Source organism: Rhinoraja longicauda, chromosome 31 (assembly GCF_053455715.1).
Source record: "Rhinoraja longicauda isolate Sanriku21f chromosome 31, sRhiLon1.1, whole genome shotgun sequence".
Lineage (NCBI taxonomy): Eukaryota > Metazoa > Chordata > Chondrichthyes > Rajiformes > Arhynchobatidae > Rhinoraja > Rhinoraja longicauda.
Window position 1 is genome coordinate 10,155,807 of NC_135983.1, and position 288,358 is coordinate 10,444,164.

At 43.6% G+C, this 288,358-nt stretch overlaps 6 protein-coding genes across 14 annotated transcripts in view; 3 read left to right on the top strand and 3 right to left on the bottom strand.

Annotated features, from left to right (window-relative positions):
* The first annotated feature begins 25,164 nt into the window (after window positions 1-25,164).
* Window positions 25,165-45,599, top strand: pdcl (phosducin-like). 2 transcript variants are annotated; one of them, XM_078426241.1, is made up of 4 exons: window positions 25,165-25,268; window positions 39,328-39,528; window positions 42,703-42,884; window positions 43,829-45,599. In XM_078426241.1, exons 2-4 carry the CDS (start codon window positions 39,366-39,368, stop codon window positions 44,375-44,377), a joined length of 894 nt encoding a protein of 297 aa, XP_078282367.1. In that variant the 5' UTR covers window positions 25,165-25,268; window positions 39,328-39,365; the 3' UTR covers window positions 44,378-45,599. The 2 variants fall into 2 exon arrangements, with proteins under 2 accessions (XP_078282367.1, XP_078282368.1); XM_078426242.1 differs by lacking the exon at window positions 25,165-25,268 and adding an exon at window positions 32,491-32,604.
* A 4,828-nt stretch (window positions 45,600-50,427) lies between these two features.
* On the bottom strand, window positions 50,428-55,680 carry rpl28 (ribosomal protein L28). The gene is made up of 5 exons (XM_078425906.1): window positions 55,612-55,680; window positions 54,951-55,039; window positions 53,557-53,680; window positions 51,425-51,543; window positions 50,428-50,584 (listed from the first exon to the last, which is right to left on the bottom strand). The coding sequence occupies exons 2-5, from the start codon at window positions 55,029-55,031 to the stop codon at window positions 50,495-50,497; spliced, it is 414 nt and encodes a 137-aa protein (XP_078282032.1). The 5' UTR covers window positions 55,032-55,039; window positions 55,612-55,680; the 3' UTR covers window positions 50,428-50,494.
* Window positions 55,377-69,774, top strand: LOC144608263 (uncharacterized). The gene is made up of 7 exons (XM_078425863.1): window positions 55,377-56,295; window positions 58,674-58,788; window positions 59,192-59,304; window positions 66,383-66,482; window positions 67,517-67,638; window positions 67,878-68,120; window positions 68,397-69,774. Exons 1-7 carry the CDS (start codon window positions 55,377-55,379, stop codon window positions 68,501-68,503), a joined length of 1,719 nt encoding a protein of 572 aa, XP_078281989.1. The 3' UTR covers window positions 68,504-69,774.
* A 722-nt stretch (window positions 69,775-70,496) lies between these two features.
* On the bottom strand, window positions 70,497-176,512 carry cdk5rap2 (CDK5 regulatory subunit associated protein 2). Of its 7 annotated transcripts, none has more exons than XM_078426465.1 (52): window positions 176,305-176,512; window positions 171,843-171,913; window positions 169,162-169,226; window positions 162,509-162,619; window positions 160,909-160,985; window positions 156,463-156,544; window positions 154,802-154,968; window positions 154,299-154,455; window positions 151,778-151,831; window positions 141,611-141,745; window positions 140,980-141,099; window positions 140,792-140,884; window positions 140,484-140,702; window positions 138,486-138,656; window positions 137,285-137,401; window positions 134,566-134,703; window positions 133,324-133,503; window positions 130,314-130,508; window positions 129,337-129,528; window positions 127,839-127,962; window positions 126,020-126,165; window positions 125,791-125,907; window positions 124,626-124,766; window positions 124,436-124,536; window positions 122,591-122,727; window positions 118,716-118,868; window positions 115,972-116,087; window positions 115,709-115,846; window positions 115,087-115,179; window positions 112,793-113,172; window positions 109,504-109,912; window positions 108,244-108,469; window positions 106,525-106,641; window positions 105,288-105,984; window positions 103,444-103,676; window positions 100,601-100,661; window positions 95,337-95,474; window positions 93,851-94,083; window positions 89,693-89,803; window positions 88,725-89,024; window positions 87,229-87,351; window positions 84,639-84,755; window positions 83,739-83,928; window positions 83,206-83,318; window positions 82,089-82,346; window positions 80,569-80,691; window positions 78,882-79,135; window positions 77,867-78,010; window positions 76,392-76,530; window positions 75,407-75,453; window positions 73,197-73,248; window positions 70,497-71,217 (listed from the first exon to the last, which is right to left on the bottom strand). In XM_078426465.1, the coding sequence occupies exons 1-52, from the start codon at window positions 176,355-176,357 to the stop codon at window positions 71,072-71,074; spliced, it is 8,274 nt and encodes a 2,757-aa protein (XP_078282591.1). In that variant the 5' UTR covers window positions 176,358-176,512; the 3' UTR covers window positions 70,497-71,071. The 7 variants fall into 7 exon arrangements, with proteins under 7 accessions (XP_078282591.1, XP_078282590.1, XP_078282586.1 ...); XM_078426464.1 differs by having other exon boundaries at window positions 156,421-156,544; XM_078426460.1 differs by lacking the exons at window positions 151,778-151,831; window positions 154,299-154,455; window positions 154,802-154,968; ... (4 more) ...; window positions 171,843-171,913; window positions 176,305-176,512 and adding an exon at window positions 146,204-147,880.
* Window positions 176,513-213,986: 37,474 nt separating this feature from the next.
* Window positions 213,987-231,806, top strand: LOC144608519 (putative G-protein coupled receptor 34). The gene is made up of 2 exons (XM_078426399.1): window positions 213,987-214,013; window positions 230,804-231,806. Exon 2 carries the CDS (start codon window positions 230,808-230,810, stop codon window positions 231,804-231,806), a length of 999 nt encoding a protein of 332 aa, XP_078282525.1. The 5' UTR covers window positions 213,987-214,013; window positions 230,804-230,807.
* Window positions 231,807-250,381: 18,575 nt separating this feature from the next.
* The window catches only part of LOC144608441 (putative G-protein coupled receptor 82), a 49,477-nt gene continuing 11,500 nt past the window's right edge, over window positions 250,382-288,358 (bottom strand). The window contains exons 2-4 of one of the 2 annotated variants that reach the window (XM_078426213.1): window positions 287,485-287,572; window positions 253,459-253,560; window positions 250,382-252,045 (exon numbers count right to left, since the gene is read on the bottom strand). In XM_078426213.1, the coding sequence (XP_078282339.1) occupies window positions 251,025-252,045; window positions 253,459-253,560; window positions 287,485-287,543 (1,182 nt within the window). In that variant the 5' untranslated portion in view covers window positions 287,544-287,572 and the 3' untranslated portion in view covers window positions 250,382-251,024. The remainder of the gene's footprint in view (window positions 252,046-253,458; window positions 253,561-287,484; window positions 287,573-288,358) is intronic. The other variant, XM_078426215.1, reaches the window with a different exon arrangement.

The window sequence follows — 288,358 nt, forward strand, 5'->3', positions numbered from 1 at the left end:
GTATAGTGACACTAGTACTGAACTGGGTACAAAAATGAATTTCACTGTAGCTTTGTGCATGTGACAATAAGGTACCACTGACCCATTGCACACTGGGTGGGATTCTGAGCAGCCCTCCCCACCCACGACTTGTCCTCTGACCAAGAACGCAACGCAGCGAGCCGAGCCCTGGTTAATCCCGCGTCAGAAATGCTGGATTCTGCGAAATCATCCAGAACATAACAACGGGCCAGTGTGCCAGGGTTCCAGCCGATATCACTCTCTCGTGTTGAAAGGAGTGGGTGAGGGGAACCCGAGGGGTCCCATGAGAACAGTGTTGTTCAGTTGGGATAAACTGCCCCCCCCCCCCGTTCAGTCAATTAACCTCTGGGCCCTTGCGAACAGCTGTATCACAGCTGTACGGTGGAAATCTGACCATTTATTCCACATTCAGTAAATGAGGTGGGATTAGGTGGGATTATCGTTCTGTTAACATGGCAAGGACAGTTCATGTTAACTTTCAAATCCAGCTATGACCAATGAGTCAAAACATTTCTGTGGCGTTCCCCATCAAAACATTTCCAAGTGTGTTTATTCGACCGTTAATTCTGTTTGGCTCCGTTGCTTCTGACAGGTTAGATTGTGATGGTACATCTGTCCTTGTGCCACAGGGAGATGCCACCTCCCTCAATCTCGCTCTCTTTGCCTAACCAACCTTGCAATGAGATATTTTGCTCCAAAAATGCTTCTCAAATTGCTCTCACCACTGTAATGATCCTGAGCTGACCAGTTCTGATCAGATTGAGAGGATGGTTCCTGCCCAAGAAGAAGACCTCAGTGGTAGAACAGGCAGGGGATGGTGGCTGCCCAATGGATGGAGCACCACAATTGTTTACCATTAGCCTTATTATTGTCAAGTGCACTGGAGTACAGCACAACTACTGAGGCTCTATAATGCGCTGGTCAGGCCACATTTGGAGTACTGTGAGCAGATTTGGGCCCCATGTCTGTGGAAGGATGTGCTGGCTCTGGAGAGGGTCCAGAGGTGGTTTACAAGAATGATTCCAGGAATGAGTGGGTTAGCATATGATGAGCGTTTGACAGCACTGGGCCTCTACTCTCTGGAGTTTAGATGGTTGAGGTGTGACCTCATTGAAACTTACAGAATAAAGACAGGCATAGATATAGTGGATGTGGAAAGGATGTTTCCACTGGTGGGAGAGTCCAGGACCAGAGGTCATAGCCTCAGAATTAAAGGGCGCTCTTTTAGAAAGGGTGGTGAATCTGTAGAATTCTTTGCCACCGAAGGCTGTGGAGGCTGTCAGCGGATATTTTAGAGATAGTTTCTTGATTAGTAACAGGTGTCAGAGATTATGGGGGGAAGGCAGGAGAATGGGGTTAGGAGGGAGAGATAGATCAGCCACGATTGAATGGTGGAGTAGACTTGATGGGCCGAATGGCCTAATTCTACTCCTATCACATGACCTTATGACTTAAAGGAGGTGAGGAGGAACTTCTTTAGTCAGTGGGTAGTTAATCTGTGGAACCCATTGCTGCAGAGAGCTGTGAAGGCCGTCAGTTGATATTTTTAAGGCAGAGATAGACAAATTCTTGATTAGAATGGGTGTCAAGGGTTACGGGAAGAGGCAGGAAAATGAGATTAGGAGACAGATCAGCCATGATTGAATCTCGGAGTAGACTCGATGGACCGAATGACCTAATTCTACTCATATACTTGTGAACTTGTGAAAGCTTTGTTTTGCTTGCTATACAAGAAGATTGGATAATAGTTTAGTTTAGTTTAGTTTAGTTTAGAGATACAGCGTGGAAACAGGCCCTTCGTCCCACCAAGTCCCAATGTATCCCAATAAAATGCTTTCCAAGTACTAACCTGTCCCCCATCGAAAGATTCTACAGGAGACAGCCATTATCATCAAAGACCCACACCAGCCTGGCCATATTCTCTGGTTTAAATTTATTATTGTCATGTGTACTGACATACAGTGAAAAGCTTTGCCTGCATGCTATCTATATACTAAAACTCTTGTTTGTTTGTTTGTTTGTTTGTTCCTGAACTACAACCGAAACGGTACACGATAGCGCGACAATTTTAGGCCCACCTTACTCACCGTCGTCCTTTTGGTGCTAATGGAAGAAGTTTCATTGAAATCGGTGTTATATTTTTAAAGTTATTCACATTTTAAAGTTTAAATCTATCTCCTAGGGAGGAATGGAGGGAAGGGGTGGAGGGAGGGAGCGGGGGGGAGGGAGGATAAGGGGGTTTGAGGGGGGTGGTGTGGGGGGGAGGTGAAGGGGGGAAGGGGTGGAGGGGAGGGGAGGGGGAGGGGAGGGGGGAGGGGGAGGGATGGGGAGGGGGGATAGGGGAGGGGGGGATAGGGGGAGGGGGAGGAGAGGGTGCTGCACCAATGCAGGAGGGGTTTGGGCCCAACATGTCCACGGTCTAGTATATAAATACAATTGATCATCTAAAGTGCATTAGTGCAAGGGGCCATAGTTTAAGAATAAGGGGTAGGCCATTTAGAACTGAGATGAGTAAAAACTTTTTCAGTCAGAGTTGTGAATCTGTGGAATTCTCTGCCTCAGAAGGCAGTGGAGGCCAATTCTCTGAATGCATTCAAGAGAGAGCTAGATAGAGCTCTTAAGGATAGCGGAGTCAGGGGGTACGGGGAGAAGGCAGGAACGGGGTACTGATTGAGAATGATCAGCGCATTGAATGGCGGTACTGGCTCAAAGGGCCGAATGGCCTCCTCCTCCACCTATTGTCTATTAGACAGAGCAATGGGGAAGATACAGAGTGCAGAATATAGTTCTCAACACTGTAGCGCATCAGTTCCATTGGCAAAGTCCAATGTCCGCAGTGGGGTAGAGATGAATCGGACAGTACCCTGGCTTATGGAAGGACTGTTCAGAAGCCTGATAACAGAGGGGAAGAAACTGTTCCTGAGCCTGGTGGTGCGCGCTTTAAGCTTCTGTATCTTCTGCTGGAAGGGAGCGGGGTGGGGGGGAGGGAGAAGGAATGACCAGTCTTTGATTACGTTGCTGCTTTTCCCAGGCGGCGTGAACTGTAGATGAAGTCAATGGTGGGAAATATGGTCTGTGTGATATTGACAATTCAATATCCCGATACTTGAAATTAGTTGTCCGATCTAATGCATGAATCCTGTAAGTTTCTGGTACCTCTGTTAGTAGCCACTGGTGCATCAGCTGAGCTCAATGGATGACCGCCCCTCTCCCTTAGGCCCAGAGTCGGCGGGGACAATGTCTAACTTCAGAGGCTTGAGCACGCAGTCCATGCTGGCCCTCTGGTGCATTGCTGAGGAGGTGACACATTCTTGGAGGTGCTGATGTTAAATGAAAGTCTTCCTGAAGCAAACAACGCCCGTGGCACCGTTCCCAGTCGACAGGTCTAAATCAATTCTGTCACAGTCGATCTAATCTACTAAATCAGGGTGTGGTGGAGCAGAGTGTTGGACCACAATCAAAGGCCTGTCTGACTTCCTTCATCACAGCTGCAGTCCCAACAGTGGAGAGTGGGAAATAATGCTGCACTTTGCATACAGCCGCCTCTCCAAACACCTCATGTTTATTTAACCCTTTAGTGACTAGGCCATCCCAAAGAACCTCACATCCAACCACCTGCCTTCCAGCATGCCATCAACGAGATGTAGAAACTGCACAAAAATATACCGCCTTCCTCGACTGCATCCAGGGACCCCCAACTGTCCTTTCAGGTGAGGCAGAGGTTTACTTGCACCTCCTCCAATATCGACTGTATCCAGTGTTCCTTATATACTGGCGAGGCCAAGCGAAGACTTGGCAATCGCTTCGCTGAACACTTACGCCCAGTCCGCCTTGCCCATGCAATCTCCCGGTTGCCAAACACTTTAACTGCCCTTCCCATTCCCGTATTGTCCCTCCTGTCCTGGGCCTCCTCCACTGTCAGAGTGAGGCCACACGCAAATTGGAGGAACATCACCTCATATTTTGCTTGGGCAACTAACAACCCAGCGGTTGATTTCTCTAATTTCAAGTAACTCCTGCATCCCCTTCCTTCTCTCTCTCCTCCTCCCCTACCCTGGCTGTCTTACTGTTTCACTGTTCACATCCTTGCATTCCTCTCGCTATCACACATTCCACAGCCAACAATGGCCGATTATGGACTCCACCCTTCCTGAGGTCATCTGTTGGTGTCCCTAATTTGTTTTTTTTTGTCTGTTGTCACCTCCAGTTTATTCTCCGCCTAGCCCACCCTCAACGTTCAGTCTGAAGGAAGGTTCCGACCCAAATCGTCAGGTACTCCTTTTCTGCAGAGATGCTGCCTGACCCGCTGAGTTGCTCCAGCATTTCGTAACTAACACCAAGACAAGGACAAAGTGATCAAGTTTTGTGACAATGATTGAGGGATAACGCCGCTCGCTGTTCATTAAAATCATACCACACAATGGTGTTACAGGAGAGAGCAAAACAGAGCAGTACAGCACAGGAAAAGGTCATCAATATGTTTCCAAGTTAAACCAATCTCCTCTGCCTGCACGTGATCCACCTGCCTCCACTCCCTGCTTATCCATATGACTATCCAAAAGCCTCTTTATCCCACTATTGTATCTGCTTCCACCACCGCACCTTGCAGTGCATTCTAGACACCCACCATTCTCTGCCTAAATACCTGCTCTTCACAATTTTGCCCTTTCATCCTTAAAGCGATGCCCTCTAATATTTGGCATTTCCACCTTGGTAAAAAGGGGCAGCACGGTGGCGCAGCGGTAGAGTTGCTGTCTTACAGCGCCAGAGACCCAGTGTTCGATCCCAACTATGGGTGCTGCTGTCTGCACTGAGTTTGTACGTTCTCCCGGTGACACCACACACAAGACACAAGAAAATAGGAGCAGGAGTAGGCCAACTGGCCCCTCGAGCCCGCTCCGCCATTCAATACGATCATGGCTTAATCCTACCCCAACCCCCTTCCCACTATCGCCCTTCTTCCTACCCAAAAGAACCGTGTGATCTTCTGCGTGGGCTTCCTCCCACACTGCAAAGGACTACATGTTTGTAGGTTAATTGGCTTGGTATAATTGTAAATTGTCCCTAGTGTGTGTTGGATAGTTTTAGCGTGTGGGGATCGCTGGTTGGCGCGGACTCGGTGGGCCGAAGGGCCTGTTCCCGCGCTGTATCTTTAATTTAAAATAGATTAAACTAAAAAGGTTCCGACTGCAGACTCTATATATGCCTCTCACAATTGTATATGCTTCTGTCAGATCTCCCCTCAACCTCTGACATTCTAGAGAAGACTCTAACGTTCCAGAGAAAGGATGGCATCGACACCACAACACCTCCAGCACCATAGTCCCTCGGTGTTAACTCAGTGTTCCTGCCAGGATTTTGTGGCCTATTCCCACAACCTCTGGACCCGAAGGCCCAGGCCCATTGTGCTCAGCTGGTGTGCCAGGCTGGAGATTCTGCAGCTACTGAGGAAGTCAATCTTGGCAGAACAAATACATCAATCCTGAAACAATACGACTGGAAATCTGGTTTAAATAGCCAGCCCACAAGAAGCTTCGTTGCCAGTCGAGGTAGAGGCCTGTGCAGAAATTAGTACTGAGCAGAAGAAGTTTGTTCTTTAGGAAATGGCTATTATCCCATAATTAAATCTAAAAACTGAATTTATCCGTTTACATGGTCTCAGCGTGTCCCATAACTCTCTGCTGACATCAAAATACTTCTGAAGTGAAGTCATTTCTCTCCGTGAGAAAAAACAACAGTTGGTTTACGCAAATTATCCCCGCAAGCAGTTGAGCTCAAGACTTGATGATCTTTTTGAGCAAAACACAAAATGCTGGAGGGACTTGGTGGTTCAGGCAGCATCTGTGGAGGGGGTGAACAGACAATGTTTCGGGTTTGGGGTTAGGTTCAGGTTTATTAGTGTCCCGTATAGCGAGGTACAATGAAAAGCTTTTGTTCATGTGCTATCAACTCAAATTGGATAATACTATACACAATAGTACGATCAACCCTAACACAGAGGTACAGCGGTAGAGTTGCTGCCTTACAGCGCCAGAGCCCCCGGGTTAGATCCTGACTACGGGTGCTGTCTGTACGGAGTTTGCACGTTCTCCCCGTGACCGGGTGCATTTTCTCCTGTTTCCTCCCACACTCCAAAGACGTACAGGTCTGTAGGTTAATTGGCTTCTAATTGTAAATTGTCCCTAGTGTGTAGGATAGTGCTCGTGTATCCTAGTCCTAGGGGTTATCGGCCGATGGGCCGGCTTCCACGCTGGACGTCTAAAGTACAAAAAATAGATCGAAGAGAAAGATACCAGAGTTCAGAATATAGTTTCCCAAGATCGCCAGACCTGAACGAAGATTAAAGAGAATATTAATAGTAGAGCTAGAAATGGATAGGAAAATAACTGCAGATGCTGGAACAAATCGAAGGTATCACAAAATGCTGGAGTAACTCAGCAGGTCAGAAAGCATCTGGGAGAGAAGGAATGGGTGACGTTTCGGGTCAAGACTGAAGAAGGGTCTGAACAAGGGTCTCCACCCGAAACGTCACCCATTCCTTCTCTCCCAGATGCTGCCTGACCTGCTGAGTTACTCCAGCATTTTGTGATACCTTCGAGCGAGAGATGGAGATAGGTTTACACGTGGAAAAGAATGGGGAGATTGTGGACGATAGTCGATTCTCCTCGCAAAGCACGCGAAGAGTCGCCATGCACTGGCGTTATCTTTAAAGGAGCAGGACCCTTCATCAGATTCTGTTCATTCCCTCCACAGAAGGTGCCTGATCTGCTGAGTTCCTCCAGCACATTTGTGCTTTGCTCAAGATTCCAGCACCTGATGTCTCCCGCATCTCCAATCTGTTTTAGTAATTCTGATATTAATCGGAACACCAATGCACCATCCCCATCACAAGCCTTTTACCTTTACCTACGGGGTAGAGTGAGGCTCGATTTAACACAGAAACATAGAAAAATAGGTGCAGGAGTAGGCCATTCGGTCCTTCGAGCCAGCACCGCCATTCAATATGACCATGGCTGATCATCAAAATCAGTTCTCCGTTCCTGCTTTTTCCCCATATCCCTTGATTCCTTTGCCCTAAGAGCTAAATCTAACCCTCTCTTGAAAACATCCAGTGAATTGGCCTCCACTGCCTTCTGTGGCAGAGAATTCCACAGATTCACAACTCTCTGGGTGAAAAGGGTTTTCCTCATCTCAGTTCTAAATGGCCGATCCCTTATTCTTAAACTGTGACCCTTGGTTCTGGACTCCCCCAACATCGAAAACATTTTTACTGCATCTAGTCTGTCCAATCCTTTAAGAATTTTATATGTTTCTATAAGATCCCCTCTCATCCTTCAAAATTCCAGTGAATACAAGCCCAGTCATCATATGTCAGTCCCGCCATCCTGAGAATTAACCTGGTAAACCTACGCTGCACTCCCTCAATAGCAATAATGTCCTTCCTCAAATTAGGAGACCAAAATTGCACACAATACTCCAGGTGCGGTCTCACCAGGGCCCTGTACAACTGCAGTAGAACCTCCTTGCTCCTAAACTCAAATTCTCTCGCAATGAAGGCCAACATTCCATTAGCTTTCTTCACTGCCTGCTGTACCTGCAAGCTTACTTTCAGTGACTGATGTACAAGCACACCTAGGTCTTGTTGCACCTCCCTTTTTCCTAATCTGATATTAATCTATCTGCCTTCCTGTTCTTGCCACCAAAGTGGATAACCTCACATTTATCCGGACCTATGCAGGAGATGGGGTGAACAGTAGAGCAGCACACCCACAGCATAGCTCCGGCCTGTCGGCCTGGGCCTTGTTTAGTTTAGTTTTAGGTTAGTTCAGAGAAACAGCACGGAAACAGGCCCAATGAGTCTACGCCGACCAGCAATCCCCGCACACTAACACTATCCTACACACACCAGGGACAATTTGCTATTTTTTTACTGAAGCCAATTAACCTACAAACCTGTACGTCTTTGGGATGTGGCAGGAAACCGGGCCTACCAGAGAAAATCAACGCGGTCACAGGGAGAACGTAAAAACTCCGTACAGACAGCACCCGTGGTCAGGATTTAACCCGGGTCTCTGACGCTGTAAGGCAGCAACTCTACCGCTGCGCCACCGTGCCGCACCCCTTATCTGAGGAACAGAATCTGACCCTTCAACAGTCTGAAGAAGGGTCTCGACCCAAAACGTCACCCATTCCTTCTCTCCCGAGATGCTGCCTGTCCTGCTGAGTTACTCCAGCATTTTGTGAATAAATACCTGGCACCTCCCTGCCGGTCCCCAACCCACACCTCGGTTCCACCTAGGATTGAAAAGACTGACCTTATAAGTGTGCCGCTGGTGGCCGCGGATGGCTGAAACGGTTGCCTCGCGGTGTGACTGACGTTGCGAGCGGCTGGTTCTGCAGAGGCCCTGGTCGGGGCGCGTAGGTTGCTCCTCAGAGACGGCGGAGGGACAATCTCAGCAATGTCCGCAGGCCGGTGGACCTTCAGCGGAGAGGTAGCCTGGCTGGCCAGCTCTGCGGCACTCACTCTGGAGGGCATTGGAGCAAAGGTGATCGGAGTGGGACGCAGCGCGGGAAGAGGTGGCAGTTTTCCAACCGCAGCGGTCGCTGATATTGGGGAAGTGTTGGCCGCGGAGACTGGGGAGGGTCTCATTGTGGTCTTTCGATGATGGCGAAAGGATTTCACTGTCGACGTGGCAGAAGGTGGGACTGCCCTCCCCACGGGCGGTGTTGCCACCGTATGCGGTCTCTCCGCGGATGTGACTTGAAGCTCCGAGGTCAGCGGCACAACGGGGGATGAAGACTGTCGCTCAATGGACGTGTCGGAGCTCTGTGTCTTAGACTGTGGTCCCATCGCTCTGTGGAAGGGGAGCTCTGTGGCCAGAGGGGCTGAAAGAGAGGCAATGAGGGTCAAATTATCCAAACATTTATTTAGTTTAGTCTATTGTCACGCGTACTGAGGTACAGTGAAAAGCTCTGTTGTCGCGTGCTATCCAGACCGAGGAAAGACTATGCATGATTACAGTCAAGCCATCCACAGTGTGCAGAGCCCAGTGCACCCCCATTTCTTCCACCATTTCTCACCGCTCGAGTCACCCTGTTCCTTTCTCTTTCTCTGTACACTCATATCTCAACCCTGAGTCCACCATTTTGCTTTTCTCCCCCCTCTTTCCCCTTCTGGTCCACTTCCACCTACATCCTTCCCTCTGGCTTCTCATTTCGCTCCTCCTCTCTTTGTCCGACACCCTTTTGTCCCCTTTTCATCTCTAGCCTTCGTCCACCTATCTGCTAACTAGCCCCCCCTCACCTGTATCCACCTATCACTTGCCAGGGTTAGCCCCGCCCCCACCTCTCTTTCCCCCCCCCCCCACTCCCATCAGTCTGTAGAAGGGTCCTGACAGGAAACGTCGCCTGTCCTTTTCGTCCAAAGATGCTGCCTGATGCGCTGAGTTCCTCCAGGGTTGAAATGTGCGAGTCGGTGGTTTAATTGGTTGCTGCAAATTACCTCGCAGTGTGGCTGGGTTGGGGAGTGGCAGGACATCGGGGTGAGTTAATATGAGAATATGGGGGAGAAATCACAGAGAATTAAGTGAGGAATGGGATAGATGGGATAGTACAGAGAGCCATCATGGCAGGCCAAATGGCCTCCTCCTCCGCCATGGGAAACATGAATTCATGGGATCGGACTGGAAAATGGAACAGAACCCAAAGCATGAGGTAAATCCTGTTGCTGAGATCATAGTTTAGGATTAAAGACAAATGTTTATTCTACGATGATAAAATAAAAAATAAAAACTGCCTGGCCCAACATGAACAATATGGTTAATATATTTTTTATATCTTTTCTTTTCATTGTACCATATACCGGAGCACTTCTCTCTGGAAGGCGGCTCCGGACTGTCACAGCCAGACATAAAAACAGCTTTTTTTGAAGAGCAGTATAGCTCTACTCAACAACCAAAAGTCTGTAGCCCCCTTTTGCTCTGGTATTTAATTTCATTCTTCACATGTTTAAATTATAATGTTTTATTCTTAATTGTTTACTGTATGTAGGAGCCATTTACGCTTAATTTAGTTACTGTCATTGTATTGTGGCTATGTTTAACATTTCTAGTTTCTGTCTTTTTTGCCTGCTTGTGGGTGTGATTTGATACGTAATGGGGAGTGTCCACATGGGAGGAGGCTAGCGTAGTGACAGAGATTGTGGGTCAGTTTAGTCTCGGAGGATGGAGAGAATACAGTTTTTTACCACGCTCGCGCCAGTCACACTCACGCCTGCCACACTCGCGCCAGCTACACTCACAAGGACCACACGGTAACGACTACACGATTTTTACTGTATTGTTTGAAGAAGAAACAGTTGATAAGAATGAAAAGTTATGAATTACTCTCTTGATTTGTGCTACTTTAATAAAGACCAATTAATCAAGAAACAGTGTTTGGAAGATTAGTTTTTGTTATCTCAGAGTGTGGTGTGTGAATAAGCTATACCTCCATTCCATCCCTGAGCAGTAATGGCTATTGAAGTTGGACTTTGAGAAGGTATAGAAACTGCCATTACACTAGAGTAAAAAACTTTTCTCTGAATGGAGCCATAGAGTAAAAAACTTTTCTGAATGGACTAGAGTAAAAAAGGCTATTCTGACAGAAGGATCTAAGAAAGAAGATTCTAAGATCTAAGATTAGAAGATTGAAGACTTCATTGACCGGGTACCATGAGTAGACGACTGTTTAGTCGTAATTTTAAGTTAAGAAGTTTAAAAAACTTAAAAGCCTGTGAGAAAATTCTGCAGAAGTACTATTTGATACAAGAAGCTTGTTTATGCTACGAAGAGATAAGAAACCCAAACTCGCAGAGCACGGCCTTGAAAATTAACGATGTTGTGAACTTCTACAAGATAAGGTGCTCAGTTAGTGATTGTTTACCATAGGTACCGGCCGAAGACTTTCAGCCTTGGAATTAATGTGTTTTGAAAAAATACTTATTCTGTTTTGAATTCTTCTGATGTTTCTGGAACATAGCGATAAGCACCAATTCATCATGGATCTTCCATCAGGCAAGTATGAAGAACCGCCACGGGAGGGAGATGCGGAGCAAAAATCAAGAAGATATGAGAAAAGAGACATTAAACTTTCCGAAAAAGGAGAGGCAGCCTATCTGGAAAGATGCCAGAAGGAGAGAGACAAGTTGTGGAAGTAGGTCATCAAATTAATTGAATATCTGAAGGAACTAATGGAATCAGATGAGAATGCGAACATTGTACAATCTAATCTGGATCAACTACTTAACCTTTGCCATGGGGTTGGAGAAAAACAACATTCAATACTGTGTTTACAACTACCAAAGGAGCAACTCGAATGGCACACGCAGTGGTTCCAAGAGAGGGTGGAAGACGCGGAGAAGTGGTTGTCTGAAACCGTAGCTCAAACATTGCACTCGACAGTAGAAGGTGCGATGCCAACAAGGTGTTGAAGTGGGAGAAGAAATTACACCTCAGGATAGTGTCTCAAATGTTTCAACGCGAAGATCCAGACGTAAATCTGATTCTGTAGCCAGTTCAACTACGAGGGTCTCTGCTCAAATGGAAGCTGAAGCTGAGATGGCTGCTCTCTTGCTAGAAGCTGCCGCCTTAGAGAAAAAATATCACATTGAGGAACAAGAAGCCAAGCCGAAGAGAGAGACTGAAAGACAAGCAGAACAGCTGAAGAGAGAGAGATTGAAAGACAAGCAGAGCAGCTGAAGAGAGAGAGACTGAAAGACAAGCAGAACAGCTGAAGAGAGAGAAGGAACGGTTGGAAATAGCCACGAAGCTGGCAGCTGCTGTGGCAAGGAGTGACATACTGGAAGGCCAAAGATCAAAATGCAGCTCGAGAGTATCTCAGAGAAGAGTTCCTTAATCCAAGAAGGAGCTGCTAAGCTGGAAACAACAGCTGAAGTCAACCCACAGCCAGAGCCAGTCTGGTCTCGTGACGCCAAACTGGCATTGAGTAAGTGGATGGCCGACAAAACTTCACCAAAGCAACCGGGTGCTAGACCGAAGCAACCTACCTTTGGGATGTCTGTTAAGGTTCGAAAAGAGCCAACCCAGTACTCTTCTTAGAGGCCTGTTCATCAGCTACCTGCACCCAGCCAGAGACAAACAACTGATTATGGGGCTCGTGACAAAATTTATCCGGATCGACCTGCACTAAGCCAGGGATTTCAAAATAAATTCTATGAATTGGTAAGGAATCAAACGAGACTCAGCGAGCTCATGGTTCAACAAAATCTTTCTGTCACCTTACCCCCAATGGAAATTCCTAAATATGATGGTGATCCTTTACAATATGAAACTTTCATAGTAGCGTTTGAAGGAGGAGTGGAAATGAAAACTACAAGTCACAGAGATTGCTTATGATTTCTGGAGCAATACACAAGCGGATATTCGAAGCAGCTTGTTAAGAGTTGTCGACATTTGCCGGCGGATGAGGGCTATCAAATGGCAAGAGAGTTGCTTGAAGAGCATTTTGGCAACAAACAGAAGATTGCCAACGCATACATGAAAAAGGCCTTTGCTTGGTCAGTTATCAAGGCGGAAGATGTGAAGGCTTTGCATGAGTTTAACCTGTAAACTGAAATCTCTGCTAATGATCCGGAGATTAAGCAAGACATCTTAGTGAACGCCATTATTAAGGACCCATTGCATTCAACAAACTATTTAATTACCCATTTCTCATCATGGAATAAGTTGAAGACTGTGGTAGCTTGGTTTCTTAAATTAAAAACAATGCCTTTGCAGTGGACTCGTAAGAGAAAGGAAACTCGGGCTGCTATGAGTAGCTTTGAAACAGATCCTGGCAAGCTGAAAGAAAAGGTTGAAAAAGAGATGCAAGTCTTTAAGGCATCATACCGGGGACAGTGTTTATATCCGGATGATCTTTTTAAGGCGGAAAGTGCAGTTATCTCTTTCTGTCAAAGACAAGAATATAAGGAAGAGCTATCAGCATTACAAGCTGGTGAACATGGTGTTAAAAGAAGTAGTCATTTATACAAGCTTGATCCGATACTGGATACAGGACTTCTGAGAGTAGGTGGTCGCCTAAATAAACTAGCAATGCCTGAAGAAGCTAAGCTTCTTATTCTCTCGAAGGACTTTCATATTTCAACATTGCTGTTACGACATATTCAGGAACAAATCGGACATGGAGAAAGAAATCACATGTTGTCGAAACTTCGTAAAAAGATACTGGAGATCATGCTAGACGTTAAAGGTTTTGTGTGTACTGTACGACTTCAGACTAAGGACAACATCTTGGTAAGACCGATAACCAAGATATGTCTGCCTCTAGAAGGTGAAGGAGAAGATTGAAGAATCGCTAAAGAAGTTTGAATGCCAACATATAATGCATATTGTTTTTGATAAATATTAAGCTTTTATAGCTCCTTTTGGTATCTATTGGTAATTGCTTCGCCATATACGCAGAACAATTAGGGGCCGGTGTGTAGGAGCCATTTACGCTTAATTTAGTTACTGTCTAGTGATCATAATGCCATTAGTTTCAATATCATTATGGAGAAGGTCAAATCTGGACCAAGGGTTGACATTTTGGATTGGAGAAAGGCTAATTTTGAGGAGATGAGAAAGGATTTAAAAGGAGTGAAATGGAAATTGTTGTTTTATGAAAAGGATATAATAGAGAAATGGAGGATATTTAAAGGTGAAATTTTGAGAGTACAGAGTCTTTATGTCCCTGTTCGGTGGAAAGGAAAGAATAATAATTTGAAAGAGCCATGGTTTTCCAGGGAAATTGGACACTTGGTTCGGAAAAAGAGGGAGATATACAATAAATATAAGCAGCAGGGAGTAAATGAGGTTCTTGAGGAATATAAAGAATGTAAAAGGAATCTTAAAAAGGAAATTAGAAAAGCGAAAAAAAGATATGAGGCTGCTTTGGCAAGTAATGTAAAAGTAAACCCCAAGGGGTTCTACAGATATGTCAATAGCAAAAGGATAGTGAGGGATAAAATTGGTCCATTAGAGAGTCAGAGTGGACAGCTATGGCTGAGCCGGAAGAAATGGGGGAGATATTAAACAATTTATTTTCTTCGGTATTTACCGAGGAGAAGGATATTGAATTATGTGAGGTAAGCGAAACAAGTAGAGTAGTGATGGAAATTAGGAGGATTAAAGAAGAGGAGGTACGGACACTTTTGAAGAATATAAAAGTGGATAAGTCTCCAGGTCCTGATAGGAAATTCCCTAGGACATTGAGGGAAGTTAGTGCAGAAATAGCAGGGGCTATGACGGAAATATTTCAAACGTCATTAGAAACAGGGATGGTGCCGGAAGATTGGCGCATTGCGCATGTTGTGCCTTTGTTTAAAAAAGGTTCTAAAAGTAAACCTAGCAATTATAGACCTATTAGTTTGACGTCTGTGGTGGGAAAATTAATGGAAAAGATACTTAGGGACAATATATATAATTATTTGGATAATCAAGGCCTGATTAGAAACAGTCAACATGGATTTGTGCCTGGAAGGTCATGTTTGACTAATCTTCTTGAATTTTTTGAAGAGGTTACCAGGGAAATTGATAAGGGCAAGGCTGTGGATGTTGTCTATATGGACTTCAGTAAGGCATTTGACAAGGTTCCACATGGAAGGTTGATTAAGAAGGTTAAATCGTTGGGTATTAATAGTGAGGTTGCAAGATGGATTCAACAATGGCTGAGTGGGACATACCAGAGGGTAACGGTTGACAATTGTATGTCAGGTTGGAGGCCAGTGTCTAGTGGAGTGCCCCAAGGATCTGTGTTGGGTCCACTGTTGTTTGTCATTTACATTAATGATCTGGATGATGGTGTGGCAAATTGGATTAGTAAATATGCAGATGATACTAAGATAGGTGGAGTAGTTGATAGTGAGGTAGATTTTCAAAGTCTACAGAGAGACTTGGGCCTTTTGGAAGGGTGGGCTGAAAGATGGCAGATGGAGTTTAATGCTGATAAGTGTGAGGTGCTGCATTTTGGTAGGACAAATCAAAATAGGACGTACAGGGTAAATGGTAGGGAATTGAGGAATGCAGTGGAACAGAGGGATCTGGGAATAACTGTGCATTGTTCCCTGAAGGTGGAATCTCATGTGGATAGGGTGGTGAAGAAGGCGTTTGGTATGCTTGCCTTTATAAATCAGAGCATCGAGTATAGAAGTTGGGATGTAATGTTGAAATTGTACAGGGCATTGGTGAGGCCGAATCTGGAGTATGGTGTGCAGTTCTGGTCGCCAAATTATAGGAAGGATGTCGACAAAATGGAGAGGGTACAGAGGAGATTTACTAGAATGTTGCCTGGGTTTCAGCACTTAGGCTACAGAGAGAGGTTGAACAGGTTGGGTCTTTATTCTTTGGAGCGTAGAAGGTTGAGGGGGGACTTGATAGAGGTTTTTAAAATTTTGAGAGGGACGGACAGAGTTGACGTGGGTAGGCTTTTCCCTTTGAGAGTGGGGAAGATTCCAACAAGGAGACATAGCTTCAGAATTGAGGGACAAAGGTTTAGGGGTAACATGAGGGGGAACTTCTTTACTCAGAGGGTTGTGGCTGTATGGAATGGGCTTCCGGTGGAAGTGGTGGAGGCTGGCTCGATTTTATTATTTAAGAGTAAATTGGATAGGTATATGGATAGGAGGGGATTGGAGGGTTATGGTCTGAGTGCAGGTAGATGAGACTAGGTCAGGGAGAATGGTCGGCGTGGACTGGTAGGGCCGGACAGGCCTGTTTCCATGCTGTAGTTGTTATATGTTATATGTTATATGTCATTATATTATGGCTATTTTTAATATTTCTAGTTTCTGTCTTTTTTGCATGCTTGTGGGTGTGATTTGATATGTAATGGGGAGTGTCCACATGGGAGGAGGCTAGCGTAGTGACAGAGATTGTGGGTCAGTTTAGTCTCGGAGGATGGAGAGAATACAGTTTTTTACCACACTCGCGCCAGTTACACTCACATCTGCCACACTCATGACTGCCACACTCGCGCCAGCCACACTCACAAGGACCACACGGTAACGTCTACATGATTTTTACTGTATTGTTTGAAGAAGAAACAGTTGATAAGAATGAAAAGTTATGAATTACTCTTTTGATTTGTGCTACTTTAATAAAGACCAATTAATCAAGAAACAGCGTTTGGAAGATTCGTTTTTGTTATCTCAGAGTGCGGTGTGTGCGTTTCATCCCCGAGAAGTAATGGTTATCAAAGTTGGACTTTGAGAAGGTATAGAAACTGCCATTACACTGTTTATCGTGTTGTTTTCTTGCGAGCAAAGCACAAAGGCAAATTCCTTGTATGTATACATACTTGGCACATAAAATGTATTCAATTCAATTCAATTCAATTCAATTCAACTACCTAGAGTTGGGTTTGGGATTGGCATTGGTTTGTCTTTTTTGCACAATTATAGTTTGTTTGTATGTGTGCGAATGTATATTTAAATGCACACACACACACACACACACACACACACACACACACACACACACACACACACACACACACACACACACACACACACACACACATATATATATATATATATATATATATATATATATATAATGTCCCTATATATAAGAGGGACTTGCAGCAGGGCAACATAATATGTAAACAATATATATAGATATATATCTATATATATTGTTTGCATATTCTGTTGCACTGCTGCAAGTAAGAATTTCAATGTACTGTTTGGGATATATGACTGTAAAACACTCTTGACTCTTGTTACAGGCGAAGAGGAATGCTTTGGAGATGATTGGAGATAGTAATAAGGCTAGAGGTGGAAGGGGTACAGATGTGGAGGGAAGAAGAGTGAAATATAAAACTAAATGGACAGAGAATGGTCATTTCATTGTGGCCAATGCCCTGAAAGGTTGGCAAACAGAATAAACTGGAATTATCTTTTTGCTTGATTATCCCTATTTACTTGTAGAAAAATAGCAAAGCTGTAAATCGCATGGTTACCAGGCAACAAGATTTTATCCACTGCTTTGTAGAGAAAGCCTTTCTTCCTTTCTCACGCTCAATTTCCTCGCACACAGTCCAACAGCATGCAGCTGCCCTGTTTACTTACATTTCAAACCAGTCTGGATCAAAATAACCCTTTAATATCAAGTGTCTCATCTGAAAACCTTCCAACAATAAAGAAATGTTGAGACACAAACAGCTGGGTCCGGAGTACCATGGAATCGTTGAGTCATAGAGCTGTACAGCACGGATGCAGGCTCTTTCTGCACTGTCCATGCCAAACAAGTTGGTGTGTAGGCTAGTCCCAATGGCCTGCAACTAGTTCTAAATCACATTCAGAGTGGTTCAGAACAATGCTCCCAAATCCAGCCTCTGATTCTCACACTCTGCCACCAAATCCCTCCCCCCCCCCCCCCCCCCAGCCCCCCCAATCTATTTCCGACCCTGATGGCATCACGGTGGCACAGTGGTAGAGTTGCAGCGGCTGAGACCGGGGTTCGATCCTGACCATGGGTGCTGCCCGTACAGAGTCTGTACGTTCTCCCTGTGACTGTGTGGGTTTTCTCCGGGTAATCCGGGTTCCTCCCACCCTCCAAAGACATGCAGTTTTGTAGGTTAATTGGCTTCTGTAAAATTGTCCCTAGAATCCCTAGGATAGAACTAGTGTGCGGGTGATTGTTAGTCAGCGTGGACTCGCTGGGCCTGTTTCGACACTGTATCTCTAAACTAAACAAAACACAAGGAATGATCCCCTAACACCGTCCCATCAGTTGTCAGTCAATTCACCCCAAAACCTTTCCATTGCACGGTGTATTCCAGTTCCATTGCCTGAGGTTTTATTGTCTACCAGACCAAGTGGACCCGTTGGGCCCAAACCTCTCTTGCATTGGTGCAGCACCCTCTCCTCCCCCCCCTCTCCCTCTCCCTCCCTCCCCCTCCCTCTCTCCTCCCCTCCCTCCCCCTCCCTCCACTCCCCCCTCCCTCCACCTCCCTCCCCCCCACCCCCCACCTCACCCTCTCCCACCAACCTCCTCATTCCCTCCCCCCCTTCCATTCCCCCTCGGTCCCCATCCCCTTCCCCTGCCCCCCACTCCATCCCCTGCAATCCCCCTTATCCCACCTCCTAACCCCCCTCCCTGCCCGTCCCTCCCCCTCCCTCCCTCCCCCTCTCTCCACCCCCCTCGCTCCATCCCCCTCCCTCCCCCTCCCCCTCCCCTCCCCTCCCCCCTGCCCTCCCCTCTCCCCCTCCCACTCCCTCCACCCCCTTCCCCCTCCCCCTCCCCCTCCCCCTCCCCCTCCCCCTTCCCCTCCCCCCCTTCGCTCCGCCCTTTCCCTCCCCACCACTCCATCCCCCTCAACCCCCATTATCCTCCGAGGGCACAGCCTCAGCATAAAAGGACGTTCCTTTAGAATGGAGACGAGGAGGACTTTGTTTAGTCAGAGGGTGATGAATCTGTGGAATTAATTGCCACAGATGGCGGTGGAGGCCAAGATATTGGGTATTTTTGTAGTGGCGATTGATAGGTTCTTGATTAGTAAGGGTGTCAGGAATTACGGGGAGAAGGCTGGAGAATGGGTTGAGAGGGAAAAATAGATCAGCCTTGATCAAATGGTGGAACAGCCTCAATGGGCCGAGTGGCCTAATTCTACTCCTATGTCTTATGATCTGTGGCCTTCAGCTGAGCTGGCTGCCAAAACTATCTAAAGTCTTAGCAGTTAAATACAGGGCAGTCATGTAGACACAAGGAACTGCAGGGGTTGGTTTACAAAGGAAGACACAAAGTGCTGGGGTACCTCAGCAGCTCGGTATCATCTCTGGAGAACATGGATAGGTAACACTTCCATCAGGACTCTTCTTTGTGATTATCTTTAAATTCTCACAGGTAATTTCAATCATTATAGTTATAGAAAATAATTCAGTTAGAAGAAGGGTCCTGACCCGAAACGTCACCTGTCCATGTTCTCCAGAGATGCTGTCTGACCTGCTGAGTTAGTCCAGCACTTAAGTGTCTTTTTTTAATCAGGATAATCATCAAAAACAAAATAAAAGTGGGCGATATTAAAACTCAAAACAATTGCGGATGTTGTGTCAGTGAGAGGGAAAGTAAAATTAAATCTATTTGAATCAAGGATAAAATCAGGTGAAGATTAAACACCTCGTACTTACCCTTCTCCATGTAGCTGTTAGACACAGAATGCTGGAGTAACTCAGTGGGAGAGGCAGCATCTCTGCAGAGAAGGAATGGGTGTCGTTTCGGGTCGAGACCCTTCTTCAGACTCTGTCCATGTCGCTGTTCGTCTGCTTTCAGACTGGTTCTCCCTGCGTTAGGAATGACCTGTTTCATAGTGGGTGGACTGCCGACATTAGCTACCACTGATGGACTCGGGGATCATTGAGTGAGGTACCCAAATAGAACCGGATTTGAGGATTTCGGTGATCACCTACCTTGATTTTCCGCTGCCTCTTCTGCTCAGCTACCGCACACTTCAGTGAAGAGGAGAGCAGGGTAAAGTAGATGCCGTGTGAAACAGAGCCCCACCACCCAGCCTTTTTGATCCAACTGATCAAAGCAACTTTCCGTTCACCTCAAACTACAGGAAGACCTTTAGAGCCTATCAGGCACATCACATATTTTCAATTTTTCATTTTAAAAAAATGATCAAAAGCAATTAAAATGTTTCTAAAGAGCCTGAAGCAGAAATTCTCAGTTACCATGCCACCGATTAATGGAACCGTGCTTGTTTTAAAAAACGGTGAATTTTGATTTGCAGTCGACTGTGAATATCTTAAAATGTTCACAGATAATTTCAAACAAAGTTATAGAAAATGAAAGCTGGGCAATTAGGAATAAGGTGGAGGCATAATATCTTGAAAATGTAAATTCTGCCTTTATAGATCAGTCAGAGAGGTTCTTGCCTGAACTGGCTTTATTGTTACGGACTTAGATAAAGATGTGCAGTGCCATTCATAAGGCAAGAGTTGAATACATTATGCAGAATAATGAAACAGAGTGGAACTGTGAATCGAGTCTCAGCTTATAAAGCAGCAGTGATTTTATTTTATTTGCATTTAAAACACTGTCTGTGGTCCCTACCTCTGGTGGAAGAACAAGGTGCTGCACACTGATGTGATATTGAAGATGCGGGAAAATGGAAACAAAAAATAGAAAATAACCTTGGTGAGAGGAAGGATTTGTGACCTTAAACGTTTAGCTCTGTTTCTCTCTGTGCAGATGCTGCCTGGCCTGCTGAGCATTCTCTCTGTGCAGATGCTGCCTGGCCTGCTGAGCATTCACAACATTTTCTGCAATTGCAACATTAAGCCTGGGACTTTGTTGATGGGATATTTGGAGGGAATGGATTCAGCCTGGGGTTTAGCCACCGCAAAGACGCCGATTGTATTGAAGGGATGTTTCTGGGGATCGTTCTCCATTCATTGGCGGGAATCATTCCTTTACCACAATCTGCAAATTCTGGGCCATCAGTTAAATAAAGTTGACGCCCATTTTGTTGGGACGAGCTCCCGACTCTGCTCAATATAGAGTGTGCTTTTGCCGTGAATCCTGTTTATCTTATCCATTTAAATTATGGATTCATTATAAGCAGAAAATATATGATAATCTGAGGGGAACTGAAATATAATGTACGCCTTTTCAGTAAGCGGCCACTTGAACTGGTTGCAGTTAGCGCAGTAAGACCCGTGGGAGGAACATAATCACATTCAAGATCCCATTATTGGCATTGGATGTAGAGAGATCGTGGGTGGATTTGCTCCTAGACTGAATCACATTAGCACAAATGCAGTGAAATGTAACAAATGGAACAATTTGCTCCTTGTAACGTGTTCTTTCCAACTTTAATGGGGTGTCCACGTATTTGGGGGGGGGGGGGGGCGGGCGGAGGGGGGGGCAATGATGGGGTGTGGTTTGATAACAGAGTCCTTTCCACATAAAAGGAGACCTGATAGGAATATATAGAGTTATGAGGTATACATGTAGATAGGGTAGTCAGAACCTCTCTCCGAGGGTGAATATGTTAATGACCAAAGGGCCTAGCTCTAAGATGAGAGGGACAAAGTTTAAAAGAGATGTGCAGGACAAGCTATTTACAAAGAGTGTAATATGGTGGGTGCTGCCAGGGGTAGCGGTGGAGGCAGATATGATAGTGGGATCTAAGAAACTTAAAGATAGGCACATGGATATGCAGGGATATGGACCCCATGCAGATAGAGAAGATAATTTTAATTTGGCATCATGTTCGGCATTGACATTGTGGGCTGAAGGGCCTGTTCTTGTGCTGTGCTGATCTATGTTTCTATGTTCAATGAACAAATCATCCAGGGCCAGGATCATGCTGACATTGATGAAGGGTTCTTTCTGAAGAAGCATTCCGACCTGAAACGTCACCCAAACGTTTTATCCAGAGATGCTGCCTGACCCACTGAGTTACTCCAGCATTTTGTGTCTATCAAGTTGACGTTGACTTGTTTTTGTCAAACATTGTCAAAGCACTGGTCATATAATTGAGCTTGGGTGAGTTCAGTGAGCAGAACCACCCAAAGATGAATTCAGGATGGAGACACAAGAGACTGCAGATGCTGGAATCTGGAGCAAAATACAAAAGTGTTTAGAGAACTCAGCGGATCAGGCAGCATCTTTGGGTGGAAATGAACAGATGATGGTTCAAACCATGCCCCTTCTTCTGACTGATTTTAATTCTACTGTCAGAAGACACAAGATCTAAAAGACCTGAACATCCCTCTCCCATTTCATCTGCTCCTCACTTAAATGTTCTGCTTTCCCATGACCACAGAGTGATTACAGCATGGCCTTTCTGCCCACTGATTCAATACCATCCCTGCGTAATAGTAGCAATCCGCCGATCCCATTCTGAAGAAGAGTCCTGAACTGAAATGTTGCAACTCCACAGGTGCTGCCTGACCCACTGTGTTCTTCCCTCAGGTTGTTTTCTGCTCATGATCCCACTCCCTTGTCTGCTTCTCATGGTCCTGAAAACTCCCTCCCTTCTATAACGGTACTTGAGCCTGTCTCCGCTTCTCTCCTGGCCCTACATCCCAATCCCCACCCACTCGCTCAGGAGAAATTCTGTCCTCATGTTGCCTTCAGTTCCTTTGCTGAACCCCTTTATTTCACGTCCACTTGCTCTTGAATCTCTCCACCAACAGGAACAGATACTGTGTCCACTTTGTTTACACCCTCCCTGAGTTAATATCCTTCACTCACATCTCAACCTCCTCTGTTCCAAGGAGTAGATTCCAACTGCATATAACTAAACTTCATCCCTAGAGTCATAGTCTTACAGCATGGAAAAGGGCCCTTAAGCCCAGCTCATCCATACCAACCAAGATCCTATCTAAGCTCGGCCTGTCAAGCCTCTATCAAGATGGTGCCAAAGTGACTCTTTGCTTGTTTGTCCCAGAAGTGGATCTGCTATTGTACATTAAAATCGCTCTGTAGACACAAAATGCTGGAGTATTTCAGCGGGTCAGGCAGCATCTCGGGAGAATGGCGGTGCAAGCTCGAAGGGCCGAATGGCCTACTCCTGCACCTATTTTCTATGTTTCTATGTTTCTATGAATCGGTGACGTTTCGAGGTGAGACCATTCTTCAGACAGAGAAAAATCGCATCCCTGTCGAGGTAAGAGATTGAAAAAAAAGTTTCCCCCAATTCCCCCCCCCACCCCCCAAATAAAACAAACCAAGAAACATAAAAAAAATGTTAACACATAAAATAATAAAACAGTAGAAAGGACAGACTGCTGGCGAGGCAGCCACTGTGGTGGCGCCACCCGGTGGAAGCAGCTCTCTAAGACTTTGGTTAGGCCGCATTTTGACTATTGCATTTGGTTCTATTCGTCCCATTACAGGAAAGATGTGGATGCTTTGGAGAGGATGCAGAAGAGGTTTAACCTGGAATAGGAGCATTAGCTACAAACAAAGGTTTGACGGATTTGATTTGATTTATCAAATCGTTGGAGGTTGAGTCCTGATAGAAGTATATAAAGCTATGAGTGTATGGATAGAGTAGGCATGCAGAACCTTTATCCCAGGGCGGAATTTTCAATGACTATGGGAATGGGAGTCAGAGAAATGCATTGATTGAATTGCGGAGTGGACTCGATGGGCCGAATGGCCAAATTCTACTGCTATAACTTGTAATCTTATAGACTAGAGGTTTATAAAATCATGAGAGGCATAGATAAGGCGAATGGTCAGTCTTTTCCCCAGCAATACGAAGAATAAAAGTAAAAGGTATAACTTTAAGGTGAGAGACTTGAAAGGGGCAATTTTTTCCACACAGATGACAGTGTGTATGGAATAAACTGCCAGAGGAAATAGAAAAGGTAGGTACAATTGCGACATTTAAAAGACACTTGCAGATATATGGATGGTAAAATTTTGGATGGATATGGGCCAGGTTTAGGCAGGTGGGGCTGACTCAGTTAGATAACTTGGACAGTATGGACGAGCTAGGCTGAATGGCCTGTTTTGTGCTTCATGACTAATTATTAAAGAAATAGAGTATCTATTTCCAATATGTAATAAAAAATCAACTGCAGATGCTGATTACTCCAAAGATCGTATGAAGAAGTAACTCAGCAGATCAGGCAGCATCTCAGGAGAGAAGGAATGGGTGACGTTTCGGGTCGAGACCCTTCTTCAGACTGAAGAAAGGTCTCGACCCGAAACGTCACCCATTCCTTCTCTCCTGAGATGCTGCCTGACCTGCTGAGTTACTCCAGCATTTTGTGAATAAATACCTTCGATTTGTACCAGCATCTGCAGTTATTTTCTTACACATCGTATGAAGAAGGGTCAGCCTATCCGAAATGTCACCTATCCCTTTTCTCCAGAGATGCTGCCTGACCCGCTGAGTTACTCCCGCATTTTGTGTTATTTTGTGTTAACCAACATCTGCAGTTCCTGGCGTCTGCACCCGATAGGGTCACTCCTCAGCCTCCAAAGAGGAAAATCCCAGCCTATCCACCCTCAACCTATAACTCTAAGCCGCATGTCCAGGTGAAATATAACGAAAATAGAAAACACAACTAGGCGAATGTCTTCAAATCTCTCTCTGTCACTCGGAATTGGCGATATTCCCTCACCCGCGGGGTCACCTCTGATTGAATCCCAGCGCTGCATCAGCCCGTGGGCAGTGGCCGGGATCCCCGGTGTCCTGTTCACCCCACTCCCCTTCCCAAACCCTGACATCAACGCACTGAAAATCCTTCAAACGCCAAGCGTGAAAGCAAAATAATTTATGTTGGATACATGAGTTAGGCTGAGACAAGTAAGAATGTAATTGCTCCTTTGTTATATGACAATTAAATCATTGACTAAAGCAGGAAAATTGTGTAGAGATAAATGGTCAATCTGATCATTGGGAGATAGAATAAGCTCTCCATTTTATAAATGGTTCTATTCATCTCCAATGGTGAAAATGAGCATCTCCTATTCGTTTATATTGTTAAAACACAAAAGGTTGCAGATTCTCAGCATTTCACCTTCACACACTGAGTGCAACACCCCATCACCCCATGTTAGATAGAGCTCTGGGGGCTAGTGGAATCAAGGGATATGGGAAGAAGGCAGGCACGGGTTACTGATTGTAGATGATCAGCCATGATCACAATGAATGGTGGTGCTGTCTCGTAGGGCCAAATGGCCTCCTCCTCCACCTATTGTCTATTGTTTCCATCACTCACACGTCACCCCTGTCTGCCGTAGCACGAGGCCCCACCCCATCACCACAAACGGGAGCTGACGTCAGAGACCCGCCCCCGTGCGACCCCGATTGGTTCCCGAGGGAAGGCGGGATCGTTACAGCCCAACGTGTGATTGGCCAGCTATGGTGTCCGATGGGTGGGCCTGCTGTCCTTCGGACCTATGATTGGCCAGCAGGGGTGTCCGGTGGGCGGGCCTGCTGCTCTCCGGCCCTGTGATTGGCCAGCGGGGAGGCTGTCCGGTGGGCGGGCCTGTTGCTCTCAGGCCCCGTGATTGGGCCTGGGGGAGGTGTCCGGTGGGCGGGATGGTTGTTTGCTGACCTGTGATTGGCCAGAACGGTGGCCCATCAGGCGGGACCGTCGCTGCCCGGTGTCTGATTGGCCAGCGTCTTTGTCCATCAGGCGGGGCCGCTGCTGCCCGGCGTGTGGTTGGCCAGCGGAGGTATGCTGTGGGCGGTGACACTGTGAGGGGCGGTTGACGGCGGAGGAGCGGAGCCGGCGGCGGGTGAGCGGGGTTTGGACGGTCTGGACAGCTGGAGGGAGGGAAGGGGCGCGGCGCGGATTGTTGGGGCCTAGCCCGCCGGGGCCCGAGTGCCCGGCCATTGCGTCGGCCGCTGCGGCCCAGGCAGAAGGTTGAGCGGGGGTCTATGAGAGGCCCGTGTGCACGGTGCGATCCCGCCATCCGCGGTGATAGCCGTGGTCACCGGTCGCTCTGGGGATAAAGGCCAGCGGTGGGGAATACTCAGCGGGTCGGGCAGCCTCTGGGGAGGGAGCAACGGCCGGCGTTTCCGGTCGACACCCCCTGGTTTTATCTCGGGCTCTCCACATCTGCTGCATTTTAGCAGCATCCTCAGTCTTTGTTTCAGGTTTTATCTCGGGCTCTCCACATCTGCTGCATTTTAGCAGCATCCTCAGTCTTTGTTTCAGGTTTTATCTCGGGCTCTCCACATCTGCTGCATTTTAGCAGCATCCTCAGTCTTTGTTTCAGGTTTTATCTCGGGCTCTCCACATCTGCTGCATTTTAGCAGCATCCTCAGTCTTTGTTTCAGGTTTTCGTCATATGTTGCTCTTTTGAAAAATTGGCTCTGTTCCGCTTCATTGGGGTGAATGGGGTATAAGTAGAACACTAGAGCAGTCCTGTACAGGAACTGTCCATGGAGGTACCAGAAACTGCAGATGCTGGAATCATGAGTAAAATACAAAATGCTGGAGGAACCCAGCGGGTCAGGCAGCATCTATGGAAGGAACTGGAAAATTCTTGGCGGGCAGAAGCGTGAAAGCGTGCACCACCGAACTCGGGAATAACTGCCTCCCCTCTGTTATCAGGCTTCCTCCATGATGAACCAGGGAGGGAAATGATCTGCTATTTACTGTATACCGTTGACTTTGCAAAGAGCAACAGTTTGCACTTGCCTGAATTAAACTTATCTGCCATTTCTCTGCCTGTCTCTATGCTACAATACTGCTTTAACACCGAAGCCATACACTAAATACACTGGAGTAACTCAGCAGGACAAGAAGCATCTCTGGAGAGAAGGAATGGGTGACATTTCGGGTCAAGACCCTTCTTCAGTTATTCTTTGGCAACCTTCCTCGTAATATTCAGTTTGTTTCTTGTCATATATACTAGGGTGCAATGAAATTCTTTGTTCATATGAAACTAGATAGACACAAAATGCTCGAGTAACTCACAGCATCCCTCCCTTATCCTAGTTCTCTGACTAGTCTGACTGTCCCCTGATTAAATTTTATCTCTGTTTGCTTCATTGCCATCTTCCCCAGCTAACAATGATCTATTTTACATTTTCATTGAGCTTCGTCCCCTTTGATATTTCATTTTCATACCTAACCCTTCCTTATGTCTGTGTCTCCCTCTCCCATGACTCTCAGTCTGAAATAGGGTCTCCACCTGCAATATTACCCATTCCTTCGATCCAGAGATGCTGCCTATCCTGCTGAGTTACTCCAGCATTTTATGTCTGTCTTTGGTGTAAACCAGCATCTGCAGTTCCTTCCTACACAGAGTAAAACTATACATAAAGTGATAATAAATGCAATAACAAGTGCTAAACAGCAGAAGGGTGAATCAGTGCAGTGCACTTTGGTCAGAGAGTGGTGAATCTGTGGAATTGTTTGCCACAAAAGGCTGTGGAGGCAAAGTCAATGGATATATTTAAGTCAGAGATAGATAGATTCTTGATTAGTACAGGTGTCAGAGGTTATGGGGAGAAGGCAGGAGAATGGGGTTAGGGGGGGGCGAGACATGGATCAGCCATGATTGAATGGTGGAGTAGACTTGATGGGCCGAATGGCCTAATTCTACTCCCCTCACTTATGATCTTCTGAAAACAAAAACTAAAGTACATTAAAGGAATAATGGAATTAGGTAAAATTAAGGCTGGGAGTTCCATTAATTTATGGGAGGAGGAGTGTGTGAAAGAGGTGATTGGATCAGCCTCTATCTGCTCTTGTTTCAAATGGTCTTCATGTGTTCCAGATTTGATTCTTAACTGCCCTCTGAAATAATCTGGCAATGCAACAATTTCATGAGCACCTGGTGACCGGCATCACATACTGACCTTCCCACTGGTGCCAAACCTTAATGAATTAAATAAAGTAACAGAACACTCCTGAGGTCACTCTGTCCCTCTCTTCCCTTCCCAGTTCTCCCTCTATCTTCCTGTCTCCACCTATAATCCTTCCTTTGTCCCGCCCCCCTGATATCAGTCTGAAGAAGGGTCTCGACCTGAAATGTCACCCATTCCTTCTCTCCTGAGATGCTGCCTGCCCTGCTGAGTTACTCCAGCATTTTGTGAAATAAATACCTTCGATTTGTACCAGCATTTGCAGATATTTTCTTACACTCCTGCGCACATGTAGCAATAATGTCAGGTCCTGCTGCAAACAGGTGTGCTCAGATGGAGTGAGTAGGCAGATGTCCCTGTGGAATCTGGGATGTTTGCTTGTACGGGATGAGGAAACAACTTTATTTTGCATGTTATTCCCTGGGTGGTGAATGTTCATTCTTTTGCATGTTATTATAATATATGCAAAAGGTCGAAGGAGCAATGAGACACAGCACAGGTGTAGTTTGTATTCTGAGTGGACCATGTCGTAACTTCTAAACAGATTCTTAAACAAAATTCCCTTCTTAATTTCTTGATTTTCTTTTACCTTTTCTCAGGGTGGAAATGTCAAAGACTAGTGTGCATATCTTTGAGGTGAGAGGGGCAAAGTTTAAAGGAAATATGCGGGACAAGTTTTTACACAGTGGTCAGTGCCTGGGACATGTTGCCAGAGGTGGTGGTAAAGACAGATATGGCCGATGGTGGCATTTAAGACAGGCACATGGATATGCACGGAATGGAGGGGTATGGATCATGTGCCGGTGGAAGAGATTAGTGTATCTTGGCATCATCCCAAAACGTCACCCATTCCTTTCTCTCCAGAGAAGCTGCCTGTCCCGCTGAGTTACTCCAGCTTTTTGTGTCTATCTTCTGTACTTTTCTATGTTCAATTACTTGCCCATCCCAATTTCCTATGTGCAGCTTTTCCCTCTTCCTTGCAAGGTCCTCCACATATTTAATTACAAGGCGTGAGAAGTTATAGGGACATGTGGGAAGGAGGAGTTGATGTTACAATCAGATCGGGCACAATCTTATTAAATGGTTGTAAAAGAACAGTGAAGAAAACAGAAAGTGCTGGAGTAACTCAGTGGGTCAGACAGCATCTGTGGAGGGAATGCACAACTGATGTTTTGCGCCAGGACCCTAGTTCAGGCTGATTGGAGTGTGGGGGTTAGAGCCTGGCAAGTGATTGGTGGAGACAGGTGAGGGGGGGAATGATTGGCAGATGGGTGGACAAAGGCTAGAGGTGAAAAGCAGACAAAAGGGTGTCCAATAAGGAGAGAAGAGCGAAATGTAAAACTAGCGGAAGGAATATAACTGGAAGGCGAAGGAGCAATGTTGGAAAAGGGGGTGGAAAAGTAGGAGAAATGGGTGCGCACCAGAATGGAGTGGGGAAAAAGGTGCGGATTTTATTAAACAAAGATAGTTTCTTGTGTCTTTATTAAATGGCTGAGCAGGTTTGAGGCACTGTGACCTGCTGCTAATTTGTTGGTTCCGAAGTAATTATATTTTAAATTGCAACAATTAAAACAAATAATACACCCTCTCTGGGTCCTCAGTATGCAGCCCTGGGCATTGAATGGCAGTGGGAAGGTGAGATGGAGCGGTGTTACTGGTGTTGATATAAAGATGGTGGTGGATTTGGGCATGATGAGCATGTCATTTATAGTGAAAGTTGTTCACATGCCTGCACCCTCTCTTCATATGGTGCAGCTACTTATAGCAGAGGGCAGCAGTTTCCATTATGCAGCCATACTTAATGTTTTTCTCTGTATTATTGGGATTGTTATCTTTGAAGATGGGCATTCTTGCTGTTTGTGAAGGAATGCCTCTGAAAAGGTTGTTCACAGTGTGCCGATGTGATGGAGGTGATATGTTCGTGGCTTCTCTTTCCATTTGCAAATTGCGCGCTTGTGTACTCTTCAGCATGAGATTCCAGTACCCATCTATATCGCCCAGATCTGCTTCATCAAACCCACACTCATTTTACCAATTTGACAGTGTTGTCTTGAAGATTTTTCAAGCTGATATGCATATGGCTTTATTTTGCTCCATACACCCTGGCTTTAGTTTGCTCTGTGCACCATTCATTATTGCATGGAAAGCTTCAAATTCCTCAAAGTAAATATCATCAGCAATTTGTCCTGGACCATCCATATTGAAGCAATGGCCAACGTCTTTACTTCCTGAGAAGGCTTAGGAAGTTTGGCATGCCCCCAACAACCCTCACAACAACCCTCACAACTTCTACGTCGTAGAAAGCATTTTATCGTGATGCATCACAGCATGTTTTCGGAACAGCTCCATTCAAGACTTTAAGAAATTGCAGAGAATTGTGAACGCAGTCCAGACCATCACACAAACCAACCTCCCATTCCATTGAGTCCATTATATTTCACACTGTCTCGGCAAGGCCAGCCGCATAATCGAGGACAAATCTCACCCTGGTCACTCCCTTTTCTCCCCTCTCCCATCAGAGGTATAGAAGTGTGAAGATTCACAGTTTCTTCCCAACTGTTATCAGACACCTGAACCAATCTATCAACAACTAGAGAGCAGTCCTGAGCTACCTCATTGGAGACCCTTGGACTATCTTTAATCGGACTTTACTGGACTTTATCTTGCACTAAACGTTATTCCCTCTATCATGTATCTGTATACTGTGGATGGCTCGATGTAATCATGTATAGTCTTTCTGCTGACTGGTTGGCACGCAGTAAAAGCTTTTCACTGTGACTCCGTTTACGTGATAATAAAACTTTAAACTATTTCAAGAATCGTTGAATAACTAACTAAAGATACATGAAGGCCGGGAGCTCAAACTATTCTTGAAAGATAAAAAGAATTAGGCACCAGTGCGCTGAAGGAAGTGTTATCATTAAACATGTTTGTCCTTTGCACCGAGAATAACATTTAGTGAATCGTGATATGTGACGGCACCTGGGATTTGCCCAGAGTGTCCCACGGACTTCAACAACAACACCAAAGAGATTGTGTATTTTGCATTTTTTGTTTTCTCCAACATACTTTTTTTCACTGATCACTGTGTGCATTTGCAGGTCGTAGAGCTGATAATTTTTACTATTTTATTGCGAAGTAAAATTCTGCAGATTCTACATTTTATAAATGTTATTTTAAATGCCCATCAATGGTACCTGCGCTCGGTCCGCGTTGGCCAATCTGATCTCCCGGTGGCTGAGCACTTCAACTCCCCCTCCCATTCCCAGTATGACCTTTCTGTCATGGGCCTCCTCCAGTGCCATAGTGAGGCCCACCGGAAATTGGAGGAACAGCACCTCATATTTCTCCTGGGCAGCTTGCAGCCCAGTGGTATGAACATCGACTTCTCCAACTTTAGATAGTTCCTCTGTCCCTCTCTTCCCCTCCCCTTCCCAGATCTCCCTCTATCTTCCTGTCTCCACCTATATCCTTCCTTTGTCCCGCCCTCCTGACATCAGTCTGAAGAAGGGTCTCGACCTGAAACGTCACCCATTCCTTCTCTCCTGAGATGCTGCCTGACCTGCTGAGTTACTCCAGCATTTTGTGAATAGTGTGAACGGGTGATCGATGGCCAGTGTAGGCCAAACGGCTTGTTTCCATGCTATATCAGATTATTATCTGAATGGTGTCAAGTTAGGAAAAGGGGACGTACAACGAGATCTGGGTGTCCTAGTGCATCAGTCACTGAAAGGAAGCATGCAGGTACAGCAGGCAGTGAAGAAAGCCAATGGAATGTTGGCCTTCATAACAAGAGGAGTTGAGTATAGGAGCAAAGAGGTCTTTCTACAGTTGTACAGGGCCCTAGTGAGACCGCACCTGGAGTACTGTGTGCAGTTTAGTCTCCAAATTTGAGGAAGGATATTCTTGCTATTGAGGGCGTGCAGCGTAGGTTTACTAGGTTAATTCCCGGAATGGCGGGACTGTCGTATGTTGAAAGACTGGAGCGACTAGGCTTGTATACACTGGAATTTAGAAGGATGAGAGGGGATCTTATTGAAACATATAAGATTATTAAGGGGTTAGACATGTTAGAGGCAGGAAACACGTTCCCAATGTTGGGGAAACCAGAACCAGGGGCCACAGTTTAAGAATAAAGGGTAGGCCATTTAGAACGGAGATGAGGAAAAACTTTTTCAGTCACAGAGTTGTAAATCTGTGGAATTCTCTGCCTCAGAAGGCAGTGGAGGCCAATTCTTTGAATGCTTTCAAGATGGAGCTAGATAGAGCTCTTAAGGATAGTGGAGTCGGGGGGTATGGGGAGAAGGCAGGAACGGGGTACTTGTTGAGAATCATCAGCAATGATCACATTGAATGGTGGTGCTGGCTTGAAGAGCCGAATGGCCTACTCCTGCACCTATTGTCTATTGTCTATCTCTAAACTACTGTACCAATATTGTTCAGCAGGAACAGAAAATAAATAATAGGGTCATAGGAAGAGTCCCTGACCCAAAATGTTCAACTGCTTTCACATTCCACAGGTGCTATTTGACTATCTGAGTTTTTCCAATAGGTAGATGGAAGGAACTGCAGGTGTTGATTTACAAGAAAAGACACAAAGTACTTGGTAACTCAGGCAGTATCTTTGAAAATATGGATAGGCGACATTTTCGGTCAGGACATGGAATGGTGACATTTTGGTTCTGAAGAATGGTCCCGGCCCGAAATGCTTCCTACGTAGGTTCTCAAGAAACGCTGCCAGATCCGCTGAGTTACTCCAGCATTTAATTTTTTTTTAAACCAATATGTTCTGCTTTTGTTGCTTTATTTAGTATTGCCCTACCTAGTTTCTTGTAGTTTCAGTTACAATGCTAGCAGGTAAAGTGATGTATGCGACATTGGTTGCATGGCATGCATGTGCATTCATTATTTTGATTGGTCTTGGTTCTCTGCATTCCTCAACAATGCTGCTACTGACAATTTCTATGAGCTCAGTCAGATTTTAAAATGCTTTGAATGTTCACCTTAATCCTAGCCATCTGTTTGTCGATGGAAGGATTTGTGTCCCTATCCTCTAATCGGTCTCACTCTGCCAAATTAAATGATAATCGTCCTCCAAATGCCTCTCACGCTAATGCATTTTGAGATGCTGACATTTTGTTCAGCATTTGGTCTTTATTCACTGAATTCCGACAATGCGCTAGTGGACTTCAAGTTCTCAAAGCAAAGAGGGAAGAACAGGAGACTGGATCTAGGAATCAGGCTTAGTGACAATTAGTGAGTAAATATTAAACTTTGCTATTTCAATTTAGAAAGGAAATTGGTTTGTGTCTGTTAAAATAGCAGGAAGGGGAATATTATGTTTACTAATCAGCTACCTTTCTCCTCCCTTGATGTTGTGTTTGTATTGTAGAGAGACTAGAGAATGCTTACTTTGGGAAAATCAGTCTGCTGTTCAAAACATCAGCCAGCCAAGATTGTTCCTCAGTTCTGTGAGGTATAGCATTTAATTCTGCATAAAATGCCTGATTAAGTCAGAAAAACATTGCAACTTTTAGGTGTCTTCCAAGAATAATTAATTATATATTCATTCTATATCTATCTATATTTAACTATGGAAAAGCAAGCAAAATATCTTCACTATAGAAGACCTGAAAACTAATGTTAATGTCCACAAAATTACTAATTTCAGTACTTTTAATTTTTCCTGCCACAAGCTACATGGCTGTCCAATTGCATTCATGGGCAATGGGTTAATACGGATGGTAACAAGATGTTCACTAGCTAATTGACTTGTACATACGTCAGAAATATCTACAATACAGATGTGAAATCAGTTTCCATGAGGATGAGTTCTTGTGACTGTTTTCTAAGGTTATTGTTCCCATACTCAAGGAGCAGGTGACAGTTTTTCTCTTTGGCATCAGGATTTCTAGTCATTTGTTTTTTCCTGTGTTTCTTCCTCTTGGTGTTTGCAGCCAACCTTAGATGCACACTACAGAGTCTATGCTGAGATTTCTCGCAATAACCTTTGCTAGGGTTGCCCACTTGAGATTATTATAATCTCAAAAAAGATTTGCTGCTTTGTATACAAGATAATCTTTCCAGTGTGTAAGAAGGAACTGCAGATGCTGGTTTAAACCAAAGATAGACACAAAAAGCTGGAATAACTCAGCGGGGCAGGCAGCATCTCTGGAGAAAACGAATAGGTGACATTTCGGGTCAAGAGAAAGGTCAGGTCTGAAGAAGGGTCTCGACTCGACCTATTCCTTTGGTCCAGAGACTCCAAAGACGTACAGGTATGTAGGTTAATTGACTGGGTAAATGTAAAAATTGTCCCTAGTGTGTGTAGGATAATGTTAGTGTGCGGGGATCACTGGGCGGTGCGGACTTGGTGGGCCGAAGGGCCTGTTTCCGCGCTGTATCTGAAATATGAAAAATAAATAATAAATATGCTGCCTGACCCGCTGAGTTACTCCAGTTTTTTGTGTCCATAATCTTTCCAGTGTTCTTAATGGTCATTTATTTACAGCTGGAGACACAAGGGACTGTGTGTGGATGCAGCAGTCTTGAGCAGGTATTCAGTGAATCAGGCAGAATCTGTGGAGAGAAATGGACAGTTAATATTTTTGGTCCAGGGGAAGGTTCTTGACCTGAAATGTCAACTGTTCATTTCCCTCCACAGATGCTGCCTGTTCAGCTGAGTTCATCCGGCAGATTGTTTTCTGCTCATTTATTTATAGCTGTATTACTAAGTGTTGTGCTAGAAATTAAGTTCCCCTCCACTGAGGTTTATTACGTATAGGCCAATTAACTGCATGTATTACAGTTGTGTGCACATCAGCATTTAATTATTTTCCATCAAAACAAAATAGATGGAAATGTTTTATTAATACTTTGTAGAGTGTAATTTGTTTTTGTCATTGATGCTCCAATTAAAATCATTTCTAAAGAAGTGAGAAAGAGTGAACCATTGTCTCAGGTGATTGTACTTCTGACTCTTCACCCGTTTGTTTCGTGGTGGATTTCAGGGTTTTATTTCAGTCCTACTTTGGTCCCGATTCGCAGACCTACCTCGCCAACTGTGGAACTTGAAGACTGGTAGGAATGGGGTTTTTGTGATTTGACTGTGAAATGTTTCAAAAGGCATTATATTTGGCCCAGTATAATGGTTTATGACATTGATAGTTTTGGCCTGCAATTTGCAATCAGTAATGCCCTTGTTAAACTGCAGTGAAATGTGTGTGGTAACAGTTGAGAGCTCGGTCGATGTGCAGTGATTGGAAGTTGTGCAGGTGATCGGTTACTAGATTAGATTGCATAGCTTTTCCCACTATTATCCATACCACAGGTATTTTAGAAATCAATTATTTCATTGGTAGTGTTTCACTCCATTCATTTCACTAACCCCTGCTATTCAATATGGGTTCAAAATAAGGACAATCAAGCCTTTGATTGTTTGGCTACTTTCCTGAAAAGCTGAGGGCTTTGTTGAAACAAGAAATTGAACATTGGTACCTGAACAGTCTTCCACTTGCAAATAAACTATTAGGAATTGCCGTTATTTAAGAAGGATTTGACGGAAATTCAAAATAATAGTTAGAATTTGCAGAAATAAACACGTTGATATTTTTCAATGGTTTAGTAGGACTAATGCACATTTTAGCTATTCATAGCTTAAGTCTGGAATGTGGTCTTCTTCTATCAGCCCTCATTCAGTGCATCTGCAGCATCCTGAGTAACAGCACAACTACACAATGCAGTATCCGTATCTCCAGTGTGGTCGATCACTATCCTGGATCCATCCTCTCCCAAGATGATGAGGTAGCTTGGTAGTTTGGGAAATATGGCATCCAATTAATACATAACAAAGTTTGACAAAAGGCGAATGATTATATCTGTATTTTTGTTTAAAGATCAACAGGACAACAGTAGAATTCCATAAGCATCAGAGGCTGTCGCAGATTAACGTTCACTGGTGGAGCTGCTGCCTACACACACAACAAAAGAGACCAGGGTTTGATCTTGACCTTGGGCACTGCCAGTGTGGAGTTTGCATGTTCTCCCTGTGTCCCTTGTAGGTTTCTCTGCTTGCATCGGTTTCCTCCCATAGCCCAAAGACGTGCGTGTTTGCAGGTTAATTGGCCTCTGTAAACTGGTCCTGGTGTGTAGGGAGTGAATGAGAAAGTAGGATAACATAGAACTTGTCTGAACGGGTGATCAACAGTTGGTGTGGCCTTAGTAGGCTGAAGGCCCTGCTGTATCTTTCAATCAACATTTGATGCAGAAGGCAAGTCTGACAGTACAGCATTCTGTCAGAAACTGCATTGAAATTCCGGTCTGGATTCTCAGCGTAATTCCCTGAAGTGAATTTAAATCCACAGCCGCAGAATCTCCGGCAGGTGTGCTGATAATTACAGCATGAAGAAGGGGCTGAGGAATTGCTTTAACTTGTGCAGATGGAATGCAATCTAAACTCAGGTTCTAATACTTCCAATGCACACCTATCCATAATCAAAGCTGATGCAAAGCTGCTTCAGTATGATGCAACAGTTAGTACTTCAGTGGTTCTCCGTCCAAACACCAGAGATGTCTGCACATCATTCGGTTTCAGTTTGATGGGTTTCTGATTAAAAAGGGCAATTTTTACAGAATAAGGTGTGATGTATCACCCGGACACGGGCACCTTGTATCACCCGGAGAGAAGGGTAGGCATGTTACCTGGAGACAGGGGTGGGGTAGCGTGGTGTGTCATCCGGGGAGAAGGGTGGGCGTGTTACCCGGAGACTGGCGTGGTGTGTAACCCGGAGACTGCCGTGGTGTGTAACCCGGAATGAATGGTGCCGCGTTTCACCTGGAGACACTCCTGGCGTGTCATTCAGAGACATGCCTTCTATCTCAAATATTGTCTAGTTATTTTAATCACTTAATAAGCAAAGTGATGCTGATGCATAGAGCAGGCTGTGAGTTAATGGTGAGAAGAGATCCTGTTAATCTATCAGAAGAATTACTGATCATTGCATTTTGCCTGAATGACAAGAGGCATGAGGATTTTTAAACCGACTTTGATCTAACGTGCTGGAGGTCTGACATTTGCTACAGATAAGGAACTCTCCTTATGTAGCTAGCTATCACACGGGTTGAGTTAAGACCTGTGCTTGTGGGAAGAGGAGGAAGGTTTTTGTTTGGTTTTAATTTTTTCTGCTATTCTGTGAATAATTCAAATGCAGTGCTTATCAGCTGAGAGCATTTACAAATAATGTACATAGGTAAAGCATATGATTTTGTGTGTGGCAGGTGGGATAATCCAATTTTGAGGCCACGTGCTTTCAATTGTAAGAGGGATGTGGCTGTTGATCACTGTCATCTCTGAGCACAGTAATATTTTGCACAATTTCAATTGTGCCATTTTGATGCTACAATGCATTATTTGTAAAAAAAATTAGGCCTGAGTTTAACAGGCAAAATATAGAAACATTAAAAAATAGGTGCAGGAGTAGGCCATTCAGGCCATGGCTGATCATCTAAAATCAGTACCCCGTACCTGCTTTTTCCCCATATCCCTTGATTCCTTTAGCCCTAAGAGCTAAATCTAACTCTTGAAGACATCCAGTGAATTGGCCTCCACTGCCTTCTGTGGCAGAGATTTCCACAGATTCACAACTCTCTGGGTGAAGAAGTTTTTCCTCGTCTCAGTCCAGAGAGTTGTGAATCTGTGGAATTCTGCCATATTGAAGTGAATTCAGGCCTGTATGTTCAACGCATCACTTTCTTTGTGGTGGGAACCCAACTAAGATTTGGGGGAAATCCTTTTTTTGGTTCTGACCTTTAATCCAGGTGTCAATGTTTTGTTTAGTTTAGAGATACAGGCCCTTTGGCCCACCGAGTCTGCGCCGACCAGCGATCCCAGGACATTGACACTATCCTATGCACACTGGGGACAATTTACAATTTTATCAAGCCAATTAACCTACAAACCTGTACGTCTTTAGAGTGTGGGAGGAAACCGGAGCTCCCGGGGAAAACCCACACGGTCACAGGGAGAATGTTCAAACCCCGTACAGACAAGGACCCATAGTAATGATCAAAGCCGGGCGTCTGGAGCTGTAAGGCAGCAACTCTGCTGCCCAATGATGCTGGATTTGTGAGCAGTTTCCTCCCAATTGAATGTTTCAAACTAGAAACACACCATTAACTATTGTCATTGCCAGCACCGTAAAATTTATTTTTTGTATCGCAATATATTTCTTGGCATAGTTGAGGAAGCAAGCATTCATGCATTTGAAAAATAGGTTTATCAGAACATTTTTGATTGTGGTGTCAAATCTTCCATTTATGTGTAAAGTGATTTAAAATAAATTATAATTATTTAGTTATATTGAAATGGGCTAATTACATTGAGCACAACGCTTTATTAGTAATTTTTAAATTAAATTGGATTCAAAAGTTTTTTAAGGACAGTGTGTGACAGAACCAGATTACCTTCTGCTGCATTTTTTTTGAAGATCCAGAAAGGATCACAATTAGCAAAAACTCTCAGGAAAGTTGAATTCACCCTGACCTGATTACTAGTGGTGGTCATGTTTATAGATTGGATAATCTAATACGAGAGATTATCGTATTTGAACATTCTACTGCATGTTTTATTTTATTTCAAAAATAAACTTTATTCATAAATGTATCCTAGAATTACAGAGCATGGCTTACTTTACATTCACAATGTCGTCAAGTCTACTCATTCATGGTATTGTCAATTAAATTGTGGTGTCATCAGGTTAATACATTCTATGTACAGAGCACCAGAGCCACTCATCTCTTTTCCGAAGGGCCCAACAACATAATGCACTGTTGACACAAGAAGCTCTAATCTTGAGCAAAAAAACAAAGAGCTGGAGGAACATAGCGGGTCAGGCAGCATCTGCGGAGGGAATGGACAGATAAAGTCTCTGGTCGGGTCCTTCGGTCTGAAGAAGTTCCGGACCTGAAATGTCATCTGTCCAAGCCCTCCTCCGATACAGCCTGGCTGGCCTGCTGAGTTCATCCAGCACTTTATTTGATGCACAATGCATTGCTGGCTTGCTGGTGAGTGCTCTGCCTCCAGTTTGGTCCTTGAATTTAGTGCTGACTCAGGAAATTTGAGGAGACCTGTTCATAAGATGTATTAAGAGCAAAGAATTGAAGAGTTTCATTGTTATGGACAAGGGTGAAACCGATCTCTAACTTATTTAAAAATGTAACTGGTCTCAGCTTTAATCAAAAGCGTAATCTGAATCTACTAGGTATTTGCATAATTAAAATGGTTCTGATATTTTCTGAATTTCGATTATGAGAATGAAAGAGTACAAATGTTGGTAACTTGTCACAGAGTAATTAAACTAGTGAACACTCTAAAACTCCATGAGTCCTACATGAAATGTAATCACAATCATTTCTTCTATATTAACTACAGAAATTACAGAAAAGATCACTCCTGTCTATCGTGATCGCTGCTAATCAGACAAACCCTCCTCCACCCTAGTCGTCTTGCCATTTCCACCGTTCGCATCCACATATCCCTTTGTCATCATTCCTTCCACAGCCAACAATGGACCATTGTGTGCTCCACCTTTCCTCAATCATAGGAGTCAGCCACGATTTGTGCTGAACGTTTTCATACCTCTAGTTTCCCTCTCCCCTGACTCAACCCAAAACGTCACCTGTTCCTTTTCTCCAGAGATGCTGCGCGACCTGCTACGTTATTCCAGCATTTTGTGTCTATCTTCGGTGTAAACCAGCATCTGCAGTTCTTTTCTACACAAAACGTAACTGCTATTTAGTTTATTCAACTGAATTGTAGCAAGGAGAACAAGTTTAATTATTTATAAGAATGAAAGCCGGTAAATAATAAATATCCCTCAGTGAACGTCGGAGTCAAATATTGTTGCATCAGGAAGAAGGTGTATAAATATTTAAACAAGTTGGTATCCTGAATTAATCTGGTGTCCTGCTTTTGCTTTCCAGTTATTTTTTGGCGAGTTTGGTCTGAACTACGAGCCACAATGACCACCTTGGATGATAAGATCCTTGGAGAAAAGCTGCAATACTACTACAGCAGCAGCGATGATGAAGACAGCGATCGTGATGACAATGAACAAAAGACCATCAAAAATCCTACGATTTCTGTGGGTGCGGAGGTCCGGGAGGGAAGTGCCATTAACACAGGTACTGATGAGAAATTGGAAATAGAAGTGTGCAGTGTACTGACTCCACATTTACTGGTTGTAAAGCTCATCTTTAAATCTTTCATTTTGTTATATACCCCATGCAGCAAGTTCAAACATCAACCAATGCAGATTACTGTCAAAATGTGTAAAAAATCTACGTGTTACTTGAGTAATTATTCAAAACAATATATTGAATTTCCAAGAAAAGATTTTCATGAAACACAATGGTACAAAAATTTTTTTTAAAAAATGCTGGAAATACTCTGGATATCAATGGTTGGGAGAAGAGAGATGTTGTTTTTATGTTCTCCAGGAAAGCTGCCTGACCCGCTGAGTTATTCCAGCATTTTCTGTCTTTCCTTGGTAAACCAGCATCTGCAGTTCCTTGTTTCTACATTTTATCATAATAGAATGTAGGATAGCTGTAGAATTGTAGAGGTTTATGTAGTTCTGGGTGGGACCTGAAATAATTGAGTATTTTAAAAAATCTTAATTTAGAACAAATACTACATATCAGGAAGGCAAAACTGGTTCAGATATCAGAAGACAATTTCACAATGGATGCAGTGTTGGACTGCGACTGGAGATTTTTTCTTCAGCAGCTGAAAGAATGGTCTGGAAGTATGTTGGAAGATAGGGCAACTCCTGCAGCGATTCTACGTCCCCATCCCCATTAACTCCTTCCGGGTGTCTCGTTCGGTCTGAGGCTCGTTCCAGTCATTTGGGCAACTGCCCCAGAAACACTCAACAGGGTCTGTATTGCTGGAGGAGACCAGGTGCACGCTAAAGATTGGAGATTCCTCGCTCCCAGCCAGCACCAAGAGAGCAGGTTCACTAGTGTGCCGCAGATAGATCAGTGACTTTCCCCAGGGGATTCTATCATGCGAGCTATCTTCCGCCCTGCAGCATCAGTAAACGCAGAGGTTAGAGCAGCACCACCTGGGCACATCTCATGAGCCAGGCCATTATCTGAAGTTGTCTGGATTCTGTTGATCCAAACGTGTAAGATGCTGAGAGTTTTTATTTCCTGGTGTTTCGTTTGTGGCTGCTGTCTGTGCCCCTGATTACAAAGTCCCCAATCACTATCGCTTGCCTGGACTTGGCCCTACCCTGCAAGATGGGAAGGAAGGAGATAGAAGGGAATTTGGATCTCTTGTGTCTCCATTCTGGCTCTTAAGCCTTCCCATTGGAGGAAAGCTCGTGCTGATAAACCTTAAAACTTGGTGATTTGAAATGTATCTCTTTGCCACCCTCCAAGGAGAGCAAAATTTCTGATCTATCCACCATCAATCCAGTCCCTCATCCCCAGAATCATTTGGCAAATTTCTCCTGCACCCTGTGTAAAACCTTTCAGTCCTTCCTCATGTGTGCCACCCAGAATTGGACACAGCTCTCCAGTTGTGACTGGCCCTGTGTTTTGTTAAATCTACCATGATATCCCAGTTGTTGTATTCTGGGCCTCTATTTTAAAGCCCAGCAATTTGTTTGCTTTCTTAATAATGTTTCTGAGGCATTGCATTGTTGCACAGAGAAACTGAGCCTTCAGCCCACCACATCCATGCTGACTTTGTTGCCCATCACACTAATCCCATTTACCTGCTTTGGGGCTATCTTTCCATGCCTTGCCTCTCTCATGTCATTCTACATCTCTCTTAAATATAGGCATTGTATTTGAACCCTCCTCCCCCATTCCAGATACTAAGCACTCTGTGCGGGAACTTTCCTCTCAGATCCCCTTTAAATTTCCTCCCTCTCACCTTAAATATGTCCTCTTGTTTTCGACACCCCTACCGAGGGCAAAATGATTTTTGCCTATCTACTATTTCTCTGCCTCTCTCATAAACTTACATATTTCCATCAGACCACTCCTCATCCTCCTCTGCTCCAGGGAAACAAGCCAGCCTATCCTCACTTCTATTTCCACAGGTTATGCACACAAACCTCCAGATTTCTGCTCACGTATCTCTTTTCAATTTATGCCCTCTAGCTTATTGCTGCTTTTTAATCTTCTTGCCAACATCTAATATCATGTTTCTCAGTTGCTCCTTCTCCACCCATTCCATCAGACTGCCAGTGACCCCAGGAAGATCAAAGACTGCAGGTGTTGGAATCACTTAGCAGGTCAGGCTGTGTTTGTGTCAGGAGAAACAGTCAATGTTTCAGGTGAACAACAGTAAGCCTCATGGTTCACCACACCTCCACGTTTTGTGTCAAGTTGATCTATGCATTTGCTTTACACCATTTATAGTCGCCTAGTCCCTATGTATAAGGCTGCGATAAACTGAACGCATTGCTTGCACTATGGTCTGTGTGACCAAAACATTGATTGAGTGCTCAAGAGTTGATTGAACAGTCTTGTGTAAAACGACTGAGTATGCAGTACAGATTAACCATAATTTTATTCAGTGGTTGTAAAATATTGTTCGTTTCCCTATACTCTAAACTTTCAGTTGGTGTTCATAGAACATAGAAAAGCACAGGAACAGACCCTTCAGCCCACAATATCTCTACTGAACATGATGTCGAGGCCAACTCTTATCTGCCTGCACATAATCCATATCCGTTCACTCCCTACACATCCATGTGCCTATGCAGAAGTCTCTTAAATGCCACTATTGTATGTGCCTCCACTACCTGTACAACTTGTTGATTTGATATATTTTTAAAAAGGTACTTTTCTCTATCTGTAGAAGAGCTTTTATTTTATTAATCAAAAACATTTGATTAAACATGGCACGTTTAAAAATAGTGTATGTGCTGAGTATTGCTGCAAGCCTCTTGAACCTCTTGTCAGATAAATGGGATCAACCAAATGTGCGGTTACTGGCTCCCACTGCAGTTCATTGTTTCTCATTGAAGTACATCATGCTCACTTTATTTTGCAAATAAATTTGCACACTAATGAAATATCCAGCTTTGGAGAAAACATGCTTGTATTTTAATGAAATTATCTTAGATTGTACATTAATCTAAAATGAATTTTCAGAACTACTTTCAGAGCTCACGGGCCACCTGAAATAATGGAGCCACATTTGAACGTACTATATGATAATACGCTCCTGACGGTTTGTAAATTGTAGTGCTTTAGTAAAGCTTTCTCCAGTCTTGCCATCCAGCCATGGTTGCTGTTCTTTGGTTAAACCCCGTGCCTTGTGTCGGCCTCTCTGCACAGGTCCTAAAGGGGTCATAAACGACTGGCGCCGGTTCAAGCAGCTGGAAAATGAGCAGCGAGCAGAGCAACGTCGAGAGGTCCATCGGCTCATCAAGAAACTCTCGATGAACTGCCGGTCTCACTTGGATGAACAGAAGGAACTGCAGAAGCAGAGAGTGATCCAGGAGAAAATCAACGGAAAGGTCAGCATGTACAAGCTGCTTGATCTTCCAAGCAGGAGTGCACATCCGCGGTCACGTTCTCACCCTGTCAATGGAAGTGGGCACCAAGTGTTAATGCAGACATTTACTCTAGTGACAGGCCACTGTGTAAATTAAAATTCTGATTTATAGGAGGACTAAATGAGGAGGATTAATCCACGTTTAACATTAGATCAGCTGGACTGAAGAAGAGTTTCTCCAGAGATGCTGCCTGACCCCCTGACTTACTCCAACTTTTTGTATCTATCTTCGGTATAAACTCGTGTCTGCAATTTCTTTCTATCATAAAATGTAACTGAATGTCAAAAGAAACTGGTTGAGGTTTTGCAAGTTTTTTTTAATGTTATTTCTTGCGTTGTTATGGGGCTGAAACTGGCAAAAAGTATGTCTTGAATTCAGCCATATTCAAGGGGTTATGAATTGAAATGATGCTGCCTGGATATTTACCAGAATGTTGCTTGGATTAGAGGATATTAGTTACAAGGAAAGGTTGGACAGATTTGGATTATTTTCTCTTGAGTGCCAGAGATTGAGGGGAAACCTGATGGAATATACAAAGTTATGAGAGGCACAGATAGGTACAGTCGGAACCTAGTGAGGCAGCAGTTTGGAAATGTCAAAGATTAGTGGGCATAGCTTTAAGGTTGGAGGGCAAACTTTAAACGAGATGTGCGGGAGCAAGTTTTTTCTGCACAGAGGGTGGTCGGTGCCTGGAACATGCTACAGGGGTGGTGGTGGAGGCAAATATGATAGTGGCTTTTAAGCAGATTTTAGATAGGCACAGGGATATGGAGGGATGTGGATCACGTGTAGGCAGATAAGATGAATCCATCTTGGCATCATGTTCGGCATGGACATTGTGGGTCAGTGACTGTTCCTTTTCTATGTTCTATTGGAAGCTAATGTCTTGCTGCCTCTCTTTGTAGATGACGATGAAAGAGTGCAACATGTTGCATGAACAGGACGATGAAGTGTTCCTGGAGCAGTACCGCAAACAGCGGATGGAGGAGATGAGGGAACATCTGTACAGCGGGAAGCGCTTTGAACAGATCTACGAGCTGACCAGCTCCCAGGACTTCCTGGACACCATCGACAAGGAGGAGAAGAACACTCTCATCATCGTTCACATATACGAAGACGAGCTGGCCGGCTGCGACGCCATGAATGGGTGCCTGCTCTGCTTGGCCTCCGAGTACCCGGTTGTGAAGTTCTGCAAGGTCCGCAGCTCGGTGATTGGAGCCAGCGCCAGGTTCACTGACAACGCCCTGCCTGCTCTGCTGGTCTACAAGTGCGGCGACCTGATCGGTAACTTCGTGCGCATCACTGACCAACTCGGATATGACTTTTTTGCGGTGGACCTGGAGGCGTTTTTGCGGGAGTACGGTGTGCTGCCGGAGAAGGACGTGGTGTCACCCACCTCCATTACGAGTGCCTCAGTGTCTCGCAGTGACGATAGCGACCTGGACATTGACTGACCGGCAGTCACAGAGCCAGTTCGTCGTAAGGTAGCGGTCGGTGCAGGGCTTAGTGTGTTTCCAGAGCCAATTCCCCCAAGTAGCCTGCCTCTGAATTGTTTATCTGGACTGCTGATTTGAGGAGGCGCTTATTTTTATTTATATTGCTGAGAGTGTGCTGAGAATATTAATCAGACCAGCACACACTTATTTGGACCAAGGTGATTTTTGTAGTCCCCAGTTGTGACCCTGTGAGTTTAGAATTGTCAAGAGTCCACTCCTCCCCTCTCCATCCACACCTCCTCTTCATCTCAGTCATCGCGACTGGAGCCACATCTACACGCTAACCAGCATAGGAATGGTTCCAAGTCAGCACTGAAGTGTCAGGTTATGCACTGGAGGAAGCCCAGCTAAATCTATAGTTAGAACTCCCCCCCCCCCCACCCCCGTACAGAGGTTTGCAAATAATGGAAACCTATTTTGTTTTTGACTAGCTAAAATAGATTTGTGTATTTTACTGTAACACTGTAAATAATTTATAGTCTCATCGATTTTCTGAATCTATCTTCATCAAATCATTATAATGATATCTACTCTCTGGCCTCTTTTAAATTTTAATAAATTGCAACAAAACCAGATTGCTACTTTTCTAACCACTTCTTCAATGGGTCCTGGATGTAACAGAGGCTTGTGAGTCACTTTTGCTTGTAGAGATGTCCCTGGTTCTCCAGTTGAGGGAGCATGTTGAATCCTGCCTCAGTTCTGCATATTTCTACCTCCTCAGTTCCTCCATGGTTCCTGGGTGCTTACTTGCAATATAGTAACTTGTGATGAATTTGCTTGAGGCCATTCAACTCGTTTACATTCTAAACCTGGAAAAAAAATGCAAGCTATTTTTTAACTTTACCCCCCAAAAAAACTTCAATTTCTTTCTGCAAGTCACACTGTGATGCACGGTTATGTAGCGTTGTTTGTAGTGTGTGTTAATCTAAGACCCGACGTTAACTGTACATTGTAAACATTCAGTGAATTATTAGCATGGCAGCTGAGATTTTATAGGCTGTTTTAACAAGCTCAACATTTGTCAGGATCTTTTGTAGAACCACAATTCTGTGATAAGTTTAAAATATCGATTTGAACTTTTGCTACATTGCTTGTTGAGACTAACAGCACTGCATTTTATGTAGTTACATTTATAAAGGAAATGTATCTTTGTTTCTCAATGTCTCCTAATCTAATAAAAAAGAAAGTAAAATAAATGGGTTTGCTTTTATTCTTTACAATTCAGAGTTTTTCCTCTGAGCTTACTTAACAGAATCTGTTCAGTTTTCCTTCCTTATCAAATGAGTCATATCCACAGCCTCTGATTTGGGGATAGAAAGCAGAGGTGCCACATTCCTTTGCGCTCATCAAGTCTGATCTTGGCAAAAAGATGAGAGGCATTTCTTATTTTCTCACTTTATGGCCCGGTGGTGCTGCGAATGTTTGGGGATATCGATGATGTAGGGGTCAGCCTGGCCCAGCTGATGGTCGCTCATGGTCATCTCTGCAGTCCAATGGGCTGCACTCCATGTGCTCGCTCATCCAGCCACTGTAGGGCGTCCAACTGTTGCTTGGTCCTCCCGTTCCCACACCATGACCTGTGGCCCTGCAACCTCCCATAGTCGCCCCTCCGCTTCTGTCCCCATGTACTACTCTGAACTGATCGCAAGACTAAAGCGCTGTGCCAGGGACGTAGGAGATAAGCAACCACTGATGTTGAGGTAATATGTAAGAACCAATGGACACGTGTGGAAAAGAACTGCAGATGCTGGTTTAAATCGAAGATAAACACAAAAAGCTGGAGTAACTCAGCGGGACCAAATGCACACACGGCAGGATCATAGCAGCAGGCGGTGATGGCCAGAGAGCGTGTTTCTGTGATATTGGTTGAGGAACATGAGGTAGATCTGCTGCTTCTCAGAACAAACCCAGCGGATCTTCTATGAGAGGTGTGCCGGATGGTAGTGTTTGGAGTTACGAGTGTTATGATGAGTTTAGTTTTACAGATACACTGTTGAAACAGGCCCACCGAATCCACAACCATACACTTGTTCTGTCCTACACACTAGGGTCAGTTTACAGAAGCCAATTAACCTACAAACCTGCACCTCTTTGGAATGCGGGAGGAGATCAGAGCACCCAGAGGAAGTCCATGCGGTCACAGGGAAAACATACAAACCACACAGGCAGCACCCAAAGTCAGGATCGATGTTAGGTCTCTGGTGTTGTGAGGCAGCAGCTCTACCGCTGTGCCACACTAATATTGTGGGGTGGGGGACATGGGAAACTCAAACCTGCCTTCAGGACTCCTCACCTTATTGCACGCCACACCTTCAAACTTATTTTGTCACGATTCACTGAACCAAGCTTACAACTGCCAGGAGAAATCATTTGGCCAGCGGCCCCTTAAATATTTCAAACATTTGGTCTGCTGCTCTGAACAATAAAAAAAAGCTTTGCTCAGAATCCAAGGTAAGAATAAGTCAGTGTGACCGGGAAATGGGAAGGGTATTAAGGATATTAAGGGCGGCACGGTAGCGCAGCGGTAGAGTTGCTGCTTTACAGCGAATGCAGCGCCGGAGACTCAGGTTCGATCCTGACTACGGGTGCTGTACTGTAAGGAGTTTGTACGTTCTCCCCGTGACCTGCGTGGGTTTTCTCCGAGATCTTCGGTTTCCTCCCACACTCCAAAGACGTACAGGTATGTAGGTTAATTGGCTGGGTAAATGTAAAAATTGTCCCTAGTGTGTGTAGGATAGTGTTAATAGTGTAGTGTGCGGGGATCGCTGGGCGGCGCGGACTTGGTGGGCCGATAAGGCCTGTTTCCGCACTGTATATATATGATATGATATGATGTGTGTGTAGGAACCTGGAAGTTTAATACAAGTGCTGCACATGACAAGTTTCTGCACATGTTCCTCATGTATAAACTTTGAATAAAGTTCCAAGCCAGTTATCAATATAACAATTGTGCACACATTCTTAGGCCGTCCCCCAAAATGGGGGAGCGACTGATTCCACTCTGGTCCTGTGGGTTCTTCAAACTGGGCAGGAGATGGGAGACGGTGGGCAGATGGAGAGCTTGTGAATGGGTTCACTCCTTCCGCAATACAACGTCACCTATTCCTTTTCTCCAGAGATGCTGTCTGACCCGCTGAGTGATTCCAGCTTTTTGTGACTATCTTTGGCTTAAACCAGCATCTTCACTTCCTACACATGGGAATTCTGTGTTTCCTGGGCGCATCACGACACCATCCAAAAGACTCCACCTCCACTTTGAAGTGTCACGAGCCAGACCTACCCAGGGATTCAGTGCGGATATTAAGAGATTTTCCAACAAAAACACAAATTACAGGAGTAACTCAGTGCGTCAGATGACATCTCTAGAGGTCGATAGATGACGTTTCGGGTCAGGATCCTTCTGGACAGATGGACGGGGAGCGGGGGAAGAAAGCTGGTGGACGAAGGCCAGTGATAAAAAAGAACACAAAAGGTTTTGAGATAAGGAGAGCTGAAAACTGAGGCTAAACTAAGGGATATAGGTGGAAGTAAGTGGGGGAAGAGGGGCAGGAGAAACAGGTGCACATCCAGACTGAAATCTAAAGCAAAAAGCACAAAGTGAAAGATTTCAGCATCTGCAGCTCCTTGTTTCTTAGACATCTTCCAGCAGGTTTTGAGCACATCCGTGAATCTGTCAGTGTATACATCTTCCCATAACAGTGTAATAGTTTCAGGCTTTCAACATGGACAGCCCAATAGTGAGGTCTTAACATAACCAGCGCCTTAATACTGAACATGTTGGTTCCCTTGCCGTCTGGTGCACATGCCGAGAAGCATTGGTGGTAGGTAGTCCTGCTCCTTGGGAACCCTCTAGTGTAGTTGACTGATGACATGAAAATAGCTGCTCAGAGAAATACACATTAAGACTGCTGAAACCTAATATACCGTTGTAATGACCAATGACCGTTTGTAATGACCATATGTGGCAAGTACAAAGTCTGTAAATAGGAAGGAATAGGAATACTTTATCATCACATGTGACTAGGCACAGTGAGTTTTTTGCTGCATACACAACGTATACAAACAGCAGCCATCTACGGCGCTGAGTTACAAAGCACGCCGGCTCCCCCTTTTGTCGTTCTCCCCCCCCACCCACAGCGGTTCCCCCACGCTGGGTCCTCCATTGTTCTTCCCCTTCCGCCTCACGGTGATCCTCCACGCTCTCATTGTCCCACGAGGCATCGCCACCGCGGCCCCATCGTCGCGATGCCTCACCGCTGTCGACGCCGCCCCACTTCACGCCTCCGTTGTGCTGACCCGGACTCCAGCTGTGGGCTCCGTCGGCTGCTTCGCCCGACCTACCCACGAAGCCCTGGCCGGGCCACGACCCGGGCTTCTACACGGCGATCCGAGAGGCATCGAGACCGTGGCGCCTTGATAAAAGCCTCCTGCTGTGTTCCCAGTCCAAGCCATCTGGCCATGCGGCCAGTCGGGTGTTGTCCCAAATCAGCATTCAATTAAAAAATCGTGCGCTATTTTAATGGTTGGCAATGAATTTAGCAACACACGTTGAATTTGTAACACTATATCCATGTACTGTCTACAGCCTACAGTCTGATAGCGAGGTCTTAAAATTGTTATATATCCTACCACAACTACTTCACTGGTAGCCAGTCCATGTACCTACCACCCTCTGTATGGAAAAAGTTGTCCGCAAGGTTCCTATTAAATATTTCCCCTCTCACTTTAGAGTTGCATCTATTAAGGCATAGATTTAAAGTGAGAGGGAACTTAAGAGTTGCTGCCTTACAGCACTTGCACCAGACCCGGGTTCGATCCTGACTACAGGTGCTGTTTGAACGGAGTTTGTAGGTTTTTTGAGAGCTTCAATTTCACTCATTAAACTGCCTGCCTTGCCTTTCACACTAATGGGAACATGCGTACCTTGAACTCTCACCATCACTTTTAAAGGTCTCACTTTCCAAATGACCATCCAACTTATCTCTGCCCCTCTTGATTTTATATATCTGCAGGTCACCCTTCAGCCTCCTATGCTCCAGGGGGAAAAGACCCAGCCTATCTACACTCCCCTAATAATCTAAGCCCTCCATTTCACATAACAATCTCATGAATCTTTTCGGTGCCATATCTCTTTCAGAACTGTACAAGTCTGGTCTAAATTCCCAAAAGGCAACATTTCAGTGGTCAGCTTCACGCAAGGTGAGAACTTGGGTGACCATGGTGGCACAGCGGTAGAGTTGCTGCCTTACAGCACTTGCGGCGCTGGAGACCTGGGTTCGATCCCGACTACCGGTGCTGTCTGAACATTCTCCCGTGGGTTTTCTCACAGATCTTCAGTTTCCACCCACACTCCAAAGACATACAGGTATGTAGGTTAATTAGCTTGATGTAGATGTAAAATTGTCCTTAGTGTGCATAGGAAAGTGTTAATGTGCAGTGATTGCTGGTCGGTGCCGACTCGCGGGGCCAAAGGGCCTGTTTCTGCACTGCATCTCTAAATCAAACAGGACGTGGAATATAATTGTGAAAATTTTAGGTCATCGAGTTGGTGCACATTTCAAGAAAGCAGAGTACTCGTTAAACAAAGAGATTGGGCAGGATTGATTCAATGAGCCAAGATGTGTTTGTACACAAGTTACTGAAGGCCAACATGCAGATGAGTAAGCAATGTGGGCAGGCAGTATTTTGAGTTTTATCATGGACCATATTGGCATTTATGATAAACAATCCTTTATCATGGGCAAAGTGACTCTGGGCATTAGATGTAACTTCAAACCCTTCAAACCCAAGGTCTCCACTCATCACCTCTCACCTCCCCAAACTGCCAACCTTCTGGTATTTGGATTAATTTGAAACCAAAAATGATTACAAATTGAGGCAGAAAACAGGGCACAACCATTGAGGCAGCCGTGTCAAATTTAGACATTTAGAAAATGCCTTCATACAAAAACAAAAAAGCTGCACAGCTTTACACTCTGCTCAAGTCCACGAGAAGATGAAACAGTGTATTCAAATAGAATAAGCACTCAGCTCTTCATTTATTATCATAAACTGTATATAAAATCATTTACAGCTTTATGCATTCTTCGTTGTCCTGGTTCGTTTCTTTTTGACCACAACTGGTTTCTGGCTCTTCAGGATCGCACTGGCACGACGGAGCGCAGCCTGCAAGGAAAGGCACACATCACGATGAACATCACCGCCCACTAAACAACCGTTACTACGTGTAATTCAAACATCTCACACCAGTGATTTAGAAGGGCGTGCAATTAGAAGAACGGTCGCCTCAGTTCCACAGACCTGGCTAAATTCTGACAGTTTCCTCCCACATCCCAGACAGGAGAGCTTTCGGGACGATTGGCTGCTGGTGTAGGTGAATGGTGGAATATAAAGGAGGTGTCGGGAAAACAGGGATAACGGCCCTGTGCGGGATTTGTGTAAAATGGCTAGAAAAGCGTCGGCACGGATTCAGTGGCAGAAGGACGGTTTCTGTAGTGCATTCCTGGACAAAGGCAGATTGGGAAGAATGTTTAATACAAAAATCAGATTTCTCAGGTAGACCGAGATGCCATTCAGGCAGAAATCTGATTAAGAATTAATGCTGGTAAACACTAGCTATTGAGCAGATTGGAAAGCAGCATTTTTTTCAAAACTGCTCTAACTGAATCCAAAAATGGAAAGAGATGGGATTCTGAACTATTCACTTCTGTGCAATACTTTAGTGGGGTTGTAAGTGCAAAAAACATTTGTCCTCAATAATCATTTGAACGGTGTAGGAACTAAAGGTAAAATGTCCATCCTCAAGTAGAGTACATGCAATCATTGAACCATAACATTCACAAGACCGGGAGGGGCAGCTCAATAATGACAGCTGGTTACGTGTCACACAAAAACCCCACAGATGTACATGGTTAAAACTTATTGCCCATAGCTGGATAAAAACAGAGCAACTAACAACCCATCACAGCCAGCAGCTGACGACTTAAAGCACAGAACTCCTCGTACCATGCGGAGATCCTTCCGGTAGCTGTTCTTGCGAATGATGTGGCGCAGACTGTTCAGGGTAGCACGGCCATTCTTATTGATGGTGATCCTTTCATAGGATGTCGCTGGTTTCCTTTGACCTAAATTATTATAAACATAAAACTGTTTACTGACCTGAACAATGTTAAGTACAAGTAGACTACAAGGACCAAACTGGGGATAATGCAGGAAAGCCGTTCTGAGGCAACAGATCAGAAATGAATGGAACAGCAACAAAAGCACCAAATGAAATATACCAGCTTCTAATTCTAGCCCATGGTATCTGCTCTGTTCAAAGAAAATTACCCAGAAAGATATTCACCTTCCAGTGGCTCATGATGTGGCTGGGAAGACATACTGAAGTACCATTTAAATATGGACCAAACAACACTGCTGGAGGAACAGCGTCTGTGGAGGCAGCGGGATAATCAACATTTAAGGTCAAGATCCTTCTTCAGGACTCAGCACAGAGTTAGGGAAGTGGTGCCAATGTAAGTTTGAAATGAGGATGGCTACATGTGGCAAATGAAAATACAGTTGGTTAGGCCCAGGAGAGTGGTCATGGCTTCACATTAACTTGTGGAAAGTGAGAGGCATCAAAAGGTTGACCAGGGCAGGAACAATGGAGACACAAGAGACTGCAGATGCAGGAAACGTGAGCAAAAACAAACTGCAGGAGGAACTCAGCAAGTCAGGCAGCATCTGTGGAGGGGAAAGGTCATCTGGTCCATTTACAAGTTGGAAGAGACTGGACAGGGGACTGGGAAGATTCAAAATAGAAGATAAGTTCAACCCTGAAGCTGGGTCTTGAACCAACACATCGACTATACCTTTGTCTCCACAGATGCTGCCCAACCCACTGAATTCCACCAGTGGTTTGCTGTTCGCTCCAAATTTCAGCCCCAAGCAGTCCCGAACGACTAATTTAATTACGATCACCTCCATCAGACTTTCAGCTCCAAACCCCGGGCAAGGATGTAAATTATAAAGCCGTGCCTCTGCTCTGAGGCTTCAACTGAGGGAGATAGGCTCTTCCCATTTAATTCATTTCTAATGCTCAATTGCTTCAGATACAAAAATAATCACAATTCATTCAATCTTACTACAATTAGAATATCCCAGTCGTGGCAACATCATTATAAATCTCATAAGATCACAAGAGATAGAAGAAATAGGCCATCCAACCCAACAAGTCTACTCTGTCATTCAATCATGAATGATCTATCTCTTCCTTCTAACCCCATTCTCCTGCCTTCTCCTCATAACCTCTGACACCTGTACTAATCAAGAATTTATCTCTGCCTTAAATATATCCACTGACTTGGCCTCCACAGCCTTCTGTGGCAAAGAATTCCAGATTCACCACCCTCTGACTAAAGAAAATCCTCCTCATCTCCTTCCTAAACAAACATCCTTTAATTTTGAGGCTTTGACCTCTAGTCCTAGACTCTCCCACTAGTGAAAACATCTCCTCTGCACCTTTCCCAATGCACTTGCATCTTTTGTATTTGTATCTTATAGAGGTGTTTAAAATCATGAGAGGAATAGATCGGGTAGATGCACAGTCTCTTGCCCAGAGTAGGGGAATCAAGAGGACATAGGTTTAAGGTGGAGAAAAGATTTAACAAGAATCTGAGGAGTAACTTTTTCCACACAAAGGGTGGTGGGTGTATGGAACAAGCTGCCAGAGGAGGTGGTTGAGGCTGGAACTATCCCAAAGTTTAAGAAACAGTTAGACAGGCACATGGATAGAACAGGTTTGGAGGGATATGGACCAAATGCAGGCAGGTGGGACTAGTGTAGCTGGGACATGTTGGCCGATGTGGGCAAGTTGGGCCGAAGGGCCTGTTTCCACACTGTATCACTCTATGTCTAACATGGAGGTCAAAAGTGTATGAAGTACACAAGCCGTGCCTTAACTAACAGAACTGGTAGTTCTAACAGATTTGTAGGGTCTCGACCCAAAACGTCACCCATTCCTTCTCTCCAGAGATGCTGCCTGTCCTGCTGAGTTACTCCAGGTTTTTGTGTCTATCAACAGAACTGAGCACCTGAAACACAAAATGCACATGAAGACATCGTCCAGAGACAAGGAACTAAACCAATGCACCTACCTGCTCGCTTTTTCAGGACTACAACCACTCCTTTGCCATCAGCTGCTGGCTCTACACCCACAGTTTTACGATGAATGAGTCCATTGTAACGGTAGGAATTTCTGGCCTTCAGGTTGTTGGGCTCCTGCATTGGGTTTAAAAATAGAACAAAACATCAGTGCAAAGCCAAATCACTGGATGGATTTAAGAGAGTTAGATAGACCTCTAGGGGCTAGTGGAATCAGGGGATATGGGGAGAAGACAGGCACGGGTTATTGATTGGGGACGATCAGCCATAATCACAATGAATGGCGGTGCTGGCTCAAAGGGCTGAATGGCCTCCTCCTGCACCTGTTTTCTATGTTTCTATGAAACAAGCCCCAGTAAATTTGAGTAGTACCACAGACACGGCTGCAACAGCAAATAAGTTAATTTGGCACAAAGTACTAAAGACATTCCAGTTGTTAACAACACTTGCAGCTCCACTAATGAAGAAACAGGTGGCTAAAAATACAAAGATGTCAGAGGGGTTCACCCAGTTAATACGGAAAATGCAGTAGGGAAGTCAGAGTATTTAAACCCCCAGGGCTTGCATTGTAAATGGCAGGAGCCCAGTGTGTTGAAGAACAGAAATCCAAGGGTACAAGTACAGTTTTCAGAAAGTGACCTCACAGGTATTCAGGGTGGCAGTGTTGGGTAGTACACAAGCCTCCATCAGACAATACAGTCATCTTTGATACTGGACAAGAGTTGTGATGTCACATTACAGCTGTGTAGGACATTGCTGAGATGGCTCCTGGAAGAGGCTTGAGGAATATGAGCCAGAAGTAAATGGGATTAGCTCACAAAGGCATCTTGGTCAGCACAGATGTGGGCTGAAGGGCCCATTGCCGTGTTGTATGACCATGATCCGGGAATGCAGGAAACTCCACGCCAGCCCGAGTGACCCGGGGGGGGCATATAGGGTGCGTGTCCCATGTCGAGTAATGTGATGTTTGATGGACTTGTGTGGGGTGGGAGGACCCGTTGCTCCTCCCGTGCAGCAGGTAGCTGCACAGGACAAAGGGAGATGCTTTGTACATAGTTATCTTGGCTTTACACAGTGTGGAGTATGTAGTCAGATTGTGTAGTTGCAGCCATTTTTAGTTGTCTTGCTGCCAGCATTGAGTTACTGTAATAAAGACTTCTGTTGTACCTTGAAGACACGCAAAGTTTCATACAGGTATAGAGCAAGAACACAAAACCGACCACCCACCATTGGTGAGGGCCAGTGCACTGGTGGGGAGGGGAAGGCTTGTGGCTAAGGGACAAGATGCAGCCCAGGGGATGGGGGTGGTGCATGCGGTGGGAGGGGAGGGGAAGGGGTATGTGTTTTGGGTCATAAGATTTGTAGTGAGGGTAGGGAGAGGACTCACCGTGCTGTAGACCTGTTTGTTGCGTTTGATGAGGAAGCTGGAGCAGTTGCGGACGATCATCCATTGCAGGTGGGACGACATCTCCAGTCCTGGGGTGGGGGAAGACACAAAACGGGTCAGAGTCCGGCAGCAGTATTGGACACCCTCTTACCACCCATGACTTTTACAACCAGACACTGTAACCAACATACCCCAACTCCCCAGGCTGTAAATGGCAGCCTGATGTGCACAGCAAGATCCCATCAACCACTACCTCCCTCTCCTTACCCCTCCCCCAGGCCCCAAATCTCCACCCATCCCTCCCTCAACACTCATCACCTGATCGTCCCACCCCCTGCCCTGGCCATTCCCAGGCCAAACCTCCCCATGCCGTCCCCACCACCCTGATCCCCATAACCCCTACGCCCCACGGGCCCCCCGGGCCTGATGCACACAAGACCCCACAGGCCGGAGCCTCCACCCCCAGCAACACCGGGCTCCCACCATCACCGCCCCCGGTTGCCCGCTCCCCTGGCCTGGGTCCCCCGGTGCGGGGTGTCCCGCTCCCCCCTCGTTTCCCCGGCTCCCACCGTGCCCCCGCGTTACCCCAGTCCCCCCGATGCGGGGTGTCGCGCTGCCCCCGCGTTACCCCGCTTCCCTCCCTACCATCCCCCGCTCCCACCTGCTTCGCCGGCGCCGCACAGAGAGAGCGAGGCCGCCGCCGGCGCCGCCTTTTCACCCGCGATCCCTCCGCCCGCCGCCTCACCGCCGGCCTGCCGGGCGCGCATCCGCCCACGCCGCCACCATCCCCGCAGACCACTGCCATCACACACCGAGCACCGCTCCGCTGCACCGCCCGCCGCATCTCCCGGCCGTCAACGTGTCGATCTATTTGCCATTCAGCGTGGAACTACATTGCCGCCGCGGAAGGGTTCGGGTAACGTGCGTACCAGAAGCAACGCACTTAGCGCGCGACACATTTGTGTACGTCACGCCGTCGGGTTGCGTCACGAAGCGTCACGCGTCGGGCCGCGCCACATCACGCCATCAGGGCCGCGCTACGTCACGCCGTCGGGTCGCGTCACGAAACGTCACGCCGTCGGGTCTCTCCACATCACGCCGTCGGGCCGCGCTACGTCACGCCGTCAGCTACGTCACGCCGTCGGGCTGCGTCGCCTCGGGGAGGCGGCGCCATCTCGTCGCTCGGCCGCCGTGGGGCCGAGGCAACGAATAACAGCGGGGACTGGGGAGAGCGGGCGGCGGCGGCTCCGCGGCCCGGTCCCGATGGAGCGGCGGGCGGTGCTGGGCGAGCAGCTGCACCGGGTGATCGGACCGCGGTACCCGGAGCTTGGCGTGAAGCTGACAGGTACAGTCGCGGCGGATCACGGCCCCAGGGGCGGGGGTCGCCATGGTGACGAGCCGGGTGGGGCATCGCCGCGGGTCCACAACAGGCCATTCGGCCCATCTAGTCTCTGCCGTCCAAGGTGCCCCATCTCAACTGCACCCATTTGGCCCAGATCCATCTAAACCTTTCCCATCCATGTACCTGTCCCAAATGTCTTAAATGTAGTTCTAGTCCCTGCCTCAACTGCCTCCTCTGGCAGCTTGTTCCATAAACCCTCCACTCTCTGAAGAAAAAGTTACCCCTCAGGTTCCAATTAAAACTTTCCCCTCTCAACATAAACCTATGTCCTCTGATTCTTGATTCCCCAACTCTGGGCAAAAGTCTGCATTTACCCGATCTATTCTTCTCATGATTTTGTAGATCACCCCTCATCCTCCTGTGCACCCAGGAATAAAGTCCTAGCCTGCTCGACCTCTCCCTCTCGCCCAGGCTCTACTGTCATAAATATACATCCTTATAAACAGGAAAGATTTAGAGAGATACGGACCAAATGTGGCCAAATAGGACCAGCTTAGATGGGGCATCCTGGTTGGCATGGACGTTGGGTCAAAGGGCCTGTTTTACGTGCTGTGGGCTTTATCTGCCTCTTGTGAACTCTGGTGGCGTGGTCTGCCGGCTAATAGACCCAATAATGAAGACACAAGGAACTGCTGATGCTGGAATCTTGTGCAAGAAACAAAGTGCTGGAGGAACTCAGTAGGTCAGGCAGCATCTTTGGAGGGAAATCGACAATGTTTTGGATCAGGACCCTTCTTTAGATGACACCATTCCAATGGAGTTCCATGCTGGATCTGCTGTTTTTGAATTAAAAGTCTGTCCATTCCCTCCACAGTGACCTCCCTAAAGTTGATTACAATCCCTTGTTGTTGATTGTGATGCATCACTCCAGCTCAGACCTGGAAATGGATGCATTCCTTAATGTTACACATTTTATTTCAACCCTAGAAAGACCCAGCCAGGGGATATGAGAATTTTTAATAAAAGATTTTGATAATTGACCCAAAGATGTGGTCAGATCCGTTTGTGCCATTGACATTTTGGATTAACACCCAACATCTATCCTGGTATAGGGGCTTGACCCGAAATAGCGATGATTCCGTTTCCCCACAGATGCTAAGACCCACTGAGTTCCTCCAGCAGTTCTTTGCGCCCAGATTCCAGCATCTTCAACCTCTTGTGTTTCTATTTCTACTGTGTTGGGAAGGCCGGGTCAGGACAGAGGTGCAGATTTCAAAGAAATACGAGGTTGGGCTGTCCTTAATCATAGAACAATACAACAGTGGAACAGGCCCTTCAGGCCCTTCTGCCTGAAAGTGAACCACGTTTTTTGTTTGTAATAAAAAAGTTCAAATGTTTTTTAAAAAAAATCACAATTATGCAGAGAAGTAGCAAACTGATTTAAAATGGAGTGAAGTAAAAAAAATTAAAAACAATGAATAAAACAAAATATACTGTTAATGTTGCAGCTTTTTCTGTTTAATTTTCTGATTTTCAGCACCTGCAGTGTGTGCTCATGATGTTGAAATGAGGATAGTTTGTTGGATCGCTTTTAGTTAACAAGGTGCATACCCAATATGGAGTACATTCCTGAGGAAAGCCATTAAATGAATGGTGTGGGAGGTACGTGGGTGCAGAACTAGAAAAAGGAAAGATTTTGAGTGAGTTAGAATCTGACTTTCAACTGCTGAATTGGCAACAAACGCAACCCTTGGCCTGTTTCGACATCCACACAGAACGTAGAACAGCACAGGAAAAGACACAAAGTGCTAGAGTAACTCAGACCCCGTCTCTGGCGGACACGGATAGGTGACAATTCGGGTCAGGACCCTTCTTCAGATTAATCACCTAATCTGAAAGATCACCTATCCATGTTCTCCAGAGATGCTGCCTGATCTGCTGAGTTACCCCAGCATTTTCCGTCTTTTTTGTAAACCAACCAAGTTAAACTAGTTGTAATACAAGGAACTGTAGATGCTGGAAGCTGAGGAAAACACAAAGTGCTGGATAGTGCTGGGAAATGGTAAGGGACATTTTGGGTCCGAAAAAGAGTCCTGAACCGAAAGATCACCTTCTATTCCCTCCAAAGATGCCGCCAGACACGCTGAGTTCCTTCAGCACTTTGTGTTAATTTTCATTGGGAATTTTTCTGTCAATTAATGTAAGATAGTGAATATGTTGTACAAAATCTGTTCCTGGTTTTGAAATAGTTGGATAAATCTTCCCAATGTTTGGCGGTAAAAGAAGAGAGTGACATTGGATGAGTTTATCCCAAGAGTTGTAAAGATGTAATGTGACAGATAAAATAATGCCATAAATGTTTTGCTTTGAGCCTTCCCCAGGGATGTTGCTGGAGCTGCCAGTTCCTGTACTGGATCAGATGATACATGACGAGGAGTTGCTGGCTGCTGGACTCGAGAAAGCACTGAGCACACTTCAGAACTCCACAGAGAAATGGCAAGACATTGCTCATACCTCTCTTGGGTGCTGTTTGTGGTGGAAAATGAATGAATGAATAACCCCCCCCCCCCATCCTTCATAGCGGGCCATCATGCCGGATCCTCCTTTGGTCTTTCACCCCCTCCCCCACGGTGGTCCCCCCCCCCCCCCCACGCCGGGTCCTCCTTTCTTTGATATTATCTCATCTGATCTAATGTCTTAGCAATTTCTTGGTACATTTTTTTAATGGTTTAATATTGGCTGCCTCGCAGTGTTAAATTAGCCCTAGTATGTGCTGAAGTGGACACTTATTTTGGGGAATGCATGCATATTGATAGTGACTGATTTAATCTCAAAAGGATCATTGTTTTCTGCCTGTTAATTTCAGTGCGAGAGACAAAGTATTTTGTTTGACTTCCAGTTTGTTTAAAACTGTGGAAGACGATACGGATTCTGATTCTACGGATTCGCTGGGTGATCAGCTGTATGACCTGGTCGATAGTCACCAAACCGGGCACAGTGAGCAAATAACAGGTAAGATGGCCAAAACAATATCTCAGAAGTCAAAGGCTTGCTTTAGGTTACAAGATCTTTTCGTGTAATATCGAAGATGACTGATGAAAGCAAGGTGCAAAGAGTATTTACCAGACTGCTTGGAGGGCTTTAGTTGGGAGATTGGATAGGCTAGATTTGCTTTCTTTGTAGTGAAAAAGGCCTGAGGGATGACGTGATAGAGTCATATTGCATGGAAGCAGGCTCTTCAGCCCAATTTGTCCATGCCTTTCTGGTTTTATAGCTGAGCTAGTTCCATTTACCTGCATTTTGCCCACATACCCTCAGCCTATCCATGTATCTGTCCAAATGTTGTTTTCAACGTCTTCATTGTTCCACCGCTACTGCTTCCTCTGGCAGCTCGCTCAGTCTACATGACGAAATAACCCTTTTCCACGAATGACAGTTGGTGCGGCAATGTCCAGCTGACTGGCACATTGCGTGGCATCTGCACCAGGCCTATCCCTCGCAACACCGGGGACAGGTAGAACGTCAGCAGGTAGTGGCACTTGGTGCCCATGTGGCTTGGCTCTACGCTCCGCCTGATGCAGCCACACAGGAAGATGGCCATCAGGGCCAGGGCGACCTTGGGCACGCTTTTACCCCCTTTGTCTGCCAACTTGTGCATTGTGGCCTGTCGCACCCGGTCCATCCTCGATCCCCAGATGAACTGGAAGACGGCCCGGGTGATCCCTATGGCGTAGGAGGGAGGGACAGGCCACACTTGCGCCAAGTACAGCAGCCCCGAGAGCACCTCAAACCCGTTATAGAGAGGGAGCACTGCTTCCATAGCTCCAGTTTCTTCCCCATCTTGCCCATCCGCTCCAGCCAATTCTTGTCACACGCCTCCGGCCCCCCGAACCAGATCTCCAGCACCTTCAAGAAGTCAGGCTTGATGGTGAAGGGGCAGAAGATCGGTCGGGCCAGTTGCCAAAGAGCATGGCCTCGCTCTTGCTGCGGTTCACCTTGGCTCCCGTGGCCGACTCAAACTGGTCGCAGACGCTAATCAATCTGCGGACCGACCCTGGATCCGAGCAGAAGACGGTGACTTCTCATGTCCAGGGAGGTTTTGACCTGAGTGCCCCCACTGCCTGGCAATGTCACTCCTCATGCTTACGTCCTTCCTGATGAACTCGGCAAAAGGTTCAATACAACAGACGAACAAGACAGGGGAGAGAGGGCAGCCCTGTCTGACTCCAGACCTGGTGGGGAAGCTGTCTGATTCCCACCCATTGATTTGGACAACACTACAGATGTCGGTGTAGAGCAGTTGGATCCAATTCCTGATTCCCTCCCAAAAGCCCATTTTGGAGAGCACGTCCCACATGTACTTGTGCAATATCCTGTCGAAGGCCTTCTCCTGGTCCAAGCTGACCAGTCAGGCATCCATCCGTCTGTCCTGCATGTAGGCAATGGTATCTCTCAGCAGCGCCAGGCTGTCTGAGATTTCTGGTCCGGGTAGATCACCCGTCCCAGAGCAGACGTGACCCGGTTTGCAATGGCCTTAGACAGGATCTTGTAATCAACATTCAACAATGTGATGGGTCTCCAATTCCTTATACCATTCATCTCCCCCTTTTGCTTGTACCAACACCTTCGGCCACAAGTCCATCGAGCAGTGGTCAGCACGGAACGTCCTGCAGGCACTGCAGAGGAATGACTCCATGGATCCTGTGGCATGGTTCCCAGAGCAGACTGCCCAGCTTGTCTGGCAAAATGCCTCATCGCCAGAACTCACCAACAAGCACCAAAACCTGGCTTGGCTGGCGGTTAGGGGAGCTCTCCCAATCAGATCCTTCCTGCACCGTCGGAACCTCACTACAACAGACGAACGCTGTCCTTGGGATGGCTGCTCTGGAGAGGAGAGGGTAGCCCACCTCTTCACAGAGTGTGGATTTGTAAAGACTGTCTGGAGAGGTTTGCAAGGGTCCCTGTCACGATTTATTCCGAACAGCTCTGTCACAGAGGACTCTGTGATTTATGGACTGTTCCCAGGGACGCATTCAGAGACGGACGTCGAGTGCTGCTCTAAGGTCATCAACTCATTGAAAGACGTTCTTTGGTCTGCCTGAGCTTTGTTGACCTCCCAGCAGAGCGAGATGTCCGTCGGGGAATGTTGCCGTTTGGCCCGCTGCAGACTGCAGGAGTACGTGCTGAGGGACACACTGAGGCTTGGTGCGGTCAACGCCAAGGCCCTGTGGGGGAGGACCACAGTCTAGGGTTCTTTCCGCTGCTAGACTTGGGGGGCAGGGTCTGGTGGAGACGCCCCTCAAAAATAAGGGAAGGGATTCCATGCCAGTGGGCCACACGAGTGGCAAGGGTGGGGGGTAAATTTGTGTAAACAGTATTGGATGTATGTATAGGCTCCGAGAATGTTGGATGGAGTCTTGTAAGGATCATGTATTGGATATATTTATTTCTCGAGTAAAGTATATTTTGAAATTTTTTAAAAAAGGAAGAAATCTCCTCAAGTCTTTTAAATCTTTCCCCCCTCATCTTAAACCTATGCACTACAGTTCTGGGCTCCTTTAACCTGGGAAAATTTGATTTGAAAAGGTCACCCCTCAGCCTGTTTCCATGCTACATGTCCACATAACTCTATCAGGTCATCCCTCAGCCTTATTCACTCCAAGGAAAACAAACCCAGCCCATCTAATCGCTCCCCAGAACTAAAGTCCTCTTTGGTAAATACCCATTGTGATCTCTCCAGTCTAACCTTGTCTTTCCTACGCACTCTTGTTCTGGACTCTACCCTGGAAAAACTAGTGTAACCATTAATTTTATCTATGCCTCTCATGTTTCTAAATACCTCAAAAAGGTTATCCCTCATCCTCCTATGATATATGTCTCAGCCTATCCAACCTTCCCATAACTCAAACCATCAGTCCCAAAAACATCCAGGTGGATCTTTTCTGCACGCTTTCCAGCTAAATGACATCCTTCCTCCAGCAGAGTAACTAAAACTGCACATAATGCTCCCAATGTGTCCTCACCAATGTCTTGTACAGCTGTAGCATTGCATCCCAACTCTTGTAATCAATACCCTTCCCAATTAAGAACATACCAAATATATTCTTCGCCACATCACCATTCTCGGGGAACTATTCACCTGCACCCCTAGGTGTCTGCTCTACAACACTCCAGGATTCCAGCACATACTGTGGAAGTCCTGCCCTGGTTTGAATTATTAAAATGCATCACCTCATACTTGACTGAGTTAAATTCCACCTGCCAATCCTTGTCCATTTCTCTTGTCCACCATAGAAACATAGAAAATAGGTGCAGGAGTAGGCCATTCGGCCCTTCGAGCCTGCACCGCCATTCAATATGATCATGGCTGATCATCCAGCTCAGTAGCCTGTACCTGCCTTCTCTCCATACCCCCTGATCCCTTTAGCAAAAAGGGCCACATCTAACTCCCTCTTAAATATAACCAATGAACTGGCCTCAACTACCTTCTGTGGCAGAGAATTCCGCAGACTCACCACTCTCTGTGTGAAGAAATGTTTTCTCATCTCGGTCCTAAAAGACTTCCCCCTTATCCTTAAGCTGTGACCCCTGGTTCTGGACTCCCCCAACATCGGGAACAATCTTCCCGCATCTAGCCTCTCCAACCCCTCAAGAATTTTATACGTTTCTATAAGATCCCCCCTCAGTCTTCTAAATTCCAGCGAGTACAAGCCCAGTCTATCCAGTCTTTCCTCATATGAAAGTCCCGCCATCCCAGGGATCAATCTGGTGAACCTTCTCTGTACTCCCTCTAAGGCAAGAACGTCTTTCCTCAGGTTAGGAGACCAAAACTGCACACAATACTCCTGGTGCGGTCTCACCAAGGCCCTGTACAACTGCAGCCGAACCTCCCTGCTCCTAAACTCAAATCCTCTTGCTATGAATGCCAACATACCATTCGCTTTTTTCACTGCCTGCTGCACTTGCATGCTTGCTTTCAATGACTGGTGCACCATGACACCCAGGTCCCGTTGCATCTCCCCTTCTCCCAATCGGTCACCATTCAGGTAATACTCTGCTTTCCTGTTCTTGCCGCCAAAGTGGATAACCTCACATTTATCCACATTATATTGCATCTGCCATGCATTTGCCCACTCGCCTAATCTATCCAAGTCACTCTGCAGCCTCCTAGCATCCTCCTCGCAGCTAACACTGCCACCCAGCTTCGTGTCATCCGCAAACTTAGAGATGTTGCATTCAATTCCCTCGTCCAAATCATTAATATACACTGTAAATAACTGGGGTCCCAGCACTAAGCCTTGCGGTACCCCACTAGTCACTGCCTGCCATTCCGAAAAGGACCCATTTATTCCTACTCTTTGCTTCCTGTCCGCCAACCAATTTTCTATCCACCTCAACACTGAACCCTCAATACCGTGTCCTTTAAGTTTGTGCACCAATCTCCTATGTGGGACCTTGTCGAAGGCCTTCTGAAAGTCCAGATATAACACATCGACTGGTTCTCCCTTATCCACTCTACTAGTTACATCCTCGAAAAATTCTATAAGATTCGTCAGACATGATTTGCCTTTGGTAAATCCATGCTGACTTTGTCCGATGATTTCACCACTTTCCAAATGTGATGCTATCACATCTTTAATAACTGACTCTAGCATTTTCCCCACTACCGATGTTAGGCTAACTGGTCTATAATTCCCCGTTTTCTCTCTCCCTCCCTTTTTAAAAAGTGGGGTTACATTAGCTACCCTCCAGTCCTCAGGAACTACTCCAGAATCTAAAGAGTTTTGAAAAATTAGCACTAATGCATCCACTATTTCTGAGGCTACTTCCTTAAGCACTCTGGGATGCAGCCTATCTGGCCCTGGGGATTTATCTGCCTTTAATCCATTTAATTTACCTAACACCACTTCCCGACTAACCTGGATTTCCCTCAGTTCCTCCATCTCATTAGACCCCTGGTCCCCCGCTATTTCCGGCAGACGATTTATGTCTTCCTTAGTGAAGACAGAACCAAAGTATTTGTTCAATTGGTCTGCCATCTCCTTGTTCCCTATGATCAATTCACCTGTTTCCGACTGCAAGGGACCTACATTTGTCTTAACTAATCTTTTTCTCTTGACATATCTATAAAAGCTTTTGCAGTCAGTTTTTATGTTTCTTGCCAGTTTTCCCTCATAATCTATTTTCCCTTTCCTAATTAAGCCCTTTGTCCTCCTCTGCTGGACTCTGAATTTCTCCCAGTCCTCTGGTATGCTACTTTTTCTGGCTAATCTGTATGCTTCATCTTTTGTTTTAATACTATCCTTGATTTCCCTTGTTAGCCACGGATGCACTACCTTTCCTGGTTTGTTCTTTTGCCAAACTGGGATGAACACTTGTTGTAGTTCATCCATGCGACCTTTAAATGCCTTCCATTGCATGTCCACCGTCAACCCCTTTCAGCATCATTCGCCAGTCTATCTTGGACAATCCACGCCTCATACCTTTCTTTAAGTTCAGAACACTTGTTTCTGTATTGACTTTGTCACTCTCCATCCTAATGAAGAACTCTACCATATTATGATCACTCTTGCCCAAGGGGCCTCGCACAACAAGACTGCTAACTAACCCTTCCTCATTACTCAATACCCAGTCTAGAATGGCCTGTTCTCTCGTTGGTTCCTCGACATGTTGGTTTAGAAAACCATCTCAAACATTCCAAGAAATCCTCTTCCTCAGCACCCCTGCCAGTTTGGTTCACCCAATCTATATGTAGATTGAAGTCACCCATTATAACTGCTGCACCTTTAGTGCACGCATTTCTAATTTCTTGCTTGATGCCATCCCCAACCTCACTACTGCTGTTAGGTGGCCTGTACACAACTCCTACTAGCGTTTTCTGCCCCTTTAGTGTTTCGTAGCTCTACCTATATCGATTCCATTTCCTCCAAGCTAATGTCCTTCCTTTCCACTGCTTTAATCTCCTCTCTAACCAGTAACGCTACCCCACCTCCTTTTCCTTTCTGTCTATCCCGCCTGAATATAGAATATCCCTGGATGTTGAGCTCCCAGCCTTGGTCATCCTGGAGCCATGTCTCCGTAATCCCAACTATATCATAATCATTAATAACTATCTCCACATTTAATTCATCCACCTTATTACGTATACTCCTTGCATTGTGAAGGGAACAGGTTAAGTTGCAGGAGATATACCGACCATCTCTACAGCAGTTCCGTTGATGAGTACAGGGTTGTATTCGCCCCTACGCCTCCTCAAGTAACTCTTTGTCTTGCTGATGTCAAGGGCTGGGCGGTTGCTCTGATACCATGACAAGGTTTCACAATCTCTTGTACTCCGTCTCATTGTTGTTGATCCGGCCAGCATCATTGGTATGCGAACTTGAAGATTGAGTTGGCGCTGTACTTGGCAGCATAGTCATGGATGTACAGGGAGTGAGTGAGCAAGGGTCTGAGCACACAACCCTGAGGGGCTCCTGTGTTAAACCTCAGGGTGAATGAAATGTTCTGACCAATTCTAACTAACTGAGGTTAGATGGGCTGGGTTTGTTTTCCTTGGAGTGAATAAGGCTGAGGGATGACCTGATAGAGTTATGTGGACATGTAGCATGCTGAGGCTGAGGGGTGACCTTTTCGAATCAACTAGCTAGTCAGAAGTTCCAGAAGACAATGCAGGTGGACCCCCCCCCCAGGTTAACAACCAGTTTAGGGATGAGTTTATTCTGCATTATGGTGTTGAAAGCTGAGCTGTAGTCAGTGAATAGCATCATGATCAAAGTGATCCAGAGTTGAATATAGTGCAAGGGGGATGGCGTGCTCTGTAGATTGGGAATGGGGAGGATATATCCACATTGAGTGGCTGAGTCAAAGTTATGGGTTTGGGTCCTATCCCAGAGACTGGTGCTCCTTCACATGCAGTGATGAGGGCGTGCTGAACCATCAGGTGAAACGTTAAACTGCCTTCTCAGGTGAATGTGTAATTTGGAAACTGACTGACAGACACACACAAGATGGTTATTAGACAAACTAACATTGGTGCAGATTAATATTAATTGTTCTGCATATAAGTGGGTGAATGTGCCGATGTTTCCAGGAATGCTGCTGGAGTTGGGAAGCAATGAAGTAAAGAAGCTGGTCAGTGACCCACAACTGTTGGAGCAAAAGATTCACATTGCCCAGGAAGCACTTGAGCAGTGAGTTTATGTGTGTGTGTGTGTTGCAAACAATGTTTGGAATCTTTGATATTCTGTCTTTAATGGCTCATTATTAATTCTAATTGAACTCAATTGAGCAGGGCTCATAATTATTCAATGGCTTTAGAATAAACTACTCTGCTGGGCTGGTGGGGGGAGATTGATGCACAAAGGGGAACTACAATTGAAATGTTTCAACATGTTGGGAGTGAACAATCTTCAGGAAACAGTCTATGTCCTAGTTCCCTTACCCCCAAGTAAAAAAACTCTGTATTCAATTTATCTATTATCCTCGTGATTTTACACACCACTAGAAGATCACCTTCAGCATCCTGCATGCCAAGGCATAAAGTCCCAGACTGCCCAACATAAACCTGTAGCTCGCGCCCTTGAGTCCTGACAACATCCTCGTAAATTTCCGTACTGTTTCCATCTTAATGGCATCTGTAGCATGTGACCAAAACTGAACACAATACTCCTGGTGCAACCTCAACGTTTTGTACAGCTATAACAAAATGTCACAACTTCTATACTTATTTCCCTAACTGAAGGAGGCCAGCATTCCAAAGCCACCTTCACTAACCGATCTATCTGGGACACCACTTTTAGGGAACTATGCACTTCTACTCCTGGATCCCTCTGCCCAACAATACTCCCTGTGGCCATATGTTCATTGTGAAGGTCCTGTCCTGGTTTGACTGCCCAAAATGTAAAATCGTGCATCTATTTGCATTAAACTCCACTTAGTCATTCACCAACCCACTTGCCCAGCTGTACTTGATAACCATCTTCCCTATATTACATTTTAGTACGATCTGAAAACTTACTAATCATGCCTTGTACATTCTCTTCCAAATCATTGATATAGATGACAAACAGCCACCAATCCTTGAGGTGGACCACTAATCACAGGCCTCCAATCTGAAATACAACCTTCCAACCTCTGCTTCCCACCATAAAGCCAATTCTCTATCTAGACTAGAAAATATTGTACCTACCACACTTGTAACACGCAGCACCTTTCACACCTGCAGGGAATTGCCTCCTAAGAAGCATGTATCTGATTTGGACGGTGATGATGTGAAGGAGAGGCTTGGAGAGAAGATTTTTGAACGGGTTGAAAAGATTGATCCAAAGAACTGTGCATGCATCACTGGTGAGGCTAAACTCTTCACTAAATCTGTGTGGGAAAAAATGCATCATGATTTACATACGAGAACAAATGGAACTGTTGACAGATTCTTTATGGCTAATATCTGACCTGTCCTGTCAAGGAGACTTAAGTCACTATATTGAAGTAGCTGTATGGTTTCTTGGTATCTGTTTTAGAACTTGCATTTACTAATTTCTGACAATAATGGGGCTGTTGTTTGTCAATGTGAAACTGTGCTTTAGGAATGCTTTTGGAATTGGATCCGTCAGCTATTCAGAAGTTGCTGACCGACAGCTTGGCGTTGAAAGATGCTGTCAAAAGAGCTCAGGCTGTACTTCCACAGGCAGCTGCTCAGAGATCCTCAGACTCCGACCCGAATAATGAGGACGGAAGTGATCTGGACAGTGAAACCGAAAATCTAGGAGAGGAATTGTACAGTTACATCAACAGTACAAAATACAGTCAGCACTCCAGCAAGCTAACAGGTACATGTGGTTAAATACGTTAAATATGCTTTTATTACCAGAGTTATTCTTAACACAGTTCATTACAGACTGAAAAGGCCAGAGACTCTGCTTGGAGAGTTGTTTTGGTGCATTGTGTAAATGTTACTCTCATTGAGCTGGTGGGGGAGATGGAGCTTGGTGCCAATCAAGTGATTGCTTTCTCTGTGATGATGTCTCGATGTCTGACTGTTAGATTTTGATTAGAGCACAGTTTGGACTAATAGCATTAACACCTCTGCAATCGTTTGTTTGTAGGCATGATGCTCGAGTTGTCTCACAGCAGCTTAGTGGAACTGCTGAAATCACCGGAACAGCTGGATGAGAAAATCCAGCTTGCTGCTGCAGCACTGACAGACAGCTGACAGAAGTCCTGGCCTGAATCACTGTTTAATTTAGAAGTGGGCACATTAGTTGTGTTTGTACAGGCTAGCCAAATAACTACATTGGCGTCACACTATAGGGCATTTGTCAGCTGTCCATGGTTGGGTTTGAACAGTGTCATCAATCAATGGGTATCTGTTAGTATGTGACTCTGCATTACAGGTCATGTTATACGAGGAGAATAACTGTTAACTTTAAAAACACTACAGTAATTTGCAGATTGATAGACAAACGAGGGACTTATTCACTGAACCTAATGGGCAATTTAAAAAAATAAAAGATAGACATAGGTGCCTGTTGCTACATAGGTAGAGCTTCAAAGTTTAAAAAAATGTAGTCTTCAAAATTTATTGAGCTGGAAGGAACTGCCTTTAAACTTAAAGGATTCCTCACTGGTCAGGCCAAGTATTGCCCAGGTACCACTTAGAATATGGTGAAACAGTCAGCAATAGACCAAACTCAAACAACCTGGTTTCCAAAAGGATCAAGGCAATATGAAAAAGGCTTCCCAGTTTGAATATTGACTGCACTGTGAGCTCATGACTTGAAGGCTCAAAATACAGTCTGCTTCAATTGTGACCAAGCCCTGGGAGAGCTGCTGGCTACATCAGTGGCTCTCTTACACACCTTCCCCACCCCCCACAGAATCACAATATCCAGTGATTCTAGCTTCCCAGTCTGAAAGATCCCAATCTAAAATGTCACCTGTCCATGTTCTCCAGAGATGATGCCTCGCTTGCTGAGTTACTCCAGCCCTTTTTTTTCCCCCACTCCACAAGGCGAGGATGTGAATAAGTGACTTTATTCAAAGCTTCAAGTTTAACAGCTTCTAATCCAGTGCACACTCCTTGTTCCTCACTACATGGTCAGATCAATAAGCTATGTAAATCCTCAGTACTTTTTGGACACAATGTTCAGTTAGAGGGGGAATAGGGGGAAAATATAATCAAAATTATAAAACTAGATTGCCAGTGTGAATGTTTAGTGTTTTCAGAACAATTGTGTCCACTATTCAAATATTTTGTTTAATGAAAAACGAAGTTTAATCTTATTTGTGAAACTGAACGTCTAAAAGTAATTCCTGATTAGGATCAAACTGTGAATAGTGTTACTTTATGGGCAGTTGTGCAATAGTAAATTAAACTTGCACAATTAGTGCAGAAGCTGATTTTCTTGCAAATGTTCATGTTACAATTATTTTTGCCTGAAAACATGTAGTGAATGCTTATTGAAAATAAATCAAACCAGTTAAATGGAATATGCTGACTGGTAGTTGTGTCAACAGGGTTTAAAATCAGTACCTTGGCTTCCAAGATAGGTGAATTTCCTGGTTTTCTGTTTATTTATATTTCAACAACATTGGATTTTTATATTACCAACTTTACAAACCCCGTGCTAGAAATGTTGGGCCACTAGTGTGTTCTGGGAACCTGCTGGCGAAATCCCTTTCACACGAGAATTAGCGACAGGGAGCAGCAGAGTTAGAGCAGCTCCCTGGATCGCTGCAAGAAGCACAGCATTTCTGGTTTTCTGTGCCTTTTGGCCGATTTGTACCCATACACCTGTCAAAACTTTGGTAAAGTTCTCCTGTGAGGCTTCAAAAAAACCAGGTAAACACTATAAAGGAAACGCAGGGTGGAGTACAGGAGACTTGGCCAGCGTATAGGTACGGTACCTTCAACTTGCTATACATCTGGTTCCAATCAATTAGAGAGGTAAGCCAGATCAAATGAGGTGAGAGTAACGATGCGGTTTTGTTACGTCTGGAGTGCGGTCAAAGGCACTGACAGTCTCCAGCTTTCTTCCGTTGGGATACGTTGGAGAATCTGATAAATTCCACACGGGACATCAAAAGCAAGCAATACAACACTTTGCAGAAAATGATAATATTCAAGTTTGGATGGTCTCTGGTGTGATATCTCCCATAGCCGGAGCACAAAAGTAAAAAGTGGACAACAAAGTCAGTAACGATATAAAATGTATTTTGAAAAATAGAACAGACCCATACATTCCAGTAATGTACAGCATGGCAGCTTCCTTTCACAATGTGGAATTTCCACATGTTCTTTACAATAAAAACAAAACACTGACATCAGGAGGATTTAAATTTAAGGCCAAGGCAGTAACATAGGAAAGAGATATATAACACACATCACAATAGTCACACAGTTTGTATTGAACACAAACTCCAGATTATTTACAAAATAGATTCTTTACACAACAATTATTGCTGAACTGAAGGAAATGTACAAAAGTTCTTCCAATTGCATCCTGAAATGATTCAACATTTGTCTACATTATTTTAAAGCACTTGTACATCATTTTTAGAACTCCATTTCAAGTCTCACCTCAAAAAATGTCCCTTTAACATCTCTCACAGTCTACAATATTTTCTGTTCTAGGTCTCAGTACCGCCTACGTTACATTTAACATTTAGGATCAGCGGAAAGTTCCGCACTTAAGTGCAAAAAAGCTAATGTTTTCAGGCCTTTTTTTTAACAATACAGTACAGCAATTCAACCTGTAAACTGGGGTTGATTTAAGATTTTTTAATAACTGGAGAATGATGAGGTCAAAGAGTCGTACTTTTCATCCGAAGCAGAGCAAGCATCTTCACAAGAGCCCCTACTGTTGATAGCTCTACCAAACGAGTTAATTAATTCCCACTTACAGGCAGAACCTCGGAGGGCTGGGTCTGGACAGAGGAAATAATTGATTGTGTTAGCACTTTTTTTTAAAAACAAAAACCTTGATATCACAATGAAATGAAGCAGACATGAATTCAAGCAAATTTTAGCGAGTCAACACACACTGTGAATCTGTGTAAACTTAATCAACACCATTAACGTGCACAATAACTCTGATTTACCATCATGCAGAATAAAGGGCATTTTAAGGGAGAACAGATATATGGACATGAAACATGGATGCCATGGTTGTGAGCTTCCAAAATTCCCTAGATTCTACAAGTCCTGGCAGATTGTGAATTTGCTTTTCACAGAAAGATGAATGTGCACGTCCACTCGTGTGCGAGCGGACTGACTGACGGCTGTGTCCTAAAGTTTCTTAACTTCGGCATTAGGGAAATACTGGAATCCATCAACAGCAAGAGTTTATTCTCACTCGAACCTAGGGGGCCCCAAAGGGTTATCTTTTACGGGTTTATAACATTTTCATAACATAGTCAGAATCTTTATTCCTGGGCAGGGGAATCTAGGACTAGAGAGCAGGGGTTTTAGTCGACGGGAGGAATTTAAAGATCTGACGAGCAAGTTTTCACTCATCTGAAATGAGGTGACGGAAGGAGTGGTAGAGGCAGAAACAATTACAACATTTAACAGGTTTGGACAGTACTCGTACAGGAGAGGTGAGGAGTGATACAGGCCTATTGCAGGCAAATGGGATCAGTGTAGATGGTATCACAGTTGGCATGGACCAGGAAGGCCAAAATAGGGCATTTCTGTGTTGCACGTTTCAATTTCTACCAGGCGGAATAAAAATCCCAGCCTATTTAATCAGCACAAACCTTTTGTGAGATTGAAATGACGACAGAAAGGCCTTAATATGCTGGCTATGCAAACTGCACTACAAATGTCCTGGCACCCAAACTCAAACAGGCTTCAATCCATGCAAGAAACATCAGGTAAAATGCCCAATATCTTGTCAAAGCTCCCAGCTTCTGGTTCGGAACCAGTCTATGCTTAATTGCAGGCATTTGCAAACAGAATGGAATTTGAGTTGTAAATGCCACTCTGCCAGCATCTTAGATGGCAGATATGACCCAAGATTTGATAGAAACAAAAAGGTATTGGGAAAACTGGCCAGTGACTGACAGCAAGAAATCCTCCCGTCCTCCCCCCACCCCAATTCACTGAAGGTTTCTCACTATGTGTAGGAAAATAACTGCAGATGTTGGTACAAATCGAAGGTATCACAAAATGTTGGAGTAACTCAGCGGGTCAGGCAGCATATCAGGAGAGAAGGAATGGGTGACGTTTCAGGTCGAGACCCTTCTTCAACCTGAAGAAGGGTCTCAACCCGAAACGTCACCCATTCCTTCTCTCCTGAGATGCTGCCTGACCCTCTGAGTTACTCCAGCATTTTATGATACCTTCGAAGGTTGCTCACTGATTTGTACTGCTCTGTAACCATGTAAAAGGTGAAAGAAGTTGACGAAAGTCATCTGTAAACCTTTTAACGATATGACAATTCGTGATTCTCACAAGGGGAGGAAATGGTTTAAAAGCCTTGAATGTCATTCTTTCAGGTTCTTACGAGATTGTCTCTATCAATTTACCAATAGCTTGCATGCTTCAATTCCTCTTTCATTCATTCCAGATTATTTTTTAATCACTGTTTGTGATCTCATTGCTTTCCAGCCGTGGGCCAGTTTCAGACATCTGTGGGTTTTAATACATTTCCACAATGTGGTGGTAAAATATTTGTGTGTTGAAGTGTACAGGAGGATATTCTGTGAGGGAGCAATTTATCGAGCAGTGTAGAGATGAACTAATCGTGGCATTCCCAGAAATAAAAACCAAATGATGCTTTCCTAGGAATACTTCTGAGAAAGCAATACATCCACTGCAACAATTCCGTTTGTGAAAATTAAAATCCATGTGAATCATGCATTACCATGCATTAATTACAGAAGTGATGCCACACTTAACCAACCTTCACTTTGCTTTGGAAAGCCTTTAAGATCAAAAACCAGGTAATGATTCATCTGGGACATCTCAGATGGAGGGTGAGAGTAAAGTAAAGGGTAAGAGGAATAAAAATTGAAGTGAATAAGTTTGAACACACAGGAAAGGAATTTGACAGAAGTATAGGAAAACAGGCAACTGGAGAGAGGAGAGTTGACACGGACAAACAGAAGACAAGCTGGTATCAAAGTACAGCTTTGCAGATCGATTTAGAAGTGTTGATCACTTCAAAAAATACAAGTTTAAATGCTTTGCAATAAATTACCAACTTTGATGAATTACTCCAAATATACCTCCTTAATGGAAATGAATTTAAATAATTTCATACATCAATCTTATATACAACGGGACCCCACCACTGGCTATATCTTCCCATCCCCTCCCCTCTCTGCGTTCCGCAGAGACCGTTCCCTCCGTAACTCCCTGGTCCACTCGTCCCTTCCTACCCAAACCACCCCAACCCCGGGCACTTTCCCTTGCAACCGCACGAGATGCAACACCTGTCCCTTTACCTCCCCCCCCAACTCCATCAAAGGACCCAAACAGTCTTTCCAGGTGAGACAGAGGTTCACCTGCACCTCCTCCAACCTCATCTATTGCATCCGCTGCTCTAGATGTCAACTTATTTATATCGGCGAAACCAAGCGCAGGCTCGGCGATCGCTTCGCTGAACACCTGCGCTCGGTCCGCATTAACGCAACTGATTTCCCGGTGGCCCAGCACTTTAACTCCCCCTCCCATTCCCAGTCTGACCTCTCTGTCATGGGCCTCCTCCAGTGCCATAGTGAGGCCCGCCGGAAATTGGAGGAGCAGCACCTCATATTTCGCCTGGGCAGTTTGCAGCCCGGTGGTATGAACGTCGACTTCTCCAACTTCAGATAGCTCCTCTGTCCCTCCCTTCCCCTCCTCCTTCCCAGATCTCCCTCTATCTTCCTGTCTCCACCTATATCCTTCCTTTGTCCCACCCCCGACATCAGTCTGAAGAAGGGTCTCGACCCGAAACGTCACCCATTCCTTCTCTCCCAAGATGCTGCCTGACCTGCTGAGTTACTCCAGCATTTTGTGAATAAATCTTATATACTTATCTGCTAGGAATCTAAATGAAAATTCTCTAATTTTGAATTCATAACCTTCAATAAAGGTTTTGAATTTCACACCTGGAAAAACAAGTACTGAAATGAATGTAGATGACTTCAGCATTAATTTTAGCCCAATATAATCGCAACAAATTTTCACTTTCTGCTCCAAACCCATAAAATCATGAAATGGCATTTTTCAACAAAGATTGAAACCGGTGCCACACCTTCAAATCACTCACCATCACTAATGGCATAAAGCCCGTTTCAGGATTGGTGAAATCTTTCTCAGGAAGGAAGATCAAAACTCAGAATCTGTTTTTCCTCGAGTTGGAGCAGCTACTTCTATGAAGTTGGGATCATTAGAATCCTCATCACGATAGGCTTAGATAAACCTCTGATGGTCCAGTAGCACAGCTGCTGTCTCACATTGCCAGAGACAAGGGTTCCATCCTAACCCCAGGTGCTGTCCATGTGGAGTTTGCAGGTTCTCCCTGTGACCACGTGGGTTTTCGTTGGGTGCTCCGGTTTCCTCCCACATCCCAAAGACATGGGGGTTTGTAGGTTAATTGGCCTATGTGAATTGCTTCTAGTGTGTATGGAGTGGATGCATAAGAAGGATGGCATAGAACAAGCGTGAAAGGGTGATCCTTGGTATTACCAAATATTCCAGCTGTACCCTATCCTTGCCCGGAACAGAAATAAAAGACTTGACAACTAATTTCCTACATAAAAGACGGGTCAGTACATTTCCCATTTAAATCCTTTTTTAAACCACAATTTTTTGTGGCGATCATCTAAAACTTAATGATCTACGAGAAACACATCAAATTGTCTTACGACAGGTCACAATTGTTTTCTCCATTTCTTCACCACTAATGCTGCATCCTGGGTCAGCCTTGCACTGAGATGGCCCTTATCATTTAAAAGCGTCAAAGTCTATGTTATCAATTGTTCTGCCGTAAGAGTTCTCACTGATGTAAACATGACAACATTTTAATCAGAAATTCAAACAGGAGGGCCTATTGATAAATGATTACCATCACGTTTAGCCCCACAGTCATGACAAATGTTTATCAGAGTTTCTGAACTTGCCACTCACCTCCAGATTTCCTCTTGCTTTCTTCAATACGTCATGAGTTTGTGACACTAGGAGGGAAGGAGCATTTTCATTAACGATAACTCCAAATATCACGTAGCAAACAAACGGAAATTGCAGCTCTAGTTTAGGCCGGTCTGTAACATTGTCTGAACATTATTGAGTGATGAGATTGGGGACAGAATGGACTGTGCGGACTACTGATGATGGAGTGAACTTAATGGTTGAATGAAGACACCTCTAGCAATACTCCAAACTCTTCCTCTCACACTCCAAAGATGTACAGGTTTGTAGGTTAATTGGCTTCATTAAAAATGTAAATTGCCCCTAATGTGTTGGATAATGTGAGTGTATAGGGATCGCTGGTCGGCACAGACCTGGTGGGTCGAAGGGCCTGTTTCCACACTGTATCTCTAAACTAAACTAAACAATCACACATCTCCCGCTGAGAAGAGAAGAGTAAAATAAAGGAATGTGAAGTGCGTGTAAAAAATAACAAAATGCTTGAGGAACTCAGTAGGTCAGGCAGCGTCTGTGGAGGGAAACGGGCAGACAATGTTTCAGGTTGGGACCCTTCTTTGTTGGGGAGGGTAACAGAGATTGAAATATAATAGACTTGAAAAATTCTAGTATAAAGTGCCTCCATGGACCAGCTTATTAAAGGCCTGATAGTAAACCTGATAACAAGGAACTGCAGAAGCTAGTTATACCAAAAGACACAAAATGTTGGTGTAACTCAGCTGGTCAGGCAGCATCTCTGGAGAACTCGGATAGGGGTCCAGACCCAAAACATCACCTTTCCATGCTCTTCAGAGACTGAGTTGCTCCAGCATTTTGTGTCTTTCTCTGATATGAAACTGATTGGTTACTTCCATGATGCACTAGGATTGCTCGTGTCATGATTATTATCAAGTGCTTAAATCAAGAGCGAAACCTCTCTATGGCCAAGACAACTCAGACTAGTGGCTTGGTCTGGTCAGATACTAACACTGGTCAATGATGATTTTCTCCATGCCCTCCTTCAGCTGGTTTGTCGTGCGGAGACGTTTAACCGTGCCATGCAGCAGCCTCTCCTGCTCCGTCAATTTCTTGCGTAGCCGAGAGATCTCATCCTTCACAATATTTTCCTGCAAAAGGGGAAAATAATTACATGTACTTTCTGCCCATGTGTAATTCTGGTTAGTCAGGAATAAACCAGAGAATATTGAGATGTTAACTGCAAATATTCACAACCTTAATCCCCAAAATGTCACCATCTTTCAGTCAGAACCAGGAAAGGTTCAAAATCTGATGAGACATTGAAGGTCTCTCTCCATAAATGCTGCCTGACCTGCTCAGCCTTTTCAGCAATTTGGTTTTACTCTGGATTTCCAGCATCACTGTTTAAAAAAACAAAAGCCTAACTGGATTCAATCAATTAGATTCCATACAATTACTTTCTGGGTGATGGTGGAAGAAATGGGAATTGATCAACAGTGCTGATCATTTTACACCAGTCCCTCGGCCAGGCTTTATTCTGACCCAGTGAATTCAAAAGGGAATTTAATGCAGTGTAAAGTAGCAATTAAGAAGTACAGTCACAGGGCCAAGTGGCCTATAATGATACAGCTGACCAGCATCACACATGCATTTGAATGGGGATCACAGATAGAGATAACCAAAGTGTTAGTTATTTACCGAGGACGAGGCTGCTGGAGCAAGATCTCGAGAACCCTTCCATCCTGCACAATTCAATGAAAAATAAAGGATCTCCATTTCTGTATCAGTTGATGGCATTCAGTTTCCCCACTTATTCATCTGGGCAAGCAAAACTCCTCTTGGTCATCATGGTTCTGCACAAAATAGTTTCACCCCTCACACCACCAGACATATAAAAATAGAACCAAGGGCAATTCTTTGAGGTTGGACTTCAATTACAATGGAATTTAGAAGATTGAGGGGGGATCTTATAGAAACTTTCAAAATTCTTAGGGGGTTGGACAGGCTAGATGCAGGAAGATTGTTCCCGATGTTGGGGAAGTCCAGAACAAGGGGTCACAGTTTAAGGATAAGGGAGAAGTCTTTTAGGACTGAGATGAGAAAGTTTTTTTTCACACAGAGAGTGGTGAATCTGTGGAATTCTCTGCCACAGAAGGTAGTTGAGGCCAGTTCATTGGCTATATTTAAGAGGGAATTAGATGTGGCCCTTGTGGCTAAAGGGATCAGGGGGTATGGAGAGAAGGCAGGTACAGGATACTGAGTTGGATGATCAGCCATGATCATATTGAATGGCGGTGCAGGCTCGAAGGGCCGAATGGCCTACTCCTGCACCTATTTTCTATGTTTCCATGTTTCTACATCTTTGTATAGAAGCTTAAGTTTAGTAATTCAATGTATAAACACAACAAAACATCTTGCATAACAAAAACATTATTTGTGTGAAGGCTGCATGCCAAAAGATTTTAAAAAGAGTGTTCTTGCTACCTGCAGATGCTGACTGGAGCTGCCAGCAGGAATGGGCAAACACACCCTCCAGAAGAGTTTGAGCAAGCGGCTTGCTTCCTTCAGCACTTGCTGCATGCTGCTTACATTTGAAAACAAGTCCTTCCGCAAAGCTTCACCCGGTTCCTGGAAGAAAAAAGATGAGAGTATTCATGCAAATGCCAAGAAAGGTGCATTCAAAACATCTTACAAGATGCAAGGTTATGTGTACCAAGCATGTACTGCCACAGGTTCAAGCAAACAAAAATCTTGAGAGAATTTGGGGAGGGAGTGATGCTGGAACCTGTCATTGGCACCAGTTCACAGTAGCTCCTTGCAGCCAGATACAATGCGACTTACTGACAATGCTGGCACTCACTATTCACAAGGGACTGTGCGCTGTAGTCAGCTATGGGACATGGAGCAAAGAGGAAGAATGTCAGTTGAAAAACCTATGATCTGTACAATTTATGATCCTGTGGTTGGAGTATCAGAAGCAAGAGGCATTGGTTTAAGGTGAGAGCACAGAGTTTGATGGGAAAGGGTTTTTTAAAAATACGTACATAAAGTGATCATCATCTGGAACTTGCAGTCAGAAAAGGTGGCGAAATCAGATATGATCACTATGTTTAAGAGACATTTATCCAGGCAAGGCACAGAAGGATAATGTCCTAATACAGGCTTAGTGTAGATGGACAAAACGGTCAACATGATGTGGTGGGCTGAAGGCCCCAATTCAACTGTACAATTGACAAAGAACAATAGGAAAAACAAACCTAATGGAAAACCATATGAAAATGATTTTTGATCACCATTAGATTTAATTTTTTGTTTCACAGGCAGTGTTAACATTTGAATGTTGAAATTTATCAAGTGCATTGGAGTTAAAGCTCAGACTTCAACATTTTATTCTGAGTTAATGACCAGACCAATCCATCAATTATATCACACTAACCCAATATGCAATTGTAAGCAACAGTCATTAGTACAGCTCAAATCAATCATAAGCCAGGTTTACCACTGCAGCAGTCCTCTGACAAGTAGCATCTCCAAGACGGGTGTCCATTTCATGGAGCAGAGTACGGCCCTCGGAGATTTGCCTGCGGAGTGCGGCATAATCTTCCAGGAGACCAAGCACGCATTGTCCATCTTTGTCTGCCCATATCCGACGTGCTGGTAAAAACCCGGATGGTTTGTGAGACAGGTTTTCCACTGAACTCTCACTGCAATGCGAGGAGCTGTCAAAGTCATCCTTGGGCAGAGTTTTGATTCCTAATGTGAATGGAGGTTAGAGATTGAATAAAATTCATTTACCTAGAGTTGTAAATATGAAACAAAAAAGAAACTTGGAAATATTCAGCAAGTCAGGCAATGTCTACGGACAGAGCTAATATTTCAGGTCAACGGCCTATCACCAGAGTTCACTGGAATGACCTGACAGTTTTTTATATTTTCTGCTGGTTTTAAAAGAAACCTAATGTTAAGTAACTCTGTTATCGTACTTCATAGTTCAGAGAAAAGATGCACGTAGTGAAACAAAGTAATCAGTGAGTGGGAAAACCATGCAGTTAAACGCTTTCCCCCAACTCTGTGCATTCTTCACTCCCTGAATTAACTTCAGTTCCACAGAAAACATTACCTTCACCCTTCTAATTACCACCCTCTTATCCATAAGCAGAACATGGAAAAGAAATGAAAAGGCAAGACAAGTGTGTGAGCATGCAGGTGGTTTGATTGATTGAAAGATACAGCATGGAAGCAGGCCCTTCAGTCCACCGAGTCCATGCTGGCCATCGATCACCCGTTCACGCTAGGTCTCAGACCACAAGATTCTGTGACTTTGTTCCATCTGTAACCATCTTAAATTTGAAGTCCCTGTGATTGGTGAACCCTGCACCAAATTATCCTGGGACAATGCCAGAGCCTGGAAATTCAATGGCCTGCAGCTGTCATTCCCACCTTCACCAGCAACCGCCCAAGAGTTATATAACTGAAAGTTGTTTGTCACTACTGTGAAATATGATAACATCTCTTCTGGGTTATTTGGCATCACTCTGAAAATTCAAGCTAGTATTTCCTATTCCCAATCACCTTTGTAACAGCCACACATATTGCAACCGGGTGCAGAGGGTGATATACAGCACCACAGAGGAACGTGGAACTTGAACCCAGAAGTGAGCATATTCAGGACAACAAGGCCCTTCGTCCACTGCACTGACCCAAGTGGTGTGATAGGTTAGTACCTGATATACCTATATCCCCAGGAAACCCTCCTACAACTCCAAGGCATAGGCCATTCAACCCACTGGGTCCATCCCAGCTCCTGGTATGTCCCACAGATACAGCACTACCATAGCCTCAGTATCCATCCATTGAGAGAAGTGTTTAATTAAATAGTTTAAAAAAACTAAACATCAAATACTTTCCAGAATTATAGTTGTGCATTTTTATCACTGACCTGTAATTTTTCTCTGCATATGTTTAAGCAAAAGTATTAACATATCTGATTACATTTATAAAGCCAAACAGAACTAAAATTGTTGTCAGGTGTTAATAGAGCCCTTGCGTAGTCACTCAATTCCAAATATATTTTGACCTGGAATGCTTCAAGTTCTGTTCACTGACTGTATTAGAGAAAAAGCTTTTCACTACATCTCCAGCATCAACCAACAAAACCAAAGAGAAGACAGCACATTTTCACAGACCTGTGATTCTGAACATGGATCCGTCAGCAGCAGCAGGAACGTTGCCAGACTTGGGTGGAGTTGGAAATCCATGGAACTGGAAGTTTTCTTTACCGTCCTCTGCTGAAGAATCGACTTCAGAATCTGTTAAGCATCAGCACAGATAGTACAATAATGGCATGAAGAACTGTTCCATGCATAGCATTATTACAGATCAGAGGGCTGTCGTGGCTGTTTAGACCACGAGATCCTGGTCAGCTCTGAGCAGAGAAATTGTTAACATTCCCTTCAATTGTAGCCCTGGAAGATTCTCTTTTGAAAAAATTGATTGACTTGGTTTCCATCATCCTTGGTAAGCTAGCAGATTCCAGATCTCAGCTTCTGACTTAAAGTTTCCCACTTCATCCCCGTCGTACCTTTTTGCCCCAAAATGTAACTTTTCGCTCTGCTGCTTGAGTCGTGTGCTAATGAGGGCAGGTTTGCTCTATTGACCACTGAAACTATTGACCACTGAAATCAGCTCCTAGGATGAATGCAACATGGTAGACGTGTGTATAGATTTTCGTGGTACAAGGTAAAATCTTCATATTTGCACACTGAAAGTGTAGAGGCATGGAAGACTGGGGATGATTGTAGTAGACTTGAAGACAACTAGCAGGAAAGTGCAGAGGTACAATTTAATGCAGGGGAGAGTTGAACAAGGGCAGACAACAAGTACTAAATGGGGTACAAATACAAAAAGGGTGCAGGATCAGTAACCTGGATATCTTTGAAGGTGGCAGCGCAGGATCCCGGGCTTCACAAAAACTGGCAAACAGCCTAAACAACTGTTGAACTGGGCCTTTCATTCAATTCTAGTCACAGCATTTTACAAAGGATGTGAAGGCCCTTTTAAGGTACAGAAAAGATTTACTGAAATGATTCCTAGAATGAGTGATTTCAGTTTTGAGGATAAATAGTTCTTACTTAATTTTGACCTGTTCGTATAGGTTAAACAAAAGGAAGTTATTTGCATCAGCAGATGCATTAAAAAGAACACTATGATTTAAAGTGATGTGCTGGTCCCGCCATGGCTAGTGTGTTGTTTAAAAACCCAGTGAGCGTTGTGATCGGGAATGAACTGCCTGAAGTTCTGCTGGATGTTATCTCAGCTTTCAAAGACAATTAGAGAAATAGCGAAAGGAAAACATTTGGAATGCCCTAGGGAATGATGGGTCAGCGTGGGCCACACAATCTATCTGTGCTTTAACAAGTTTAGTTAAGTGATTTGTTTTTTGGAAGCTAAAAATTTGAACCTGGCTCTTTCTCTGCAAATACTACCCAATGTGAACATTTCCTGCTTTTACTCAGACACTTTCTACCTTGTGTCAGACACCATTTAAGGGCAAATTAAAAGTCTTAAACTAGTTTTCCCAATATCATAACTGGGCGTTTCCCGGTGTTACAGATCCAAGTTGGAACTTCATTGCTATAAGATATGATGCCTGACAAAATAGGGAGTTAACTGATATTCTTTTCAAAAAAGGGTCATTGTAATTTACCACAGTACAAACGTCTTCCTCCAGCACTCCTCTGTCCCCTTGTCAGGTGGTAGTTTATGTTAATAGTGGAAGGGCTGCCTTCAGTTCTCAGTTGTCTTTTCTGAAGCTGTTCTTCAAGCTTCTGGCGTAGAGCAGTGTTGGTCTGAATGCTTCTCTCTAACTGAATTCGAAGGCAGCGGATCCCTGCCATGAGTTCACTCAGATCAACAGATCCCCCAAAATATTTCACCGACCCAAGGCTCATGTGTTGTGCAGGTTCTGTAAAATCAGCGGATGTAAAATTGCATTAAAATCAAAATATGGAATCGAATTTCTTCAGTTTCTTCAAGATTAAAACACATTTTTCGTTTCGAAGGCTCTGACCCTGGGGTATTTGGATTAAACTAGAAACTCGAAGATAGACAAAAGAGTTGGAGTAACTCAGCGGGTCAGACAGCATCCCTGGAGAAAAGGAATAGGTGACATTTCGGGTCGAGACTCTTCATCAGGCTGAAGGGTCTCGACCTGAAATGTCACCTATCCCTTTTCTCCAGAGATGCTGTTGGACTTGCTGAGTTACTCCAGCCTTTTGTGTCTATCTTTGGTTTAAACCATCATCCGCAGTTGCTTCCTCCACAAACTAGAGACTAGATTGGAAAGCAAATTAAATATCAACTTTACAGTGCTGGACAGAATTTTACAGAGCCTAGGGGTCAGCCATGTAAGATGGAGAGGAGGGGGTATTTCGCCTGTTGGAGGGTGAATAATCTGTGAGAATCCCCCTACCCCAGAGAGCAGCGGAGGCGACGTCATTTAATAGATTCAAGGTAAAGACTATCAGATATTTAAACAACAAGGAAATCAAGGAGAGTGGGAAGAAAGCAGGGAAAAGGAGCTGAGGCCAAGATTGTATAAGAAAATAACTGCAGATGCTGGTACAAATCGAAGGTATTTATTCACAAAATGCTGGAGTAACTCAGCAGGTCAGGCAGCATCTCAGGAGAGAAGGAATGGGTGACGTTTCGGGTCGAGACCCTTCTTCAGACTGATGTCAGGGGGGCGGGACAAAGACCTTTAGGGACTATAGGGTGATGGCTCTGGCGATATGGGGGAAATAAGGCATAAACGGTACAATTACCCGTTTTGTTTTCCTTCAGCTGTTCATACACTTGAAGCTCCACCCGTAATGACTGCAGCAGCTCCTGATTCTCAATGAAGAGCTGATGCTGCAAGTTAAGCTCTTGTTGCAGCCTGAAACAGAAGCAGTTGTTTTACAGTTGAAACAATGAAATAAACTGTTTGCATTATGCACTCCTTTCCAGCTTCTTACAATTGGTTCTTGCAACCTCTGTCAGATTCCTAAAGCATCTAGCCAGACTGACGAGAAAGTAACCCAAAGGGCCCCGATTGGAAACGTCACCTATCCATGTTCTCCAGGGGTACTGCCTGACCTGCTGAATTACTTCAGCACTGTGTGTCTTTTTCCCAAAATAACCATGTCCTCAAGCCAAATATTAATTATCCAACCAGCAAAGATGGGAACGTTTCTACTCTGCAATCTGGTCATTTTCATTGATTTGAATTCTCCTCTTCCAACCCCCCCCCCCACCCCCCAACAAATTTATAGCTGTGCCAGAAACTCTCTCCTTTTAAGATGAAGATGACCCTTACCGACTTATTTCTTCATGACCGCAGTGCAATTCATCTTTTAACCGTCTGCTTTCTTCATGACCATTACTTGCTTTGACCTGCAGTTGAGTGCATTCTCTCTTTATGCGCTCACACTCGCCACGCAGGCGCTCAATGCTGGCCGTCTTCTTTGACAGAGATTCCTTTAGTTTCTCATTTTCTCTCTGTTTATCTGCAAAATAATTTTAAAGGTACTGCGATTCTGGACCATGTAACGTACTGATTTTTTCAGCATTTAATGAAAAGTTTAAAATGTTCAATTATTACAAACTAAAGATATCACATTATCTTCAATTTTAATCTGCATCCATTTCATTTTCAATTTAGATCACACTTAGCACTGTGACTCCTCAATTAACATTCCACAGGTGATCCTCCGTTGCCCAGTGTGCAAGGCACTCTGGCATAAAGTGACAAAAAACATGTTTCCAATGAGTCTTTCACATTAAACCTAATTGTTGTCAGACGAGTTAGGACATGTATTGGTTTGTTATTGGCTTGTGTTCCAAGCTACAGTGAAAAACTTTGTTTTGCAGGCTGTCGGGGCAAATTATACTACACATGAATACATCTAGTGCAAAAGGGAAAATAGGCAGAGTTCAGAATATAGTGTTACAGCCACAGAGAAAGTGCTGATTTTAAAAGTGCAAGGGTCCCAAAGGGGTACACTGGAAGATTAGAAATTCAACCCTGGCATACGAGGTCTATTCAAGTATCTGATAATAGCAGTGAACAATCTGGCGGTATCCAATATCTCCTGAAAGCAGGCATGAGGGACTCAATGGTTTTCTCCTATTCCAAAAAAATAATTCAAGGTATGAATAAATGCATCAACAATTGCAGGTGGACCCTGCCAGCCAGTTAATGCCTGCACAGACCCACCTCTGGAGCTTCTTGACAGCTGCACCTTTAAAGTTTTATTTTGTTCCTTCAGCAAATGAATCTCATCTGTCATGTGACTGTGCTCCTCAGTATCATGGATGAAAATATTTGTGGATGCTGGAGGATGCAAAATAGCATTTTATTAGAACTGCTTATACAAAATACCTGCCTTAAATCTATTTTAACCATTATTTATGGGTGGGAAGAGCCTACCTGCAGGTTTCTCTCCGACCCTTACACTGTCCTGAACTGACAATATATCAGCACTTACTCACTGTCATTCCGTCGAAAACCTAGAGTGCCTCATCCAATTAATTTACAAATCCACACATCTTTGGGAAGTGGGAAGAAACCGGAGCATCCAGAGGAAATGCACACAGGGAGGATGTGTGAACACAAACCGCATCCGAGGTCAGGGTGGAAGCCAAGTGCCTGGGTCTGTGAGGCAGCAGCAGTACCAACTGTGCCACTGGTTGCTGTCCCCACTAATCACCTCCCAGCCTCTGTCACTATCTCCACCCATCCCACTCGACTCCATTACTCATCAAGCTTTCCTCACCTGGATCTAGCCATTGCTTACCAGCTCCTGCCACACTCCCCCTCACCTCTTTACATTGGATACAGCCTCACCAGACTATCATTCCTGATGCAAAGACTAGACCCAGGGCGGCACTGTGGTGCAGCAGTACAGTTGCTGCCTTACAGCGCCTGAGACCCGGATCCGATCCTGGCTACGGATGCTTATCTGTACTGAGTTTGCACGTTCTCCCCGTGGCCTGCTTGGGTTTCCTCTAAGAACTTTGATTTCCTCCCATACGGCATACAGGTTTGTAGGTTAATTGGCTTGGTATAAATGTTCATTTAAAAAAATGTCCTTAGTGTAGGATAGTGTTAATGCGTGGGGACCGCTAGTCGGTGCGGCCTTGGTGGGCTGAAGGGCCTGTTTCCACATTGTATCTCTAAACTAAACGAAACCCAAATGTTTATCATCCCATTGCCTCCACAAATGGCTCATGCACTGCCGAGTTCCCCAAATAGTTTTTTATTCCACATCCCAGTACCTGCAGTCTCCTGTCTCTCCCATTAATGCTAGCCTTGTCAATGACACCCAAATAAAGATAACAAATATTTTTTTGTTTCATTCATGGGTTCTTATTTTGGGTTAATACAAAATAAAACACAAATATTACTCCTTAAATGGTCTCGAATGACAAATTGTCAAGACTGCATCCTCACTTGTGATACTCAGGTTGTTAGCCACCCTCTCTCTTCCCCCCGACTGCTCTGGTTTCCTCCCGTATCCAAAGACCTGCTGAAGTGCAGGAGCGATTTGTGCCCATGAGACTGTGAACCAAGTCAAGATGTTCAAATTCATGTTACATCAGATTCATGCAGCTTGCTCGAGATGAATTTTGGAAGGTAACACACATTTTTTATAGACACAAAACTCAGCAGGTCAGAAAAGGCGTAGGTGATGTTTTGGGTTGGAACCCTTCTTCAGAATGAAAGAGCGTTAGCACATTTTCCCCAGCCAACAATGGGCCATTATGGACTCCACCCTTCCTGGTCATCTGTTGCCAGCCCTGCTTTGTTCTAGCTTTTCTCGCCTGCAGTTCCCCTCCACCTTGACCTTTCAGTCTAAAGAAGGCTTCCGACCTGAAACTTCAACTATTCCTTTTCTCCAGAAATGCTGCCTGACCCACTGTTACTCTAGCATTGAGGAGGCACCCTAGGGTGTTGTGGCTGATCCCATGGGTGGGGACCCCAGTGTGTTACTGGGTCCCCAGGGTGCTATGGATGGTACAATGGGTGGGGCACCTTAAGATGCTCTCTGTTCCCATGGCGGGGCACCCCAGGGTGCTGTGGCTGATTCCATGGGTGGGGCATCCCAGGGTGCTGTCTGATCCCAAGAGTGACAGGGTCCCCAGGGACCGTTTCCAAGCTGTATCCCTAAGGGTCTAAAGATTCGGGTAGGACCCTGGACTGGCATCTTTGCCAGGCCTAGGAGCAAACTGACAGGGAGATCCCCCCTTCCCCCAGCACCCACCTCCGTACCAGGTGGGCAGAGATCAGGAACGTGGGGCTGAGCTGGGAGTTTACATGCGTGTCCTTAAAGGATTGGATAGGCTAGATGCAGGAAAAATGTTCCCGATGTTGGGGGAGTCCAGAACCAGGGGTCACAGTTTAAGAATAAGGGGTAGGCCATTTAGGATTGAGATGAGGAAAAAAAATTTCGCCCAGAGAGTTATGAATCTGTGGAAATCTCTGCCACAGAAGGCAGTGGAGGCCAATTCACTGGATGTTTTCAAGAGAGAGTTAGATTTAGCTCTTAGGACTAAAGGAATCAAGGAATATGGGGAAAAAGCAGAAACTGATTTTAGATGATCAGCCATGATCATATTGAATGGTGGTGCTGGCTCGAATGGCCTACTCCTGCACCTATTTTTCTTTGGGTCTATCTTCGGTATAAAACCAGCATCTGCAGTTTCTTCCTACACATTTTTGACCTGCTTAAGAATTAAGTTTATTTGAACAATGAAAACACATTCATATCCAATCATAACATTGGGACCCTGGTTGGTGTGCTCACCTGGGTCATTTTCAGCTGCAGCTAGTCGGCATTCCAGTTGTTGTCTTAACCTGTCGTTATTTCTGATAGATTCTTCCAAACGCTGCCTTAAGCTCTGTATTTCATGTAGGTGGCCTGCCAAGTCTAAGCATAAAGGTGGGAATTAGCATAATTCACACTTCTTCACCCCAAAATCAATTAGGAAGACTACAATACTTCAGAAGACACCAGCAGGGCTGATCCTCTCTGTCATGATGCATTTCACAGCATGGTCGGAACTGGTCACGGTAAGTGCAGCAGCTAGTGCTAGATTTAGTTTAGGGATGCAGGGTGGAAACAGGCCCGTCGGTCCTCCGAGTCCGTGCCAACCAACGATGATCCGGACACTAGTTCTATCCTATACACTAGGGATAATTTGCAGAAGCCAATTAACCTACAAATCCGCACGTCTTCTGAATGTGGGAGGAAACCAGAGCACCCAAAGAAAATCCATGCGGTCACAGGGGGAACGTACAAACTCTGTACAGACAGCATCCATAGTCAGGAATGAACCCATGTCTCTGGCACTGTATGGTAGTAATTCTACCGCTGCGCCACTGTGCCGCCCTTGTGCTACTGCCTCACAGCAAGGAACCAGATTCAATCCAGACTCTGGTGCTGTCTGTTTTGGGCTTTCATGTTCTCTTTCTGACTGCTCCACCTCTTCTCTTCCCCTGACTCCTCAGGTTTCCTCCCAAATCCCAGATATGCTGGTGGGCTGATCAATAACAGTAAGTTATTCCTCAATGTAAATAAATGAGATCATGAAAAATAATAATAAGATTCACAGCTCGGAAATCCTTGGCTTCCTTCAATTATCGCTCAATGTAATTTAGAGAAAGGCTTAATTATATTTGTAAACCTCTCTTTCTGCAAGTTAATAAGCAACCACAAATCAATTAATATTGTCGCGTGATCTGGTAGTTGAGAGTAACATTTTCTCACACCTGATGTACTTGTACTCTTATTTAAATATTTTATTGGAGAATAACTTGAGAATCGGAGGCAGAGAAAGCAACATGGACATATTTACATGCAGTTTAACTGCCACTCATTTGAGCGTTCATAACATCATATTCTGCTTTTCACACCAAACATACTTGCATGTAGCCACCTCAACCATTCATCACCAAACTCTAATTTTTTTTAAATTGCTCTAAAACTTGTCCAGAATCCTTTTTTCAGTCTCCATTAATTTCTGCTTGACTATCGCCCCAACCTCCTTGATCTGCAAAGGCTTCACCATTATTCAGTGTGTTAGATTTAAAGTCCTTACTTGATTTAACAGCCCTGGTCTGAACACTCTATTCTTTGGATTCTGACCTTTGAACACATGCTTCGCTGATGACAAAGACTTTAGTCTTGCTCTGATTTTTAACTAGCTCCCTAAACCTATACTCCAAGAATCTTTTGAAACTATCAGTTCTGTCAAGTCTTTTCGGCCACCCTGTCCTAAATAATGACAAATAGTTGCAAACCTTCTGCATCGTGCAGTCCAGGGTCATGTTTTCGCTCAGTGGAAACTACAGCTTGCTTGTCTGCTGTTGAATGATTTGGGGAAAAGGCAGCATGGCCATCTGCATTCGGTTGGTTCTGTGTCAAAATGGAGCGATGCAAGTTGAGTTCTGTGTGCAGAGTCTCGTTTAAGTCTTCCTTGTTCATCAGCTGTTCTCGCAGTGCAGAATTCTCTCTCTCCAGCTCATACAATGTTTGAGCATCAGTATAGCCAACTGGCCAGTTGCAGGTGGGTAGCACAGAGGTTCCATCTACATCGTCCACTGGTGAGGCAAAATGAAAAAAAAAGATCACAGTTGCCTTAAATTTATCTGAGGGGACTGAGAATTTTCGAATTTATTAAGACAAACAACAAAAAAAACTAGCATGCCCTGACACCCACAGTCCATGTATCTAGCAGCAAATGGTTGCACCAGTCACTGGTGCCTTGTAAAATGATCAAAAACAAAACACTCAGCTTTCCAAATGGTTGTCTTACAAGAGCTTTACCAGAATGGAAAGGTCATCTGAAGTCTATATTACAATCTGTTTTAATTGAAAAAGACAGCTTAGTCAATGCTAAAATATTTAAAACATTAAAACCTTGGTATTAGGAATAATGGTTTCAGTTTTTAGTTTTAGAGTACAGCATGAAAACAGGCCCTTCGGCCCACCGAGATCATGTTGAGCAGCGATCACCTGCACACTAGTTGTATCCTACACACTAGGAACAATTTACAGAAGCCAATGAACTTACAAAACTGTATGTCTTTGGAATGTGGGAGGAAACCAGAGCACGCAGCAAAAACCCACGTGTTCATAGGGAGAACGTTAAAACTTCGTAGACAGCAGCCATAGTCAGGTTTGAATCCAGGTCTCTGGTGCTGTAAGGCAGCAACTCTACCATTTGGCCGCTCTAAAATATCTGCAGGGTATTTAAATATTTACTAACCGAGAGGTTGTGTCTTTCCACATGAAGAAACAGCAAGTCCAGACCTCCGTCTCTCTTTATTGTGTGGATCACTCTGCAAGCTTGTGTCTGAATTAGTTGCTGGGGGACCACCTAGAGAAAATTAATACCATTTAATGAAGTACATTTTAAAAATGTTTTCAGGCCTTATAACATCCAATAACATATTTAAAATATACTGGTTCAAATATGAACGTACACTGGGTCCAGTGACTAGTACTCAAACAAACATAGATAAAGTAACTGGTAGTAATGCTTAAGTGTAACCGCACACTCATATTAAATAGTAGGCCAGCTTAACTTGCTCCAACAGTAACTGCAATAAGCTGCGGTAATGAGTTGAATGCTCACATGACAACCCTGTGGGCTGAAACAAATAATATTCCAATATCATTTTGAAGTGCCAGTTTAAGAATTAAAAGACACTTTCACAAAAGATGGTGTAATTCAGAATTCTGTGAGAACAAAGATAGCCGCTGGAGATTTTTTTTTTTAAGAATGTCACTTTGTCTGCATTAAAACTGGTCAACTTCAGTCTACAAGGAATTCCCAGAAATGCACATTTACGACAAAAATAATATTTGCATTCGACAACTGGCTTTTTACAAAACATCACATTGAAAAGTATGGTGTGATTTGCATACAAAGACATAATTATTAATATACTAGTTAGAACAACAGAACTATTCAGCAATATCAAAAAGTTCAGAGCTGTTGGAGAACGTTCTTGATCGGTTGCTGCTTTGTGCTTCTCTACCTCCCACACACATCACAATGCACTCTAACTGGTTTAATTTCTCTATAATTCATTCCATTCCATACCTACGTGGCTAACATCGCACATTGAAATGAGAAACAATTTAGTTCAAATGAATTTGCTCTATTTAAGTTAAAGGAAATAATAGATTCAAAAATTTTGACACTTGCATTTTCCTTGGTGACACAAATCAAGTGGCACATCCACAAGCCCTAGTCCGTCAGAGCCACTCATGTCTTAAACAATTACAATCATTGTCTTTTGTTCCCATTTGAACACGATCGCTTTACGAGATTAAATGACAATAAATTATGTAGACTCGAATCATGTTGGAAAAGAAAGCACTTGCTAAGTTCCACTGAAACCTATTCTCGTTTATTTAAAAAAAGGCTGTCCACCACTATTGCTAGGTTTATAAAATCTGCCCTTATGCATTTATCATCTTCACAAACCAAAACAAAAAGCCCATCTATCAGATATTCTGATCACATTGCTCTTCTCATAGAATTCTGGTACTGCAGTTAAATGAAGACAGTTTACAATATTTATTATAAGAAGATAACTGCAGATGCTGGTACAAATCAACGGTATTTATTCATAAAATGCTGGAGTAACTCAGCAGGTCAGGCAGCATCTCGGGAGAGAAGGAATGGGTGACGTTTCAGGTTGAGACCCTTCTTCAGACTGATGTCAGGGGGACGGGACAAAGGAAGGATATAGGTGCAGACAGGAAGATAGAGGGAGATCTGGGAAGGAGGAGGGGACGGGAGGGACAGAGGAACTATCTAAAGTTGGAGAAGTCGATGCTCATACCACTGGGCTGCAAACTGCCCAGGCAAAATATGAGGTGCCGTTCCTCCATTATTACAATATTTCAATATTACAATATTTATTTCTGAATATTCAGTTTTGCTTCAATGAGAAACTCGAACATAGTGCCCAAAAAGCTGGAGTAACTCAGTGCACAGGCAGCATCTCTGGAGAGAAGGAATGGGTGGTGTTTTGGGTCGAGACCCTTCTTTAGACTGATTAGGGATAAGGGAAACGTGAGATATAGACAATATAGTGGAGAGATGAAGAACAATTAATAAAAGATATGCAAAAAAGTAACGATGATACAGGCCATTGTAAGCTGTTTGTAGGGTGAAAATTAGAAGCTAGTGCGACTTGGATGGGGGAGGAATAGAGAGAATGCCGGGGCTACCCGAAGTGAGATAAATCAATATTCATACCACTGGGCTGTAAGCTACCCAAGCGAAATATGAGATACTGTTCCTCCAATTTGCGTTTAGCCTCTGACAATGGAGGAGGCCAAGGACAGAAAGGTCTGTGTAGGAATGGGAAGTAGAATTAAAGTGTCCAGCAACTGGGAGATCAGTGTGTAAGAAGGAACTGCAGATGCTGGTTTAAACCGCAGATAGACACAAAAAGCTGGAGTAACTCAGTGGGACAGACAGCATCTCTGGAAATACAGCTGTAATTTCTACATGGTGAAATCAAAATGTATAAAAATGGCCTTTAATAAAATCTGACAATGTGCACTTTAACCACATGTGATTTTTTCTATTACAAACCTCAAATTGTGGAGAACAGAGGCAAATAAATAAATTATGGGTCTTTGTCCCAAACATTACGGAGGGCACTGTAGGTTCAAGGTGAAGGGGAAAAGATTTAATAGGAATCCGAGGGGTAACTTTTTCACAAAAAGGGTGGTGGGTGTATGGAATAAGCTGCCAGAGGAGGTAGTTGAGGTTGGGACTATACCACCATTTAAGAAACAGTTAGACAGGTACATGGGTAGGACAGGTTTGGAAGGATATGGACCAAGCGCAGGCAAGTGGGACTAGTGTAGCTGGGACATTTTGGCCGGTGTGGGCGAGTTGGGCCGAAGGGCCCGTTTTCACACTACATCACTATGACTCTAAACCAGCATCTGCAGTTCCTTCTTACACAGTGCCCATCACATCAAAGCAGCTCCTATGAAGGGAGAGAAATGAAAGTAACATTCTGCAGCATTAAACTGCTTGTTGCAATCAATATAACATTTTCAAACCTCAATGGCATTTAATTGACATCAGATTTATTTTTCCCTTTCAGATCATTTGGATCTTCATGCAAGCATTGGAAACTGCTCTGTGAACAGCTAGCCGCAGTAACACGGCCTTCAAGGTTTTCTTCCTTGTTCCCAAAGACAAGCAGCAGGTCTGATCTTTACATAGCGCCTCTCCACATGACCCAAGTATGGGGAACTGAACAGGCTAACCCATCCCTTTCACTGGTAATAATATACCAAAGCCACGATTTCAATGAACTATTTCTTCATTTTTTAATTTCAAACACCTCAAACTTCATGGGTAAAATGGGAATGCAGAGGAACAAGTTAACAAACATCCGAGGTAAGAATTTTAAAAAACCTGTAAGTTTTGTTGAGGTGAATGCAGATTAAATATTTCTATTTATGACAAACAGCAGGACAGTGCTCCAGACATTCCTCGACCCGAATCATTAAAGAGATGCGGCACAGTGACGCAGCGGTAGAGCTGCAGGCTTACAGCACCAGGGACCAGAGTTTGATCCTCACTACGGGCGCTGTCTGTATGGAGTTTGTATGTTCTCCCTGTGACCATGTGGGTTTTCTCCCACTGCTCTGGTTTCCTCACACACTCCAAAGATATACAGGTTTGTAGGTGAATTGGCTTTGGTAAAATCATAAGTTGTCGCTCGTGTGTAGGATAGTGTTAGTGCACAGGGTGATCGCTGATCGGCACGGACTTGGTAGGCCGAAGGGCCTGTTTCCGCACTGTATCTCTAAAGTCTAAAGTAAAAATCTAAAGAGGTTTATAAACTTATGAGAGTATAGGCAGGGTAGATTACAGGAAACATTCCCACATCATAACAAATCAGAAGGATACAGGTTTACGGTAAGAGGGAGGAGATTCAGGGGCTCCGAGAGGGGCTTTCTTCATCCAGAGAGTGGTGAGTGCCTGAATTGCCAAGCCAGAGAGTGGTGGAACATGGGTCGTTGACAGCATTCAAGAACTGTCTAGCTGAGTGCATGAATCACATTGAAAGGGTAGGGCCAAACATTGGGAGATGGGATTAGTGCGAATGGGTGCTAACTGATCGTCATGGATGGTTCAGTGCTGCACATCTCCAACTCTAAGTGATCAATCATGTTGTGTGGCAGCTTGCTGTATACTGAAGGCCGTATTTCCTAAATCACAGTGACCACACTGCAGAGGCTAGTTTTATTTATCATGCTTTAGGATGTTCCAAGACCACGAAGCTACAACAAATGTTTAAGAGACCTACTGAAATTTCACCCAAAATATTATCCAACAGTTAATTCACAAAAATATTCTTCTCAGCAAGAATCAACATACCCGAGGACTCATGCTTCAGTTTTCTTTGATAGCTCCGCTCTCTACTGCCACGGTTCTTACTCGAGGTTTTACCAACTGATGGCTCAGATATTGTTGAGCGACTTTCATGTGAACTAATGGAGATTCCGTCCAATATTTCAGAGTCTGAAGAAGCTTGTCTGATGGATGGCACATGCAACTGCTGCTGCAGGTAATATATTGTTTGATTCTTTTCCTGTACTTCCTTTGCAAGTCTGCAGAAGGAAAAGTAGTTAAATGTTTGGTATACTTTTATTGGTGCAATTTATGATATAAATGTTTCCCTTCAACACAAATCATAATAAAAGTGCTGGATAATAGCAATTTACAGGACTGTAGCAATCCCCAACTCTGAAATCCCCAGCTATTACCAAATGTTACAGAAGAACATTCATCTCTTCATGATCATATTCACTTTCAAAGTAAAACTGCACTGGGAAGCAGTAGAATTCCTTTGTACATAAAACGTCTACGCTTGGTCTTAACCTTCACATTTCAAACTATAATTTGTTTACTTCTCACCCATTGTCTGGTCAGTGTCTCCCACAGTGTTTAAAGGCAAAATGGCATGTTCTACTTAAACCTCGGTAAAACAGTCCGCAGTGAAATAAATATCCCATGGCAAATGGGATCCAGCTCCCAATTGCCAGTGCCAATGAGTTTGAAAGTCACTAAATTTAGATTACACCTTTCAACTCTTATGATTAACTTCACCAATATAAACTATTGGTGAAGTTAATCATAAGAGTTGAAAGGTGTAATCTAAATTCACAATTCACAATTCACAAAGTCTCCACTAGTTTTGTGGGCTTATTTATATAATCAATTCATGAGACACCGGAACTGCAGATGCTGGTACCTTGAGTAAAACACAATACTGTGAGTAACAGTAGGTCAGGTAGCATCCGTGGAAGGAATGTACAGATGATGTTTCAAATTGGGACAAAGACCAAAGAAAGGTCCCGACCTGAAATGTCAGCTGCCTGTTCCTTCCACAGACCTGGCCTGATCTACGAAGTTACCCCAGCAGTTTGTGTTTTACTATATAATTGATTGATTAAAAGACACAACATGGAAACAGGCCCTTTGGCTAAATCCCTACACATTAGGAGCAATTGACAGAGGCCAATTAACCTACAAACCTGCATGTGGGAGGAAACCGGAGCACCCAAAGGAAACTCACGTGGTCACAGGGGAATGTGCAAACTCCACACAGATAGCACCCAGGCTCAGGATTGACGTGGGTCTCTGGCACTGTGAGGCAGCAACTCTACCAGCTGCGCCATTGTGTCTCCGCATTGCATCAGCAATGCTTGTACCATAGTTATGAATTAGTTTATGAATCTCCAGTCTCCATACACTTAAATCCCCACTAATAATATTCAGCAGTAAATATATCGGTGCCTAATGAATTGGTTTAATAAAACACTGAATGTTCCCATGCCAACATGAAAGAGTTGAAACTTACCGTGCGAACTGCTCTTTCGTTGCCTGTGACAAGGCCTGGTTCTCACGCAGAAGCTCATTCAGCCGCTTGTGCAGGTGCTTACGCTCACTTTCCAGCTGCTTTCGAAGGAAGAGAATCTCACACTGCAGGCTGCGAGGGCTGGCCAGAGAAAAGGAGAAGAGAGATTCTCGGTAGAAGGGGCTAAGTTTGGACAGCATGCTCATTTAAATTAAGTACACACTTAAGAACTTATTCTAGGAGCACCCAATGCACACATAAAGATGTGTGGGAGAGACTGGGCACGGCTCCTATAGATGGCCAATACCAAGAAAAAACGTCCCTCACATAAAGCAGTTCATTTTTAGATTTATTTTAAACAGTAAAAAATTGTTTTGATAGAATAATACTGTCCGCGGCAGTAATTTTCAAAAGATTAGTTGAACACATTAGGCTCCTTCTCTGTAGATCATCCAATCTCCATTTCCTTGTAGTCAAAATTAAAGAACCACTTATCTACAAATCACAGACTATTTGGCTTCTCTTCATATATTCCTCAGTACACCAATGAATGGGGAATAACAAATGCCTATTGCTTTGAGGATAGTCACTGTGCAGGAGCAGATCAGTGGTATCTTAAGGACAGTGGCACAGGATTAATCAATGCATTAGGATTAGAATGCAGCTCTTGGTTTTAGCTGGCTATTCCAGTTAATTACACATGCTGGAATAGCAGCAACCACCAACATGAGCAGAGTTTTTAAAAACTACTCCTACATTTCACAGAAAAGAAATAAAGTCGTCCCTTTTTTCTCATGGTTTAATTTAACCACAAATCTACAGTGCCCTCCATAATGTTCGGGACAAAGACCCATCATTTATTTATTTGCCTTTGTACTCCACAATTTGAGATTTATAATAGAGAAAAAAAAATCACATGAGGTTAAAGTGCACATTGTCAGATTTTATTAAAGGCCATTTTTATACATTTTGGTTTCAACATTTAGAAATTACATAGCTGTGTTTTTACATAGTTGTCTCATTTCAGGGCACCATAATATTTGGGACACATGGCTTCACAGGCATTTGTAATTGCTCAAGTGTATTTAATTGCCTCCTGAATGCAGGTATAAGAGAGCTCTCAGCACCTAGTCTTTCCTCCAGTCTTTCCATCACCTTTGGAAACTTTTATTGCTGTTTATCAACATGAGGACCAAAGCTGTGTCAATGAAAGTCAAAGAAGCCATTATGAGACTGAATAACAAGAATAAAACTGTTAGAGAGATCAGCCAAACCTAAGGCTTACCAAAATCAACTGTTTGGAACATCATTAAGAAGAAAGAGAGCACTGGTGAGCTTACTAATCACAAAGGGACTGGCAGGCCAAGGAAGACCTCCACAGCTCATGACAGAAGAATTCTCTCTATAATAATAAAAAATCCCCAAACACCTGTCTGACAGATCAGAAACACTCTTCAGGAGTCAGGGTGTGGATTTGTCAATGACCACTGTCCGCAGAAGACTTCATGAACAGAAATACAGAGGCTACACTGCAAGATGCAAACCACTGTTTAGCCGCAAAAAATAGGATGGCCAAGTTACAGTTTGCCAAGAAGTACTTAAAAGAGCAACCACAGTTATGGAAAAAGATCTTGTGGACAGATGAGATGAAGATTAACTTATATCAGAGTGATGGCAAGTGCAAAGTTTGGAGGGGAGAAGGAACTGCCCAAGATCCAAAGCATACCACCTCATCTGTGAAACACGGTGGTGGAGGGTGTAATGGCCTGGGCATGTATGGCTGCTGAAGGCACTGGCTCACTTATCTTCATTGATGATACAACTGTTGATGGTAGTAGCATAATGAATTCTGAAGTGTATAGATACATCCTATCTGCTCAAATTCACATAAATGCCTCAAAACTCATTTACCGACGGTTCATTCTACAGCAAAACAATGATCCCAAACATACTGCGAAAGCAACAAAGGAGTTTTACAAAGCTAACAAATGGTCAATTCTTGAGTGGCTAAGTCAATCACCCGAACAGAACCCAATTGAGCATTCCTGTTATATGCTGATGAGAAAACTGAGGGGGACTAGCCCCCAAAACAAGCATAAACTAAAGATGGCTGCAATATACGCCTGGCAGAGCATCACCAGAGAAGACACCCAGCAACTGGTGATATCCATGAATTGCAGATTTCAAGCAGTCATTGCATGCAAAGGTTATGCAACAAAATACTAAACATGACTACTTTCATTTACATGACATTGCTGGGTCCAAAACATTATGGTGCCCTGAAATGGGGGGGGACGGGGGGACGACGACACTATGTATAAACACTGCTGTAATTTCTACATAGAAATGGCCTTTAAATCTCACAATGCGCCCTTTAACCACATGTGATTTTTTTTCTATTCCAAATCTCAAATTGTGGAGTACAGAGGCAAATAAATAAATGATGGGTCTTTGTCCCAAACATTATGGAGGGCACTGCATACAACGACAGAGGTCAACTAAACATACGTAACATAAAAACATTAGAAACATAGAAAATAGGTGCAGGAGGAGGTCATTCGGCCCTATGAGCCAGCAGCACTACTCATTGTGATCACGGCTGATCATCCACAATCAATAACCCGTGCCTGCCTTCTCCCCATATCCCTTGAATCCACTAGCCCCTAGAGCTCTATCTAACTCTCTCTTAAATCCATCCAGTGATTTGGCCTCCACTGTCCTCTGTGGCAGAGAATTCCACAAATTCACAACTCTCTGGGTGAAAAAGTTCCTTCTCACCTCAGTTTTACATGGCCTCCCCTTTATTCTAAGACTGTGGCCCCTGGTTCTGGACTCGCCCAACATTGAAAACATTTTTCCTGCATCTAGCTTGTCCAGTCCTTTTATAATTTATATGTCTCTTTAAGATCCCCTCTCATCCTTCTAAACTCCAGTGAATACAAGCCTAGTCTTTTCAATCTTTCCTCATATGACAGTCCCGCCATCCCAGGGATCAATCTCGTGAATCTACGCTGCACTGCCTCAATTACAATTCCTTCTCTCCCGAGATGCTGCCTGACCTGCTGAGTTACTCCAGCATTTTGTGAATCAATTACAAGGATGTCCTTCCTCAAATTAGGAGACCAAAACTGCACACAATACTCCAGATGTGGTCTCACCAGGGCCCTCTACAACTGCAGAAGAACCTCTACTCCTATGCTGAAATCCTCTCGTTATGAAGGCCAACATGCCATTAGCTTTCTTCACTGCCTGCTGTACCTGCACGCCAACTTTCAGTGACTGGTGGACAAGGACACCCAGGTCTCGCTGCACCTCCCCCTTACCTAACCTGACACCATTGAGATAATAATTTGCCTCCTTGTTTTTGCCGCCAAAATGGATAACCTCACATTTATCTATATTATACTGCATCTGCCATGCATCTGCCCACTCACTCAACCTGTCCAGGTCACCCTGCAACCTCCGAACATCCTCTTCGCAGTTCACACTGCCACCCAGCTTTGTGACATCCGCAAACTTGCTAGTGTTTTGCATTTGCATTATCCGTACTCCTTTCCTTCTTTAGCAATAAATGAAGTGATTGAAACGTTATTTGCTGCAGGCTAATGAAATTAATATGTAGAATGCTTGTTAATCTAATTTCACAGTACAACTGCTAAAGGTTTAATTTGAAGTAGGTTTTAAAAAATATTATATAATGCCGTCAAACTAGTTTAATTATTTCATCAGGATTGTCTTCTTCCTTGAAACATGGACTTATCGAAATGTTCTAACTGAACTTCTACCAAATGAGTGATCTTCCAGGCCACTTCAGGGGACTATCAACCTCATCCATGGGTCTGGAGTCACATATAGTCCAGACCGAGTAAATACAACAGATACTCTTCCAAATATCATGAACTGGGTACTTTAAAAAAAATTTTTTAATCTGATACTCTCATGCTCGCCAATACTGATACTAGAATTTTATTCTCGACTTCAATTACTGGAATCTGAATCCTTCAGCTCTTATGGTGGATGTCAAAGTCAAGTCTCAGGAATAATTGCCCAGTAGTTTAATCAATATTCAACAATGCCCTGAAAAGCAGACTCACGGCGATGCGTGCTAGCGTCTTTTGATGAAGTATTTAAGGCATCACCAAAATTATGCAAGGTTTTTACCCACTGCTTTCCCCTGAAACTAACACATGGGATGAGTGCTAGTCCAATTTCACAGGACGACTTCTAAAGGTTTAATTGAAGTAGAAACACACGATTTAAAAAATATTATATATTATAGTCAAACTAGTTTAGTTATTACAAAATAGATTTTCTTCACCTTTGAAACATGAACAAGCAAAGGAAGTTTACTGTTAAGAAACACTCATCATGTGTGGTACATGATAGTGGATACAGAGACTCTCTGTAAACAAATATTCTGTATAATTTTGCTCATGATGTAATTACCAATTTAGGGGGTGGGGAATTTGATCTCCGTGGAAAATGTTAAAGAAATTGGAAAAAATATTTAGTTTATCGTAAATCAGATGATACTAATGACTGCTGTACAGTGTCCAAACTGTTAACTATGACATGATTTGTCTTGTAGATAGCTTTTATTAAATTGTACATAGTGCGTTCACAGAGTGGAGACTCAAGGAACTGCAGATGCCGGAACCTTGGGCAAAGCACAGTGCTGGAGGATCTCGACAGTTCAGCAGCATCTGTGGAAGGAAATGGACAGACAACATTTTGGGCCAGGATCCCTCTTCTGGAAATGTCATCTGTCCATTTCCCTCCAAAGATGCTGCCTGATCTCCAGCACTTTGTGTTTTGCAGAGCATTCAGAACTTCAGAGAATGGCTATATCATTTGGGAGCTCCACCAGCAGAGGAAGCAACCCGTCTCTCATCCTTGTATGCACCTACACTCAACAAAGAGACGGACGGCACAGTCCAATGTCAGAACATGGAGTGTATTTATTACATCTTTATGAATAGCATTTGCTTATGCAGCGACACCATTTGTCAAATCATCAATATGCAAAATGAGAATATAACATCCTATTAAGTCTTTAAATCAGCCATTTGCCAATTAAAATCAAACAGCCAGGATAAAGACAACAATTATAATAGATATTGATCTTTAAAAGTAAATGTTAATCTACACAAATGTTTATGAACAGAAAACAATGCAGATTAACCCAGATAACATTTCAGACTGGCCTGCAATTAGCTGAATAAAGAGCATCAAATCGTGCTTTTTGAAGATCTACATCACGCATTTACCTTTGAGAGAAGTCAACGAGGGTGTTGTCTCCACAAGCAGAAGATGCATCTCCGGAAATAACTATAAAATAGACAAGGAAGCTGAAATGTTTATTTTCTGAATAATTTTTAAAAGATAATAAAAATAAATTTATATTTACTTGTCCCACACAATTTAACAGACCAGCTATTAAACAAATAACTTAGCTGTGCTTTATATAAGTTAAATAAACAAACAGAAAATGACATCTTAAAATTGAATATTTAATTAAAAAATTAAAATTAAATAAATTAAAAAAACCATTTGTGACACTTTCCACCTGCTTTAATTCTTGCATCAGGACATTTCAGATCGTCACATTGCACTTTTTGAGTTCACAGAGAGGACATGCACAGTGATTCTCTTTCCAGTATTTATGAGTTCATCCATCGTTAAGATTAATCTGCCAATTGTATGCTTTTTCTTTGAGGCCATTTGAAAACAGACTGCTTATCCTCCCTCCTACGCACAGTTCAGTCAAATATGAAATAACCTTAAGCATTAATGTCAATTCAAAGAACTTAATTCCTTTCCCTAATGAGATTAACACCCTCGCAGTTAGCTACAGAACCACTATTGTGAGAGCCTTAATTCACTTAACAGCTAGAAACAGGTCATCCACCAGAGAGAAACTGGATGACCTATAATTTGCTTCACAACTTTATAAGGTGATTTTTTGTTTTATCCCGCAAAATAAAAACAATAAGCTTTAAAATATCTCGCAATGGATGAGAAACAAGGATGGAATTTTCATGATGACGATATTGGTTTAGTACACAGCAACATCTCCTGAAAAGACAAATGTATGGGGATCGCTGGTCGGCACGGACTCAGTGGACCGAAGGGCCTGTTTCCACGATGTATCTCTAAACTAAAAGGAGTGAGAACAGCTGAGGTTGTGGTTCACATTGGCTGGGCAGAGTTATGGCATGCTAGAAGAGGTTAAAAAGTCAACTAAAAGTAGTATTCTCGGGATTACTCATGGGGCCCGAGCTGTACAGTACAGAAACAGGCCCTTCAGCCCAGTTTGCCCATGCCAGCAACATTGGCATTCTGGGCTAGTCCCATTTGTTCATATTTGGCCCATTTCCCTCTAAATTCATCCTATCCATATATCTGTACAAATGTCTTTTGAAAGTCGTAGTTGTGTCCTCTAGCAGGTCATTTCAGACAGATTACTTTCAGTGAAAAGGTTGTCTCTGAGCTCCCTCTTAAATTGCTCCCCTCTTACCTTAAGCCTATGCCCTCTAGTTTTAGAACTAGAATCAGTTTGAGTTGACAAAAAATAGCAAAGGAAATATAGATAAGAGCTAGTTAAAGCCCACAAAGTAGTGGTTGTGTCATTGGGCAAGGCATGAATAGGACACTTGCATAATTCAGTAATCATGGCAGAAACGAAAGCTTTTCACTATACCTGTGATAATAAATAAATAAACTAAACCAAAGTTTAGGCTGGACAAATCAAATTTGTTTTAATAAAAAGGTGGAAAGTGAGGTGATTTTCTGGATCAATAGATTAAAAAACAAAATCAGTGAAAAGATTATTTTCGATCAAATTTCACATTTCCACCTTTGCTTTATGATGTCAGGTGGGATTGGTATGTCAGCCTTTATTACACAAGAATTTAAAAAACAGAAGTAAGGAAGTCGTTGCAATTATCTAGGGCCTCCTCGAGAAAGAAGCACCTCACCCATTGGGTTTTTATGCCTGCAAAAAGTAAATATGCCTTGCAACTTGAGCATTGCATCTTGAGATGCACCACCATACCTTTCAAAACATTTGCCCATTCCATCATTGTCAACTCTCCTCTAGTGGCTTTGAATGTGATTAGATTTAAAACTTTAGTGTACAGGTAATGCAGCAAAGATTCACTAGCTCAATGCCAGAGATTGTGGATTGGGCTAGAGTTTGGGAGAATGGAAATCTCATCAAGGATTACACAAATTCTAAAAGGCCTTGAAAAGCTGGATGCAGAAACCATGCTTCCCCTGACAGAACTATTATTCCCAGTCACCATTTCAGACAATTTCAGGTAAGCAATTTGGGACAGAGACAAGTAGTCTCTTCATATTCTCCATCTCTGAAGGTTGGTACCTTTAATAGGTTAATAGGAGACAACAGAGCTTTCGAGACAGGATTAGTCAAAGGCTTAGGTGATAGGATGGGTTTAAGACACGGGTATTGAAGAGATGGAAATAAGTCAAGGGGTATAGGCAATGAAGTCCAATGATTACGTAGTTGAGGCAGGTGCAATAACATTATTTAAAAAGACATTTGGATAGGTACCTGGATAAAAATGCTTTAGAGGGATATGTGCAAAAAGGACTAACTTAGATAGGACATCTTGGTCAGCATGGATGCATTGGGCTGAAGGGCCTGTTTCTGTGCTGTATGATTCTATGTCGAGATTTGATAAGGGTATTACATACAGACTGTGCCACCATTTATGGGGTTGAGGAACGGGAGCTGCAGTACAGTTGCTCAGAAAGCGTGAGCTGGGGATGATTTTACATTTAAAAGAGTGATAGAGGGATTTTTGGATAGAGATAAATGGGAAATATAGGCATTTATAGTTTGACAATAAAGGTCTACTAGAGAATGCTGATATAGTCAGAATGCTGGTCCACAAAATTATGTTCACATCCTGATTATCTCAAGTTGGGAGAAAAGCACCACTCTACACCTTGAGAGGAGGAAGTCAACGTAGTGGTTAGGAAGCACTTGGTAAACATAGAGGGAGATAGAAGCATCACAGAATTTGATCATTCTTTTGGCCATTTAAAAAAAAATTATTATACAAAACAATTATGCCTCTTGACTTACCACCATCGAAATTGTTTTCTAGCTTTTCCACCATCTGTAAAGTCTGGTTCAGTTGATCGCGAAAGGCTTCCCCGACATAATAGTCAACGTCGCTGGCCTGCAGCAGCTCCTCAAAGGCCTTAATAAGATCCACAAGAGACTGGTGGTGCAAGCAGCAGATGTTGCGGTTTTCTTTGATTTGCTGCCGGAGGTGCGACAGTTCCCTTGCTTGCGACTGTACCAATGAATCATACCTTAGTACAAGCAGAAGAAAGTGTGTAATTTCCCCAAAATGCACAATTCATATGGTAAAGATTTAATACTGTACAACTTGCAAAGCTATATAAAACAAACTAAATATATTTTCTTGCATATTGATTTTTTGTTGTTTGGAAATATTAAATTTTAAAGGAAAAACAGACCCGCAGGAGCTGGATGGAGACACAAAAGACTACAGATGCTGGAATCTTGAGCATAAAAACAAAGTGCCAGAGGAACTCAGCTAGTTAGGCCACAGGTGTGGTGGGGAAATGAACAGATGATGTTTGTCATCTAACTCTAACCTTTCCTCAGACTGAAGGAAGGTCCCGGCCCAAAATGTCATCTGTCCATTTCTTTCCACATTTGCTGCCTGGCATGAAGAGTTCCTCCAGCATTTTGCTTTTTGGTCAAGATTCCAACATCCACATTCTCCCGTGTCTCCATTTTACTATCCCTCATGAGCTGGATGTTGCTGATTGACCTGCTGAATCTCAAGTTTGTCTTTCGCTGTGCAAATTATTTGCAAGGAGTCTGCACTTAATTTGAATACAGTTCCTTCATTTTGATTGCGTCGCCTCTCTCGATGCACATAGAAATTGGATGAACAATGCACTAAACATTGCATTTGATCACAAAAAAAGGTACATAAAAATTCTGTTCCGCTAAGTTAGAAAAAAAGAAAATTGGGTTCATGCACTCACAAACCATTGTTAAATATAAAACAGACCAAGATTTAATGTTAAATGGTCCTCTCAAAATTTCCAAGACCATTGAGCCAGTGCTGGCTCGAAGGGCCAAATGGCCTATTGTCTATTTTTCTGGGTTTACATAAGATTCATGTTGTGAACAACTGACCTGTGTAACACTGGCAAGCTTCCACTTTTACCAACCCTGGGATGTGTGAAGAAAGCAATTGTTTACCACAGTGATCTGCTGGACTACCTATTAGGGCATTAAAAAGTCAACCATGCAGTGTGGATCTGCTGCCATGGGTAATGCCACATCAGGAGAAGCGGCAAGCTCTTTTCTCTGAAGAGTACTGGAGAATAGGATGGAGATTTTCTATGGACAAAAAAGCATTTGTGGTCACTTTGACCCAGCATACAAATTTCCCAATTTGCCACAGTGCAATTTGAATTTACTGCTTTTTATTCCCAGATTAGCAGGTTGATTGGACACTTCAAAATGCCCCCCCACCCCCACAATGTAGGATAGTCTTAGAATCTGGGGGGGGGGGGGGAGATTTGATATGAACACGGGAGAATAAAATTGAATCAGTGCAGGATTAGTGCAAATGAGTGCTCGATGGCCATTACCGAATTGGCAGGGTGAACACTGTATGACTATGACTCTTTTGTAGACAAAAAAGGTGCATATCAATTAAAAATTATTTTCCATTCAATATATTCCTCTCTTCTGTTTTGATTTTGTGAGCAATCAATTTCTAATATAATAAATTAACAACCAGGATAAATTTAAAATTTTTTTTTGACCGTCACAGGTAACGTGCTGATAATAACCATAACTGCCATACAACTAGTTAAATGTGCAGACATCAAAAACAATTACAATCTCTACATTTACAATTAAATAGAGCTATTTACTTTTGAGCTGGCAACACTGGAGCCTGTTTGGTTTGAAGCTGATCATGAAGCTCCTCGTTCCGCGCTCTCTCCTTCTGTAACTGATCTTCTAATTGTTCCACTTGTTCCTTTAACTTTTGTGCTAATTGTCCACCCTGGCAATAAACAGACATCAACCAGTCTCCTTTCTCATTCTGGCTTCCAAAATCCACACTCTGTGATCTTGATGTACAATCAAAAAGACTGCCAACCTGCTGGCTGGTTTGAACAGCTAGATCTGTAGACTGTATGGAATGTCTTCTCTGACTGTAGTTACTATCATTATCCTTTTGAAAAGCCTCCAGAGAGTGTCTCTCATATGAACCTCTGGTGGGAGTCTGGTGACTTTGATCCGAAAGAGTCAACTGATCACTGGACAGAGAATTCTTGCGTACACGCGTCTGTAGGTGATGAATAACCTTGTGGTGCTTCTCAATTTGTTCCTTCAGTTCACCGATTTGAAGTTTGAGTTCACTTACATCATCGGTGTGTCCATAATCATCAAAAACATCAAGATTCTTCAAGCTGATTTTGGGTGAAATCAGACTTGGTGAACTTGGGTATGAAGTCGACGAATGTGTGTCCAGATTCTCCATGGAGAAAAAGCGGCGATTTAGTTTAAGCAGAGCAGGAACGGCCGAGTCACTGTAGCAATGGCCTGGTAAATGGTGGGCTGTGTCTGCAGCAAAATATTCCAGCAGTAAATATACATTTAATCGTTACAGTTTTATTCTTGGATTTTTAATTAATGTTACTCTTTCCTGTTCCATGCAAAAGCTACCAAAAATTTCCCAAAACCTGAAACGTGACCACAAAGTAAAAAGCAAAAAACAAACTCAGCTAAATAAAACAGAAAATGATTTAAAAACAGACAGACAGTTTGCTGTGCTCATTTATTATTTTCAAGCTGGGTAAGTATGAATTGCCATGGCCATGAAATGCAACTGATAGTCTATTCACTCACTCACAGCAGCAACCAGCTCAACACAAGTACTTGCAATGTAGAGATAAGTCAGGAGTTTAACCTCTTAGTTGCTTGTTAGTCCAACAATTTGTCAAATTTGAGACTTTATACTAACTTTGAACTGTAAATAATTAATAAGCACAACATTTTAGCAGTGAAAGGCGATGACAGTTAACAGCATGCAGGTCTACGGAAGATAAAGCTGTCCTTTCCCTCATGCCTCCTGTGCATCACTCCGGGGGTCACAAGATCTACCTGGACTACTGTTCTCATCCCCGTCCACACCATTTTCACTTTTTCCACAGGTTTCATAACCAAGGTCCTGCAAGTCCACTTGGACCTCTTTATCATCTTGTTTCAAAGATGATGCAGCTACAGAAAATAAAGGACAAAAGCAAAGTCGTAACAAAGCAGCACAAAACAAAACATCGAGAATCTTTTTGGAGGTTCATAATTCCAGAGGCAAGCCTTAAAATACAAACAGAAACAAAACAACATGTAAAGAGCATAATTTCATTATTGTACACATTGTTCAACAAAAATACATCAGCAAATAAAGCAAATGTTTCATCAATCTGGTGTCTCTGCTTAAGACGTGCAGGGAAAGATCTACGAGGGACCTCAGGGATAACTTTCTCTTTAAGTTACTCTCCGTTTCCAGAATGAGCTGCCGGAGGAAGCTATAGAAGTGGATTACATTACGACTCTTGGACAGATAGATAGGAAGGGTTTAGAGGGGTGTAGGCCAAATGGGACGAGCCCAGTTTGCCGACTTGGTCACCATAGACAAGGTGGGCCAAAGGGCCTGCTTCCATGGTGTATAGTTTTGACTGTGATATGGAGGAGAAGGCAGGGGTAAATGTTGTGTTGTACATTCGAGTAAACCACCTCAACTCATCTGCTAGATTCATCTACTGACTACTACCGTTGATGTTTTCGCAGCAGCTGAGAATGTGTCGTATGCATAAACGTTCAGAGCAGTGATGTTGACCCAAGACGGTAGTGTTGGGAGATCTCTGCTAAGCAAAATCTTAGATTCGGCATTCAGGTACCTGACAAACTCAGGGACTGCACCCACCCCTTGCTTTCCACTTCCTCTAATCCTGCGCTGAAATTCAAAATATGAATCTCCATTTTCAAAATAATCAGCAACATACAAAATAAAATTCACCATAGCTTGCCTGACAGAAAACAATGAAACATTTAGAAACAAATCTAAAGATGCCTGTACTTTTGGAAATGACAAGTCCTATTTCAAATTTAGATTTCCTTTTGGCCTATAGCATGATTAACTGCTGGATGTGACCAAAATAAATTTCAGCAAAAAGTGGGAAAAGGCTGTGTCAGTTGATAACTGAATAGTATGAGTATTAAAAGTAAAACAGTGATAACCTTTAACAATAGATTTTTTTTAAACTTCAGTTCCTGACCAGAATTGCTAGTGATGTTTAAGATGTCCTTTGTTTAATTCTTGTGCCATCAGCAAAACTGGAAAACTCAAGTCACATTAAATGCTCGAAATAAACAAAAAACATCACCAATTTGAATTCTCTATTGTAAATAAAATTGTTTGCCAAATAGAACCTGCAGTCAGTGGAAATTTCAACCTGATCATACCTGACCATCTCTGGAACAAGGTGCTAGAGGAAGACAATTACTAAAATACATCTAGAGAGATACTTGGACAGCAAGATTTGAGGGCCTGCTTTCAAGACTGTTACACTGTTGCCACCTGAGGCAGAGGCAGATACTACCTTGGAAAGTGCTTGTGCATTATTACAAAATCTCACTTGCAGAAATAAAAAGGGATATCAAAAATACTGCTAGAACAAAAAAATATAAATAGAATATATAACATTTGATTGAATAAGCAGTTCTGTTGTGTTGCTGTAAAGGAAAGAGGTTATCCTATAAACTGTCCATCGTTCAAAAATGCTAAATAATTGAACAACCAAATACTATTTAATTGCTTACCATAGATAGGAGTACAATGAGGCCTTAACTTCTCTGCCTGGCTGTCGAGTGTTATCTCAACAGTACAGAGCTTACTCTGCAATTGTTTGTCGACGTTCAATGCTGCCCTCAACTGATCAACTTGTTGATGGTCAGTCGGGAGATTTTGGCCAGAGGTGGCAGTATTAACACCATTTATCAACCTTGGCCGTTTTAGTGGGACAGGGATACGAGACCTTACAGCGATCTGAATAAGATGAATGCAATAAGATTACAAGGGGAAAACAATATTTTAGAACATTAAAAAAGTGTGGAACGATTCAGGAGGTCAGGCATATTGTGGGAAAAGAGACGGATCAATTACCTTACATCAGAACTGGAAAGTGAAGGGGAAAAAATGCATTTTAACTTGGGATGGGGAAAGTAACGGAGAGGAAAGGGTCAAAGACTAAGACTGACAAGGTGGCACAAATGTTGATGTCAACTACAATTGAATGATGAATGCCACATGGAGAAGAGTGGTTGGTGGAGACACGAGTAAATCAGAGTTACAGAGAGAACAACTTCTGTGGAATGCAGAAAAGGGTGAGGGAATTCACTTTGTTGGTGTTTTTCAACTGGTAGCTGTACACCTTTCAATACTGAAATCAATATTGAATTGCTGCTACAGTCCAATTTATTAAAGACTCACTAATGACACCTTCAAAGACGAATGCTCAAAGTCACATTCCAAGGGGCAAATGATCAAGTTAAAATTGCTGAATTCCAAGCTCCAGAGATGAACGTCCCATACATTGAAAGAAACATTATTCCTCAAAGGGGAAGATGCAGAGGTTGCTTGGCAATCACCCATTAACAAAGATCAACTTAGATAATGAGCTGCCTCTCAGTGTCTCTAAATTGAGTGTGGTTTTTGATACCACATTCCAAGGAGTGATCAATTGTAGATGAAGCATTTTCTGATCAGCATTATGTACCTCACTGATGAATTGGAGGTGAAGATAAACTATTTGGTACAAACTAAAACCAAATTGCTAAAATGCACAAAGTACATTAAAAAACTACTTGTCAACTGTTCCAAAAACATTGACTTGCTTTTCCTCATGGCGTGCTTAACCAAACAACCAGCACATCAGGTATTGAGGTGTGTTTCAGAATGAAGTCTGCAGATGGGTTCACATGGTGGAAGGCATTTAAAAGGGCTCAGTTAAAAAATAACAGGGATTTACAAACCATAATACTACCCACCAGAATTGCAGATGTAACAGACCAATCAGATACCTGCTCGCTGTCCTTTGTCTTTTGGTTTCTAACGTCCAAAGTTTGTGACTGTGGTAACTTCAATTCTTGGAGCCCTTTATCCTCATTTTCCTTCACTTCCTTTGCTCGCTTTTGATTGGCGGCTTCTAGATCCTCCTTCAAGTGTTCGATTTTCTTTGCCATGCTTACGATCAAATCAGGATTGAAACTTGTAGCCTCACCAGAGGAGTTAAGCGCTAACTGCTGCTTAAGGACGTCCTGTACCTTTCTCTGTATCTTCAATTTGATTTTTAACCTAAAAACAGTTTTTCTTAGGCGATCTTTGCTCTCGTCATCCATTTCCTCATCTTCATTCTCAGTGATTGACAAGTTCTCCCCGAGCTGATCTCGCAGTTGTGTTACCTCTGCTCTCAATTTTATAATTTCATTTCTGCAATTTTTATAAAATTAATCTGTTAATTGATGATTCATTAATATAAAAATAAAAGGAATAATTAAGTACTAGAAAATCAAAACACAAAATATATAGTGTTTAAATTTTAAATGATAAGCATAGAATCACCAATAAGATGTTAAAACATTTGTTACAAAAACAACACAATACTGACCTCGTCACTGATGCCAAGAATTACTTGAGATTAAAGGGAGAAATTCATCTCAAATTGCCGATAAAGGTACAGAAGTGTAATCACTTGTACACTTAATTGCCTTGACAAAGGTGGAAATGTCAAAGACTAGAGGGCATAGCTTTAAGGTGAGGGGCAAAATCTAAACGAGGTGCAGGGCTAGTATTTTTATTTTACTCAGAGGGTGGCAAGTACCTGGAATGTGCTGCATTGTTGATGGAAGCAAACAAACAGTAGTGTTTAAATAGGCACATGAACATACAGGGATGGAGGGATATGGATTGCTTGCAGGCAGATGTGTGCCGCAGAGACCGTTCCCTCCGCAACTCCCTGGTTAATCTATCCCAGACACCCAAACCATCCTCTCCCCAGGTACCTTCCCCTGCAACTGCAGGAGATGCAAACCTGTCCCAACACCTCCACCCCATCAGTCCTTTCAGGTTAGGCTCAATTGCACCTCCTCCAACCGTATCTACTGTATTCGTTGTTGAAGATATGGACTCGTACATCAGCAAAACCAAACTAAGACTGGGCGATCGTTTCGCTGAACATCTTGTCCGCCTGGACCTACCTGATCTCCTGGTTGCCAAATACTTTAAGTCCACTTCCCATTCCACACTGACCTTTCTGTCCTAGGCCTCCTACATTGTCAGAGTGAGACTAATCGCAACTTGGAGGAATAACATCCCATATTTTGTTTGGGCAGCTTACAACCCTGTGGTATGAATCTTGATTTCTCCAACTTCAAATAACCCCTGCGCTCCCTCCCTCTCCTACCCAAGTCACACCAGGTTGCCGTTCGCACCTAACAATGTATAGGTAGGCACTCCGGATGCTGGTTTAAACCGAAGATAGACACAAAGTACTGGAGTAACTCAGCGTGACAGGCAGCATCTCTGGAGAGAAGGAATGGGTGACGTTTTGGGTCGAGACCCTTCTTCAGACTGGTTAGGGATAAGGGAAGCGAGAGAAATAGACGATGTTGTGGAGAGATAACAATGGCTTGCTTACTTTATCAAGATTACTTTTTGCATATCTTTTATTCATTTGTTCGATATCTCTCGACATCGCTGTTGAAATCTCTTGTTTCCCTTTCCCCTGACTACCCTGAAGAAGCGTCTCGACCCGAAACATCACACATTCCTTCTCTCCAGAGATACTGCCTGTCCTGCTGAGATACTCCAGCATTTTATGTTTATCTTGGGAACATGTTCAGCACACATTGTGGGCTGAAGGGCCTGTTCCTCTGCTCCATTTTTCTATGTTCCATGTTAAATGAATGCTGACATTGGTGTAGCCTGGCTCTCTGACAAGATCCGTGAGGCTGGTTACTTTTACCAAGTTTGACTAAGATTGTAAATTGTCAGATAGGATTTGGTTTGACTTTTCATTTTACACCCAAGCAGATTGCTTATCAATAAATCATTAAGATATATAAGCATCTGTCTTTCAGTGTGAATTTTGATACCATTTTACAGGCCAAGGTATGATCCATTATGAATGAAGTGTTTTCTGATCTGTGTCAGATGCCGCACCAATGAAAAACTTTGCCACAGAATTTTAAGTGATGCCAAACCATCTTGCCAAACAATATTTGGAAATTTCTCCCCAGCTAAATTTTCAGATGCTACTTTTTCTCTAAATGCATAACCAACTGGGTGGCACCCACAATGGCTGCCTCGCCAACAGTCTGGTCCCTCCCTTCTTTGGTGTTTTATAGTATGTGTTAAATGTATGTTTTAGTGTTCTTTAGCTTGTTTTATGCAGGGGGTGGGGGTGGGGGGGGAAACTATTTTTAATCTTCAGCCCAACTTGTCCACACCAGCCAACATGTCACAGCTGCACTATTCCCACCTGCCTGCATTTGGTCCATATCCCTCCAAACCTGTCGTATCCATGAACCTGTCTAACTGCTTCTTAAATGTTGGGATAGTCCCAGCCTCAACTACCTCCTCTGGCAGCTTGTTTCATACACTCACCAACCTTTGTTTGAAAAAGTTACCCCCCAGATTCGTATTAAATCTTTTCCCCTTCACCATTAACTTATGTCATTGAGTCACCCACTCATGATTTTATACACCTCTATAAGATCACCCCTCCTCCTCCTGTGCTCCAGGGAATAGAACCCCAGCCTACTCAACCTCTCCCTATAGCTCAGACCCTCTAGTGCTGGCAACATCTTTGTAAATTTTCTCTGTAGCCTTTCTAGCTTGACATCTTTCCTATAATATGATGCCCAGAACTGAAAACAATACTCTAAATGAAAGTCTCACCAACGTTTTATACAACTGCAACATGACCTCCCAAAATTCACCCTTTCCATTTCAACTTCAGGCAGCAAAAGAATAAGATGTCAATCCAGAGAAAACATGCCAAGAATGAACTAGATTTAAAATTCAGCCAAGAAGTAACAGGGAACAGAGGGAAAGTCAGTCAAGCCAGAATTGGATGAATGCTTAAGTCTGGATCAAATTATAGCACAGGTGGCCATTATTTGGTTCAATGATTATGACGGTCCTCGAAAGATTAACCCAGTTAACACCTATTCTTGATCCATACACCTACAATTTTCTTGTGTTTCCCAAATGCTTTTTTGAAGAACAGTTTTTAAAAGAACCCACATGCAGATGGTTAATATTTACACAAAAAAAACGGCTAATGTTGAGAATTTCCGTGGCACCTACCCAAGCTCAGCCACTGATGATACACCATTCTCCTCCATCAACGACCTCATTGAGACAACTTCGCCCTCCATTTCATGATCTCTTTTCTCCATTTCATGCAACTGGCATTCAGTTATGTCCAGGTGAGCCTCCGCTTCTTGTAGCTGTCTACATTTTTCTTGCAATTCATAATTAATCTCATTCAAATCATTCAATAACTTTGTCGACTCTGAACTATTTCTATAAGCAGCAAAGTCACTAGATAACAAAGGGGAACCCAGCTTCCAATTTCCCTCGGAGGTTGTTCTCAGACCACAGGGTGTAGGTTGCCATGCTGGTACAGTCTCTGCTGGCTCAACTTCAGGGACCGTCTGTGTACATTTGTCATCTTTGGATAAGCCCTGCATTTTGCCAAATAAAATGAGCACACTATGAGGAAACGGTTCAGTAGCTGTAGAAATAATGAAGCCCAATACTGCTAGCATTAGATCTCAGGTTCAAAAGGGCAGGAGTATAATATTGCAAGTATCACAGTGGCTATCACTCTTGAGAAAGTACTGTCCTCATGGTGGTGATGAGTGGGAGTGGGGAAGGGGAGTAAGATAATAATCTCTGCATTGTTCAATTGCACATTGGTTACACGAGAAAATAGCGTCCAACTGCAACTCAGATCAGTTTCCTCCCAGAAAGAAAATGGGGCTGGAGATAATAGAAATACTACAAGGGAATCTATTTCCTAACTTATGTTTCAACAAATAATTTGCATATGCTAAACTATTTCCTTCGGAACATGCAATTTATCTAAGGATGGCACAGTGGAGCAGCTGGTAGAGCTGCTGCCTCACAATGCCAGAGACCCTGCTTCGATCCTGACCTCAGTGCTGCCTCTGTGAGGTTTGCACGTTCTCCCTGTGACCTTCTACATACCAAAGGCGTATGGGTTTGTAGATTAATTGGTCGTTGAAAAGTGCCCCAAATGTATGAGGAGTGGATGCAAAAGTGGATAACATAGAACACGAGTTAACAGGTGATTGGCTCGGACTCAGTGGGCCAAAGGACCCATTTCCATGCGACATCTCTAAACTAAACCAAAAACTTTAATGTGCACCTTAGTTTCAGACAATAAAAAGACAAAGTAAAATTATGACGTACAGCTACACAAACTATTGAAAGACTTGGGCTGTTCATAGCTTACTTGATGAAGTAGAAAAACATTACTCGTGCTTATTGATATACAGTGGTTCGGAGGAACAAAAGGATCGTAGTGTTATTGTTCAGATGTCTTAAAAGGTAGGAGAGGTCAATAAGGTAGTTAAAAAGGCACACATGATGCTATATTTAATAAAAAGACAGAAGAGTAAATACACAGGTTATGGTACAACAGCACCAGCTAAGCCACAGCTTCAACACCTTATACAATTCTAGTCACATTACAAAGAAAACACAATTGTACTGGAGGCTGCAGGGGAGATCAAGGGTATTGCTGGAACAGGAAAATCTTAAACCAAGAGGAAAGATTGGATTGGGTTTGTTTTTGGAAGAGGCAGCCATGGAGAGATTTGCATAAAATATGAGGGGCTAGACTGACTAAGAAAGAAGCCACAAGACTGCAGATGCTGGAATCTTGAGTAAAACAGTGCTGGAGGAACTCAGCGGGTCAGGTAGTATTTGGGAGGAAATGGACAGGTGACAATTTGGGTACGGATCATTTTTCAGTTTGATGCGGGGTCCCCGACATAAAATGTCACCTGTCCATTTCCTTCCAGTTGCTGCTTGACCTGCTGAGTTCCTCCAGTGCTGTGTTTTAAGAAAGGAGCCATCTGATTTAGCAAAAGAAAAAAATCCTTAAGTTACTGGTAGACGAAATGAAGGGAGCATCGAGAAAGCGGTATGGAATTTAGTCTGAAAGTGTGGTTGAAGCGCAATCCTTCACCACACTTAAGTAATACTTGGATATAGATTTAGTGCTGGAAGCAAAGATCCGGCTCGGTTTTGTTTTTGATAGGCTTGGGCATGATGAACTCCTTTCAGTACAAATTTTCTACGATCATAAGCCCAAATTCAAATACACTCACACTGGAATAGCCCAAGTAAAATGGGCAAAGCCAGAAATATTTAGAGTCAAGAGAGAGTCAAGAGTGTTTAATTGTCATAAGTGCCAAAAACAGAACAATGCTATTCTTACTTGCAGCAGCATAACAAGTCTGTAAACATGGTACTCATAGATAACATAATAAACCCCAAAAAAGTTAAATAAATTGCAAAAAAAAGTGCAAATAACCGAGTGCATTTCTCAATGAACAAAACGTCCCTACCAAATTGCGTTCCTGAAGCTGGCCATTGTTTTGTGACAGCTCCTGAAGGTTTCCATTTATTTTCGTTGATTCTTCCAGCCTTTGATGAAGCAGCTATGAGACATGTAGTGGGATGAGACAAAAGAATGAAGTTTGAAGGAAAGAAAATGGATGTAAACAACAGCATATATAACTGAAGTATAAATGAAAGCATGTCTTGGATGCAAAATGGATTCCAGTAGACCTGGAACAAAAAGTAATGAACAGATTTTTCAAGTCTTAAATCAAACATTCCAAGAAGTCACTTAACACCCAAACAATTTTAAGTTAATAAAGAATATAAACTTGTCCTATTTATCACTACATAACAGGAATTCATGCACAAATTTACATGAAGTACATAATATACTCTTACATAAAAACACGTAAGTCACAATTCAATGTAAGAAAATGTACACTTTCTTAGAATTCACACTTATCCATGTCACTAGGACGCATATTTTCTCTATCCAAGTCGAACTGAATTATGAACCAAAATATTTTGTACCACTTCAGTAGTTGTGTGTACAACATTGGAAGCAAAATACTTTTAGCAGTAGAAAAATGCGTGACATGCAAAGTAATTTCTGAGCTGTTTCTTTACCTGTGCAGGCACTGATGGGAAGTATAATTTTTTTTCACTGTTAGAGCTGAGAACAAAACGCTCCGACGTACTAATTCTATCTGGCAACTGTTGGTCGTTGGATTGCAATGCTTTCAAGGTCTTCAGCAGTTCGAGAACCTGGATTTTTAAAGGAGGATAAACAGGAAACTATCTTCTATTTTTGTTGTGTGTAGTATAAAATTTAATTAGAAAACACAAGATCTGCAGAGTGAGGTGAATATATCAGACTCAGAAAGGTTCACCTTTTGCCGGAGCTCTGGCAGAGAAAGATTTACTATTTCCTGCTCCAAATCATCAAATTGGCCCAGGCAGATGCTGAGATACGAGGTCTGGTCTCCATAGCTTGTAAAAGTGTTACCTAGAAAACAACAGTGTAAAGAAGTTATAAGCAGCGAATTGTATCCTTGCACCTGATCTGTCATTTTGTAAAATCAGTCTTTTTTTTTTACTCACTAACCCCTTAACATCCAAAAAATATAATCGATCTGAACCATGATTACATCCAGCGAGTGAGAATCAACACCACCTTGAGGTTCATCTCTCCAGTTAAGAAATTTCTTATGTTCTGAATGGCTATCGTCTTAGGTTGATCGTAACGTTCTAGTGAACCCAGCCAGGGAAACATCAACTCTGTATCTATCGCATCAGGCCCTGAAACCTAGCACAATTTAGAGACATTTAGTCTAAAGAAGGGTCTCAACCCAAAACATCACCTATCCATGTTCTCCAGGGATACTGCCTGACCTGCTGCATTACAACAGCACTGTGTCTTCAAAGAGACACGTCATTGGTTCTAAACCCGAGACTGTAAGCCCACTCTACTTTATCTTCATCTCATAAGACAAATTTTCCATCCAATGAAGTACTATAATGTAACTTCATTGCACTCATTCCAGGCATATCTTTCTGGAGGATTGGCAGACCAAATCAAGGCAAAGATAACTGGAGCAGTTTTTATTTTTGTGCTTAAATCCTCTAGCAATAAAGGCCAACACACTTCCTAATTGTTTGCTCAATATGCACATTAGCTTTCAGTGATTCTTTACAAGAATACTCAAGTCCCTCTGAATACCAAAAAACTACTGGACGATCTCAGTAGGCCTGGTTGCTTTGGTGGAGGGAATGGAGAGACTACATTTCAGGTGGGGACCTTTCATCAGTCTGAAGGGACTGGAGTGCGGGATGAGGTGTGACTTGTAGAGGTTTTTTTAAATCATGAGCGACACACACAAAAAGAATAGGCATAGTCTTTGCCACGGAGTAGGGGAGTCAAAAACTAGAGGGCATAGGTTTGCATGGGGTGAAAGATTTAAAAAGGGACACAAGGGCCAACATTTTCTACACATAGGGTAGTGTGTTGAAAGAACAAGCTGCCATTGAAATGGTAGAGGCGGGTACAATTCTAATATTTAAAAAACACTTAGTCAGGTACATGGAAAGTAAAGTTTTGGAGGGATATGGGCCAGGTGCAGGAATGTGAGACTAGCTTGGTTAGGCAACTTAGTCAGCATAGACGAGTTGGACTGAAGGGATCATTTCCATGCTGTGTAATTTTATAAATCAAAGATAGCTCTCAGTTCCATGATTGAACAACTTCTTATGTTCATTGCCCTGCAATTGTTTACCTTTATAACAGGCTCAGAGTAGATATTATCTCCCTAGCCCTAAACTCATCTCCAGAGCACCTAGACATTAGTCTATATTAGACTAATTTATTGACTTCAACACCATAATCCCATCCAAACTCATTTCCATACCAGGACCTAGGAATCAGCTCCCCCTCTGCCACCGGAATCTCGATTTCATGACCCACAGACCTGAATCAACGAGGATAGGTAACAACACCTCCTCTACGATAACTCTCAACACCGGTGCCCGCTAGATTATGTTCTCTGTCCCCTATTTTACTTCCTTCACACTGCACAGCCAAATTCAGTTCCAATTCCATCTACAAGTTTGTAAACAATACCACTGTGGTGGGCCGGATCACAAACAATGGCGAGACAGGGTACAGGATGGAGATAGAGAACATAGTGACATGGTGCCAAGACAATAACCTTTCCCTCAATGTCAGCAAGATAAAGGAGATAATTATTGACTTCAGGAAGTAGGGTAGAGTACATGCACCAATCACCAAAATTGTTGAGAGCTTCAAATTCCACGGCATTAATACTACCAATGATCTGTCGTGGACCAACGTCTGGGTCCTTCCATAAGCTAAGGTACTGCTTGATTCACCCCAACCCATTGAGGGCATTGGACTTTGTCTGAGGAATTGGTGCGCAACAATGCTGAGAACTATATTTTTCACTATGTATCTTCCCCATTGCTCTATCTATTGTACTCGAGTCAGAACTGATTGTGTCTATGTATGATATATCTGATCTGGATAGAATGCAAAGCCAAGCCTTTCACTGTACTTCAGAATATGCAACAATATATAAACCTAAACCTAATTGTGTTTTATGTCACCGAACCCAATGAACTATCAGAGATAACACAAACAGCACAGCCAGGAGAGCTGTTGCCTCATACCTAAAGCATTCTGTGCAATCCCGATCTGTCTACCAGAGTTTACATATTCTTTCTGTGACCACGCATTCTTCCTGGATGATCCAGTTTTGTCTCACATCTCAAAGACATGCGAGTTGACAGGTTGATTGCCCACTAAAATGCCCCTAATGTGCAATTAGGTGACAGAATTTGAGGGGAGTTGAGGGGACAACGGGGAGAATAAGATTAATGCAAGTACGTGCTGGATAGCACACAGTCTGCGGACTAAAGGGCCTTCTTCCATTCCGTAGTTTTTTGATAAAATGTTTTGAAAACTTGCATATCAATGATAATTGTAAAGCAAGATTTCAACTTTTGAACTGCACACCAGACCCATAAAGAAATATGTACTGCATGTTGATATGGTTCCCAAAGACTATCTATCTTGAGCATATTAATTAGCCATGACAGAGAGGGAAAGACAATGGTATACCCGAATCATTGGCTGCACCCACTCCACCAGCTCTAGCTTGCATCTGTCCAAGTCGTGATTGCAGAGAAACATTCCAGCGTTGGGCATCTTCTAACTGGTGCCTCAGAGACTCGGTCTCACCAAAGTCAACCACATCTACTTTGGAAATGGTATCTGGGGAACAAAGTTTGAAATAATCAAATCAATGTTTACAGTTCAATTAGTGCCAGATGACATTTTACAAAAGTAAAAAGCAACTGTTCCTATTTTTCCAAGTGGTTTAGTGTTCTCTTTAAACTACAACTAACTAGTGCATTTCATTCCTCAGACAATACAAGAGTGAATACTATTATGTATCAGAGCCAATGCAAATAAAGTTCTTAAAATGATCCCAAATGTTAAAAGGAGAATATTCCCGATTCACACAAGGAGGCAGAAAGGCAACTTATTGAGGTAGATAAGACAATGAACAGGAGAAAAAAGCAGAACCAAGACTAAATTGAAGGAACAGAATAAAGCTTCATGAATTATGACTGGAATAGAACAAACATCAGGAGCTTCACCTTCACACAAGTGATAAATACATGGAACGGAGTTTGAAAAAGATACGGTCAAGGAATAGTAGAATTAGGCCATTCAGCCCATCAAGTCTACTCCGCTTTTCAATCATGGCTGATCTATCTCTCCCTCCTAACCACATTCTCCTGCCTTCTCCCCATAACCTCTGACACCTATACTAATCATGAATCTATCTATCTCTACCTTAAAAATACCCACTGACATGGCATCCACAGCTTTCGGTGGCAAAGAATTCCACAGATAAACAAGATAAAAAAAGAGAAAAGGAATTATCTTGGTATAAATACTCCATTTCTAAGGCTTTCTTTCTCTCCAATTTTCTTGAATGTATTGTTCCCCCTGATATGTGGAACTTCTTGTTTATAATCACTGAAACAGATTTACAGAGCATCAACATAACCAGACCAGCTTTGATTAAAGGTTTACTCAATGACATCTTAATTGATGTGCCAAATATATCCTTCCTCAATCTGCAGTCACTGACATGCTGAGTATGTCCTCTTCTATCCACTGTCTAGATGCTAAGGATCCCACTTGCATGGTCTCAGTCTTATCCATCTAGTTCCAGGTAGACAACCACTAGCAATGGTTTCTGTTTGCACTCCTGCAAGATTACTATTGGTTTCCTGACTTGGAATTTAAAATGTCACCATTTCCACCCTCTCTTCTATCTCAGCTACCTTCTAGCCAAGTGCACAGCATCAGTTTCCAACCCTGCAGATAACGTCTAGCTCTGTGAAGAAAATCTACAAAATTAAAGCCGAAAGGACAAGATGATAACACAGGGTAGTAAGATGGGTGCCAGCACTCATCAGGAAATGAATGTTTTAACACAAGAGTACACAATGAATTAGAACTAGAGCAGGGGAAAAATGGTTCAAAGACTAAACCAAATACCCCTTATCGCAATGCACAGAAAATTTGTAAATAGAATAGGTGAATTAATGAAAGAATTAAGAATTCTACTGATCATTTCCAGATTGGTCTATTTTATTTTCTTACACCTGGAGACAGAAGCTCAATACCCGTATCTCTACATTACTTGCACAAAGCACTCAAATTTATTTTCTTTCAAAGGAAAGATGAGGAGCAAACTACATGATGATCCAACTGGTAACTTAACTTCTCCACATGGGAATTCCATCTCCCATTGTTTTCCCAAACATTCTATACCACTTCACAACTTCCACACAAAAATGCAAATTAGACACCAGGGCTTTATTTTAAATGCACTATCTCAAAAAAACCTCTTCAAACATATTTTTTCCCAAATGAATCAAAATCTATTATTACTTAAAATATAGACTCAATTCCTGTTTCATGAGCAGCCCTTCTGTTAATGAAAGCAGAAGTAGCACTAACCATAGGAAGGGTTTGGTTAAAAACACCTGTTCAAAGAGATTGTTCAAAGACCACATAACGCTTTGTTTCACAATATGTTATTTAAGAGACTAAACTTAATTTCGGCAAACCAACTGTCAATCACCCATATCTCTGCATTTTAATACGTTGCCATAATCACTCGTCTCATTTCTTGACCTCTCATTTCTGATGATTCACCATAGATACACTAAAATAACAGAGATCAACATGAAGAACTGAGGAAGTGAATCCAGAGATACAAGATTTCAGAAACTTTGACTCAAGAGTAGGAAAAAGTATGTTTAGTCACAAAAGTGCTGAGAAGCAAAACTTGAACAGTTATTAAAGGGCTAGACCACAATCTCTGCTAAATACTTACAGCATATAAAATATACTTGAACAGGTACATGGATAGGAAAGGTTTAGAAAGATATATGGTCAATGGGACTAGCTTAGATGGAACATCTTAGTTGGCATGGACAAGTTGGTGTTGTATGACTGTAATCTACTGAAAATGAAATTCTAAAAGTTTAAGGCACATAGCTAAAAAAAAAACAAAGGCAGTTTCAAAAGGCATACTCCAAACTTAAAATTGATAAAATGCAAGACTTAGATTTCCTCAAAATTTTGGATATTCCAAATTCCCATGAACAAAGAGTTCAACTGGCACCTGATATTGGAAAAAAAATTGCCTAGTTTCAGACTGATTCAGGAACATAAAATGCAACATTAGGTCCATGAAAGGCAGTGCTAGTTGATTTAACTAACATTAATTCAACAATTTCAAAACCACTGTGAACTGCACGAGTTAAACACTGCGTGAAAGCAAGGCATTTGGAAATACTATTTACTTCAAAAGGCTGTACCTTTACAAAGTATATTCATAGATCAAAACAATATTAATTATGCCTTTAAGAACTAGATTCCGTGGTTAAACATCATTGTAAATATGGGTTGCACATGCCAATGTTTTCAGAATAAATGTAAGTGCCACCCAATCAGGGACCACAAAAATATAATTTCTTAGCTTTCAGAAACAAAGGTAGTAAACAGGCCCCAGCTTATTAATTGACATCTGAACGGATGCCGATTTATTCTTCCCCTGATTTTCTAACAATCCCACAATGAAATTGTAAAGCTGTATTAACAACTCATTTCATGTGTTAAAAATCAACCTAAATAAGGGATTGGACCTTAAATTGGTAACTTTCACAACATAGCAGAGCCTTATTCATTCTGAATATGGCTGTTTGAACCCTAATTCCATCTACCCATTTTGGCTTTTTAATCTTTAATTGTTGCGTATAACAAAAGTCTTAATAGAAGATAAAATTCCTAAAATAATACCACTCCCAATTGCAGTCTGGGTTACGGACAGTGCTTGATTTAACCATGCAGAAACATCCTCTCATTTTAGAGTCAAAGTTATACAGGTAATAGGTCTTTTGGTCCAACTTGTCCATGTTCACCAAGGTATCTTCCTCAGTTAGTCCCATTTGCCTGTGTTTGGTCCATATCTTTCTAAACCATAGCTGTCCAAATGTTTAAATCTTGTAATTGTAACCCCCTCTACCAACTCCTCTGGCAGTTCATTCCATATATCCACCACCATGTGACCATCACCTTAGCTGTGACCCTCGTGATTTTATTAACTTCTATTAGGTCATCCCTCAGCCCCCTTTGCTTGAGGAAAAACTGTCCCCTGCCTATCCAGTCTCTCATTATAACAAGCCATCCAATTCCCACAACATCTTTGTAAAGTTTATCTGCATCTTCCCTTGTATATCCTAAGGAGATGGGTAGAAGTAACTGACAGTGCCCGTGGGCAGGGAAGGAAGCTGAAGAAGCAGCTGAATGGCCTGCCTCTCTGTCACTACCTTTCAGCTTCTAAGACCTAGAAGCTGGTTTGCAGCCCGGATCTACAATGCTTTGCCATATTTCCATCGGTTTCCCACCTTTTCTTCTGGTATCCAGGATTTGTTGTTCCAAGTTCTTCTGCAGGTCTCGATAGGTTTGAATGCTTTCCTCAAGTTGCTGCCTCAGCAACTGAATGCCCGTGAGCTCCATCTGCAAGGCTTGGACGTGACTGCGACTGAATAAGAATTATAGTAAAGTAACGTCATGGGAATCAGAACTAACAAAGCATCTCATACAGCCACATTTTAAGAATTTACAAAAATTAGTTTCCTTATTTTGTTTCATGAATACAATGTAAACAAGTGCATTTAAATACAAGTTTCTACGTTTTTCTCTGGAACGCTAGATGATGTGGGGAGACCTAATATATATATATAAAATTATGAGGCACATAGATACTGTAGACAGTCAGGACCTTTTTCCCCAGGATTTGTGGTGGAAGAAGATATGATAGTAGCGATTTAGAGAATTTTGGGGAGGCACATGGATATGCAGGGAATGGAGGAATATGAATCATCTGCAGGCAGATGGAATTAGTTTATCTTGGCATCATGTTCTGCACACACACACATTGTGGGCCAAAGGGCTTGTTCCTGTGCATATTGTTTATGATCTGAGTGGCAGAGAGGAACACATCATGGAAATGCTGGCAGACAATTGAAACAGAATAACAACACAGAGCAACTCATATTTTGAGATGCAGCGAAGCATCCTACAAAGATTGCAGTATTTGTATAAACTAAAAAAAAGCTATAAACCAAAAGGCCTTCAGTGAAACTTCCTTCCCCCCTCCACCACCCAAATAACGGTATTGTGGATAGTGAAGGTTATCCAAGATTATAACAGGATCTATATCAACTGGGAAAATGGGACAAGGAATGGCAGATGGAATTTAACTGACAAGTGCAAAGTGTTGTACTTTGATAAGTAAAACCAGGGCAGAACTTAAAGTAAATTGCAGGGTCCTGGAGAGACTTTGGGGTACAAATATATAGCTCTCCGAAAGTGACAACACAGGTAGATAGGGTGGAGATGACAATTCGCACATTTGTCTTCATCAGTTTAGGTATTGAGTACTCGAGTTATGATGTCATATTACAAATGTACAATGCGTAAGACCATACTTGGAGTTCTGGATTCAGTTATGGTCATCCCAAAAAGGATGACATTAAACTAGAAAGCGTGCAGAAAAGATTTATAATGACATTACTGGGACTGGAGGACATTAGTTATACGGAGCGATAAGGTCTTTTGCACCAGGAGCATAGAAGGCTGATGGGCGACCTTATAGAGTTGCATAAAATCATGACAGGTGTAGATTTGGTGGATGATTCCGTTTATTCAGCGAGGGAAGTCAAAAACCAAAAGGAATTGAAGGGAAACTTTTTCCAAACAGAAGATGGTGGGTAAGTTGAATGAGTTGCCAGAGGAAGCCGCAGAGGAGGCTACATTTACAATGTTTAAAAGACATTTGAACAGGTACATGGATAGGAAATGTATGGAGCAATATCGGCCAAATGCAGGCAAGTAGGACTAGCTCAGTTAGACAATTTGGCCGGCAAAGATGAGTTGGGCCCATTTTCATGTTGTTCAGGTCTTATGAACAAAATCATAAATCTCTGGATTAAATCATTTGCAGCAAAGAATGAACCAGCACAAGGGTTTACTAACTTGGTTGAATCAAAATAAGAATCAAACTCAAGATGTAATGTTTATCCACAGGGATTTCTCATCTAAAATATATTTGATATTAAAAATTACAGCAGTAGCAGCAGTGTGAGCTTATCTGGTTGTGAAAAATATATATTTAAAGGATCAAAGTTCTTATGTTTCATATCTTATAGAACCTACTCAGACATTTGATAAATATATGAATTTCCTACCCGTCTGATTCTTTCACTGCTTTGATGAGTCTCGAGTAGAGTTGCTGCTCAGCCTTCAATGCACGAAGCAAGCTATTCTCCGACTCCTGATCTTTGAGAATCTGGACAGATTGGAAAAGAAATGGCAATTAGCTTCCAAATGCTTCCAGCTTTATTACCAAACACAAGCAAAATGTTCAGGGGCATCAACCTGCTGGTCATCTCCTCCATTGATAGTTCTCTCCCTTGGAAGATAGTCAGGTCTCTGGACACCATCCTGCAGCACGATAACTTCTCGCATCAACTGCTTGGTTCCCTTTATCTCAATGGAGTCAAATCTACGCTGAAGGTCCTGTGATAACAAAGAAATTAACTGCACCATTCCAAAAAGGGCAAACCAGCACTTCAAAAGGACCTCAGCAGGATGTGGGAAGTTAGATACATTTGGGATGCACTCACTTTTGATATGAAGGAAACATGCACAAGTTTCTACAAACAGCAACATGAAAATAACCAGTGAACACTCTTTCTTTGACAATACTATGGTTGGGAACCAGAATTTATGACAACTCTAACACTCTAGCAATATCTAAACTACAAGGCAGCAATGCTAATAGGAGCACAGTAAGGGTATCCTTACACCGAGGATTATAAATTATAATCCTCCCACTCTATCATTATAAATTCAACTGAACTAAAACTCTTTCATTCTGATCCAACCACTCACCTTGAAGGATACAAGGAAAAATAGAATGAAATGCCAAAACTGAAAAAGAGATAATTCGCTATAATTACGGCAACCAAATAGCTTCAACTTTCAATCTAAAAATATAAATAGGACTCTCCATTCAATCTCATGACTGATCTAACAACTGCAGTAAACTTCAATTCCCTTGATATTGAATGATCTATTACCCCATTTTTAATAAACTTGCCAAACAAGCATTTCAATTCTCGGTGTAAAGAACACTGACCTTTGCCAACCCAATGAGGGAAACAATTGTTTCTCTCCTAATCCCAAGCTTGTAGTTTTAGTGTGTAAATGCAGGAGGCCCAACTTGCTGGAATCTGGACCAAAAAGCAAACTGGTAGAGGAACTTAGAGGATCAAGTAGCTGAGTATTGATGCAGTGGCTTGACTGAAAAAAATTAACCATCCCTCTGCCTCCACAGATACTGCTTGACTTGCCAGCAGTTTATTTTTTGTTATAATTGTAGTATTTTTAGGAAAGTTACCTAAGGGAACGATGCTTCCTGTATTTATCGTGTAGAGCCCCTTAAATAGTCTCAAACTTTCTGAAATCTAATTTAACCAAACTCTACCCAGTGCCTTTTAATGAACAAACCCTTAAAAATGGGAAGCTCTGAAAATCTTACTTTAATGATTTCATCCTTGACTTGCACAGCTTTGGACAATTGTTCAATATTTGCAATCTGTGTTTGGGCATCTTTCTTCAACTGGTGAAGAAGAGCTTGGAGTCGAATCACTTCCATCTGCAAAATTGAGATGAAAAAAGAAATTCTCAGTTGTGCTTAAACCCAAACGGGAATTACAGAATTATATGAAAAATTAGCCTGGAATTTTTTTAAGTCACCGCAAACATACTTTTGCTTCATTTTCCTTCTTCAAGGTTTCATCCAATTCCCGAGATCTTTGGGCAAGCTCTTTCTTCAGGCTGGATGAACTCTTCCTACGTCGGGGTACTTGAACACGAATCTCATCTTCTTCAGAATCTTGTTGAGTAAGTTCAGCTAAGATCAAAAGAAACAGAAATATATTAATTAGAGAAGGATCAGATGGGCCATCGTGTTTGTAAATACAGAAATCATGAAGCTGCCACAAATATTATCATACACCAGTAGGGTATAAGGTATCTAGCTCCTCCTCTTGTTACTTGAATATTGAATTTTTCAGGCAAGAGAGTGGGTAATAAAAGGGGAGGAAGCATTGCAAGTAGTCAAAGACTGCATTATTTCAGTAATGAGGAAGGATAGCCTAGAACGCACCTCAAACAACACCATACATGTAGAGATTAGGAACGATTGTTTTGCTAAGGGTGTACTATGGACCTCTCAAAAAAATTAACTGGGGATAGAGGAAACAATATGTTGCCAGATTTCAGAGAAATGCTATATAAATATGGTTATTGTACGGGTGGATTTTCCTTTCACAAACATTAACTGGGATTGCATTAGCGCAGAGGAGCTGGAATTTTTGAGGTGTATCTGGTAGAGATTTTTAACACAATATGTAGAAAGACCAACACAGGAAGGAGCTTTACTGGGGAATGTAGCTGATCAAGTGGAGACTGGCAGGCATTTGGAAATAGTTACCATAACTCCATGTATTTTAAATGGTAATGGGAAAGGAAAGAGGCAGACTAGTAATAAATGTCAAACTGGGCCAAGGCTAATATCATTAACATAACAGAGGACCTGGCAACGATAGAGTGGGAGCACCTACTTCCACATATAGGTCAGTGGGAACTATTCAAAGAAGACATAGCACAGGTTCAAGGCCAATATGATCCTAGAAGGGCAAAAGCTAAAGGATTACAAGTATAGGGATCTCTGGGTGTCAAGGGCTGGATAAAGATTTTGCTACTGGATGCCTGTGACCAGTGGTGTCCCATAAGGATCGGTGCTGGGTTCCTTGGCATTTGTAATATATGTGACTGACTTGGTTGTGGATGTGGGAGGCAAGATTAGTAAGATCATGGATGGCATGAGGATTGGAAGATTTGTCGATTACATGGAAGGGAGACCTAGGCTGCAGAGAGTAATCAATGTATTGGTGAAATGTGCTGAAAAAATGACAGTTGGTGTTTAATCCAGATAAATGTGTCGATACATTCTGGAAGTACTAATGAGACTAGAACATACACTGTAAATGGTAGGATCTTAGGGAGTATTGAGGTGCAGAGGAACCCTGGGGTAAATCCAGAGATCCTTGAAGGTAGGAAGAAACACAAAGGTAATGTTAAGAAGGAATATGGATTACTGGTCTTTATTAGTCAGGACACTGAATACAGAAGTTGGGAGATTATGCTTTATAAAACCTCAGATGGATTACTACGTATTGCTCTATTCACCATACTATGAGTACGATGCGATATTGCTGCATACAGCGCTGAGAAGATTTGTGTTGCCTGGGATGAACCAGTTTAGTTATGAGTGACTGGTGAAGCTAGGTCTCGAGGGGAAATTTAGAGGGGATATGAGGGGGACCTTCTTTACCCAGAGTGTTAAGTACCTGGAATCCACTTAGTATTGGTCGAAGCTGGGTCACTGACAGCATTTGAGTGTTTAGCTAAACGTTTGAATTGCCTAGGCTTAGATGGCTATGGACAAAGTGGTAGGACATGGGTGTAATGTGGAAAGATGGCCTGTTTCCCTGTGGTACAATTCTACGACTCTCCACCTACCATCTCTCTCGTGCAGCTGTTCCTGCAATATTTCAATCGTTTGTTTCAGCTCAAGAACATGCGAGAAATTCAATGCTTCTTGTGGGGGTGAATGTTTATCTTTTTGCTCATGTTCCACCAGTTTCTACCAAAGAAAGATACTTGCAGTTAGTACAAGAAATAAGTTGCAAAAAATTAAACCAAATAATTTATTCAATGACATGACAAGTTTCCAATGGACAATTTTACCCCAATTTCAATAAAAAGAGATAGAACGAGTTTTTATTGGCTGCATTAAACAGTTGAGACACCAAGTATCAGGAAGCAATTGTGCTCCTCACCCAATACACAGTTCTACTGCCTTCAATGGAACAGATCACACCTAAATACTGCATTGAAACTTGGTGCCAGTGACCAATTTCACCCATGGTATTAAGTCTAGCAATGACCTTCAGTAACCTAAAGCCCATTTTCCCTGAAACAACTTTCTTCAGCACACTATCAGGCTCGAATACAAATCAGGATGTAATGCTGAGGCTCCAAAAGGTGCTGATCAGGCTACATTTGGTGTACAGTGAGCAATTTTGGGCACTATATCCGAGGAAGGATGTACTGGCTCTGGAGAGGGTCCAGAGGAGGTTTACAAAAATGATCCCAGGAATGAGAGAGCTAACATGTGATGAGCGTTTGACAGCACTTGGCCTGTACTTGCTGGAATTTAGAAAGATGAGGGGGAACCTCATTGAAACTGACCAAATAGTGAAAGGCTTGGATAGAGTGGAAGTGGAGAGGATGTTTCCATGGGAGAGTCTAGGACCAGAGGTCATAGCTTCAGAATTAAAGGGCGCTCCTTTAGGAAGGAGATGAGGAGGAATTTCTTTAGTCAGAGGGTGGTGAATCTGTGAAATTCTTGGCCACTTGGAGGCCAAGTCAATGGATATTTTTAAGGCAGAGATAAATTCTTGATTAGTAAGGGTGTCAAGGGTTATGGTGAGGCGGGAGAATGGGGTTAGAAGGGAGAGATAGATCTGCCACGATTGAATGGCGGAGTAGACTTGAGGGGCCAAATGGCTTAGTTCTGCTCCTATCATTTATGACCTACGATCTATGATATAGCCAGAGGCCATCACAATTCACTGCAACCCTGGAGAGCTTCCCCAATAAACTGCAGAGCCATGACTACACTGGGATTCTACTTTACCCTGAGGTTTCTGAAGTGCTCGATAGGAACCGGAACCTCTTCTTGCCTTTACAAAATAAATGACACATTTTGAATGACACAAAATACGGGGTTTTTTAAAGTCCCAATTTTGAAACCAAAACAACCAAATTTAATAATTGGCTTCTGACTTCAATAGAATTATTTTGATCCTGTATACAATATTAGATTTTTGCCACACTATGGCAAGTCACACTATTGCTGCTTATCAGCAAGGTCAATACTTGTTGCAACACAAATGAGGCACAAATATAAAACATTCCACTGTGGAAGAACTTGTACAGTTTCAGCAATACTCACATTAATGATCTTATCTTTTTCATCCAAAGCAGCTTTAAGCTGAGCCATTTGTGGCGTCAGATCTTGGTTTACCATGGGGTCATGCTCCGCAAAGCCTGATGCAGGTTTCTCTTTCTCAACATTTTGACGATTCAACCCTTCAATCTCTTGACTGAGTTTTGACAAACGGCTATTAGAACGCTCTGAAGCCTCCTAAAAGGAAATTTATAAAATTATATAAATGCTCAGTAATCAAATTCTAGGAAAACAGCAATAGGTTGCAATTTTAAAGAGTATTTATTGGCAACACTGCATAAGTCAACAACTTGAAAGCTGTCATAACACTCACTGCAGTTATTGAATAGCACGAAGAGTCCTTTACTAAGAAAGCATCCCAGAGCAGATGAGATAGAAACTAAAGCAACATCTCCCTATAATCTTCTGTCATAAAGTGCACCAAGTGATGTATAGCTATGCATAAATAATGTCTGTAAAATCCATCAGTCACTTACTGCAATATAGACAGATGTTTAGCTAATTACCCCACTCTAGCTGACTATAGCTTTGCCATAAACAGCCTTCAGGTGACAAAAATGTGACAAAAATCAAATTTTCAACAATTAGGAAACATTACAGAACCTGTATTTTCTGTAACAAACACCTCAATAGGTTAATTAACCTAACTACATTTGTTTCAACTAGGGATCCATTCTTTCGAGGAAAAGCGTTGACTCAGTATAATACCGAGGATTTCTGCTATTATGCAGGGTTCAGATGGAGTTGAGATTGAATGGACTTGTTTGACATTCATTACCTTGGTATAAAACATCTGGCAGATATAATTATCCTGCTGACAACACACACCAAAGAACCAAATAGTTTTACAGCAACACAAAAAGGTATTTATGAAACCACCAAAAAGCATTATATAAAAACCCTTATAAACGTATTCAGCAATTAAGCCTTTAATTCTATTTGACATCTTCTGAGCCTCGTACCCTGACGAGCTGATCCTTGCTGTTAATTGTGTCCAAGAGTTCCTCAATCTCCTTTTCATGCTCTGAGCTCAGCTTCTTCCTTTCTGCCCAAGCGTTCTCCAGCATTTTCTCCTGTACCTTTAAGCGCTGATTCAAATTGTCAGCCAGGTCCTTGGTGCCACAGTGAGACTGGCTCAGCAGCGTGTTTGTCATCTCCTGAATTTGGAAACAAAAATAAGTGGATAAAGATCAAGCAAGAACTCTATCAAATTAGAACAAATAATTAATGCAGCTGTGATAGTACATTATCTTCCAAGAATTGAATGGCTGTTTGAAAGTTATGTTTTTGCACTGCACCCAAACACTGGAAAACATCGGATTTATGTCAATTGTGGCAGTAAATAGCACTCTTGCATCTCAAGTTCACAGGTTGTAGATGCAAGTCTACATGTAGAGGCAATCTGAGGGTTAAAATCTAGGTTGTACTGAGAGCGAGGTGGCACTGTCAGAGCAGGGGGCAGATGATGCTGGAAATGTAGGGAGACCCATATTGCTGGCAGAAGAGGCATTAAACCAAGACACTCCACTCCACTCTAATGGTGCACATTCACTATTATTATTTCAGAGCTAGGGATTTACCCCAAAGGCCCGAGGAATATTGATCTCGGAATTAACATTAGTAGAACAGAATTGGTTACATTCACAAAGTTACCAGCGAGAGGTTGCTGTGAGCAGGCAGATGGACATTTTCCCTAAGATGAAGCATAAAGCACATTTTCAGAATCACTGAGATATCAAAGCAGGGAAAGGTCCAATTACAATGAAATTCTCCTTTTAAAAAGATTTACTGATAAGATCTGGTTACAGCATTTTCAAAGTAAAATGTAGCAGCATGGACAGCCAAGTTATAATTAGTCATATCATTCATTTTCATTTCATCACGCAGGACCTGCATTTTTCAACTTCCCCATTTCAAGGATCTTCAGGGGAATTGCAAAGATAAATGCATAGCTGGAGAGAAGATGCGAGAAGAGGGCTTCACATTCCTGGGGAAATGGGACCAGTGCAGGTTAAATGTATTTGGGAGTACAAATACATAGCTTCCTGAAAGTGGCATCCCAGCTATAAAGCTGGTAAAGGCAGTTTTTGATATGATGGCCTTCATCAGTCAGGAAATTGAATATTGAAGTTAGGACATGAAGCCACAGTTAGGACATGATACTGGCGAGGACAATTTCAAGCATTGTGTGCAGTTTTGGTTACCCTGCTCTAGGAAAGATGCCATAAAGGTTGAGAGGGCAGAGAAGATTTATGAGGATGTGCCAGGAGTTGAGCCTGAGCTGTAGGGAGAGATTGAGGGGCAAGGATTTTATTCCTTAGAGGGTGAGGGGTGATCTCACAGAAGTGCATAAAATAATGAGGAGAATAGATAGAGGGTAAATGCACAGTCTTTTTCTCCCAAGGTAGGGGAATCAAGAACTACAGGACATAGGCAAAGGTCATTTTTCTGTGCTGTACAAGCCTATGACTAACTGTCTTAACACCTTTCAAGCCCAAAGAGGACTGCCTAAAAAGGCAGACCACAAGGTATCAGTGGGAGGTCATTGAAATACCTTAATGGAAAATGATAATCCCAAAAATGAGTAAAAACAGCCAAATGGAGAAGAAAGAATTTTAAAGGATGAGTAATTATCTGCTCTGGGTAAATTTATGTCAAAGCATGGCAGGAAAAACTGTAACTGGAATAGATTGTCTTTGCTTTTAAACAAAGGTTCAAATGTTGCAGGAAACATAAGAGGAGAAGTTGAAAAAAGGAAATAGGTGGTAGAGGGCACGTAAAACCCAGCAGCAAACAGAAAAGAGAAGCTACAAGTATTCCTGTCATATGAACAGGATGTGGGTTGTCGGAGCAGTGGAGCTGATGAGAAATGAGGCAAAAAGGAAAAAAATCTACGCAGAGTCAACGACTGCGTCTGAAATGCTAAATTAGTACTTGATATCAGTTTCTTGATGGTGCTAAAAATTGATTAATTGGTACTAGAAAAGCCAGCTGCCCATAAAATGCATCAATCATCCGGTTCCGCTTGGATAACATTCGAGGTTGCTGAGGGTAGGAAAGAGGAAATTGTGATAAATTGCTCATAATTTTCAAAAAAGGTCTTCAGTTTGGGAAGTGGTGAACTAAGCACTGGAAAACTGCAGATGTAGAATCTTTGTTCGAAAAAGGCATCAGGGGTAAACTCAGTAACCACAGACTGTCAGCTCAACGTCCACGGTGGTAGAAGTTCCAGAAACAGTAATACAGGGACAGAATTAGTTGTCACTTGAAAAAGTTTGGATTGATTCGAGAAAGCCAACATGGATTTATTACAATTTGTCAATCATGAGGTTTTTGTTTTTTTAAGTAAAAGAAGTTTTAATGGGGAGAAATACAAATTTTACAGTATGAGGAATTTCAAAAGGCATTTGAAAAGGTGCCATATAAAGTTTGAATTGAGATCAAAATGGATGCAATAAAAGAGCAGCACAGTGGCACAGCTGGTAGTGCTGCTAGCCCATAGGCAAAGTTCAATCCTGACTGTCGATGTGGAGCTTACATGCTCTCCCTATGATTGCAAAGGCTGCCTCCGCATTCTGCAGTTTCCTCCCAGGTCCTGGTTTGTAGGTTAATTGGCCTCTGTAAATTGCCCTAGTGTGTAGAGAGTGGGTGCAGAAGTGGGAGAACATAGAACTAGTATGAACGCGTGATCAATGGTCATTGTGGACTGGGCAGGCTGAAGGACGCTTCCATGCTGAAACTTTTAATCGATCAAGAGAGGCTGCAGCAGCATAGACAGAAAATTGGGTAAGAAAAAGGAAGCAGCATAATACTGAAACTGGTTATCAGAATAGAAACAGTTCTGTGCGTGCAGAAGAGAAGGCTGGGCAGTCAGGCCAGCTGGAATGCCCTGCCGTGGAGCCTTTACTGACTCAACTTGCACAATGTCCCTCTTCCATGCTGGTGATCAACTTTCATTCATAGATCAATTACCTCCAAACTGTCAGCCTTTTCTTTAAGGGATTGCTGCAGCTGTAAAATAACAGCATCCTTTTCACGGAGAGCCTGCAGTTGAGTGTCTTCCAGCTCTTGTTTCAATCTTTGCAAACTTTTGCACGTATTTGCAAAATGTTGCAGCTCAATGTCTTTTTCTTTAATCATACCATCCAGACTCTTCAACACAAATAAGAAAGGAAAATTAATGGATTAATCTGAGGGAGAAGCTTTATTGGTATAATTAAACCTGTCTTGACAAAAGAAACACAAATCCATTTAGAAAATAGCACTCCTTTTCAACACTGTATCCAAACTCTGCAGATTTGGGAATGTGACTCAAGTCAATGTAATTATAAACTAATCAACCATTATGGTTGGAGACAACGATGAAGGGACTGACCACAATACTGATCAAAACATTAAATGTCTTACCAAAGACTTAAACCATCGCAGGCCTCAAAAACTAACAAACATTCTAATCCCACTTTATCTAAAAGATTATTCTGGATTTTAAAAAACTTAAGTAAATGTTGCAATATTCTAAGCTGACACCAACATGTCAGATTACTTCACATGTAACCAAATACAATTTGGGAGTACATTATAGTTTTCAACGTGTTTTTAACATGAACAAGTAGATGCCTAGAGTAGACAGTCTCAGCATTTCTTGAGCCTGTTCTTCATCCTTGAGTACTCACAGGGTTTAATCCTGCAAGTACATCGCAACTCAAGCGTGTCCACATCTCTGCACCAATTACAAAGCTACATAGCACAAACACAGCCCTGGTGGCCCCCCTGTCCAACTAAGTTGCCTAACCAAGCTCGTCCCACTTGCCTGTGCCTAGCCCATATCCATCCAAATCTTTCCTATCCACTACTCAAGTGGTTTTTAAACGTCATAGCTGTACCCACCACCACCAGCTTGTTCTATGTGTGCACCATCTCCTGTGGAAAAGCTTGCCACTCGGGTCCTTTTAAATCGTTCTGCTGAAACCAATGTAGAGTTGTTGCCTCTCCTGATTAACATCAGGTCGCTTTACATACAAATATTAAATTTCACTCTTACGTGAAATTTTCTATATTCTCCAAAATGACTGCAATAAAGGTTTGTCTCACAAATAATTTGTTTCAACAAAGCAAAATTCTACCATAGAAAGTTGCTTCAGGCAGCTTTGTAGCTGACGCACAAAGCAGCTTATATGTACTGACAATATTTTCAGCCTCAGTAAAAATGCTTACATTAATTGTTTCTTCATGACTGCCAAGCAGACTCTTCAGTCGATCAAAATTGTGTTCTTTTTCTCTCAAAGCTAGATGCAGCTGTTGAACCTCATTTTCCTTTTCATCAATAGCTGCATGTTTTTGATCAATGGCTTGCTTTAAATAGTAAAGAGGAATTTTTAAAAAGGCACATTACAGTGAATGTGAAAAACAATGAATTTATCCTGAAACAAATTTAAAATATTTTAGTGCAGAGATACTGTGATGGAGCTACAGCATACTTCCAGATAGCATCAGCACACAAGCACGTTTATGCAGGGGTGGCACATCACAGGATTCCAGCAGAAAAAAAACATGCCCCTCCTTAAATTTGTAATGCAAGACCAATTTATACTAGATGCACCAGAATGAGATAGCGTGCTCTTGGTCTGGATGTCTCAGTAATACTCCACAGACATCCAATGAAATTTTTGTAAATGGCAAAACCAGCCTGTTTGAATTTGAATTCAAGTCATGGAAATGGGTCCTTCAGCCCAACTCATCCACAATGACCAAGAAGTCCCATTTGCCTGTATTTATCCCATAGCCCTCTATAAATATTTCCTATCCATGTACCTGTCCAAAAGGTATTTTAAATATTGTTATATACTTGCCTCTCTTCTGGCAGCTAGTTCCATATACCCACCACCCTCTGTGTGAAAAAACTGCCCCTCAGGTTCGTATTAAATCTTTCCACCATCACCTTAAACGTATGCCCTTTCCTTCTTGAGGACCCTGCCCTGGGAGAAAAGACTATGCATTCACCCTATCCATTCCCCACACAATTTTATACATCCCAATAAAGTTTTATACATCCCAAAAAAAGATAATCTCTCAGCTTCCTGGGCACCAAGGAAGCTGAGAGATGATCTTTTTTTGGGATGTATAAAACTTTATTGGGATATATAAAATTGTGTGGGGAATGGATAGGGTGAATGCTTAGTCTTTTTTCCCAGGGTAGGGTCCTCAAGTAGTGCCCTCCATAATGTTTGGGACAAAGACCCATCATTTATTTATTTGCATCTGTACTCCACAATTTGAGATTTATTATAGGAAAAAAAAAATCACGTGGTTAAAGTGCTATGTCAGATTTTAATAAAGGCCATTTTTATACATTTTAGTTTCACAATGTAGAAATTACAGCAGTGATTATACATAGTCCCCCAATCTCAGGGCACCATAATGTTTGGGACACATGGCTTCACAGGCATTTGTAATTGCTCAGGTGTGTTTAATTGGCTCCCTAATGCAGGTCTAAGACAGCGCTCAGCTTTCCTCCAGTCTTTCCATCCCCTTTGGAAACTTTTATTGCTGTTTATTTATCAACATGAGGACCAAGGTTGTGTCAATGAAAATCAAAGAAGCCATTGAGACTGAGAAACAAGAATAAAACTGTTAGAGACATCAGCCAAACCTTAGGCTTACCAAAATCAACTGTTTGGAACATCGTTAAGAAGAAATAGAGCACTGGTGAGCTTACTAATTGCAAAGGGACTGGCAGGCTAAGGAAGATCTCCACAGCTGATGACAGAAGAATTCTCCCTATAAAGAAAATCCCCCAAACACCTGTCCGACAGATCAGAAACACTCTTCAGGAGTCAGGTGTGGATTTGTCAATGACCACTGTCTGCAGAAGACTTCATGAACAAAAATCCAGAGGCTACACTGCAAGTTGCAAACCACTGGTTTGCCGCAAAAATAGGATGGTCAGGTCACAGTTTGACAAGAAGTACTTAAAAGAGCAACCACGGTTCTGGAAAAAGGTCTTGTGGACAGATGAGACGAAGATTAACTTATATCAGAGTGATGGCAAGAGCAAAGTATGGAGGGGAGAAGGAACTGCCTAAGATCCAAAGCATACTACCTCATTTGTGAAACACTGTGGTGGGGGTGTTATGGCCTGGGTATGGCTGCTGAAGGTACTGGCTCACTTATCTTCATTGATGATACAACTGCTGATGGTAGTAGCATAATGAATTCTGAAGTATTTTGACACATCCTATCTGCTCAAGTTCAAACAAATGCCTCAAAACTCATTGGCCGGCGGTTCATTCTAAAGCAAGACAATGATCCCAAATATACTGCTAAAGCAACAAAGGAGTTTTTCAAAGCTAAAATATGGTCAATTCTTGAATGGCCAAGTCAATCACCCGATCTGAACCCAATTGAGCATGCCTTTTATATGCTGAACAGAAAACTGAAGGGGATTAGCCCCCAAAACAAGCATAAGATAAAGATGGCTGCAATACAGGCCTGGCAGAACATCACCAGAGAAGACACCCAGCAACTGGTGATGTCCATGAATCGCAGTCTTCAAGCAGTCATTGCATGCAAAGGATATGCAACAAAATACTAAACATGACTACTTTCATTTACATGACATTGCTACGTCCCAAACATTGTGGTGCCCTGAAATGGGGGGATATGTACAAATACTGCTGTAACACTGGTGAAACCAAAATGTATAAAAATGGCCTTTATTAAAATCTGACAATGTGCACTTTAACCACATGTGATTTGTTCTATTACAAATCTCAAATTGTGGAGTACAGAGGCAAATAAATAAATGATGGGTCTTTGTCCCAAACATTATGGAGGGCACTGTAGTATGGTATATTGCTGCCATGTACTCTAATAAACATTATTTTTACAGTATCAATGTTGAATTCGCCGATATAGAATTCACTGCAGGGAATACCTCAAGAGCCCCATCTTTCTCCCTCAGACGATCACGCAGTTTAGCAATCAAAGCATCTTTTCCACTAGGACTCTGATCTCCTGCTTGTGGAACTCCTTTTAGCAGCTCTGTGTATTCCTGGTGTGTGTGGAGAGAAAGGAAGAGAAAATAAGTGATCAGTACTAAGATTTTGGAACTACAAGAAAAAAAAAAGCTGAGCTGTATTTGCTTTTAATTATTGACCCCTGCTATTCACCAATGCCTCTTCGCAGTGTCAGTTTGTTTCCAAGGATTGCATCCAAAAATAGGTCTTTTATCTCACACTGGGGGCATTCAAGTAGCAGCAGCATTGATCTGAAGGTTGTAGGATCAAATCCCCACTGACAGACTTGAATATCAAGATGGAAACACTAACTAAATTTTGCACAGATTACTTCTCTCCCATTGAAAAATTCATGCTTTATGGGTAAAATTTAATGTTCTCTAGCAAGACATAACTTTGGCCACATGTAAATGAGTCAATTAAGGCACTAAACTATTTTATAGAGACAGCAACTGATGTTTCTCTCAATGAATTACACCCTGAAGCTTATTGCAATTTCCCCCAATTATGATTTGGTCACAGTTAGGTGCAATGTATAATTTCATATACGTGGCTTGCTGCAGTGCAACCTAGAATGAACTATTTATCAGCAGGGGTGGCGAAGCAAGTAAGATTTTTTTTTTAAAGTGGCCCAAGGGTGCAAAAGAGATTCTCAATTACATACACGCACACAATGGGGACCATGAGGCAAAAGTGTATACAAAGTTAATGGAGGCCAAATGTATATTGATACAATTTTATTTTCTCATTCTTAAAGTAACATTGCACATTCTACCCCTAACCCAATATTTTATTCGGTGATCATTCTAATCAAAGTGCTAATGATATTATCTAGTTGGCTAGATATTATTGATCAGAATGGCAGAAATATATTTTTCTGTTCTGATCACATATAGCCAGGTATGAATCAATTTCAACAACAAAAGGTAAAGACTCAAGTTTACAGCTTAGTAATATATCCAACTGATGGATTAAGATGTGATGGCCATTACCGATACATTATTCACAAGCAATTCGTCAGATTTGTTTGTTTTTTTTACACAAAAAGCTAATTATACAACAACTTTCATGACAGTTCCAATTAGATTATTTTTCCACAGTAGCTTTGCGGGCCCACACCTGAAGTAATCTATCTTTATTGTTTAAGTTGTCTGTTAACCGCTCGATAACCAATTCCTGGCTTTGCAGCTTCTGTTTGTTCTCTGTTAGCAGAGACTGATACCGGTGCTCTATTGCATGCTCCTTCTCCGCCAACTCTGCACCCAGTTTCTGAATGTGGTTTTGAATATCCTGCAGATAGTGAGACAAACACCAGGGAGACAAAGGAAGTGTTAGAACAGAAACATTTACAAAACCTAATATTAAAATAGGGACTCTTGCATTGTGATACTCAAAACTAAAACCATATGCTGTTAGCAAAAGGATTAACTTAAATATGAAAATAGAAAATTTACATTGCTGTTAATTTAGATTCATTTTAAAATTTGAAGCTAGACTACCTTAGATTGTTGAATGAGAATATTTTCTCCCTATGCATTGAAACAAAGATAGTGTTTCAATGTATAATGGATATCAGGAAAGCATTTTTATCATGTTTTGATGAATCAGAAGAGAGAATACAGAAAAAAGTCTCACACTTTTCTGCTGCACTAAGTGAGTGCTGATGGCATAATGACAGTAATCCACTCATTAAGTGCAGTCTTTGGAAATTATTCAAATATGAACATTATCTAAGTGCTCACAAGGAGAAAATATGTTCAAAGCTTTATTGCATTGTTTAAAAAAAGGGACACAAAATGCTGGAGTAACTCAATGGATTAGGTAGCATTTTTGGAAGATATGGATAGGCGACATTTTGGGTTGCTACCCTTCTTCAGTCCAATTGTAGTTGGGGTGGGGTTAGTGGGGAGAAAAGGATCTTGTAAGTGATAGGCGGATACAGGTGAGGGGGGCTTTATCATTGTATTCCTTTTCAGGTTAAAAATTACGAGTTTGTTAGTCCTTAACTATCTATTGTTTTGTTCTGGATATTGTAGAAGTGTTGAACACACGTGGGCAGAATCAATAAGTGACTGATTTCCTTTCAGGAAAGCCTAGTATTAAAAGAGATATTCTCAATACTAAATCTATATTGAGAAAAATTACCAAACATTTAGTGCTACCTTAAAAAAAAGAATATTACAACGCAGTAAAAATTACAAAATAGATTCACTGAATGATAGCATTGTTACAAGCAAGGCTCACTAATTGAATGAGACTCTGGTATCTTAAAGATTTCAGGAGAGGCAATTTGGAATCTCTAAGCAAGAATAATCACTGGGAACATTTCCAACTTCATTTTTCCTCATATCCTGGTTAATGTTTTCATCGTCTTTTGGAAGTATATCATCCAGGCACATATCCTGCACATACTAATGTGCGCAAATTGAAGATGTAGAATTTCTGTGTAAATTATATATAACCTGTTTTTGTGTTTTGTCGGAGCCCATGTGCCTGTGATGCTGCTGCAAGCAAGGTTTTCATTGAACTTGTGCATATGACAATAAGAACTACTTGAATTGAAATTGTCTATCACCTTTCCCTACATGACAGCAAAGCTTGCTGGATATTCCAAGTGTGTGAATGGCATGGAGGAGGTGCAATTCTCTCCTCAAAATCATTTAGTTTTTATGGCAACTTGGAAAGTTTCATTGTAATGTTTTAGCTAAATCTAAATTCAAAAATAATATAAATTGAAATATGAAGATGCAGCAAAGTAGGTAGGTCCAATTAAAGTAAAAAGGTAACACAGCTCATGGTGTAAACTGAGCTTGATATACACATTACCTCAGATAATTTGGGGAACTATTAGAAAATCTTTGAAATGATATTCACTTTGTAGGATACTTATCCAATTGGAATTATTTTTAAACCCTCAATTACAAAAACATCTGACAAAACAGCTGGCTATATTCATACAAGGACAGGATTTCAAAGCAATTAATTGGTACATGATACACTTGGGGACTTTTGGAAAAACCACAGAAAAAGCGGGGATTTTCATTACATTTGTTATGTAGTTGTGGCAACAGTGGAAAATAACTTAAAATGAAGGCATGCTACAGAATGGACACCAACATTAATGGTCTTGTCACTCTTTTTTTTCTGTAGCTGTAGTTCTTCCACCTCCTCTTCCAGTTTAACCTTTGTCTCAGTCAGATCTTTCAGCTCCTGCTCTTGACGGTTCGATGCTCTTTGCAACTTCTGGACCTCCATTGCTTTTCCATTGCGATCGGCACGGAGCTCTGCAAGCTCATTCTCTTTCTCAGTCATGAGGCTTTGATATTCTTCTGCTCCCTGAAGACCAAAAATTCTCAACATGAAATTGTTCACTTAAACTAAAACATAGGATTGCCTGAACAGATTTAAATAGGTTTGCCACTTACCTGAAATTTTTGCAGCTGTGCTTTATGTATTGAGTCTCTTGCTTTAACCAGTGCATTATCTCGCTCTTCAATTTCTTGGTAAAGCTCCTTGATCTGATTTTAAACAGTGCAAATAAAGCAAAATATTTCAAATATTGTTCGTGAACCCAGACTACAGCATAAATTATTCACAATGGAGAGACCCAGACCTCTGTATCCTTAGTCTTCAGAGCCAAAGTCAGTCCTTGAATGGTTTTATCGCGTTTCAGACTATTCTGCTTCTCTGCAGTCAGCTCATTGACCTTTTCATTAGCCTGTCCTTGAAGAGTCTAAAAAAATAATTCATAGGAAACATTAATCTGATGAAAATTGGATTATGATCTACCAGCTTTCCTCTCAGAAATGAATGTTTATTTAGATTGTCAAAGTGGATTTCTACATAATCAAAAATTCCTCTGAGATAGACATTCTTAGGGTGGCACAGGCGGGCAGCTAGTAGAGCTGCAGCGCCACAGGATTGGATCTGGATCTCGGGTGCCATCTGTGTGGACTTTGCACATTCTCCATGTGACTGCATAGTTTTCCTCCGGTTTCCCCCCACATTCCAAAGACATGTGAGATTCTACGTTAATTGGCCTCAAAATTGCCCTTAGTGTGTATGGAGTGAATGCAAAAGTGGGATAACATAGAACTAATGCAAGCAGGTGATCATTGGTTGGGTGGACTCTGGGGGCGAGGGGCTTGCTTCCCATCCTGTACCTTTGAATCAAAAACCAAAAGCACGTTTAAAACCAAAACATTTTTGCATCCTTTAGAAGAAACAAATAAATGAATGTGTACCTCATTTGCAGCATCTGCTTCCTTTAGCTTTCCTTGTAAAGTACCGTTTGCAATTTCAACAACGTTAAGGTCAACTTTCAACTGCTTGGCTTCGACCTCTAACTGTCCCAGTCGCCTCTGTTTCTCAACCAAGTTCTGCAAGAGTTCACAAAAAATAAATGCAGTGGATTTGTCAGATTGGACCTGGGGTAGAAATTGATCAACTCAAATGGCAGAAGTCCAAAAGTTCTTTACTAACCAGGAATTAGTTAAATGATGTATTATCTCCCCTGCATTACTGCTCCAGGTTTTTTTTTTGTCATGTCTTTGTGGGTTTTCTACATCGTCGCTTGAGATTCTTTCAAGAATATTTCCCTTGCCAAGGTACAATTGGATTTCGCTCAGCTTTGAAAAATTGGACTAATATTTTACAAGTGCGCTTTTCTGGATTAATTTGTGCAAGACGCTTATGGGATTAAAGATTGTATATGGTCGTGATTTGCATACTGTGAAGAACCTTTATAGAATTCTCAATGTATTTATTAACAGACCATTAGTCAGACAGCACCAATAATGAAAATTAACGGGAAAGTGCTAAAATGCAGAGCAGGGTGAAGTCAAATTAAATAAGAGCAGATGCAGCAACAGGTCAAGTCAAGTCAAGTCAATTTTATTTGTATAGCACATTTAAAAACAACCCACGTTGACCAAAGTGCTGTACATTTGATTAGGTTCCAATAGAAAAAAAAAATGAAAACATACAGTAGCACTCAAACAGTTCACAGCGCCTCCTCAATGAGCCTCAAACGCTAGGGAGTAGAAATATGTTTTGAGCCTGGAGGAGAGTGGAGAAATATTGGGAAGGGGGTTTCCATACAGAACCATGGAGCCATGATAAGGCATATGTTAATGAAAACTGGAAAACAAAGCAGCAGAGAGACTGTAGGAAAAGGAGGGCACAAGTGGAGGCTGTGAACATCCAAGAACAATGAAAGTCTTAAGAAAATGATGAATGTTGCAATCAGAAACAAAGACACAGCCTTAAACTCTTGAAGCTAGAAACTGAGGGTTAAGTGAAGGAACAACCCTAGAAAATAAAAAGAAAAGGTGCTATCATGCTGATGGGATTGAACCACAGGTCTCCCAGTAACCCAGCAAGAAAGAGGAACAGATACGTAGATAGATTTTGGAAAGATGCAAAAGTACCAGGGTTGGTGTAGTGGGAAAACTTTAATCTCCTCAATATTGACTGGAACTTCCTCAGTGCAAGAGGCGTAGACGGGGCAGAATTTGATGGACGCATAAAAAGGTTTCTTAAAACAATGTGTCAGAACTACAACATGGAAACAGGCTCTGAAACATTCCTTGTCCATGCCAACCAAGTTGGCATTCGGGGCAAGTCCCACATCCTTCTAAACCCTTCGTAAGCACACATCCGTCCAACTAGCAGATAATCCAATTAGGAGATAAGCCATACTGGACCTTGTTTTGAGAAATAAGCCTGGCCAGACAATCAGACATTCAGTAGGAAAGCATTTAAGGAAGAATGATCACAACTCCTTACGTTTTAAGATAGTTATGAATAAGGATAATTCTAGACCTCAGGGGAAAGTGCTAAATCGAGGGAAGGCACATTACAACATTAGGCAGAAACTAGGAAGAGTAGATTAGGAGCAGTTATTAGTGTTCAAGTCAACATGACAGGTGGGAGTTGTCTAAAGATCTGTTTATCAGAATTCAGGACCAGTGTGTTCCAGTGAGGGGAAAAAAACAAAGATGGCAAGGTTCAGGAACCTTGAATGAAGGGAGATGGTACAAATTTAATGAAAAAGAAACAGAAAGCATGCAAGGTTTAGGAAGTTGAAATCAGACAAGCCCCTTAAGGAATACAAAGAAAGCGAGAAGGAATTTAAACAGGGCATTAGGATGGCCAAAAGGATCCATAAAATGTCTTTGCAAGTTGAGGAAAATCCAAAGGCATTTTATCTACACATTAAAAAGAGGGTAGCTAGGGAGGAGGATCACTCAATAGTTCAATGGTACTTTATTGTCATGCGTACCCAAGTACAGTTCGGTGACACATTAGGCACAATCATACTAAGTACAGGTGTGTAAGATAGTAGACTAGAGTCAGTACACAAGAGTCATCACGTTTTAGGCACCATCCTGTAATCTCCAAGCCCACCTTAAATTGGCCATAAAACCCAATTGGCCTGGCAGTAGCACTGGGTTGTCGAGCTAAGGGAGGGAATTTATGACTGGAGCCAGAGAAAATAAGCGAGGTAATAAACGAGTACTTTGTAGCAGTCTGAAGAAGGATCTCGACCCGAAACGTCACCCATTCCTTCTCTCCTGAGATGCTGCCTAACCTGCTGAGTTACTCCAGCATTTTGTGAAATAAATACCTTCACTTTGTAGCAGTATTCACCAAGAAGGACACAGAGGTTAGTAAGATCAGTGTAGGGTATATTAATAATCGAGGGCATTTTGAGATCAATGGGGAGCCCGAGTCATGTCTACAGGAGAACATTGAGGTGTATGTCCCCCAGGTCATTTTAGGAACAATCCCAGGTTGAGAGGTGCAGCAGAGAAGATTGCTGGGGCCTTGATGGATATCTATGCATTTTCTCTAGCCACAGGAGAGGTCCCAGAAGAATGGAAAGTGGTAAAAGTTGTTGCTTTATTTAAGAAGGGCAACAGGGAAAATCCAGGAAGTTGTAGTTTGGTATACCTTAGTGGTAGGGAAGCTATTGGAGAAGATTCTTCAGGGTATGATTTATTCACATTTGGAAAAGCAAGGAGCCTATTCGAGATAGACAGCATTGCTATGTTCAGGGCAGGTTGTACCTTACTAACGACTGAATTTTTATTTTAAGTTGGTGACCATGATTGATGAAGGTAGGGTGGTGGATGTTGTCTACATGGACTTTAGTAAGGCAAGTGATGTCCCTCGTGGCACGCTAATCCAGAAGATCAAAATGCATAGGATTTACAGTATCTCAGTAGATTGGACTCAAGATTGTCTTGGTCAGAGATGATAGAGGGTAGTTATTTTGACTGGAGGTTTGTAACCAGTGAAGTTTCACAGGCATCAGTGCTGGGTCCTCCGTTTGTGATGTGAATGACGGATATTTTCAAAAATGTACTTTGACAGATTAGTAAGTTTATAAATGATGCAAAATAATTGATGGAGTGTGCATAGTGAAGGTGGTTGTCAAAGGATACAGCGGGCTATAGATCAGTTGAAAATATAGTAAGAGAAATGGCAGCTGAAGTATAATCTGGGCGGGTGTTGCACTTTGGGAGTTCAAATGCATGGAGAAAGTGTATAGTAAATGACAGGACTCTTAACAGCATTGATGTACAGAACAGGTCCAGGTTCATAGTACTCTGAAAGTGGCAACACAAATAAAAAGGGTGGTATACAGCATGCATTGATCGGAGCATTGAATTCAAGTATCAAGAAGTTATGTTGCAGGTGTATAAAAAAAAATTTTTTTTAAGGTTCCAGTTAGGCCACATTTGGAGTATTTGTGTAGTTTTGCTCACTGCATTACATGGAATGTTACCAGGATGGTGCCTGGAATTAGTGTATTTGCTATAATTCAAGCTCGAAAAACTGGATTGTTTTCTTTGGAAATTTGGAGGCCAAGGAGAGACTTGATAAAACAATATAACATTGAGGCACAAATATCATAGACAGAATCTTTTTCTCAGGATAGAAATATCATATACTAGAAGCTATACCTGTAAGGTGAGGGGGCATTTAAAAAGGTGTGTTGGAATTTTTTTAATTTTTTTTTAAACAGAACGGTGGGTGCCTGGATCATGCTGTTTGGGTTGGTGGTGGAAACAGACACAATGGCGTTTAGAGGCATTTAGAACATGAGGGGAATAGAGGGATATGTATCATGTGCAGGTTAGTTTAATCTGGCATCACGAGTGGCACACACATGGTGTGCTGAAGAGCCTGTTCCAATGCTATACTGTTCAGCAATTTAAAAAGGCAACAATGTTCCAAAAAAAAGCCAATGACCAGAGACCAGACACCAATACTTCCACACCAAACTCTAGTATTTACATTGTTGGCCAAGGTAAAACAAGAACTAGACCAGACATATTTACAGATGTTGATATTCAAAAAAATGATTCACGTTTCTCCAGATGCTTCATTTACCCCACAGGTCCAAAAGACAGGCTGGTAGGTTAGTTGGCTCCGACAAATTACCTTAGTCTAGTTAAATGGCAAAAAAGATAATCAAAAGGAGGTGGATGTGCATGAACAAATAAATTGCAGGGGTACTGGGGAAAAGAGGTGGAGACTTAATTGATTATATTTCATATTTGAAATGCCACACGCCTTGGTATCTTGCTTTTTGAGAAAAATGCCACTGGTTTGTAATCGACATACTTAATTTCCTGAATTGCATTTGCAATGTAATGTCTCAACGAGGGAGAGTTTTCATGAATGCTTACACGGAACTCCCAACCTGTCCCCACTAATTTTCCCTGCAATATATCCTCCCATGTATCCCAAATTCTACCAATCCATATTGTACAACACACCAAGGTTAGTTTTAGTTCAAATACACACGTCTAACAAAACTTAACTACCTCGGGTTTGAAAGGAGAGTCTTGTTCTAGCGCTGCCCATACTTCTTGCTCGGATGTTGCACTGTCAAAGTTATAGCTTTCTTGCAAATCTACTGCAAAGCTGTATCTCTGTAAAGGTCTCCTTGCACAAAATGCCACACGCCTTGGTATCTTGCTTTTTGAGAAAAATGCCACTGGTTTGTACTCGACATACTTAATTTCCTGAATTGCATTTGCAATGTGATGTCTCAACGAGGGAGAGTTTTCAGTCAAATCATTGTGGTTAAGTGTAGATTTCAGCTGAAATGTTTCCGGTTTTTCAATTTTCCAATCAATCCTGGTGGAATTTAATAATGGTGTGCTTGCAGTTTCCAGGTTACTGGTACAAAGGCGATTGGCCAGCTTCCCCACAGGAGTTGGATTTCTTGGTACTAAATCAAAGCACAAACTCTGTGACTGGCTTCGTGAGCCTGCATTTCCTGTTAGGCCTCCCTGCGTGGCCCATCTGGGGGTGGAACACACCAAGTCACAGAATAAATCAGCTACCTTCACCGAGTCAGAACAGAGGCACAGTCTCTTCTTATGTCCTCTGGTGAAAGACCGCCAGCAGTTCGAGCAGCCCAAGATTTCCTTGCTGCTCGGTTGTGGCTTCCAAAATTCAGAAAAAATAGATTCATCCTGGAGAAGCAAGCTGTACTGTAAAGAGGGTGGATGTTCAATTTCAGGGCAGAGACTTACTTCCTTATTACAGAAACTTTTGGAACTTTCATTATACCTGAAGTACATGTGCACAATACATTGAATTAGCTGGTCTTTCTCTGCTGTCAACATCTGTAGCCTTTCGCTGGAAACAGTCTTAACACGAGCAATAACAATATCATATTTGATTACCTTCTCCAACATGAAGGCACATTTACTACACAAGAACTCTCCTTGGCCATCACGCCGAATGGTGTAACCCAATATATAGGAGAGAACAATTTGTAATCTTCTTTTGCTACAAGTGTTGAAAATCCAGCGACGTTGATTACCTTGCAGGTTGTTGCAACATATTCGACAAATGCCCTTCATATCCATTGAGTTCCAACCTTTTTAAAAGCACAAAATCTGCTCAGCACAAGACGAATCACTGATGTAAGTGATGAACAGTTGAAAGCCCCTTTAGTTGTGTTCTACAATTCCTTGTCCTCATGAATTCCAAAAACAAAGGAAAGCTGCATCAAGAGTTGCTATGGTGATCGACTGCAGTTTCCAATGGACGAGGCAGCACTAATTTTTTCCACAAGCTTCTCAAACAAAAACCATTGATTGCCAATATTTAAAAGTCACCTCTTTTACTGGATTGAACTTAAGGTTTAAAACCAATTACCATCCTGTGAGAAATTCTTCCTCATTTCAATAACGATGCAGACACAAGCCGACAAAAATACGAGCAGTGCCCATTAATCTAGTGGCATTGCAAGCTGCTGTTGTTTTCCTTCCAAAAAAGATCTCTTCATTGAATGTAGACCACAGCCTGCGACTGAAAGTACTGGTGCCCCACAGAACTCCCCATCACTTAGCTTTACAAAAGGCTGAATTGAGATGATAAACCTTGATCACCATTTGCTGAAGAGCTTTTACCACTTCTATGATCCACCAGATTCCAAAATCGAACTTATTCCACTCTTCCGTTAGATACACCGCTCTCTCTTTCCTCAGCGCACGATTTTCAAATATTTTAGGAAGTACAAGCTAAGCAGTTTAATTGTTGCTGCCTTCTGCAGCTCGCACGAAACGTCGGACTTTTTTTTGCCACGTGAACTTTCAAAATGACGTCTTGTGCAACTAGGCCTCCTTCCTATTTCACCCGTCGAGTGACTGTACGCTTAATTTAGAAAAACTACCCGTTTCCTGTTTGTAACTTCCACAGTGAGCACATTCTAGAGCATATGCAATAGAAAAGGCAATATGGAATACAACTTCAGTGTCAATATACTACCAATTTTTCAAAATCAATTTAAATAAAGCTAAAACAGTCTAGGAAGATACCAATATAGAAATTAATAACTTTCAGCAGATTCCAATATCTATAACATAACATAACATAACAACACTTTATTGTCATTCGGCACAACACCGAACGAAATTTCAGCAGTCACAAAACACAGCAAAAAGAAAAAAACACAGGACACCCGACCCCAACACAAACATCCATCACAGTGACTCCAAACACCCCCTTACTGTGATGGAGGCAACAAAACTTCCCCTCTCTTCCCCCCGCACCCACGGACAGGCAACCGACACGCACAGCCCCCGCAAGAGGATGGAAGGCCCCGCGGCCGAGCCGCCCCGGGCACCGAAACGTCCCGCGGCCGCACCGGGCGATGTTAAGTCCAGCGGCCGAGCCGCACCGGGCACCAAAACGTTCCGCGGCCGAGCCGCACCGGGCACCGAAACGTCCCGCGGCCGAGCCGCACCGGGCGATGTTAAGTCCCGCAGCCGAGCCGCGCCGGGCACTGAAACGTCCCGCAGCCGAGCCGCATCGGGCACTGAAACGTCCCGCGGCCGAGCCGCACCGGGCGATGTTAAGTCCAGCGGCCGAGCCGCACCGGGCACTGAAACGTCCCGCGGCCGAGCCGCACCGGGCGATGTTAAGTCCAGCGGCCGAGCCGCACCGGGCACTGAAACGTCCCGCGGCCGAGCCGCGCTGGCGATGTTAAGTCCAGCGGCCAAGCCGCGCCGGGCACCGAAACGTCCCGCGGCCGAGCCGCACCGGGCACTGAAAACGTCCCGCGGCCGAGCTGCGCCGGCGATGTTAAGTCCCGCAGCCGAACCGCGCCGGGCGATGGAAGGCCCCGCGGGCGAGCTGCGCCCCGGGGAAGAAACCTAATAAAAGAAAGGTTTCCCCCCGCCCCACCCCACCCCCCCCACCACACCCCCACCACACATACACAGCCAAAAACAGAAACAAAAACCATCCCAACACCGACACAAACAAAAAAAAAAGAAAAAAAGACAACGGACTGCCAGAGAGCCGCAGCCGTTAGGCGCAGCCAACTCCTCCCAGATTAATATTAATATTGCTTTGAATGTTCAACTGCAGCCCCCCCCCCCGAATCCAATTGCAAAGAAGTATTCTGCCTTCCAATCCAAATTGAACAGTTTTGTCTGCTTTCTCTCCGTGGTCTTCAAGAATCAGTCATGCTCTTATGTTTGAGGCAGCAGTACGATATACAGGGCACACACAGCCTGCCAGATTGGGAAGTTTACTCTGGTAATTTCATCACAAATACAAAGCCAACTAGAGATCTCCTACCGTCTTCAAACAAAGTAATTAGTCAAGCAGCCCCTTGCAGTTACAAGAGCCACTTGCTGATTTGCTTAACCGGAAATAGATTACACAAAACCATTTAGAGGGTGTCACGCACAGATCAGGTCAGAAAAATCTTTCTGAACTATGAACAAAGGTTCAGAGGCACAAAGTCTTGCGTTTAAAAACACATTTCAATATTCCCCTATGACAGAGATTGGCCTGGCACAGTCTTGTATTAAACAGCAAGAGTTCACACACAACACAGCAAGTGGTAAAATAGTAAAAACTGACGGAAATATATTATCTAGAGTTAAGTAGTTTCTCTGCATAATTATAAAGAGCAAAATTTAAAATACTATTCCTACAAAGAAGTGATATAAAGAGGACACACAAAAATCTTGAATGCAGACTTGGAAACCAAAAATATATAAATCATATTGGGGTTTGCACCAACACCTACTAAAAAATGTACCTAGCTTTTGTTTTAGTTAAGTTCACATATGCATGGAAAAAAGGAGATCCTCAAAGCAAACATGTGAAATTCCCCACCAACTTCTAAAATCACTCACTGCAAATAGAAACGGGTATAATTAATGTGGTAAAAATGCTACAATTAGTTGTGGGTCATAGGTCTATGTCCTTCAGCAAATGTCAGGAATATTAAGTGCTTTCCCATCCAGAGAGTTTACTTGTTCAACAGCAGCCACATCTCAGAGTTCCACTCAATACAATTTTATAAGAACATGAAAGCAGAAGGCCCATCAGCCCCTCATTGCTGCTTCACCATTCGACAAAACTATGATTCATCTTTCATATCAGTGTCATTTTCTTTTTCAGATCATATCCCTCAATTCCCATAAATATGCAAAATCTACCAAACTAAAGCTCGAATATATTCAGGCACAAAGCCACGACAATCCACTTAGAAGACAATTCCATATAATTTAACTACTGTGCTGTATTATTCAATGACTCTACCTTCTGGATAAAGAGACATCTCATCTCAGACATAAATGGCCAAACTTACTTTTAGAGAATAACCTCTTACCTCTATACCCCAACTCGAGGAAAGATCGGCCTCAATGTCTACCACGTAAGAATTTTGTACTGGAGAGCCTAGACCCAGCATACTAAAATCCTCTCTGATGATAATCCCCTAATCCAAGGGGCCAATTGGTCTGCACTAAATACCTTCCCCTTTCTCTTAATTTTTATCATCATCTCGCTGAAGTCCTTTACTCAAAATCTAGATACCATATTCATTGGTTACTGCATACTTTAGCACTCGCAAATCTGTACTTTAGCACAACTCACATATTCAGATTCCTAGGCAACACAACTTGCAGCTGACCCAAATTACCCAGCTCCAATTACCTAATTATCAGAAGCTGATTTAATGCGAAGCAATGTGTCAATTCCACACTTTTTGCATGGAGTCTTCCATACAAAATATCCCATCACATTTTAGCTGTGTCACATCTGTCAATAATCCAGCTTCCAGTGAGCAACAGCCTCAAGCATTGAACAAATATCACTGGGAAAATAAACGTGTCCTTAATCCTCAGTACAAGACTACATCAAAGCTAGTTGGAACAGAGTCAAATTTATTTATTGAACCCAGTGCTTTCAAGATTCTTAAATTGAATACAGCAATGTTCAGCAGACCATGAAAAAAAATCAGTTGATTCTGAAAAACAGATAGTTAATAAAAAACAATGGAAATGCTAGGATAGGCAGCTTGTTATCACTGGCCAAGGTGTAAACTGTCCATTACTCTGGAATACATTCAGCCACATTACTGAGAGGGTGTCTGTAGTGGTGAAAGAGAAAGCGACTTCTCTCATTGGCAAGTTCATGTAGGGTCCCGTTTGAGAAGTGAAGCCGTAAGAAAATTAGTCATTACCTACATCACAGCATGTACAAAGAGAGAAAAGGCATCAACCTTTTAGAGGCACAGGAACTGCAGAAAAGTCATCGACTTAAAATATTGATAATTCCTCTCCACAAATACTAGATGACCTCCCGGGATATCATTAACATTTTGTTTTATTGAATGTCAGATCCCACAGTGAAACAATTACACGCAACCAGATTTAAAAGTGGAGCAAAACAGGCAGAAGACCTATTCTGAGCGGAGACATAGGATGTGTAGAAATAACGCTCAGATGAACACAGAAATCCAATCACAAACCTACCAAAATTTCTGGAAAGTATGAATAACCTGGATGAACTCAACTTCAAATACATATTACAAAGTGAATCCCATTTACAGCCAATACGGCACACAAAAGGAAAATTACCTGCATTTCCTTTTGAAAGCGATTTCTCTCATTTGCAAGCTCATGTCGAAGGGCCTGTGCGAGAAGGGAAGGTATAAATAAGAATGGCAATAAAATCAACCCACATTTTAGTCACAACTTTCATCAACCTTAATTATTATTTAACTGTTCCTACAAAGGAAAGCCAGTTTTCCTCAGTGTGCTGCTGCTATGGATAAAAGGCCCTCAATAATTTGATAACATGTTTGGATAAAAATTCTGTGGTTCACACATTTATTCACACAATTTCTTCATTTGGTAGTAGAAAGTGCATACGTGCACTGTTTGGATTCCAGACTTTGCTTTCTCCATTGCCAGAGTGGAGGAAAATAAAGGACAGAAAGATTGGCATAGGAATGTGATGGGAAAATAGTTAGTGTGCAGTAATTGTTCTGTGCAGACTTGAGCACTCGCGCCATAGGCAAGTTTGCCTGTCTGGTGCAGAGTTAAGGAGACCTCTCGGGCTGAAGTAATAGGCAAAACCCTATTGATGGCTCCCACATAGAACACAACGACATTAGATACGGGTGGTGGTTCTGCCAAAGGAGTACAAGCAGCAATAGCCCAAATTAAGACAGAACTATAAAGGGTCTCTGGATATTATCCAAATTGCATACAAATTGGCATGAAGGAATAATATCAGAGCTGAGCAAGTTCTGGTCAAGAGTTAGAAATATAAACAAATGACAGAGCAATAACACAGGCATTTCAGAATGGGTAATGCTGTCAGAGTTTGAAGAAGAAACAGTACATCTACACATTTGAGAGTGTATTCAAGTAGAATTGTGAAAACAGTGCATAACATAAATATACAACTTCAACTCCCTACAGACAATTATAGTCATGTAAAGCATTGTGTAAAACAGGAAATTAGCTGTATATGTAACAAGGATAATGACAGACTTTAATCTAGAAAAACCATTTACCATACTATTACTAAGAATTCACGTACAGGCAACCCCTGTTTTATGATGGGGAGGAGGTAAAGTAAGAGATCGTTTTCTTGGTAAACCATCTTTACCACTATATTCCATTAAGCAAAGTCACCCCTATGCATGCATCATGAAAAGTGAATTGTAAAAAAAAAAATCACTCAGGAACAGCAGGACATGATCCAATGCCATCCAGAATGCATCTTTTCCATTTTGAGTGTCATGGTCCAGAAATCTCTACAATTTAGTGGGAATGTTATAACTTCTTTTTAATATAAAAAGAGACTACAGAACATCCCAAAATAATAATTTCTTGCATCCAGCTGATGATCTCTTATAGTGTGAATTGCTAAGTAGCATGCCCCTTTTGAAGAGAGGTATCAAGAAAATCCTAAAATGCCAATAGATGAGTTTGACATAGGAGATGTTGGCTTGGGAGAGAGCACTGATGTTGGTTCAATGATTCTACCAATAGATTTGTGGAATTCTGCAGAGAGAGCTTTGCTGGAACCGCTCCAGTACTGATGTTCCTTCTGTTTGTAATACATGTTTCAGAAATGTTCAGGAGGGTGGAGAAATCATTGCACCCAGGATTTATTACAGCTTCAGCAGGCAATAACTGGTTCCATTCATCACAAGAAATGTAACTCTAAGTTCTGAGTAGGCTCCAAATGACTTGACCAGTTTATCATCAACATTGACTTTTTATTGGCAACATGGATAAAAATAGAATTGGTTAGGACTAGGGGTAGGGTGGCACAGTGCTAGAGATGCTCCGTTACAGCACCAGAGACCCGGGTTTGTTCCCGACTATGGGTCCTGTCTGTACATTCTCCGTGACCACATGGGTTTTCTCCGGGTGCTCTGGTCTCCTTCCACACTCCAAAGACCTACAGGTTTGTAGGTTAATTGGCTATTGTAGATTGTCCCTACTGTAGGGTAGTGCTAGTGTACAGGTTGATCGCTGGTGGGCGAGCACTCTGCGGGCCAAAGAAGATTGCTTTGTGTGATGGACTTGGCTGTCTTGACAATTCTATGCAATTTTGTGCAGTCGCAATATCAAGCTGTGGATGGGATGCTATCTTTGGCACAAAAAACTGGAAGAGTTATTGGAGATGTGCTGTATTCCCCATGCCTTCTGGTGAGGTAGAGGAATTGCTGTGCCTTCTTGACTGTAGGAGGATTGTGTTAGAAACAAACGTGGATTCATCTCAACAAAGGTGTTCTTTAGAGGAATTGAAGAATGTACATTTTCAGGAAGGACAAAAACCTAGAAGAAATCAGTTCATTCAGTGGAGCAGGAGTTTCTGCACTATAACTCTTTCAAAGAACCTGCAAAAACACAGGCAAGGATTTGTAGCCTGGACTCATTAAACGAATCATTTCAGAAAGAGACAAAAAAGAATGCTGAGCTAAGCGATAAATTTCTGATTGAAGTTGCTCAGTAGAAGCAAAAAAGATTTTAAAAGAAAAAGTAAATGGCACACTGGAGCTGTCTTCTCGTATTACAAATAATGACATTAAACACAAAGGCTACAGAAAGCAATAAGAATAAAATAAGTGGTACTTACTTCAATTTCACCAGCTCTCTTCAGAACAGTTTCAGTAAGTTCCTGAATTTTATTGTAAGAATCCACGTTACTGTCCTGATTCTTGGTCTTTTCATTTTGAAGCCGATTAATGAGAGCATCTTTGTTTTTGATGGTCTCACTCAACTGCTCAATTAACCTAACAAATTTGAAACACAAAAAAAATCTGTTCACGTAGACAGTTAACCAAGTGTTGCAGAAATTGACAAATGCTTTAAATATTGTTCTAAAGATAAGGTTTCTTATATTGGGAACTATGCTTTGAGTGGAATCATCATGGCATTAAGACTACACAGTACTTAATTATACGTAATGTTTTTGAGCACCGATAGAAAAACACCAAAGAAGTTATTTTTTTGTAAATTCAAACGCTTGTTATCTTTCTAGCAAAACCCACAGTGCATTGCCAAAATTAAAATAATGTAACAAGACAAAATGAAAATTAGTGTGTTTGACATTGATAAACCAAAGTACTTAGTACTCACTGCTCAGTTTCCACGAGGCTCTTGCACTGTTCCGGGGATGAAGGCAATCCCATATGGTTCTGTTTTTTAAGTGATAGAATCTGCTTTTCTAGGTTCATACTCCGAATTTTCTCTTGCTCGGCAATAGTAGCCATCTTTTCCAATTCTGCCTGGGTTGTTTTAACATCCTTATTTCAGAAAAAGAAAAACAATGTTTTTTTCTCCCCAATAACTTACCCCCCTTCACAATATATACACATTTCCCCTTGTCTGTCCAAAAATGCATTTGCACACAAACTTGAGACCCTGATGTCCATTGTGGGGATGAAAAAGCAAAATGATTTTTAAAACCTCTTCTCCAAATTAAAACCAATGGGCACTAAACTGTCAGGAATAAAATTTCCAGGTTCCCCGCTGAAAGACCAAATGCCTCAAAAAGGTTGCTTAGACATTCCACAAAATAATTCAGGCAAATTTGGGCCAAAGCAAGCCAGCAAAAAATTTGGGCCCGAGGGGTAAAAACAGTTTTCACTGTTTACCATGTGTTACAGGAAAATGCACGAGGACCATCAATGGTATCTATGGCACAACTTACTCTATGCAAGCAGTCCAATCAAAATGAATTCTGAAAACTTATAGCTGGACAAATTGCAACAAAGATAAGCTATATAATCTATTTTTTTTCCAATGAGTTTGGGGAAATCAAACAATTTGAGGAACAGCCTTTAGAAATATTGAAAAATCTGATTGAAAAGCAAACCAGGTTTGGCTAACTCTTGATCCTAGTTCTCATGAGAAGCATCAAAGCAGGTTTGGTTAATTCTTGATCCTAGTTCTCACGAGAAACCTCAAAGCAAGGTTTGAAGACAACAAAAAAAAATGCAGGTGCTAGGATCTAGAGCAAAATAGAACATTGGACGAGCTCCACAGGTCAAGCAACATTAGTGCAAGCCAAGAAAGCCATAGGCTGCTGCAGGGCCTCCGCAGTTACCCTAATCCATCTTGGCCCACCAACTGATGGCTATTGCAGACAGAGTGTAGGTACTCTGCAGAATCGTAACCTCGTCTATGTTTGGTTTCACCAATGTAAAGGAGATAGCAGCATGAGCACTGGATGCAGTAGACCAGGTTGGATGAGATGTAGAGCAACCCAAGCCTCATCTGGAAAGGCTGGTTGGAACCCTGGTTGGTAGCAATAGTTCAACTAAGGGACAATCAGTACGAGTTGATGAGTTATAAAAAACAATGCCAGTGACAAATTTGTCTCCAGAAAAAAAAATGTATCAGAGATGATCTTGGCGAACACGAGGGCAAGAGAAGAAGTTGGTGACCATGGTTATAAAATTGACAAGTTCTACATGATTGCTTTTATAAGTTTGAAGAAGGGTCTGAAGAAGGGTCTCGACCCGAAACGTCACCCATTCCTTCTCTCCCGAGATGCTGCCTGACCTGCTGAGTTACTCCAGCATTTTGTGAATAAAAAGCTTTTATAAGTTTTATCTGTACAAAATAGACTCGCTTTTAATAAATGAAGCCTGGCATTTTTGAAAAATACTGAAAAGTTAACCACATCAGTAACTGAAGTGTTTAAAAACACTAATCTCTCTCTGAACAGACAGAGAAATACAGGACAGACTTACCTCCTCCAAAAGATGGATCTGGTCACCCAGAAGTTGTTTTACCTGAAGAACCTCCTTCCGATTTGTATCTTTCACTCGCTGAATTTCTGCATCACTGTTTCCAGCCAAACTCTCTACAGCTTTTCTGTTCAAGTAAATTTAACAGCACATGTTAAAGATTCTAGTTACATATTATTTTAATTCTGAGAATTTTAAATTCTAAAAATTTATATTTTCAACTGCTATCATTGGTCACAATATTCAGGGGCCAAATGTTAACTGAATTCCTTTTCCATGTGCCCCAAACTTTGTTTACCAGTAAATCAACATCAGAATTGTTTCGTGACTAATTTTATCTGGGCCTTTTTCCTTGGGTTCATTATTTCCACAGAGCTTTTGGGCGAATGGCATGGTTTGGTTTATTATTGTTATACGCACTCAGATCCAGTGAAAACTGTGTCTTGCGTGCTGTCCAAGTAAATTATACCACACAAGAGTACCTTAGGTGGTGCAAAACAGAAAGCAAAATATAGCTTTATAGCTTACAGTAAAAGTGCGGTTAAAAAGAGTGCAAGGGCCACAATAAGGTAAATTGTATGATTGGGAATTCATTTGGACCGTTCAATAGTCTGATAACAGCATGGAAGAAGCTTTTCTTGAATTTGGTGGTACGTGCTTTCAAGCTTTTGAATCTTCTGTTCGACAAAAGAAAGAATGATTGCATACGTGATCCTTGGTTGTGTTGGCTGCTTTCCTGAAACAGCATGACGTGTAGATGGAGTCTTGGGCAGAGCAGCTGCCAAACTAAGATATGATGCATCGTGTCAGGATGCTTTCTACAGTGCTTCTGTAGAAACTGGCAAGATTAACTAGAGACATGGTGCATCTGCATTGAAGGCTGCCCTCTCACTTCGCACCCCAGTCCCACCATACTTCTCCACACCAGGGACCACCTTTTAGACTTCATTTTCAAAACAATTAACCCCCCCCTTCTCCAATCACTGGATATCAAAAATAGTTTGACTTATGTCCGAATCAGCAACTGAGCCTCCAAAATGGACAAGAATTGTTTTAAAAATCCATCATCCCTTGAAGAAATGTCTTAATTCTTTCTCAAATAGTCAGCTCTTTAGTTTTAAATCTGCGGTGTATGGTTCTAGACAGAAAAGCCAGAGTAAAACAACAACTCTGTATTTACCCTGTCAAATTTGCCAAGAACTGTATACATTTAAATGAAATCTTCTACATTAATGAATAAAAGGCATAGTCTGGTTATATCTCTCCATTCTTCCTCATATAACAAGAATCTGATGATTGAGGGATTAAGAACACACAAAATCCACAACAAAGACCTTGGATATGTTGGAAATGCATACTGAATACTGTCTAGGAATACAAATAATTATTTTGACAAAATTAGAGTCAGGACTGTGGAAAGTAAAATTAGGAGAAACATCTTCATGCTGAGGTAAACAGAAGAGCCCCAACTTCTACCAAAGAAAAGTGTCAATGGGTTACCAATTTGAATTTTGAGATTGATGGGCTTCTAATCAAGTAGTATTAAAGGATGTAGCTATTAGACAATATTGTGCAGATGTGGACATATGGACCTCGGGCAGTTCTTTAATGGGGGGTGGTGAATCTGTGGAATTCTGGGGAGGCAAAATCAATGGATATGTTTAAGGCGGAGATTGACAGATTAGTAAGGGTGTCAGTGGTTTATGGGGCAAAGGCAGGAGAATGGGGTTGACGGAAAGACAACCGTAATTGAATGGCAGAGTAAACTTGATGGGCCGAATGGCCCAATTCTGCTCCTAGAACTTGAGATCTAAAGGATCTCACCAAATGTAGTCTACAGGAGCTAAATCACCAAATCTGGAACACAATTATTCATACAACTGCAGAATGATTGCAAAATTACACAGCCCTAAAGCCATTATTACATTCACCAACAAAACCTCCATCATTGGACGAATAATAGGGAACAATGAGTCAATGTAAAAGAGGGCTAATCGATAATTTGGTTGAGTAGTGACAAAGCAACCATCTTGCTCTCAAGGTTATCAAGATAAAGTAGTTATTGTTGACTTCAGGAAGGGAAAGCCAAGGGACCATGCATCTATCCTCAGCAACTGGATGGCGATAAAGAAAAACAGCTCATTTCTAAGTGCAAACGTCTGATGATCTGCACTACTATATTTGTTCTATATACTTGTTTTTTTGCACCATCATGGTCTAATTTACTTAGAATAGCTGATAATTTATTGTACATTTGTTTTTTTGTTGTTGCATCTAATATGCCAGCAAAGCAGCAGCAGGAATTTCATTGTTCCTGATAACTGATACAAAAAGTGTTGGAAATATTTAAAGGCTCTTTACAAATTATGTCAAAAGTTTTGATTTTGCTTTTTAAACCTTCACATCCAATGCTATTTGCATACTTTTAAAGATATTCAGACGAAACTGCATTTAAATCCTAGCATTGTTAACTGTATCAACTCCTTCACAGAATGTTAAGCTCGTTATCAACACAGTATTTTACAATTCAGTTTCTGAACACCAATGTTTGCAAGTGAGCATTAGATCATTCCCTAAATAAGCCAACAGTAGGAATTACTGACTGGACACAAATGGGTCCTGACAACACATGGAGTAGTACCCAAACCATCGGAGTGGATTTACAATAGAAAGAACTTAAAAGGTGCTCTTCCTGGAATAATTTTAAGGGTTTAAACAAACAATAGACAAAATGGGGGCATTCATAAATTCATTTAACCTCAGCTCACTGTTATTAATTATTCCTTAACTTTTATTCCAGAGTAATTTAAGAGCCTATTTGGTTATTTTTAAGAATTCTTGACTCAAAAGCATACGAGTTAGGCACTGACACGTGGGACTAGCTTGATTAGACAACATATTCAGCATGGATGATTGAGCCAAAGAGCCTATTTGTATGCTGTACAAGTTCGATGACTAATTCAAATGGCAATAGTACCACAAAAACTACTTTAGTGTGGTGACAGATAAACTAAAATTTAATGAAGGACAAGTCTTCCCTTGTTCAGTACAGCTATGAAAATGTCAAAAAACAAAGTCATACCTTTAAATTTCTGAAGAACCATGAACAAGTTAATTTGATCTTCCCAGTCACAAGACAGTTTATAACCAGTGCAGTTTATTTTAAAACAGCAAAACAAGTTTCCCCATATGTACCATGCAGGAGGGACATCAATATCAGACCACCTGATCAAATTGTGCAACATGTCACAGCATGCATGACTAAATCAGTACAGCATAAACTCAAACTAGCCTAGCTATTAGTAGCTTTCTGCTTGACAAGATCATAAATGTCTCGATGGGAAGCAAATGGAACAGATTATTAACTGTGAGCCAACTATCCAACGATCACAGCTTTTGTAAAACCCATTCCCCCTCCACAGAATCACAGCAAGTTTATAGCCCATTGCACTGGCACCAGTTGCAAAAGCTTAACAATCTAACTTTACCACCCAAACTGCGATCTACCCATTTGGTGACCCTTGATCAGACCTTTACCTTGCACTAAATGATATTCCCTTATCACCTATCTATACACTGTAAATAGCTCGAATGTAATCATCTACTGTCTTTTTGCTGAATGGATAGCATTCAACAAAAGCTTTTCACTGTACCTCTGTAAACGTGACAATAAACTAAACTGAAACAAAAGGACTGTAGCCATTTGCTTTCTCCGATTCAAAAGCTTTTTGTCAAGCACTGACTTTCTCAAATACGAAAGCATTCTGTCAAGTCTTAAAATGGTGCTTTGACCATGTTAACAAATAGCTCAAATTACATCAATACCACTGAGAACACAAACCACAACGAATCTCAGCACTGCTGAGCCATAAGGGGAATTTTGCTGAAGAATATGGCAGCGGATTTGGCTACATGATGCACACTGAAGCAGGAAGTGACTGTGTCACATACCAGAAGATTAAAAAAACAGACACAGCTCTCCATCAATGATACATCACAGCATTGGTCCAACCTGGGACCAAATTCGAGAGAAGAGGAGAGACTGACTATCCTTGACATCAATGTAACATTTGACAGAATGGGGTATCAATGTACCTTGGTAAAATTGATGTCAGAGTGCATAAGGAGTTGGCAGTCACATGGCACACAAAAGAAATGGCTGTAGTCATCGAGGTCAATCATCTAACATATCACTACAATTACTGTTTTGACCAGTACCCCTGGATAAATATAATCATGTGCCTACTTAGAGGAAGATTTAGTGTCACGATTTGAACGAAGCAAGAGCTATTGTCTTCAGCAGGGAAAGGACAGTAATGAACATTTCAGAAATAAAAGTAATCAGAAAAACTGTTTCAGGTTCTATCATAGAAGAACCAATGACTTAAAAATTGGCAATTCAAAAATAAATGAAATATGCCTAAGAATTTGCCATGGGCCTTTCAATATCTGTTTCAACTGTTTGACAAAAACAAAATCACTAACACTTACGAAGCTTTGACAAGCAGCTCCCGTTTCTCCTTTAGTTCATGCTTTAAACTCTCCAGTTCTACTTTGAGTTCAATGTTCTACAAAAACAAAGTTCACCAAATAGAATTAATGCAACAGAAATCAAACTGTAAACACTCACAAATTGTCACATTTAACTAAAAAAAGAGAACTTTCCTGCTAATGACAAGGACTATAACCAATTCAAAATGTCTGACTTTAGGCACTGTGACAAGTTGATTACAGTTAACCATGAAATGCAAATGCATGCAAGAGCTTTTCTCTGGAATACTAGCTGATCGGCACCCTGGCTCACAGAACTAGGCATTTAGATTTTTTAAATGAAGACAATAAAAATTAGTAATCAATAGAAATAATACAGCAAATACTGTAGGAACATTTTTTTAAAATAATGATTCCTCAGAGCATCCATCTAATTAAAATAAATAAACAACTGCCTGCCTTTACAAATAAAATTGCCACAGATGCTAGTTAACCTGCTGAATTTTTCTATCATTGACTTTATGTCAGATTTCTAGCATCACCAAAACGGTGCGTTGCATTTAGAATGTGCCCCCTAAACCTGGACTCCAAGATTTGAAGTTGTGTGAAGTGGGTCGGATTAAAAGACTGTGGGGAAAGAGTGCCACAGGTAGCCAGGATCACATTCTGAGGCAAGATAAGGATTGCAGTGGGGTGCTGTCAAGCTAAACAGTGGATTCAGGGTTACCTTCGTAAAAAAGTTGGTGATACTTTTTTTTTCCGGCTTAAAAGTAATGCCACCTATTGTGCCAAAGTAATGCCAAAACTCTTGTATAAAGACAGCCCATTAGCAGATGCACTATCACAATCTTGTTAAACAGGGAGTCCCAAGATTTTGGCCAGGCAAACAATGTTAATCAAGGTGAAAACCACTTAATTTCCTTCATCTTCTAGATGGGAGACTAACGGTTTTCATGATGTTCTCAAAGAACATTGGTACTGCACCGTGGAGTTTTTAGACTAAAGTCAGGCACTGGAAAGAGTGGTATGTTTGAACTACAACAAATCCCAATATCCAATCACAGTGGTCTGGTTTCACGGTTGAGAAGCATTGCAATTTTAGCTTCATTATTGATACTATGATTTATTTGAAATCACGCTCACAACTATTGCAGTGGCATTGACACATTACCCTTGATTAATAGATCACTAAGTCCAGTATCCGATACATTATTGCTGCACTCATCAATGCAACTAGAGACAGACACCCCTAACTAGCATCTTATAAATGGTGACATGGCCAATTCAAAAGACGAGTCATCCACCTCAAGTATATCCAGACTTTGAACTGCTGCTGCTGGGCAATCACAATACCCATAACCCATAACAAGTTCATTTTGTTTCTTTCCTTACAGATAACTCTTAGTGCACAATACCATTTGTTGTGTTATTTCATATTTTTAGCACCACTACTCTTTTTAAAAATACAAAGAGTTTACTGAAGCCAATTTTTTTTTAATAGGGTGTTGGTGGAAAAAAGGAGAACGCCAAATCTCCTTTACCAGCAAGTGTTTGGATAATTTGCATTTCAAAGTTTCATCAGTAATTTAAAATCTCTTACCATCTTAAATATATCCTCACTACCATTATCAAATTTCTGCTGCATCCGCTCCTCAAGGAAGTAGATGCGAAGTTTGAGATTGAAATTCTCTTTCTTGAGATCAGTGATTTGCTGCAAGATAAAAATAATTATGAGACATGTCAACATGTATAGTACATCCTCCAATCCATCTCAAAACAAACTCTGACATCCTTCTGCACATTGCACTTTCAACCAGTTCAGCCACTAAGTTATGGCTGACAAACCTCTAGCTCCTGACACATCATCTCGGAGGTTAGTTCAGGAAGGTGAAAATGCCATGGTGAAAGATCAGCCATTATCTTCGATTCATACGGCCTGGAAACAGGCCCTTTGGCCAAACTTACCCATGCTAACACAACATGCCTCATCTACACTAGCCCCACTTGCCTGCACTTCGCCCCTAACCATCTAAACCTATCCTATCCATGCACTTCTCCAAATGCATCTTAAATGTTATGATAGTACCTGCCTCAACTACCTCCTCCGACAGCTTGTTCCATATACCCACCACCTTGTGTAAAATTTGTGTACATGCCTGTACTCGGATGCATTCTCTATCCCCATTATATGACCGTCCACCTTTAGATACTTTCTATGCAGATAGTAAAAAATTGACAGCCAAGAACCGTTCCTTGTACAACTGCCACTTGCAACTTAAGCCCAAAAATTATCCAAATTCAGATTTTGTCTTCAATCCACATTAAAATGACACCAATTATGCGTGCTCTAATCCTGTGCATCAAACTTTTTAAAAATGAACATCTACACGTTGCCCTCCTAATCAGGAGTAATGCATGGGCCTCCAATCAGATGATCTAGCTCAGTGGCCAAGCTACTAGATTATATAACACAGAACAGTATAGCACCTAAACAGGCCCTTCAGCCCACAATGTCTACATCGAACATGATGCCAAAACCATGACTTATCTACCTGCATGTAATCAATATCCTTCCATTCCCTTCATATTAATTTCCCTATACAAAAGCCTCATAAATGCCATTATCGCATCTGCCACCACCACTGGTAGCACATTCAAGACACTCACCACCCTATCTAAAAAGATAACCTTTAATAAAAAAGTTGATCCTTTAAAACTTTGGCCTTCGCACCTTAAAGCTATGATCTCTAGTATTTGATTTTTCCATCCTGGTAAAAAGGTTCTGACCGTCTGCCCATGTATGTCTCTCATAATTTTATATACTTCTATCAGGTCTCCCCGAAACCTCCAGTAATCTAGCAAAAAACAGTCCAAGTCTGTCCAAGCTCACCTTGGAGCTAATACCCCCTAATCCAGGCAACATTCTGGTAAACCTCTGCATCCTTTCCAAAGCCTCTTCATCTTTCGCCACCTCTAACAGGATCCCACCTCTATTCACATCTTCCCATCTCCATCCCTTTCTGCCTTCCGCAGAGACCGTTCCTCCACAACTCCCTGGTTAACTCATCCCTTCCCACCCAAACCACCCCCTCCCCAGGTATCTTCCCCTGCAACCACAGGAGATGCAACACCTGTCCCTATACCTTCTTCCTCGACTTTGTCCAGGGACCCCGACAGTCCTTTCAGGTTAGGCAGAGGTTCACTTGCACCTCCTCCAACCTGATCTACTGTATCCTTTGTTCAAGATGTGGATTCGTACATCGGCGAGACCAAACGTAGACTGGGCGATCATTTCGCTGAACACCATCACTCAAACTCTGCCTCAACCTACACGATCTCCCGGTTGCTCAACACTCTCCTTCCCATTCCCACACTTGCCTTTCTGTCCTAGGTCTCCTCCATTGTCAGAGGGGGGCTAAACACAAATTGGAGGAACAGCATCTCATGTTTCACTTGGGCAGTTTACAACCCAGTGGTATGAATATTGATTTCTCTAACTTCAAGTAACCCCTGCATTCCCTCTCTCTCTCTCTCCATTCCTCCCCCACCCAAGTCACACCAGCTTCGTTGTCTCACCCAACAGCTAACAATGGTCTGTTTCCTTTACTTTTTTGCATGTTTTTCATTCATAGTTTTATATTTCCCCACATCAGCATCTATATCTTTTGTTTCCCTTCCCTGTGACTTTCAGTCTGAAGAAGGGTCTCGACCCGAAATGTCACCCATTCCTTCTCTCCAGAGGTGCTGCCTGTCCCTTTCGAGTAACTACAGCCTTTTGTGTCTATCCTCTACATCTTTCCTGTAATACTCCAAAAGTGGCCTAATCAAAATAAAACTGCATCATGACTTCCTGACTTTTACACTCAATGTCCGGACCTATGAAGGCAAGCTTATCAGATGCCTTCTTTACCACTCTATCTACAGTGTTGCCACTTTCAGGGCGATGTGGACTTGGATCCCAAGATCCCTCGGTATACCCAATCACTCTGTACAGATTATAATGAGTGTAGATTGCCAAGGTACTTAAAGTCTCCCCTATACCATTCCAAAGTTTCACCATTCAAATAGAATCCCAACTTGTAAACAATTTCTGCTTTCAAAGCATGATCAGTTCTCAACTTTGGCCATGTCCTGTAATGTTTTCCTACCCCCAATGAAAACAAGTTTTTAATACTCATCAATAGGAAACCTTAATCTCCATTTTATAAATAATTCCACCATTCTCTATGGCCTCTTTCATAGTTCATCAGCACAATGCTCCATCTAACACATTAAAATTATATTTTAAAACCTCAATACCATTCTGTATATTAAACTATTATAAACTCTGCCAGAGTTCAATTTTAGAAATAAACATGAGTTTTGTGAAAATGACCTCAAAGCCCTCAGAAAAAAACAGCAAGAGCATAAACCGTAGTTGACTCTGGAACCGAGCCACAGCTGCTCCTGATCACAATGACTTTACAGAATGTGACTCGACAGTGTTCAAATGCCGTCTTCTCCAATTGTTACCAGTAACTAGGTCATTCACATTCAATTCAGAAGAGTAAAAAAAAGACCGCTTCAATGACAATGGAAACCTTTTTATTATACTAAAATGCAATTTGTAACTATTTTCCCCTCAAATAAATAAAATTCTAAGGAGCACTAACATGCAAATACTATATGTGTAAGTCGGGAAAAACCATTTCCCATTAGTTGGAATGTAAAACTTCTAATTTCGTTCAAGAGGTCAAGAATTTCAATAAAGCACAATCCTTTAAAAGTTATTTTTCTATATTCTTATTTTATTAATTTTTTTAAGATAATAATGTTCCCTTTCAAGGAGGCACTGACTAAGGAACATACACAAGAGTTGAAGGGGTCTCAATAGGGTGGATGCATCCTTGTGAGATTAGAGAGTTGGGGGTCACTGTTGAGAGAAGGACTGCCCCCCCCCCACCCCCCATTTATAGACGGATGTACAATTTTCTGAGGATCGTATCTTTGGAAGTCTTCCTCAAAAATGCTGGAAGGGGAAAACAGAGGAAGAGTTCCAATATGCAGAAGGGTTGCCATGGTTAGATGGGAACATGGTGTACACTAGCTAAGATTTTATTGATAGATGCAGGAGGCTTGAGGAGTGCCGTGATCTACTTGCTCCTAATGTGTACTAGATTTGTGTGCCAAAGACATCCAAAACAGCTTTTTTCTTCATTTGATAAAAATGTTTAAAGTAAAACTCTACATTTTGAATCACAATAACACATGTAATGCTGTGCTCCATAATGGAATCATCATCTTTAAAAATGGTTGTTGTGTTCTGCCTCACTGAAAATGTCATTTTAGCAGTGCTTTAGCAATGTTGAGCTGTTTTAGCAATATTGCTATTTTGCTAGATTTTTGCTCTCTCCGAGACCATTATTGATCAATCATAGGACCAGAATTAGGCAATTCGGCCCATCAAGCATGCTCCACCATTCAAATCATGGCTGATCTATCTTTCCCACTCAACCCCATTCTCCAGCCTTTTCCCCCATAACCCTTGACACCCTTACTAATCAAGCTCCAATAGATCCTCAGTACTGAACTCTCTTGTTCGAGCCTAATTTCATCAAACCCTACCTCTTCTAATTTGTCAAGATCTTAGAGGTTTCTAACTACAGGTAATAAGGACTGAACACAATACCCTGGCGCATGGGTTGCAAGAATAGTGTTGGACGGCAATGTCTGGACATTGAGAATGTAGCTGACAATGTTTCAAATTGTCCAAAAGGCATAGTCAAAAATGACTATGACGGTTGTCTAGGTTATTCCATGGAAGGGGGGAAAAAAATGCCACAAGACAAATGATAGGGAGCACTACTACCTGTGTTTTTTTTTGTTGGATCATTTCAACAGCAAAATGGTTAGCTTTTGAATGGCCCATACAAATCTTCATGTTCGGTGGCAGATTAAGAGATTTAAGTTATAGTCAACCTCAGCATCAGGAAGAGCAAGGCAATGTTTGGCTTCCTTGAAGCCTGGAACAATATTCTTATCCGGAAGTGAATATACAAGAAGCATCATCGTCCAGAGCAGCCAACTCTCATCCACATGAAACACTTGTTTAAGAGTAGCCACCTTCCTCATTTATTTCAGCTGGAGGGCAAGCAGGAACTCAGTGGAAAGAGTCTGTTTTGGTGCTGTATGGTTCTACGGCTATGGCTTCCACCACCTTTTAAAGAATCACAGACTCATGAGCCTTGCATTATAGAAAAAATTTATAAGTAGATGAGAACCTGCATTATTACAGCACAGTGGAAAAACAAGCACAGCCTACTCATTGCTGTACAATTCATTATAAACCTGTTTTGGGTCCTTGTTTCACTGCATGGATTAAAGCAAGCATGCTTTTTAGACTTGAACAAAGTTGCCAAATATGTTGTCAGGGAATACCTTTGCCTTCTGAGGACTGTGCCATTCAATGCTGGATCATTATTCATTAGCAGCCACCTCCGAGAATCTTGAAAGTTACTTTTCAGTTATTTCAGTGGCATAACAGCATAAAAATATACTTTAATCTTTTCTAAATGCAGAAATACACAGCCACGATTTATCTTTAAGAAGTGAGGCATGCAGATTTTACTAGTAAACAACAAATGGGTTACTTATTGAGGCAATGAATGAGGGTCTGACAAGCTTCATAAGCTTGCTTCTTGGGAGAACTGGCCTGGACAAAAGCCAAATCTAAGCTTGACTGCAATTGTTTAAGTGTAATAAAACGCACGATTAAAGAACATTTAAAATACTACAGATTTAATAGTGTTGTGGGAGGTTAACATGAGCACCATTTAAAGTTGTATGGTTTTTTTTTTACACGCATTGTCTTTCCATGCTCCTAGCACTATCAGGGGAGGTGATGGAAAACTCTGGATGCAGAACCTTCTGTATAAAAAAAACATACAAGTTCAATGATGCACATTTCATCCTCCCACAACACCATTAAACCCGTATTATTTTAAAGCCAAATTTCTGTTCTTCAATCTCTTATTTTTATTAAATATAACATTACGAACATTGTAATAACAGTTACGATCGCTATGCTCATAATGGCTCTCACTGCAAATGATCAGGCCAGGCTTATTTACCAATACAATGTCCAGTATGGCTCTTCTCTGGTTGGACAATCTACATACTGTGTCAAGAAATCCTCCCAGGTATCACAAAATGCTGGAGTAACTCAGGTCAGGCAGCATCTAGGAGAGAAGGAATGGGTGACGTTGCGGGTCAAGACCCTTCTTCAGACTGATGTCAGGGGGGTGGGACAAAGAAAGGATATAGGTGGAGACAGGAAGACAGTGGGAGTACTGGGAAGGGGGAGGGGAAGAGAGGGACAGAGGAACTATCTAACGTTAGACTTCTCTAACTTTAGATAGTTCCTCTGTCCCTCTCTACCCCTCCCCCTTCCCAGTTAACCACTGTCTTCCTGTCTCCACCTATATCCTTTCTTTGTCCCGCCCCTCTGACATCAGTCTGAAGGGTCTCGACCCGAAACGTCACCCATTCCTCCTCTCCTAGATGCTGCCTGACCTGCTGAGTTACTCCAGCATTTTGTGATACCTTCGATTTGTACCAGAATATGCAGTTATTTTCCTACACAAGAAATCCTCCCAAATACGCAATCAAATCTGCACCATCCAAACCTCTGGCACCAAGGTAGTCAATATTGTGAAAGTTAAAATTACCCATTGTAACAACCCTTTCACATCTATCCATAGTCTGTATACATAGAGATTTCTTTCTTGGTGGGCTGTCTGGAGGCCTATAGTATCGCCCCATCATAGTGATTGCACACTTTTTTCTGAGCTTTATCCATATTTTCACACTGAATGAGCCTTCTTCTCCAACTGCAGCTGCAATATTCTCTCTGCGACTCTTCTGTTTCTTTTACATCCCTCTACCACAATAGAAACATATAAACCTTGGGTACACTCTTTGCTCTATGTCCAATGATAGACTAAGACCCAAACTATGAACTTCCATTCTGGACAAAGGCTCAAATATTCTCCTTGCACACTTATTCAGACCGTTACAACTTTCATAAGATGCCAAGTGATCTCACACATTCAAAAATTAATTACAATAAAATTATTAAATGTAAAAGAGAAATACAATAACCAAACAGAAGAATTCACAAACTCCCAAAAAGTGGAAATGTGCAACATAAAAACGATCTTATTCACTCCAAATATTATTGAAATACCACAAGCATGCAAAATGTTTCCAACTTACTGTTTCATATTCTTTCATGGTCCGAGCATGAATTGGAGACAATTTCCCAGTAATGTTGGGGAACACTGGAAATAGAGACAAAAAGTTAGTAAAAGTTTCCAAGTAAGGCTTTCTTCATGAAGTAAAATGATAAGGGTTGCACTTGCCCATTCCCATCAATAACCTCCCATAATATCCAAACAAACATCCAAATAGCAACTTAGCTATATAGCTTGGATTTTAATCAAAGACCTGTTAGAGCAAATTTAAATAAAAATAAAGAAAATAAACAGTGCCATAAGTCTAGAATAATGCTGAAAACATTCAGCACTTTAGGTTGATCACTTTTCATTAATAGGAGGGAAAAAAAGTTAGAAACCAAACAAGTTTTAAGATGCAGAGTAGTGGCAGTAATAGAGAGAGCAACGGGAATGCTTGTGATTGGGAGGTGTCCAAGAGAGACCAAATAAACAGTGGTGAAGGTTTCAGCTGAAAGAAAAGGATGCTTTGTAAATAGCTGATCTACTTGGAGGAGAGGAAAAAAGGAGAAATAAAGGAGACCAGAAAGAAAAAAATACTGGAACCTCGAGGTTAAAAAAAACTATAGAAATAGATGTTGGCAATCTGAAAAAAAACAAATGCTCCAAATACTCATTTGCACTCACAGGCAACAGCAAGGTGACATTACAGATTATATGACCTTTACTCACAACTGAAGTCAGTTTTGAAACAAATTGGGGAGGTCTGATGTTGAATTCAACCTCGAGTCCGGGGGCTATAATAAGCATACACAAGGAGGAGCAGACCCAGGGCTTACATTGAAACAGCACACAAGAACGAAGAAGAATGGAAAAATGTAAAAGGCAGGCAATTGAAAACTCAGAGCCACCCTTGCAGAATAAATAAATGTGCCCTGCAGGGTTTGTCATCATATCCATTAGCTTCTCCAGTGTGGAGCAGTGCATGGACAACAAATGTGGTACTTTAAATGAAAAGTACGTCATTTGCTCCTTCATCTGGGAATAGTGGTGTTGCTGGAAGTCAAAAAGGAAGGTTAAAAAAGGCAGTTGTTCAATCTCCCGTGATTGTATGGGAAGATGGCTCGAATCCCCATCAATTATAGTAGAAGGGAATGCATTGTTAAACAGGAAGATATCTCAGAAGCATTGACATGAAAGGCATTATCAGCAGAACTAACAGAATGTGTAGGAAAACTGCAGATGCTGGTTTAAATCAAAGGTACACACAAAATGCTGGTTTAAATTGAAGGTAGACACAAAACATTCACCCATTCCTTCTCTCCAGAGATGCTGCCTGTCCCGCTGAGTCACTCCAGCATTTTGTGTCTACCTTAGAACAAACAGAATGCTCCTTGAAAAACTAGGAGTGGAATCCTTATAGGAGGTAATGTGGGAAGTGGTGTAATCAAGATAGCAATGCGAGTTTGTGGACTGATAATGGATGTTGGACACCGACCTATCCCTGAGACCAATATAATGGATCTGAAAGGGAAGAGTCAGAGTTTGATGAGGTGACAGTGAGAGTTGGGTATTGACACAAGAAACTGCAGATGCTGGAACGATGAGCAAAACAAAGCGCTGGAGTAACTCAGCAGGTCAGGCAGCAGCTGCAGAGGGAATGGACAGGTGATGTGCGTGTTGGGACTCAGATACTTGAGAGTTGAATGGAACTTGACAGAAAGTGAGGAACCTACTGAAATAAGTAGACCATTTAGGTTTTTATACATGTACAGAAGTACAATCCAAAGAATGAGTAAAAATGGATTCCATTGCAATACCAGCACTTGATGAGAAACCTAATAAAAAGTTATTGGGTCTGGTGAAACATTAATTAGTTTTCTTTCCACAAATGCTGCCAGACCCATTGCATGCTTCTATCATATTCTGATGCGACATCCGAGATGTTTCCATTTGCAACCTATTCAATTGCCACAGCGATGGCAGGACCATACAACATATTTCACTCAAAACATTTCTATTTTGTTAGTGAGATTATAAAAATATCATTACAGATTTTGTTTTATTAAACCTCATAACGAAATTAAGCAATGTTATAATTTTCTAAAATCTTAAAAGGCACAGGGAAAAAACTTCCATGAGTTCAAAGAGATCTCCCAAGTAACACTCGCTCAATAATAGATTTGTGAAAAAAAAACATGTATGGTAACCAATGGATTGCCATTTGGCAAGTCACACCGTTTTAAATGGTAAATAGGATTACTTTGTACGGTTAGGAATGCTATTTGGAATGTGGATGGAGGAACTGGCAATTATCCCACAGGCATTAACAGGCTGCTTCATCATGGACTGCAGGGTAGCATGCAACCAGTGGATAAGAGTTTTTGCCAACGCTAAATTGGGAAATACTGCATAAATCCACTGCATTGGAGTTGCATAGCAAACTGTTATTCTCGAACATGGTGGTAGTCCAAAATGCAGGTGGAATTCATGCAGCTTCAGAACAAATCAACAGGTCTCTATTGTTGCTACATGTAGGGGTTTAGAGAGGAACTGAGGGGAGGGAGGCAGGCATATTAGAGTTGGAACTACTACCTATTCAAAATATTCTATGAAAGGTTGCAGACTACATTAATTGATGTAGGTAGTAGGACAGTTAGCAGCACATGACTACACTGCAAATAAATGGAAGACGATGCAATTTAAATGAAACAATCTACTTACCAAGAGGATTTTCTCTAACACTGTCAGGGTCTTCAGCCATGGTAATATCTGGCAACTTGAAAACATTGGAACTAGAAAAACAACAACAAAAGGAGAGTTAACATGACAAATAAAAACAAGACTGATTATAGAAACTAGATCTTAATTTAACCAATGCACTGGACAATGCAGTCCTTTTCTTTATACAATTCCACATCCTATGTACACAAATGGTGACCTGCTTTAGGTGATCGGCTATAGCATACAGCAGTATGGTCCACCAAGTCAATGCCAGGTCATCATTTGTTGCATGCAAATAGAAAAAGGTATAAATGAATAAAGGGACTATTAAAAAAGTTACACAATCTGACTTTCAGGCCATAATTTTGTTCGTTACATAAGCGAAATGAAAGAAACAAAGAATCAGCTAGGAACAAATAAAAATGTAATGTATGGCAAGCACTTTGAGGTATACTACCCAGTAAGATGGTAGATACAGCTTCAATTGTAATCAATAGACAGGAAATTGGGTAAGTACTTGAGCAAATGAAAACAAAGCATTGCAAGGAAATAGAACAAGTGCAAGCATGCAATCAATTTGATGCCCTTCAGAAGAACTGGCACGGTGTCAGTTGGCTAAATCAATATATAGCAATTTTCATAAAACATTCCAAATAAAAAGCCCAGAAAAGGATAAAGATGGACAAAGTAGGGACGGTTAAAAGCACATTCATCCTTAAGACATCCTTCCATTTGCTGCAACAAGAGCCTAAACATCTTTCCTAAACATGGCATTGGCATTTGTGATACGGCTGATAGTTATCCTCCCTCTTCAATTGGCCTTTTAACCATATCCTCCTAGGCCATTTTATTAAGGTCAAGGGAAGAGTCAAACACATTGGTGGGTCCAATCATGTTGAAACAACCCATTCTGATGAATGGTCTTTAATCTGAACCATTTAACCCATTTTTCTTCCCTCAGATCTGCTTTCATTTCGAACATCTGAAACAAGGACGACAGTATTCTTTCCCTAAAGGACACCAGAAAATCAGCTGTGACTTTTCAATAATCTGACAGATTCATGTTTACTGTTTCAAACTTTTTATTATGTTAAAATGAACTAAAAGATTCCCCAGACTCCAGTGGGATTTGAGCTTGCATTTCTGGTTGATCTGGCTCTTCCCATCACCCATCTTAACTCTTGGCAATACTCAGCAAGCGTATACAACTCCTCGGTATCAGAACACGTCACTGCACATGCACAATCCTCAAGTAAACTGCAGCCACTCACTAACCCCCATAAGAGAGAATTCTGCAGCACAGAAACAGGCCATTTGGTCCAAATTAATAATTCACAAATCTTGCAATCCTTCTTAAAGTGTAGTGTCTAGCAGAGCCTTAACCAGGCGATTTAAAATGTTCAAAAATATTTTAAAATAATTGTCCATTTTGTCTTTCATCCATATTTAAAAGAGTAACATTACCAATATGCATTTCCTGATGACAGTGAAAAATTTCTTCAAATACCTATTAATGGTCCCTGCCAGAACAGGTGCCTGCCTAGGCTAACAAAGCCTCAAGATCATGGCTTTAAGCCTTAATTGAGCAACAGACATAATGTAGGCTGACACTTCAATGTAAGCAAGTGCTGCAACGTCATATGATATGTTCTGCTGGGATCGAGTCTGTCCTTTCAGACAGATATTAAAGATCACATTACATTATATCAATAGCAGTGAACTCCTGCCATTAATTCCCCAATCTACATGACAGATGGTTATCTAGTGATAATTTGTTATCCCCCATAAGGGACAATCTACACAAAGTCCCATTAATGTACTGTACAAAAAGGCACAGCTTTTAATTGCTTGTAGATATTGCTTGCTCATAGAAGATACTCGAGTGTCCTGAACATTCGATGATTGTGAGCCAAATGCCATGCCCAGGAGAGCAGCCTACAGATCGCAGTAATGAACCTTCAAGCCAAAGGCTGATTTCTTCAGCATCAGTGAGAATTGCTGTCGCAATATACTGTCTAAGCAGAGAATATTTACAAACAATCTCAACATTAAAGAGTATGGTTGAAAAATAAATTGCTGGATATAGACAGGTCATGTAGCAATGACATAGCCCGTACAGGTCATATACGAAGAGTTTAACAAAGTTAAATGTTTCAAGTTAATAATCTTTCTCAATGCTGTCTGGCTGGCCAATTTCCAGCATTTTTTATTTTTTATTTCAGATGTCGAGGATCTAGAGTGATCCCCTCCCCACTCCCATTTTCTTTGATTTCTACAATTCTGACTGAGTGCACAAAAATTATTTTCTTCAACTTCCAATACCAAGGAGGACAGAAATAGCAAATTCATCTTCAAGTGACACACCAAGCATACATCAGCATTCATTTACCACTGGGTCAACATCCTGGAATTTAGTAATACTAGTTGTGGCGCTCCATTACCACAGGGACTGTTGATGTTCATAAAAATTACCTGAAGAACATTATCTCAAGCAAAAATACCAGCAATACCACAGATATGATAACAAAATTAAATGCAATGTTTGTGATGTCACTAATTGTTGTTTACTGCTCCATCCCACTATAAATGTCACAGTAAAAACATCTTTAACTGTATGGCAAATGAAGTTCCTCATATGTTGCAAAACATACTTGGCAAATAAAGTTTTATTGTGATTGTGTGATTTCCAACACAATTCAAAATGTATTTTAAAATATTAAGTCTTCAATGTGTATTGGCTATTTCACATATTGAAAGCAGCATGGTGCATGGAATAATTAAATATAATCTTTCAAAAAAATCAGGTAATCTATACCTGAACCACAGAGTGCTGGAGGAACCCAGTAGGCCAGGCAGCATCTGTGTTTTGCGCAAGATTCCAGCATCTGCAGTTTATTGCCTCCAGGTAATCTATCTAGAGCCTTCATTGTCAGTTTCAGATTATTGTATAATTTGCAACTGACAGTTACAATAATATTGCAATCTGATTACTCGAAATAAAAGAATGATGAAATGAAGTTTGCAGATAACATGTATTTTGAATGCTAAATCACCACATTTTACCAAAGTAGTGACATTGTTTACAAACATCCTATTTTAGGGAGGGGGAAAGTTGCGGATCCAACAAGCGCCGCAAATTAGGCAGGAAAAAACACAAAAGGCTGGAGTTACTCAGTGGGTCGGGCAGCATCCGTTGACAGGAGAACATGGATAGGTGGCGCTTCGGGTCCGGGCTTCATAAATTAAGCAGCAGTTTGAATTATCACATCAGGGAGGGGTTTTTACAGGGTGACAAGACTGCCGGTTTGGAGGGGGATTAGGGTTCAGAGGGAACGAATAAGACAAAAGGAACAATTATCACAGAGCAAGGGCTCGGGGATACAGTACGCGGGGTCAGTTGTTCCTACAATCGGATGCCCAGTTCATAAACTTGACACGATGACCGCACAGACCGTTAACTGGGCGACTCCGCTTAGAGAAAAGACACAAAAGCAGCACACACGCCTGGCAGGCTGCGGGTCAGTTGTACGAGAGAGGGGAGAGAGGGGGGAGAGGGGGGAGAGAGAGGGGGGGGGGGAGAGAGAGGGGGGGGAGAGAGAGGGGAGAGAGGGGGGGGGAGGAGGGAGAGGGGGGAGAGAGAGGGGGGGAGAGGAGGGGGGGAGAGGAGGGGGGGAGAGGAGGGGGGGAGGAGGAGGGGGGGAGGAGGAGGGGGGGAGGAGGAGGGGGGGAGGAGGAGGGGGGGAGGAGGAGGGGGGGGAGGAGGAGGGGGGGAGGAGGAGGGGGGGGAGGAGGGGGGAGGAGGGGGGAGGAGGGGGGGGGGGGAGGAGGGGGGGGAGGAGGGGGGGGGAGGAGGGGGGGGAGGAGGGGGGGGGAGGAGGGGGGGGGAGGAGGGGGGGGAGGAGGAGGAGGAGGGGGGGGGAGGAGGAGGGGGGGGGAGGAGGAGGGGAGGAGGAGGAGGAGGAGGAGGGGGGGGGAGGAGGAGGGGGGGAGGAGGAGGGGGGGGGGGAGGGGGGGGGGAGGGGGGGGGGAGGAGGGGGGGGGAGGAGGGGGGGGGGAGGAGGGGGGGGGGGGGAGGAGGAGGGGGGGGGGGGAGGGGGGGGGGAGGAGGGGGGGGAGGAGGGGGGGGGGAGGAGGGGGGGGGGGGAGGAGGGGGGGGGGGGAGGAGGGGGGGGGGGGAGGAGGGGGGGGAGGAGGAGGGGGGGGGAGGAGGGGGGGGGAGGAGGGGGGGGAGAAGGAGGGGGGGGAGAAGGAGGGGGGGGAGGGGGGGGGGGGAGAGAGAGGGGGGGGAGAGGGGAGCGGGTCCGGACCTGGACCCTCCTGGTGATCGACCCGGCTCACAACGGCGTCTGAGCCGGACAGACTGCCGGTCCCCACCTCCCTCCCTCACCGTTGCCAGCGTGGGTCCCGTTCGCCCCAACCCCGCCGAGTCTCCCCCTCCCCGGGACCCCCGGCCCGGCCTCACCTGCCGTTCAAATCCAAGGGCAGCGTTGGGTCCTCGCCCGCTACCGAGTCCATGTCGGCGGCTACAGCTGCTGCTGATTTCTCCTTCCCTTTTTTCCCTGGGGCCCCTTTCTTTCTCCCGCTCGGTTTTTTTGTTTTTCCCTTCAGCCACGCATCCCCCACTGCGCGGCGCCACCAGCTCGTCACCGACACTTCAAACTGCCGCCGCCGCCATTTTAACCCGAGTCCCAGCGGCACCATGGGTAACGGCCAACTGCCACCAGCGTGCGCAGAGAGGGAGGGAGGGAGGAAGGAGGAGAATGGGAAAGGGAGAGATGGGGAAAGGGAGAGATGGGGAGAGGGAGGGATGGGGAAAGAGAATGGGAAAGGGAGAGATGGGGAGAGGGAGAGATGGGGAGAGGGAGAGATGGGGAGAGGGAGAGATGGGGAGAGAGGGATGGGGAGAGGGAGGGATGGGGAGAGGGAGAGATGGGGAGAGGGAGAGATGGGGAGAGGGAGGGATGGGGAGAGGGAGGGATGGGGAGAGGGAGAGATGGGGAAAGAGAATGGGAAAGGGAGAGATGGGGAAAGGGAGAGATGGGGAGAGGGAGGGATGGGGAGAGGGAGGGATGGGGAGAGGGAGAGATGGGGAGAGGGAGAGATGGGGAAAGAGAATGGGAAAGGGAGAGATGGGGAAAGGGAGAGATGGGGAGAGGGAGGGATGGGGAGAGGGAGGGATGGGGAGAGGGAGGGGGGAGAGAGGGAGGGGGGGAGAGAGGGAGAGAGAGTGGGAAAGGGAGAGATGGGGAAAGAGAATGGAAAAGGGAGAGATGGGGAGAGGGAGGGGGGAGAGGGAGAGAGAGATGGAGAAAGAGAATGGGAAAGGGAGAGATGGGGAAAGAATGGAAAAGGGAGGTGGGGAAAGAGAATGGGAAAGGGAGAGATGGGGAAAGAGAATGGGAAAGGGAGAGATGGGGAAAGAGAATGGGAAAGGGAGAGATGGGGAAGGAGAATTGGAAAGGGAGAGATGGGAAAGGGTAATAGGAAGGGAGAGATGGGGAATGAAGGAGAAAGAGAGAGATGGGGAAAGAGAGGGAGGTGAAAGAAGGAGACAGTCAGATGGGGAAATGGTGAGGTAGGTGATGGGAAAAGGGAGATGTTGGAGATGGAGAGAGACAGGGAAAGAGAGAGAGGTGAAAGGTGAAAGAAGGAGCAAGAAAGGGAAAGAGGTGAACATAGGAAAATGAGGAGGAAAATGGTGGAAAGGAATAGAGAAGAAAGAAGAGATAGAGTTGGGGATGGGAGAGGGAAAATGGGGAGAGAATTGATGACGGGAGGAGAGAGGGAAGGGAATAGGGAGGAAATGCGAGTGGGAAATAATGGAGAGAGGTGAAATAAGGTGAGAGGGGTGGAAAATAAGAGGTGAAAAGAATAAAGGTGAGGAATTAGGAGAGGGGGAAAGGGGAGAGTGAGGGAGATGTGAAAGAAGGAGCAAGATAGGGAAAGAGGGAGGGAGGGAATTGGAGAAAGAAGAGAGTTTGGAATGGGAGAGAGAGAAAGAAGGAAAGACAAGGGAAATGGGGATAGAAGGGAAGAGGGGAGGTGAGAGAAATCGGGAGGAAAGGCAAGAGTGCGGGAGAGATTCAAGGGGCGAGGTGAAAGAAGGCGAAATGGGTGGGAAATGAGAGGTGAAAGGAAAAGAAAGTGAGAAAGGTGGGGAATTAGGAGATGGGGAAAGGGGAGAGTGAGGGAGAGGTGAAAGAAGGAGAAACGGAGAGAAGGAAAGGGGAGAGATGGGGAAAGGGGAGAGATGAAAGAAGGAGAAATGGGGAGAGTGAGGAAGAGGTGAAAGAGGGAGAGATGGAGAGGAGACAGGTGAAAAGTAGGGAGATGAAACGAGAGAGGGGAATTGGGAGGGGGGTGAAGGGGGGAGAAGTGAAGGAAGAAGATGGGGGGAGGTGAGAGGAGGGGATTATGGAGAGGAAAAGCAGAGAGAGAGACGGAAAAGAGTGAGGGGAGAAAGGGATTTATTCACAAAGTGCTGGAGTAACTCAGCAGGTCAGGCAGCATCTCAGGAGAGAAGGAATGGGTGACGTTTCGGGTCGAGACCCTGAAAGGGAGATGGAAGGAGAGAATAAATAGGGGGTGGAGAGAGAGAAGTGATGGGAAGAGTGAGAAGGGAATAAGGGGAGTGGTAGGGCATTTGGAGGGGAAGGTTAAGAATGAAGGAGAGAAAGGATATGGGGAGGGGGAGTAGAGGGAAGGAAAGCAAGGATTTTAGGTGGTGGATGGTTTAAAAAGGGATTTGAGTTAAAGTGGGATTGGGAATTTAATTGCAATTTTGAGTAGGGAAGGCTTTTGGATTGAGATAGGCAGTGAGTGGGTTAAAGGTGGGGTTTAGGTTTTAGAGAAAAGGGGAATTTGAGGAATGGGATGAAGGTTGTGAATAAGGTTGAGGATTTGAATTTGTGGAAGTGGGTGGGCATTAATTTAGAGGGGAAGGAGTGTAGAGGTTTGAGAAGGGATATAGATGAGTGGTCAAAATGTGTTGGAAAGAACTGCAGGAGGCTGAAGAAGGGTCTCGACCCAAAACGTCACCCGTTCCTTCTCTCCAGAGATGCTGCCTGTCCTGCTGAGTTTTTTCAGCATTTTGTGTCTACCTCAGATGAGTGTGGTGAAAGGACAAATATCTAGAAAGTGGAATACAATGTAGGAAAATAAAAATGCCCATTTTTGGCAGTAAAATTAAAATCTAATTGCAGATTGCAGAGCATGATTCACAGCAGGCCAATATGCAGGTATGAAAAGTAATTACAAGAGTTTTAGAAAATAGTAGCTGGAGTGGGCCTTCAAGCCTACCTCAACATTCAATATGAACATGGCTGAGCTATGCTGGCCCCAACTTCACTTCTGTGCCGTTTCTCCATACCCCTTTATTCCTCGATCAATAAAAATATTTATCTATCTCCATTTTAAACACATAACGATCCAGTTTCCACCAACCGCCAAGGCAGAGAATCCCAAGGATTCACCACCTTCATCGGAAGAGAAGAACTGTTAGGAAAGCTAACAGAATGTTGTTTATTGCAAGAGAATTCCCTATTGAATACCCTTGTGGAGGCTATTTTTCAGTTCAATCTATCTCATTGATGAGACTACATATAGCGTAATGGGCACAGTACTCGTCTCCTTATTGAAATAAATATAAATATTTTTAAGGCAAAGGTAGAGAGGTATTTGAAAAACAAGGAGTGTGAAAGGCTATTGCAGATAGAGGTGAATGCGATGTTTGCAGTGAGATTACCTGTGATCTTATGAATGGCGGAGTGGGCTTGAGGGTCCTACAGGCTAACCATGGCCCAAATCCGTACATTTGTGTGCATGTTAGAACAAGTCAAGTCAAGTCAAATTTATTTGTCACATACACATACTCGATGTGCAGTGAAATGAAAGTGGCAATGCCTGCGGGTTGTGCACAAAAATAATTACAGTTACAGCATATAAATAAAGTTAATAAGTTACTAAACATAGCACAAAAAGTGTCGACAATAATATAATAATAATATAATAATATTCATTTATTGTCATTGCAACGAGTACAACGAAATTAAAAAATAGCCAATCCTGACGGTGCGTACAAACATATATGCAATAAATGCAAAAACAAATAAATACATAAATACAATTAAATACAATTATATTAAGTACAAGATTTTTTAACGGTGTTGCCTAGTGCAAAGGTAGTGTTCAGTTCTCGTATGGCCCTGGGGTAAAAACTGTTCTTAAGTCTGTTTGTTCGGGATTTGATCGACCTGAAACGTCGACCAGAGGGCAGATGAACAAACAGACGGTGGCCGGGGTGGGATGGATCTTTTATTATTTTGCCTGCTCTACTGAGGCAGCGTAGTCTGAACAGGTGCTCCAGGGAGGGCAGTGAGCAGCCGATGATCTTCTGGGCCGTCGTGATGACCCTCTGAAGGGCCTTCCTGTCCTTTTCTGAGCAGCTGGCATACCATGTGGTTATACAGTATGCCAGCACACTCTCGATGGAGCAGCGATAGAAGGACAACATGAGCTTCTCCTGCAGGTTGGTTTTCCTGAGGATCCTCAGGAAGTGGAGTCTCTGCTGTGCCTTCTTTACTGTGGTGATGGTGTTGGTAGACCAGGTAAGATCCTCTGCGATGTGCGTACCCAGGAACCTGAAAGCTGGTACCCTTTCCACACAGACCCCATTGATGTAGAGTGGGTCGTAATCTCCACTGGTTTTTCTAAAGTCAATTATAAGTTCCTTTGTTTTGGAGGAGTTCAGGACCAGATTGTTCACTGAACACCATGCTGCCAGCCTTTGGATTTCATCCCTATAGGCTGTCTCATCTCCTTCTGAGATGAGTCCAACCACAGTCGTGTCATCCGCGAACTTGATGATGGTGTTGGTGGGATGGGTGGGGGCGCAGTCGTGAGTGTAGAGGGAGTAAAGGATGGGGCTCAACACACAGCCCTGTGGTGAGCCGGTGCTCAGTTTAGTCTCTGGGGTTATCAAAGTTGACAGTCCTGATGGCCTGTGGGAAGAAGCTCCGTCTCATCCTCTCCGTTTTCACAGCGTGACAGCGGAGGCGTTTGCCTGACCGTAGCATCTGGAACAGTCCGTTACTGGGGTGGCAGGGGTCCCTCATGATCTTGCTTGCTCTGGATCTGCACCTCCTGATGTATAGGTCCTGCAGGGGGACGAGTGTAGTTCCCATGGTGCGTTCTGCCGAACGCACTACTCTCTGCAGGGCCATCCTGTCCTGGGCAGAGCTGTTCCCAAACCAGACTGTAATGTTGCCGGACAGGATGCTCTCTACAGCCCCAGAGTAGAAGCAATGAAGGATCCTCAGCGACACTCTGAATTTCCTCAGTTGTCTAAGGTGGTAAAGGCGCTGCTTAGCCTTACCCACCAGTGCGGCAATGTGCGTTGCCCACGTCAGATCCTCTGCGATGCGGACTCCCAAGTATTTGAAACTGCTCACCCTATCCACAATAGACCCATTTATCTCCAGTGGCGTGTACGTCCTTGGATGTTTAGCCCTTCTGAAGTCCACAATCAGCTCCTTTGTTTTAGTGACATTCAAGAGGAGGCTATTGTCCTGACGCCAGAGTGCCAGATCAGCCACCTCCTCCCGGTAGGCCTTCTCATCGTTGTTGGAGATCCGGCCCACCACCACAGTGTCATCAGCAAACTTGATGATGGAGTTTGAGCTGAACCTGGCCCTACAGTCATGTGTGTACAGGGAGTACAGTAGGGGGCTAAGGACGCAGCCCTGGGGGGATCCTATGTTCAGGATGAGGGAGCTAGATGTGTGTTCCCCCATCCTGACCACTTGGGGCCTGGCAGTGAGAAAGTCCAGGACCCAGGCACACAGAGGGGTGCTAAGCCCCAGTTCCAGCAGCTTCTCAACCAGTCTGCTGGGGACTATTGTGTTGAATGCTGAACTAAAGTCAATGAACAGCATCCTCACATAGCCCCCCTGGCTGTCCAGATGAGAGAGAGCGGTGTGTAGAACCTGGGAGACCGCATCATCCGTGGACCTGTTCGGACGGTATGCGAACTGTAGTGGGTCCATGTTGCGAGGAAGGAGGGCGCAGATGTGCTTCTTGACTAGCCTCTCCAAGCATTTCATGACAACCGAGGTGAGGGCCACCGGTCGGTAGTCATTTAAACACGCTGGAGAGGCATTCTTTGGCACCGGTACAATGATGGATCTTTTGAAGCATGCAGGGACCACGGACTTTGCCAAGGAGAGGTTGAATATTGTGGTGAGCACTGGAGCAAGCTGAGTAGCACAAGACTTTAGTACTCGCCCAGATATACCATCTGGGCCTCCAGCTTTCCTCGTGTTCACACGCGTCAGAGCCCACCTCACCTCATGCTCGGACACCGAGAATGTGTGCACATCCCCGGCGGTGGATCCCCCTCCAGCCTCGCTAGCCAGCGCCCCTTCGGTGCTGTTTTTAGACGGCGAGCTGGTGGTGTTACCCGTCTCAAACCGTGCGTAAAAAGAGTTCAGGTCATCAGCTAAGGAGGAGCCGGCACTTCCAGTTGAGGGGGTGCTGGACCTGTAGCTAGTTATAGTCCGTAGCCCCTGCCAAAGGCGCCTGGTGTCCTGCTGCTCCATCTGTGACTCCATCTTGTCCCAGTACCTCTTTTTTGCATCCTTCACTGCCCTTCGCAGTCGGTAGGACTCTCCCTTGTAGTCGTCCATGTTGCCGGATGCCAGGCCGGAGTTGTAAGCAGCGGTGCGAGCATTCAAGGCCACGCGAATAGACCTGTCCACCCAGGGTTTTTGGTTAGGGAAGATACTGACCCTTACCGTGGGGATGATGGTATCGGCTATTGTGGCAATGAAGTCCGTAACCGCTTCCGCAAACTCATTTACGTCTCTGGAACTTGCTTGGAACATGTTCCAGTCGACTTCGCTCAGTGCATCTTGCAGCATGGCCTCTGAATGGTCAGCCCACCGCTTTACGTCCCTCGTCACTGTCGCTTCCCGTACTATCCGTTGTTTGTACTCCGGCAGCAGGAAAATGGCAGCGTGGTCAGATTTCCCAAAAGGAGGGAGAGAAACGGCCTTGTAGCCTTTCCTGAACGGCGTGTAGCAGTGGTCCAAAGTTCTTTCCCCCCTGGTGACACACGTGATGTGTTGGTAGAAGTTGGGCATGACCTTTTTGAGATTTCCCCTATTGAAGTCTCTAGCCACCAGCACAGCCGCATCAGGGTTCTTGTTTTGGTGTTGACACAACACATCGTGTAGGGTGGACAGTGCCACGTCGGTGTCCGCATGCGGTGGGATATAGACGGCTGTGATGATCACCGAGCTGAACTCCCGGGGTAGGTAGAATGGTCGGCATAGGATAGTTAGATGTTCCAGATCCGGCGAGCAGGAACGAGAAAGCGTCTTAATATTCCCAGGATTACACCAGTTATTATTGGTCAAGAAGCAGACTCCTCCGCCCTTGGATTTCCCAGATTCTTTCGTTCTGTCCGCCCGGAAAACAGTGAAGGACTCGGATGGGCAGATCACCTGGTCAGGCACCAGCGGGGTCAGCCATGTTTCAGTCAGACAAAGGATGTTACAGTTCTTTATGTCCCTCTGGAATCTGATCCTTGCCCTCAGGTCATCCAGCTTGTTCTCCAGGGACTGGACGTTGGCCAGAAGTATGCTGGGCAGAGGTGGACGTAAGGCTTGGGTTCTCAGCCTGTTCCGAACCCCCCCTCGCTTCCCTCGGTGTTTTTTCCGACTTTCCCACTGACCTGCGCTCCCACTGCTGCTGCCGCGGTGCGCTCCTTTGATGATCCCAGAGAGCTAGTAGCTGGGAGAGAGGAGGGATGTCGCATTTATAGGGTAAGGGGATAGCTGTCAGTTTTAAAAGGATGGCATAGTGAATAGGAAGTAGAAGAAGTTAAGAGGAGCACAGAGAGGAGAGGGTTTAGGATTTAGCAGGAGGGATGGGGAGAGGGTTTACATCTTGAGGGAGAATGGAAATCAGTGATGTGTTGGGGTGGAGGCAAAAGGATTTAAAGAGATTGTAGTAAATGTGGAAGAAGATCGTGTTTAGAGTGAAACAGGGGAAATTAATTCTGAGAAGAGGGTATGTAGTGTATGGGGAACGAGGGGAGTTAGGTTTCAGAGGAATAGGGATGGCAGAGGGGTTATGGGGTAGGGATTATCAATGGAGGGGGAATTAGAAGTTTGAAAAGGAATTGAACATTAAAATTTGGAGGGGAGGGATATTGAATGAGGAGCATCAATGGTTTGGGGTGGGTGAAAGAGTTTAAAGAAGATGAGCTAATGGCGAGGATGATTTTGGTGGTCATTAGGGAGGGAAGATATTTTGGTGGAGTAGATTGAGGGGGGCTGTTTGGAGGAGTCAAGGGACTTTAGAGAGGGTAGCTACAGTGGGAAGTGATGGAGGATGGGGAGAGGAAAATGAATAGCAGAAATGGACACAGGGGAGAAGCGGGGAGAGGAGACTCCACTGGGAATGTGGGTGCTTTTAAAATATACACCATTTTCACTACCTGTCTGACATCTAGCTTGGGTTTAGTACATTTCTGGCAACAGATTGAAAAATGAGAAAACGTAATTTTGGTAGAAAATCATTGACCTGAAACATTAAACTTAGTTTTTCCACCGATACTGCCACTAATGGTGGTGATTTAATCCAGTCAAATGTGAGGTGTTGCACTTTGATGGGTCAAATGTAAGAATAAAATGTACAGTAACTCTGATGAACATTGACCTGCAGACAGATCTTGGGATGCAAATCCATAGATCGCTGAAAGTTACTATTATCACTAGTAGATAAGGTATTGAAGAAGGTGTACAGCATACTTGCCTTTATTGCTTGGGACATGAGTATAAAAGTTAGGAATTCATGTTACAGCTGTACAAAAGTTTGGTTAGGGAATATGGTATTGTCGGTTCTGGTCACCACATTACAAAAAGAACTTTGAGGCTTTGGAGAACTTGCAGAAGAGGTTCACTAGAATGTTCACTAGAATGGTCTGAAGAAGGGTCTCAACCCGAAACGTCACCCATTCCTTCACTCCAGAGATGCTGTCCCGCTGAGTTACTCCAGTGTTTTGCGTCTATTTTCACTAGAATGTTACCTGGATAAGTGGATATTAGCCTTAAGGAGCATTTGGACAAACTTAGATTGTTTCCAGTGGAGCCTCGGAGGCTAACTGATGAACAGGTAGAAGTATATAAAGTTAAAAGAGGCATAGGTAGGTAGAAAATTAGAGTCTGGTTTCAAGAGTAGAGTATTAGAGGGCATAACTTTAAGGTAAAAGGGGGGAAATTTTAAAGAGACTTGTGAGGCAAGTTTTTTCACACAGAATGGTAGGTTCCTGGAATGCACTACCAGAGGGAGGTGGGTGGAAGCAGATACGATAGCAATGTTTAAGAGGCATTTAGATAGGCATGAGAACATGCAGGGAATGGAGGGCTTTGGACTATGCAAGCACAGAGGATTAGTTTAAATTGACCCCATGGTTGGCACAGACATTATGGGCTGAAGGGCCAGTTGCTGTACCATACTGTACTATGAAATGACAATTTCCAGTATTTTCTATGTTTATTTCAGTTTTTAAAATCAATCTATCTCCGGTGCTATATTTACATGCATGGACTCACATGATGTGTATATTTTGTTGCTATAGCCACAAAGTTATCTAGTCCAACTTCGATGCCGCTGGGAGGAGTGCCAGGCCTCGTGCTTGGCAGTTCTCACAAATTCTGTAGTCAGTATATCCTCTGCTGCTCATGACAGCCTCTCGATTTAGTGTTTGCTGAACTTGGCATTACAATGGCACAGCAAGTAGAGCTGCTTCCTCACAGCTCCAGCGTCCCCAGATGAAATCCTGACCTTGGGTACCGTCTGTGTGGAGCTTGCCCATTCTTCCTGTGACCATGTGTGTTTCTGTGCGTGTGCTCCGGTTTTCCTACATCCTAATGATGTTCTGGTTGATTCTTAAATTGGCCACTATAAATTGCCCGAGTGTTGGTGGATGGTGAGAGGATGAGTGAAGGAGGGGAGTCGATGATGATGCAAGGGGGGAAAAAAATGAGTGACTGTAGATGAGTGTTTGATGCTCTGGTCAGACATAGTGGGCTGAAGGGCCAATTTCCATGTTGTTTGACTATTTTGTGTCATTTATCACGCCTAGACACTACTTGATTCTGAGAAAGTAGTCACGTTACTTTCAATCAACCTTCTTTAATTGAACATAAGGGAGTCAATGTTGGCGTTGACCTTGATGCCCAGTAAGAGGAAGTTTGATCTCATCAGGAACTCAATGTCAGACCAGCAGACAACCAGACAACACCAAAATTGTCTTGACTCCAACAGGAACAATGGCAAGGCAGAAATGTGTATACAGTGGTTTTCAATTCCCTCAGTGGAATAGCAAAGTGGAACAAAGAGTTCCAGGTTAAATTCATCATCCTACAGATTTATTCATTTTCCAGTACCTGGACATATTTGGTAAAGAGAACATTTACTGGCCGTCACTAATTGACCTTGATAACGCAGTAACTTGCCGGGAAATTTCAGAGAGCATTTAGGGGTCAATCGCTGCATTATCTAGAACTATAATAATAATAATAATAATCCATTTATTTTATATAGCGCCTTATCACATGCTCAAAGCGCTTTACAAAAACAATTAACATAGAAACAAACAGACAAACTATCCTGACGGAAAAGCGGCGAATACTCAACGCCAGCGTCCTCTCACGTCAGGGTCCGGCAGTAGACATTAAAGAGCACAAGACACACAGATAATTTTTTTTTACATAAAACAGCCATCACAGTAATTGCTCTAGGCACTATAGAGAAGCCAGACCCAGTAAGAGGCCCAGACCCTGAAGAACATCAGTGAACCAGATGGATTTTTACAATAATCTGATAATTCTTATTAATGACTTGTTTAAAAAATCCCAGATGTTAGGCAGTGGTGTCTCTGGATTTCACTGCTCTTTGCATTTAGCTGACCCCCCCCCCCCCCCCCCCAACCCCTTTACTTAGCTAGACATTAATGGCAAGTTAACAGGCAGTATTGGTTCTTGTCTGAGGCACCTCTGAAAAAATCTGTCTGCCTTCTAGTGCCAGGCCTCATGGTGTCAACAAGCTGATGCTCAATCTAATAGCAAGGTTTGCCTTTGTGATTGAAAGGTCAAACAGAGAAGCAAGCATGAGGGATTCATTAGCTATTTATCTGAATAGTGTCAGATGCCCAAGTGCAATGACTGCCTGCCGGGATCACCTGTCAATGACATTTGAAGAAGAATTTACAAAAATAGAAACCGCTTTTGCAATTCTAAAAGTGGAGGAGAAAAAAACATCTCCATCTCATATAGTCAATTGCAACTAAATATATCTTTCACAGCATGTAACTCCATCCACATTTAAAGATGGATATCTACAAAAACATACCATATTCCTTAACCCCTGGTTTATATGTGCTGAAATCTTTATTCCTGAAAGAAAATAAACGTAGAACTTCATAAACAAAAAATGAAATTCCAGTCATTAATATTCAAGATTTGCATTAGTAGCAAGTGCCAGTTGTGGTTACAAAGTCATAGCACAGAATTACACCCTTCAGCACAACTCATCCATGCTGACCAAATTGCCTGCTTGAGCCAGTGCCAATTGGTTGTGCCTGGCCCACATCACTCTAAATCTTTCCTATTCATGTACCTGTTAAATGTCGTAATTGTACCTGTCTCAACCACTTCCTCTGGCAGTTTGGTTCTTATATGCACTACACTCTGTGTGAAGAAGTTTTGCCTCAAGATTATTTTACATCTTTCCCTCACAGCTTAAACCTAAACCTTGTAAGTGGCAGTTCCTGTCTTACTCATTTTATTGAGGAGGTGACAAAGGTGATCGATGAAGGTAGTGTGGTGAATGTTGAATAAATGGATTTTACTACGGCATTTGATACAGTCCCCATGATAGGCTGATCCAGAAGATTAGGATGCACAGGATTAACATGACTTGGTCATGTGGATTCAGAACTGGCTTACTGGTAGGAGATATAGGATAGTGATGGAAAAACGATATTGAGACCAGTGGAGTTCCACAGGCATCTGTGCTGGGACCTCTAATGCTTGCTTTATACATATATTTCTTGGATGTGACCGCCCCGACGTGGCAACTACAACAGCCTGACCGCGGGAGAAGACGGCAGGGGAAGAGAAAAGACATTGTGGCCTTCCATCACAGTGAGGAGGGACTGGAGGAGACTCACTGTGATGGATGTTTCTTTTTGTTTGGTGTTAGTTTGTGATTGTATGTGTTATTGCATTTTTATTGATTATTCTTATTGGTCTTATTGTTCAACTGCGGGTAATGTTTCATTTCACTACACATTTATGTGTATGTGACAAATAAACGACTATTGACTAGACAGGTTGGTTAGTAAGTTTGCAGATGACACCAAGATTGGTGGGCTCGTGGAGTGAGAGGAAAGCTGTACAGGCTAAGTATTCACATGCCGGCCACCAAGACTCTCCAAAGCAGATACACCTTTCCAAGCTCTATCATAGAAAGTGATCAGGTGGACAGAGGATAAGATTAATGGATCTGCTCAAAGGCTTAATGAGAAAAAAAACACACTTCCCCACTCACTCCAGGGGAGTTGGGTCTAATCTATGGCCACTCAAAGTAGAGTAAGAGCATTGAAAATGGCACTGAGAACCTCCAGTTCATCCATATGAGTAGACAACAGCCCATCATAAATGAAGGGAGAATGTCTGTCAGGCATGTCCTATGACCCTTCCTTCAAAGAGTCTGCAATTACCACAATGGCTTCAACAGTCACCTCATTACTCAAATCAAAAGCGGAAGCAAGTTGTCCTCAATCCTGATGGACTGCTTAAGAGAAGAAGAACCAATGACTAAATAAGTGAGAAAAGAATCATATTCCTACTACAGACAATATGTAAACCTGCGATAAACCAGAACATGTAACAGTTCATGTAAATGTTCTCTATCTTTGAAGTAGCAGGAAACTTTGAGAGAGTTGTCAGCAAGCATATGGGGTATCGGGCTTACTAAAAATAGATATTGAGTTCAAAACCAGGGAAGTTATAGTAAACCTTTAGAAAGCTTATAGTCTTCAGTTCTGGTCCTCACACAAAAGGTCCAGAGAGGAGATTTGCGAGGATGGATCCAGGGTTGAAGGAGGTTAGGATGATGCAACTGGAATTCGCTTTAGAACAGAGGAATTTGGAGGGAGATTTGATGAAAGTGGATAAGATCAATAGACAGTAAACAATAGGTGCAGGAGTAGGCCATTCAGCCCTTCGAGCCAGCACTGCCATTCACTGAGATCATGGCTAATCATCCACAATCAGTACCCCGTTAATGCCTTCGCACACATCCCTTAACTCCGCTATCTTTAAGAGCTCTATCTAACACTCTCTTAAAAGCATCCAGAGAATCAGCCTCCACTGCTTTCTGAGGCAGAAAATTCCACAGATTCACAACTCTCTGGGTGAAAAAGTTTTTCCTCATCTCCGTTCTAAATGGCCTACCCCTTAGTCTTAACCTGTGGCCCCTGGTTCTGCACTCCCCCAACATGTTTCCTGCTTCTAGCGTGTCCAATCCCTTAGATCCCTTTATATGAATATTATCTAATATGTTTCTATAAGATCCCTTCTCATCCTTCTAAATTCCAGAGCATACAAGCCCAGTTGCTCCATTCTTTCAACATACGACAGTCCAGCCACCCTGGGAATTAACCTTGTGCACCTACTCTCTCAATAGCAAGAATGTACTTCCTCAAATTTGGAGACCAAAAGGCGAATCATGTCTGACGAATCTTATAGAATTTTTCGAGGATGTAACTGGTAGAGTGGATAAGGGAGAACCAGTCGATGTGTTATATCTGGACTTTCAGAAAGTCTTCGACAAGGTCCCACATAGGAGATTTGTGTACACACTTAAAGCACACGGTATTGGGGGGTTCAGTGTTGAGGTGGATAGAGAATTGGTTGGCGGACAGGAAGCAAAGAGTAGGAATAAATGGGTCCTTTTCGGAATGGCAGGCAGTGACTAGTGGGGTACCGCAAGGCTCAGTGCTGGGACCCCAGTTATTTACAATATATATTAATGATTTGGATGAGGGAATTGAATGCAACATCTCTAAGTTTGCGGATGACACGAAGCTGGGTGGCAGTGTTAGCTGCGAGGAGGATGCTAGGAGGCTGCAGAGTGACTTGGATAGATTAGGCGAGTGGGCAAATGCATGACAGATGCAATATAATGTGGATAAATGTGAGGTTATCCACTTTGGCGGCAAGAACAGGAAAGCAGAGTATTACCTGAATGGTGGCCAATTAGAAAAAGGGGAGATGCAACGTGACCTGGGTGTCATGGTGCACCAGTCATTGAAAGCAAGCGTGCAGGTGCAGCAGGCCGTGAAGAAAGCGAATGGTATGTTAGCATTCATAGCAAGAGGATTTGAGTATAGGAGCAGGGAGGTTCTACTGCAGTTGTACAGGGCCTTGGTGAGACCGCACCTGGAGTATTGTGTACAGTTTTGGTCTCCTAATCTGAGGAAAGACATTCTAGCCTTAGAGGGAGTACAGAGAAGGTTCACCAGATTGATCCCTGGGATGGCAGGACTTTCATATGAAGAAAGACTGGATAGACTAGGCTTATACTCGCTGGAATTTAGAAGACTGAGGGGGGATCTTATAGAAACATATAAAATTCTTAAGGGTTTGGAGAGGCTAGATGCGGGAAGATTGTTCCCGATGTTGGGGAAGTCCAGAACTAGGGGTCACAGCTTAAGGATAAGGGGGAAGTCTTTTAGGACCGAGATGAGAAAACATTTCTTCACACAGAGAGTGGTGAGTCTGAGGAATTCTCTGCCACAGAAGGCAGTTGAGGCCAGTTCATTGGCTATATTTAAGAGGGAGTTAGATGTGGCCCTTGTGGCTAAAGGGATCAGGGGGTATGGAGAGAAGGCAGGTACAGGTTACTGAGTTGGATGATCAGCCATGATCATATTGAATGGCGGTGCAGGCTCGAAGGGCCGAATGGCCTACTCTGCACCTATTTTCTATGTTTCTACAATACTCCAGGTGTGGTCTCACCAGGACCCTGTATAACTGCAGAAGGACCTCTTTGCTCCTATACTCAACTCCTCTTGTTATGCAGGCCAACATGCCATTAGCTTTCTTTACTGCCTGCTGTACCTGCATGTTTACTTTCAGTGACTGATGTACAAGGACACCCAGATCTCGCTGTACTTCCTCTTTTCCTAACTTGACACCATTCAGAACCGTTAATTCCTGCTCTTTGCTTCCTGTCTGCCAACCAGTTCTCTGTCCATGTCAACACCCTACCCCCATTACCATCTGCTCTAATTTTGCACACTAATCTCTTGTGTGGGATCTTGGCAAAAGCTTTTTGAAAGTCCAGATACACCACATCCACTGGCTCTCCCTTATCCATTCTACATGTTACATCCTCAAAAAATTCCAGAAGACTAGTCAAGCAAGAGTCCCCCTCCATAAATCCAACCTGACTTTGACCGATCCTGTCACTGCTTTCCAAATGCGCTGCTATTACATCTTTAATAATCGACTCAAGCAACTTCCCCACTATCGATGTAAGGCTACTGGTTGATAACTCCCCGTTTTCTCTCTCACTCCTTTCTTAAAAGGTGGGATTACATTAGTTACCCTCCAGTCCACAGGAATTGATCCAGAGTCTAAAGAACATTGGAAAATGATCACCAATGCATCCACGATTTCTAGGGCTAGGATCTTTTACCCGTCCTCCAAAGTGCCTTGGTAAATTCCATCTACTGGTAAATGCACCAAGGCACATTCCTATGCACATACTTGGCCAATAAACTTATTCATTCATTCAATCATATTCTACATTTGACCCCCCACCTTCTTTTCGTATCAGATCCCACCATTTGCACCTTACCTTCTCCACTTATCACCTCCAGCTTTGATTAATATCTTCACCCGCCTGACTCATCTGCTAATCAATCCCTCCTTATCTGGATCCTCTTACTATTTGTCAGTTCTTGCCCACCGCGATTCCCTCCTCACTCTTCACCAGCTTTCTTCACTCCACTCCAGCAGTCTACAAATAGGTCTCGACCTGAAACTCCCTCTGTCAATTTCCTTCCACAGATGCTGCCCGACACGCTAAGTTTCTCCAACAATCTGTTTATTGGTGAATAACCTCGTCCCCAGCTGTGTTTATATTGCTTTACTCACAGTAATATAACATAATTATTGCGAGGATTATATTTGTACACAAGAGTAGAGATAACTTGCTCCAACTACCTTGGGCATACATCTGGAGCACTGTGTCCATGTCAGTCCCTTAACCTAAGAACATACGTGCAATAGGGGAGGTGCAGCATAGGCTCACTAGACATTAATTCGATGGCAGGTTTGTTGTAGGAAAAGAGGATAAGAAGGTTGAGTTTAGAAGAATGAGAGATGTACCAGATTGTTACAGGGCTCCCCTTGTGATTCCCCAGGCTGGGCTGCCTAGAACCAGGGTCTCAGTCTCAGAATTGCGAATGACAATTCAGAACAGAAATGAGAAGAAACGTCTTCACCCAGAGGGAAGTGAATCTTTAGAATTCTCTCAGAAAAGTGTTCTCAATGCTGAGTTACTAACTATGTGTAATATAGAGATCAATAGATTTTAATATATTGAAGGCAATAGGTGTCACTGAGATTAAAAAAAAGATCAGCTAAGATCCTGTTGAACGTCAGAGCAGGCTTGAAGACTTAATGGTGACTTCCCAACTTCACGTGATGTGATCCATGTTAACCAATCAGAGACTTTTTGTGACTTTTTCATATTTTGCAAACTGCCTCTAATATATCGACATCCATAATTCAGAGGGGAAATACAACTTTTTTTTTCATTATTAAACGTATCTTGAGGATTGGACCTGACACATGAGAAACATGCTATTTCATCCTTTGGTCACAAACTCATGAAATATGTTAGCTTGCGCTGGTGCTGGTATCGAGTGGGATTGGTGGCTATTTCCCACCCATTGACCAGTCAACACTGGCTTGGGATTTCAGATAAACATTTTGAATTTATATTCAATAGAAATGTTACCAGGTTCAAGAACAGTTTCCTCCCAGCCACCATCATACTCGTGAACACCACATAACAGGTACCTCAGCAACAGTGATCTTTTATGTACTATGTCTTTGGTTGCACTTCAGACTTCTGTTTTGCAGTATCAGGTTAATATTAATTCATTGTGTTATTTATTATCTTTTGCGTATGTAAGACACACATACACATATAGATACTTATATAATTGCGTTTACGGGTCTGTTAAGTGACAGCAAGTAAGATTTAATTGTTCCTTTGTAGGTTCACATGACAATTAGAGTCAGAGTTACAGTCTTGCAGCGTGGAAACAGGCCCTTCGTCCCAATGTTACCCACACCGGCCAACATGTCCCATCTACACTAGTCCCACCTGCCTGCGTTTGGCTCATATATCCCTCTAAATCTGTCCTATCCATGAAGATGTCTAAATATTTCTTAAATGTTGCAATAGTACCTGCCTCAACTACCTCCTCAGGCAGCTCGTGCCATACACCAACCACACTTTGTATGATAAAGTTATCCCTCAGATTCCTATTAAATCTCCCCCCCATTAAACCTATGCCCTCTGGTTTTCGATTCCCCTACTCTGGGCAAGAAACTCTGTGCGTCTACCCGATCTATTCCTCTTGTGATTTTATACACCTCAATAAGATCACCCCTCATCCTCCTGTGCTCCAAGAAATAGTGTCCTAGCCTGCTCAACCCTATAGCTTAGGCCCTCAAGTGCTGGCAACATCCTCGTAAATCCTCTCTGCACCCTTTTCAGCTTGGCAACATCTTTCCTCTAACATGGTGCCCAAAATTGAACACCATACTCTAAATGCGGCCTCACCAACATCTTATACAACTGCAGCATGACCTCCCAACTTCTATATTCAATGATTTATTCACAAAGTGCTGAAGTAACTCAGCAGGTCAGGCAGCATCTCGGGAGAGAAGGAATGGGTGACGTTTCGGGTCGAGACCCTTCTTCAGACTGATGTCAGGGGGGCGGGACAAAGGAAGGATATAGGTGGAGACAGGAAGATAGAGATCTGGGAAGGAGGAGGGGATGGGAGGGACAGAGGAGCTATCTGAAGTTGGAGAAGTCGACGTTCATACCACCGGGCTGCAAACTGCCCAGGCGAAATATGAGGTGCTGCTCCTCCAATTTCCGGCGGGCCTCACTATGGCACTGGAGGAGGCCCATGACAGAAAGGTCAGACTGGGAATGGGAGGGGGAGTTGAAGTGCTCGGCCACCGGGAGATCAGTTTTGTTAATGCGGACCGAGCGCAGGTGTTCAGCGAAGCGATCGCCAAGCCTGCGCTTGGTTTCGCCGATGTAAATAAGTTGACATCTAGAGCAGCGGATGCAATAGATGAGGTTGGAGGAGGTGCAGGTGAACCTTTGTCTCACCTGGAAAGACTGTTTGGGTCCTTGGATGGAGTTGAGGGGGGAGGTAAAGGGACAGGTGTTGCATCTCGTGCGGTTGCAGGGGAAAGTGCCCGGGGTTGGGGTGGTTTGGGTAGGAATGGTTTGACTGATGAAGGCCAATGTGCCAAAATCCTTTTTGACCACCCTATCTACTGTGATGCCACGTTCAACGAACTATGTACCCGTACTCCTGGATCTCTCTGCTCTCCAACACTCCCCAGAACCCCACCATTCACTGTGTAGGTTCTGCCCATGCTAGTGCTCCCAAAATGCAACATCTCACATTTCTCTGTATTAAATTCCATCAACCATTCCTCAGCCCACCTGCCTAACTGATCAAGATCCTTCTTGACTTGATATTCTTGACTCTTGTGTCTTAAATCTGGTGTAGAAACTCAAATGTGAACACCAACTGCACTATTTGTCATTACAGCCAGTGAGAAAGCAAGGCTTCAGGCAACACTTGATTTCAGAATCTAGTGTATGCAATTATTGTAGAAATGTATAACTAAATGCATAACCAGTTAGTTACTCCAGCACTTAATGCCTTCTTTTGTAACCGCTAAGTTAATCCTGCACTTTGTGACTTTTAAAACTCCAGAGATGCTGCCTGACCCATTGAATTATTCCAGCACTTTGTGTCTTCTTAACTAAATCTTCAGTTCTGTTACGGTTCAGTTCAGCAGAACCAATGTTTTGATTTGAAGTGTTAAAACCCTGCACATTTATATTTCAAATGAAATCTAAACTGTTAATTTATGGGGCTGAATTATCATAAATTTCTCGGTGTGATATTTGTTTTTCACCATGAACAATATTCCGTTGCTGAGATATCACACATACGTGAAGAGTGTGGCTACATCTACTGAGCTAATCTCACATCTATCCACTTTATGTTATTTAGCTGCAACCTTCGGAAAGTAATTTCTTCACAGATAACGCCACATCAACTGTTAAGAATTAATTTCTGAACACAACAAATATGGTCTGACATCAACATCCAAATGTCAAGCATTTGAGCTTTCATTTTTCCTGAACATAGAAATAGTGTGTGTAGGATAGTGTTAATGTGCGGGGATCGCTGGGCGGCACGGACTCGGTGGGCTGAAGGACCTGTTTCCGCGCTGTATCTCTAAATCTAAAATCTAAAAAATCTAAATGCTCCTATTGTATCTGTCTCCATCTAAAACATTCTTGACTCTTGAATTCTCTTTCTCAAATGTGCCGGAATGAGGTTTTGAACATTAGGGCAGAGGTGGATAACTACTTGATAAGCAAAGGATCAAAGTAAATTATAGTTAGTCATGATCACAGACACAATCTTATTGAACGAGCTACCAGCTGTAGAGCGTAGAATGCCAACATTTTTTAGACACTTGGACAGGTACATAGATAAGAATGATTTGGAGGCATATGGGCCAGACACAGGCAAGCAGATGAGCTTGTTTAGAATCAGTTGGGCCAAAGGGCTTGTTTCACAATATAAGTCTCACAATTTCTTTGAATGGCAAAACAATGAGAACTGCAGCAATGTAATTCATTGTCCCTTTACATCAAAACATTGAGTTAGTGGAGTTTTCAAGTAAGTGAATGCTTCTATTGAAAATTATTTGGGTGCAGAAAAAGGCCAATCACCCCTGTTGGCTCGTCATAGTGCAATCCATTCGATCTCATTCCTTCATTCAATCCCGTAGTTGCAAGAATAGAAAGGCAGATTATTATCTGAATGGTGTCAAGTTAGGAGGAGGGGGAGTTCAACGAGATCTGGGTGTCCTAGTGCATCAGTCAATGAAAGGATGCATGCAGGTACAGCAGGCAGTGAAGAAAGCCAATGGAATGTTGGCCTTCGTAACAAGAGGAGTTGAGTATAGGAGCAAAGAGGTCCTTCTACAGTTGTACCGGGCCCTGGTGAGACCGCACCTGGAGTACTGTGTGCAGTTTTGGTCTCCAAATTTGAGGAAGGATATTCTTGCTATGGAGGGCGTGCAGCGTAGGTTCACTAGGTTAATTCCCGGAATGGCGGGACTGTCGTATGTTGAAAGGCTGGAGCGATTGGGCTTGTATACACTGGAATTTAGAAGGATGAGGGGGGATCTTATTGAAACATATAAGATAATTAGGGGATTGGACACATTAGAGGCAGATAACATGTTCCCAATGTTGGGGGAGTCCAGAACAAGGGGCCACAGTTTAAGAATAAGGGGTAGGCCATTTAGAACGGAGATGAGGAAGAACTTTTTCAGTCAAAGGGTGGTGAAGGTGTGGAATTCTCTGCCTCAGAAGGCAGTGGAGGCCAGTTCGTTGGATGCTTTCAAGAGAGAGCTGGATAGAGCTCTTAAGGATAGCGGTGTTAGGGGGTATGGGGAGAAGGCAGGAACGGGGTACTGATTGAGAGTGATCAGCCATGATCGCATTGAATGGCGGTGCTGGCTCGAAGGGCTGAATGGCCTACTCCTGCACCTATTGTCTATTGTCTATTGTCTATAGTTGTACAAGTTTATTTCACCCAAGAGCAGAACAATTTGAAACCATTGATTGTGTCCACTTCCACTATCTTGTAGATCCAGGCCATTATCTGGCACAGTGCAATTAAAAATGTTCCTAAAGTGCCTTTCACCCAAAACGTTCAACCTGTGACTGCTCCACCCAAACTCTCCGACTATCAGCTGCTAATGGGATAGGTTTTCCTTTGTCAGCAGCTACTTCTTTTCTTTGTCACCTTATCTGAATCTATCATGGATTTTTTTAAGAAAGGAGAGAGAAAATAGGGAATTATCGACCAGTTAGCCTGACATCGCTGGCGGGGAAGATGCTGGAGTCAATTATAAAAGATGAAATAGCAGCACATTTGGATAGCAGTAACAGGATCGGTCCAAGTCAGCATAGATTTACGAAGGGGAAATCATGCTTGACAAATCTTCTGGAATTTTTTGAGGATGTAACTGGAAAAATGGACAAGGGAGAGCCAGTGGATGGTGTGGACCTGGACTTTCAGAAAGCCTTTGATAAGGTCCCACATAGGAGATTAATGGACTAAATTAAAACACATGGTATCGGGGGTAGGGTACTGACATGGATAGAAAATTGGTTGGCAGGCAGGAAACAAAGAATAGGGATTAACGGGGTCCCTTGCAGAATGGCAGGTCAGCAAAACAAGAGACAAATTTGGGGATGTGTGCTTCTAACCTGGAGCAAGTGTAGACCCATAATTAGATCCCTGAAGCAGTTTAAATTCTGACCACTTGAGAATTTAAATTCAGTTTCCTTAAAAACAAAATCCAATTTCTAACACAAACAGGTGCCATCAAACCACCAGATGTTTTTTATAAGCTAACTCGTCTATTGATGTTCTTTCTTTAGAAGGGGCGGGTATTCACACAGTCTCGCTGGCATTGATGTCAATCTCAACCCAAGGTCCTGCTCCCTTGCTGACAATTTGCTGTTCCTTGAAATTCCCGAATAACACTGGCCAGTGGCACCCAATCCAGAGAATGCAAAATAAAATATAACACTACTGTGGCAACTTTATTTTCTTTAAAGAAGTGTACACAATCGACCAAAATTCTGAACCATACACCAAAGTATCAAAAACCAAACTGGGTCACTCTCTTGTGGAGACAAATGAAGACCCTTTTTCCCCCAAGGTGGAAATGTTATGTACAGAAGGTTTAAGGTGAGAGGGGGGAAATTGTGCAGGGACACAGAGTGCGAAACGTGCTGCCAGGAGTGGTGATAGGGGCAGCTATGATAATGGCATTAAGAGACTGTTAGATAAAATGCCCTCCATAAAGTTTGGGACAAAGTCCCATCATTTATTTATTTACATCTGTACTCCACAATACATAGTCCCCCCCATTTCAGGGCGCCATAATGTTTGGGACACATGGCTTCACAGGTGTTTGTAATTGCTCAGGTGTGTTTAATTGCCTCCTTAATACAGGTATAAGAGAGCTCTCAGAACCAAGTTTTTCCTTCAGTCTTTCCATCACCTTTGGAAACTTTTATTGATGTTTATCGACACGAGGACAAAAGTTGTGCCAATGGAAGTCAAAGAAGCCATTATGAGACTGAGAAACAAGAATAAAATTGTTGGAGACATCAGCTAAACGTGAGGCTTACTAAAATCAACTGTTTGGAACATCATTAAGAACGAGAGCACTGGTGAGCTTACTAATTGCAAAGGGGCTGGCAGGCCAAGGAAGACCTCCACAGCTGATGACAGAAGAATTCTCTCTATAATAAAGAAAAACTCCCAAACACCTGTCTGACAGATCAGAAACACTCTTCAGGAGTCAGGTGCGGATTTGTCAATGACCACTGTCCACAGAAGACTTCATGAACAGAAATACAGAGGCTACACTGCAAGATGCAAACCACTGGTTAGCTGCAAAAATAGGATGGCCAGGTTACAGTTTGCCAAGAAGTACTTAAAAGAGCAACCACAGTTATGGAAAAAGGTCTTGTGGACAGATGAGACTAAGATTAACTTATATCAGAGTGATGGCAAGATCAAAGTATGGAGGAGAGAAGGAACTACCTAAGATCCAAAGCATACCACCTCATCTGTGAAACACAGTGGTGGGTGTGTTATGGCCAGGGCATGTATGGCTGCTGAAGGTACTGGCTCACTTATCTTCATTGATGATACAACTGCTGATGGTAGTAGCATTAATGAATTCTGAAGTGTATAGACACATCCTATCTTCTCAAGTTCAAACAAATGCCTCAAAATGCATTGGCCAGCAGTTCATTCTACAGCAAGACAATGATCCCAAACATACTGCTAAAGCAACAAAGGAGTTTTTCAAAGCGAAAAAATGAACAATTTTTCAGTGGCCAAGTCAATCACCCGATCTGAACCCAATTGAGCATGCCTTTTATATGCTGAAGAGAAAACTGAAGGGGACTAGCCCCCAAAACAAGCATAAGCTAAAGATGGCTGCAATACAGGCATGGCAGAGCATCACCAGAGAAGACACCCAGCAGCTGGTGATGTGCATGAATCGCAGACTTCAAGCAGTCATTGCATGCAAAGGATATGCAACAAAATACTAAACATGACTACTTTCATTTTCATGACATTGCTGTGTCCCAAACATTATGGTGCCCTGAAATGGGGGGACTATGTATAGACATTGCTGTAATTTCTACATGGTAAAACCAAAATATACAAACATGGCCTTAATTAAAATCTGACAACGCGCATTTTAACCACATGTGACTTTTTCCTATTACAAATCTCAAATTGTGGAGTACAGAGGCAAATAAATAAATGATGGGTCTTTGTCCCAAACATTATGGAGGGCACTGTAGGTACATGGATATGTAGGGAATGGAGGGGGATGGATCACGTGCTGGCAGAAGGGATTAGTTTAAAGTGGTAAAATGTTTGACAGATATGGGTCGAAGGCTCGATTCCAGTGCTGTACTATGTTCTCTTCCCCTTACTGAGCAGACCCTCCAGCCCCCATCATTCTGAAAGTTAATAAAGCTGTTCCCCCCAGCTCTGAGAGATTGCGAAACCCTGCTCTGGTTCCAGTCAGATGTTTCCTCTTGCCTGTGTACTGGCGTGACAAGCACCTACCCTCAAGAAACCAGCCAGCAGTTTGTTGCAATATTTTACATAACACATTTGTGAAATTGTGAAATAGGCTACTCAGCCCCTCAAACCTGTTCTACCAATCAATAAGATTATGGCTGATCAGACTGTAATCTTTCCCATTCCCCTGCATTAACCTTTCACCCTCTCATCTATATAGCATTTATCTACATAGAAACACGGAACTGCAGATACTGGTTTACAAAATAGAACAGAAAAGTGCTGGAGTATCTCAGCGGGGTCAAGCAGCATCTCTGGGGAACATGGATGGGTGACGTTGCAGGTTGGGTGGGACCCTCCTTCAGACTTAGTCACTGAGTCACTTAGTCGCTGGGTTACTGCACCACTTTGTGTCCCTTTTTGTATTTATCTACCTCTTCCATAATATATTCAAAGACTCTGCTTCCATTGCCTTATGAAATAGAGGTCCAAAGGCTCATGGCACCATGAGAGAAAATAAAATCCCCTCTACTCTGACTTAAATGGGTGACTCCTCTTCCTCAATTGATACCCCTCAGTCGTTAATACCATTTCTGCTCTGTACACATATCGCCGAGGGAAGGTTCATTCACTGCAAGTTCATACAACCCACCTGGTAAGGGGTTCTTGAACTATCAGTACGGATTGAGTTCAATCCCTGGATGATGTTCCCACTCATCTCCGGGTGATGTCCCCAATCTTTGCTACATCGCGGCAATGGTGGAGTTGCTGCCTTACAGCTAATGCAGCGCCGGAGTTCGATCCTGGTCCGATCCTGACTACGGGCGCCGTCTGTACGGAGTTTGTACGTTCTCCCCGTGACCTCCGTGGGTTTTCTCCGAGATCTTCGGTTTCCTCCCACACTCCAAAGACGTACAGGTATGTAGGTTAATTGACTGGGTAAATGTAAAAAATGTCCCTAGTGTGTGTAGGATAGTGTTAATGTGCGGGGATCGCTGGGCGGCGCGGACTCGGTGGGCCGAAGGGCCTGTTTCCGCGCTGTATCTCTAAATCTAAAAAATAAAAATCGCATTGATCTTCAGTTCGCTGTTGTGACCAGTGATGCAGAGCTAATTTTTGAGGTGCCGGAGCTGTCACTGGTGGCAGAGCGGCCGCTGTTAAACTCCCCGCTAGTTTAAATTCCCCGCTGTTTATTTGGGTTTTTTTTTTAACAGAGGTGTCGGAGAGGCGCTCCAGTGAGCTCCAGCAGCACCGCACCTCTGGATGTGACCCAATGGCACACAGAGATAACGGTTCCTTTCCCCATCCCTGTGGGATGGCACAGCCAGAATTTACAGCCATCCTAGGACTCCTCTTGAGATGATGTAGAACTACAGCAGGTTGTGCTGAATCCACTGCCACAGGCTAGAGGGGAGGTAGTTCCAGGGTTTAGATTGAGCATTAAAAAAGGAACTTGTCCATAGATGAAATAAATTTGCATTCAAAGACTTAAAAACCACAGTATATAGTGATTCTTAACAACTTAGAAGGCCCCATAGCAGAAGCTGGGCTGGAAACAGGAAGTGTCCTGAGCGAATTCTGCTCCATCTATTGCACAAGTGATGGCTCTCACTGATTGTCAACGGAAGCTTGCACCCTTTTCAGGTCGGACAATGACAGTGATCTAACTTTTGAAACTTAGATGATGGACACGATCGAAGAAGAACAACTAAGAAGCTGACTAGTATCACTGTTAGGAGTTTATGCTGGTCAGATTCTCGTTATGAAGCAGGTAGCCTGCACTAAACTCTAGATATATTCCTCCACCCAGAGGCTGTGTTTTTCAATATCTGAAATTATTTTTAATTTTCCATTATGTTTGCAGTAGAATTTAGTTATCGCAAAATGGCCACGACCGCCCCGACGTGTAGCGGCAGCGTCTTCGCCCGCCCCGGATCGCGGGGCTTGGGTCGGCCCGCTGCGGACCTTTCACCGTCCGGCGCGGCCTGGAACGTGGCAACTTCAACAGCCTGACCGCGGGAGAAGACGGCAGGGGAAGAGAAAATACATTCTGGCCTTCCATCACAGTGAGGAGGTGACTGGAGGAGACTCACTGTGATGGGTGTTTCCCTTTTTATTTGTTTTGGTTTGTGATTGTGTGTGTAATTGCTTATTTTTATTGCTCTTATTGTTGGACTGTGGGTGACGAAATCTCGTCCAAAAGACTTGTTTTTTTGGATGACAATAAAGGTTATTCTGATTCTGATTCTGATTAAAGATATCGATTTGTCCTTTTCAAGAGCTGCAATTCAAAAGAGGACAGAGGCCAAAACCTCCACATGGGAGAAAGTTATTTCATGGCAATCAGCAAAATAAGACACTTGAGTGTAATTAAATTAAGCATCGGTCTTCATTAATGAGAGAGAAAAACAACAGCCACAAGGAAAAAAAACCAAGTTCTGCAGCTTTCAGGAGCTTTATCACGTAACTTGTGGTTTCCTGTTCGGCACGAAGGTCATCTGTTTTCTGGTAATTTGCAGGATCCTGTCATTCAGGATATGTATCCCAGCCTTCTCGTCTCTCAAAATGCATCAAATCACATTTTCCAGGAATAAATTCCATCTGCCATTTCACTACCCATCTTACCAACTAATCAATATCATTCTGCAGCTCAAGACTACCATACTTATTAAAAGATTAAAAGATGGCCGCGCCGTTGTGTTTGGCTGCCTGTCGTCGCTCACCTGGAGATCGTAGTGTTCTTCGAGCCACTTTGGTTTACGACCGCCGAACCCTCCTGTTGATCCGACCCTCCGTCGTCGACTTCTTCAGTCCAGGTCCCGGACAAAGTTTCTTCCAGCGATCGCTCCTCGATCAACTCCCGGTAGATGTGCGGGCCCAGCCTTACATCCACCGCCGCACGCACCGCGCTAGGAGGCGGGGTAAACGCGCGGGAACTTTCGAAAATTTAAAAAACCTCGCCCGCGCTCATCCAACAGCGGCCTACCTCGCCCAGCGCTGCGAAGTCGGACCTGGTCGACCTTACAGCTCCATCCACCGGCGCTCCCTCGAGCTCAGGTATGCCGCTCTTCGACCGATCATCCCGGTCCCTGGACTGCCGGCCCGTGGGCTCCCAGCAAGGCCATCTGTGAAGTGCAGCGGCGTGGTCTCCCTGAACCTCCGCCCGCTGGCGTGGGAGCCGCTACCGGACCGAAGCTCACCTGTTGTCCCTACTGTCCCTACTAAAGTGGCCCTGATCAACGTAAGATCCCTCCAAAACAAGACTTTCATCCTCAACGACTTCTTCATCACCCGTGGATTGGACTTCCTACTGCTCACAGAATCCTGGCTTAACCCTGGTGAGCTTGCTCCACTCGTGGAACTCTGTCCTGATAACTGTCACTTTTTCACCTCGCCTAGGCTCTCCGGACGCGGTGGGGGCTTAGCCACTGTGTTTAAGAAACATTTCAACTGCCGCCTCCTGAACGCTGATCATTTCTCCAGTTTCGAGGTGCAACTAATTAAAGTAGGCCTAGCCTACCCCCTCTTAATTGTTCTTGTGTATCGCCCACCAAAAATGCATAAGGACTTCATCACCCAATTTGCTGATCTGATTTCTAGCATTTTGCCCAAATTTGACCGGATCATGATTCTTGGTGACTTTAATATTCATGTTTGCTGTCCCACTAAGCCTCCTGTGAGTGAATTTATGCACCTGGTTGAGTCCTTCAATCTGACTCTTCACACCACGGGACCCACTCACAAGTTAGGCCATACTCTCGACCTAGTGTTATCGTCCGGATTCCCAATCAACAACATTGAAACTACTGAAGCCTGTCTATCGGACCACAGCGCTATCATTTTTGACGCATCTCTGCCTTTATCTCCCGCAAAATCTCATCTCCCTGTTCGCTACTCCCGCGACATAAATTCATTGACTGCCAGTAAATTCTCCGAGGCTCTCACAGCTGCCCCCAACATCTGCACTATTGAGGCCTCTCCCCCCCATCTCAGCACTGAGGATCTCGCCTCTTTATTTAATATCACTTGCTCTTCCATCCTGGATTCTATCGCTCCCCTTAAAATGAAAAAGCCTAAGCCCAAAGGTCGGCCGTGGCTCAATGACACCACCAAAGCCCTAAGAAGGGAGTGCAGAAAATCAGAAAGGAGATGGAAATGTGACAAGCTTCAAATTTCCTTCGAAATTCTGAGAAACAATCTTCTCAAATACCAGGAAGCAGTAAAGTCTGCTAGAGCACAATACTTCTCCGACCTTATTTCGAAAAACTCTCATAACTCCAAGGTCCTATTTAGAACAATTACCTCTGTCATATGTCCCGCCCCCAGTACCAGCTTAGTTGGGTCCCCTGCTAAGTGCGAAGAATTCGCTAAATTTTTCACCAACAAAGTTGAGAATATTAGAATGAACATTTCCCCTCCCACCCGTGACCTAGCTGTCTCACTAGTCTGTTCATCTAAATTGGACTGCTTCCAACCCGTCACTCTATCCTCCCTTGCAAAGCTTGTCTCCACTATGAAACCTGCAACCTGCCCCCTTGATCCTGCCCCCACTGCCCTTCTGAAGGATGTCATTGCAATAGCTGGTCCCAGCATCCTCTCTATTATCAACAGTTCTCTGGCCACTGGCACTGTTCCAACCAGTTTCAAGCACGCGGTGGTCCAGCCCCTACTGAAAAAACCTAACCTAGACCCCACCTTGCCTAGCAACTACAGACCCATTTCCAAACTGCCATTCCTGTCAAAAGTCCTTGAAAAGGCAATCCTTAACCAATTAGTGCCCTACCTGCACCAAAACACCATCCTGGAAAGTTTCCAGTCAGGTTTCAGAGCCCACCACAGCACAGAGTCTGCCTTGTTGAAGGTACACAACGACCTGCTTCTCGCCATCGACACCGGCGACTGTGCAATCCTGCTCCTTCTCGACCTCAGCGCAGCATTCGATACAGTGGACCACACCATCCTTATTGACCGTCTCCGGTACGCGGTTGGCATTGATGGCACTGCCCTGAGCTGGTTCGTTTCCTACCTCAAAGATAGGAGTTTCGCCATCAACATAGGCAGTTATTACTCTTCTCCAGCTAGCCTCTCCTGCGGAGTTCCACAAGGCTCCATCCTAGGCCCCATTCTCTTCTCTCTATACATGCTCCCCCTTGGCCAAATCATTCAAAGGCACGGCATTTCTTTCCACTGCTATGCCGATGACACTCAGCTTTACCTCCCCCTGAAACCCAACAACCAGTCAAATTTAAACAGCCTCTCACACTGCCTTGAGGACATAAAATGTTGGATGGCACAGAACTTCCTCCAATTAAATGAGAGCAAGTCTGAGGTCATCCTATTCGGCCCCCCCGACTCCATCAAATTGATAACAGGCAGTCTTGGAAGCCTATCCTGCCTAGTCAAACCGCATGTCAAAAACCTCGGCATGATATTTGACTCTGCATTAAAATTTGATAAGCAAGTCAACGCTGTGGTAAAAGCCAGCTTCTTCCAACTTCGAACCATAGCTAAAATCAAACCTTTCCTCAAATTCGACGACACAGAAAAAATCATTCACGCTTTCATTTCCTCCCGCCTAGACTACTGCAACTCCCTATACACTGGGATCAGCCAATCTTCCCTGTCCCGCCTGCAACTGGTCCAAAACGCCGCAGCGAGACTCCTGACGGGTACCCGTAAAAGGGACCACATCACCCCGATTCTGGCCTCTCTCCACTGGCTCCCTGTACGGTACAGAATCAACTTCAAGCTCCTCCTATTCACGTATAAAGCCCTAAATGGACACTCCCCCCCCTACATCAAAAATCTTCTAACCCCCCTCTCTAACTCCAGGTCCCTCAGATCGGCCGACTTGGGGCTATTCACTATCCCGCGGTCTAGGCTTAAACTCAGGGGTGACCGCGCTTTTGCGGTTGCAGCTCCTAGACTGTGGAACAGCATCCCTCTCCCGATCAGAACTGCCCCCTCCATCGACTCCTTAAGTCCAGGCTCAAAACATATTTCTACTCCCTAGCGTTTGAGGCTCATTGAGGAGGCGCTGTGAACTGTTTGCGTGCTACTGTATGTTTTCATTTTTTTTTCTATTGGAACCTAATCAAATGTACAGCACTTTGGTCAACGTGGGTTGTTTTTAAATGTGCTATACAAATAAAATTGACTTGACTTGACTTGACTTACAATCAAGAACTCTATGGACCTTTGTGACATTTTCTCTCACATATTTATATCTTCACTGCATGTCACAAACAACAAGAGTCCCAGCATTGATTCCTGTGATACACCAGAGGTCAGATGGTTCCAGTTTTAATAATATCCTCTGCTTCTTAACACCAAGTCCATTTTGAATCCAACTAGCCAAATTGTGGGTTACATAGAACAGTACAACACAAGAACAGGCTCTTTACACACCATGTCTGTGCTGAACATGAAGCCAATTTAGACTAACCCCATTTTTTCACAAAATGCTGGAGTAACTCAGCAGGTCAGGCAGCATCTCGGGAGAGAAGGAATGGGTGACGTTTCGGGTCGAGACCCTTCTTCAGTCTGAAGAAGGGTCTCGACCCGAAACGTCACCCATTCCTTCTCTCCCGAGATGCTGCCTGACCTGCTGAGTTACTCCAGCATTTTGTGAATAAATCGATTTGTACCAGCATCTGCAGTTATTTTCTTATAATATTAGACTAACCCCATCTGTCTGCATGTGATCCATATCCCTCCATTCACTGCATGCTTATGTGTCTATCTAAATGCCAGCTAACTGTCACTATTATCTGTCTCCACCAACACCTCTGGCAGCGCATTCCAGGCACCCACCACTCTCTGTGTAAAAAAACTTGTTCCACACATCTTTAAACTTTTCTCCTTTGCTTTAAAACTATGCCTTCTAGTCTTTGATTTTTCCACCTTGAGAATAAGTTCTGACTGCTCTATCCATGCCTCTTACAATTTTATGTAAAATTCTTGTGTCCAGTCAGCCAGTGAAACAGGCCATGCTCAGCGATCAATTCTGGCTTCTTCTCTAAAATCTTTGTCGTGACGTTCATTTTTATTTCATTGATGTGAATAATGTTTGCTGATTTCACTCGAAAAGAAGGGTTCATTGTTTGGAAGCTATGGTTATCTTTCATTTCTCAAGGATTCGAACACAAATGATTGTTGACTGCATCAGGTAGTTCACAGAATAATTGGTAATTAGGTTGACAGTTAATTAATGCCGCAGGATCCTTGTTTACATCCCAAGTCGACTGGGGACACAGAGACTACAGATGCTGTATTCTTGAGCAAAAAAAAAGAGTTGGAGGGGTCAGGCTACGTGTGGAGAGAATTAACAGACGATGTTTCGAGTCATCGAAACATAGAAAGTAGCTGCAGGAGTAGCCCATTCGGCCCTTCGAGCCAGCCAGATGATCATGGCTGATCATCCAGAATTAGTACCCTGTTCCTGCTTTCTCCCCATATCCCTTGATTCTGTTAGCCCTAAGAGCTATATCTAACTCTCTCTTGAATACATCAGGTGGAGCTGAGATCCACCTGACAGAGACTGAGGCTTTTTTAAACTTCTTGTTCAAAAAGTGACATCTTCAATAGCACAGCACTTAGTACTGCGCTGGCACTGCAGAATTTTGTGCTGAAGTCCCTGGAGTGGGACTTGTATCCGCTACCTTCTCCCTCTGCGGCAGGACTCCTGCTGACTGCCTAGTGAAGTCCCAGTGCTCTAGTCTTCACATGGATCCAACAACAAATGGCATTGATGGGTGACATTTTGGGTTAGGACTCTTCTTCAGACTGACGAAGGGTCCCGATCTGAAATGTCACCTATCAATGCTCTCCAGAGATGCTTCCTGACCAGTATTTTGTGTCTAATTTTGTCAACCAGCATTTGCAGTTCCTTGTGTCAACAAATTGCATTAACTCCACCTGACAAATGTCCCAAAGTGCACCTGAACAGCAAGCGGCGCCAAGAAAGAAATGACTGGACGAATGAAAGGTTGGATTAAAAGAGGATCTTAAATGGAGTGAAAGAGATCATTGAAAATTCAGAAAGTCCACACTGACCATTGATCACCATCCACACTGTTCTATGGTCACCACTTTCTCATCCGTTCATCCACACTCTGGGGGCAATTTACAGTGGTCATTTAACCTACAAACCTGCAATTCTTTGGGATGCTGGTGGAGACCAGAGCACCCGGAGGAAACCCACACAGTCACAGGTAGAACATTGCAAAATCCACGCAGACAGAACCGGAGGTCAGGATCAAACCTGGGTGATGTTGTGAGGCAGCAGCTCTACCAGTTGCACCATTGTTTCCAGAGAGATTTCCAACCCGCCTGGATTTCCATTGATGGACCAAGTGAAGCCAATTACATACAACCAGGAATTTGGTTCAGGATATTTTATGTTACTCATTTGTTCAGCATCTGGCCATCCCTGACGAGCAAAGATGCAACAGATATCGCTTTAAGGGTGCTGTCCTGTAAACGAACCTCTATATATTGCTGTATCTCAATGCACACATGGAGCCTTTACATACTCAAGGATTGTGAAGGAGTTTACAGCATTGGTTAAGAGTTACAATTCTTTGGGCATAACTGCATTATATAGTTGCTTGAGCAGTGTGGGACAGCTTTCCCAGTTGTGGCATGTTCCGAATGTTAGTCGGTGGAGGAGGGCTCAACGTGCCCACTGCCTCAATCAGTACTGCTTTGTTCTTTGATTATGGCGTAAACTGACTACGTCGGAAGATGGGCCCCATCCATTTTTTTTAATCCAAAGGTATAACAATTGCAATCCCCCAAATCTCTGACGTCATCTCCTCACTGAAAGAGAATTTGGATATTATGGCAGAATCTTTTCAAACTCCATGCTGACTAAAGATTGCACACTCGCGTTGGTGCTTAATGGGAGAATGTAGACACAAGGAACTGCAGATGCTGGTTTTCAAAAACAAAGCACAAAGTGCTGGAGTAATTCAATGTGTCAGGCAGCATCTCTGGAGAACACAGATAGATGACATTTCAGGTTGGGACCCTTCTTCAGACTGATAGTTGGGTGGGGATGGTGGTGAAAGAAACTAGAATGGGAGGAGGAGCAGGGAGAAGCCTGGCAAGTAATAGGTGGATACAGCTGAGTGTGGGGGGGGGGGGGGGGGGGGGGGGGAGGAGGGGTTGCTGATAGGCAGATGGTTAGATAAAAGGCCGAGATGAAAAGACAGAAGATATGAGACAAAAGGAGTGAAGAGTCATGAACTGTGAAGCTATTGTTTAGGAATGTAGGTGGAAAGGGAGGGGAAGTCAAGTCAAGTCAAGTCAATTTTATTTGTATAGCACATTTAAAAACAACCCACGTTGACCAAAGTGCTGCACATCTGATTAGGAAAAAAAAGAAACATACAGTGGCAGGCAGCCAAACACAACGGCGCGGCCATCTTGAACAAAATGTTTAACTAAAGCAGAATGGTGTCCCGCGAAAGGAGGGAAATATGTGCGAGTCCAGGCTGGACACAGGGGAGTGAAATGGAGAGGAAAGAAATGGGGGTGGGAATGGGGAAGGAGGGGGCAGAGGAGAGGTTTGAAGAGGGAGAGTTTTATTACCTAAAATTGTTGAATATAATGTTCAATACATTGGGTTGTAAACTAACGAAGCGTGCTTAAAGGGAGCATGATGGCAATGAGGTAGTCCAGGAAGATGCCTTTACTAATCAAGGCATTGAATGTAGAAACAAGGTGGTTGTTGCTGTAATTGCATGCTACATGAGATAGACCGCAGCTCTAGAACTGTTCCCGGAAGGATGTGATTGTACTGGAGAGAGTGCAGAAGAGGTGTACAAGGATGTTGCCAGGAATGGAAACATTTAGCTAAGAAGAAAGATAGTACAGGCTCTTTGGAACAAAGGAAGCTGACAGGATGTGTGTGAAACTGTTGGGAGGAAAAAGTCAGAGTAAATAGGAAATGACAGATTCCTTTAGCAGAGGGGTGTAGATGAACCTACAGAAGGGCGGTAAAGATTTAAAGTAATGGATGGAAGGATCAGAGAATGAGGATGAGGATTTTCATGAAGAGGATAGAAGGGGTCTGAAGCTCACTTCCTCACTGGGTGGTGGAAGCAGAAACCCCACGGCATTGAAACTACACCTGGATGTGGACATGAATCATGTCCCACAGGGCTCTTGGAGATGGGCTTAGACTAGAGCTCTTTTTCAACCAACACAGGCTTGATGGGCTGAATGTCCACTTTCTGTATCCTTATGATTTATGAACATAGCCCTGTTTTAATTCCTTTCTCTGTACTTCCCAGTTGCCAGTTCATGTTTTGGGAAACACAGGAATTTCTGGAGACACAAGAGTCTGTAGATGCTGGAAACTGGAGCAAAAAACAAACTGCTGGAGGGACTCAACAGGTCGAGCACAATCTGTGGAGGGAAACGGACAGTCTGCATTTTGGGTCGAAAGAAAGGATCTTGACCGGAGACGTTGTCTGTCCATTTTGCTCCACAGATGCTGCCTTACCCGTTGTGTTTTTCCAGCGGATTGTTTCTGCCTGGATTTCTGTGCTCAATCATGTGTGGCACTTGCACCCTTAATCTTTTGCCTTAGATAACTAAAAAGGCAATACGGAGAGAAAAGATGAAGTGCAAAGGTAAGCTAGCCAAGAATATAAAGGAGGATAGCAAAAGCTTCTTTAGGTATGTGAAAAGGAAAAGATTAGTTAAGACAAATGTGGATCCCTTGAAGACAGAAACAAGTACATTTATTATGGGGAACAAGGAAATGGCAGACGAGTTGAACAGGTACTTTGGATCTGTCTTCACTAAGGAAGACCCAAACAATCTCCCCGATGCACGAGGGGACAGAGGATCTAGGGTGATGGAGGAACTGAAGAAAATTCACATGTCAGGAAATGGTGTTGGGTAGATTGATGGGACTGAAGGCTGATAAATCCCCAGGGCCTGATGGTCTGCATCCCAGGGTACTCAAGGAGGTGGCTCTAGAAATTGTGGACGCATCGGTGATCATTTTCCAATGTTCTACAGATACTGGATCAGGTCCTGTGGATTGGAGGGTAGCTAATGTTATCCCACTTTTTCAGAAAGGAGGGAGAAAGCAGGGAATTATAGACCAGTTAGCCTGACGTCAGTGGTGGGGAAGATGCTGGAGTCAATTATTAAAGATGTAATAGCGGCGCATTTGGATAGCAGTAACAGGATCGGTCCAAGTCAGCATGGATTTACGAAGGGGAAATCTTGCTTGGCTAATCTTCTGGAATTTTTTGAGGATGTAACAAGTAAAATGGATAAGGGAGAGCCAGTGGATGCAGTGTATCTGGACTTTCAGAAAGCCCTTGATAAGGTCCCACAAAGGAGATTAGTGGGCAAAATTAGAGCACATGATATTGGGGGTAGGGTATTGACATGGATAGGAAATTGGTTGGCAGACAGGAAACAAAGAGCAGGAATTAAAGGGTCCCTTTCGGAATTACAGGTATTGACTAGTGGGGTGCCGCAAGGCTCGGTGCTGGGATCGCAGCTATTTACAATATAAATTAATGATTTAGATGAAGGAATTAAAAGTAACATTAACAAATTTGCAGATGACACAAAGTTGGGTAGCAGTGTGAACTGTGAAGAGGGTGCTTTGAGGATGCAGGGTGACTTGGGTAGGTTGGGTGAATGGGCAGATGCATGGCAGATACAGTATAATGGGGACAAATGTGAGGTTATCCACTTTGGTGGCAAGAACAAGAAGGCAGATTATTATCTGAATTACGTCAGATTAGGAAAAGGGGAAGTACAATGAGACCTGGGTGTCCTTGTACATCAGTCACTGAAAGTAAGCGTGCAGGCACAGCAGACAGTGAAGAAAGCAAATGGCATATTGGCCTTCATAACGAGAGGATTTGAGTATAGGAGCAAAGAGGTCCTTCTGCAGTTGTACAGGGCCCTGTTGTGGCCACACCTGGAGTACTGTGTACAGTTTTGGTCTCTTAATTTGAGGAAGGACATTCCTGCTACCGTGGGAATGCAGCTTAGGTTCACGAGGTTAATTCCAGAGATAGTGGAACTGTCATATGATGAAAGAATGGAACGACTGGGCTTGTATTCACTGGAATTTAGATGGATGAGAGGGGATCTTACTGAAACATATAAAATTGTTAAGGGATTGAACATGGTAGATGCAGGAAACATGTTCCCGATGTTGGGGGAGTCCAGAACCAGTGGCCACAGTTTAAGAATAAGGGGTAGGCCATTTAGAACTGAGGTGAGTGAAAAACCTTTTCACCCAGAGAGTTATGAATTTGTGAAATTCTCTGCCTCAGAAGGCAGTGGAGGCCGATTCACTGGATCCATTAAAAAGAGAGTTGGATAGAGCTCTTAGGGCTAGCAGAATCAAGAGATATGGGGAGAAGGCAGGAATGGGGTACTGACTGTAATAATGATAATAATAATAATACATTACATTTGTATAGCGCTTTTCTGGAAACTCAAAGACGCTTTACAGGGTAAATAAAACATTAAAATAAATAAATAAACGAACAGAAAAGGAAGAATAAGGTGAAGCGACGGTCAGTGGTTGAAGGCAGTGTTGAACAGGTGAGACTTCAGTGATGTTTTGAATGTGGTGAGTGAGGAGGAGTCTCTGATGGTTTGAGGTAGTGAGTTCCAGAGGGTGGGAGCAGCAATGGAGAAATTATCAGCCTGTGGATGATCAGCCTTGATAACATTGAATGGCGGTGCTGGCTCGAAGGGCTGAATGGCCTACTCCTGCACCTATTTTCTATGTATCTATGTAGTGCAACCACTGAGACGATTTGAAAGAGTAAGATTGGTGGTTCATTTGCAACTAAGAGGAAGTAGCAACAGGAAACATTTCAAAGTTGCTTCACGTCAAAGTTGCATTAAACGTCAAATTAATATTCAGCAAAGATTTTCAAGCTGTTTATACCAACAGGTTCTAACAAAAGCCGCTGTATTCCTGCATCCTCTGCGTGGTAAAGCACAGTGGAACGTGAGTATAAATCTCTGCATGCCTCCTCTCTCATAACGAGACATCCTTTACTTAATCACTTGGAATGTGAACGACCTGAAGATTTTGGCAATAGAAACACATGTAAAATCCAACAGTACAACAGATTTCTGAGCACCGCGACCCTTTTTTAAAATAAAAAGTAAACTCTGTAGATGTAAGGCAGATGTATTTTTCTGGACGGCACAGTGGCCTCACAGAGTCAAGAGTCCTCAGGTGCTGTTTGTGTGGACTTTGCACGTTCTCCCTGTGACCGATTGGGTTTCCTCCGGGCGCTTCGGTCCCCGTCCCCCCCACATCCCAAGGACATGCGGATTGGTAAGTAAATTGGTCGCTGTGAATTGCCCCTGGTGTGTAGTGAGTGATGGAATCGGGGTGGAATCGATGATAATATGGAGAAATTAAAGTTGGCTTGGATTAATGTAGGATTAGTGTAGATGGGTGGTTGATGGTAAGTGTGGGTTTGGTGGGCAAAGGCTTGTTTCAGTGCTGTATCTCCCGATGACAATATTTCTGTGTGTTGGAGTATCCACTTTTGGGTTCAGAGCAAGCATACCAATTGACTGACTTTACTTTAGACTTTGGATACACAGCATGGAATCAGGCCCCACCTAATCAATGCCGTCCATCTATCTCCCTGTACACTAGCACTATCCTACACACTAGGGATAATTTACAATTTTACCAAAGTCAATTAACCTACAATTCTGTACGTCTTTGGGATGTGGGAGGATGTCAGAGTACCCAGAGAAAACCCACATAGTCAGAGGGAGAACGTACAAACCCCTTACAGATATCACCCATAGCCAGGATTGAACCCGGGTCTCTGGTGCTGTAAGGCAGCAACTCTACCGTTGCACCACTGTACCGCCCCTCACTGAAAATCACTGGCACAAGTACCATGTTCAAACCGTTTCTTTATAGCTTATTCACAGCGTAAACACCTCAAACTGAAACAGGGTTCAACCATTTGACCAACTGCCAATTAGCCTTTAAGCTTCTACAAGTTCAATGGTTAACCCATCCACTGAGGATTGAACCCAGGGCAACACATTCGGTTGGACTGCTAGGTGACCAGGTGTAGTGGTTGGTGAGTACCATATTCTTTATATCACAAGCAAATTTCCAGTGCAATACTTTTAGAAAATGCACGAGAAAATGTACTCTTAAAATCCTGAGAGTAAACAGAAATTTTATATGCAAAGAAGCACTTAGCGTTGTACTTCCCTGGATGTTTACGTTCATTTTATTTTTCTCCAGAAATATTACTTATAAACTGAAATTTTCACCAAAATTTAGTCAGAGTTTAAACTGAAACTTAACTCCTCAAAACCAGGAGTGAATGGACCGTTACGAATATGGTGAAGGCAGGAAATCTGCAGCTAAACCTTGTGGGTTTTACAATATTTTTGGACAGATGAAAAGAGGGTGCACTTTTCTTTAACATTTGAACTGACAACTAAAATGTGTCAGGCATCATGGATTGCAATTAATCAATTTAATGACAGTTGCACGCAATTGCTGGTGGGCGCATAATACCGCATGAGTTTGCCGTATGAGTCACGATAAAAGATTCACTATTCAAAATACACCAACCATTAAACTGTTGGATTAAAGGACTTGTAGATTTTTATGTTAAGGAACAGGTACAAAATTCCTGGGAATGCTAAAGTTGTCAGTGACTTGGTAAGAAACACCAACTTTTATAACGTAAGGCAGAAGGTTTCATTCCGCACCAAACTTGTGCAATTAGACAGACCTACTACCTTTGTACAGGTAGAAATCACGCTCTGATACTAAATGCCCCAAAGCCATCCGATCTCCTAGTTTGCAGACTTGAGAAATATAAATGTTCGGAAATGACTGATGTACTGAACCGCACATCCAATCTTTCAGTCCGAGCCATGCTTATCTACTGAATAATAATAATAATAATAATAATAATAATGCATTACATTTATATAGCGCTTTTCAAACACTCAAAGACGTTTTACAGGGATTTCTAGAACATAGAGAATTGAATAAATAGATAAATAAATAAACGTACAGAAAAAGGAGAAAAAGGAGTTGTTTTCAGTGCAACTGGCAAGCCAGCACAAATTGCATTCACAATTGCATCAGTTTGAAGATGTGTTTTATTGTGTTCTTCTTCACAGTGTTGAACATGAATTAGGATGGTATTTAAAAGGGCAATTGAAATAAATTTATTGTGTATTTAAGACTGATAACTTTGCATTAGATTGAACACAGTGGAAAATTGTTCAATACAAAATATATATAGTTTAAATATAGTTCCAGTCCAAGTTAAAATCCATTTCACCACGTTACTGATATTTATATGACTGAAAATGTCTTTAAAGAAATATTACTATTCTGGAGCATAATGCTCAGTTTCACAGTAAATTGAAAAGACATCAGGTAAACACAATGGTTTCATGATTGGTATCTTTGAGCATAAAATACGCGCCTCTTTCATTTTGGAGTCTCCTTAACTATTTTAATTACAGATTTTGTGGTAGGTGGAAGGGGATAATCAGTTTACAGGCATGGACAAATTTTGAAGTGCGATTTTTTAAAACTAGTACAAAGAGATTGGGCAGTCTTCATTTGTGGCCAACATAGTTTTGGATGGAAATCTACTTTTTTTTTGTGCAGGCTCCAGCCAATTCAGATAATTCACACCCAATAAGGAGCAAATCCTGGGGGAATACCTTTGTAAATTGTCCTCCGATCAGAGATCATGGTTGTTTAATGGCTGTTTTATTGAATTAAAATTAGAAGAGGGCTGGTCTAATAAATCAGTTGCAGACATTCAAGAGCTATCAGATTCATGAATATCCATCAGGGGAGGAAATCTAAGATCGGCACAAAAACCTGGAGTAGCTCAGCGGGTCAGACAGCTTAGCTGGAGAAAAGGAATAGGTGACGTTTCGGGTTGAGAACCATTGGGTTGAAACCAGAAACCAGTTCCTTACTACGTAAACCAGCATCTGCAGTTCCTTCCTACACAGGAAAAGAAATCTGTTTTTAACCTGGTCTGGCCATCATCTAACCTGCTGCCTCATGGTTGACTCTTAACTGCCCTCTGATATGACCCAGCGTACAGTGCAATAAACTCTGAACATGCCAGAGACCTTCACATCCCACATAAAGGAATAAAACCTTCTGTGCCCGCTCTGGCTGCCTTGTTTGCTGCAGACTGTGAACCTTCCAGGCCCACAAGCTGCTGACTGATATTAAAAGTGGCGAGCGTTTTAACAAAGATTTGGGTAAAGGCAACATCATGGTTCTCTTTTTTTCCTTGGCACGCTATCATCAGTTTCCAATTAGCATTTAAAAATAAACGTTGTCACGATCAAAGTCCCCAATTTCACTTCCTCACCTCAATAGGCGTTAATCAAGCCACCATCAGTAGCGACTTTCCCACCGATTGTAGATAAGATGCAGTGCTTCTGGTGAAGAAGGTGTCAAGCTGTTTCGTTTGAATTTTGTGACAGCGTTGTCGGTCTGCAGAGAAGGCCATCACTTATCGTAATCGTGATGGAGGGTTGATAACGACACAATGGATGTCGTCTGCTAAATCTCATCAACGGAGAGAGCACATAACATGACTGAGTTTATATTATGGCAAGCGTCTGAAGAAGGGTCTCGACCCGAAACGTCGCCCATTCCTTCTCTCCTGCGACGCAGCCTGACCCGTTGAGTTACTCCAGCATTTTGTGATACCTGCGATTTGTACCAGCTTCTGCAGTTATTTTCCTATACATTATATTATGGCAAGAATTGTCATATGTATTCAATAGCAAGCTAATTTCACATGGCTCAGTTCCTAACTCCCCAAAACCTTTCCACCAACTATGAGGCATGAGTCAGGAAAAGGACCATATGTTTTTCACTTGCCTGCATGAATGCAGCTCCAACCACCTGTGATAGACTACTACACCCCTGAGACTTCTCCAACAGTATCTTCCAAAGCCATGACTCTACCATCTAGAATTGTTCCATCTGCTATTGACTCTTGTTTTGAGCTTCTGGTACCCCCAGGTGCTGACAATCAGGTGCCTGATTGGCACCTGATTGGCAGCATCTGTGAGCATGGGCCCTGCTACAGTGGTCAGTAGGTGTCTGCTCCAAGAATCGGCATGCCACATTTGACTGATCTGGATAGGGCCCGTGCGATAGGGCAACTTCAAGCTGGTGTTCCGCAAAACCAAGTTGCGGCATATAACGGGGGATGTCAGAGACAGGCCGCGAAGTGGGCGTCCCAAGAAGACGACACCCGAAGAAGACCGTTTCCTCACCCTGTCAGCACTTAGGAACCGTACGCTGTCTTCTACAGATTTGCAGTCAAGGTTTGCAGGACGATATGGCCGGCGGCTCTCTGCCCAGACAATTCGGAACAGACTGCACGCAGCCGATCTCCGGTCTCATAGGGTTGCCAGGAGGCCTGCCATGACTGCCCTTCACCGTCAGGCCCGTTTGCGCTGGTGTCGGCAACACGTGCACTGGAACCTGAACATGTGGAGGAACGTTATGTTCAGCGATGAGTCCAGATTCTGCCTAGGGCAGTTGGATCATAGGGTCAAAGTGTGGAGAAGACGCGGAGAACGCTATGCTGATTGCTGCACCGATAGAGTAACATCTTTTGGTGGAGGCAGTGTGATGGTGTGGGGCGGCATCTCCCTCACTGGAAAAACGAGGCTTGTCATCATTGGAGGCAATCTCAATGCAGAGAGATATCGAGATGAGATTCTGCAACCAGTGGCAATCCCATATCTCCACAGTCTGGGACTGAACTCTATCCTCCAACAGAGCAGGGTCGCCCCCACAGAGCAGGGTTTCTCAGAGACTACCTCCAGAATTTGGGAGTGGAGAGGATGGAATGGCCTGCCAGCAGTCCTGACCTCAACCCCATTGAACACTTGTGGGATCAGCTTGGGCGTGCTGTTCGTGCCAGAGTGACCAACACAACCACGTTGGCTGACTTGCGACAAATGCTGGTTGAAGAATGGGATGCCATCCCACAACAGTGTGTGACCAGGCTGGTGACCAGCATGAGGAGGAGGTGCCAGGCTGTTGTGGCTGTGTATGGTTCTTCCACACGCTACTGAGGCTCCTGTTTATTAAATGAATAAATTGTGAAATTGCCAATATGTCTTGTTTCTTCAGACTTCAATCATCCAATCCACCAAACAACACCGAACAAGAGTCAATGGCAGAATAAGCTGTTTGGCATTGGCAGAGAAGATTTGGCAGATTTTTTATGGGCGCAACCCACATACTCAGCTCTGCTGCTCATCCCACAAATGCATGTTCCTTACAAATGTGGCACCATTTAAAAGGGAAATAAACAGGCTTTCCAACGGTATAAGATTTATTGCCAAGAAGCATTGTTACAACAAAGAAATAATCTACCAAACACAAATTTCCTTACTTTTTGTGTTATGTTTATATGCCTCAGCTGGTGAATGCAAGCATGTCTTCTTCACTACCCAATCCACCGGTGTTGCCACTTTTCAGCGAACTATGGGGTTGAACCACCAAATGTCCCTCAATTCATCCACATTCTTTGGTGTTCTACCATTTACTACGTACAGTATAACTTGACTTTCCAAAATGCATAACTTTGTACTTAGCGTGATTAAATTCCTTCTGCCAACACTCCGCCCAGTTATCCATCTGATTTATATCCTGCCGTGTCTTAGACAACCTTCCTCACTATCTACAACACCTCCAAATCTTGTGTTATCTGCAAACTTACTGATCATACCTCCTACATTCACATTTGGGCCGTTAATATATGTCCACTGTCAACAAAGGTCCCAGCACGGATCCCTTCATACACCAGTGGTCATCAACTTCCAATCAGAAAAGCATTCCTCCATCACCATCCTCCATCTCCTACCACCAAGTCATATTTGGATCCAATTCGTCAACTCACCTTGGATCCTATGTGCCTGGATCTTCTTGACCAACCTACCATGCGGAATCTTGTCAAAAGTCTGATTGAAGTCCATATAGACTAAATCTATGGCCCTGCCCTCATCAACATTTTTGGTTAATTCTTCAAAAAACTCAAATTCTTAAGACACGACTTCCCATGCACAAAACAATGCCGACTCTCTCTAATCTAACAAATGGGACTGAGGGCTCTGTTTTGTTTTGTACGTACTATATTGTACTCCATCTTTCCAAATGTGCATAAATTCTAACCCTTAGAATTTCCTCCAAAAAATTCCCTGCCACTGACCTAAGGCTCACTGGGCTCTAGTTACCTGGCTGACCCCTGCTACCCTTTTTAAATAAAGGAGCAACATTAGCTATCCTCCAGTCCTCTGGCACCATGCCTGTGGCTAATCATATTGAACCGTTGGGCAGGCTTGAGGAACCAGATGGACATATCCTCCTCCTAGTTTCTTCTGTGCCCACTTAACACGTGTAAAATAGATTGTCTGGTCACCGGTGCAGTGTTGAAGCTTGCTATCTGGTGATTAGCCCCTGTATTTCCCTCATTGCCATCAGTGAGACCAAGTGTAGAGTAGGTGACCACTTTGCCAAACATTTGCGTTTTGTCCACCAGGGCCAACTGGAGCACTGGTGTGCCAGCCACCTTAATTTCCCATCTCATTCCCATAGCAACCTGGCTGTCTTCGGCCTACTCCATTGCCATAGTGAGGCCATATCATCGTGGCCATCCCTCGAGGTCGAGGATGATGGTCTACGTTCCGAAGAACGAAGACGCCTGTGCGTGTGTCTGTTTAACGTGTACTTGAAGTTGCATTCCAAGAAGCACACGGTCCTTCACAAATCAATCAACTAATTCCAATGGCAGGGGAACCAAGACGACTGGAGCTGATGGATCTGTTGCAGCCTTCATCCGCCTTCACAGCCGTTGAGTTCAAGATAACTTCATCCGCCTGGTCCACCGTTGAGGTCTTGAAGGTTCGATCGTGCGGCCATATACAAACTAGAAGAACAGCGCCTCATATTCCACCTGTGTAAGAAAATAACTGCAGATGCTGGTACAAATCGAAGGTATTTATTCACAAAATGCTGGAGTGACTCAGCAGGTCAGGCAGCATCTCAGGAGCGAAGGAATGGGTGACGTTTCGGGTCGAGAAGAAGGGTCTCGACCTGAAACATCACCCATTTCTTCTCTCCTGAGATGCTGCCTGACCCGTTGAGTTACTCCAGCAGTTTGTGTCTACCTTCAATTTGAACCAGCATCTGCAGTTATTTTTACACAAAATGCTGGAGTAACTCAGCAGGTCAGGCAGCATCTCAGGAGAGAAGGAATGGGTGACGTTTCGGGTTGAGACCCTTCTTCAGACAGTTATTTTCTGCAGTTATTTTCCTAGGTATCAATAGGGTGATTATTCAATGCAATGAAAGAATAATAGCAAATATGTGCAGAGCGATTCAATATAGGTCGCTATAGAAAAAGGAAATTTCTGATTTTCAGAGAAACTGGCTATTGGCATGCTCAGGAACAGAACCCATACATAACCCAGGGTCTACCTGAATAGTAAAATACTCAGGTAGTGAAGTAAAATACTGGTGAATGAATTATTTTCAGAAAATACTTTGAAAGAATCGTTGCAAAGATAAATTGCAACTCGGTGTGTTTTGGTGTGAATGTGTGTGCATGTTCGTGCGGGGGAGAAAGATCTCATTTCTGATTATATAGGGGCAGAAAGCGATCTATTTGATGATATTTTATAAAGCACAAAGTGGCAGCACTAGTTGCATGATATTTTTTGGTACTCAGCGTGTTTCGATAATTAGCTCATTTCAAGTTTGTGACTGGAGTTTCTGTTTTGACCTCATTTCTCAGCCAGTGGATATTCTTCAAAGACTTCCTGTGATAGACAAAGACCTGCACACAGCCTCCTATTTCAGTGTTTTATTTCTCTCTGACTCCTACAGCAAACTGTGTGTTGTTTGAAATATATGTACCATAGAATTATCCAGACTCTTCTCTACCCTTCAAACTATCCTCCCTGTGACAGTCACTTTCAGGTTGAACTCTGTAATTTGCATAATATTAAATATAGCTTCAATGAGCCAAGCTCTATTTCCAAAAACCAAACCTATATTTGGTAATAAATAGCGTGCATTTTAGCAATAACCTAATAAATCGGTCCCACTCTGGCCCAGAGTGGTTACATTGCCATTTGAATTGGCTGCATGGGTCTCATCACAGAGTCATAACTCTGTTTAGTAAGGGTGTCAGGGGGTTTGGGGAGAAGGCAGGAGAATGGGGTTGAGAGGGAAAGATAGATCAGCCATGATTGCATGGCGGAGTAGACTTGATAGCCCCTGTAGCCTAATTCTGCTCCAATAACTTATGAACATAAACTTAAAACGGCAGACAGGTATCGTAATGGTCTTTGTCATCTGTTGCATAATCACGGCCCAGATGCCCCTTTTAGTTTAGTTTAGAGATACAGCACAAAAACAGGCCCTTCGGCCCACCGAGTCCGCACCAACCAGCGATCCCCGCAAATTAACACGAGCCTACACACACTAGGAACAATTTACACTTATACCAAGTATACAAACCCAAGCCAATTAACCTACAAACCTGTACGTCTTTGGAGTGTGGGAGGAAACCCAGGATCTTGGAGAAAACCCACGCGGTCATGGGGAGAACATACAAACTCCCTGCAGACAGCACCCATAGTCCAGATCGAACCCGGGTCTTTGGTGCTGCAAGCGCTGTAAGGCTGCAACTCTACCCCTGCACCACCATGCCACCCTAGGCTTCTTCCAGGCAGACTAGTGTTAATATAAAGGAGAGATTAATATATTTCTTTTATGTTCATTTTTCTGAATCTGGGCAACTCCAGCAATGAGGCATATGCTGCCCATCCCTAGTTGTCCGTGCAAGGATTGGGGGGAGCCACCTTTTTCTCTGCTGCTGTTGGGGATGCAGGTCCAATGACCATGAGGCAACAGCATCTTGTTTCAGGACGGTGTGTGATTTGATGAGGAATCTTCCACTGGTGGCGTTCCCATGCACCCATTGCCCTTGATCTTCCTGGTGGTAGATGTCATGGTTTGGGAGGAGTAGCCTGGGCGAATAACCACGATGCATTTTGTGGATGGCACGCACTGCAAGCACTGTGTACCAGTGGTGGGGGGAATGAATGTTTTGGGTGGTGGGATGGGTTGCTAATCAGGTGGGTCGCTTTGGCCATGGATGGCTTGAAGTTCTTGAGAGTTGTTGTAAATACACTCATTCAGGCAAGCGGAGAGTATTCTATGACAGGATTCTATGTCAGTCTGAAGAAGGGTCTCGGCCCGAAAAGTCACCCATTTCCTGAGATGCTGGCTGACCCGCTGAGTTACTCCAGCACTTTGTGTCCACCTAGTATTCTACGACATTTCGGACATAAGCCTTGTATTCAATGATTCAATGACACTTTATTGTCACGTGTATCGAGGTACAGTGAAAAGCTTAGTTTAGACCTCACCTAGGCAGTACACAAGCGTGGCCATGTTTCTGGTGCCGACAAACCCCAGGTTTGGCGTATCAGCCGGTGAATGGCTGACTGCAGGATACCCTGCCACCGTATACACGCGGCTGAGTTTCTGCCTCATGGTAACCTCGGGTTATTGTTGGGCGAGACGGCCACACGGCAAGGGTAGGGGCTTACTGGAGATGATCAGTGCCTAGCTCTCTTATGGCATGACTATCAGTTGTCTCGGTCTTGCTGCTGCCGACATGGGCCGCTTCTTTTGCTGAGGAGTTACGAATGGAATCGAATATTTGTGCAATTAATAGTGAGCATCCCCACTTCTGATGAAAGAAAGGTCATCCACAAAGCAGCTGACGATAGCCGTGCCTAGGACATTGCCCTGAGGAACTCCTGCTGAGCTGTCCTGAAGCTAGGGTCTAGAAGCAAAGAACTGCAGATGCTGGTTTATACACAAAAGGACACTAAGTGCTGGAGTAACTCCGTGGGTCAGGCAGCATCTCTGGAGAACGTGGATAAGTGACGTTTCAGGTCTGAAGAAGGGTCTTGACCCAAAATGTCACCTATCCATGTTCTCCAGAAATGTTGCCTGACCTGCTGAGTCACTCCAGCACTTTGTGTCCTTCTGAAGCAAGATGATTGACTTTCAATGACCACAGCCATCTTCCTTTGTGCATGACATGACTCCAACCATTGGGGTGGTTTTCCTTTGGTGTCCAGTTTTACCAGGGTTTCTTGATGCTATGCCTCAATCTCACCTCTGCAATCCAGTTCCTTGGTGCATGATGAGGCCTGGAGGTGGGTGATCCTGGTGAAACCCAGACAGGGTGAGCAGGTTTCAAGGTTTAGCTGAGAGATACAGCATGGGAAACAGGTCCTTGGTCCCACCGAGTCTGCGCCGACCATCGATCTCTGTGCACTAGCATGATCCTACACACTAGGGACAATTTACAATTTTTACCGAAGCCAATTAACCTACAAACCTGTACGTCTTTGGAGTGTGGGAGGAAACCAGAGCTCACAAATACCTGGGATAACTTAAAACTCCATACAGACAGCACCCATAGTCAGGATCGAACCCGGGTCTCTGGCATTGTAAGGCAGCAACTGTACCGCTGTGCCACTGTGCCGTCCCCTGGGTTATTGTTGAATAGTCAAGTCAAGTCAAGTCAATTTTATTTGTATAGCACATTTAAGAACAGCCCACGTTGACCAAAGTGCTGTGCATCAGTTCAGGTACTAAGAAACAAACATACAATGGCACACAAACATAACAGCACATACATAAACAGTTCACAGCGCCCCCTCAGAGGGCCTCAAACGCTAGGGAGTAGAAATAGGTTTTGGGAATAAATGCTTGATGCACTGTTAACAACATCTCCCATCACATTGTTGATGACTTATTGGGTAGTACTTAGCTAGATTGGATGTGTTTTAGATTTTGGGTACAGTACAACCTGGGGGAGATGCCAGTGTTCTAACTGGAACAGACTCACGAGAGCCTCAGCTAGTTACTGGAGCACAGGTCTCAGTACTACAGATGGGATGTGGTCTAGTCCCATAGACTTTGTTGCATCTAACTCCTCTGCCATTTCTCCATCTCCCATGGAATAATTTGAATTATTTGGAGGCTGGCTTATTGAAGGCTAAATGTTCGGGTCAATGAGATGAAGTTTGTTTCTTCTCGGGACTTGATTCAGAGACTGCACAAAACCTAGAAATTGCTCTAAACATTTGAATTGGCATCAGGCACCTCAATGAGCACTGAGGTCATTCAAATTCTGTAGATCATAGGGCAGAACGAAGGGTTTGAGTTGTTTAAAACTAAAGAGGCGACCATTATGGCATTTTACATTATTGTGGAGGATATTGTATACTTTTTAAAGATCTTAAAGTTATTTCTTTAGTTTAGTTTACAGATACAGCCTTGGAAACAGGCCCTTCGGTCCACCGAGTCCGTGCTGACCCATACACTAGTTCTTTGTTCTATCATTTTCACATCCTACACACTGGGGGCAATTTACAAAAGCCAATTAACCTATAAACCTGCATGTCTTTGGGATGTGGGAGGAAACCGGAGCACCCGGAGGAAACCCACGCGGTCACAGAGAGAACGTACAAACTCCGCACAGACAGCACCCGTAGTCAGGATTGAACTCTGATCTCTGGCGCTGTGATGCAGCAGCTCTATCGCTGCGCCACTGTGTCACACTGTTCCAGCTCCATTCAAATGAGTAGCTGATGTCCATGGAGATTAGAAGAATAAGAAGGTATTTAAAGAAGGGTCTCGACCCGAAACGTCACCCATTCCATCTCTCCTGAGATGCTGCCTGACCTGCTGAGTTACTCCAGCATTTTGTGAATAAATACCTTTGGTTTGTACCAGCATCTGCAGTTATTTTCTTACACTACCAGAAGAATAAGAAAGTGTTCTAATTGAAACCGACAGGAGCTTGGCAGAATTCATACTAAAAGGCTACATATTCTAGAACTAGGGAGCAAAGTCTTAGGATGGAGACTTAGGGAAGGATTAGAGCTAAACGCGGCCAAATGGTTTTATCTTCTCAGGGGCATCTTTGTTGACGTGGCCGAGTTAGGCCTGTTCCCGTGCTGCATGACTCTATGATTCTATGACTTTACCTCAAAGTTATTCTTGATGTGCAGGCAGAATCTTTGCCAAAACATTTGATTTTGCAAAAACTACATTTTGAAAACCATAATCAAGATTCTGCTAACTGTCTGTTATTGTGGTTCATCGCGGTGGTTTCCTGTTTACTTGCCTCTGAGGTTGGCATGGATGGTAAATCTTGCACCGTCTGGGCACAAAAACCTTTGTAACAAATTAACCTTAGAATTTCAGTTCGTGATTATCTCAATGGAAAGATACCCATGTAATTGAAGTCATTGGAACTTTCCCAGGATTCTTTCAGATTCAACATTCACACAGTTTTGAAACCTATTAAAAATCAGAACTCTTCACAAAGCACCCAGCGTGTCTCTTGCATTGAGTTTAGAACATTTAGGCTGGGAGAGAAGATGTCCATTCAAAAATCACATTTTTAAACATTTTGAGTTCTGACTAAGAATCTTTGACCTGAAAGTGGCTGGTTTCTCTTCCCACAGATTGCAGCCCGACTTGCTGAGTGTTTCTAGCTTTTACTGTTTGTATCCTTTACTAGACGGGCGTGGCCCTTGTTGGGCCCAAACCTCTCCTGCGGGCCTGGCAACCCCCGTTGGGTGCAAACTGGGGCCGTGGGAGGACGAGGGGGAGAGGAAAGGGGAGAGGGGGCCACTCACTCCGGCCACTGCCGACCAGAGCGAGCCTTGGGCCCGCTGGGTGGAAACCTCTCCTGCAGCGGCAGCTTGACGGCGACAGCCATCTTCTTTGACCCTCTGCTGCCATGCTGCACCATGGGAGGAAGGTCAGGCCACGGGGCGCTGGTCCTCCCGGTGGGGGGGAGGGAGCGCATTTATTAAAGTTTATTAAGTTAATTGCTTTTAAAATGTAACAAAACCTGATCAATCGAGACCGCAGGGGGATGGATGGTGAGTAGGGTGGGCCTAAAATTGTTGCACTACCTTGTACCGTTTTGGCTGTATTTCGGAAACAAACTGACATACAATCGAATATTTATACAAGATGAGAGTTTTAGTCGTAAAAATAGATAGATAATTATAGCAAGAAACAAGAAACATGATACATTGGGGGAGTGGGTGGCAAGGAGAGGAGTTAGAAGTGAATTTGTGCTTTGAAAAGTCACCGTTGCAAGCCACAGGGCACATGAGGGGGCTACACAGACTGCACCTCCTTTTTTCAAACCCTGATGAAGATTTTTGTTGAACTGATGAATTGTTGGGTTAAACATTAAGTGCAGGTTTGTTGAGAGAGAAATATAGGAAAAGACACAGTGCTGGATCTACTCAGCAGGTCAGACAGCATCTCTGGAGAACATGGATAGGTGACGTTTTGGATCGAGACCCTTCTTCAGGCAGATATATAAATGTGTGCTGTAAGGGATTTTCTGCCCCAATCATTAGCTAATCAGGGGGTATGGGGAGAAGGCAGGAATGGGGAACTGATTGAGAATGATCACCCATGATCACATTGAATGGTGGTGCTGGCTCGAAGGGTCGAATGGCCTACTCCTGCACCTATTGTCTATTGTCTATTGTGTAATGTGTGATGTATATGATTCTCTCATGTCTTCCATCTTTATTTGATCGGTTTGCAGATACACTGGCCAGTGTATTTACTGACCACAAGCTTTTTATTTACTTACTAGACCAAGTGGACCCGACCCGTTGGGCCCAAACCTCTCCTGCATTGGTGCAGCACCCTCTCCTCCCCCCCCTCTCCTCTCCCCTCCCCTCCCACTCCCTCCCATCCTCCCCCTCCCTCTGTCCTCCCCCCTCCTCCTCCCCCCCTCCCACCTCCCTCCCCCCCTCCCACCTCCCTCCCCCCCCCAGGAGATAGATTTAAACTTTAAAATGTGAATAACTTTAAAATCATAACACCAATTTCAATGAAACCTCTTCCATTCGCACCAAAGGGACGACGGTGAGTAAGGTGGGCCTAAAATTGTCGTGCTATCGTGTACCGTTTTGGCTGGAGTTCAGGAACAAACAAACAAACAAACAAACGAGTGTTTTAGTATATAGATTCCTTCCCAAGATGTGGCAGCATCAATAACCATTCGTATTTGTCTTTGATTAACCTTTCTTTATTCGGTTTGCATTAACAGTACTGGTGAAATATTAAGAATAGCCACAAAGAGGAACGTGTTGGCGTGTGAAATAAAAAGCACAAGTGCTGTAAATCCTCTGCGGAACCGTGGAGAATATTTCAGGTTGTTGACGTTTCATCAGAATCAACTTCGCCCACCTTTTGCAGCGGCTTCTGCTTTTTATTTCACATTTCTGGCATCTGCAATTTTTTTTAATTTTTTAAAAAAATTTTCTGCAATATTGCCTTTCCCTTTGTCGTGACGTGTAATCTTTTCTTCCGTCGTTGAAATACTTATTCAACTCTTGCAATAACGGATTTAATGTTTATCTGAAGATTGTGGTCGTACTTTTAGCCATCTAGCCAAGGAAGTCTGCTGCAGTGGTATGGTCATGGGATGAGATCACAAGGTCTGGAGTCATTAGTTCCAACCCAACCCATCACTGTCGAATTTACAAGCTCAAGCAATGTGTGGAGTTTGTACTTTCTGTGCTGAGTTTGCATGTTCTCCCTGTGACTGTGGGTTTCCTCTGGATACTCCATTTTCCTCCCACATCACAAAAACGTGTGGGATTGCTGGGTAATTGGCCTCTATAAATTGTCCCTTGTTTGCAGGGAGTGCACGAGAAAGTGGGATAGCATAGAACTAACATGAACGGGTGATCGATGGTCAGCGTGGACTCGGTGGACTGAAGAGCCTGTTTCCATAAGATATAGGAGCAGAATTAGGCCATTAGGCCCATTGAGTCTGCTCTGCCATTCAAACATAGCTGATCCACTCAACCCAATTTTCCTGCCTCAAAAAGGGATTAGATATATAGGTGATTGCTTTGAAAAAGGTATATTGATGTCATTTGAACAATTGAAAAATAAATATCATATATCAAATAATTCTCTTTTCTGTTACTTTCAATTAAGAGTTTATTTAAAAGATAAATTGGGTCAAACAATGTTATTGCCGAAATCTAAGGAAATTGAAAACCTAATTCTAAAAGGACAAATAATTTTTTTTACTTCTATTATATATAATCTAATTCAAAAAAAGGCTCCTAAACAAGGAATTCATATATCAAGGCGAAAATGGGAAACGGATTTGAATATTAATATTGATGGAACAAATTGGTCAAAACTATGCCTTGACAGTATGAAAAATACAATAAATGTTCGGTTTAGACTAGTACAATATAACTATCTGCATCAATTATATATCACACCACAAAAATTAAAGAGAATAAATTCAAGTTTATCTGACCAATGTTTTCGGTGCAATCAAGAAATTGGTACTTTTTTTCATTCTACTTGGTCCTGTTCAAAAATACAACCTTTTTGGACAAACTTAAGAAGTTTTTTAGAACAGATTATCGGAATACAACTTCCATACAACCCAAGATTTTTGTTATTGGGTGATGTTGAAGGAATAAGACCACAACTTAAAATGAATAAATATCAGAAATAATTTATAAAAATTGCATTAGCAGTAGCCAAAAAAACTATCGCAGTTACTTGGAAATCTGATTCCTATTTAAGTATGGACCTTTGGAATAATGAAATTTCTAACTGTATCCCACTTGAAAAAATTACTTATAATTTAAGGAACAAATATGATACTTTTTAAAATATCTGGCGTCCTTATCTACAAAAGAGGGGCCTATATATATAGAAGAATTGTTCATATTCACAATGGTTCTTTTGGGAGAGATGTATATACATATACAGTTTATTCTGTTTGGAATTCCATGGGGCGTGTGCAGGACCCCCAACAACCAGGCAGTCTTTAATCTTTTTTTCTTTTCTTCCTTTTTCTTATTTGGGGTTAGTATAAGGGGGGTGGGGGGAAGGGGGGGAGGGTTTGTTTTCTAAAAAGTTCTGTAAAAAATAAAAAAAATAAAATTAAAAAAAAGATTGTGGTCGTACTTTTAGCCATCTAGCCAAGGAAGTCTGCTGCAGTGGTATGGTCATGGGATGAGATCACAAGGTCTGGAGTCATTAGTTCCAACCCAACCCATCACTGTAGAATTTACAAGCTCAAGCAATGTGTGGAGTTTGTACTTTCTGTGCTGAGTTTGCATGTTCTCCCTGTGACTGTGGGTTTCCTCTGGATACTCCATTTTCCTCCCACATCACAAAAACGTGTGGGATTGCTGGGTAATTGGCCTCTATAAATTGTCCCTCGTTTGCAGGGAGTGCACGAGAAAGTGGGATAGCATAGAACTAACATGAACGGGTGATCGATGGTCAGCGTGGACTCGGTGGACTGAAGAGCCTGTTTCCATAAGATATAGGAGCAGAATTAGGCCATTAGGCCCATTGAGTCTGCTCTGCCATTCAAACATAGCTGATCCACTCAACCCAATTTTCCTGCCTTCTTCCCTTAACCTTTGACACCCTTCCTAATCAAGAACCTATCAGCTCCGCTTTGAAAATACCCAGTGACTTAGCCTCCACGGCTGCTTGTGTCAATGAAGTGTACAGATTCACCACCCTGCATGTGGTATCTCTAAACCAAACTAATAGTAATGAGATAATGTTGGAAGGGTGGGTGAGAAGTTGAAACTTGGCCATTAAACATCCATCTAGTCCACCAATATCCTTCCCACAGGAAGGAAACCTGCTCTCTATACATGTTCCGCTCCCCACCTGAGGGAGGGGTGAGGGAGAGGGTGAGGGAGAGGGTGAGGGAGAGGGTGAGGGAGGGGGTGAGGGAGGGGAGAGGAGAGAGGGGAGGGGGAGAGGGGAGGAGAGGATGCTGCACCAATGCAGGAGAGGTTTGGGCCCAACGGGTCCACCTGGTCTAATAAGTTACTAAAATGCTCATGGTCAGTGTATATGTACATTGCCCAGTTACTGCAAACTGATAAAGATGGAAAGCAGGGAATGATACAAATCAATTGGCACTGGTAGGGAAAGGGATATGATTTGGGAAGATGTTGCCAGACCTGCTGAGTTACTCCAGCACTTTGTGTCTTGGAAGATATTAATCTGGACCCTATCTCTCTAAAACCAGACACAAAGTGCTGAAGTAACTCAACGGGTCAGGCATCTATTCTTGTGGAACGTGGATAGGTGACGTTTCTGGATGGGACCCTATTTCAGACCTTGTTTCCACATCCCTAAAACCCATCTCTTTCAAAATTCTGAATTTAGATAGTTGGGTCTTTGGAAATGTTCGACTTTTAAGCTTGCCAACTTCTTGAAAGTCATGTTTATTGTCCTCTGCACATCCAAGGTGAGGTACAGGTACAATGAAAACCTTGCTCACAGCAGCATTGCAGGCATGTAGACAGACTGACAATGCACAACAACATCAATTATACATCAATTACACAGATCGTGCAGAATGCAAGATGTTAATGATCAGACTTCTCAACAGTCCTTCCATAAACTAGGGTAGAGTGTGAATCCTCCAACCTACCTCATTGTGGACATTGGACTCTTTCTTGGGAACTGTTATGCTGTAATGCTGAGAAGTATATTCCAGGCTATGTACTTTTCTCTTTGCTCTACCCTCTGTACTTCAGTCTGGTTTGATTGTACTCATGCATTGCATTACCTGATTAGATCGGACAGCATGCAAACAAAATCTTTTCACTGTGCCGTAACAATAACAAGCCAAAAGCTAGGTTTTGTGTTTTGATGGACGCGCAATGATTGTTTAATTCCTCTGCCGTTTCCTTCCAGCTCGATGGCGACAGAAAGCCCCACCTTCTCCATGTGGCCAGCGAACGTCACGGGCGCGGCGAGCCTGCAGCCGGTGTGTAACCTGACCAGCGGTCCGCTGGAGAAGGTGGTCCTCCCCGCCCTCTACTCGCTGGTTATCCTTGTTGGGGTACCTGCCAACCTCCTGGCTCTCTGCATGTTCCTGCACCAATACCGAAAGCATGGCATCCTGGTTTACCTGATTAACCTGGCCATGGCCGACCTCATCAGCTGCCTGTCCCTGCCCTTCCGGGTGTCGCTGCTGCTGTTGGGCGACCAGTGGCGAGAGAGCTCCCCCATCTGTGCCGTCACCATGGTCATCATCAACTCCAGCTTCTACTACACCGTGTGCTGCAGCACCATGTTCCTGGCCTTCATCAGCATCAGCCGCTACGCCATGATCGTGAAGTCCAACAACAGGCACCTGAACAAGTTCTACGACACCGGCTTCGCCCAGTGGGCCTGCGCCGTCACCTGGACGGTCACGATAATCCCCATCCTCGCGCTCAACCTCAACTACTTCACCCGGGAGGTGAGGCTGGTGGCCGACTCCGTCTGCTACAACGTTCAGCTGCAGTACGGCAAGCGGGTGTCCGCCAACGCCTTTGTGACGGTGGGCGTGATCTTCCTGGTCCTGCTGGTGGCCTTTGCCTTCTCCTACGCCTCGATCGCCGTGGAGCTGTGCACGGTGAGACGGAGGAGCGTCAGCCAGCACAACCGGGTGGTCCACACGCGGGCGCAGATGATCATCATCGGCGCCATGACGGGCTTCGTGGTCTGCCACCTGCCCTACCACGTGTACCAGATCGTGGCCGGGCTGCACCGGCTGCACGGCAGCAGCTGCCTCTGGCTGCTGCAGACCCACCACGTCAAGCTCATCACCCTCTGGCTCGTCTCGCTCAGCTGCTGCCTGGACCCCATCCTCTACTTCCTCCTGTCAAAGTCCTTCGTGACACGCGGGTCAAAGCGAGAAAGGAGCAGCTAGTGTGGGCTCCCACCGGGAACCATGGTCTGCAGTCCTCCCCTGCTCACACTGACTGAACCAGCAGTGGGCCGATGGCTTCATAACCATTATTGTTGATGGGGACAACAGCCCATGATGGGCCCGAGGCAACATTAATGTCACCTTGCCACCAATCAAAACTGCCTCTTTGGACAAAACCAGGGATTGAAGTTTCCAGTAGCTGGGACACTGCATCTGAAATAGAAGTCAGCTGGGGTGTGGACTATGTAGGAAGCAACTCTGTCTGTCCACTGGCAGATTGGGACCTCCCTGGTTTGTTCCAGCATTCCGTAGGATCATAACTTTCTGTGCCTGACCTCCTTTTCCCAAATCCCTAAAATACAAAGAATGTCAGATTTAAATTCCTCTAAACCCCTCTCCCTCCTCCTTCCCTCCCCCCCCCCTCCCTCCCTAAGGGATAGATTTAAAACTTTAAACTTTGAATAACTTTTAAAATATAACACCGATTTCAATGAAACTTCTTCCATTATCACCAAAGGGATGACAGTGAGTAAGGTGGGCCTAAAATTGTCGTGCTATCATGCACCGTTTTGGCTGTAGTTCAGGAACAAACAAACAAACAAACGAGAGTTTTAGTATATAGATTTTCCTGTCCTTTAATTCTGGGCCAATCCCAGTCTCTCTCTCTCCCTCTCTCCCTCTCTCCCTCTCTCCCTCTCTCCCTCTCTCCCTCTCTCCCTCTCTCCCTCTCTCCCTCTCTCCCTCTCTCCCTCTCTCCCTCTCTCCCTCTCTCCCTCTCTCCCTCTCTCCCTCTCTCCCTCTCTCCCTCTCTCCCTCTCTCCCTCTCTCCCTCTCTCCCTCTCTCCCTCTCTCCCTCTCTCCCTCTCTCCCTCTCTCCCTCTCTCCCTCTCTCTCTCTCTCTCTCTCTCTCCCCCTTTCTCTCTCCCTCTCTCTCTCCCTCCCCCTCTCCCTCTCTCTCTCTCCCTCTCCCTCTCTCTCTCTCTCTCTCTCTCTCTCTCCCCTATCAGTGCTCTTCAGTACCTGAAAACTGGGGTCAAGTCACCATTTAAGTTTTTAACTTCAACCTTAGTTCACGTCTTCTCTCCCCACTCTCCTTGTCTCACACATCGTTCAGACACTCGGAAAATAACCCATCAGGATAAACCTGAAAGGCGCACTGAGAGGATCATGAAGGGTCCAAAGAGTCAAACTTACAAGAACATGGACAAGCCTCCATAGTAATGTTAACAGGTACATTACGGACCATAACATGGGAGAGTGTTTCTCGTTGTGGCATTTGTTGGTCGCCCGCGCGGAACATCTTGCCCAACGCTAAGGCTTTCCCTGTCTACTCCCACGTCCTCCCACATCCCAAAGGCATGCGGGTTGCTGGGTTACTTAGCTTCTGTAAATGACCCCCAGGGAAGTTTCAGAGGGTGTTAATGGGCATGTTCGGGAGAGCATAGAAGAGTAGAGCACAGGAATGTCCATTCAGCCCACGATGTGTGTGGCAAATGTGATGCCAAAAATAAACTAATCTCATCTGCCTGCATGGGATCCACATCCCTCGATACCCTTCCCAGTGAAGGCAACCATGCCAAGCATCTTCTTCAAAACCCTATCCATCTGAATCATCCTTTTTCAGGGAATCGTGCATGTGCACTCCCACAGATCTCTCAGTTCTGCGACACTCTTCCAGGCTCTACCAAAGGCCAACTGTTGCGAGGTGAAAGCTGGAGAATTCATGTTGGTAAATTAGACTATAGATGGAGTTGACATCGGAGATACTACTCCAGGTTTAGTGATGTTTCCGCTAATTGGTGAACAATGGAATTTCCATAATTCATGGCTGGAATAATACGTTAAAAGCTCTTTAATCATATAGAATAGCTATGTGGATATTCTTCTCTGGCTTACTTGACCTTACTTTTAATAAATCTGTTTTGAAGATCAAAACTCAAGTCTGGTGCAACTTCCATTCAACTTCCATTCTTCAAATGTTGGAAACAGATGAGGTGTTCTGTGATTCCAATGAACAAACTTACAGCAGCACAGTTTGCATTGGATTCAGGGCACAGTTCTCTCATTGGATACTGCCTGTGCAAGGATACAACCTTGTTCAATAATTCTTAATGTGGAACATCAGAGTTTGAGTAACATCTGCATGGGGTTCAAAAATGAACAGTGTAGGATTACAGAGCTGGAGCGGCAAGAATGGAAATCAATGCCTGTAGAAACCGCCCATCAAGAATAGCAACAATTCTTTCCCTCTATATATCCAGGTGGGACTCAGCAAAAATATTGCCAGCTCTTGCCCATATCATATATATACAGCCGGAAACAGGCCTTTTCGGCCCTCCAAGTCCGTGCCGCCCAGTGATCCCCGTACATTAACACTATCCTATACCCACTAGGGACAATTTTTACATTTACCCAGCCAATTAACCTACATACCTGTACGTCTTTGGAGTGTGGGAGGAAACCGAAGATCTCGGAGAAAACCCACGCAGGTCACGGGGAGAACGTACAAACTCCTTACAGTGCAGCACCCGTAGTCAGGATCGAACCTGAGTCTCCGGCGCTGCATTCGCTGTAAAGCAGCAACTCTACCGCTGCGCTACCGTCACTTCCCCTCACTTTTTTCTACCATTTTTCTCCAATGCTATTCCAATTCCTAAAGAAGGGTGTGTCGGAAGGAACTGCAGATGCTGGTATTCTGCCGAAGATAGACACAAAGTGCTGGAGTAACTCAGCGGAGACTCAGAGCAGTCTGAATGAAGAAGGGTTTTCTCCAGAGATGTTGCCTGACCTGCTGAGTAACGCTAGCACTTTGGGTCCATCTTCCTATGGAAGGACCCTGACCTGAGACATCACCTATCCGTTCCCTGCACAGATGCTGCCTGATCCACTGAGTTCCTCCAGCGCTTTGTTTTCTGCTCAAGATTCCAGCATCTGCCGTCTCTTAAACGCCACTGTCACATCTACCTCCACCATCACCCCTAGCAGCACGTTCCAGGCTCCCACCACTCTGTGTAATTAAAAAGAAACCTGCCCTGCACATCCCCTTTAAACGTTGTCCCTTGCACCTTAAAGCGATGTCCTTGAGATGCTGATGACATCTTCAATAAATTGCTCTTTGCTCTATAGTTCTGTCCAGGAGTTCAACTTTGCTGAAATTGATCACAGACTTCTAAACTCACTCTGGGTTTAGAATCTCTGTTAAGTTTATTGAAGAATGTGCTAGGTTTTAGTGCTGGGCAATTCACAGTCATGAGCACTCTATAATGACCATTTAGGAATGCAGGTAATTATTCACAAAATGCTGGGGTAACTCAGCGGGTCAGGCAGCATCTCGGGAGAGAAGGAATGGGTGACGTTTCGGGTCGAGACTCTTCTTCAGACTGATGATAGACACAAAAAGCTGTAGTAACTCAGCAGTAACTCAGTAACTCAGACATCAGTCTGAATAATAATAATAATAATAATAATATTCATTTATTGTCATTGCAACGAGTACAACGAAATTAAAAAATAGCCAATCCTGATGGTGCGTACAAACATATATGCAATAAATGCAAAAACAAATAAATACAATTATATTAAGTACAGAGATTTTTTAACAGTGTTGCCTAGTGCAGAAGGTAGTGTTCAGTTCTCGTATGGCCCTGGGGTAAAAACTGTTCTTAAGTCTGTTTGTTCGGGATTTGATCGACCTGAAACGTCGACCAGAGGGCAGATGAACAAACAGACGGTGGCCGGGGTGGGATGGATCTTTTATTATTTTGCCTGCTCTACTGAGGCAGCGTAGACTGAACAGGTGCTCCAGGGAGGGCAGTGAGCAGCCGATGATCTTCTGGGCCGTCGTGATGACCCTCTGAAGGGCCTTCCTGTCCTTTTCTGAGCAGCTGGCATACCATGTGGTTATACAGTATGCCAGCACACTCTCGATGGAGCAGCGATAGAAGGACATCATGAGCTTCTCCTGCAGGTTGGTTTTCCTGAGGATCCTCAGGAAGTGGAGTCTCTGCTGTGCCTTCTTTACTGTGGTGATGGTGTTGGTAGACCAGGTAAGATCCTCTGCGATGTCTCGACCCGAAACGTCACCCATTCCTTCTCTCCCGAGACGCTGCCTGACCTGCTGAGTTACTCCAGCATTTCGTGAATAAATACCTTCGATTTGTACCAGCATCTGCAGTTATTTTCTTATATTTAGGAATGCAGAATCTCGAGATCTTTGTTTGATATGTACAATGTTTACATACCAAGACAGATACAAAAAACTGGAGTAACTCAGCGGGAGAGGCAACATCTCTGGAGAGAAGGAATGGGTGACATTTCGGGTCGAGACCCTTCTTTAGACCCGAAACATCACCCATTCCTTCTCTCCAGAGATGCTGCCTGTCCTGCTGAGTTACTCCAGCTTTTTGTGTCTATCTTCAGTTTAAACCAGCATCTGCAGTTCCTTCCTATGTTTACATATCTGTTGTGCTGCTGGAAGTAAGAATTTCGTTGTTCCGTTTCAGGACATATGACAATAAAACACTCTTTGACGCTTGGAACTTCAAACACAAGATAGAAAAAGAGGACAAATTCCCATGAAGTGTTGGGTCCTGCAGCTTTGCTCAATGTTCAACAGTAACCAAGTGTTGTTGTCTTAGTGCAGTACTCTTAGTGCACGTGCCAAGTGCTTGTGGCATTGATGGTACCAGATGGAGGCATTGCTCTGAATATGTCAACAATGCTCTGAATGTGTAACCAGGTTTTCAGGTTAACCACATGCCCAATTATTTAGTTCATCTTCAGGGCAGGCAGAGGTAAGTGTGTGCAAAGGGCGGCTCTTTACACAAAAACAAAACATGTTTGTCGGGTTTTTTTTGTGAGGCATCGTCTTTTCGAAAACTGAGGTTCCCTGTCCTGGGCAACTTTGTGAAGTTTGGCTCCACCTTGACCAGGGACACTAGGGTCAGTTTACCTTGCTGAGTTCTGGATCCCTTTGAGCATTTCAGTCTCTGGATCAGGGGCAAGACTGATCGGAGAAGGAGGCCTGTAAACCCTGGTGGGGAAAGTCCTGCAGTACTGCCTCTCACTGCGAGAACTATCGACTTGTTCATTAAGTCTGAACTAGATAAAATGTAGAAACAAGGAATCGCAGATGCTGGCTTATTTTTAAAAAAACACGAAGTGCTGGAGTAACTGAGAGGCTCAGGCAGCATCTCTGGACACCCGTGGATAATGGCCTTTTGGGTCTCAAGAAGAATCCCAACCCAAAATGTGATCTCTTCATGTTCTCAAGAGACGCTGCCTGGCCCACTGAGTTACTCCGGCACTTTATGTCTTTTTCTGAACTAGATAACATGTCCTGCCTGTTTCACTAGGCTCGTTTCACCATCTGCACCACACCCCTCCTGAAGGCAGGTACAGCAACAATATTTTAGAGACATTTGGACAGGCACCTGGACAGAAGAAATTTCTGCACACCTCAGTTTGAAATGACCTTCCCCTTATCTTATGGTATTTATTCACAAAATGCTGGAGTAACTCAGCAGGTCAGGCAACATCTCAGGAGAGAAGGGATGGGTGACGTTTCGGGTCGAGACCCTTCTTCAGACTGATATGGGATGCTGCCTGACCTGCTGAGTTACTCCAGCATTTTGTGAATAAATACCTTCGATTTGTACCAGCATCTGCAGTTATTTTCTTACATTCCCCTTATCTTAGTTATGTCCCCTTGTTCAAAAAACAGAACAAAAACCATTGACAGCACATAGAACATAGAACAGTACAGTGGTGGAACAGGCCCTTCGGCCCACAATGTTGCCAATTTAGACTAACCCCATCTCTTTGCAGGTGACCTTTATTCCTTCATTCACCGCCTATTCATATCTCCATCTAAATGCCAGTTAATTGTGGCAGTGTTCTCTGCCTCCACCACTACCCCTGGCAGTGTGTTCCAGGTGCCTACCACTCTCTGTGTACAAAGCTTGCCCTGCATATATTTACTTTAAACTTTGCCCCTCTCACCTTGAAGCTATGCTCTGTAGTGTTTGATATTTCCACATAAACTATGTATGTCGCCCTGTCTACACCAATTTTATTTTCTACCTCCTCAAAAAAGCTTCATTGGGTTTCTGAGATACAATGCCCTCTGCACAAAACCATGTGGACATCTAATTTGTGCCTGGGACCACCAGATCCTGTTAAGGCAATATTTGTGGTCTCACTTCATAATTTATTTTTTAATTCTTACTTCCAGAGCATCGAACCTGACATTTCCAGAAGGCATTCATCCCATCGAGACTGCTCCAGCCTTCGATCATGACCGATCTATTTTTCAGTCAACCCCATTGTCCCGCCTTCCCGTAACCTTTGACATCCTTAGAAATCAAGAACCTATCAATCTTTGCTTTAAAAATACCCAAAGACTTGGTCTCCACAGCTGCCTGTGACAATGGATTCCACAGATTCACCACTCCTCTGGCTGAAGAAAGTCCTCATCTCCAATCTAAAGGTTGTGGGTTGGTGCGCTCTCTGGTCCTGGGCTCTCTCACTACTGAAAACACCCTTTCCAAATCCACCCTGTCTCGGGCTTTCATTATTCGTTAGGTTATTGATGCCCACCTGTCAGCTACCTGCCCACTCATTGTCACTCTGCAATCTCCTTACATCTCCTCACCACGTGCTCACCCACCCACCTTCTTGCCAACAGCTGATTTCGCTGCAGCAAATCAGCCTTGGTCCCGTCATCAAAATTATTAATATCGATTAATAGTTTCAGTTTAGTTTATTGTCACATGTACCGAGGTACAGTGGAAAGTTTTTGTTGCGTGCTGGCCAGTCAGCAGCAAGACAATACATGATTACAATCGAACCATTAACAGTGTAAGGGAATAACGTTGAGTGCAAGGTAAAGCCAGCAAAGTCTGATCAAGGATAGTCCGAGGGTCACCAAAGAGGTAGATGGTAGTTCAGCACTGCTCTCTGGTTGTGGTAGGGTGATTGAGTTGCCTGATAACAGCTGGGAAGAAACTGTCCCTGCATTTGGGGGTGTGGGTCTTTACACTTCTACACCTTTTGCCTGATGGGAGAGGGGAAGAGGGAATGGCCAGGGTGCGACTTGTCCTTGATTATGCTGGTGGTCTTGCACAGGCAGCGTGAGGTGTAAATGGAGTCAATGGAAAGGAGGTTGGTTTGTGTGATGGTCTGGGCTGCGTCCACAATTCGCTGTCATTTCTTGCGGTCTTGGATGGAGCTGGTCCCAAACCAAGCTGTGATGCATCCTGAAAAAATGCTTTTGATGGCACATCTGTACAAGTTGGTGAGAGTTGTCGGGGTCATGCCAAACTTCCTAAGCCTTCTAAGGAAGTAGAGGCGTTGCTGTACTTTCTTGGTCGTTGCTTCAGTATGGGTGGTCCAGGAGAATTTGTTGGTGATATTGACTCCTAGGAATTTGAACTTTTCAACCATCTCTACTTCGCCACCGTCAGTGCAAACTGGGGTATGTGTACACGACCGGGGTTTGTGTACATGACTGGGGTATGTGCACACGACTGGGGTATGTGTACACGACTGGGGTACGTGTACACGACTGGGGTACGTGCACACGACTGGGGTACGTGCACACGACTGGGGTATGTGCACACGACTGGGATATCAACACACAACTGGGGTATTTGTACACGACTGGGGTATGTGTACACGACTGGGATATCAACACACAACTGGGGTATGTGCACACGACTGGGGTATGTGCACACGACTGGGATATGTGCACACGACTGGGGTATGTGCACACGACTGGGGTATGTGCAAACGACTGGGGTATGTGCACACGACTGGGGTATGTGCACACGACTGGGGTATGTGCACACGACTGGGGTATGTGCACACGACTGGGGTATGTGCACACGACTGGGGTATGTGCACACGACTGGGGTATGTGCACACGACTGGGGTATGTGCACACGACTGGGGTATGTGCACACGACTGGGGTATGTGCACACGACTGGGGTATGTGCACACGACTGGGGTATCAACACACGACTGGGGTATGTGTACACGACTGGGATATCAACACACGACTGGGGTATCAGCACACGACTGGGGTTTGTGCACACGACTGGGGTTTGCGCACACGACTGGGGTTTGCGCACACGACTGGGGTATGCGCACACGACTGGGGTATGCGCACACGACTGGGGTATGCGCACACGACTGGGGTATGCGCACACGACTGGGGTTTGCGCACACGACTGGGGTTTGCGCACACGACTGGGGTTTGCGCACACGACTGGGGTTTGCGCACACGACTGGGGTATGCGTACACGACTGGGGTATGTGTACCGCTTCACTTCCTGAAGCTGATCACAATCTTCTTTGTCTTGATTATTAATAGTTGAAAGCCCAGCCCTGAATCCTATGATATCCGCAGATCTCTGTTGCCAACCCAAAAATGACCCATTTGTCCAGGCCCTCTATTTTCAGTTAATTATCCACTCCCAATGTTGATATGTTACCCACAATAACAGGCAAGTTTATCTTGAGTTGTAAACCTGTCGAATGGCTTCTGGTAATCCATCCACTGTACTCGCTGTCTGTGAGATCCTCAACAAACTTTGCCTACTTGTCAGACAAGGTTTGCCTTTCATAAAACCTTTACCATACCCTTTTCTAAATGTCCTGCTGCAACCTCCTTAATAATGGACCCCAGCATTTTCCCGATATCAGGTGTTGGGCACATTGGTTTAGGATGGAGTCCGTGTCTTAACTCTGGAGTTGCGTGAGACTATGCTTCCTCCTGTGGTGAAAATCTTAATCGATGGTCATCTGAAAATATTTCATCTGTATGACTGGACATTGTAATTTTAAAGTCTGGATTAAGTCAGTGGGATCTGAACACTACCAGCTGCACAGATTCAGATCACATTAGTTTATTGTCATGTACACTAGAGTACAGTAAAGTTCCTTCCACCTATATCCCTTCCTCCAGCTTTACATTTCACTCCTCTTCCCCTCCTTATCTGACACCTTTTTGTCTCCTCATCACCTCGAGCCTTTGTCACTTACTCCACCCATCTGCCCATCACCTGTAAACACCCAGCACTTGCCAAGTTTTGTCCTGTGCCCACCTCTCTTTGCCACCTTTCTCCCCCCTACTCCATCAGTCCAAAGAAGGGTCCCAACACGAAATGTCGTCTGTCCATTTCCCTCCACAGATGCTGCCTGACCCGCTGAGTTCCTCCAGCATTGTGTTTTGATTGAAATTCCTTGTTCACATAAAGCTCATAGAGTAAACAATATACATACAATATTAATAAATGCAACAACAAATACCACAGCAGGACGGTGCAAGAGGCATAGTGCAATGTGAAGTAGTGCAAAAAAAAGTACAAGAACGAGTAACCAAACAAAGTAAAGTTAAGAGTAAGAGAACACTGTGAAGAGGCTTGAGAGATTTCTGGAGATTTTACCCAGAAACGTGCTGTGATTGGGAAGCTGCTTCACTCCACATGTTCTACACCTGATGTGAGCAGATAAGTCAACCAGCATCATCTTAACCAGGGCGACTGGAAAATTAAAGGAAACTGCCTCCGCAAGTGTTCCAAAGACAAATAGCTGCAAGATTACATCGTGTGTTGCAAGAATAATAAGGTGGGCAGCGTTTCAGGATTGAAAGACACAGCCTGGAAACAGGCCCTTCAACCCATTGAGTCCATGCCAACCAGATATAGACAATAGACAATAGACAATAGGTGCAGGAGTAGGCCATTCAGCCCTTCAAGCCAGCACCGCCATTCAATGCGATCATGGCTGATCACTCTCAATCAGTACCCCGTTCCTGCCTTCTCCCCATACCCCCTCACTCCGCTATCCTTAATGTCATCCCTCTTTCTCATCCACTCCCGACACACCAAGGTAGTAATTCACAGAGGTTAATTAACCTACAAACCTGCGCATCTTTCAGATGTTGGATGAAATAGGAGCACCCGGAGGAATCCCACATCATGGTCTGAAGGATAACATGCAAACCCCACACGGACAGCACTCGAATCCAGGTGTCTGGCGCGCGTGAGGCAGCTTTGCCACTGTGCCAGAGAAATCTGGGATGAGAGCAAGAAAGAGGTTAGAAGGGAAATTGTTTTTAAAATGCTGACATCTGCATAAGTGAAGTAATGAAATATCATTCATGTAAAATATAATTTTCAATGCTGGAGCCAATTCCTGGCAGTGACCAGGAGATGTCTGGTGAGGTTTTACCAGGACTAGTTTGCACATTTTAGTGGCTTGTCTCTTCTCTGAACTCTGTTCCAACAAAACTGTGAGAATTAGAGAGATGGGGTAACAATTGCCCGATTTCTATGTTAACATGGAAATAGCGCAGTCCATTGAACGCGGGCTGTAGTGTGAGCACTAATTATAATCAGAAGTGTAGTGTTAAATTTCAGCAATTGCCTTGCTGGGATAGCGCCTGCAATACCTTCCACTGCCACCAGATGAGGCTAGGTATCCAGCCGGCAGCGCCCACTGCTGGGTCAATCAGCTGCTGCTGTGTTTAGAAAAATACCCATTCATCTAGATGTGGTGCAATTTCCTTTTAAACCTTAACACATAAATGGGAAGATCTTTTCCTAAAATCCCTGAGCATGCCTCATCCGTCAGCCTCCTGTTCTGGCCTGCACAATTTCTCAATAGTTCAGGCTGTTGAGTCCTGGCAAACACCTGGCTGACTTCCACTGCACCTCCTCCAACCTCATCTTTTGTATCCGCTGCTCTAAATGTCAACTTCTTTACATCGGCGAAACCAAACGCAGGCTCGGCGATCGTTTCGCTCAACACCTTCGCTCAGTCCGCCTTAACCAACATGATCTCCCTGTGGCTGAGCACTTCAACTCCCCCTCCCACTCCCAGTCTGACCTTTCTGTCATGGGCCTCCTCCAGTGCCAAAGTGAGGCTCACCGGAAATTGGAGGAACAGCACCTCATATTTTGCTTGGGCAGCTTGCAGCCCAGCGGTATGAACATTGACTTCTCCAACTTTAGATAGTTCCTCTGTTCCTCTCTTCCCCTCCCCCTTCCCAGATCTCCCTCTATCTTCCTGTCTCCACCTATATCCTTCCTTTGTCCCGCCCCCCCGACATCAGTCTGAAGAAGGGCCTCGACCCGAAATGTCACCCATTCCTTCTCTCCTGAGATGTTGCCTGACCTGCTGAGTTACTCCAGCATTTTGTGAAATAAATACCTTCGATTTGTACCAGCATCTGCAGTTATTTTCTTACTCTTTCCTACAACAGGGTGACCAAAACCAAGCTCAGTACCCTAAATGCAGCCTCACCAACGTCTTGTACAACTGCAACATAACTTCCCAGCCTCCCTACTCGATTCCTTGATGGATGACGACCCAATGTGCCAAAAGCCTTCTTTACCACCCTGTCTCCATGTAATGTCACTAAATGGGCTGAATGGCCTCCTTCTGCATTACATTAAGTGGGGTGACCAGACGCCAGATTGGAGGGAATCAAGCACGGACTTACAGGAAAGATGGTCATGGATCTGGGGAGGGAAGGGATGGGAGGTGGGGCAGTGATGAGGAAGAGAGTTAGAGGTGGGGCAGTGGTGGGAGGTGGGGTAGGTGATGTGGGTGGTGGGGGAGGTGATGTGGGTGGTGGGGGAGGTGATGTGGGAGGGGGGGGGAGGGAGGGCGGTGGTGGGGGAGGTGATGTGGGAGGTGGGGGAGGTGATGTGGGAGGTGGGGGAGTGATGTGGGAGGTGGGGGAGTGATGTGGGAGGTGGGGGAGTGATGTGGGAGGTGGGAGAGGTGATGTGGAAAGGTGGGGAGGTGATGTGGGAGGTGGGGGAGGTGATGTGGGAGGTGGGGAGGTGATGTGGGAGGTGGGGGAGTGATGTGGAAAGACTCAAGGACTAGGGTTGGAGGAGAACGAGATGATGTTGGGTTTGAAAGATGGGCAGATGCCTGGGGAGAGGGTCCCAACATGGGTCTGGGGAGAAAACAGGGGCAGTCAGTAGACAAGGAGGAGTGAAGAGGTTTGTCTCTTGGACAAGATAAGCCCAGAGAGGGATTGGCACACTTCTGACATTACCTCTCTCCACAGATGCTGCCTGACCTCGGTTTCCAGCTTTTTCTGTTTTTATTTGATTTTCAGCCTCCGCAGAATTCTGCTTCAGGGTTTAGACTTTAGAGATACCGTGTGGAAACAGGCCCTCCCCCCCCCCCCCCCCCCCCCCCCCCCCCCCCCCCCCCAGCGAGTCGTCGTCGGCCAGCGATCACCCTGTACACCTGCACGATTCTACACGCTGGGGACAATTTACAATTTTACCAAAACCAATTAACCTACAAACCTATGCAGGAAGGAACTGCAGATGCTGGTTACACTGAAGATAGACACAAAATGCTGGAGTATCTTAGTGGGTCAGGCAGCATCTCTGGAGAAAAGGAATGGGTGACGACTTTGGTCAGAACCCTTCTGACTCACTTACAAAACCTGCATGTGATTGGAGTGTGGGAGGAGACTGGAGCACCCGGAGGAAACCTAAAGTCAGGGGAAGAATGTACAAACTCTGCACTGACAGCACCTGTAGTCAGGATTGAATCCGGGTCTCTGGCGGTGTGTGGGAGCAACTCGACCGCTGTGCCACTGTGCCATCCCTTCCAATTGCAAGTTTGAGTTCTTTCCTACTTTCTTTATATACCAAAGGCCCTGCCTGACTCCACCCTCTTAAACCTTGCCTGCACTTCCTTTTTCTTTTTGATGAAAATTTACAACCGCTTCAGTCATCCAAGGTCCCCTTACTTGGCCATCCTTCTGGAGAGGCGACGTTTCGGGTTGGGACCCCTTCTTCAGAATGATGGATGATTCTGGAGTTCACAATGTTCAAGAGAGAAGACATTTGCTTGAGCATCTTTCACTGGCACAGGGCAGCTGCATCACTGGCAACAGAGCAGCTGCATCACTGGCAACAGGGCAGCTGCATCACTGGCAACAGAGCAGCTGCATCACTGGCACAGGGCAGCTGCATCACTGGCAACAGAGCAGCTGCATCACTGGCAACAGAGCAGCTGCATCACTGGCAACAGGGCAGCTGCATCACTGGCAACAGGGCAGCTGCATCACTGGCAACAGAGCAGCTGCATCACTGGCAACAGAGCAGATCAGTTTAGTTTATTGTCACATATACCGAGGTACAGTGAAAGGCTTTAGGTTTAGCTTCACTGGCACAGGGCAGCTGAATTCCTGGCACAGGGCAGCTGACTTGTGCCAACAGTCACCAGCTTCCCGTTCGGTCACTGCTGTGATGTGGGAGCTGCAGCCAGAGTGTTGACTGTGGGATAAATGTTGGCTGGTATCAGAACACTGGAGACGGACGTAATCTCCCAGCTACATGTTGATAACTGCACAGTTGTGGAGCGGTGTTGTGGGTGAGACAGCAGCGGCATGTCCTCCAGTTGTAGCCCTGGGCTCAGTGAGGGCTGCGGGAGCATCAGCAGAATGGGCCCAAGGGCTTGTACCACAGCAGCACCTTGCATCAGACGTGGGTCGGTGGGGCCCAGTCCTGCTATAGGGCGAGAGGTCAATGGATACATCTCCATTCACACACACGGACACAGGCTTCAGAGGGAGCGCCGCACTGTGGGAGGGGCAATGCTGAGGGAGCGCTGCATTGTGGGAGGGGCAGTGCTGAGGGAGCGCTGCATTGTGGGAGGGGCAGTGCTGAGGGAGCGCTGCATTGTGGGAGGGGCAGTGCTGAGGGAGCGCCGCACTGTGGGAGGGGCAGTGCTGAGGGAGCGCTGCATTGTGGGAGGGGCAGTGCTGAGGGAGCGCTGCATTGTGGGAGGGGCAGCTGAGGGAGCTCTGCATTGCGGGAGGGGCAGTGCTGAGGGAGCGCTGCATTGTGGGAGGGGCAGTGCTGAGGGAGCGCTGCATTGTGGGAGGGGCAGTGCTGAGGGAGCGCTGCATTGTGGGAGGGGCAGTGCTGAGGGAGCGCTGCATTGTGGGAGGGGAGGTGAGGGAGCGCCGCACTGTGGGAGGGGCGATGAGGGAGCGCTGTATTGTGGGAGGGGCGATGAGGGAGGGCTGCACTATGGGAGGGGCGGTAGTGAGGGAACCCTGCATTGTGGGAGGGGCGATGAGGGAGCGCTGCACTGTGGGAGGGGAGGTGAGGGAGCACTGAACTGTGGGAGGGGCAGTGCTGAGGGAGCGCTGCACTGCGGGAGGGGAGGTGAGGGAGCACTGCACTGCGGGAGGGGCAGTGCTGAGGGAGCACTGCATTGTGGGAGGGGCAGTGCTGAGGGAGCGCTGCATTGTGGGAGGGGAGGTGAGGGAGCGCTGTATTGTGGAAGGGGCAGTGCTGAGGGAGCGCTGCATTGTGGGAGGGGCAGTAGTGAGGGAGCGCTGCATCGTGGGAGGGGCAGTGAGGGAGCGCTGCATTGTGGGAGGGGCAGTGAAGGAGCGCTGCACTACAGGAGGGGCGGTGAGGGAGCGCTGCATTGTGGGAGGGGCAGTGAGGGAGTGCTGCACTACAGGAGGGGCGGTGAGGTAGCGCTGCATTGTTGGAGGGGCAGTGAGGGAGCACTGCACTGTGGGAGGGGCAGTGCTGAGGAGCACTGCATTGTGGGAGGGGAGGTGAGGGAGCGCCGCACTGTGGGAGGGGCGATGAGGGAGCGCTGCACTACGGGAGGGGCGGTAGTGAGGGAGCACTGCATTGTGGGAGGGGAGGTGAGAGAGTGCTACATTGTGGGAGGAGCATTGGTGAGGGAGCGCTGCATTGTGGGAGGGGCGATGAGGGAGCGCTGCACTACGGGAGGGGCGGTAGTGAGGGAGCACTGCACTGCGGGAGGGGAGAGGAGAGAGCGCTGCATTGTGGGAGGGGCAGTACTGAGGGAGCGCTGCAGTGTGGGAGGGGCAGTGAGAGAGCGCTGCACTACGGGAGGGGCAGTAGTGAGGGAGCGCTGCATTGTGGGAGGGGCGGTGAGGGAGCGCTGCATTGTGGGCGGGGCAGTGCAGAGGGAGCGCTGCATTGTGGGAGGGGCAGTGCTGAGGGATCGCTGCACTGTGGTAGGGGCAGTGCTGAGGGAGCGCTGCATTGTGGGAGGGGCAATCCATACTGAAGGTGATGCCAAATTAAACTAATCTCCTCTGCCTCACATAATCCGTATCCCTCTATTCCCTGCACATCCATGTGCCTATCTAAAAGCCTCTTAAACGCCACTGTTGTATCTGCCTCCACCACCACCCCTCTGTGTGAAAAACAGGCACTCAACACCCTCTCTGTGTGAAAAACTTCCCCCACACTTCTCCTTAAAACTTTGCCCCTCTCAGCTTAAAGCGACAATTTGTGGTCTTTGACATTTCCAACCTGGGGAAAACCCATGCCTCGCATTTCCACCCCTGCCTGTGGAACATGCGTGCGTGCGTGCGTGCCTGCAGCTGGCTTGCTGCACCGAAAATAAGTGGCCTCGCTTGCAAAAGCTGCGAGAGTGGTGACCGCAGGGAGGCGGGCTGACTGTGCGGGTCTGTATCTGCCTCAGCCCAGGCCACACGGAGGCAGGGACACTGCGATGACTGAAGCTGGCCCAGACACAGACCACAGTCAACAAGCTGCAGCATCTGAGGTTGAGCAGGGCTTTGCACAACACGCCTCTCCCCCAGTCACCGACAACATCGGCTCGATCACACATTAATATACTTCAATTCAGATAAAAGGTTATCAAAAATAAATTTATGGCAGAAACAGCTGAAATTTACAACGTGCACCCTCCTCTCACTCTGTTGACAATAGGTCAGCATTAAATGGCAGAACAGACTCGAGGGGCCGAATGGCCTCAACTTAACAACTTATGATGCAAAATGCTGGAGTAACTCAAAGTGCCGAGTAGGTCAGGCAGCATCTTTAGAGAACATGAATAGATGATGTTTTCAGGTCGAGAGAAGTTTCAGTCTGAAGATGACTCCCGACCCTAAAACCTATCCATGCTTTCTCCACCCCTCCCCAATACATTCAGTCTGAAGAAGGGTCCCACCTGAAACGTCACCTATCCATCTTCTCCACAGATGCTGCCTGACCCGCTGAGTTACTGCAGCACTTTGTGTCTCGTTTTGTAAGCCAGCATTTGCCGCTCCTTGCATCTCCCTCTGTAGTGTGGTTCATCTTTTATTGAACTCACTGTCATTAAGACAAGCAGACGGTATTTTTATAAAAAAGAACTACTGAAGGCACTCAGCGGGTCAAACAGCATCTTGGCAGGGAATGGAATGGTTAAGGTATTGGGTCCTGATGCAGAGACTTGACGTGAAACGTCCTCTCCTCCACAGATGCTGCTTGATCTGTTGAGTTCCTGAGCTGCCGGAGGAAGTTATAGAGGAAGATACAGTTACAAGAAGGGTCTCGACCCGAAACGTCACCCATTCCTTCTCTCCTGAGATGCTGCCTGACTCGCTGAGTTACTCCAGTTTTTTGTGATAGTGACAATGTTTAATATACATTTGGACAGATATCTGGAGAGGAGGGTTTAGAGGACTATGGGCCGAATGCAGGCACATGGAACGTTGTCAGCATGGACTAGATGGGTGGAAGGCCATGTTTAAGTGCTGTATAACTCTATGATTGGTTTATTGCTTTATTATTGTCCAGTGTACTGGGATACAGTAAAAAGCTTTTGTTTGTGTGCTGTCCAATTAAATCAGATACTGTACATGGACACAATCAAGTTGTACACAAGTGCAAAGGCAGAGCAAAGAGAAAACGTACCAGAGTACAGAAGATGAGTTTGCAGCATTGTAGCACTACAGTTCCAGAGAAAAAGTTCAATGCTCCCCCCTAAATTATGGAACAATCTATCTCACAGGACAGCAGTTATCAGGGCACAGAATGTCCTTGCTTTTCTTTGGATGATAGTGGTCTTGTTAAAGCAGGTGAGGACCTCAGAATGGATCGGTGCAGGTTCAATGGTCAATGGTTTCTTTACTGCCATTTGTTCTGCATACAGTGAAATACATTTTTGTGTTTTCAGCTCAGCAGGACTATCCCTAGTACATAAGCACAATTGCCCCAGTCAGTACAGAACGCACAGAACAGCCCCCTGAGTCCATATGCAAGAGGCACCACTTTGGCAAACGCATTGGAGGTGTTGGTGAATACTCCCTGCCACTGGACCACACGGGCCCTGAGGACAAGGCCGGGCACTCCATTGCGTGGACTTGCTCTCAGGAAGGCCAGTCTTCCATCTGGTGCAGTGAGCGTGGGCGCTGAGGCTGGCCAGGCAGGTTCACCTCTGCCCACCGGTCTTCTATTCAAAGCGAGCATATAATGCATCAAGCTCGTTCAGGGAAGGAATGCTTTCCCAGCAATACTGCCCAACTTCACTCCGTGGCCGTGACAGCGTGGCGCTGTGAGCCGCTGAGTCCCGCCAGCAGTATGCACTTTGTCTCCGTATTCCAGCGTCCACAGTCTCTCGTGACCGTGTTCTCTGTAAATGGCCTCAAGCTGAATGTAAATGAGAGATAAGCTGGGACTGAAGGCAGCTGCAGTGTTTGAGTCGTACATCCTTGCACAACAGAAGGAGCGGAACCTAAAAACTTGTCTCGTTACGGTCAGCATTTAGACAGCGATCGAAGTCAAACTCAAGCAGAAGTGCTGGAGGAACTCAGTGGGTCAGGCAGTATCTGGGCAGGGAACTCAGTGGGTCAGGCAGTATCTGGGCAGGGAAAGGAGAGGCAATGTTTTAGGTTGGGAGCCTTGATTGAGGTCAAACTCAATCTGTTTATTAGCATCAGTATGGCAGGAAGCCAACAGAGAGCAAAATTAACAAGGTCATCTCCATCTCATAGACACAAAACATTGGAGTAATTGGTTGGAAGATAGGAAACAAAGAGTAGGGGTTAACGGGTCCCTTTCAGAATGGCAGACAGTGACTATGGGGGGTTTCGCAAGGCCCGGTGCTGGGACCGCAGCTATTTACAATCTACATTAATGATTTAGATGAAGGAATTAAAAGTAACATTAGCAAATTTGCAGATAACACAAAGTTGGGTGGCAGTGTGAACTGTGAAGAGGATGCTATGAGGATGCAGGGTGACTTGGACAGGTTGGCTGGGTGGGCAGATGCATGGCAGATGCAGTATAATGTGGATAAATGTGAGGTTATCCGCTTTGGTGGCAAGAACAGGAAGGCAGATTTTTTTCTGAATAGTGTCAGGTTAGGAAAAGGGGAAGTTCAACGAGATCTGGGTGTCCTAGTACATCAGTCACTGAAAGTAAGCATGCAGGTACAACAGTGTAGAAAGCTAATGGCAAGTTTGCCTTCATAACGAGAGGAGTTGAGTATAGGAGCAAAGAGGTCCTTCTGCAGCTGTACAGGGCACAGGTGAGATCACACCTGGAGTACTGAGTGCAGTTTTGGTCTCCTAATTTGAGGAAGAACATTCTTGCTATTGAGGGAGTACAGCGTAGGTTCACGAGGTTAATTCCCGGGATGGCGGGACTGTCGTATAATGAAAGAATGGAGTGCCTGGGCTTGTATTCACTGGAATTTAGAAGGATGAGAGGGGATCTTATCGAAACATATAAAATTATTAAGGGATTGGACACGCTAGATGCAGGGAACATGTTCCCGATGCTGGGGGAGTCCAGAACCAGGGGCCACAGTTTAAGAAAAGGGGTAGGCCATTTAGAACGGAGATGAGGAAAAACCTTTTCACACAGAGAGTTGTGAATTTGTGGAATTCTCTGCCTCAGAAGGCAGTGGAGGCCGATTCACTGGATGCATTCAAAAGAGAGTTAGATAGAGCTGTGAGGGCTAGCGGAATCAAGGGATATGGGGAGAAGGCAGGAACGGGGTACTGATTGTGGATGATCAGCCATGATCACATTGAATGGTGGTGCTGGCTTGAAGGGCCGAATGGCTTACTCCTGCACCTATTGTTTATGGACAGGCAGCATCTCTGGAGCGAAGGAATGGGTGACACTTTGGGTCGAGACCCTTCTTCAGACTCGTTTGATTAGTACGGGTCTCAGGTGTTATGGGGAGAAGGCAGGAGAATAGGGTTGAGAGGGAAAGATAGATCAGCCACAATTGAATGGCGTAGTAGACTTGATGAGCCAAATGGCCTAATTTTACTCTTATATCTTATGAACTTATGAAGCCTCAGCTCTCTCCATCTTGGTGCAGGGGGCAGCTGACCATGCCACCATCCTCCTTCACTGCCGCTGCAAACACCATGCCCTGCACTAATTGGTGTGGCTGGCAGTCTCCATCTCATGGCACTTGCCCGTGTTTTCTGTGTTGCCGTTGACCATGGAGGAGCATTTCTGGATGACTATGTACACGATCGGGTCCAGGCAGCTGTTGAGCGAGAGCAGCCAGATCAAGAGTATCTTGACCTTCTGTATGGAGACCAGGACGTCGCACTCGTTGGAGACCATCCTGTAGACGTTGGAGGCCAGCTGGTAGCTGATGTAAGGCAACTGGCACACGATGCAGGTAAACACCGCCACACAGATTCTGACCTGGGACTTGCGGTAAAGCCGGCGGTTCGGATGGGCGGCGGTGGTTCCCCTCACTCTGGACAAGTAGACGATAACCAAACCATACAAAAGAACCAGTGCTATTAAAATAAAGAGGAACAGTATTGAGCAGACACTGAGGGCGATGAAGTTGGCCTGTACCTGTGTATACACCGTGACACCATAGCACTGAGATTTAGATTTTCCCATTGACCTGGACATGTAAATCGAACAGACTGTCACAATTAAGATGCCTGTAAGCCAGAAAACAACGGAGGCATACATTGCAAAATGGGGCTCGTACAGTAGTTTGAGCTTCTTGTGGTGGAACTTTACAATGATCGCGTACCGGCTAAAACTGATGAAGATTAAGCAGAGAGTCCGGCAGGCGAGAGTGCAGTAGAAACCAAAGTTAATGATCATGGTTATGGTGATGCATTTCACCGAGCTCTCTGCCCACGAGTCCCCCTTGATCAGGAGGACCACTCTGAAGGGCAGGACCAGGCAGATGATCAGGTCGGCCACCGAGAGGTTTGCCAGGTAGGTGTGCACGCCACATTTCCTCAGCACCCGCTTTTGAAACATGGATAACATCAGGCCATTGGCCAGCAACCCTTTCAGGCTGATGAGAGAGTACATGACTGGAAGGAGCTGCTTCTCCAGACGGCCTGCCGTGTAGTTACACACCACACCTACGCCATACGTTTCCGCAGAGTGGTTCATGGTTCCAACTGATCCCGGTGTCCTAGATTACAAAAAAAACAACATGCAGATCTTAGAACACTACACAGCACGAACAGGCCCCTCAGCCAGCGATGCCCACACTGAACATGATGCCAAGATCAATTAATTTGGGGGCGGCACGGTGGCGCAATGGTAGAGTTACTCCCTTACGGCACCAGAGACCGGGTTCGATCCTGACTATGGGTGCTGTCTACGGGGTTTGTACATTCCCCCTGTGACTGTGTGGGTTTTCTCCGGGTGTTCCGGTTTCCACATTCCAAAGAGGCACAGGTTTGTAGGTTAATTGGTTTCTGTAAATTGCCCGTAGTACGTAGGGTAGAGGTAGTGCACGGGTGATCACTGTTTAGCGCGGACTCGGTGGGCTGCAGGGCGTGTTTCTATGCTGTATCGCTAAACTAATCTAAACACATAATCCATAATTCCCTGCATATCCATGTGCCCATCTAAATGCCTGTGTCATTAACTGCCTCCACCACCACCACCCCTTGGCAGCGCGTTCCAGGGACCCACCACTCTCTGGGTAAAAATAAAAATTGACCCACACATTAAACTTTGTCCCTCTCACTTTCAATCTATGTCCTCTAGTCTTTGACAATTCCACCCTGGGGAAAAAAGTTCCTGATCGTCTATCCTATCTATGCCTCCCATAGTTTTATATAGAACATAGAACAGTACAGCACAAGAACAAGCCCTTCGGCCCACGATGTCTGTGCTGAACATGATGCCACGACTATCTCTTAACTTCCTGCCCATAATCAGTAGATACTTCTATCAGGTCTCCCCTCAGCCTCCGATGCTCCAGAGAAACCAATCCAAGTTTGTCCAACCTCTCCTTGTGGCTGTGCCAACATTAATTCAGCCTGCTCCATGTTGGAAATTTAAATGGAGATGGTATATTAACAACTTCAATCCACATAGTGTCAGTATTGTAGTAGTGAACTGTTCAAAGATGCTTCGTAGAGGCATTGTCAAACCAAACTTTGGCTGCCAGCAGTAAAAGGCTAAAGTGCGGTCAATGGCGGGGGATTTAGGGAGCATTTTGATGTCAGGAGTGGAATGGCTGAGGGAGATTTTTGGAGGAACACCAAGCCATAGGACCTTGGCAGCAAACGTCACCATGTGGATCGGAGACACGGTCAAGACCAGGGACAATCGGTGAAGGGCTGTGGAGTTTGAAGGAAGCTGTGGGAAGGTGGAATATTCCTCTGGGAGTTACTGCGAGTGGTTCACCCGGCAGAGGGTGGGACAGGACAAAGCGTTGGTGGGACTTTTCAATGTCACACCAGTGCCTGGCGCCAGGGGGGGGATTTCCCCCAAAGGTCGGCATGAATCTTTCGTAGCCCCTCCCGCTGCCCCTAACTCAGTCTGGGGTTGCTGCCCACCACTGTATTCACCTCTCCCCGCCCAAGCTCACCTTGAGCAAGATGTAGGCTTCATCATCATCCAGCCATCATGGAGGAACGTCAACAGACAGTCACGGCATGCCCCAGGTAGACCCACTGATCCTGGAGCGTCACTAACATGCACGACAATGGAGAAATGCTCACGGACCATTACAAATTAATCACATCGTTAACACCTTAAAACATTATTTAATAATTATAATTAAATGTTTTAATAAAAATCACCTTTTTCAAATTATATAATAATCATAAATAATAAATTTAAATAAAAATCACCTTTAAAACACCTTTAAAAATTATAACCTGATGGGAAAATATCAATAAACCTAAAACATTTCATTGCACTGGAAGACACTTTAAACAGTTAATTCCTTGTAAGGACATCTACGTTAACAATTGAATAAGGAAATAGAGAGCCCAGTAACATGGTGTCAAGACCAGAACCTCTCCTTCAATGTCAGCACGATGAAGAAGCTAGTTATTGACCTCCGGAAGCGTTGTGGATTACGTGCTCCAGAAAGCTTCGGTGGAGCCAAAACAGAGATAATCGTGAGATTCAACTTGCTAGGTGTGAATATAACAAAGTTTGTCCAGGGCCAATCTGAGGTCAAGAAAGCACACCAACACCTCTGCTCTCCCAGAAGACTAAGTTCGACATGTCTTCAATGACTCTTACCAACTTTTACCGATGCACTGTAATATTATTTTATGCATGATATTATTTGATATTATTTTATACATTAGACATTGTTACGGTATTATTTTATACATTGTTGTTTAAGGTTTGTAACTACTTAGGCATTAGGCGCCTCTCTGTAACTAATTAAGGCGCTCTAGACATTCCTTACCCTTGACACGTCTCTGTAACATAACACTCCTTTGCTTTAGCCTGTACCTTTGCTTTAGCCTAGACGATAAGGGTGGCAGAATCCGAAGGGATGCGGACATTCATCATTGAGTAGGATTTAATGGTGGCAAGAGAAGAGATAAGGAAAAACATAGGCCTTGGGGTGATGGATGGATGTGAGGGATGAACTAGCAGGAAATAAGGGAGGCGAAATATGAAGGGATGTGAGCATTGAGATAAGGATATATTACTAAATGGGATTTAATGGTGGCGGGACAAACAGGTACTACAAAGAAATGAAGGACTGAAGAAAGGAGTGTGGGTATGAGGTAATGCAAAGGAGATAAGGTTTAGAATAATCCTATAAAAATAGGCTGCCCGGTGTACTAAGTGGGCAGTCAGATGGTTGACATCCTGATTGTTCCAGCCGTTGTTTGCAAATAAAGGCTTTTAACTTCTTGAAGAATTCTCCGTGTCATCTGCTTCATTTTGAACACCGGTAACCACGACAGTATCACAACTTGGTTTAGCATCTGTGCGCGGCACGGTGGCGCAGCAGTAGAGTTGCTGCCTTACAGCGCCAGAGACCTGGGTTCAATCTTGACTATGGGTGCTGTCTGTACGGAGTTTGTATGTTCTTCCCGTGACCTGCGTGGGCTTTCTCCAGGAGCTCCAGTTTCCTCCCACACTCCAAAGGCATACAGGTTTGTAGGCTATTTGGCTTGGCAAAATTGTAAATTGTGCCTAGTGTGTGTAGGATAGTGTTGGATTAGTGATGAGAGGATTGCTAGTCGGCACGGACTTGATGGGCCGAAGGGTCTGTTTCCGCACTGTATCGCTAAACTAAACTAAATTGCTCTGCCCAAGATCACAATACACTGAGTTGTGGAGGTAGCCCAGTCCATTGCACAGACCAGTCTCTCCCCCTTCCCCATTGACTCCATCTACACTTCACGCTGCCTCGGGAAAGCAGCCAACATATTCAAGAACTATTTACACCGCATCATTCCCTCTTCTCCCCTCTCCTGTCGGGCAGAAGATTCAAAAGCTTGAAAGCACGTACCACTAGATTCAGGACCAGCTTCTTTCCTGCTGTTAACACACAAATGAATGTCTCTCCCTTAAGTCAGGGGGTAAAGCAATCTTCCCACCAACCTCATTGTGGCCCTTGCACGGCGTGTGTAAGGGACCAGACCTTGACATCTGTCCGTGGAATATCTGAGCCCAGAACCTTTCGTCAGATAAATGTAACGTTGTGATGTTGTACTCGTGTACGGTATGATTTGACTGGATCGCATGCAAACACAGCTGTTCACTGCACCAGCCATTTCAAGTCAAGTCAAGTCTATTTGTCACATACACATACAAGATGTGCAGTGAAATGAAAGGTCGCCCACAGTCCAGCAATAGAGCAATAAAAATAAACAATCTCACACACAATCACAACCAACACAAACAAAACAAAAAGAAAAGAAACATCCATCACAGTGAGACCCTCCAGTCAGTCACCTCCTACTGTGATGCCTCACCACGCTTGTACATATGACAAGGAACTCGGATTTTAAATTAATTCTCCATTTTCACAATGTATAAGGTCTGAAGAAGGGTCTCGACCCGAAACTTTACCTATCCGTATTCTCCAGAGATGCCGCCTGACCTGCCAAGTTAATCCAGCATTTTGTGTCTATGCACATTTTCACAAGTTGGGGTTAAGTGATAAGAACAGAAAGAATGGACTGAGGTCGAAGTTAGGAACTCAGAGAGACATCGACTTCTCCAACTTCAGATAGCTCCTCTGTCCCTCTCTTCCCCTCCTCCTTCCCAGATCTCCCACTGTCTTCCTGTCTCCACCTATATCCTTCCTTTGTCCCGCCCCCCTGACATCAGTCTGAAGAAGGGTCTCGACCCGAAACGTCACCCATTCCTTCTCTCCTGAGATGCTGCCTGACCTGCTGAGTTACTCCAGCATTTTGTGAATAAATACCTTCGATTTGTACCAGCATCTGCAGTTATTTTCTTATATATATGAGACATCTTGCAGACGGGTTTACAACCTCAGAAACCCGCTACCTATCTTCTGAAGGGTCTCGACCCGAAACATCACCCTTTCCTTCTCTCCAGAGATACTGCCTGTCCCGCTGAGTACTCCAGCATTTTGTGTCTATCTTCTTTCTAAAGTCTTTTTCTAATCCTGCACCTCTTTTGTAGCCCCTACTTATAGCAGTAATGAGACAGCAGCAGGAGATGGCCGTTCCATGTCACTGTTCCACACTGCCTCCACATCCCTCAATTCACTTCATATCCGGGGTCCCCCTGCCTGTGGCTTGGTTAACCTAGCAGCTGACCTCCCAGGGGCTCTAGGACGTTTGTCCACGACTCCTTTGATTGCCTTTGTCTCAGTTCCGTCGAGTTTACTGTCATGTGTACTGAGGTACAGTGAAAAGCTTTTGTTGCGTGCCAACCAGTCAGCGGAAAGACAATACATGATTACAATCAAGCCGTTTACAGTGTGCAAATACATGATAAGGGAATAACGTTTAGTGCAAGGCAAAGCCAGTAAAGTCCGATCAAAGACAGTCCGAGGGTTCCCGATGAGGTAGATAGTAGCTCATGACTGCTCTCTAGTTGTTGGTAAGATGATTCAGTCGCCTGATAATAGCTGGGCAGAAACTGTCCGTGAATCTCAGGGAGGGGGAAACCGAGCTCCCGGAGAAAACCCACACAGTCATGGGGAGAAGGTACAAACTCTGTACAGACAGCATCCGTAGTCGGGATCGAACCCGGGTCTCTGGTGTGGTAAGGCAGCAACTCTCCCGCAGTGCCGCCGAGCCACCCATTGTCACCCATTCCTCATTGCCCTTGTAGTGGAGGTGAGCTGCCTCCTGAAACCACCGCAGTCGTCCTATTGACGTTGCTGGCCACAGTGCTGTTGGCAAGGGAGCTCTGGCATTTGGATCTAAGTGAGGGTAAAGGACTGGCGGTATATCTCCGAGACTGGGATGTGTAAAGAGCCCTGCTGGGGGTAGTTGCCTCCGAGCATCAGCAGCGCGGGGCATGTCTACCAGTGGCTCTGGCTCGTAAACCAGCTGGGCCGCAAGCTTAAAGCAACGGTGTGAGCTGACAACTGCTATCACCTGGGGACCGCACAGCTGCATCCTGGCAGTCCAACAGCTGTACCTCGAGAGTCCACCAGTGGCAGAGTCTAGGAGCAGCGGGCACAGCCTCAGAATGAAAGGACGTACCTTTAAAAAAGAGGAGGAAGTTCTTTGGTGATTCTGTAGAATTCATTGCCACAGACAGCTGTGGAGGCCAAGTCATTTGATATTTGTAAGGCGCAGATTGGCATATTCTTGATTAGTAGGGGTGTCAGGGGCTATGGGGAGAAGGCAGGAGAATGGGGTTGAGAGGGAGAGAAAGATCAGCCATGATTGAATGGCGGAGTAGACCTGATGGACCGGATGGTCTAATTCTGCTCTGAGTAACATGAACATCTGTGTCCCCTGTCCTATCTTGAGTGTCCCTCAGCTGTATCCACCTCGGAGGCTCCAGCATCTGAACCCTGAGGTCCCACAGCAAACATCCTCGTAGAACTGAGAGAGAGGGAATGGAGTACGAGGGAAAATGAGGCATTGAATGCTGAATAGGAGCTCTGCCCGAATATATCGTTGCTTTCTGTTGCCGAGGTGAACACTCTGCTTCTTACATTCGCATTGGCCTTTGATGGCTTGACGTTTTTTAGATTCAATTTCCTCAAAACATAAAGCAGCTAAAAAAATGCACAAACTCTTCAAATGCGAACAAACATTTTTGTGACATGGCTGAAGGTGACCAATGCCAAGCAGCTGTAGCCTCTGCTCACAGTCCGATACATAAACGCTGAACAGAACATACCTGGTGTAAAGACCGAGGGAGGTATCTCCAGCCTTTGAACACGTCAGCAGCACCACGGGGAGCTGTGCTCGATGTGTCTACGAGCGATCTCTCAGCATCTGAGAAATCGCGGCTCTCTCTTCTCTTCTCATCCAGTTGCTAACTCTGCACCACATGCTCTTGTACCACAACTCCCCGAACCTGAACCTCCCTCTCACTGTCCGGGCCACTGGAGCGTATTTATTCAGCGTATTTCTGACGTTTGCAGAGAAGAATTCTGAGAACTAGGACTTCTGTGTTTTTCTTTCCGGAATTTGGCCCACAGTTGGAAGGTCCCCATTGCAGAGTGCTCCTGAGCGGGACAGCTCGCTTAACCTGCAGTCGCCGACTGAAGATGTGTGGTTGCCCTCTGAAGGTCTGTGGTGCCAACCGCACGCTGCCCCAGGCACCAGTTAACTCGTCAGTCTGGGAACCCTGGCTGCTCAGAAACATACAAGAGTGTCTCGGTATTATCTGGACTGCTCAGCTAACCACAAGGACATATTATGAAGCATCCATCTCTTTGCACCAAAATGTCATGTGTAGATCTCTTCAGTATTTGTAACGCTGCCTGGACCTCAACAGATCAAAGATATGAAGCCAACCCGATGACAAATATCTACAAAATAGATAAACTCACACCACAAACAATGATGGATCAAGATTAAAAAATGACTGTTTTATGGAGTCAAGAGCTCGAGAGATCAACAGTGTTTACTTGTCATCTCCAACGGCTGCGAACCAAAACAATAAAAGTCTTATTTCCTGCAGCTTTACAGGCACAATGGATGCAAGAACACAAATAAATGCACCATAAATTGTCAGTTGTTTTAAGTGCAAACTCCTCAATGGTTGGGACGGAGGTGGTGTTTGTGGTTGGGGTTGTGCAGGGTGGTTCAGGAACCTGGTGGTTGATGTGGAGAAGCTGTTCTTGTACCAGGAGTTCTCGGTTCTCAGACTCCTGTACCATCTTCCCGAAGGCGGAAATGAGCTGAGAGTGTGGCCAGGGTGGTGTGGGCCTTTGATATGTCCTGCCTTTTTGAGGCAGCGTCTCCTGTACTTCATTTTAATGGTCAGTATCCGTGATGGACCGGGCAGTGTCCACTACTTTCTGCAGCCTCCTTTTAATCCTGGACATTCGAGTTATTGAACCGGTCTATATGGTCTCCATCCTACACTTGTAGATGTTCAAGAGAGTATTTAGCAACATGGTGCATTTCCTCAATCTTCTGAGGAAGTAGAGGCATTGGTGGGCTTTCTCTATATGATTGCATCGACGTGCTGGGCCCAGGCCAGATCATCTGGGACAGGCATGCCAGGAACCTGAAGCTCTTGACATTCTTCAGCAAGAGTCCAGATTTCGTTGGATGCTTTCAAGAGAGAGCTGGATACTCTTAAGGATAGCGGAGTGAGGGGGTATGGGGAGAAGGCAGGAACGGGGTACTGATTGAGAGTGATCAGCCATGATCGCATTGAATGGCGGTGCTGGCTCGAAGGGCTGAATGGCCTACTCCTGCACCTATTGTCTATTGTCTATTGTCCTGAGGCAGTGTGGTGTAGATGGTGTTGATCGGGTGGAAGCTGGTTTGTGTGATGGACTCGGCTATGTCCACATCCGTCTGTAATGTCATACCAACCAGTATTACCAACCAGTGATACACACATGGGATGATTTTCACAGTGCATCTGTAGAAGTTGATAAGAGATGTTGGAGACATGCCAAACTTCCTGAGCCTTCTGAGTAAGTAGAAGTATTGGTGCGCTATCTTGACCGCTGCTTCAATGTAGTTGGCCCAGAACAAATTGTTAGTGAGGAACTTGAAGCTCTCGACCCTCTCCACCTCGAAGTTGACAGGGGCCTGTGCACCACCTCACTTCCTGAAGTCAATAACTATGTGGCTGCTTTGTCTTGCTGACATTGAGGGAGAAGATGTCTTGAAGCTGGACGATTCTCTGCCTCAACAGGAAGGGCTGCTTTGATCCCAGGATGGTGGTGAGGGAGGAGGTGTGAGAACAAGTGTTGCAGGGGAAAGTGCCAGGGGTTGGAGTGAGTGGGGGAGGGAGGGGGGGGGGGGGGGGATAAAGAGACCAGGGAGTCAAGGAGGGAAATGGTCTTGGTGTAAAACACAAAGAGGATGGGAAGGACAATAGATGATTTATGGTGGGCACTAGTTGTACTTGACACTGCTCCGCCAACTGCTTGCTTGATGCTCCTGATTCCAGCATCTGCAATCTCTTGTACCTCCTTTGTAAATTACAAGGACACGGTGGATAGAATTAATGATAACTGCACACAACGTCACCTTAACAGAGTTAGTTAGTATCTCTGTTCCGCATGTCCCCTTGATGTCATTGCAAGACTGAGGATGCTTACTGACAGTAACAGAATCACCAGTCCAGGTATAACTTGTGTATCGACTCTCCACCCCGTAAGTTAGCCATTCAATCATGCCAAATAATTATAATTTTACAACCGTTCAGAAATGAACAAATAATTGGAGGTTAGTTTGACACCATCACAACAATGAGGAGTTCTCACACTGAATCCTTGCCATTACACTGGTATCAGATCAGGTTCATCTGTCCACAGGACTCTTAATTCAGGTGAGGCCAAAGGGGTACATTTTCACTTGATATCATCACTGCGGAATGATATTTTATCATCGTGGACTAATTAACATTGGAGACTGATGTCCATTAATTTCAAACAGTTTTCTTTCATTAATCTTCCCGTGCAGCAAGTTTGGAAAGTTAATCAATAGAACATAGGTCAGCACAGCGCAGGAACAAGTCCTTTGGCCCACAGTGTGTGTGCAGAACAAGATGCCAAGTTAAACTAATCTCCTCTGCCTGCATGTGATCCATATCCCTCCTCTCCCCGTAGCCACGTGTCTATCCAAAAGCTGCATAAATGCTAATCATATCTGCCTGCACCACCACCCCCTCACAGTGTGTTCTTGGCATCCACCACTCTCTGTACTAAAGAAAAATGCCCTGCACATGTCATAGATATATACATGCAGGAGTCGGCCACCCAACCCTTCGAGCCAGCACCGCCATTCAATGTGATCATGGCTGATCATCCACAATCAGTACCCCGTTCCTGCCTTCTCCCCATATCCCTTGATTCCGCCAGCCCCAAGAGCTCTATCAAACTCTCTTTTGAATGCATCCAGTGAATCGGCCTCCACTGCCTTCTGAGGCAGAGAATTCCACAGATTCACAATTCTCTGTGTGAAAATGTTTTCCCTCATCTCAGTTCTAAATGGCCTACCCCTTATTCTTAAATTGTGTCCCTGGTTCTGGACTCCCCCAACATCGGGAACATGTTTCCTGCATCTAGCGTGTCCAATCCCTTAATAATGTTATATGTTTCTACAAGATCCCCTCTCATCCTTCTAAATTCCAGTGAATACAAGCCCAGGCACTCCATTCTGTCATCATATGATAGTCCCGCCATCCCGGGAATTAACCTCGTGCACCTACGCTGTACTCCCTCAACAGCAAGAATGTCCTTCCTCAAATTAGGAGACCAAAACTGCACACAACACTCCAGATGTGGTCTCACCAGGGCCCTGTACAACTGCAGAAGGACCTCGTTGCTCCTATACTCAACTCCTCTCGTTATGAAGGCCAACATGCCATTTGCTTTCTTCACTGCCTGCTGTACCTGCATGCTCACTTTCAGTGACTGATGTACAAGGACACCCAGATCTCGTTGTACTTCCCCTTTTCCTAACCTGACACCATTCAGATAATAATCTGCCTTCCTGTTCTTGCCACCAAAGTGGATAATCTCACATTTATCCACATTATACTGCATCTGCCCGCTCACCCAACCTGTCCAAGTCACTCTGCATCCTCATAGCATCCTCTTCACAATTCAAACTGCAACCTAGCTTTGTGTCATCTGCAAATTTGCTAATGTTACTTTTAATTCCTTCATCTAAATCATTAATGTATATTGTAAATAGCTGCGGTCCCAGCACCGAGCCTTGCGGTACCCCACTAGTCACTGCCTGCCATTCTGAAAGGGGCCCATTAATCCCTACTCTTTGTGTTCTGTCTGCCAACCAATTTTCTATCCATGTCAGTACCCTATCCCCAATACCATGTGCTCTAATTCTGCCCACTAATCTCCTGTGTGGGACCTTATCGAAGGCTTTCTGAAAGTCCAGATACACTATGTCCACTGGCTCTCCCTTATCCATTTTATTTGTTACATCCTCAAAAAACTCCAGAAGATTTGTCAAGCATGATTTCCCCTTCGTAAATCCATGCTGACTTGGACCGATCCTGTTACTGCTATCCAAATTGACTCCAGCATCTTCCCCACCACTTAACAATTGACTCCAGCATCTTCCCCACCACTGATGTCAGGCTAACTGGTTTATAATTCCTTGCTTTCTCTCTCCCTCCTTTCTTAAAAAGTGGGATAACATTAGCTACCTTCCAATCCACAGGAGCTGATCCAGAATCTATTGAACATTGGAAAATGATCACCAATGCGTCCACAATTTCTAGAGCCATCTCCTTGAGTACCCTCGGATGCAGACCATCAGGCCCTGGGGAACTATCAGCCTTCAGTCCCATCAGTCTACCCAACACCATTTCCTGACTAATGTGAATTTCCTTCAGTTCCTCCATCACCCTAGGGCCTCTGTCCCCTAGAACATCTGGGAGATTGTTTGTGTCTTCCTTAGTGAAGACAGAACCAAAGTACCTGTTCAACTCATCTGCTATTTCCTTGTTCCCCATAATAAATTCACCTGTTTCTGTCTTCAAGGGACTCACATTTGTCTTAACTATTTTTTCCTCTTCACATACCTAAAGCTTTTACTATCCTCCTTTATATTCTTGGCTAACTTACCATCGTACTTCATCTTTTCTCCCTGTATTGCCTTTTCAGTTATCTTCTGATGCTCTTTAAAAGTTTCCCAATCCTCTGGCTTCCCGCTCATCATTGCTATGTTATACATGTTCTCTTTTATTTTTATTCTGTCCTTGACTTCCCTTGTCAGCCACGGTCGCCTCTTACTCCCCTTAGAATCTTTCTTCCTCTTTGGAATGAAATGATCCTGCATCTTCTGGATTATTCTCAGAAATTACTGCCATTGCTGTTCCACCATCATTCCTGCTAGGGTCCCTTCCCAGTCAACTTTGGCAAGCTCCTCCCTCGTGCCTCCATAGTCCCCTTTGTTCAACAGCAATACTGACACTTCCGATTTACCTTCTCCCTCTCAAATTGCAGATTAAAACAGATCATATTATGGTCACTACTTCCTAATGGTTCCTTTACCTTGAGTTCCCTTATCAAATCCGGTTCATTACACAACACTAAATCCAGAATTGCCTTCTCTCTGGTAGGCCCCAGTAAAAGCTGCTCTAAGAATCCATCTCAGAGGGACTCCACAAACTCCCTTTCTTGGGGTCCAGTACCAACCTGATTTTCCCAGTCTACCTGCATGTAGAAATCTCCCATAATCACTGTAGCATTACCTTTGGTACATGCCAATTTTAACTCCTGATTGAACTTGCACCCTATCTCCAGGCTACTGTGTGGGGGCCTGTAGATAATGCCCATTAGGGTACTTTTTACCCTTACAATTTCTCAGTTCTATCCACAATGACTCTACATGTTCTGATTCTATGTCACCCCTCGCAAGGGACTGAATTGCATTCCTTTCCAACAGAGCCACCCCACCCCCTCTGCCCACCTGTCTGTCTTTTCAATAGGACGTATGCCCCTGAATATTCAGTTCACATCTCCGATCCTCTTGCAGCCATGTCTCTGTAATTCCCACAACATCATACTTACCAATTTCTAACTGAGCCTCAAGCTTTGCCCCTCTCACCTATTGCATAAGTCCTCTCGTCTTTGACATTTGCACCCTGGGAAAAGGTTCTGACTGTCTATCTTATATTATGCATCTCAATTTGGTAAACTTCTATCAGGTCTCTCAACCTCCGACGTTCTCGGCAAAACGATCCATGTCTACTCAACCGCACAGCTAATACCCTCTAATCCAGGAAGCATTCTGGTAAGCCTCATCTGCAAAGCCTCCACATCCTTCCTGTAATGGGGTGACCAGAACTGTACTTAATGCCGAGAACAGCCTGGGCACTGATAAAGTGAGGTATTATTATAGATAGATGCCTGCTTCACGGTTCACCCTTTTATGATCTCCTTCCTTGCCGGATTTTGTTCGCCTTCCGAGAAAGTAGAGGCGTTGGTGTGCTTTCTTGGCCAGAGCGTCAATGTATATGGTCCAGGACAAAACAGCTGGTGATATTTAAGCCTAGATGCCTGAAGCTCCCAACCATTTCCACTTCAACAGCATTGATGCAGATGAGAGCATGTGCTCCACCACCATGCTTCCTGAGGTCCATGTGCAGCACTCTAGTGCACCAAGGTTGTGTGGAACCCTTCACCCACTCCACAACAACCCAACAGAGCATCGCTGGTTTGCAAAAATGTCAACACTGTCATATAACCCTGGCCCAGAGATACGAACGAGCGCTTAAAAAAGTAACCATGACATTTTCAAATACCACATTATAGCAGGAAGCTTCTCAAGCAGGAAACTTCTCTGTTTTTTGCAGAACAGACAGCGATGAGCTCGTGATAGTTTGCAAGCGCTCTGAATCAGAAGGTGGCGGTGGGATTCAAGGTCTTGGGTGCAACATTCAAAGCTAACACAACAGACTACAGACTGATGTCTATTACAAACCCGTCTAATCCTGCAGTTATCGGGACTATACCTCCTCCCACCTTGCTTCTTGCAAAGCCACTACCCCCAACTCTCAATTTCTCCGTTTCCACCACAACTAGTTCCAAAATGAGGCTTTCCATTCTTGGACATCCGAGATGTCCCCTTCCTTTATTAAACGTGGTTTCCTCCCTGGTGTCGTAATGGATATCACGTCTCCTCTGTGCCCCATAGTTCTGCTCTCGATCCGTCTCCCCCCAGACGCGACAAGGATAGAGTTCCCCTGGTCCTCACCTTTCACCGCACCAGTGTCCCCATCATTCTCCGACATTTCCGCCATCTTCAATGTAATCCCACCACCAGTCACATCTTCCCAATCTCCACCGCTTTCCACCTTCCGCAGAGACCGCTCCCTCAGCAACTCTTGGTTCACTCATCCATTCCCACCCAAACCAACCCCTCCCCAACTGCAGGAGATGCAACAGCTGTCCTTATACCTCCTCCCTCACCTCCATCCAGGGACCCCAGCAGCCCTTCCAGCTGAGACAGAGGTTCGCGGGCACCTCCTCAAACCTCATCTACTGCATTTGGAACGCGGACTCCTTTATATCAGCGAGATCAAGCGAAGGCCAGCCGACCATTTCGCCGAACATATGCCCTCAATCCGCCAAGGCCTTCTGCAACTCCTGGTTACTAACCATTCCCATACTGACCTTTCTGTCCTGGGCTTCCTCCATTGCCAGAGTGAAGCCACACACAAACTGGAGGAACAGCACCTCGTATTCCCCTTGGGTAGCTTCCAACCTAACAGTACGAACATAAAATTCTCCAATTTTAGGTAAATGACCCTCAAACAACTCCCCTCCCTCACCCCCCCCCCCCCTTTTTCTGTCCCACCCCCCCCTTCTCTGTGCCCCAATGGATTTGCACCCATTTCTCCCCTTTCCCCTCCCCCGTCACCCATATTCCTTAGAACAGAGATGAGGAAAAACTTTTTCAGTCCGAGAGTTGTGAATCTGTGGAATTCTCTGCCTCAGAGGGCAGTGGAGGCCAATTCTCTGAATACATTCAAGAGAGAGCTAGATAGAGCTCTTAAGGATAGCGGAGTCAGGGGGTATGGGGAGAAAGCAGGAACGGGGTACTGATTGAGAATGATCAGCCATGATCACATTGAATGGCGGTGCTGGCTCGAAGGGCCGAATGGCCTACTCCTGCACCTATTGTCTATTGTCTGTCTTCATAATACACACCTTTCCTATTCATAATCTCCTTAATTCACATTTTTTGTCATTTCATCTCTGGCCTTTATCCAAACAACTGCAAATTGAAAACCCCTCCTCACCAGTATCCACCTATCGCTTGTCAGGATTTGTCCTGCCCCCCCCCTCGCACATCCCTTCTAGATTTCTCTTCCCCCCCACCCCCGAACCACCAAGAATACACTCTGAAGAAGGGTCCCACCCGAAACGTCACCTACCCACGTTCTCCAGAGATGCTGCTTGACACGCTGAGTTACTCCAGCACTTTGCATCTTTTTTTGTAAACTAGCATCTGCAATTCCTCGTGTCACGGTGCATTTTGTGCTTTTGACAGAAATGGTTTTGTGGTTGCCTCTCAGGTAAGTGCTTAGCAGCACTTCTGCCTTCAAACCTCAGGCGGAACAGGAGTAAAGTGGGGTCAGGAAGCAAACCATTTCAATGGTTCAATAGTACCTTTACAGCCACATGTGTAAAGTGCGGACGCACAGTGAAATTCTTTCCTTCCAAACGGTCCCGTAGAGTATTGCCATACCCAACCACATCCCCGATGAGCAAGTGTACAGAAACAGTCTACTGAGCCCATAAGCACGAGGTGCCATTTCAAAGTACAGTCCCACTCTAGTATTTATGGGCTTTGTGGGCCTCCAGTCATCGCCTTCCTTGGACACGACGTCCTTCTCCTCACATCCATCTTTAACGGTGACCACCTATTCCAAAACCCGGATACCACCACGAGAAAGACCTTCTCAGCAAAGGCACAGTGGGGCAGCGGTAGAGTTGCTGTCTTACAGCGAATGCAGCGCCGGAGACTCAGGTTCGATCCTGACTACGGGAGCCGTCTGACGGAGTTTGTACGTTCTCCCCCTGACCTGCGTGGGTTTTCTCCGAGATCTTCTGTCTCCGCCCACACTCCAAAGACGTACAGGTATGTAGGTTATTTGACTGGGTAAATGTAAAAAAATTGTCCCTAGTGTGTGTAGGATAGTGTTAATGTGCGGGGATCGCTGGGCGGGGCGGACTCGGTTGTCCGAAGGGCCTGTTTCCATGCTGTATCTCTAAATCTAAAAAATCTAAAAAATCCTCGCCCGTCCACCATTGCACTCAGTGGGCGCCTCCCGCAACCGTCCTTGAAGACGCGGTGGGCAGACCCCGGTTCCCTCTCCTACCGGCCTTGCTCCTTGCCCATTGATTCCGTCCAATCGCCGGCTCCATTCTCCCGGTCTCTGGTCTTCGTGGGATGAGCAAGGGCCGGCTCGGCGGGCTCCCCCTTCCAGGCCGTGATCCGCGGGTCCAACGAGCAGGGGCCGGTTCGGCGGTTCCTCCTGTCGGCCGCGGTCCACGGGGCCTTGCGTCGGTCACAGGGGGCCGGCTCGGCAGCTCCCCCTGCTGGCCATTGTCCACCGGGTCTCGCGTAGGGCCCAGCTGTGACCACAGCCCTATCTATGGGAGCTTCAACTGTGGCCCATTTGTCACACAGCTCCCTGCCTCTGGGTGGAGGGCTTGCTGATCCTGGTTCCCTGTGTGAAGCTGCGATGTTCATCGGAGTGCCCAACGCAGTTCAGACATTACTGTTCCGTCTCAAAGCCCGAAAACGTCACAACCACAGTCCCACAATGCAATGGGGTCGGTGGGAGATGAGCTGCTGATTGGGCTACAACAGAAACAAGATCATCTCGGTGAGTTGAGCAGAATGGGGAGAATCTCCCTACAAACCTCAGAGTTTCCATGTGTTCAGCAGACTAGTTGCTGAGAAGGTCTTTCTCGTGGTGGTATCTGGGTTTTGGAATAGGTGGTCACCGTTAAAGATGGAGATGAGGATAAAGGCCTTCCTTCCCAAGGCTTGTGAAGCTCCAGAATGCCTTTCCCCAGAGAGCTGCAGAGGCAGGGTCTTTGAATATCTTCTGGCTGAGACAGGCTGGACTTTGAACTTCAAGGGAATGTGGGTCTGAGCCACCTGCTGAGTTGAAGCTTCAGAAAGAACTAAAGTTTATCGATGACCACTAGAATACCCTACAGTGGATGGGATCCTGTAATATGTTATGAGATAAAGTGTTTTCTGGGCTTTGAGCAATATTTCATATTTTATCACGTGTGGTGCTTTGTGTTATAATAGTTATGGCGTTTAATTAGTTGGATGAATTTGGTTAGTCTGAAGGGTCCCAACCTGAAACGTCACTTATCCATGTTCTCCAGAGATCCTGCCTGACCTGCTGAGTTACTCCAGCACTTTGTGACTTTTTCTGGATAAATTGGTTATTGGTTTATTATTGTCAATTGTACTGCCATTCATTGAAATGTCTTGTCTGTGTGCTGCCCAGTCAAATCCCACTGTACATGAGTACAATCCAGCCGTAAACAAGTACAATAGGTAGTGCTGAGAGGAAAATGCCAAGAGTCCACAATAGAGTGTTACAGTGTTATAGTGTTACAGTTGCTGAGATGAAGAGTTCTGGGCTCAGATATTCCATGGACAGATGTCAAGGTCAGACCTCTGCAGTGTCTGACCCTCCGAGATGTCTGCCTCGCGGGGGCATCTCGGTCGGCATGGTTGAGATGGGCCGAAAGGCCTGTTTCTCTGCCGTCTGACTCTATGACATCTAACATCAGTGGACCCGTGGGCAGTGGATGTGTGCTGGGTGCTGGGTTCGGTGCCATGCAGGGGTGGGGTGGGTGTTCCGGCACACCAGCGGCTCACCATGGCTGGGGACCCAGAGGCAGACTGAGCCGTGAGGTAGGGAATCACCACCTGGTCCTTGCACCACCTCTGGCCAGAGGTGCAGTGGACCCAGGCTAGGGGGGCTGAGAGGGTAGACGGGCTCCAGGTTGGGGGGGGAACCATCCCAAAGGCAGAGCCCTAACATACTGCCAACCCCAACATTAGCCATTTCCATCTCTCTCCACAGCCACTGCCTGACCTCTGGGATAGCCCTGCCATTTTCTGTTTACTACATAAACCCCAAAATAACATAAATTACATCTTTAGCCTTCACAGTGAATGAAATATCGTGGCTCAATAACACTAGTGCTGATTAAATGTTCCCGCTGTGTGTTAGGCTTAATTTAAAGCTGCAAGCTTCAGTTTAAACTTCAATGGGACAACAATTACTAGTAATGAAGAAAAAGTACCTTTGAAATCTTCAGAAAATGCAGGCCAGTTTCAATGCTGTACAGCTCTCTGGTGCTATGAGTCTTTGCACCCTTATATTAACCAAATTGATTTCTGCTGGTAGCTAAAGTACAATTCTGCTGTGTGTGCGACGGCTGATGGGGTGGAATGTAAGGACTAGGGGGACTCTGTCTCTGTTGCGACTAGGGGGAGGTGGAGGGGGAGCAAGGGCAGAGCTGCGGGGTACTGTGGACACAAGAGTGAGGGCCTCATTTATGATGGGAGAGGGGAACCCCCATTCCCGAAATAATGAGGACATCTCGGATGTTCTCGTATGGAAAACCTCATCTTGGGCGCAGATGCGGCGTAGACGGAGGAATTGGGAGTAGGGGATAGAGTCTTTGCAGGAAGCAGGGTGGGAAGAAGTGTAGTCGATAGTTGTGGGAGTCAGTGGGCTTGTAATGGACGTCAGTTAATAGTCTGTTTCTTGTGAGTGAGACTGAGATCAAGAAAGGGGAGGGAGGTGTAGGAGACAGTCCAAGTAAATTTGAGTGCATGATGAAAATTGGTGGTGATGAACTCAGTGAGTTCTGCATGGGTGCAGGAGGTAGCACCGATGCAGTCGTCGATGTAATGGAGATAGAGTTCGGGGATAGGGCCAGTGTACGCCTGGAACAAGGATTGTTCGACATACCCTGCAAAGAGGCAGGCATAGCTGGGGCCCACGCGGGTGCCCATAGCTACGCCTTGGACTTGGAGGGAGTGGGAGCAGTCAAAGGAGAAGTTATTAAGGGTGAGGACCAGCTCTGCTAGGCGGAGTAGAGTGTTAGTAGAGAGAAATTGGATGGTTTGGTGATCGAGGAAGAAACGGAGGGCTTTAAGGCCCTGCTGGTGGGGGATGGAGGTGTAGAGTGACTGCCATGGTAAAGATGAGGGAGTGGGGGCTAGGAAAGCGGAAGTCATTAAAGAGACGAAGGGCATGTGAAGTATCCTGGACATAGGTCGGGAGAGATTGGACCAGGGGGGATAGGATGGAGTCGAGGTACGTGGAAAGCATTTCCGTGGGACAGGAGCAGGCAGAAACAATGGGTCTGCCAGGGCAGTTGTCTTTGTGGATTTTGGGGAGAAGGTAAAAATGGGCTGTGCGGGGCTGGGAAACGATAAGGTTGGAGGCTGTGGAAGGCAGACAGCCAGACGTGATGAAATCAGTAATGGTGTTTGAGATTAAGGCCTGGTGCTCATCTGTGGGATCATGGTCCAAGGATAAGTAGGAGGAGGTGTCTGAGAGTTGTCGCCTGGCCTCAGACTTCAGCACGCCAGACTACCACGGCACCTCCCTTGTCGACAGGTTTGATTATAATGTCAGGGTTGCTGCAGAGTGAGCGGAGGGCTGTACGTTCAGAGGGGGTGAGGTTGGAGTAGGTGAGGGGAGTGGAAATGTTGAGACAGTTGATGTCATGCCGGTAGTTAGAAATAAAGAGGTCTAGAGAGGGTTGAAGGCTGTTCTGGGGAGTCCAAGAGAGGGACAGTTGGAGACGGGAGAAGGGGTCATCACTGGGCAGCGGACGAAGAGCTCTACAACGTGGCGGACCCGGAACTCGTTGAGGTGGGGGGGCGGAGGAGAACGAAGGTGAGGCCTCTGTTGAGGATAGACCTTTCCGTATCAGAAAGGGGGAGGTCAGGGGGGATGGGGAAGGCACGACAAGGGTGAAGGTTGGGGTCAGAGGAGGGCCGGGGAGTGGACAAAGGCCGAGGCGAGGTCTGGTGCGGGGATGGTGGGTGTTCAGAGAGAGGGGGGGGGGGGGCGTGAGGACTATCGGGCTGGTGGCGCGGTCCCGCGGTGGAGCCACAGGCTCATTCATTGTTCAGTTACCAGTTCATATGACACTCTTGTCTCTTGGTAAACCTCCTTCACTGATGGCAAAGTCTTACCACGTGCACAGTGAGAGGTCAGGGACCACACTCTTCCTCTCCAGTCACCTTACCAAAAGGATGAAATCTGGAGGAATCTAGAGCAGGTGGCACGGTGGCGCAGTGTTAGAGTTGCTGCCTTACAGCACCAGAGACCCAGGTTCCATCCTGACCACGGGTGCTGTCTGTATGGAGTTTGTATATTCTCCCCTTGACCTCTGTGGCTTTTCTCCTAGATCTTCGGTTTCCTCCCTCACTCCAAAGAAGTACAGGTTTGTAGGTTATTTGGCTTGGTATAATAGTGTGTGTAGGATATTGTTAATGTGCGGGTTATCTTTGGTCGGTGTGGACTCGGTGGGCCGAAGGGCCTGTTTCCGCGCTGCATCTCTAAACCAAACTAAAGGGCCTGTCCTACTTTAGGCGATTTTAAGGCGACTGCCGGCGACTAGGCTGTCGCCGACAGTTCGCTGGGGTGTCGCGGGCATGATCGTGAGGAGTCTTCCAAGAATCGTAGTGGATCTCAGCTGAGAAATCATCCGGAGTGAAATTTCTCGGCGACAGCTGGCTTGTCGCCAGGTATCGTTGCTTATTGCGGGCGCTGTCGCACGCTGTCCCCAGGTTTGCTAGGTTCTCTTAGATGCATTTCGAAGCACATTATATTAAAATAAGTAAAGTCATTTCAAAATACCATAAAATGCTTGTGTTTGACTTCCGGTGGCGCTATGGAGGGCTAGAGGGTAACGCCAGCCAGCTCCTCGTAAAAAACGGAGAAAAACCGGGGATAAATCGACCTACCTGCTGCCTGCTGTCGCTGCAGTGATTGCACCGATTGTTATAAGTGACGCTATCAGGCGCGCGACTTATAATGTATACACAGCACAGCCCACCCGCGGATAAAACGGATAAAACGAAAAGTCGGGCTACCAGGCAGAATCCGCGAGAAGGCCTGACTGAAGCCTCGGCCTCAGGTAGGACGTTATCCCAAGAAGATGTGACGGGGAAAAAAGTGACCAAAAAAGCAGAAGGTGAGGAACTCAAAAGCTTTATTGCAAGTGAAATTGCTGGTTTGAGGGAAGAAATAAAGCAGATGAATGTTGCTGGGGAAATAAAAAAAATTAAGGAGGAAATGAAGGACTTAAAGCTTGAGACTAAGAATATAGCAGTGGATTTGAAGAATGATTTGTCGAAAGAAATCTCTGAAATAATATTTGGACTATCAAAGGAGATGAATGAGAAAATTAAAAATGGGAAAGTTGAATTTGATGAAAGGCTGAATCCTGTGGAAAAGGCATTGAATCTGCAGACGGGTGTTATAAAAGACCTTGAAGACCTAGCCGAAACAAGCGCTCACACTACAGCAAAACTCGTTACAGAAAATCAACGTCTAACTGATATGATGGTCAAAATAAATGAGAAATGTATTGAATTGGAAGGCCGCCAGAGAAGACAGAATTTAAGAATTGCAGGTATCCCAGAAGGGGAAGAGAAAGATCAAGATATCCGAGAATTCACTGCAAATTTACTGCAAAAAGTTTTATCTCTGGACCAAAAGCCTCAACTAGCCCGAGCACATAGAGTGATGAGACGCCAGACAAGAGTAGGCGCACCCCCAAGACAAATGATAATAAAATTACAAAACGACTATGTTGTGGAGGAGATAATGCAAAAAGCATCAAGAAACAGAAAGCTTGATTTTAAGGGTCACAGTATCAGCATTTACCGAGATTATCCAGCAGAGGTTGCAAGGAAACGAAAAGCATTCAACGAGACCAAAAGTATTCTGAGGGAAGTGGAGGATTTGAAATATGGTGTGAGTTATCCTGCTACCTTAAGAGTTACTTATGACAAGAAGGAATACTTTTTCTCCGACCCTGTGAAAGCATTGGACTTTGCCAAGAAGTTTAGGTCATGAGAAGATGCCTGATCCCTCATCATGAATAAATGACTTTGCAGGACTGCATGGAATTGAATTGATGACTAAAGAAGCTGAGAAAGAAGTGGATCGGAAATTCTGCCATGGATACTAATAACTGCGCTACTAATATAATTAACTAATGAATACTAAAATGATACCGCGGTATTTTTAACAATTAGAATCAATAATTATTACTAATGACTAATACTTACTTATAAAGTTACTTATAATGGAATGATTAGAGGTAAATACAGAGCTGGATCTTATATGTTATGTTTGGAAATCTGCTCTCTTTCCTTTCCTGCTAGTAATTTTCATTATCATTTTTACTTTTATTGTTCCTTTAACTCTGGGTTTTATTATTTGTATCATAACTCTTCCGACGATTGGAACTTGATATACCCCCGGTAAAATATTGCTATGGAACACAAGTTCCAAGAAACAAAGGGGCTGGATAAGTTCGAAACATCAACTACGGAAGTCGGTAGATGGGTAGCCATGCTAGTATGGCTAGCACTAACTGCACTAACATTAGATGTAGTTTTTTCCTTCTTTGTGCACAATACTAATTTCTTAATCTATTCTCTTTTTTTTTCTATTACAAACTATCATTATTATTTTCAGTTTGAACGGAGTTATAAATTGGAGCAAAGGAGATATATATGTGAGAGGCATTTAAGAGTCTTAAAATTCATCTATTCAGTGTTCGGGTGCGGGGTCGGGTCTGTTGAACTGAACCATTGGCTCTATTATAGACCCCCATAGACAAAAAATGCAAGATTTAAAAATGAATACGGGGAACGAAGGAATAACGTTTTGCAGTTGGAACGTTAAAGGTATTAATGAACCAATTAAGAGAGGTAAAGTATTAGCACATTTAAAAGCAATTAAAGCTGACGTGATTTTCATCCAAGAAACACATTTAAAAAAAGATGCTGAGCATAGGCTGAAAGCTAAATGGATAGATAAAACATATCATTCTTCTTTTACACATAAATCAAGAGGCGTAGCAATATTATTTCGGAAAGGTACTTTATTCAAACATACATCAACTATAACCGATAAGGATGGCAGATATATTATTGTAATAGGAGAATTAAATGCACAAAAAATGATTTTTGTTAATGTATATGGACCAAACTTTGATAGTCCACTGTTCTTTAAGAAAATATTTAACTGCATTCCGGAAATGGCACAACATAATTTAGTAATTGGAGGAGATTTAAATTGTACTTTAGATTCCTATTTAGACAGATCAACAAGACAAAGGAAAACCAAATCACATTCCAGTGACTTATTAAATGCATATATGGACACTAGTAATATTAAAGATGTTTGGAGAGTGGAAAACCCAACTGGACGAGAATACTCATTTTATTCACCTGTACATAAAACCTATTCAAGAATAGATTATTTTTTGGTCGACGCTAAACTTATCTCACTTACTTATAATTCAAAATACCATAATATTATAATCTCAGATCATGCACCTTTAACATTCATGATTAAATTAAATGGAATGTCCGAGAAACAAGCATATTGGAGATTTAACCCACAAATTGTGAACGAAAAGTCATGCCAGGAATATATTATTAAACAGATTCAAATATTTTTTGAGGCAAATGACAACCCTGACACACCTATTTCTCTTATGTGGGAAACGTTTAAAGCGTATGTTCGAGGTACATTAATTTCTGCTCAAGCTTTTTACAATAAAGAGAACAGGATTAAGCAACAAACATTGGAAAGTGAAATCAAACAACTAGATATAGAAAATGCGAGAATGCCATCTACTCTAAAATATAATAAAATTGCGGTATTGAAATATAAATTAAATAAAATGTATTCAGAACAAGTAATAAAACTCTATCAAAAAACAAAACAATTACATTTTGAATTTGGAGACAAACCACAAAAACTATTAGCACGTCAGTTACGAAAAATGGAAGGGGAAAAAATAATTCATAAAATTAGAACAGAGACAGGAGAATTATTAAAAATGCCCAAGGACATAAATGATAGATTTCTCCAATATTATCAGAGCCTTTATTCAACTAAAACCGTAGCACAATCAGAAGGAATAGCAGACTTTTAAAAAAAATGTAATTTAAAAGGTTTAGATTCAAACGATAGAGAAGTATTAGAAAGGGAGATTACGACAAAGGATATTGAGGAGTCTATTGGTTCTTTAAAAAATGGTAAAGCAGTAGGACCAGATGGTTTAGGCTCCGAATTTTATAAAAAAATTTATGATTTGCTTAGCCCACGTTTACATAGACTGTATGAGTATATATATACTCAACAGAAACTTCCAGACACTCTAAATGAATCTATAATAACACTCATTCCTAAAGCTGATAAAGATCCGGAAGATCCGGGATCATACAGAGCAATTGCACTTTTAAATACAGATCAAAAAATTTTAACTAAAATACTAGCGTATAGATTAAGTACAGTGATGAATAAATTAATACACCCTGACCAAACAGGCTTCATTCAGAAACGATACTCATACTATAATCTAAGAAGATTATTTAATATTATATATTCCAAGAGAATTATTAATGAAGATCTAGCAATAATCTCACTTGATGCTGAAAAAGCATTTGATCAGGTTGAATGGTCTTATTTATTTTCGGTGATGGAAAATATGCAGCTAGGGGAGAAATTCTGTACATGGATAAAACTGTTATATACAAATCCCACGGCCAGAATATTTACAAACCAAAGGTTGTCATCGAAATTTAGCCTATCTAGAGGTTGTAGACAAGGATGCCCGTTATCCCCATTATTATTTGCGCTTGCTATTGAGCCACTGGCAGAAAGAGTTAGGGGGCATCCGGAAATACATGGATATAACACAAAGGACACAGTGAATAAAATTTCTCTATACGCAGATGACGTATTAATTTACATCACAAAACCAGAAATTAGTATTCCAAACCTATTAAAGCTAATAACCCAATTTGGTTCATTTTCAGGATACAGAATAAATTGGAATAAAAGCGAAATTATGCCAATAAGGGAACATAATAAACAGATAATACAACAATTTCCATTTAAAATAGTAAATGAAAAATTTAAATATCTAGGGATCTATGTAACTAAGATATATACATCATTATTTAAAGCAAATTTCCCCCCATTACTGAACAAACTACATAAGAATATTCAATATTGGAAAACACTCCCTATCTCAATGGTTGGCAAAATTAATGCCATAAAAATGATTTTTTTACCGCAAATATTATACCTTTTTCAGACAATTCCGATATATCTGACAAAAAACTTTTTTAAAAAATTGGACTCTATTGTTAATGATTTTATCTGGGATTATAAGAATCATAGGATAAACAAAAGACACTTGTGTAAATCAAAAATAAATGGAGGCCTGGCTTTACCCAATTTTTTGTTTTATTTCTGGGCAGTTAATATTAAAAATATGAATTTCTGGTTGGAAGAAATAGATCATCAACCAGACTGGTTAAAAATGGAAAAGGAAGATTGTTTACCTTTTGATATTGGTTCGATATTATTTGCTACGTCTAAATTAAACAAAAAAATTTATAGGGAAAACCCTATAATATTTAGTGCTACACGAATTTGGAAACAATTAAAAAAGACATTAAAATTAGATAATTTATCACTTTTTCTTCCAATTGTGAATAATCCTTTGTTTAAGCCTTCATGGGTAGACGGGGGTTTTACACAATGGAAGGATTATGGAATTAAAAATATGGGACAACTTTATAAGGAAGGCACCTTTCTGACATTTCAGGAGTTGCAACAGACTTATGGTCTTCGTGGAAATGATTATTTCAGATATCTTCAACTTAGAGATTATGTAAAATCGAACTCCCAAAATTTTCGAATTAGAAATTCAGAAATTCTTGATGAATGTTGGAACAAACATCCTAATACAGAAAAATTAATATCTTATATATATAATATCTTATTAGACAGTGACATTCCCTCCACGGACTTATACAGACAAAAATGGGAAAAAGAATTAAACCAAGTAATTACGAAAGATACTTGGGAAGAAAGTTTGCAACATATACATCAGTGTTCACTAAACGCCAGACATTCTCTAATACAATTTAAAGTAATACATAGGTTACACTATTCAAAAACAAAACTACATAAAATTTTCCAACATATCTCACCTAAATGTGATAAATGTCAACATTTAGAAGCTACATTATTTCATATGTTCGCAAACTGTATAAAAATTAAAAAATTCTGGGTAAATATTTTTAGCATAATATCTAAAGTAACCAGCACACAATTGGACCCAGATCCAAAATTAATTATACTCGGAATATTAGAATTAAATCAAACATTTAGAACAATACAAAGAAACTTTATGGATTATAGTTTAATAACGGGAAAAAAATTAATTCTAAAATTTTGGAAAGGCCCTACGGTCCCCACAATCAAAATGTGGATTATAGAAATGACGGAGACCTTAAACGTGGAAAGAATCAGATTTTCCCTGTTGGACAAACAGGAATTATTCATTGGAATATGGTCTCCTTTTATTGATTACTTAAAGGGTCAGAATGGTTCAGCACAGGAACCTGACTAGCACTCGGACTAAAGAATGGATGAAATGCTATACTTTGAAATGTACGTATATATCTCCAATGAAGTTTTTGTTATTTTAATAAATTTTTCCATTCTTCTTTAACTAACTTTTTCCTTATCTTTATAATTTGTTCTTGTTTTTGTTTTTATTTTGCTTCTCTCTCTTTTCTTTCTTTACTTCATCTATTTCTTTAGTTCTATCTAGTTTTTAAAAAAAAGGGGGCAAAAGGTATTGGAGACAATATAATAATAATTGACAATATTATCAATTTAAAAATGTATGACTGTAAAGATGTACCTATCTCCAATAAAAAATTTATCTCAAAAAAAAAAAAATGCTTGTGTTTAACCAATTTATTTACCGTCAGGACATTTGACAGGTAGATTGGAGGCGACAGTTTGAAGGTCAGGTAAGCGTGGGAATTTTCGCGATGTTTATGGCTATCAGCCATTACATTTAAAGTGGGCTCCCAACCCAGATATGCATCCCAGAAACCAGGTATGCATCTCCCGTACAGTTGCAAAGAATGCACACACACTTTATACAAAAATCCACTTAACCACTTTTAAAATTAATTTTTTTAATACAGCTATTAGTAAACTGGAAGTAAATCCAGTTTATGCCTTGTTACCGTGATGCTTGGTTTTTAAGTAACTCATGCAAGATGTTATAGTTCAAAACGCTCAAGTACTTACCGACTTGTCAGTGATTTCAGCGAAAATAAGGACGCCGGAGAAGCATTGACAGCGTGGGAATTTCGCGATGTTTCCGAAGACGCTGTAATCTCGACCTGACTCGGCATTGTCATGGTCATTGTCGTCGGGTAAAAGTAAAGTTTGGCGATCTGCTACGACTTTGACAGTCGCCGGCAGTCGCCTTAAAATCGCCTAAAGTGGGACAGGCCCATAAACCCATATTTTTACCAAGACAATTGAGGTGATGGCACTCAGGTGCACGTGAGGTGTGACACTGTGTGGTCTCGGTATTTGAACAAAGACAGTGAGCTACCAGAGAAAAACTAACACCAGTTGGCAGCATTGAAGGCAGAAGTGGGAAGTAATACTCAGAAAGAAAGCGTGCGCGCCTGACCTCTTACCTCTGGAAAAGGGAAGCCCGAGGGGGGGGGGGGGGGGGGGGTGGCAGGTGAGGGGTGAATTCCGAAGGAGGTTTAAATAGTTATAAAATAACTGGATGGGGAAGGTGCAGCAAGCAGGTTCCTCCTTGCAAGTGAAACAGAGCCATGACCGCAAACGGCAAATAGACAACAGCACAGAGAATTCAGGTGAAAGCTCAGCGGTGGGGAAAGGTGGAAGTCAGCACCACAGGAGGAGGGCGAGGTGAGCAAATCAGCCACATAATGGGAAACTAGTAAAGCACACAAAAGTGAAAACAATAGGATATACTGTTGGCACGGATTCAAGTGAGATCGGCTTGTCGCACTGATGGGCTTAATGGCTGACGTGTGCTGTACATTGGTGCATTTAACCGAGATCATTTAAATGAAACCCTGTAAAGTTCATTTGGTTATTGCCTGGAACAATTCGCATGGGTTCAATGAAAAATATAACGAATGGTACGTCCAAATGGAGTGATCTACTAAAGGGTAATGAGATTTGGTTTTGTTTAGTTTAGAGATACAGCGCGGAAACAGGCCCTTCGGCCCACTGAGTCCACACTGACCAGCGATCCCCGCAGATTAACACTATTCTACACACACGACGGAAAATTTACATTTTTACCAATCCGATTAGCCTGCAAACCTGTACGTCTTTGGAGTGTGGGAGGAAACCGGAGCACCCGGAACAGCCTCTTCAGCCCACCGAGTCCGTGCTGACCAGCAATCAACCCCGTACATGCTAGCACTGTCCTATACACTTGGGGAACAATTTACAATTTTTACCGAAGCCAACAAACCCGCACCTCTTTGGAATGTGGGAAGAAACCGGAGCACCCGGAGAAAACTCACGCGGTCACAGGGAGAACGTACAAACTCCGTACAGGCAGCACCCTCAGTCAGGATCGAACCCGGGTCTCTGGCGCTGTGAGGCAGCAACTCTACCGCTGCGCCACCGTGCTGCCCCTAATTCTAAATCCAAATTCTGCTTCATCTCAGCTTATGTTTTGGCTGAAACCTTTAAAGGCCTTTATCGTCCAATCAGCCACTAGCCAAACCCAACACTTACTGCAGAAAGAAAATTACCATCTATTATTTGAGAACAGTTTTGATACATGTATTTCAGAGCATATGCACCAGTAACCACTATCCAAAGATAAGCTTCCTGTAAACGCTCTGGTTCTTAGTATTACTGCTACATCCTGACGTAATGTAATAAAAATTAAATGCAGTCACTGGTTTATACCAAAGATGGACAAAAAATGCTGGAGTAACTCAGCGGGTCAGGCAGCATCTCCGTAGAAAATGGATAGGTGACGTTTCGGGTCGGGACCCTTCTTCAGACATACCTGAAGATAACCTGAAGTTAACTCCTCTTGAGTTATCTTTCTATCATGTCCTTAAGGAGTCTGCTGGTGACAGAATTTGGAGCAAAAAACAAGCTGCTGGAGTAACTCATCGGGTCAGGCTGTACCCGTGGAGGGACAGACATCATCATTGGTAATCATCAATAAATTTAATTCTTTTCACCACAACCTTCTGCATTCAATTGGCAAGCCCAGTCAGTTTAGCTTAGTTTAGTTTAGAGATAGAGCGCGGAAACAGACCCTTTCGGCCCACCCGGGTCCGCGCCGACCAGCGATCCCTGCACATGAACACTATCCGATACCCACTAGGGACAATTTTTTTAAACATTTACCAAGTCAATTAACCTACATACCTGTACGTCTTCAGAGTGTGGGAGGGGGGGGGGGGGGGGGGCGTGTCCAATGCTTGGCTGAGTAGACATAACTTTTCAGCACTCCCGAAAACAAAGCCCTAAACTGCTAAACAAAAGACGAACTAAAGGAAATCAAGTACTTTAAATTAAATCAGAAAGTATACAGAAAGTATACAGAACGTATGGATGCCTTCCAAGAAAGAAAAAAGAGGAGTACAACGGCCACAGAAGCAAGGAAATCCAACAAAGGAATCAAGAAAAAAAATCGAAGGTAGGCCCACAGCTTTGATGGAGCAGGGGACTGGATTTGGTGACCCCCTCGGCAGGCGGTGAGTCTGGGGAGGGCTCCGGTACGAAGCTGGAGTCGGCTACTCCCAGCAAGCGCTCTTTGACTCGGGGCAAAATACGAGGGGGTCACCGTGAGTTACCAAAAAGGCCCACAGTTTGCCGAGAGGCTGCTGAAGTCGAGTCTGGAGTTTCAGACACGAGTGATTATGAGGTAACGGGAGAACCCACTAGCAGTGGAAGTGGAAATGAGGAAGAAGAAAATCAAGAAGAAACAGAGATTAATATGAAAACGATGTTTCAAGAAATTATTAACAGGCTTAAGAAAATTGAAGGAGATAACAAATTAATGAGGAGAGATAACAAGAAATTGCATAAGACTTTGAAAAAAATGGAGGAGAATTTTCAAACAGTGACAAATAAAGTGGATAATATACAAATATCATATCATCATATCATATACATACAGCCGGAAACAGGCCTTTTTTCGGCCCTCCAAGTCCGTGCCGCCCAGCGATCCCCGCACATTAACACTATCCTACACCCACTAGGGACAATTTTTATATTTACCCAGCCAATTAACCTACATACCTGTACGTCTTTGGAGTGTGGGAGGAAACCGAAGATCTCGGAGTAAACCCACGCAGGTCACGGGGAGAACGTACAAACTCCTTACAGTGCAGCACCCGTAGTCAGGATCGAACCCGAGTCTCCGGCGCTGCATTCGCTGTAAAGCAGCAACTCTACCGCTGCGCTACCGTGCCGCCCAATGGAAAATGAAATGTTAAAATCTAGAGTGGAAAAAAATAAAGACAGTATTACTGCTGCAGCAATTGAAAGCAAAAAGACGGCGGAGAAGTTGGATGCCTTGGAAAACTATAGCAGGAGGAATAATGTTAAAATTGTTGGTTTGCCAGAGGGAGTGGAGGGGGAAGACCCAATTAACTTCTTTCAAGATTGGATAGTGACCACTCTGGGAATAGACAAACAAGGTCGGATGGAAATAGAAAGAGCACATAGGGCTCTAAGACCGAAACCCTCGGCTAATCAAAAGCCAAGATCTGTGTTGATTAAATTTTTAAGATACCAAGATCGAGAATTGGTTTTCAAAACAGTCTGGAATAATATAAGAGAGGGAAAACCAATAGAACATGAAGGTACTAAAATAATCTTTTACCCAGACATCAGTAATGTCTTGTTGAGCAGAAAAAAAGAATTTAATAAGGCAAAAAATATTCTATGGAAGAAGGGCTATAGGTTTATTTTACTGCATCCGGCTACTTTGAAGATTATGATCAACACTGGAGAAAATAAAATTTTTAAAGACTTTGTCAAAGCAGAAGAGTATGTGGAAGAATTGCCATCGAGAAATGCTTAAGAAGACTCATGAATGAATGATTATTAATAAGATCTGTATACTATAGAGGGGATTCATTGTATTAAGGATTGTTAAGAAGTACTTGATACATCGGGGGGGTTGGAGAATGTGGATGCTCCACCATAATCATGGGCACAAGTGTGGTGTGGACCACACCTCGTATAATAGAGGGGGGTAATGTTGCTAATCTATTTATTAACAACATTAGAGGGAGGGTTTATTTCTCTATCTCTCTTTTTCCTTTTCTGTTTTTATACCTGGACTATGGAGGGGAGCACACTGAAAAACGGCACAATGTAAATACCGGAAGAGGTATCAAGGTAAGGAAAAAGGAAAAAAAAAAAAAGGAATGAATGGATAACAAATAAAAAAATTTAAGCTATAATGTGAATGGGTTAAATGGACCGATAAAAAGGAAGAGAATTTTAACACAGATGAAAAAATTGGAAGTAGATATAGCTTTCTTGCAAGAAACACATCTAACGGAAAAAGAACATCAAAAGTTAAAGAGAGATTGGGCAGGAAGTATGGTCACATCTTCTTTTAACTCAAAAGCAAGAGGGGTTGCTATCCTATTTAAGAAAACGCTACCAATTAAGATACAAAATATTGTAAGTGACCCAGTAGGTAGATTTGTAATGGTACATTGTCGAATTTTCTCAGAATTGTGGACCTTAATGAATATATATGCACCTAATATAGATGATGAGAAGTTTGTGCAGGGTACCTTTTTAAATCTGGCGGAAGCACATGAAAATATATTGATAGGGGGAGATTTCAATTTTTGTTTAGATCCAGTAATGGATAGATCAACAAGGACAACGACAAGGACAAGAGCAGCGAAGACAACCTTGAATTTAATGGAAAATTTAAATTTAATAGATGTTTGGAGGAAAAGCCATCCCAGGGAAAGAGACTACTCCTTTTATTCCAATAGACACGATACATATTCAAGAATAGATCTATTTTTGATTTCAGCTCAAATAAGGGGTAGAATAATACAAATAGATTACAAGGCTAGATTGCTATTGGATCACTCACCATTACTAATGAAAATTACGATGCCAGATAAAGAACAGTCAGTGTATAGATGGAGACTCAACTCTTTACTATTGAAAAGGTAAGATTTTTGTGATTTTATTCGAGGACAAATTGGATTATTTTTGGAAACAAATTTAAATTCAGTTGATGATACATTTATTGTATGGGATGCAATGAAGGCTTATTTGAGAGGCCAAATTATAAGCTACTCATCTAAGATAAAGAAAGATTATAGGAAGGAATCTGAAAGATTAGAAAAAGAAATCACCGTATTAGAAAAAGACTTACAGAAAGCTTCTTCAGATACGAAAAAAATACAACTTGCAAATAAAAAATTTCAATACAATACTTTACATACTTACAGAACAGAAAAACTAATATTACGAACTAACCAAAGATATTATGAATTAGGAGAAAGAGCACACAAGGTATTGGCATGGCAACTGAAAGAAGAACAAATATTAAGAACAATAAATTCAATTAGAACGGATCAAAACATTATTACTTATAAACCTAGAGAAATCAATGAGGTATTTAAGCAATTCTACACTAATCTGTACCATTCTGAATCTGAAAAGGATGAAATTAAGATAAATATTTTTTTATCCAAGATACAATTACCAACAATCTCTAATGAGGAGCAGATGGGACTAAATGCCTCCTTTACTTTGAGAGAAGTGGAGGAAGTATTATATTCTTTACCAAGTAATAAATCTCCAGGGGAAGATGGTTTCCCGCCTGAGTTCTATAAAAAATTTAAAGATTTGTTGTTACCAGTATTTATGGAAGTGATACATCAAGCGGAAAATCTTCTACATTACCAGAATCCTTCTCAATGACAATTATAACCGTAATTCAAAAAAAAGGGAAAGACTCTTTAAATGCATCTTCTTATAGACCAATATCATTGTTGAATGCAGATTATAAAATAGTTGCTAAGCTTTTGGCAAGGAGATTGGCAGAATATTTACCGAAGCTGGTTAAAGAGGACCAAACTGGATTTGTCAAAAAAAGGAAAATATCTGATAATGTAGCAAGATTTATAAGTATTTTACATTTAGCACAGAAAAGAAAGGAATTGAGCGTAGCAGTTGCTTTAGATGCTGAAAAGGTGTTTGACAGGTTAGAATGGGATTTTTTATTTAAGATATTAGAGAAGTACGGATTGGGAAATGGTTTCATTAACTGGGTAAAAGCTCTTTATAAACAACCTAAAGCCAAAGTGGTGACAAATGGCCAATCTTCTCAATCATTTAATTTGGAAAGATCTAGTAGACAGGGATGTCCCTTGTCACCAGCTTTATTTGTATTGGCTATTGAACCTCTGGCAGAACTAATAAGATCAGATTTAGACATTGAAGGATTTAAAGTTAATCAGGAAAATCACAAAATTACTTTATTTGCAGATGATGTTTTAATTTGTCTTACTAGACCATTGGAATCCTTAAGAAAATTATATTTCAGACTGGAAGAATATGGGAAAGTATCAGGATACAAAATTAATAAAGATAAAACTGAAATAATGCCTCTTTTTGAAGGTAATTATGATCAATGTAAAAGAGAAAGTCAGTTTAAATGGCAAAAAGAAGGCATGAAGTACCTAGGGGTTAAAGTAGATAATAAGTTAAATAATCTGTATAAACTAAATTATAAACCACTAATTACGCTAATTACCACTAATTACCACTAACCACCAGTTTCAAGCACGCGGTGGTCCAGCCCCTACTGAAAAAACCTAACCTAGACCCCACCTTGCCTAGCAACTACAGACCCATTTCCAAACTGCCATTCCTGTCAAAAGTCCTTGAAAAGGCAATCCTTAACCAATTAGTGCCCTACCTGCACCAAAACACCATCCTGGAAAGTTTCCAGTCAGGTTTCAGAGCCCACCACAGCACAGAGTCTGCCTTGTTGAAGGTACACAACGACCTGCTTCTCGCCATCGACACCGGCGACTGTGCAATCCTGCTCCTTCTCGACCTCAGCGCAGCATTCGATACAGTGGACCACACCATCCTTATTGACCGTCTCCGGTACGCGGTTGGCATTGATGGCACTGCCCTGAGCTGGTTCGCTTCGTACCTCAAAGATAGGAGTTTCGCCATCAACATAGGCAGTTATTCCTCTGCTCCAGCTAGCCTCTGCTGCGGAGTTCCACAAGGCTCCATCCTAGGCCCCATTCTCTTCTCTCTATACATGCTCCCCCTTGGCCAAATCATTCAAAGGCACGGCATTTCTTTCCACTGCTATGCCGATGACACTCAGCTTTACCTCCCCCTGAAACCCAACAACCAGTCAAATTTAAACAGCCTCTCACACTGCCTTGAGGACATAAAATGTTGGATGGCACAGAACTTCCTCCAATTAAATGAGAGCAAGTCAGAGGTCATCCTATTCGGCCCCCCCGACTCCATCAAATTGATAACAGGCAGTCTTGGAAGCCTATCCTGCCTAGTCAAACCGCATGTCAAAAACCTCGGCATGATATTTGACTCTGCATTAAAATTTGATAAGCAAGTCAACGCTGTGGTAAAAGCCAGCTTCTTCCAACTTCGAACCATAGCTAAAATCAAACCTTTCCTCAAATTCGACGACACAGAAAAAATCATTCACGCTTTCATTTCCTCCCGCCTAGACTACTGCAACTCCCTATACACTGGGATCAGCCAATCTTCCCTGTCCCGCCTGCAACTGGTCCAAAACGCCGCAGCGAGACTCCTGACGGGTACCCGTAAAAGGGACCACATCACCCCGATTCTGGCCTCTCTCCACTGGCTCCCTGTACGGCACAGAATTAACTTCAAGCTCCTCCTATTCACGTATAAAGCCCTAAATGGACACTCCCCCCCCTACATCAAAAATCTTCTAACCCCCCTCTCTAACTCCAGGTCCCTCAGATCGGCCGACTTGGGGCTATTCACTATCCCGCGGTCTAGGCTTAAACTCAGGGGTGACCGCGCTTTTGCGGTTGCAGCTCCTAGACTGTGGAACAGCATCCCTCTCCCGATCAGAACTGCCCCCTCCATCGACTCCTTTAAGTCCAGGCTCAAAACATATTTCTACTCCCTAGCGTTTGAGGCTCATTGAGGAGGCGCTGTGAACTGTTTGCGTACTACTGTATGTTTTCATTTTTTTTTTTCTATTGGAACCTAATCAAATGTTCAGCACTTTGGTCAACGTGGGTTGTTTTTAAATGTGCTATACAAATAAAATTGACTTGACTTGACTTGACTTGAATTAAAAAAATAGATGAGGACTTGAAGAAATGGATGAATCTTCCAATTACATTGCTAGGGAGAGTGAACTGTATTAAGATGAATATTTTTCCGAGGATACAGTATTTATTCCAAACACTGCCTATACCTTTACCAAATAATTTTTTTCAAGAATTGAATAAAATTGTGAAAAATTTTCTTTGTAAAGGTAAAATGCCAAGAGTGTCTATGGAAAAATTAACATGGAAATTTGAATTAGGTGGACTGCAATTACCAAATTTTAAAAATTACTATCTGGCAGCACAAATGAGTTTTATTTCATCCTTTTATCAAGAGGGTGGAAAAACAGCATGGATTAAAATTGAAATGGATAAAATAAAAGAACTATGCCCAGAAGAATTTATCTATAAATGGGAAGCGAAGCTATTAGTTAAGGATCAAGAGTCACCTTTGCTAAAACATTTAATTAATATATTGTTGAAAACAGTTAAAGCTAATGATAAAAGATTCTTTCTAACAGCTAAAACTCTATTAGTAAAAAATAGATTACTGCCGTTTGCTTGGAATAATCAAATATTACAAGTCTGGGAACAGAAGGGTATTAAACATATAGGAGATTGCTATGAAGGAAATAATTTGTTGACATTTTCTCAATTGAGAAACAAATATCAAATTCCAAGGAACAGTATTTTTTTCTATTATCAACTACAATCTTTTTAAAGGGAAAAGTTAGGTAATTCAATGTTTTTATTTCAAATTAGAGGAATTGAATCCCTGATTCAGGGCAAGGGAACTAAAAAATTTATACCTTCAATGTATAAATTATTACAAAAATCTAGTCCAAAGACAGGAATTCAAAAATCAAGACAAAGATGGGAAACAGATCTGAATATTAGCATTGATGAACCAAGTTGGGAAAGATTGTGTTTAGAAAGTATGAAAAATACTATTAATGTGAGATATAGTTTAGTACAATATAATTTTTTACATCAATTATATTTAACTCCGAAAAAATTAAACAATTTAAATCCAAATTTACCTGACATTTGTTTTAGATGCAACCAGGATTGGGTACTTTTTTACACTCCACATGGGCATGTCCGAAGGTAACTCCTTTTTGGAAAGACCTAAAAAACGTTTTGGAACAATTGATGAATAAGTCAAGTCAAGTCAAGTCAATTTTATTTGTATAGCACATTTAAAAACAACCCACGTTGACCAAAGTGCTGTACATCTGATTAGGTACTAAGGAAAAAATGAAACATACAGTAGCACACAAACATATCAGCACATACAAAACAGTTCACATCGCCTCCTCAATGGGCCTCAAATGCTAGGGAGTAGAAATAGGTTTTGAGCCTGGACTTAAAGGAGTCGATGGAGGGGGCAGTTCTGATGGGGAGAGGGATGCTGTTCCACAGTCTAGGAGCTGCAACCGCAAAAGTGCGGTCACCCCTGAGCTTAAGCCTAGACCGCGGGATAGTGAGTAGCCCCAAGTCGGCCGACCTGAGGGACCTGGAGTTAGAGAGGTGGGTTAGAAGATTTTTGATGTAGGAGGGGGGAATGTCCATTTAGGGCTTTATATGTGAATAGGAGGAGCTTGAAGTTGATTCTGTACCGTACAGGGAGCCAGTGGAGAGAGGCCAGAATCGGCGTGATGTGGTCCCTTTTACGGGTACCCGTCAGGAGTCTCACTGCGGCGTTTTGGACCAGTTGCAGGCGGGACAGGGATGATTGGCTGATCCCAGTGTATAGGGAGTTGCAGTAGTCTAGGCGGGAGGAAATGAAAGCGTGAATGATTTTTTCAGTGTCTTCGAATTGGAGGAAAGGTTTGATTTTAGCTATGGTACGAAGTTGGAAGAAGCTGGCTTTTACCACAGCGTTGACTTGCTTGTCAAACTTTAATGCAGAGT

Coding starts and splice junctions, on each gene's coding strand:
- pdcl (XM_078426241.1), top strand. CDS start 39,366: ATGACCACCTTGGATGATAAGATCCTTGGAGAAAAGCTGCAATACTAC. Junction 39,529..42,702: donor GGGAAGTGCCATTAACACAG/GTACTGATGAGA, acceptor CTCTCTGCACAG/GTCCTAAAGGGGTCATAAAC. Junction 42,885..43,828: donor AGGAGAAAATCAACGGAAAG/GTCAGCATGTAC, acceptor CTCTCTTTGTAG/ATGACGATGAAAGAGTGCAA.
- rpl28 (XM_078425906.1), bottom strand. CDS start 55,031: ATGTCGTCCCACCTGCAATGGATGATCGTCCGCAACTGCTCCAGCTTC. Junction 53,681..54,950: donor ACAAACAGGTCTACAGCACG/GTGAGTCCTCTC, acceptor AACCCAATGCAG/GAGCCCAACAACCTGAAGGC. Junction 51,544..53,556: donor AGTCCTGAAAAAGCGAGCAG/GTAGGTGCATTG, acceptor ATAATAATTTAG/GTCAAAGGAAACCAGCGACA.
- LOC144608263 (XM_078425863.1), top strand. CDS start 55,377: ATGCACACAAGACCCCACAGGCCGGAGCCTCCACCCCCAGCAACACCG. Junction 59,305..66,382: donor GCACAGTGAGCAAATAACAG/GTAAGATGGCCA, acceptor CGATGTTTCCAG/GAATGCTGCTGGAGTTGGGA. Junction 67,639..67,877: donor GAACTGTGCATGCATCACTG/GTGAGGCTAAAC, acceptor ACTGTGCTTTAG/GAATGCTTTTGGAATTGGAT.
- cdk5rap2 (XM_078426460.1), bottom strand. CDS start 147,259: ATGGATATGAAGGGCATTTGTCGAATATGTTGCAACAACCTGCAAGGT. Junction 133,504..134,565: donor GTCATGAAGAAACAATTAAT/GTAAGCATTTTT, acceptor TTTGTGTTGAAG/AGTCTGGATGGTATGATTAA. Junction 106,642..108,243: donor TCATTGTACTCCTATCTATG/GTAAGCAATTAA, acceptor TATTTTCTGTAG/CTGCATCATCTTTGAAACAA.
- LOC144608519 (XM_078426399.1), top strand. CDS start 230,808: ATGGCGACAGAAAGCCCCACCTTCTCCATGTGGCCAGCGAACGTCACG.